A 288,358-nucleotide genomic window follows, 5' to 3' on the forward strand; every position below is an offset into this window, starting at 1 on the left:
AAATTCTGACTCTAGGCATTTGATGTCAGTTACCACATTCTATTTATTTATATTTTAAAAAAGGAATTGAGCGGGAACAGTGAGACAGTGAGCATCATGCTGAACAGATTAGTTATGCTGTGATCTGAGGTTTTGTCCTGGTCTGCAGGATGAAGGAGTCACTGGCCAGTATCAACCAGGTTTTTCAGTCTGTAAAGCTGGAAGGCAGTCGCTTATAATATTGATGTTCGTTAGAAACACAGCAAATACCCTATGTTCATCCCATGGTTAAGGATTGCTGAATCATTATGGGAAATGAGAGAAATGCCCACAGAAGCAAGATAGAGAAATATTTTATCAATTTTTAAAACAAAATAGATTCTAGAAATCAAAAGGTAGAAGTTTGATATTAACAACATATACTTCGAATTTATTTTCCAGAAACCAAACAAGAAATTGATGAGTGTTGATGTATGTAATTGATGATCACTGGGAGCCAGATGTAGTCACTGCCTTGTGGTCAACTATATTAATTGTCAAAATTGAGTTTCTATGGTTCAATTAAAAAAAAAGATTTCTCTGAATTTAGATATTCTTCCTTGCTTAAAGGGACTGAAGTATACAGTTAAATACGAACTATTCTTTGTGTGTGTGTGTGTCTTAGTAGCTCAGTCATGTTCAACTCTGCAACCTGATGGACTGTAGCTCACTAGGCTCCTCTGTGCATGGGATTCTCCAGGCAAGAATACTGGAGTGAGCAGCCATTCCCTTTTCCATGGTATCTTCCTGACCCAGGGATCAAACCCGGGTCTTCTACACTGCAGGCAGATTCTTTACCATTTGAGCCACCAGGGAAACCCCAACTGTTCTTTATGTACATACCAAAAAATGATATATAAGGATTTTATTATGTAACCCATTTATCTCCATTGTATCCAGTACAGTAGAATGAAATTTGTAGACACACACACACACATATAGATATACAAATCATCTATACATTTATAATATGCATGTATGCATGCATAGGAATATAAGGCAAAGTATCTATATTAAATTATGATAAAGACTTATTACCTCACTGTTGATGGTATTCTTGTAATCTATCTGTAATTTACTAAAACACACATGCTGGTCTGACTAGAATTTTCTCAGTGACTACATCTGGCTCTCAGTGATCACTAATTACTTACATCAACACTCACCAATTTCTTGTTTGGTTTCTAGAAAATAAATTCAAAGTATATGTTGTTAATATCAAACTTCTACCTTTTGATTTCTGGAATCTATTTTGGTTTTGTTTTAAAAATTGATAAAATATTTCTCTATCTTGATTTTTTTGTGCATTTCTCTCATTTTCCACAATGATTCAGCAATCCTTAACCATAGGATGAACATATTTCTCACCTCTTTTTCTGTTAGCTTGTGCTGTTAGTTCTCAGTCCTGGTAGCCTCCTCTTGCACTAGCTCTGTTCCAGCTCTTGGATCCCTGAGGACTGAAGTTGCTGGAGCCACTGCATAGTTCATGCACCCCACTGCCCAACCCTAGCTGGAGCCCCTGTGCTCCTGGATCACTCCTTCACCCAGTCCTTGTAAACATTCTGACACATGTAATCCTTCCTGCCTCAAACCCCTTACCCCAGCCCCTTCCTGGGTCAGCCTTGGTAGATTACATCATCTGTTACTTGACGGTGGTGATGGAGGTCCATTGCCCCCACTGCTTGGGTCCCCTCCCCTCCACTGCTCTGTAATCATTGTGATAAGAAAGAAGAGACAAAGAGAGAAACTTGCAGGCCCCATTTTTCTGAACCTCAACAGGGCAAGTATCTTCAGCATGTGGGCTCTTGTCTAACATCACCATCCAAGATGCTACCTCCACCTGAGTGCCCGTGGGCCTAGAACCAGGAACTGCTGACATTTATAACCAAGGCACACACCTTTACATTCTGGCCTGGAAAGGAAGTGTGTTTCTCTCTAGTCATTTAATTATTGAAAACTTACACATATTTTTACATGTAAAATCGGAAGTATTCAGGTAGAGAAGTTCCCTGGTCTTTAGTTCTTTTTGTTGTTGTTCAGTCACTAAGTTGTGTCCCACTTCTTGCGAGTCCATGAACTGCAGCAGGCCAGGCTTCCCTATCCTTCACTATCTCCCTGAATTTACTGAAACTCATATCCATTGTGTTAGTGATGCCATCCAACTATCTCATCCTGTGCCCCGCCTCTTCTCCTCCTGACCTCAGTCTGTCCCAGCATCAGGGTCTTTTCCACTGAGTTGGCTCTTCTCATCAGGTGACCAAAGTATTGGAGCTTCAACATCAGGATCAGTCCTTCCAGTGGATGTTCAGTGTTGATTTCCTTTAGGACTGACTGGTTTGATCTCCTTGCGAGCTTTCTCCATTCATGCTCAGTAGTTGTGGCTCTGGGGCCTAGTTGCTCCACCGTATGTGGGATCTTCCCAGACCGTGTGTCTGGGAACTGGTGTCCCCTGTGTTAGCAGGCAGATTCTAAACCACTGGAAGTGGTTCTTAACCACCAGGAAAGTCACTAATTTTTTTTTTTTTTTAATCTTCCTTTAAGTAATTATCTGTGTTCTCAAAAGTAATTTGTTAGCTATAGACACAAGATGCTTAATTGAAACCATATATGGAAAATGGAAGATACACTCAAATGAATTAATTAAAATGGCAGGACAAAGTCCAGGCCTAGGTTCAATTTCTTTGGTGTAAAGTAAGGGGACTACTTATATTATATTATTTGCAGCCAAAGATGGAGAAGCTCTATACAGTCAACAAAAACAAGACCAGGAGCTGACTGTGGCTCAGAACATGAACTCCTTATTGCCAAATTCAGACTGAAATTGAAGAAAGTAGGGAAAACCACTAGACCATTCAGGTATGACCTAAATCAAATCCCTTATTATTATACAGTGGAAGTGAGAAATAGATTGAAGGGCCTAGATCTGATAGATAGAGTGCCTGATGAATTATGCACGGAGGTTTGTGACATTGTACAGGAGACAGGGATCAAGACCATCCCCATGGAAAAGAAATGTAAAAAAGCAAAATGGCTGTCTGAGGAGGCCTTACAAATAGCTGTGAAAAGAAGAGAAGCAAAAAGCAAAGGAGAAAAAGAAAGATATAAGCATCTGAATGCAGAGTTTCAAAGAATAGCAAGGAGAGATAAGAAAGCCTTCCTCAGCGATCAAAGTAAAGAAATAGAAGCAAACAACAGAATGGGAAAGACTAGAGATCTCTTCAAGAAAATTAGAGATACCAAGGGAACATTGCATGCAAAGATGGGCTCGATAAAGGACAGAAATGGTATGGACTTAACAGAAGCAGAAGATATTAAGAAGAGGTGGCAAGAATACACAGAAGAACTGTACAAAATAGATCTTCATAACCAAGATAATCACGATGGTGTGATCACTCACCTAGAGCCAGACATCTTGGAATGAGAAGTCCAGTGGGCCTTAGAAAGCATCACTATGAACAAAGCTAGTGGAGGTGATGGAATTCCAGTTGAACTATTTCAAATCCTGAAAGATGATGCTTTGAAAGTGCTGCACTCAATATGCCAGCAAGTTTGGAAAACTCAGCATTGGCCACAGGACTGGAAAAGGTCAGTTTTCATTCCAAAACCAAAGAAAGGCAATGCCAAAGATGCTCAGACTACCACACAATTGCACTCATCTCACATGCTAGTAAAGTAATGCTCAAAATTCTCCAAGCCGGGCTTCAGCAATACGTGAACTGTGAACTCCCTGAAGTTCAAGCTGGTTTTAGAAAAGGCAGAGGAACCAGAGATCAAATTGCCAACATCTGCTGGATCATGGAAAAAGCAAGAGAGTTCCAGAAAAACATCTATTTCTGCTTTATTGACTATGCCAAAGCCTTTGACTGTGGGATCACAATCAACTGTGGAAAATTCTTCAAGAGATGGGAATACCAGACCACCTGACCTGCCTCTTGAGAAACCCATATACAGGTCAAGAGGCAACAGTTAGAACTGGATATGGAACAACAGACTGGTTCCAAATAGGAAAAGGACTACTTCAAGGCTGTATATTGTCACCCTGCTTATTTAACTTCTATGCAGAGTATATCATGAGAAACGCTGGACTGGAAGAAGCACAAGCTGGAATCAAGATTGCCAGAAGAAATCTCAATCACCTCAGATATGTAGATGACACCACCCTTATGGCAGAAAGTGAAGAGGGACTAAAAAGCCTCTTGATGAAAGTGAATGTGGAGAGTGAAAGAGTTGGCTTAAAACTCAACATTCAGAAAATGAACATCATGGCATCTGGTCCCATCACTTCATGGGAAATAGATGGGGAAACAGTGGAAACAGTGTCAGACTTTATTTTTTTGGGCTCCAGAATCACTGCAGATGGTGACTGCAGCCATGAAATTAAAAGATGCTTACTCCTTGGAAGAAAAGTTATGAGCAACCTAGATAGTATATTCAAAAGCAGAGACATTACTTTGCCAACAAAGGTCCGTCTAGTCAAGGCTATGGTTTTTCCAGAGGTCATGTATGGACGCCAGTGTTGGACTATGAAGAAAGCTGAGCACCGAAGAATTGATGCTTTTGAACTGTGGTGTTGGAGAAGACTCTTGAGAGTCCCTTGGATTGCAAGGAGATCCAACCAGTCCATTCTGAAGGAGATCAACCCTGGGATTTCTTTGGAAGGAATGATGTTAAAGCTGAAACTCCAGTACTTTGGCCACCTCATGCAAGGAGTTGACTCATTGGAAAAGACTCTGATGCTGGGAGGGATTGTGGGCAGGAAGAGGAGGGGACAACAGAGGATGAGATGGCTGGATGGCATCACTGACTCGATGGACGTGAGTCTGAGTGAACTCCGGGAGTTGGTGATGGACAGGGAGGCCTGGCGTGCTGTGATTCACGTGGTCGCAAGAGTCGGACATGGCTGAGCAACTGAACTGAAGGGGATTACTACAGGTGCACATGAAAGATCTTAGCAAGAGAAAATATATGGTTTTGTTCATAGAAAAAGTCAGAGGAGTAGGTGAGTATTTTCAGCTGTATTAGTTAAGCACTCAGTTTTGTATAGTGAGGGTTCATGTTAAGGAATGACACAGAAGGAATATGAGAAAGAATCTGAAAAATAAAGGAGGGATAAGAGGGAGGACAAGGAGAAAGAAAATATTCAGAATAAGATGAATTAGAAAAGGAGAAGAAAAAGAATGTAGTTATAATTTCACATTCCAAGGAACACACTAGAAAAGGAATCTAGGTGAGGAGGATGGTTTCCTCTTTTTTTTTTTTTTTCCATTTGTTTAGTCTCATGGCCTGATTTCATTCTGGTTTTCATTGTATACATGGGCCAGGGCAAGTTTTCCAGACCGGTCAAGCTTCTCCCTGACCTGGTGGAATGTCATTCTTGGATGTCATGGAAAGGAGTGTCTGGGCTCCTATATCCCTGGATGAATGGGTCACAGTATTCATCAACCCACAGATAGGCATTTGACTCTGCTGGAGATAGAATACTAGTGAAGTCCTTTTCCTTCATGGGGCTTCTTAGCCGGATGAAGAGATAAAACATGTGGGCAAAATTACATAAAATCTTCAAGCTATATGTAGTGAGTGCCCCAGAGGTGACAGTGAAAGCAAGAGCCCAGCTATGCAGGTGAGCAGGAGCCAGGTGGTATCTTGTGCAGGTGATGAAGATGAAAGCACATAGAGGTCAGGGTCAAGATACACAGGTATAAATCATGGTCCTGCCATTTACCTGTTCTGTGACCTCAGTCATGTTGTTTCGTCCCATTAAAGCTCAGTTTTCAGGTGTGAAATGGTACCTATATAGCTGGCCATGCTTTTCCAAAGTTCGCTTTATGTTAACTTGCTTTTACAAAAGACCTGCATTAGTACCTGGTTTTGTGAACCAAAATAAATCAAAGAGGATTTTTCACTTTTATGAATAAAAGCAAAAAGAGACAACAGTGTTGATTGCTTTTTTTCTTTTTGCTTGTTTGTTTTTGTAAGCAGCACGTGTCCTGAGCAGGAGAGCAACACTGCCACGCTCCTTCCCCAGGAATGGAACCTGACCGAGCATCTCAGCATCAAGCCTCTATAGCTCTGAACTGGATCTGTGAGCATCTGTGCTTTATCTTGATTGATTTTGTACTATGCTCTGCTTAGTACAAGCACAGACTCTTTGTGACCCCATTGATAGTAGCCCATGAGGTTCCTCTGTCCGTAGGATTTTCCAGGCAAGAATACTGGAGTGGTTGCCAATTGCTCCTTCCAGGGCCCGACTTAGGGATCGAACCCACATCTTCTTCATTGGCAGATGGATTCTTTACTACTGAGCCACCTGGGAAGCCCGTTATTTTGTGCATCCACTAGCAAAATATATCCTAATGTAATTACTTCTTCACTGAATGCCATTTCATAGTAACGGTCTACGTTTAGATAGTGGGGGTAATCTGTAATGTGTACTTTATAAAACCTTTCAAATGCATTATCTTGATTAATTTTCTTGGCAGGTGTCTAAAGTGTGAAGACCTCTTGGAAGGTCTCTGAAGTGTACAAAGTTAACTCTCCTTTTCACTGTATTGAAACTTTGCTGGAGAATATTCTCAGAAGAGACTCTTGAGGGAGACAGGGCTTTCTTGCCTTGTATCCAGAAAAAGCAGTTGATACTGATGGAGGCAAACATTTCCGTCAGACTAGGAGAGGCAAGAAAAGGTCACCAGAAGTCTAGATTCTTCTGGAATCTCCTGGCACCTTGTCCCACTTTAGCTCTTTTCTGAGCCTCCCAGATGTACAGATGTGCAGAGGTACAGACTAAAGGGATGAGCCAAGATGAAGTCAGGGCTCAGCAGGTCAGCTGGCTCAGACCATGGGAAGCGTTCTTACTCCAAAGTAAAGGTCTCTGTCAGGAATTTTCTTTCACTTACTCACCCTGGTGTCCTGACCTTGGAATAGGGGCTGTAACTTGAAGAGTCCAAGGCCTGGGTTCAATTTCTTTGGTGTGAAGACTCATAAAGTAAGGGGACTATTACAGGTACACGTGGAAGATCTCAACAAGAGGAAATATATGGTTTTGGTCCTAGAAAGAAGAGGGCATATACCCTTCACCAACTTAAATGTTTTCTTCTATACCTTTCCTTCCATATCTGAGCTTCTTCCTCCCTTGCTGCCCTTCATGTGTCCTCGGCTGGTTCTGAGGATGGCTCAGCGGGTAAAAGAATGAGCAATGCAGGTGACACCAGAGATGCAGGTTTGATTCCTCAATCAGGAAGATGCCTGGAGAAGGAAATGGCAACCCACTCCAGTGTTCTTGCCTGTGAAATCCCATGGACAGAGGGGCCTGGCTGGCTACAGTGCATGGGATCGCAAAGAGGCAGACACGACTGAGCAACTAAGCACGTTGTGTCCTTAGGAAATCTTTCTCAGGCAATTCAAGGACCCTACCTGTCACCTTTCTACTTTCAGGCCAAACAGACTATGTTGTCTTGGAGACCCAGTGGCAGGATAAATGAAGGAACTTCCGATTTTGACAAAATGTGCAAATGGGATTGTGGAATTAAGGTGGGATTTATGGAAAGATCTATGTTTATTCTTGTAATCATCAATGCCATTTCACTGATTGTGTTAATGATGACAAAATGTCAGTGTGGTGCTAGCTGAAGTTTAGTGAGTGTGTGCTAGGTGCCAGGCACTGTGCTAAGTTCTGTCTATGGATTATTGTGGTTTAATCCTCATAGTGCAAGCTAGGTTAAATTATTATCAGCTTTTCACAAATGAGGTCACTGATGTTCAAAAAGATGAAGTAAGGAGCTGAAGATCAAACAGCACGAAGCAGCAGAACTAGAATCAAAACTTGGACAGTTAAGCATCAAAGTTTAAGATCCTAATTATTGTATCTGGGGCCCTCTGAGGGACCGATGGCCTCCAGCCACCTTTTGCATTCACCACTTCCAAAGAGCATCCCATTCATTTATATACTTCATCCTCCTTCCAACTTAGGGGAATGTGAACTTGAACCTGGAAAGCTCTGGCCCAGAGTTTGGGCTTTTAGATGTGAAGGACAAAGAAAAAACAGGAGGCTGATTATCCTGTCAGTCTTGAAGAGAGCCTGATTCTGTTCTCTAAAGATGAATGTCAGAAATGGGAGAAGTGGAGATGTGAAAACAGCAAAAGAAAGAAGGGCTTGAATTCTTAATGCTATATTTATGGGTCATTGTACATCTTGCTTCACCTTGCTAATACTGAAGCTCTCCCAAGCTTCAGCTTCTTCTCCCCATTTTACTCTCTGTACCCCAAAGTGGATAGCCTCAATATTTTCCTCTCCCTGGTATTCCTACCCCTATAAAAGCCATTAAGTACAGGGCAATTCCCAGTCACTATGTTGTGTGATTCTTCTGGTTATGGATTTTGCATCAGAGTTGGTCTGGGAATGAAACACACTATCAGAGTAAAGAGGAGGGCTTAAATAAAGGTACTGTTTACAAGGCTGTGGGGGGTTTAAGGGAAGTTGACCTGCAATAGTGAAGCAACCCAGGGCTATCGATGGTGGGGTGCTGCTAACACACCAAAGGCTGAAGGGGTTCAGGGAGAACAATGATTTCCAGACATGACAGCCACAGTTGTAGTACAGAAGACCCTGGCAGGAACTGTGGCCTTCAATAAACAGGCAGTCACAGCCAACCCGTGGCTCAGCAGCAAGGTACCCAGGAAGTAAATACCCCAACCTCTCTCCTGCCTTCCTGTGATCTCCTATTAGTGCCTCCCATTGGTAGAAATCAACTGGAACCAGAAGACAAGGGAGCCCAGTGAGATAGTTCCATAAAACTCAGTCTCCCAGGGATACGCAGGGGAGAATAGAGTGGGCCTGATATAGAGAGTAGAGCAAAAAATTAAAGAGCCAGCATGGATGTTTGTGTTTTCTTTCTGCTGTAAAGACGCATGCTTGCTTTCACGTATAATGCATCTCACATCCATGCCCAACAAGGACAATAGCCTCTTTCTGTGGGTTCAGTAAAGGATGGTGTCCTGACAGCTTGGACAGATCTGTTGCATTTGAGCTTCCTTACAGGCCAGTTACTGCAAAAGTATCTTCCTCTGAGAACCGAATCTCATGGGCTTTCAGCACTGTGTTCTCTGGGACTTCCTAGTCCTGTCACCTCTGTACCCTGTCTGTTGACATCAGCTGCTCCTCAGGAATGCAGGGAAACAGACCTCCTTACCCTGTTCTCCTGCACCATGTCTCCTGGGGAGTCTGGTCTAAGGAAATGTTGTCCTTTCTCTGATGCTAGTGTTTCAAGAATGGGACTCTGGAGAGAGGCTGAGCTCTGCTCTTCTCCCAGTCCTCCTTTTCTCAAGAGCCAAATAGAATCATACCGTCTTTTGGCAACCTGTTCCATCCTTCTCTAGTTAGGGAATAACCCCCTTCACTATCCAGAGTGTGGTTCATTAGCTCACAGCACCAGCCTCACCTGGGAGCTTGTTAGAAATGCGAAGTCTCAGGACCCAGCTCACATCTCCGAGTCAAATCTGCCTTTCATAAGATCCCCTGGTGATTTGTGAGTAATTAGTTTGAGAAGGATTAATAGAGCCTATACCCAATATCAAGAAGCATGCAATACCATTTTGACTTACTTCCTTCAGAATTTATAGTAGCTTCAAAAGCTTTTCCAAGTAATGAAAGAAGTTTTGAAGTTATTGTGTACTTTGAGATTTTTATATTACCATTGCAAGTATTGAACGGTTTATATTTTTCAAAAAGCTTTCAGAGTAATTAACTTGATGTCTCATAACTCTATGAAATATATAAGGTAGATGTTATTAAACCCATTTTCTATGAGGATTGGCTGCTGCTGCTGCTGCTAAGTCGCTTCAGTCTTGTCCGACTCTGTGCGGCATAGATGGCAGCCCACCAGGCTCCCCCGTTCCTAGGATTCTCCAGGCAAGAACACTGGAGTGGGTTGCCATTTATGAGGATCAGAGGCATGATTAAGTAATCTGGGTCACTTGCAAGTGGAATGGGTCTGGGATTAGATGCTAGACCTTGGAAGTCATTTTGTAGCATACTGAAAAGAGCATATGACTCCCTTCCCTACCCTTTCTCACTGCAATTATTCTCAGTATGGGGTCTTCATTCTGTCCATATCAAACTTATCTGGGAAAGACTTGTTAAATAAGTAGATTCCTAAGCTCCATCAAGATATAATGTTTCCTCTTATGCTCTCTCTAAGACATCTTGACAATCATTTCTTTTTATGTTAGAATGGTCAGCTTTAAGAGAATGGGAGGAAGAAATTTAATTTTAGGTTGATCGGGTTCCTATCAGTGAGATTTAAGCCTATGGAAGACTGCAGAAGAATAGGAATATCTTATCTCAGCCTGCCCAAAAGTTGAGAAGAGGGAATTGGGAGAGAACAACAGAGAGTTGGTTAGTACAGCAAAGATTGGACAGCCCCTTGGGTGTGGCACTTAAAAGGAAAGGTGCCAGCTGTGTAAAGAGAAATGATGCTAGATTTCTGCAAGTTGAGGTATGAGCAACAGTTTGGAAATGGAGTGTTAGGGAAAGTGGTCCTCTGGGAAACTGAATGACAGAGAAAAACATAAAGAGAAAAGGGAAAAGAAAGGAAAAGTGGGAAGAGGGAGAGATGGAGAGTAAGGGGAAGAGAAGCATATGGGGAGGCATGAAAAATGTGAGAAAGAAAGCAAAGAAAATGAAAATGGACAAAATGACATCTGCAAGTCCTTTCTTTCAGAGTTTATGTTTCATGGTCCAGGGTCTTGGGATCTTATGGTATTTGCCACTATAAACTTGAGCTGATAAAGACAGAAAAAAAAAAAAAAAGAGTCTGTAAACTCTAACTCCTGGACATTGTCCTTGAAATCTCAGTGATGATTGGATTTTAGATACAGAGTTCAATGACCTGGCTTCTTCTAGGTGTTGTATGAAGTCACAGAATATAGCAAAACTTGCTCATATCAATCACTGTTATCTTAACAATAACTTATTCTAAGAAACTATTATAAATGAAAGAAAATGATGAAAGACCCCCACATTGGAAAGAATAAAATATCTTTATTTTCAGATAATACAGACACTGAGATGACACAAATAAATAAATAGATGGAGAATGGTAAGAGCCAGGTTTCTCACTATTGAAGTGAGAGTTTATAGATGAACATGGACAATTCAAACAAGCTGTATGATACTGAGTGAGAGTTGGTGCCACCAGTGTGAACTCATATGTAGCTTCATACATATTTGTAATTATAGATATGTGTGTGAACACATGTTAGTATACAAAGAAGCATTTCCTAGCTCTGTCCACTGAGAAGACAAACCTGGAAGCAATGACATTCAAGTAACAATGTGAACACCCAACATTCAGATACTCATATCTAATAAGTAGAATGGGGAATCTTTGGAGAAATGGCTGTTTCCAGAGCAGAGGACAGGCAGTATACAGGAAGAGTCTGCAGTCTCTGGCTCAGATGGTAAAGAATCTGCCTGTAAGGCAGGAGACCTGGATTCAACCCCTGGGTCAGGAAGATCCCCTGGAGAAGGGAATGGCTACCCACTTCAGTATTCTTGCCTGAAGAATTCCATGGACAGAGGGGGCCTGGCAGACTTGGGATTACAAAGAGTCATACATGACTGAGCAACTAACACTACTTAGAATGGCCTTAAATACAGTCTCAATTAAAAAAACTTACAAGTCCTCCCAAAGCAGTGAGGGTACATCAAAGGGACATGAAAGCCAACTGAAAAACTCACAACATCCAAAGCTGGAGCAATCTGAGCAGAAAATAAGTAAAGTAGTATTGGATTATAGACCAAAGCATAAGATAAACATCCATGAATCCATACTGTAAGTAAATGATTGGATAAATAAACAAGTGGGGAGAATAGACGTATCTCCCTTGTGTAAGAATTCCAAATAATTTCCACAGATACTCTCCCCCGGATCAAGAAAGTAGAGCATAGCTTCCTGCCCTTCAAGTGTGAGCTTCACATGGGGGCATCCTCTAGAGAGTACAGCATACAAATGTCAGGAGTCTCTCTGAACTTCCTTAGGCTCCTATGATCCAAACACTATTATTATCGGAGGCTCAGAGAACTTAAGTCACTTACTCAAGAAAACACAGCTACTAAATCCAACTAGGTTTTGAATCCAGGGATGTTAAACTGGTTAAATTGCTTTCTCTGTTACACCAAGCAGTCTCGAGTTATAGCAGCACTGCAGAAGAAAAGCCACTCAAGTGCTGCAACGTGCTGAGAAACCCAGAGAGGAGAGTGAAAGGGGATGGTGCTCAATGACGGGTGTTTTCCTTTTGGAAGGGGGCTGTGATACATACAGATTCAACCAAACGGGAAGGAGGGCCTGTGAGCCACTGGGTTTCCACCGATGTAACCAAGAGTCAACACGTGGGCAGAAAATAGGTTTCCTTTGCAGTTCATTATCTTCAGAAAGAGCTTTCCAGCCTCAGCCTCTCTGCCACCCCGGCTCTCTTAACTTCTTTCCTCTTCTCGGCTTATTTGGGTTGGTTTCTTGGACCACTTCTCTTTCTCTCAACTGGAGACAGAGGATCCAACATAGGAGGCAGACAGACTTGGGCTTCAACCTGCTTCCACTTGCTGTGTGAGTTTTGGCACATTGTTTTATTGCTTAATTTCTGGGGTTTATATTATATCATGTTGTGTTATATTGTGTTATATTACAATCTTCTTGGTGTTATTATGAAGGTTAATGAGATAATGCATGTCAGATTTCTAGCAGGGTTCCTGGCATATTGCAAACACCAAGAGATTATATATATACGGTCTATGCAACCTTCTTGAACTCAGAGACTTCTGTCCCTCCTGTCTCCTGCAGTGCGATAATTCTGTTCTTTTTGAAATGCTACTTGTGGCCCAGTTTTCCCAGGAATTTTTGCCAGAGGAATCTACTCTGTTAAACAAGCAGCCTTTTTAATTTTTTTTTAACCAAAATTTCCTTTCGGCATACTCTTCTAATTGTATGATGCCAGCAGATTACCTATATGTTCATCTTTTCCCCCTACATACAAGTGGGGAGAGGAATGCTGAAATGATAGTGAGAACGCTGTGGCTTCAGCTCCTTTAGCTGTGTTATTATTGTTCTTGTTTAGTTACTAGGTCACATCCAACTGTTCGCAACCCCATGGATTGCAGCAAACCAGGCCTCCCTGTCCCCCACTATCTCCTGGAATTTGCCTTATTAAAGATACTAAGGTACAAAAAGGTGAAATTAATTTGGCCCTAATGACATAACATTAGGATGGCATCACAAACTCAATAGACATAAACTTGGGCAAATTCCAGGAGATAGTGAGGGACAGGGAGGCCTGATTTGTTGCAATCCATGGGGTCACAAAGAGTTGAAAAGGCAATGGCGCCCCACTCCAGTACTCTTGCCTGGAAAATCCCATGGATGAAAGAGCCTGGTAGGCAGCAGTCCATGGGGTCGCTAAGAGTTGGACACGACTGAGCGATTTCACTTTCACTTTTCACTTTCATGCATTGGAGAAGGAAATGGCAACCCACTCCAGTATTCTTGCCTGGAGAATCCCAGGGACAGGGGAGCCTGGTGGGCTGCCATCTATGGGGTCGCACAGAGTTGGACACGACTGAAACGACTTAGCAGCAGCATCCTTAATAAGACCTCTATTATAAATAATAATAAGATTTATTTATAATAATTATTATGATAAATAATAATGAGATCTTTCCCACCCACTTCACAGGGCTATCAGGAAAACCCAATAAGATAAACTGTATGAAATATTTAGAAAACCTTAGAATGCCCTATGACTATGAGGTATTGTTCAAACACAGAGCTTCTTATGAACTTTAATTTTTAGCTCTGTGATCAGTTAACTTTTGATGTGGAGCAAACAACCACAATTCTCAGTGGCATGAAACAATAAACATTTATTTCTCACACATCTGTGGAGTTCAGCTGATGCAGGCTGGGCTTGCTCCTCCTTCTGGGAGCTGGCTCGAGTTTGGCTTACCAGACTGAGCCTAGCTGAGTCAGTCTGGTTCCACATGTTTCTCATCCTCTTCCCAGGATTAGTGGGCTAACCCAAGTGTGTCTTTTGTCTTTCTCAGGGTGATGGCGGAAGAGTGAGACAGCAAAAGAAAACATGCATGGCTTCTTAGAGCCTAGGCTTGGGATTGGCGTGTCATCACTGCTGTCGAGCAAGCAGTTCACATGGCCGACCTCAGGGGTAGGGGTTTTGTAGCACCCACTGTGGGAGAACTTTTCAAAGTTTCATGAGAAAGGGCATAGGGAACGGTGAGTGGCCTAGGGAAAGGGTAACAATAGGAGACATTAATGCAAATCAGCCACACTGTGTTTCTTGACCGGGGCTGAAACAGAATTTTCTGGAAAGCCAGTGGAGTCTCAGCATTTTGGCAAGAATGATCCTGGGCTCAGGTGGAGAGACAGAGCTTATCACCTCTGACATGGCCAACTGGTTCTAGGACGCAAGCTTAAGAAGAGATAGTGGACAACATGAAGTGAACATTGTGAAGTCTGGTCTATGCTTCTAGTCCTATTCATTGCCTTTTTGTATGAAATCAGAGCCATTCTTTTCCTTCACAAGATTATTGCTTTTACAACAGTGGACAAATATTATGGCATTCTTTCCCACCTCCTTTCCAGGATTCCTTTAGATTCTTGTGATTTCCTGAGAAGTTCATACAATACATGCAAGATATGACTATAGAACTCTCTTATCTGAGACCATCTCCACTCTCAAGTCATATTCACCTCATGCAAGTTTTTCTTAGAGTCACTCTCATTCCTGAGGATACCAGATTTCCATAAACAGAGGACTGAAGCCACCATGGGTTCCCAGCAATGAGATTCTGCCTGGTGGGTTTATTTGTAAATGACTCCAGAAAGCTGAGTGAAAAATCTCAGAGCCAAAAAATTCTGGGTTAGACAGTTTCAAACCAGAATAGCCTCTTAAAAGGAAAATGAAGATGGGGGTGGGGGTGGAGATGAGTGAACCCTTAATGGGCCAGTTCCAGGGTTCCAGATGTTTCTTCAAAAGAAATATCCTAAATTATCTTATCCTGTTACACAGTGAGTGAGGAAAAAAAAATGGCCTACAGCATCTTTGTTTGAGGCCACATGAATTTATTGAAAGTGGTTGTCAGGGAGAACTGAGGGATGGGGGAGTTCTCTGTCTCACACACACTGCCACCCCCACCCCACATCTGCACACATGCAAGACTCAGCATTGGTTTAGTCAAATGCCTTTTTTTTGGTCCCAAGCAAGTAAATTCAGGGTCCAAAGTTTTGCCCTTTATGTTATGTGCTTGCTTTTTTCTTTTAAAAATTAAAACTACTTTTTCAAAGAAAGGAAAACAGAAAAATTGAATAGGGCAGCTACTGACTTGGGTTGGTCTTAAATTTTGCCAGGAAGAGTATGTTCAGAATATGTGAGTCTGGGAACTTAGAAACTTCTTGAAAGTTCCCCAGGCAGAAGGAAATACTCTTCTGCTAGGGTTGCACTCAAACTCCTGTTAGGGTTGAAAAGGCACTCAAATCTTTGACCAGGCTTAGCTCTCCTGGGAGTTTCAAGGGAATAGAAATCATTTTGCCAACTCTACCTTCAACATTGGGACCAAACATTATGTCTAAAAGGGTCCAATGGTTCAATGCCTTTTTTCCCACCCAGAATCATTTATTCATTTGATAAATAGTTAGTGAACACATGGTTCTACTTACTATACACTATGATGCTGAGAAACTGTATCAGAGATGAACAAATCAAACGTGGTCTCTGTCCATCTGAAATATAGTAGAGGATACAAGTAGCTGCTGCTGCTGCTAAGTCCCTTCAGTCGTGTTCGACTCTGTGTGACCCCATAGACGGCAGCCCACCAGGGTCCCCCATCCCTGGAATTCTCCAGGCAAGAATACTGGAGTGGGTTGCCATTTCCTGCTCCAATCATTCAGTAGAGGGTCTAATTAATTAGTAACTTTAACTTGACACAAATGTCATGAAAGTAAGAAGCCAACTTCAGAGACAGGAAATGGCAAGTACCTCTTCATACAGGATGGTCAAGAAAGTCTCCTCTAAGAAGGTGACATTTCAGTACATGTGTAGAGACTTAAATGTTCAGAAGGAACACTTGTCCCTTGGACACCAAAGATGAGGATGCAGTGATATTCTAGACAGAAAGAATCGCAATGAGAACCCTTCAAATAATGATAAACATGATTCACTACCAACCACAACCTATTTTCCAGACAACACCGAGAGAGATCTGAGAAGTACTGTAAAAGAAGAAAGCGGAGAGTGTACAGATGATACTCTGATGGCTTAGATGGTGACTGGGAAGAAGGAAAGAATGAAATAAATTTTGGGAATTTGTTTTGGTGATAGAATTAGTAGTGCTTGATGTGGGGTTGGATAAGTCCCTGAATGGGAGTGATAAGGTATGGATGGAGTGCTGTTGGAAAGTGAGAGGGAAAAGTTGAAGAAAACTACAAGGTTTCTGACTTGAGCCCTTAGGTGGATGGTGTCTTTTCTTGCCACTGGAAGAACCTACTCTTGGAAACAGGAATTAAGCAGTCAGGGGCTTTTTGTAAATGTCTGGATTTTGAATAGTTCTGGACCTTTACCCCAAACCTGAGGGTCTGTGAAATTTTCTCTTCTTCCTCTGAAACAGAGGAGGTTTGGGCTTGCAGCAGAGGCTGCTAACAGATGATTTATTTATCCAAGGTTTTGGTTAGCTCTCTCAGCTATACTGGAAGTGTGTTTGAGAATTTAGTACAATCTTCACACACATGCCTCAGGAAGTAGCCATGATTACTTCTGGTTTTAATGAGAGGGTCAATTGAATTGGCTTGGTCTTGTGAGCATATTTGTTTTCCATTTTCCTTGGTGAAAATATAAAAGAGTTAGAATAAACACACCAGGGAAGTTCAAAATTCAGAGAGAACCTTGAGCCTATCTTAAAGGTACAAAAGTCGACTTGAAAAAATAGAAAGACAGCTTTCATTTTTGCTTAGCCTGACTCAATGTCATAAAGATGTCATTTCTCCCTTAGTTAATGCATTTGTTGTTGTTATTAGTCGCTAAATTGTGTCCAACTCTTTTGCAACCCCATGGACTGTAGCCCACCAGACTCCTCTGTTCATGGAATTTCCTAGGCATGTATAAATTGAATGAAATTCTAATAAAAATATCACATTTTAAAAATTTCAGAGAGAAATTGATATTAAAGTTTATATAGAAAAAAATAAACATAAAGCAATAACTAGGAAAGCATTAGGAAATAAAAATGAGCTATGACAAAGGATTAGCCCTGCCCCAATTTTAAATATATTCTAAAGTTTCTGTAATTAAACTAGTGTGGAACTGCTACTTAAGTAGACAGACCAACCGGTGAAACAAAATATAATCCAGGAACAGACCACATACACACTAAATTTTAGTATACGATAAAAGTTCTGATCATTGATAGACCTTTGAAATTCAGGTCCATTGAGTCAGTGATGCTATCTAACCATCTCATCCTCTGCTGCCCCCTTCTCCTATTGCCTTCAGTCTTTCCCAACATCAGGGTCTTTTCCAGTGAGTCAGCTCTTCACATCAGGTGACCAGAGTATTGGAGCTTCAGCTTCAGCATCAGTCCTTCCAATGAATATTCAGGACATATTTCCTTTAAGATTGACTGGTTTGATCTCCTTACTATCTAAGGGACTGTCAAGAATCTTCTCCAGCGCCACAGTTTGAAAGCATCAATTCTTCAGTGCTTCTCAGACTTCTTTAAGATCCAACTCTCACATCTATACATGACTACTGGAAAAACCATATCTTTGACTATATGAATTGATGTCTCTGGCTTTTAATACACTATCTAGGTTGAACTGAGACAAACCGTATACTTTCCAAGAGTTTATAGGGTGCCCATTATGTGCAGCCATTACCCATGTGTGTAGGCCTTGTGCTGTGCTGAGTCACTCCGTCATGTCCGACTCTGTGACCCCATGGACTGTAGCCCTCCAGGCTCCTTTGTCCATGGGGATGCTCCAGTCTCCTGCATTGCAGGTAGATTATTTACCAGCTGAGCTGCCAGGGAAGCCATGTAGGCCTTAGGGATCCAAAATGTTAGGAATAGTATAAGAAATAGAGTGACCAAACAAGGAACTAGAGGGCAATGGTTTAACCCTTTTATTTACAGATGAGGAAACTGAGGGCCACAGTGAGACTGTCCTGGCCCCATGTTATACTGCCAGTTCACAGCATGCGAATGTGCTTAGTCACTTGGTCATGTCCAACTCTTTGCGATCTCATGGACTGTAGCCTGCTAGGCTCCTTTGTCCATGAGATTCTCCAGGCAAGAATACTGGAGTGGGTAGCTATTCCCTTCTACAGGGGATCTTTCCAACCTGGGGATCAAATCCAGGTCTCCTGCACTGCAGGTGGATTCTTTACTGTCTCAGCCACCAGGGAAGCCCCAGTTCATGACATAGCAAAGACAAACACTTGGCTGGGTAGTGAGATTTGCCTCATAGAAGTATCACTTACTTTTTCACTACCCAGGATGAAGGAAGAAGTGCAGAACAAAGAGACAGTGTATAGGAAGGACTCAGGAGTTGTTGCTACCGTAGATAGGCCCAGCAAAGCCTTAAAGATGTGGATTCTACCATTCAGGCTACTATTTTGGTATGAGTCAGAGTAACCCAGCTAGAAGAAAACAGGCCATTGTTGTTAACCTTTCAACATCAAATGCAATTACTGAGCTTTTTAAAGAACTCGAAACCATGCTAGATGTCATCTATGTTAGTCTTTGCATCTACAGAGCCTGAATATATTTGTGTGATGCTTAAAGTTCTATTCATACCATTCTTAAACTTTTCTTTGATGACTCTTGTTGGAGTTGTTTAGTACTAGGGCATCTTCTATAATTTTTCCACTAGCCTATCATGCTTTTCTCTTTTGCACTATCCTTATCATTCTTGACGAGTTTCTTGCAACAGGCTGTGTGTGTGTGTGTGTGTGTGTGTGTGTGTGTGTGTATGTATTATGTAAATGAACATGAGTTAATGTTCATACAAGAGTGGATACGAAAACAGTTTTTGTTCAAACAGTACCCATCCTTGGCTCAATCTTGTAAAATTTGGCCCTAGGGTCTGTACCCTCTATAACTCACCTATCCACCTCCCCCCAACCAGAAGAACCCAACTCCAAGAGCATTTTCTGCAGAAACTCTCCAAGTATCTTGTTTTCTTTCCCATTCTGGGATCTCAAGGTATAGTGACAAGCACATGGGTTTAGAATCACACCTATCTGGTTTCCATTCCCAGTTGTACCCTTTATTACCATTTGGGGTTGTTACTAGTCTTAGGTGAAATAACCCATAGGGAACTCCTAATTGCAGTGATTGACACAGTGAGATGAGCAAGAAATTGAGTCCCTTATTTATCCCATTTTCTGTAGCTTAACTTGTCAGAGGTAAAAGGTCAGGGGATACAAATTTAGATTATTTACCCCCTAATTGTGGGTATGCCAAAGCTTTTGACTATGAGGATCGTAATAAACTGTGGAAAATTCTGAAAGAGATGGGAATACCAGACCACCTGACCTGCCTCTTGAAAAATCTGTAATGCAGGTCAGGAAGCAACGGAACTGGACATGGAACAACATAGTGGTTGCAAATAGGAAAAGGAGTACATCAAGGCTGTTTTTGTCACCCTGCTTATTTAAATTATATACAGAGTACATCATGAGAAACGCTGGGCTGGAAGAAGCACAAGCTGGAATAAAGATTGCCGGGAGAAATCTCAATAACCTCAGATATGCAGATGACACCACCCTTATGGCAGAAAGTGAAGAGGAACTAAAAAGCCTCTTGATGAAAGTGAAAGAGAGTGAAAAATTTGACTTAAAGCTCAACATTCAGAAAACGAAGATCATGGCATCTGGTCCCATCATTTCATGGGAAATAGATGGGGAAACAGTGTAAGACTTTATTTTGGGGGGCTCCAAAATCACTGCAGATGGTGACTGCAGCCATGAAATTAAAAGACGCTTACTCCTTGGAAGGAAAGTTATGACCAACCTAGATGGAATATTAAAAAGCAGAGACATTACTTTGCCAACAAAGGTCCATCTAGACAAGGCTATGGTTTTTCCACTGGTCATGTATGGATATGAGAGTTGGACTATAAAGAAAGCTGAGCACCAAAGAATTGATGCTTTTGAACTGTGGTGTTGGAGAAGACTCTTGAGAGTCCCTTGGACTGCAAGGAGATCCAACCAGTCCATCCTAAAGGAGAACAGTCCTGGGTGTTCATTGGAAGGACTGATGCTGAAGCTGAAACTCCAATACTTTGGCCACCTCATGTGAAGAGTTGACTCATTGGAAAAGACTCTGATGTTGGGAGGGATTGGGGGCAGGAGGAGAAGGGGACGACAGAGGATGAGATGGCTGGATGGCATCACTGACTCGATGGACATGAGTTTGGGTGAACTCTGGGAGTTGGTGATGAAAAAGGAGGCCTGGTGTGCTGTGATTCATGGGGTTGCAAAGAGTTGGACACGACTGAACGACTGAACTGAACTGAACTGAACTGAATTGTGGGTAACACACACACATACACACTGTGCAAGAATATCTTCAGTTCCTCCTCCAGATCTATTCTACACTTTATGGAAGCTGATCTTATGACCTCTATCAAGGAGATCCCTTGTCCTCTGGCTCCTGTTGGTTTTGGCTAATGAGGTTGTAACTGAAGGATGGAGAGGACTTGTAGTATTGTTCCTGTGATATCCTCTCCTTGTGGTCACCTGGGATCACCTGTGGGATCACTTTGGTAGAAGGCCTCTCCTCAAGTAAGGCAACCTTTCCAGACAGTTCTCTCAGTGCTAAGATAACACTGAGGGCTATAGAATACTCAGAGTTCTTCAAGGAAAACTTTCTGGAAGAATTCTGGGAGATGTGCTCAGAAGCAGGTGAGAGTTTGATTGACCTGGCTGTTGTGAACACCATAGGAACACATTCCTGAACATTTCATTTGCCTCCCATTCAGAATAACTGCTTAGTCAATGACAAGTGTGCTATTAATATGAGATGGGGGGGTGGGGGTGGGGCACAAATCCCTTTGAGAATCTTATTTTAAGTTTTAAGACATCTCCCTAAGAAAAGCCTACATACTCAATCCTGCATGCAATAGGACTTCACAGATGCCCAAAGGTCATTCATGACCTCCAGGGATGAAAGATTTGTGTCCTACAGAGGCGGGGGGGGGGGGGGGGGGGGGGTTAAGGGAGGGGGCGGAAATGCAAGCCTCTGGGATACTCCAGAGAATGGCTTGCATTCGTTATTAACTCATGGCATCTGTGACATTATCTTTACATGGGAGGGCTTCTACCTCTGAGCAAAGGGATCTATGTTTCCTCTTTTCCACTTGGATCTCCCACTTTTGAATTTAGATTCAATGTACCAGAAGGCCGCCCTTTCTAAGGTCATGAGTCCACCTCTCAAACTATCTTACACTGGAGCTTTGGGGATTGACTATCAGAGTATAATGGAAGAGGTTAGCACTAGAAGTTGGAGACATTCCCAGACTTGTTGCTACTATAAAAGTTTCTTTCCTTATTATCTAAGAGGTCTGGATTTGCATTTCCAAAAACAGCTGTGTGCTTTGGAAAATAGCCACTCCCACTTTGTTCCTCTTTGGTATCTCTCCTCTTAAGTGACTTTCCAGGGTATCATAAAGTGAGCAAGCAGTTTAGAGAAACAAAACAAAGAACTGCAGTACTACCTTTAAGATAGTTCAAGGTACAAAAGGTGAAGTTTAGATAACAATCAGCTCTTAACACAATAGGGACTTAGAATCAATAGACAGAGACCATATCTGCTTCTGTGATGTGTCATGTACCTAACAGCTAACCTTTGTATGGCACATGGTGGGTACTTAATGACATTTGTTGAGTAAATGAATGAATTAATTAATCAGAGACTTTCAGCATCGCATCAAATTTTGGAGGTGGTGACCTAATCCAGTCTTTTCTCTGTTGCTTAAATGGTCTCCATTCCCCCAATCCAACACATATTTATCAAATGTTTCTTATGTTTAAAGAGCCTGGAGATTACCAAAATAAAATATATTTATATCATAGCCTTGTCAAGTACAAATTGAAGGAGTTCAGGGTGGAGTAAGGCACTCTGTGTTCCAGGCAATCTGGTGGGTCGGGTCTTCAGATAGATGTTTTAGGGACAGATTTTATAATCTCAATCTTTGCATCTCCTCATATCTAAGTGAAGTTGCTCAGTCATGTGTGACTCTTTGAGATCACATACACTATAGCCTACCAGGCTCCTCTGTCCGTGGAATTTTTCAGGCAAGAGTACTAGAGTGGGCAGCCATTTCCTTCTTCAGGGGATCTCCCCAACCCAGGGATTGAACCCAGGTCTCCTGCATTGCAGGCAGATACTTTACCCTCTGAGCCACCAGGGAAGCCCACACACCTAGAAAAGCAATAAATCCCTTCATAGTGACATCAGATCATTGTTACTAGCAGAAAACTTTTTTGTAAATGAATGCTTAATGGTATTGAACTCCCCCCTTCAACAATATGCTATATATTGACCTTCCCCTATTACCTCTTTACATCAAGGCTGTATATTGTCACCCTGCTTATTTAACTTATATGCAGAGTACATCATGTGAAATGCCAGAGTGGATGAAGCACAAGCTGGAATCAAGATTTCCGGGAGAAATCTCAATAACCTCAGATATGCAGATGACATTACACTTATGGCAGAAAGTGAAGAAGAACTAAAGAGCTCCTTTTTTAAAAATTTAATTTAATTTAATTTTAATTTATTTATTTTAATTGGAGGCTAATTACTTTACAATATTGTATTGGTTTTGCCATACATCAACATAAATCCACCACGGGTGTACATGTTTCCCCATCCTGAACCCCCTCCCACCTCCCACCCTGTACCATCCCTCTGGGTCATCCCAGTGCACTAGCCCCAAGCATCCTGTATCCTGCATCGAACCTGGACTGGCAATTCATTTCTTATATGATATTATACATGTTTCAATGCCATTCTCCCCAATCATCCCACCCTCTCCCTCTTCCACAGAGTCCATAAGACTATTCTATACATCTTTGTCTCTTTTGTTGTCTTGCATACAGGGTTATCATTACCATCTTTCTAAATTCCATATATATGTGTTAGTATACTGTATTGGTGTTTTTCTTTCTGGCTTACTTCACTATGTATAATCGGCTCCAGTTTCATCCACCTCATTAGAACTGATTCAAATGTATTCTTTTTAATGGCTGAGTAATACTCCATTGTGTATATGTACCACAGCTTTCTTATCCATTCATCTGCTGATGGACATCTAGGTTGCTTCCATGTGCTGGCTATTATAAACAGTGCTGCGATGAACATTGGCGTACATGTGTCTCTTTCAATTCTGGTTTCCTTGGTATGTATGCCCAACAGTGGGATTGCTGGGTCATAAGGCAGTTCTATTTCCAGTTTTCCAAGGAATCTCCACACTGTTCTCCATAGTGGCTGTACTAGGTTGCATTCCCACCAATAGTGTAAGAGGGTTCCCTTTTCTCCACACCCTCTCCTGCATTTATTGCTTGTAGACTTTTGGATTGCAGCCATTCTGACTGGCATGAAATCATACCACATTGTGGTCTTGATTTGCATTTCTCTGATAATGAGTGATGTTGAGTGATGTTGAGCATCTTTTCATCTGTTTGTTAGCCATCTGTATGTCTTCTTTGGAGAAATGTCTGTTTAGTTCTTTGGACTGTTTTTTGATTGGGTAGTTTATTTTTCTGGAATTGAGCTGCAGGAGTTGCTTGTGTATTTTTGAGATCAGTTGTTTGTCAGTTGCTTCATTTGCTATTATTTTCTCCCATTCAGAAGGCTGTCTTTTCACCTTGCTTATACTTTCCTTTGTTGTGCAGAAGCTTTTAATTTTAATTAGGCCCCATTTGTTTATTTTTGCTTTTATTTGCAATATCCTGGGAGTTGGGTCATAGAGGATCCTGCTGTGATTTATGCCAGAGAGTGTTTTGCCTATGTTCTCCTCTAGGAGTTTTATAGTTTCTGGTCTTATGTTTAGAACTTTAATCCATTTTGAGTTTATTTTTGTGTATGGTGTTAGAAAGTATTCTAGTTTCATTCTTTTACAAGTGGTTGACTAGTTTTCCCAGCACCACTTGTTAAAGAGTTGTCTTTTCTCTATTGTATATTCTTGCCTCCTTTGTCAAAGATAAGGTGTGCATAGTTGCATGGATTTGTCTCTGGGCTTTCTATTTATTTCCATTGATCTATATTTCTGTCTTTGTGCCAGTACCATACTGTCTTGATGACTGTGGCTTTATAGTAGAGCCTGAAGTCAGGCAGATTGATTCTGCCAGTTCCATTCTTCTTTCTCAAGATTGCTTTGGCTATTTGAGGTTTTTTATATTTCCATAAAAATTGTGAAATTATTTGTTCTAGCTCCGTGAAAAATACTGTTGGTAGCTTGATAGGGATTGCATTGAATCTATAGATTGCTTTGGGTAGTATACTCATTTTCACTATATTGATTCTTCCAATCCATGAACATGGTATATTTCTCCATCTATTAGTGTCTTCTTTGATTTCTTTTACCAGTGTTTTATAGTTTTCTATATATAGATCTTTAGTTTCTTTAGGTAGATGTATTCCTAAGTATAGGAGAAGGCAATGGCACCCCACTCCAGTACTCTTGCCTGGAAAATCTCATGGACGGAGGAGCCTGGTAGGCTGCAGTCCATGGGGTCGCTGAGAGTTGGACACTACTCAGTGACCTCACTTTCACTTTTCACTTTCATGCATTGGAGAAGGAAATGGCAACCCACTCCAGTGTTCTTGCCTGGAGAATCCCAGGGACGAGGGAGCCTGGTGGGCTGCCCGTCTATGGGGTCGCACAGAGTCAGACACGACTGAAGCGACTTAGCAGCAGCAGCAGCAGCAGCAATCCTAAGTATTTTATTCTTTTCTTTGCAATGGTGAATGGGATTGTTTCCTTAATTTCTCTTTCTATTTTCTTATTATTAGTGTATAGGAATGCAAGGGATTTCTGTGTGTTGATTTTATATCCTGCAACTTTACTATATTCATTAATTAGCTCTAGTAATTTTCTGGTGGAATCTTTAGGGTTTTCTATGTAGAGGATCATGTCATCTGCAGACAGTGAGAGTTTTACTTCTTCTTTTCCAATTTGGATTCCTTTTCTTTCTTTTTCTGCTCTGATTGCTGTGGCCAAAACTTCCAGAACTATGTTGAATAGTAGTGGTGAAAGTGGGCACCCTTGTCTTGTTCCTGACTTTAGGGGAAATGCTTTCAATTTTTCACCATTGAGGATAATGTTTGCTGTGGGTTTGTCATATATAGCTTTTATTATGTTGAGGTATGTTCCTTCTATTCCTGCTTTCTGGAGAGTTTTTATCATAAATGGATGTTGAATTTTGTCAAAGGCTTTCTCTGCATCTATTGAGATAATCATATGGCTTTTATTTTTCAATTTGTTAATGTTGTGTATTACATTGATTGATTTGCAGATATTGAAGAATCCTTGCATCCCTGGAATAAGGCCCTCTTGGTCATGGTGTATGATCTTTTTAATGTGTTGTTGCATTCTGATTGCTAGAATTTTGTTAAGGATTTTTGCATCTATGTTCATCAGTGATATTGGCCTGTAGTTTTCTTTCTTTCTTTCTTTCTTTTTTTTTTGTGGCATATTTGTCAGGTTTTGGTATTAGGGTGATGGTGGCCTCATAGAATGAGTTTAGAAGTTTACCTTCCTCTGCAATTTTCTGGAAGAGTTTGAGTAGGATAGGTGTTAGCTCTTCTCTAAATTTTTGGTAGAATTCAGCTGTGAAGCTGTCTGGACCTGGGCTTTTGTTTGCTGGAAGATTTCTGATTACAGTTTCAATTTCTATGTTTGTGATGGGTCTGTTAAGATTTTCTATTTCTTCCTTGTTCAGTTTTGGAAAGTTGTACTTTTCTAAGAATTTGTCCATTTCTTCCACGTTGTCCATTTTATTGGCATATAATTGCTGATAGTAGTCTCTTATGATCCTTTGTATTTCTGTGTTGTCTGTTGTGATCTCTCCATTTTCATTTCTAATTTTATTGATTTGATTCTTCTCCCTTTGTTTCTTGATGAGTCTGGCTAATGGTTTGTCAATTTTATTTATCCTTTCAAAGAACCAGCTTTTGGCTTTTTGATTTTTGCTATGGTCTCTTTTGTTTCTTTTGCATTTATTTCTGCCCTAATTTTTAAGATTTCTTTCCTTCTACTAACCCTGGGGTTCTTCATTTCTTCCTTTTCTAGTTGCTTTAGGTGTAGAGTTAGGTTATTTATTTGACTTTTTTCTGGTTTTTTGAGGTATGCCTGTATTGCTATGAACTTTCCCCTTAGCATTGCATTTACAGTGTACCACAGGTTTTGGGTTGTTATGTTTTCATTTTCATTCCTTTCTATGCATATTTTGATTTTTTTTTTGATTTCTTCTGTGATTTGTGGGTTATTCAGCAGCGTGTTCTTCAGCCTCCATATGTTGGAATTTTTAATATTTTTTCTCCTGTAATTGAGATCTAATCTTACTGCATTGTGGTCAGAAAAGATGCTTGGAATGATTTCAATTTTTTTGAATTTACCAAGGCTAGATTTTTGGCCCAGGATGTGATCTATCCTGGAGAAGCTTCCATGTGCGCTTGAGAAAAAGGTGAAATTCATTGTTTTGGGGTGAAATGTCCTATAGATATCAATTAGGTCTAACTGGTCTATTGTATCATTTAAAGTTTGTGTTTCCTTGTTAATTTTTTGTTTAGTTGATCTATCCATAGGTGTGAGTGGGGTATTAAAGTCTCTCACTATTATTGTGTTATTGTTAATTTCCCCTTTCATATTTGTTAGCATTTTTCTTACATATTGTGGTGCTCCTATATTGGGTGCATATATATTTATAATTGTTATATCTTCTTCTTGGATTGATCCTTTGATCATTATGTAGTGTCCTTCTTTGTCTCTTTTCACAGCCTTTGTTTTAAAGTCTGTTTTATCTGATATGAGTATTGCTACTCCTGCTTTCTTTTGGTCTCTATTTTCATGGAATATCTTTTTCCAGTCCTTCACTTTCAGTCTGTATGTGTCCCTTGTTTTGAGGTGGATCTCTTGTAGACAACATATATAGGGGTCTTGTTTTTGTATCCGTTCATCCAGGCTTTGTCTTTTGGTTGGGGCATTCAACCCACTTATGTTTAAGGTAATTATTGATAAATGTGATCCCGTTGCCATTTACTTTATTGTTTTGAGTTCGAGTTTATACACCCCTTTTATGTTTCCTGTCTAGAGAATATCCTTTAGCATTTGTTGGAGAGATGGTTTGGTGGTGCTGAATTCTCTCAGCTTTTGCTTGTCTGTAAAGCTTTTGATTTCTCCTTCATATTTGAATGAGATCCTTCCTGGGTACAGTAATCTGGGCTGTAGGTTATTTTCTTTTATCACTTTAAGTGTGTCTTGCCATTCCCTCCTGGCCTGAAGAGTTTCTATTGAAAGATCAGCTGTTATCCTTATGGGAATCCCCTTGTGTGGTATTTGTGTGTGTGTTTTTTTTTCCCTTGCTGGTTTTAATATTTGTGTTTTTTTGGTGTTTGATCTTTGTTAATTTGATTAATATGTGTCATGGGGTGTTTCGCCTTGGGTTTACCCTGTTTGGGACTCTCTGGGTTTCTTGGACTTGGTGATTATTTCCTTCCCCATTTTAGGGAAGTTTTCAACTATTATCTCCTCAAATATTTTCTTATGGTCTTTCTTTTTGTCTTCTTCTTCTGGGACTCCTATGATTCGAATGTTGGTGCTGGAGGTCTCTGAGATTGTCCTCACTTCTTTTAATTCATTTTTCTTTTTTCCTCTCTGATTCATTTATTTCTACCATTCTATCTTCTAATCCTATCTTCTGCCTCCATTATTCTACTATTTGTTGCCTCCAGAGTGTTTTTGATCTCATTTATTGGATTATTCATTATATATTGACTCTTTTTTATTTCTTCTAGGTCCTTGTTAAATCTTTCTTGCATCTTCTCAATCCTTGTCTCCAGGCTATTTATCTCTGTTTCCATTTTGATTTCAAGATTTTGGATCATTTTCACTATTATTATTTGGAATTCTTTCTCGGGTAGATTCTCTATCTCTTCCTCTTTTGTTTGGTTTGGTGGGCATATATCCTGTTCCTTTACCTGCTGGTATTCCTCCGTGTCTTCAAATTGTTTGTATTGCTGAGTTTGGGGTGTCCTTTCTGTATTCTGGCAGTTAGTGGAGTTCTGTTTATTGTGGTGTTTCCTCGCTGTGGATGGGGTTGTATCAGTGGCTTGTCAGGGTTTCTTGGTTAGGGAAGCTTGTGTTGGTGTTCTGGTGGGTGGAGCTGGATTTCTTCTCTCTGGAGTGCAATGAAGTGTCCAGTAATGAGTTATGAGATGTCAATGGTTTTGGAGTAACTTTGGGCAACCTGTATATTGAAGCTCAGGGCTATGTTCCTGCGTTGCTGGAGAATTTGCATGGTATGTCTTGCTCTGGAACTTGTTGGCCCTTAGGTGGTGCTTGGTTTCAGTGTAGGTATGGAGGCGTTTGATGAGCTCCTATCGTTTAGTGTTCCCTGGAGTCAGGAGTTACCTGGTTTTCTCAGGGTTTGGGCATAAGCCTCCTGCTCCTGGTTTTCAGTCTTATTTTTACAGTAGTCTCAACACTTCTCTTCCATACAGCACCATTGATAAAACATCTAGGTTAATGATGAAAAGTTTCTCCACAGTGAGGGACACCCAGAGAGTTTCACAGAGTTACATGGAGAAGAGAAGAGGGAGGAGGGAGTTAGAGGTGACCTGAATGAGATGAGGTGGAATCAAAAGAGGAGAGAGCAAGCTAGCCAGTAATCACCTCCTTATGTGCGCTCCACAGTCTGGATCCCTCAGAGATATTCAAGGAGTTATACAGAGAAGAGAAGAGGGAGGAAGGAGTCAGAGGTGCTCAGGAGCATAAAAGAAGGGAATCAAAAGGAGAGAGACAGATCCAGCCAGTAATCAGTTCCCTAAGTGTTCTCAACCATCTGGAACACACTGAGATTCACAGAGTTGGGTAGAGAAGAAAAGGAGGAGGGAGGAGACAGAGGAGACCTGGTGGAGAAAAAGGAGAGTCCAAAGGGGGAGAGAGCAGTCAAGCCAGTAATCTCACTCCCAAGTAAAAATGGGTACTGAAGATTGGGTTCTTAAAGGTACAAAATTGATAACAAATACCAAAAAGCAAAGATAAAAAATCTAGAGTAGAGATTGGATTTTCAAAAATACAGTATTAAAGAAAAGAAGAAGAAAAAATCGAAGTCACAAAAATTATATATATATATATATATATGAAATTTGCTTTAAAAAATAAGGTCCTTTTTCTTGCAAAGTAATAACAGGTTATAAAAATGAAATTTAAAGGAGTAATCAGTTCAGTTCAGTTCAGTTGCTCAGTCGTGTCCAATTCTTTGTGACCCCATGTATCGCAGCACACCAGGCCTCCCTGTCCATCACCAGCTCCTAGAGTTCACTCAGACTCGCGTCCATCGAGTTCGTGATACCATCCAGCCATCTCATCCTCTGTCATCCCCTTCTCCTCCTGCCCCCAATCCCTCCCAGCATCAGAGTCTTTCCCAATGAGTCAACTCTTCTCATGAGGTGGCCAAAGTACTGGAGTTTCAGCTTTAGCATCATTCCTTCCAAAGAAATCCCAGGGTTGATCTCCTTCAGAATGGACTGGTTGGATCTCCTTGCAGTCCAAGGAACTCTCAAGAGTCTTCTCCAACACCACAGTTCAAAAGCATCAATTCTTCGGCACTCAGCCTTCTTCACAGTCCAACTCTCACGTCCATACATGACTACTGGAAAAACCATAGCCTTGACTAGATGGACCTTAGTCGGCAGAGTAATGTCTCTGCTTTTGAATGTGCTAGAGGACTTAAATTTTTTAATTAGAAAAAAAGAGAATGATTGTAAAAATAGTAAAAAATATATCTAGGACTTTCTCTGGTGTTGTTGTGGGTAGTGTGGGGTCAGTTCATTTTCGGATAGTTCCTTGGTCCAACTTATATTTCTCAAGATCTGTGGGCCCCTTCCTATGTAGTTGGTACTAACGACAGGGTTTTAATCTGTTGCACCTGTCACTTCCAAGGCGGTTCCCTCTGTTTTAGCTTCTTCTGTTTGCTGTTTTCTCTTCAGTGTCTGATTTCCACTGTGACCAAGGAGGGCAGTGATGGACACTTTTTTAGGCTCACTTGTTCAGTCGTGTTGTGGGGAGGGAGGGACACCGCAAACAAATAACACTGGCGTGTGCTCGCAGTGTCTCAGCCACACTGGGCCTGCCCCCACTCATGACGCATGTGCCCTCCCTGCCCACACTGCTCAAGCTGTAGGTTGCTCCACTGGGAAACATCCAAGGCCGGCCCTGGGCTGCATGCACCTCCCAGGTCTAAGCTGCTCAGGTTCAGGCACTCGGGTAGTCCTCAGAAGTGCAGACTCAGTTGGGCCAGTGTTTTGTGCCCTTCCCAGGTCCGAGAAGCTCAGGTGATGAGGTGTTTGGCGAGCACGGTCACTGCAACTTATCTCCTACCCTGTCCCTGCCGCCTGGTTTTCTGGGTATACAACTGGCGCACCTTCTCAGGTGGATGTTGACTGTCCAGAACCCCAAGAAGTCTTAGTTAGCAAAGAAGCCCGCTTGCAGTTTTGTAGATAATGTCTCTCTGGGGCTGCGATTGCCCCCTTCCAGCTCTGTCTGCCTGTCACCAGAGAGGGATGGTCTGCAGCTGGCTAGTTCTGTTCAGTCCTTTGTTTTGTGCACGGGCCTGGTGGTGTCTTAGGTTAGGGCTTTTCACGTGGTAGCTATCCCACAGTCTGGTTTGCTAGCCCAAGTTAGTTTTCTCAGGTTGCCCTCAGGGCATTCAGGCCCGGTCTTTATTCTAAGCAATGCAGCCTGCGCCTCCCTACCCAGCCCCCGCTTGCTAGTGGTGGGTGCAGGCATCTGCCCTGCTTCTCCACTGGGGGAGTTACCGTTGGGCTCATAATCTGTGGGTTTTAATTATTTATTTATTTTTCCTCCCTGTTATGTTGCCCTCTGTGCTTCCAAGGCTCGCCACAGACTTGGCAGTGGGAGTGTTTCCTGGTGTTTGGAAACTTCTCTCTTTTTAAGACTCCCTTCCCAGGACGGAGCTCCATCCCTACCTCTTTTGTCTCTTTTTTTGGTCTTTTATATTTTTTCCTACCTCCTTTCGAAGACAATGGGCTGCTTTTCTGGGTGCCTGATGTCCTCTGCTGGCATTCAGAAGTTGTTTTGTGGAATTTACTCAGCATTTAAATGTTCTTTTGATGAATTTGTGGGGGAGAAAGTGGTCTCCCCGTCCTATTCCTCTGCCATTTTAGGACCGCTCCCCACCCCGATGCCCCAAGAAGTTCTTGATGAAAGCAAAAGAGGAGAGTGAACAAGTTGGCTTAAAACTCAACATTTAGAAAACAGATCATGGCATCTGGTCCCATCATTTCATGGCAAATAGATGGAGAAATAATGGAAATAGTGAGAGACCTTATTTTGGACTCCAAAATCACTGCAGATGGTGATTGCAGCCATGAAATTAAAAGACACTTGCTCCTTGGAAGAAAAGCTATGACCAACCTAGGCAGCATATTAAAAAGCAGAGACATTACTTTGCCAAGAAAAGTCCATATAGTCAAAGCTACGGTTTTTCCAGTAGTCGTGTATAGATGTGAGAGTTGGACCATAAGGAAAGCTGAGAACCAAAGAATTGATGTTTTGAACTGTGGTGATGGAGAAGACTCTTGAGAGTCCCTCGAACAACAAGGAGATCCAACCAGTCCATCCTAAAGGAAATCAATCTTGAATATTCACTGGAAGGACTGATGCTGAAGCTGAAACTCCAATACTTTGGCCACCTGATGTGAAGAACTGACTCATTTGAAAAGACCCTGATGCTGGGAAAGATTGAAGGCAGGAGACAGAAGGGGACAACAGAGGATGAGATGGTTTGATGACATTACCAACTCAATAGACCTGAGTTTGAGTAAGCTCTGGGAGTTGATGATGGACAGTGAAGCTTGGCATGCTGCAGTCCATGGGGTTGCAAAGAGTTGGATACGACTGAGCAATTGAACTGAATTGAACTGAACTACCTTTTTGGAGCAGTCTCTCAGAGCTATCTTGGTCTGCTGCCTCCTGGACTACAGTCCTCATTTTTGCCCCAAATAAACTCAACTTGCAACTCTCAAATTGTGCATCTTTTTACTTGACAGCCGCAAAAATTTACTATCTACTGAGGTTAAGATATACAAATAAGTGTAATGTGAGTGAGAGAGTAAAAAGAGAAATGTCTGCACTTAAGTATTAGTCCACCATTGTTCTGAAAGTTTCAGTTATAGAGAACTTTTACTCCTAATAAAAGTCAATATGCATTGAGGGCTTATAATCCACTAAATATATTTTATCATTATAATATTAATGTTCAAATGTATATTATTATGATGACCATTTTACAGTGAGGAAACTGGGGCTCAGAGAGGCTAAATTACTCAAGGTTTACAGAGCTTGCAAGTGGCAGAATGAAGACTCCAACATTTTTACCCAACATAAACAGATTATTACTAGAAAGATCTTGATGTTCCCCTGAAATGTTCCTCTCCTTATTTGACTTTTGGAACTAACTCCACACTCCCAGGCCACAGAGACCAAGTCTTTCATTACTTGAAAAACCAATTAATGAGTTAAATTGCATCAAGTTAGTTTAATAGCCAGCAATTCCCTATTGTAATTATAGTTCAGGCTGCTACCATTTTTACCACAATTATTGGTCCACAATGCATTTCCTCTTTAATTCCCTGCCTTTTTTCTCCCTGATTCTACCCAACCTCCCCAGCCCCCTCACCCCCACAGAGACACTATGCTGAGTACCGATGCTGCAGCAACCTGGAATTTTTGTTTTCTGACTCACTTATCTCAAAGCCACAGCAAACCTAATACCTTTGGGTTTGTGGTCCTTTTCTCTCTTATTCCAGCCACTGTTTATCTGGCTGTCTCTTTGTTCACTTTTTCACTTAACAGATGTTTGCTATAGGTTGCAAGCCCACTGGTTTAGCAGACATTGTTCTGGTAATAGGTGTACAAAGAGGGAGAAAAGACGTAATTCTTGCCTCCGAAGAGATTCCAGTCTAGGTTGGAAGCCAGACATACACATATTATAATACAGTAAAAGCATAATATTGTTAAATAAATATGCCAAGTATCATGTGTGACAAAAGGGTATCCTTTAAGTCAGTCCCCGAAATGGTAGGGAATTCTTCACAGGGGAGATAGCATTTAGGCATAGATCTGATGAAGGAAAAGGAGTATTTTGGATGTTGGAGGTAGGGCAATCCAGGGAGAGAAGGCAACATGTGTGAAGACATTAGGTGTGAGGTAGCCTGTGAAAGGGCACAGTGAGTCCAGGCACTTGGAGGAACTGGGTTTGGGAGAAAAGCAGAGAAACCTGGGAGCACAGTCTGGAAAGGGCAGCAGGGCCACCTTGCAAAAGGCTGTTTCTGCCAAGCAGAATAGCTAGCTCTGATTCTGTAGATCTGGAGTCTGTCCTTTCTCACTCTGTCCTTTTTTTTTTTTTAATTTTTATTTCTATTTTTTTAATTTTAAAATTTATTTATTTGACTGCTCCCAGTCTTAATTGCAGCATGCAGGATCTTTAATTGTGGCATGCAAACTCTTAGTTGTGGCATGTGAGATCTAGTTCTCCAACTAAGAATTGAACCTGGGCCCCCTGTCTTGGGAGTGTGGAGTCTCAGCCACTGGACCACCAGGGAAGGCCCTCTCACTGTGTCTTACAAGGAGAGTGAGAGAAAGTTGGTTTTTTTCTTCTCTTCAGAAGGGCACTAAATTCATCACGGGGGTTCCACCTTCATAAACTAATTACTTCCCAAAGGTCTATCTCCAAATACCACTATATTGAGAATTAGGATTTCAATAGAATTTTGGAGGGACACAAACATTCAGTCTATAGCAAAGAGGAAGATGCAATAAAATTTGGTTACCAATTGAATATGGGGGATTAAGAAGGAAATTTAGGAAAAGATGAAGATTCCCATTTGGGGCAGTTATAAATCTACTGGCTACGGCAGGAAGAGAGGAAGACAATCTGGAGGGACAGAAGGGATCTACAATTAGTTTGTCATTTGTCATGGTAAGTTTAACCTCATGTCATCCAGCGGTGATTTTCAGGAGAGGCTTGTGCACACACGAGAAGAGTGGTCTGAATGGGAGGTTTCGATGTTACGGTCATCACACATGGAGGCAGCTGCAGTCATTGGGTTTGGTTGGTGATTCAGTGCAAAATACATAGAGAGGAGAGAAGGGGGCTGAGGGTAGAACCCCGGGAAACCATGCAAATATAGGGAAAGTGATGAGCACATATAGGGCACTGAAAAGCGTAGCCAGTGGCGGAAGAAAAATCAGGAGGAAAAACCTCACAAGAACTACAGAGGAGGAGAGTTTCAGGGATCATGAGTCCTAAGAGTTTCACAGGTTGCAGGGAGGTTCAGAGAGCAAGGATTCAAAGCACTCTCTGAATTTGGCAAGAACATTGCTAGTGCCTGTATCAGTGCACTAGGGCTGCGGTACCGAGTACCACAGACTGGGTGGGAAACAACAGAAATTCCATGTCTTATAGTTCTGGAGGTGTGAAGTCCAAGATCAAGGTACTGGCAGGGTTGGTTTCTCCTGAAGCCTGTCTCTTTGGCTGCCAGATGGCCATTTTCCGACCACCCACTTGCATGGCCTTTCCTCTGTGCACAGGTACAGTGAATGCCTCATCCTCTTATAAGGGCCCAGTCCTCCGAACTACGCTGGTGGTCCAGTGGTTGACTCTGCTCCCACTGCAGGAGCCCTGAGTTCTATTCCCAGCTGGGGAGTTAAGATCCGGCATGTCATGCAGTGGGACCAAAAAGATGAAAACAAAAGAAACAGCAACAAAAAGGACAGCAGTCCTACTGGATTAGGATGTGCTGCTTTAAAGGATGTGCTTAATCGCTCAGTTGTGTCCGACTCTTTGCAACCCCACAGAGTGTAGCCCTCCAGGCTCCATTGTCCATAAGGATTCTACTGGACTAGAGTCTGACCTTTATGATCTCGTTTTAACTTAAGCACGCCTTCAGAGGCCTTATTTTCAAATACAATCCCATTCTGAGGTACTGAGATACTCCAGTACATTCCAGTACAACAAATAACAGAATTTTGTTTGGGGCATGCAGTTCAGTTTATAACAGTGCTCTTGGCTGGAACAGTGCAGCAGTGGGATCTGAAGGTGGGGACTGAAGACAGAAGAGTGGGTAAGAGCAAGGACCAGAGACTGCTCTCTGGAAGGTTGACTAGAAGGCAGAGGAAAGTGAAAGAAACTGTTAGTCATTCAGTTGTGTCCAACTGTTTGCTACTCCATGGACCGTAGCCCGCCAGGCTCCTCTGTCCATGGAGTTCTCCAGGCAAGAATACTGGAGTGGGTTACCATTTGTTTCTGCAGGGTATCTTCCCAATCCAGGGATTGAATCCATGTTTCCTGCATTGGCAGGCAGATTCTTTACCACTGCACCACCTGGAAAGTCCTGTGCACTCACTCTAACAAGACTCAAATAGCTTTGTTCAAATCACATTCTGGCTTCCAGATTGTAGCCCTGTTAAGAGCAGGCATAACACTCTTGTAGGAAGAAGTCTGATCTCGGGGAGAAAGATGTGTTCCCCCTTCCCCCAATGATGTCCGCTCTTAACGGGAAAGCCTCTGCCTCCTCACTCCCTTGACGCAAGAGGCACATTTGGTCAGGCGTGGCATCATCTTCCTAATCTCCTAGATGATGCAGGAATTGGGTCCTGCACTGTCAGACGGAGAGGATCAAGGGCTCCTCGCCGAGCGTGGGGAGGGGAGAAGAGGAGAATGGTTGGAGCGCAGTCTGCCCACCGCCCTCAGCAGCACTAGGCAGCAAGGCGGGATGGGGCTCTGACCCAGTTTCCACTTGGCTGGTTGACTGGAAACAGCTACTCACTGGGCCACTGGGTTCTTTCCGAAGAACAGGGAAAAATGGTGGTTTGGGGTAGGTGGGGGCTGGTGGGGCAAGAAAGGCAGAAGCAAACACAGGCTCTGTCGCCTGGTAGTTCCACCACCAAAGAAGGCTTTCGTCCAGAGGCCTGGGCTACTACCTCAAATGTGGGAAGAAGAAACAGGGAATTAGAGAAAGACGCAACCACTAAATAAGCTGAGGCACTGCTTAAAAACCCCTTAGATAAACAGATCATCTTCCGGTACAACAAGGTGGAAGCCTTGTCCCAGCTCGTAAGGGACATGGAGGGCAGGCTCTTGTGCCCGGAGTGTCTGGCTTGCCTTCTCCTCCTGTGAATATTCTTATGTTAGCTCTCTTTTCAGGGTGCTCTTCAAGAGGTCTGATCTCTTCCTTCCCCTCTCTAAAAGCCTCTCTCAGCAGCTACAGGGTTTCCAGGTCCAGCAGAGTCTGGGCATAAATCACTAGGGCCCATGGAGCTGAGACAGCATCCCTTAGCTGACTCAGCTCAGACCCAGAGCTGTGGGAAAGGCTGAGTCTGTACAGCCCCCAAGCCATGTTTTCCCACTCAGAATTCTACAGGGTGTCCATAAAGTCTGGAAACATAGATAATGTTATTTTATTTTATTTTTACAGATTGGAAATGTCCTTGGCAGCAAAATGTGCATTTGACTACATTTCCAGAGTTTATGGATGGATGAGGGTGGTCGGTAAGAGTCATGTTGGGGAACTGGTTATTCTTGTCTAATATTTATCTTTTTATTCACTCAACCATGTGAACAGCGAGTTTGAAGTCCTATTCTGTGCTCCCTACCACAGAAGACACAGATATGCACAAGATAAACTGCCCTGGAGTGGTTTACAGTGTTCTCTGTAGAAATGATACTTACATAAATACTTTGAGGCAGAATATCTGTATTTCTTTTCATACTTGTCATAAAATGTAGGGAAAGTCCTTCTCAGGACTCTTTTTAACTGATCAGTGGCAGAAACTCAACTTCAACTTAAGCAAAAAGGGAATTATTATTTTTTTAAGGGGAAATATTTATTTAAAACTTTTTTATTGAAAGGAAACAGGAAACTATTTATTGCTTCATGCAGCTGGTAAGTACAAAGGCAGGTCTGACCTCAGGTACAGATGTATCCAAAGGCTTGTAGTGACATCAGGACTCTGCCTGAGAGTGAAACCAACCTGCAGAGCAGAACCTGGAGCTGAGCATCACAGAGGTTCTCTCCAGGTGCCAAGAAAGACAGCTGCTGGGAGCACTTAACTCCACAGACCTCCTTGCGTCTAACACCCATCTGTTCATCCTTCTGGAAGATCCTGTTTATTCCGGGATGACTCTCATGATCAAATCTGGACCAGTCACTCTGGCTTGGAGGTGGAATACTTACATTGGCCATGTTGGGTCAAGTGGCTACCTGATGAATGGAACATTAGGAAGCGCAAGCCCCAGATAAATGGGTGCTGGCCCAGATAATCACAAATACCCTACTGTTAGGGATGGTTTTTAGCCAATAAATAGGTCATAAGGGAAGGATGGGGTGAAGAATAAGACAGTTTCTACAAAAGAAAAGCAGGCCACAGGAAGACAGAATTTGAGCAATGGCGAGTCGTGGCAGTTTGCTGTGTCTTGGGGTCCAGGGCAAGGACAGAGTCAGAGAACTAGATGAGCATGGCAGATGGGGCAGGATTTAAGAAAACCTCAGATACCCCTGGAAGAGTTTGGGCTTTTTTTTTTTTTAATTGAATGAAAGATTCTTTAAATTGTATAGTGTTTTACAGTTTTGAAAAGTTTCACACACATGATTTCATATAATGTCATAATAACCTTTCTCCCCCTACTCTTACGTTGCCCCTCTCTATTTCCCTCTCCCCAATGGTAACCAATAGTTTGTTCCCTATATCTGTGAGTCTGATTTTTTTTCATTTGTTTTATTCACTAGGTTGTTGTATATTTTGAAAAAGATTCCACATGTAAGTGATATCATACTGCATTTCTCTTTCTCTGTCTGAATTATTTCACTTTCTAGCATAATACCCTTCAAATCAATTCATGTTGCTGCAAATGGCAAATTTTTATTCTTTTTTTTTTATAACTGAGTAGTATTCCATTGTGTGCATGTGCGTGTGTGTGTGTGTGACATCATTATCCATTCATCTGTTGATGGACACTTTAGGTCTTTGGGGGGAGGTCATGTGGAACAATTAAAACTATTAAACAGTGGATTGAAGTCAGGAAAATAAATCTTATTTCAGAATGCTAGGTGGGTTGAGATGGAAGAAATGCAGAGTCAACCATAGAGGAGGATATTCCAATAATCCAGATGAAGGTCAGTGGGAGAGGGTCTCAACTGAGTGGTCACCATGAAACGGAATAAAAGAACTCAGTGCAGTCAAACTGAGTTTGTCCAGTTGAATGCAGAGAATGGGCAGGGGGAGGGAGTCAGAGTGATGTCTGAATGTCTACCCTAACTGGCTAGTTGTGATCAGCATGGCAATTGGTGCAGAACTAGTGTCATCTCTCATGGGTGTATCCAGCCAAAGTGGTTTCCACTAAAACTTATACAGAACACTGGTTATTTCTAAGGACTGCATTTCTAATGCTTTTTTTTGCCTTAGTCAAGTTCACTTTGGACCCAGAACCATTGTCCCTGAGGGGGAGTGGTATTAATCCAACTCTCAAATCAGTATCTTTTCTTTCAAATGATTTTCTGAATTGACCTGTCTGCCTGGAAGAGATTCAAACTTACAAAGTTGTTTCTAGCACTTCTCTAATGTTGGAAACATGAGCTGAGTCTGGTTGTTGATAATACAGCTTCATTTTACACCTGAGAAAAGGATTTAGATGAGAGGGTCGGTAGCTGAGTTTAAGGCACAATCAAAGATGGCTGCTAAAATATCTACCTGGCCACAACAAAAATGAAACAGGAGTTGAATGTGAGCAGTCAACTTTCAGCTGACTTGAACATTGTGATATTCCATTTGTGTCCTCATGGGCCCCGGGCCCCGTTCAGGAAACCCAGCAAGGACTCCTTGCTCTTTACTCAAGCAGATACTCAGGGATCTGTTTTTGTGTTTCTAACTTGGCTTGTAGCCTTCTACAGCTCAGTAGCCACAGTTTCTGTTGAACCAGGAGAAACTGCATGCGTGTAGGCTAGGGAGGTGCTCTCATGTGTCTCCAGGGGAGTGTGTCTGGGTTAACTTAAGCTGGGAATGTGCTGACAGATAGGGAGAAAGTCAGGAGAAGGCATGATGTGTGATTAAGGGGCCGAAAGGACTGGCTTGGGAGGTGAAAGTGCTGACATTAGCTTGCTTTGCACCACCAGTGCCTAGAGATGCGGTCTGACAAAAGGTGCCAGGCACATGGTAGGGTGTGGGCTCTTGGGGAGAGGATAGGTTATTGTGGCCTGGAGGGGCTGAATCAGAGGAACAGAGGAAAAGAAAAACTAGCGAGGAGACAGGATTGTCCACCAAGGGATGGACGTTAGCAGGGAAGTGAGAGAATTAGACAGAAATGAATTCTCGGCTCTAAACAGCATCCCACATAGAAGAAAGAATACTGAGTTAGGATGAGTGGTTAGGAAGGGTGTGTACACCCCTGCTCTCTAATCTAAAGGATTTGCCAAACTGATCTTGGCTGTTACTTTTCCTATACCTAAGGGTGGCAACAAGCCCAAAGAGAGACTGGCTGGATGTGGATAAAAATATGAAAATTTGCTTCTTATTGCTTTCTTCAAGAGTATAAGCCCTCAATGTAAGTAGAGACTGGACTACTCTCTCTGTTTCAATGTTTTTGTCTAAGAACATCTTTCTGGAACATGTATGGCACATGTCACCTTGCCTGTGGGAACTTTCTTGATCACTCTAGGTCAAGCCATTTCTCTCTCTGCCAAACTCTTCTTTCTAGTACTTCTCTTACTCTACATTGGCTTAAGTGTATCTGTGTATTTGTGCCAATTTCCATTGCATAGTAAATATGATGGAATCAATAGGACTGAATATATGCCTCCTGTTCCAGGGTTTAGTTACTGTTCTAGCTGTTATAATGATTTTTGTTGTTGTTGCTCAGCCTCTAAGTCATGTCTAACTATCTGTGACCCCATGAACTGCAGCACGCCAGGCTTCCCTGTCCTTCATTATCTCCTAGAATTTGCTCAAACTCATGTCCATTGAATCAGTGATACCATCTGACCATCTCATCCTCTGTTTCCCCCTTCTCCACCTGTCTTCAATCTTTCCCAGCATCAGGGGGTATTTTTCAATGAGTCAGTCTTCATGTCAGGTGGCCAAAGTATTGGAGCTTCAGCTTCAGCATCAGTCCTTCCAATGAATATTCAAGGTTGATTTCTTTTAGGATTGACTGGTTTGATCTCCTTGCAGTCCAAGGGACTCTCAAGAGACTTCTCCAGCACCACAGTTTGAAAGCATCAGTTCCTCGGTGCTCAGCCTTCTTTGGGCTTCCCTGGTAGCTCAGCTGATAAAAAACCTGCCTGTAATACAAGAGACTTGGGTTTGATCCCTGGGTTGGGAATATCCCCTGGAGAAGGAAATAGCTACTCACTCCAGTATCCTGGTCTGGAGAATTCCATGGATTGTATAGTCTATGGGGTCAGAAAGAGTTGGACATGACTGAGCGACTTTCACTTTCAGCCTTTGTTATGGTCCAACTCTCATATCCATACATGACTACTGGAAAAAGCATAGCTTTGACTATATGAACCTTAGTCAACAAAGTAATATCTCTGCTTTTTAATATTCTGCCTAGGTTTGTCATAGCTATTCTTTCAAGGAGCAAGTGTCTTTTAATTTCTGCATGTATTATTAAGTGCTAAATGCATTTATTGTTCACAAAACGATGAAAAGATTATTATTTTCTAATTTTTGTATAACATGTATCTATATATGTGTATAGACATAAACATATGTATAAACACATATATGCACATATATATGTTTAATAGATTATACATATTGATGGATACATATGTATATACATGTTGTTTTTGCTCTTACTATCAAATTGAAAGAAAAAACTGTTGTATTGGGGTTGGGAGAATGTTGAATACGTCTTCCTCATTTCTTCTAAGTGATGGGACTCCACTTTTGACTTTTCTTCATCTACTCACTCCTCCCCTGGAGGAGAAGTGATATAAACTGGTGAATTTGGAAAGGAAAGTATAGCCTGGTCCCTTCTTCATCCTCTTTCCCTTGAAGTGAGCCCAGTGCAGGAAACACACCCTCTGTCTGGCTCCTCTAGATCTCGTTTTCCAGGGACAGAATCTGCCCTGCAGGTGACCATGCCCCAGCCCAGCACTGTCTGTAACGGGCAGGTAATTCCCTGTGATTCTGGGATACAGAATGAGAAAACCCACTTGTCCCCTGATTAAGCCCCATTCACCAGCTTTAATCATAACAAAGGTAATATTTTGCTCTCCATCTGCTTTCTTTTTCCTTCCTATTCTTCAGTTGGCTCAGAATTTTGGAGAGGAAAAAGGGTACCATTTACAGAGTGCTCTGAGGTTCTAGCACCGTGCCTCATAAGACTCAATGATTCTTCCTCACTCCCTGCACTCAAAGACTCCTTTGAGTCTTCAAAACATATCTCTTGCCTTCTGAGTTTGGTTTTCCTCTTCTGTGTGGATATGAAACTGGATACCACCATCCCACCACTCGTCCTCCATCCTGACAAGTTAATAGGAGAGAAGAGACAAAGTGAGTTGGAGTGAAGATTCTGAAACAATCTACACTTGGTTTTGTCACCATCTTGATAACTAACTAAAGAGGGGTATTGGATCCTGCACACTGGGGGTGGGGGTGAGTGGGAAACCTAAATATTAAAGATACTCTTTACAAGTTTCTGAAAGGGCCTCTATCACTCTTAAGGATGAGCAAGATGAAGCCATGCTGAAAGGACCTTAAAGAAGCCAGGGAAGAGGGTTAATATCATTTTGCTGAGAAAGGTACTAGGTTCTTTCTGTAGTTGCTATTGTTCTATTGTACAGATTTGAAACTTAAGTGAGAGAGGACAAGAAACTTGTCCAGGTCCACATAGGGAGTAGGAAGGAAAGTCTGGGTTTGAACTTATCCCTGCCTGACTCCAAAGCCCTGGTTCTTTCTCCCAGAATGAGTGAGAATGAGGAGGGCAGTTAGAAGTCAAGGGGCATCCATAGGGTAAGCAGGAGACAGTGGCAATGGGGTCTCAGGAGTGGGAGAGAGGCTATGGTGTCTGGGCTTAGAGACAGAGATGAATGGAGATGACTTCACCTGACCCCATTTCCTTGACCCTTTTAGAACTCTCTCCCCATCTGCCTTAAATGTGCCAAAATGTTGCTCCTGGTAATTGAGAGAGCACAGTCAACTAGGTATGTGTGCCACACCCTGGTTGTTCCAAGAACCTGGATTTGGGTTCCATTTTCCTTCTTCAAGAGATGCCTTCTAGCTCTTCCACTTCCCTCCATGTTTCCCTGCACCCCCCTGCAAGCTCATGACACCTCCTAGAGGAGCTGGGATGGAGTGTGGATGGAGGCCCATGCACACACATGCCTGTGTCTTGTGTGTTGTTGAGTTGAGAAACAGCAGTGGGGGAGGCTTGGCAGGCAAGGTGGCCCAGGGCATGTCAGTGATGAGCTGGGGAGGAGAGGGGTCTTTCGTACATTCGCACGGGAGACTGGATGCTGGCAAGTGATGACCGCTTGGCTGAGCCTGAGCTGTCTGGATGAAGTCTGGTGGAGACAGCAGAAGACTGCTTGTCAGAACCGACTGGCTGAACTCATAACCTCCCTGCTCTGTCCACCCATGCTGAGGCCTCTGCCTCCAAGAAAGGCACCCCCTGCTCTGGTCTGCCAGCTTCCTTTCCTGGCCAAGGAGGAAGAGGAGGCCTGATTACCAAGGGCAGCTGTGAGCTCATGGGAAGAACAATAGGCTCAGGGAAGTTGGGATCGAGTCCTGCTGGAGATTCCATTCAAGCTTGCTTTCTTTGAGGGCAGAAGTACATGCAAGCCAAAAATGGACAGATAGTGAGGGAGCCTGTGGCCCTCAGGGTCAGGTTTCCCACCTCTTCAGTGAGGATTACAGCACCCACCACACCAGGCTATGAGGACGAATCAGAGATAATTTCGGCAAAAACAAACACCCTGCTTGGCACATCCTGAGCCCTAAATGAAGGCTGAACAGCACAGGGTGGAAAGCTGCAGCCACACTCACTGGACTGGACTGGAATCAACTGGTCCTGTCTTTATTTTAAAGTTTGATATTTTGTTCACCGTGGATTTTTCTCATTAGTACAGATTTTAAAGTATTTCATTACACTACTATGCATCTTGATTATTGAATTAGTGAATCCCTTAAATTTTGTGCCTGAGGCTCCTGACTGGCTTGCTTTCTTATAATCAAGTCTCTTAATTCTCTGTGCCTCAGCCTCCTCTTCTGGAAAATGGAAATAATAATATCACCTACCAGATAGCCCTGTGCTGAGGGTGAAATATGTCAAAACATGTGCTTCCTCTTTATCTTCAGCAGCTCCTTGAAATGAATAAGCAGTCAGTGAATGTTGGGCTTCCCAGGTATGGTGCTAGTGATAAAGAATTCGCCAGCCATGCAGGTGATTCAAAGAGATGCAGGTTTGATCCCTGGGTGGGGAAGATCCCCTGGAGAAGGAAATGGCAACCTGCTCCAGTATTCTTGCTGGGCTAATCCCATGGACAGTGGAGCCTAGCAGGCTATATAGTCCACGGGGTCACAAGAGTTGGACAGGACTGAGCACAGCACAGCAGTGGATGTTACCCATCATTCTGGGTGTTGTTGATGCTGTCGTTAGAATGTTAATCATTCCATCAGCCTGCAGAAAGACCCTACAGATGAGAAGGTCTCTGTTGAGGGGGAAGAGGATGAGCTGCATGGATATGGGTCAGATGAAGGAGCCCTGGATTCCCAGCCGGGGTGCCTGGGGGCTTCTCCAGAGATGGGGGCAAGCATACAGGGGAGAGGCAGCCCCACTAGAGCTCCTGCAGAAAATGCTGGCCATGCAACTGCTCTCTGGAGACACCATGAGTTGCCTCTGCAGCTTTTCCTTTCGGGACTTGTTTAACATTTCAAGCAAGAATAAAATAAATAACTGCAGTGTTTATGGAAACCTAAGACAGAAATGAAGACGACTAAGGAGAAAGAGAAGTGGAAGCAGGCCAGGAGGGGGTTTGGAGGATCCCCCTTTCCTTGGAGTTAGCAGTTTGGTGCTTCAATTTGTCAGTCCTTCTTAACACACCCATGCATTGCTCCCCTAGCAACCCCTCCACTGATACGCATAGATTCACATGCAGACTCGTGGGAGGGGCATGCATGCCCACGCATGCGCGCATGCACACACACACACTTTGCTGGTCAATGGACAAAGTGGGTCCTTCCAGATCCCCAGGGACTTGGAGCAGCTTCCCTGTTCCCAACTCCATAGTCCCTCCATCCCTTGAGCGACCGGGGAGAGGAGAGAAGATATTTCTCATTAAACCCAGGACCATAAATTTGTCATGGTTCCATCTTTTTTCTGGTTTGAGTCGTCTGTCTGCAATTAACTAACTACAGGGGTAGACAGTCTAACGACCTCAAGGGCAGGAGATGATGTCGCTCCTCCATCCTCACATCCCCGGAGAGGGGTCTGCTCTGTACACAGCACAAGAAATACTGGACACAATCCTTCTCCTCAACTCACTCACGGAGATGAACCACAGCCTTAGAGATGCACAAAAATGCTTACAATACAAGGCTGACTCGGACACTGGGCTGCTCAGAGACCATTTCAAGGAGAGCATGGTGTTTACTGTCAAGTCTGAAAAGTGAGTAACGGGTTGATATGGTGCTTTCCTGGTGGCTTAGATGGTAAAGAATGTGTGCAATGTAGGAGACCTGGGTTTGATCCCTGGTTTGGGAAGATCCCCTGCCTGAAGAATTCCATGGACAGAGGAGCCTGTTGGGCTACAGTTCATGGGGTTACAAAGAGTTAGACACGACTGAGTGACTAACCTTTTCGGTAGGGATAGATATATTTGAGGAAGCGCCAAGCAAATAGCTGGTTGCAGAAATGATGGAATGCGCTTGTCCTGTAGTTCCTTCAGCATCTTAGGAGGTAAGACCAGAGTGTTATTTAGCTGGGGATTTCCTTCAACTCCTCTTCTTTATCCTGCTCTGTGGCCCTAAGGCTGCCTCTGGGCTGTACTAATGTGCTTCTCCCTTGCCTACTGGTTCCAGATTAGGGCTAAGGGAGGAGGAGGGTCCTGGGTATATCTTCCCTAGGTTCCCCCCTTGCCAGGTTGCTGGGACAGCAATGCTTTCTGACAGCAAGGGCATTCATAAGCTGATCCTATTCCTGTGCACCCAGGAATGGCAATGCTTCTATGTTGAATATTGTCAGAGACAGCAAGAGGCGTCATCATCCCTTGTTGATTTCCTTTAAATCTGTTCTACCTTGTGGATAATCCCTTCCTTCAACTCTGTATTGTGTTCCAGCCTACAGACTCTTTCTTCCTAATGTGATGGCGGCTGATACAGAGACTTTAGGGCCACTTGGTTGACACTAGTAAATGCTGAGACTAGAGGCAGTACACAGGAGCCACTTCTCATGGTCTTTGCTAAGCTCTGAGTATGTAACTGGGCAGGACCCTATGGGGGCTTCCAGGGACAGGCCTTTTCCCAGTATAAGATAAGTGTCCTTGATTCACATTTCCTGAGTTGGAGTGCAGGTGTGAAAATCTACCAAATGGAAGATGTTAACCACCTGATGACCATGAGCACATAGCCCCAGGACTCCTGGAGCCTAAGGGCTGATAAAGTTCACCCCTGTGACACCACCCTGCTTCCTCATCATCAGCCAACCAGTCCATTGTTCAGGATCTGATCCTGTAGCCTCTGACTGCCCCCCACACCCAACCAAATCTGGCTTTTAAAAATACTTTGCTGAAACCCTTGGGGGAGCTCAAGGCTAAAGAGCATGAACCACCTCATCTCCTTGGATGGCTCTGCAATAAACTTTCTCTGCTCGGGTTTCAGTTCGGCCTCACTGTACTTTGGGCTCATGAACTTGCATTAACAGGCACAGCCATGGGTACTGAGCACATGACCAAGCCTATGGAGAACTCAAAACTCCTAAAGCTGATTTTCAAATGAGACCTTTGGAGCCATCCTCCCAGGGGAATTATCTAGGCCAGAGAGACTGCCATGGGGAGTGTGCAAGCAGGCAAAGGCGGGAGATGACAAAGCAGATGATGGTGCTTCTCCGGCGGTGAGCAGGCCAGCCCCGTGGTGATGAGGTGGCATGCAGATGCCCAGCCCTGGTGGAATTCTGTTCTCTAATGTGGCTGCTTTGACTCAGCACTGCTGGGAGCCCGCAGAGCATTCCTCTTTAGCTTTTATGAGCTCATTATAAGCTCCCGAGAAAAACACCAACAAAGAGTGCTAAGTTCCTCTAGAATGGCTTTTAAATTATTATTTTTTTCTTTTTTGAAAAAAAAAATCATGCTTCAAATAAAGCCTTAATTTATTGAATTCAAACATAGAGAGGCAGCCACCCCCCATCCTACCCCTCGCCCTGCCATTTCACCATTTCAACTTGATTTGAGACAGTTTTGGGAATGAGCAAAAAGTCACAGTGGGAGAAAATTCCAGCCCATGGCTATACCTTTTCTTTCATGGCCTGAGTCCTGGCTTCTCAAACCAGCCTCACCATATAGATTCACAGGTGGGGCTGACATACCAGAGGCTTCAGGGTTCAATGGAAGGAGCCAAAGACACAGCATCTCAAGGTACAGATTCAAATCCCAGCTTTCATGTTCACTAGCTGTGAGCTTTGGGGTTCCTTCCTCAATATGTCTGAGTTTGTGTTCTCTCTTTTATAAAATGGGACGAGGGGTAGATCTAACTCACTCTTTCCTTGCGGTGGATAAATAAACGGTAGCTGAATGAGAATAGAAATGATACATATACACAATGGAATATTACTCAAATGTAAAAAGGAAAGCATTTGAGTCAGTTCTAATGAGGTGGATGAAACTAGAGCCCATTATACAGAGTGAAGTAAGCCAGAAAGAGAAAGACAAATATTGTATATTAACACATATACAAGGAATCTAGAAAGATGATATGGACTACCCTGTGCAGGGCAACAGAGGAGACACAGACTTAAAGAACAGACTTTTGGACTCAGTGGGAGGAGCGGGTGGGATGATTTGAGAGAATAGCATTGAAACACACACGTTAACATATGTAAAATAGACAGCCATTGGGAGTTTGAATTATGATGCAGGGCACCCAAAGCCAGTGCTCTGTAACAACGTGGAGGGTTGGTGGCGGGGGTGGGGGTGGGGGTTGGTGCAGGGAAGGAGGTGGGAGTGGGGATACAGGATACAGGGGATGAATGTATGCCTATGGCTGATTCATATGGATGTATGGCAAAAACCATCACAATATTGTAAAGTGATTATCCTCCAATTAAAATACATAAATAAAGTTTTTAAAAAGTAATGATTTTTTAAAAAAGAAAGTAGAAATGGAGGCCAGAGAAATAAAAGATTTCCATGTTGAATCAAATCTTTCTTCATTATAGTAGGAGATCTCCCTGAGGGATTATGGGAATGCTGTTTATTTTTAATCTATAGTAATATATACCATATTTAATATGGATCACATGGCAATTGCATTAGAAAAACCTAGTAATTTTATGCAAAAACAAGTTCACAGCACACAGCCTCTCTCTCCTTTGCCAGACCACCTGCCATGCCTAGAATGAAGATAGGCAGTATTCTTACCAGTCATTGGCATTTTGACCTAGCCATCTCCTTCCTGGAATCCCACTTCTGCCCAGTTGTCTGAGTCTTTGCAGTAAAATCAATTAAACAAACACAAGTGTACTGAGTCTGTGCCAGAATCTTCATGTGGTACTCTCATCATTTTTCAATAGCTCTTTTCTTTTCTACCCCTCAATACCTCTTAAAGTAGATGCCATTGCCCTCCTTTTAGAGATCAAAAAAATTAATATATGTCAGATAATAAATGACGAGCCTCCAATCCTCAAGTGAGAGTTCCAGGTTTTTCTCACTATATCACCAGTTTCCATAACTGATGATAAGACATAGATAGTTTCTCCAGTCTAATCCATTGAACTCATAGCTCACTCTTCCCCCTACAAGTGAAAAAAATTCAGTGTAGTAGACTTCAAGGTCTTTACATAAAAACAAAACAAAAAACAGCCCCATTCTTGTAGCTGCATTTGTGCATGCTCAGTCATGTAGGACTCTTTGTGACCCCATGGACTGTAGCCTGCCAGGCTCTTCCACCCATGGGATTTTACAGGCAAGATTCCTGGAGTGGGTTGCTATTTCATCCTCCAGGGGATCTTCCTGACTCGGGGATCGAACTGGCATCTCCTGAATCTCCCACATGGCAGGCAGATTCTTTACCACTGAGCCACTTGGGAAGCCCCATTCTTCTAGCTAGAAACTGGATGAAATTTAGGTTATGTAGTAATAGGTAACTCACCTTTATTCAGTGTTTACTATGTATCAGACATTTGTTTCAAGCACATTTTATTTGGATTATCTCATTTAATCCTCAGTCTAGCTCTATGAAATAGTATCATTACCCCCATTTTAAAGATGAAAAAAACTGAGGCTCAGAATGGTTAAGGAATTTACCCATTTCCTACTGCTAGTAGGGTGCTAGCATTTGAGTCCTGGCCTTTGCCCTGACACTGTATTGTCAACCACGCCACTATCTGCTATAAGGTGGAGATGATTTCATGTGGGCTTACTCAACTGTGCTTTTGTTAAGAGCCCTATGAAATCCACGGTCTGTATCTGACAATCATCCATCAGTTCACCCAAATCACAGCAATAATAGTTAGAGCTCCCACTTACTATATGTCTGTTCAGCAGCACACACCAGGACCAGAAAGCATTTCATTTCTCTTCATGACAAGTTTATAAGAAGTCTTAGCCCCCATTTCCCAGATTCTGTTCAAAGTCAAATGGTAAGGAAATGGTGAAGCAGAAATTCCAACTCAGTAAAGCAATTATCCTTCAATTAAAAAATAAACTAATTTAAAAAATTAAAAAAGAAATTCCAACCCAAATTTGCTTTTTCTGAAAATCTACATGGTGGAGTTGCATCTTAAAGAATATTTTTTTTTTCTGTGTTCTTTAGTTTCCAAGTGATTGGTTATTAAAAACAAATAATTTTGCTTGTAAAATAAATTCAATTAACTAATAAATAAGGGTACTGCCCCTTTCATACATTTATGAGACACCCTAATATTAAATCAATCAGTAGCTTTCTTTCTGTGACCTCTCCCTTCCAAATATTCTTTGTTTTTTGAATGTCTGCCTTAGTTACATAAAGACTTGGCCCTGTCCTGTGTGTCTCACAGAATGGAGCCTCTTCTCTGATCAGATCCTGGGAGGCCCTTGGTGAGTATCTGTGGATGATGCTGATACGAGGATATAACTACAGAAGGAAGTCCTTGCAGTCCCAAAGGGAAGACCCACAGACCAGAGTTCTCTGCATAAGTCAGTCATCCTTTTCCAAAGTTATGCATTTTTTTTCCCTTAAAGCAATGATCCTAGGCACAGTCCTCAAAGCAAATAGTTCTGTTATAGCAGAGGTATATACAGCCAATTTTCCTATCTGTTTGTCAAGCACATTAAAAAACTTTGGCTGCCAATGAAGGGCCTTCCGTGGAGCTCAGAACTCCAAGTCTCTGTTCCAGGCTTCTGGAATGAGGCTCCTATGTGATGTCAATACCCCAAGGCTCCCCAGCTAACTCCCAAATGTGGACAGTTGGAAGAACTGAGCTCCAGTGGGCACTGGTTCGCAGTTGGAAAACTCATTTTCTTCCCAAGGCTTCTTTGGAAGCTTGGTTCAGTAAGGATGTCAGATCCCTCTTAAGCTTGAGATAGAACTGAAAAGAGATGAGTGGACAATGATGGAGGTGGAGAAAGTGACAGTCTCTAGGAAGGGGTAGAAAGGAAGCCAAAACTTTATGTAAATCTGCTTCCATGGCTATGGGATTCCACTTAGTCTGTTTATTTATTCAACTTTTTGTCCCCATCATGACTGGGTGGAAATAAAAACTATTTAGACACTAAAATAAAAATTGAACACAGTTCAGATTTCAAATCTCAAATTTTTAATGAAACACCGGGCAGCCTCTTCGGTATTCTCTGCCTCATTTTTTCCCCTATCCCTTTTATCCTCCCTTCCTCTTTCTCTCCCTATTTTCTCCTCACTCTTCTTGGTTCTTTTCCCTATCTTTCCTCTTCAATAAGTAAATAATTTAGAACCGTTATACTTAAGTTGCCATTGCCAATCTATTAGCTACTAGAGATGCTCCCAAGATGGTGGGAAGGTTAGGTAGGAAAGATCTAGATGATACTGGTTTCCTTCAAAGGAACATATTCATGGTAGACAGGCGTGCTCTGGACACATTGCCTGTCTGTACAACTAGCCTTGATTGTTGCATGGTCTTTGGAGTTATGATGTCATGTTTCCTGGCATCATCTCTCCTCTTTCTCGTCTCCTGGATAGGAAACCAGTGCTTACTCCAAGTTGGGCTGAATTTTGTTCTTTGTAACATAAGTATCTCCCTCTGTCTGAGCTGAAAGAAGGCTAGGTTCTTGCCTGAGAGTTGTGGCAATTGGAATTTAATGTGAGAACATGCACCTTCAGGAACATTGGGAAGACTCCATAATTCCTGAAAGCATTATTCTTGGAAGATTTCTGTGTGCCTTCTCTACTCTAACATGTCCTCTCCCAGTCCCTTGACTTTTGAGTTGATATCAAACTTGGCCGGCGAGTTTGCTGGCAACTTTGTCAGATACTAATTGAGCCTTTCTCTGAACTTCTGACAGTGAGCATATACGTGGGTGACCAACCCAACCCAACCTGACCCAGATTAACCCAATCAGATGTTTGCGGTTCTGAAAGAATCTTGAGGAATGTGTCAGGAATCTTAAATGAATCCTCTTTATTCTTCTCTCTCCCCGTTCCTGCAAGCATTTATTACTAAGTTAAGTTTCAGGAACAGTTTCTATCGGGCCCAGTGCCCTATACTCAGTAACAGTCTGGGCTGGTCTTGGGTTGTTACTATCCTATCTTGAAGTATAGAACCCCGGTGAGTCTTTCCTTATCTTCAACTTGCTTTTATTTTAGCCCCGGTATTCAGAAGGACTCACTTGCAGAGACCTTCCCTGGTGGCTCAGATGATAAAGAATCTGCCTGCAGTGCAAGAGACCCAGGTTCAATCTCTGGGTGGGGAAGATCCCCTGGGGAAGGGAATGCTACCCACTCCAGTATTCTTGCCTGGAAAATCCCATGGACAGAGGATCCTGGGGGCCTACAGCCCATCAGGTGGCAAAGAGTCAGACATGACTAAATGACTAACATTTTCACCTTCTTCATTTCTTTTAGCTCTAAAATTCAGCAATTCTGAAATAGATGCATCTTTCATAGATGACTGAGTGAACATACTGGTCTCTTTGAATCTCTACCTTGAGAATCTCAGTTGCAGCTCTTGAAATCCTTATTCAGCTTAGTATTTAACCGAGTCTCCTGTGAAGCCATGTCATCCTTAGGGTTTTAATTGTGTGGCCTGCATCTCAGTAGAAAAGTGTGAGAAGTAACTTCTTCCACTTACTTTATCCCCTGCAGCATGTGCCTGTTCTAATCAAATTGTTGGCAGTATCATCAACTCCTTTCTAAGCAACTTGGGTTCACAACAGAATGATTCTTCTTCAGTGCCAATCTAAACAAGTGTCATCAACCCTCATCCTAGGAAGTATTAAAAACAGAAGAGTCCCTTTGTGATTCTGAGTGGCTTTGTGACTTTCCTGGGGCAAGTGTTGGTCTCAGGCTTGTGTCTCCTCGTCATCCAAACTGTGGGTGGCCCATGTTCCACCACAACCACGGTTGTGAGCTCAGAAGATTCACTCAACTTTCATCATAAAGCAATAATCAAGCCCAGTTGTATGATTCACAAAGGGTCCCCACAGTTGTCATTACATCTGATCCTCAAAGCAATCCTGTGAGCTCAGAGAGGCCATGGATTTTGACAACCAGGAGTTGATGCCTCAGGGTGTGAAGCCTCAGTGTGTGAAGCAACTCCTGCACCACATGACCTCTTGTTGATACCAGAGTGAATGAAACAGAAGTAGGCAAGTATGTCTTTTGCACAAAGTCATCTGTTAAAGGCAGGGACAGGACTCTTGAGTCATTGGCTGGTTTGGGTCATCATGTGCTGTGCCTCATTTTTACTTTGCAGATAACTGAATGTTGAGAGCAATGTTTTACAGGGTGAGGGAAGAGCGGGGCTCTGAAGCTGGAGAGAGTTGCTGATGCTCTCACTGCCTTTGTCCAACTCTTTGTGACCCCATGGAGTGCCACACACCAGGCTTCCCTGTCCTTCACTGTCTCCCTGGAGTTTGCTCAAACTTATGCCCATTAAGTCGGTGATGCCGTCCAACCATCTCCACCTTGAGCAAAAGTGTATTTTATGGATACTCCATTTATAATTAAAAATAATAGCTAATCTTTATTAAGTGTTGACTATGTGCTTGGAGCTACACTAATGCTTTATATTATACCATGTAGCAAGCCTCAGTGGAGAAGGAAATGGCAACCCACTCCAGTGTTCTTGCCTGGAGAATCCTAGTGATGGGGGAGCCTGGTGGGCTGCCGTCTATGGGGTCACACAGAGTCGGACACGACTGAAGCGACTTAGCAGCAGCAGCAGCAAGCCTCAGAAGCCACGGGGTATTTGCACAATCTGCCCCCTGTGCGTATATACCTTGTAACTGGAAAACCCTCTGCATATATACCTTGTCACTCTGTCCCCTTCATTCCACACCTCTATGAATGTCACACATCCAAAAAGTTCTTTCCTGGCCACTCTATAAATGGCTCATACCCTTCTAGGATCACTCTTTCTCCCTCTTCCACGGCCTCATTTTTCTTTACAGCGCTCAACATCATTGTAGTCTGTATTTTTTCATCTGTGTAATATTTCTCCTCCCACCAGAATATGAACTCCTTGAGAGCAAAGACATCCTCCCCACGCAACACTACCCCCAACCACTGTATTTCCAGCACCTCAAACAGTGCCTGGCACATCCCATTTTACAGATGAGGAACCTGAGGTTCTGAAGGAGTGAATCATTTGCCTCAGGTGACAACACAAGCAGGAGGTGTAAGAGAGCCATGAATTAGGGAGGCAGACTCAGGAGCCCTGGACTCAGATCCAGCTTCACCATTGAGTCTCAACCTCTTTAAGTAAACTAGAAAGTGCTTGGGCTGCATGGTCCATCCACTGTCTTGTCAGGGCCTTCCAGACCAGAGTTAAAGGACCCAGCTCTCTCAGCCATCCTCCCGATGACCTTGCTGCCCCTACCCTGCCCCCGGGGAAAGGCAACTCTGTTTCAGCTTAAATTCCCTTCTCTGTCTAGCGCATCCACATCATCTCCCTTCCCACGGCACTGTTTATGCACACGGACCTGTGTTGATGCATATCACAGACCCCTTAGTCATTGTTTAGCCATTACACTTTGCTGGGGTAATTTTCCATTCCTCTGTTTATATTCCATCTGTGCTTCTCTCCTCCGCCTCCATTTTTAAGGGCAGAGAAAGACATGTTCAGTAATACAAGCAATAATAGTTATAATTAAGATGGAAGCACTTTGCCAAAAGGAGGATTTAGCTGTGATTTGTTGAATTCCATCCTGAGTGGATTATTTAAGAGTGAATTTAGGGCTCTTTTATGAGCCTTTCTGAACAAAGCAGTCTTCTGACGCTTCTATCTCCGAGGGCTTTGTGCCAGCCTTGGGAGGTGGGGAGTGAGCACAGGAGGGCACATGTTTAGCAAGGCCTGGCTGCTGAAAAAGCTTAAAAGGAGCCTTCAGGGCACATCCAAAAAGATTTTGCAGTGTTTCTTTTCTGACCCCGTATCTTCTCCTGGGCTTGGTCATTGCTCTCGGTAGAGAATGGGACTAAGTACCCCATGCCTGCATATGAGAACACATGTCTAGCTCAGCTTCAGTCTGAGTGCTCCCTGATGTGGATCTGGAGTAATTTCCCATGCTCTGCTTGAACTCATTGCTTTTCCCACATCCTAGGATGGGACAGACAAACTAGACAGGGTGACAGCCCTAGCAGTTAAGGGAAAGGTGTCCTAGATGAGAGCCTGGTAGAGCTGGGCTTTGCAGGTGGCTCTTTGGTTAAGACTTTGCCTGCAATGCAAGAGACACAAGAGACACAGGTTGATCCCTGGGTCGGGAAGATCCTCTGGAAGAGGAAATGGCCACCTGCTTCACTATTCTTGCCTGGAAAATCCCATGGACAGAGGAGCCTGGTGGGCTACAGTCTTCGTGACTCAACAACAACACAGAGCTGAATTTGAATATGAGCTTGAGCTTTACTCCCAAGGCATCTTTTCCTGCAACCCCAGTCTCCAGCCCTCTGGAGTCCACATCAAGCTTGTTCAGTGGTTGTGTGGGGATGTTAGCAGTGGAGACATGATAGAGGGAGAAACTGGAGGGGTATTTGTGGATGCAAAACCTGTTCAATTTCAGCCGCATAGCTCCTGGTCCTCCTTGGTGCCTCAAGGGGCTGACCTTTTTCAGATTTCATTTCCAGGCTCCCAGAATCATATGACTTCCAGCTGAGTTCAGCCAGTAGGAGGCCCGGGGTGCAGTGGGAGGGGGGCAGGAAGCGTGCCGTGTTGTTTCTTCCTCACCTTCTGCATCTTGGGGTTTCACCAGTAGCAGCTGCCTGTCTTCCTGAACTCCAGATTCTACTAGACAAGTATTCTGTGGTTCCAGCTTCTGTCTGGTGGCCCCAGCCCTTAGGTTCTGATGGTCCTATCTCCTCCTTTGTCTGTGCAGCCCACAAGAGGCAGCTGCATCTTGCTGTTATTACCTTCTGATCTGCCTCATTATCCCTTGTCTGACTGTTAGCTCTTCTTCCATCTCCTGGCTAACTAATTCCTGGTACCAAAATCCCTCTGTTTTAGATACTCAGGTGTGACTTTCATTACTTTTGGTTGGACACTGACTGATACAGTGAGGTCTGAATTTAGGAATGAAGCCAGGTGAGCACTTTCTTTGTGTCAATTTCTGTTTCCCCTTATCCACAGAAGATATGCATGATAAATATGAACTCATCACTATAAGGTTACACAGTTGTGAAAAGGTCTATGCTTTTATTTTTTCTCACAGCAGAGTTTGATGAGGCAAAATACCAAAGGTTGAAATAAAGACCCTTTAATAATAAAGAAGCGTAGGGGAAAAAAAGGAAAAGAAAAGATGGCTTGGTCTCCTATTTTCTCCTCCTTCTTTTGAAATCAGTCTTTTTCACTCTGTTTTGAATATGGTTCAAACTTTCTCTTCTGTGTCCAGCTCTTGATTTGGAAAGAGAAAGAGGGAGAGGGAGAGGGAGAGGGAGAGGGAGAGAGAAGTCAGCCCAGCAGGCAGCAAACCTAATGTGCAATCATTATGTGTGAACACTGTGTGCTTGGGTGAGCTGGAATTATTCATCTGAGAAGACATGAACCTGACTTCACTTATTTGGGCTTTGGGATCTGACCTCATTGGAAGCTGAAATTCAAGGGGAAAAAAGAAGGGCCACAGGGGCGGGGTGGGGCGGGGGGCAAAGGAGAGGGGAGCAGGAGATGAAGCACATTCTCCCTTGGTGATGGGAAGTTCTTCCTTTGTCAGGAAAGCTGTTCATTTTTGAGGGCCAGACACTTTCTTCACACTCAGGTGTGAAGCTGGCTTCGGAAGTGAGTTTAGCTTGCCTGTGTGCTTTTACAAATGTGTTGGCTGCTCAGCAAATTCAGTATGGAAACCTTTTAGGTAAGCAGAAGAGAAAATTATATTTTAGGAAGTTCATTTAACAGAAGGTCAGAGTATAGAATCAAGAATGAAAAAAGGAGATTCTATGTTCTGGGCTTTCAAAGGGTGTGTGTGTGTGTGTGCGAGCATGCGTGAATATGTGTGACACACACTAATTCAGACCAGCTGGGGTGATCTCACAGGGACCCCATGAGCCAGAGCTGTCGTTTCTCCGTAGAGAGTACATCTCCCCTGGAAGTGTGTGCTCAGGTGCAGTTGAAGGGTCTGAGGTCATGGCTGTGGCCCTGGCCAAGATCCTCCCAGGCTTCAGCCTCTGCTTCCTCTAGAGACTGTTGGTTAAGAGCCATCCTTCAGAGGTCAGAGCCAGACCATGAATGCAATATGCATGAGGACAGCATGAATTAACCTTGGAGGCCAGTGGGCCTTGTTAATCCAGACATTGTCTTTCTTCTTGGAGAAGCTGGATGTCTCTTTCCTCTCTTTCTTCTTGCCTGGCCTTTGAGACCTTGAGCAGTAAATTTCTCTGGGGTGAATTACAAGGAACTTCTTCAAAGAGGCAGGGATGAGACAAACCTTTCCTTGGACCATGGCTCCACCTCATTCTGCTTTTCCAGAGCTCTGGTGGGCCCTGGATTCATCCAGAGTCCAGGGCATTGTGCTTTCTAAAAAGGCCAAGAAGACCCACTTATGTTGGAACTAAGGACAGGAAGATAAAGTAAAGGAAGAGAGATTTCTTAAGGGGATACATCACAGGCTCGTACACTAGGAGAGGACTAGAAAGGTCGCTTGGGTCACTACATTTATTCAAGCAGTAAAAACTTCTTGAGATTACCGAGGGGCTCTGTACCCTGAAAGAGTTTCTTTTGGCTTCTTCTGTCTACTATTATATCCCAGGTTAAGCTTGGGAGATGGGAGGGGAGGTCTGGAATTACCCCAGGATTTCAACAATACAATGAGCAAATGTGGAAAAGTAGTTGTTTATTTGCAAATGGCTCACAAACGCTATGCGTGTGTGTGTGTGTGTGTGTGTGCATGTTTTTTTAAAATTGTGTTCTCTCTATTTAGAGAATGGTGGGAAAGTAAGGGGAAATTTACCGAACACCTGCTATGGACCAACTCATTTAGTCTAAGGACTTTTCACAGAGGCAGAGAATCAGAGCTATCATCTTCTGGGGCTACAGTGACCACTGAATACTTGAAGAACTCTGCGGCTCAAAAAGAATCAGAGAAGGCTTATAGCCTTGTTTGTGAATTAAATGCCTGTTTGTGAAAAGGCAGCTTAAATTAGTGAAGTGGGCTGAGTGGGGACTGTGGCAAAATGAACAGCACATGTCCAGTCTAGAGGGGAAGAAAGGGCCTGCTTTCTCAGGAGGCCTATGCATCCAGTAAGGCCAGATCTTGAGATATTTCAGAGCCAGAAAGTTGGGATTCATGTAAAATATTCTGATTTCATATGTTGGTGACCAATTAAAAGCATTAATACAGTTGACAAGAATCAAACACGCCTGCAGATAGGGTCCTTCTTGCCATTTTTTTCTCTACACTAATGATATTCAGGCTGCCCCATAACAGTCTACTCTGTAATAGAAATTGTTTTCTGCCTTTAAAAAATACTGTTTTTATGGAATTCAAGAGGGATTTTCTGGATGTTGGGGGAAGAAAAATTAGTGACATGATGTGATGCTGAGGTTTCTTTTATTTCTTGTGGCTTATGGTTGTCATCCCAATTCCTTGAGAAACTTAACTTCTGAATCTTGCATAGTATGTGTCACTGCTGGGCAGAAAGAGGGCACAGATGAAGCATATGTTAATGAAATAAATGTGGCTTTCCTCTAAGCTTAGCTAAATGGAGAAACTGGTGCACTTAGGGTGGGTGAAAATGATCTAAATTGTTGGTAGTCAAATATTTCTGTCTTGTTTGTAACTCTGAAGCTTGCATTAGATATCTACTGCTGGGTAACAAATTACTTCCAAACCTAGGTGCTTAAAAGAACAAACATTGTCAGTTGCTTTGTCTGAAATGCATATATGTGGAGTATAAAAAAAAAATGGTACTGATGAATATATTTGCAGGGCAGGAATAGAGAAACAGACATAGAGAATGGACTTGTGAACACAGCAGAAGGAGAGGATGGGACAAGTTGAGACAGTAGCATTAAGATAGCTAGTGGGAAGCTGCTGTATAACACAGGAATTCATCTCGTTGTTCTTTGATGACTTCGAAGGATGGAATTGGGGGCTGAGAGAGAGGCTCAAGAGGAAGAGGATATAGGTGTACTTATAGCTGCAAATACAACATTGTAAAGCAATTATCCTCCAATTAAAAAAAAGAGAGGCAATTAGGTTTCTTTCAAAATTAAAGAATAAACATTTGTTAGCTTACACTTTCTGCAGTTCAGGAATCTAGGTACCTCTTAGCTGAGTACCTCGTCCCTAAGATCTCTCATAAGTCTGCAAACAAAAGATTGGCTGGGGCTGCGGTCTCATCTGAAGGACAGACTCTGAACTCACTCACATGATTGTTGGCAGGACTCGGCTCCCCATGGACCTTTGGACTGAGGGTTGTTTATTTCCTATTGATCAGAAATCTCCTTCAGTTCTCTGCCTTGTGGGCCTCTCCATAGAACAGTTTCTATAAGGGGAACTGGTTTCCATTAGAATAAAGAAGCAAGAGAGAAAGTAAGGAAGTGCAAAATAGAAATCAAAGTTTTTTTAAACCTAATCTCAGAAGTCCCATCTCATCACTTTTCCCCATATTCTGTTTCTCAAAGGAGAATCACTAGATGCATCTCACACTTGAGAGGAGGAAATTCTACAAGTCACAGGGCTGTCATAGTAACAGATCCATGAGGATTCTTGCCTGATCCTTTCTTCCTGCTTATTTCTTATCCTTCCTTTCTGACCTAGAATAGCTGTGAGGTCCTGGGAGTTTTCATTCAACTTCTTCCCTTTCCTCCACAATTCCAGGATTTGTAGACATTTTTTTCCTTTTCGTTCAACTCAATTCCATATGAAAAAAAGACCAGAGAGACAAATCAGTTTTAGAACTGAAATTCAAGTAGGTTTTGGGGGAGACATGAGATGGATCATGCTCATGAGGAGGAAGAGTGGATTCTGAGTCAATCAAGCTGGAAAGTTTTTCTGCCTGGTGTTCAGATCAGATGATCTTGGTCCTATAGTGACTGAGGGTCTGAGAAGTGGAAGACAATGTTGTTACAGTGTTTTCTCTGTTACATCTTTGGCATCAGTTAGTGGAATGGGTGAATATAAGTAAAGCTGGGATCAGAACCCTAGGACGAATCTTTCTTGAGAAAATCAACGGATCTGAACAGAGTAGGGCCAGGAATCTGTGTCATGTGATATGAATTTATGAATCTGATGTTATTCCAAAAGGGAAGAGAGTAGGAGCACCACTAGCTGAAGTGAACACCAATACCAATATTCAGGCATTCTTTTCAGGTAGGACTAGTACTTTGATTACTGGAGGTCCAAGGGACAGGCCATCAGTAAGAACAGGCAGAAAGCTGGCTGTGGACGGCCTGGCAGGGACTGAATTAGAGGTCAGGGGCAGGGCATCCCAGTTGCTAATGAGACTGGGCTTCAAGGAAGGTTCCCTGGGGAGACTGGGAAACAAGCCTGGATCTCAGTCACTGAAGATGAATGCACAAGACAGAGAGGCAGCTTTGGAGAAAACTAGGGCTTTTGACAGAGGTCTGGTCAAGAAATGGATAAGAACCTGATTACTGGGGAACAAGGTAGTAACCCCAGTCAGGCTGGACCAGTAGCTAGACAACAGAGTGGACAAAAGGTTGGCCCTTGCCAGAAACCAAGATTGGTCTTGGAGTCTGGCATGGGGCTGAGGCTACTGGTTGAGATCAGGCAGTCTCGCTTGCCAGGGGCAGAGTCATGCAGGAACCCAGAGCCAGGAGGGACATTAAAACCCGGCGACCTTGTGACCAATTGCACCGAATACCCTCTGATACCTCATGGGAAAATCAGACAAATGCTGTTCTGAGAGGCAATTAGGTTTCATGATTTCCTTCCCTAGTCGAACACCAGCCTGAAATTGGAGGCTCTGATGCTTCCAAGCACCCATCTGCCTCTGTTCCTTTGCCCTCTTGTGAGGCAGGGTGAGCGAGAGGACACAACGGGACAGAGTGAGAGGAGTGGGCTGGGGATGGAGGGGGAGTGTTATAGACACGGTCTCCTCTGCCTCCTCACAAGCCACCACCGCCCCCACCCCCCAGCTCTGGAATATTATTCTTCCCCTCTTTCTGCCAAGCCACACTCTCCACAGGGCACGAACATTTAACTCTACTTTTGGCTTTTCCAGAAATCTTCCCAAATCTTCTGTTTTCCTCATCCTTCCTCATCTCTTCCACACCACCCACGGCCCCCCGTCAACATCTGGCTTTTACTCACCATGTTTCTAATTATGCAAGTAAATTTGTTTCCTTTCGCATTTTCCCAACCTGCCTGTATTTTCCTACCCTGTCTCCCTCTACCATGGGATGGAATACTACTCCCCCTGGATAGAGTCATGGTTTTCCCTTCTAAAGCAAATCCCTAGTGCCTAAGCTGAGCTCAGCCCACAGTAAATTCTCCAGTAACACAGTTTAATGGACTCCCTGGTTGAAGGGGGTTGGGGGGGCGGAAACCACCAAAGTGCCTTTCTGCATCTCTTCAATATGCTTGCTTTGCATTCAGTTTCTGGGCACATGAACTTCTGCAAATTTGCAGCATTTATTGTCCCATCCCACTCCTATAACACTTATGCTTTATCACAGCAACCAAATTAGGAGTGGCTTAAAGGTAGTGGTCAGAACACAATGTTTCCTACTGCTCATAGAAACATGCACAGTATGGGCACCTCGTAATTGCTGAAGAAGTCCTTACTGCACGAAGTGGAATTTTCCTAAAATGAATACTTTGTGCCTTAGGACTGCAGTTTCATGATAAAACAATCAGGAGATTTGGCTGAATTTTCCACTATTTAACTCGCTATGTTGAGGTCATGTAGAAACAACCTTTAAGAACACAATGACCTTTAAAAAAATCCATCTCTGAAGTCAGGCTTGGTCACTAGTCTATGGACAGATCACTGCTTACGTTGTACACTTTCCTCTGTTCTTCCCAGGGTGAGGGAAGATTTTCAGGGTTCATCTGACCTTGGTTATCTACAAAGTTGAATTATAAAACTGGCCCTTTTGAACTATATCTCTTGCAAATTAATTAATTTTTTTCCCCCTTGGGGCTTCCCTAGTGACTCAGACAGTAAAGAATCTGCCTGCAGCACAGGCGTCCCAGGTTCAGTCCCCGGGTCAGGAAGATCCCCCGGAGAAGGGAATGGCAACTCACTCCAGTATTCTTCCCTGGAGAATTCCCTGGACTGAGCAGCCTGGTGGGCAACAGTCCATGGGGTCCTAAAGAATTGGACATGACTGAGCAACTAACATTTTCACTTTCCTAGGATGAAAAGGATGCCAAAACAATCAGTGATACTTTTTTACGAGGGTCAGGGATACTTAAAGAACACCTTGCGTCAGTCCTCAGAATCTTTTCTGAGATCCTCTAAGGTAGGGGTCACCAACCTACAGGCCATGGACTGGTACCTCCTGTCAGATCAGCAGTGGCCTTAGACATGAAGTACACAATAAATGTAATGCTCTTGAATCATCCTGAAACCACCCAATTTTGCCCTTGGAAAAATTGTTTTCTGCAAAACTGGTCCCTGGTGCCAAAAAAAGTTGGGGACCACTGCTAAGGTACTGCTGGTCTGACAATGGATGGGGGAGGGCAGTGACCGTGGGGAGGTCTTGCTACATCAGAACGCACTTGGCTCTAGCACGATGCTCACGTGCCAGCTCTGTGGAGTGAGCAGATTAAGTGTTGGAGAGAAGTGGAGGCTCTGAGAGTCATCAGAAATGCCATCCTTGGCTTCTGTCCCACCTGAGCGCCTCACCCTTTCATGTGAGCAAGACATCAAATCCTGCTGTTTGCGTTGGCTCTGCCCTGCTCCATGATTTCAGTTCCTTGTCTCTGTCCCCCGATGTGTGGGCTCATTTCCGTCCTTGGAGCACTATTGTTTTTCTGACTTGAGCAGTTCATCCAGAAAAACCTCAGTAATAGGGCCTTTGTATCACTATTTACTTTTCTAATTATATATGTCTTTCCCTTTCCCAATGGTTGAAGATAGCCAACTGCAATGGAAGTAACTTCATGGGGAAGAGTAAGAGCAACAACAACAAACCGCTTCGCTCTTCTGGGTGGAAACATGCAATTGTACCCAGAGGGGTAAGGAAAAAGCAGCTCATATTTGGAGAAAGAAGTTGGAATGAGGGAGTGAGAGCAGACGGGCTACTCTGGTATCTGACTCAAGGGATATGAGCAAGTAGGCAGTGTGTTAGTAAGAAAAGTAAAGCTGTGAGGCCAGGTCCTGGAAAGGCCTTGGCACAGAGTCCAAAAGGTCTGGACTGGCTGGGGTCCTCTTCTGGGACTTTTGATTTACTCTCCCATTCTTACTCTTAGAACATGGTGCTTTATTCCAGCAACTGAATCCCAGTACTTTGGGGATTCTTGAGGTGCTAGTAGCTGCTCTTGGAACTTGCCTTGCCCCGCTATCCTAGGGTCAGGCTGGGACTTTAGGAAACTGGTTTCGAGGATGAACCTAGGTTTCAGCCCCTCTTATTGTGAGCTTGAATTGAGGGTCGATGTAGATCCCTCAATTTAAGGATGAGATGGTTAAGAGGTTGCAAAGAGTGGACACGACTTAGAGACTGAACAAGGTATCCCCAGTTACAGCAGCGATAGGCAGGATGATGCAGTGGGTGGAAGCTTTACCCATAACAGTGATGGAAACCCCAAAGTGTGCTGTGCAGGCAACCCTATTCAGAGCTCCAGGACCTGCCATGGAAAAGCTCTGTTACATTCCATAGTAGACACCTGTTTTTTTTGCCTCCCAGCAATCATCTCCCTACTTTTACTGGTTTATCACCCTTATTTTCCTTTGAGAAACTATACCTCTTCTATTCTCAGGTTATGTGAAATCCAGGTAAGGTCATATGATTCCTATCTAGGCATGATGCTGGCTGTACTAATTGGCTCAGGGATGGTGTACATAGATTTGTCTATTGCAGATTTGGCCTTGGAGTTGTGATGTTGGGGATAAAAAGATTTCTGATGATATTTTTTGAGTGCTTGAGTCAAGCCATTCCTGAACTTTTCAAAAGCATGACTCGGTGACTGTCCTTGTTCATTTAATTCAGTCTGAGTTGAATTTCTGTCTCTTGTAACTGAATGAGTGGCGTGTTCATGTTAAATACCAGCCCATAATATAGTCTCTTCCCTTTTCCAAGCTGCTTCTCCTTCTCTCACGGAGCAGAAAGTAAGTGTTCCATACCTGTTAGACTCATAAAAGAGCCAATGAACAAGAAGTAGAAGACATGAGAACTAATGGTTGGACTGTAGTTTTCTTGGTTCCACTGACTTTATTTTGGCTGTGGTCTAGGAAGCAGAATCCAGGTCCTTTTAAGCCCTAATTTAATTGTGGCTCCTAAGGGAGAATTTCAGATCTTAACCAAACTCCAGAGGGCCTAAGGGAGGGTGGGTGGTTCCCGTAAGCCCTCTGTGGGAATTCCTTTTGAGTACTGGTTTCAGACTGTACAGCCAAATAGGCAATTGGGTTAACGAGGGCCAATATTTTTTTTCTGAAGGCTACTGAAAGCCCCAGAGAGAAGCAATTCACATCCAAACATTTTTTACTATCATCTTTCAGAGGCTAAGTTGTCACCACAACCGATGATCCCCAGGCTGAAAGCAGTGGGTAACCTTGGCTGTGACGTTTGTGTATGCTGCACGTTTCAAGATTATAGTACTGTTCAAATTAACCTGTTGGTATGCACCTTTCCTCAATAACATTACCTTGAACTCTGAATGAGAACAGTGCAGGAAGACCCCCAACTTGAGGACTGGCTATATTTCAAAAATCATCTCTAAGTCTGAACCTTTCCTCAAGAAATTTCAAGATAGTCTAAGGTCCAACATTATTAATGGTTATTTGTCTCCTAACAGTGCATTGCTTCTTGATGAAGATTTCTCTGATCATTTTAATCATTTAACTTTTTTCCTTTTATATGTGGCACAAATGTTGTGAGGCTTTTAAAAACTTATTTCTTAAGTTTAAAAATCTTCTACTCAAGTAATTGTACTACCTGAGAGTGTTCAACTTATTTCTATCATTTGCGTGTGTGCTAAGTTGCTTCAGTGGTGTCCAGCTCTTTTTGATCCTATGGACCGTGGCCTGTCAGACTCCGATGTCCGTGGGATTCTCCTGGCAAGAATACTGGAACGGATTGCCCTGCTCTCCTCTAGCAGATCTTCCTGACTCAGGGATCAAACCCACTTACATCTCCTGCATTGGCAGGCAGGTTCTTTACCACTGGCGCCCCCTGGGAAGCCCCGTTCCTATCACTATATGCTAACAAATGAAAGCAGAGGCTACACGGTGCACATTGTTCTGTTTCTTAACATTGTTTACAGTGTGTTTCACATAGGTGCTTAATGGGTGTTTATTCAATAAATACCTGAATGTTCCACCGCTTATATCTTTTACCCTCTTGTGGAAAACACGGTTCCTGGGTTCCAGTTTGTGGTTTGGAAATGAATTGCCTCTCTTCAATCTAACTGGTCCACCCCCAACATTCATCCAATGAATAATTACTAGGTATTTTTCTAAGCATTATATGCTATTCTAGGACCTGGCGAGCCCAAGGAGAGTAAGAGTGATGCAGTCCTTGCTTTCAAAAAGGTAATAATTTCAAATCACGGAACCGTGGACTGCAGGTTTAGGTCTCTCCTGCTCCAACTGAGCTGATCCTCAGGGTAAAACAGCTTGCCCAGGTCCTCACAGTGACTGAAAGAGGATGCTGTCAGGAGTTTTTCTCTCATATTATCATTGTCGTCTTGTGGCCAAGCTTCTCCCTCCCCTGAAATGTTCTCCTACATTCCTCAGAGCCTCCCTTAAGCCTTTGCCAAGACTTACTTTTAAAAGCTACCTGTTTTCTTTATTTACCTATTTTCTCATTTATTTGTGAATGTTTACTCCTAACCTCTCTAAATAGAAAGTCATTGTTAATCTTGCCCCCTAGGAAGCTGACACAGTGAGTTCCCTCCAAGGGGTGGGAATCAGGACAGGTCAGTTAGAATCCCAGAAGCTCTATATCCTGGGTGGACATAGGATGCTTCCTTAAAGGAGTGGCTATGAAGATTGCCTCGCCTCAGCCAAGCATGAGGCTGACCTTACAAGCAGCCGCAGATCTCCTCTGGCCCTGGAATCCTGACCACCATCACCCCTGTTTACCACAACGTTGTCCTCACCTCACCAGGCACAGAGAATAGACAATTGTTTCCTGAAACTACTCAGCAACGCTACCTGACTGAGCAGTGTCCTCAATTTCATGTCTACTCAGAACCTGTCGATGTGACCTTATTTGGAAATAAGGCTTTTGCAGATAAAATCAAGTTAAGCTGAGGTCATACTGGATTAGGTTGGGCCTTAATCCAATGACTGGTGTCCTTATAAGCAGAGGGAATCTGGACCCAGAGGCACCCAGAGGGAAGAAGGCCATGTGGAGACAGAGGCAGGGACTGGAGTCGTGTGGCGAGAGCCAAGGGACACCACAGACTGCCAGTGAATACCAGAAGCTAGAAGGAGGCAAGGAAAGATCCTCCCCAGAGCCTTCAGAGGGCATGGCCCAGCTACAGGCTTAATTTGTAACTGCTAGCTTCCAGGACTGCGATAGAATAAATTTCTGCTGGGTTAAGCCTCTTAGTTTGTGGTAACGTGTTATGGCCATCCTAGGAAACCAATACAGCAGCCAATCATTAATGTCCACAAACGTCTAGCCCAGGAGGAGCGGACAATGGGGCTCCAAGGGCAGTTGACTTCTTTCTAGGGGACTTTTCTGCCTCTCAATTTCTATTTTAAACTGGTGGTAGAGAATGAGTTTTCGAATTTTAAGAGCATTTTATTTTATTTTAAATTTGTTTCTTCATTTTTTACTGGAGGGTAATTGCTTTACAATGTTGGGCTAGTTTCTGCTATGCAATGAAGTGAAACAGCTATGTATATGCCTATATCCTCTCCCTCTCCAGCCTCTATCCTATCTCCTCATCCCATTCCCTAGGTCACCACAGAGCTTTAAGTTCCCACTAGCTGTCTGTTTTATACATGGTAGTGTATAGATGTCAGTGAGGAACATTTTAAAATTGTCTGTCTTCTGAAAGGTCTTGGCCTTTTGGTACACTGAGACTCTTAGGCTGAAATGGTTAAACAAATAAATAAAAATTTTATTATACATATATTACAAAAAAATATGTTGGCCAAAAAGTTCATTTGGGTTTTTCCATAAGAGGAATCCAAACAAATTTTTGGCCAGCCCTATATCTGGAGAAGCATCTATATCTGGAGAAGGCAATGGCACCCCACTCCAGTACTCTTGCCTGGAAAATCCCAAGGATGGAGGAGCCTGGTGGGCTGCAGTCCATGGGGTCGCTAAGAGTCGGACACAACTGAGCGACTTCACTTTCACTTTTCACTTTCATGCATTGGAGAAGGAAATGGCAACCCACTCCAGTGTTCTTGCCTGGAGAATCCCAGGGACGGGGGAGCCTGGTGGGCTGCCGTCTATGGGGTCGCACAGGGTCGGACACGACTGACGCGACTTAGCAGCAGCAGCAGCAGCAGCAGCATATCTATATCTATCTATCAATTGATCTATCGATCTATCTATATAAATACGTAATATTCTATTGGTCCTATTTCTTTGGAGAATCCTGATTAATAAATAATATATATTATATACGTGCATGTGTGCTGAGTCACTTCAGTGGTGTCTGAATCTTTGCAACCCTGTGGACTGTAACCCACCAGACTCCCCTGTCCATAGTATTCTCCAGGCAAGAATATTGATGTGGTTGCCATGCCCTCCTCCAGGGGATCTTCCTGACCCAGGGATCAAACCCATGTCTCTTGCCTCTCCTGCCTTGCAGATGGGTTCTTTACCACTGAGTCACCAAGGACACCCATTTATTTGTATATAATATGGGAGAGATTCATCATATATGTAAGAGATTCATTATAAGAAATTGGCTCATGTGATTATGGAGGCTAAGTAGACCCGAGACCTGCTTAGGAAAGCTGAAGACCCAGGAGAGCTGAGGGTTTAATTTCAGTCCAAATCTGAAGGCCTGAGAACCAGGAAAGCTGATGGTATAAATTCTAGTTTGAAAGCTGACAGGTTCAAGACCCAGAAGAGCCAGTTTCCATACTAGTCTGAAGACTGGAAGAGACCAATGGCCCAGATCAAGAAGGCAGGGAGAGTTCTCTCTCACTCAGTCTTCATTTAATTAGATGGGATACACTCACATTCTGGAAGCCTGTCTGCTTTGCTCTGTCTCCACTTCAAATGTTACTGTCACTTGGAGGCATCATCACACACTAACTCAGAATGATGTCTGGCCAAGTGTCTGAGCACCCACCAGGGATCCGGTCGAAATGACATATAAAACGAATCATCACAGCAACGTGCACATAAAACATCAGATCCATGTTGACTTTGGGCGACCATCTTCAAAAAGATGTGATTTTCTTAATCAAGATCAAGGGCCAAAGCATAGCTTTCCTCAGTGCCTTAGCCTGGGATCCCTGGGAACTGAATGTGAGACAAATACTTGAGTACAGGGAGTTTCTTTGAGAGTGTTATCCTGGAGAATTGGAGAACAGGATGGCAGAAGGGAAACACAGGAGGAGGAAAATCAATTCAAGCCTGTGTTAAGGAGTTGGCCACCACTATAGCCACTGGTCCTTGCTGCTGCTGAGACATTTGGAAGAATCTTGTACAGTGTGTCTCAGGAGGACCTGTCTAAGGGACAAAATAGAGAATTATTTCCACTCCTATTCCTCTTTGGTCAAAGGCAGCCCTGCCTGCACTATCTTTCCTACAGTTCCAGTGTCATATACTCCAGGGAAACACAGGTTTGCCCTTGCCTCACTCCCACAGTGCCAGAACTGGGCACAAGTGGCAGGGAGCACAGGGCTGAGGCAACTGTGTCTGCACGACGTCTTTATGTTGCTGATCAGTGGAGCAATGACTGTACAAAGAGGTGGGGGCAAGCAGAGGATTGGTGCCCCATAAGTGCCTAATATACTTGGGGACACTGTGGTAAATATGTGTTGTCTTGTGTGGCTTCCTTTCTATTTTTGGTAAGAATGCCATCTTATAAGATCAAGTCTACGTCTTGCTATAGCAGCTGAAATTGTCAATACCCTAGAGACTAAGTAGGCTGGGAAAACAAAAAAGAGCATCTGGGTCCATGCACACATGTCAGAAGGAGAACCTACCCCAGGTGTAGATGTAACAAATAAAAGATGCCAAGATCCCTTCTGGTGTCACAAATACAATCAGGTCTTGGGTAGACTGGGGAAGAAAATCACTTCTCTCTTCTGGGTGTCCTGCTCAGTTGCTTCATTTCCTGTTGCTTCCAGATAGAGTTTCTCTGGTAACTCATCTCACAGGAGAAGCACCCTGTCCCATGTACAGGACTGCCTGGCTGAGGTCTAGAACCCAGCATGGCCTTCTGTCTGTGGCCCTTTAGGACTAGTGAAGCCAGATTCAACCTCTATATCCTGATCCCAAATTAAATCTTGGAGACTGAATTTTGGGTGAAGTCAAAAAGAATAGCTGTATAGCTTTGCCAGGCAAAGGGGATCACAGCAGATTTATGCTCCCAGAACTGTGTGTCCCCACTTGGAGAGGGTAGTGAGGTTTATAGTAATGATTCAATGGGGGTGTGATCAGGTCATGGACAGTCTTCTGATTGGTTGGTGGTGAAGTAAGTAGCAGTCTGCATCATCAACCTTCACGTTCCAACTGGTCTGAGGTCTACCTGCGTGTGGGCAGCATACCATCAATAATCATTAACTTCTCCCACCTGGAGGGGATTTTGTTATCTGCAAAATGGCTCAAAGATATTTTTGTGTGTGTCTGTTGAAGGGAAACCAGAACTTACCCCAAGGCTGAGTTATTATTTATCTTGATTATTTCTCTCTTGTCTTGCATCCCCTCCCTTCCCTAAATAACAACTGCTTGAATCTGGAACTCAGGGAAGGTTGTGGAGGCCAAATAAAGCTATTTCCTGTAATCAAAGGAATAAAGGACACACACAGGATTTGTGTCCAGGAGCCCCACCGGACCCTGCTTGGTATCACTAGTTTCAGATACAAAGCTTCTGATTGGTTCACCTATTACTTTGAGTCAGGCTATAAGTCTCTCTCTAGCACATGGATGGATTGCCCTTAGGTCAAATGTCCATTTTGGCCCAGTTGGTTATATTTGGGAATGGGGTCAGAAGGCATGAGACATAGGCACTTAGAGAATAGAAACTAAGAATAGAGATTCCCTCAGTAGAGAGGCCACAGAGACAAAATGGAATATTCATATAAAGTATTTGTAGCTGGATATTGTGGTCTGGACTAGGAGTCAAGAGAAATTGAGTTCAAGATCTGCTTTAGTCACATGCCTCTGTGAACCTAGGGCAATCAGGTAAATTTCCCAATATTCAAATGCTTCACATAAAAGAAAAAAAATAAGGGACACAGGTCTGCAAATCTCTAAAACCCCTTCCAACTGTAACATCTTCAGGACTTACGCAGAATCAAACTCATCTCCTCACAGTTGAGGCAGAGTTGTATTGTCACAATTTTGGCCTCTTTTAGGGAAGAGGGATGGTCAGAAGCCCTGGCATGTCCAGACAAATCATCTTTCCTCAGGAGAGCTCCCTAGTGAAAATCCACCAGAAGATGCTCATCCTCTTCTCCATAACTCAGAAGACCACACTCTTTCCTTCTTTCTTCTTCCTTAGAGGCATAAACAAGATGCAGATGGCTCTGTTATTAGCAATGCAGGAAGACTTCATGATATTCCAGCTTCAATTCAGGTGTCCTCAGCTTTTAAACTCACTCTGAAGAAAGTGGACATATCTGCTCTTTTTGACAGTTCCTCCCATTTTGGCTATCAGTGAAGGTAAGTTCACAGAAGCGAGACCTCTTGAAAGAGGTGGGAACCATGGCCTTGATGGGAAAACCTATCATTGAAGAAATTATTATCACTGTGTTCAGACGACAGGTTTAAATACTCCTCAATTATTCCACCTTGGAATGGGACCTTCTCCCATGCTACTATTGGCAATTAAAGTCTTAATGGGGTTCAGGACTCAGCAAACCATTCTTCATGAGAAATTCTCTCCTTTAGGTAACAGCAGCATAGAAGTCATCTTGCTTCACTGTTTGACTTCAGTAATAAACTCAATAAACATAAAAACAGGAGTCGACCCTTCTCCCAGGAAAGATCTTCCATTGGTCATTTGAGTCTAGCATCTAAGTTGTGTAACCATATCATGCAGAAGGCCATAACCTTCTTTTCCTCTTGATTCAGGTCACATCTTCTTTTCCTGATCTCCTATGAAGTGGAGGGACCAATTATTATCCTCTTTACAAAAATGCTTAACGCTAGAATCACAGTGTGTTCTGGTTTCCAAGCCAAGGTGACTCACGTATGCAGCTACAGGGGTCAACTTGTTCCATAATCATCCTTGACATTTCTGAAAATGTTCTTTAAGCTTCTGTTTTAAAATTTTTATTGCAGTATAATTGTTTTGCAATGTTGCGTTAGTTTCTGTTGGACAGCAAAATGAATCACCTATACATATACACATATCCCCTCTTTTTTGGATATCCTTCCCATTTAGGTCACCACAGAGCCTTGGGTAGAGTTTCCTGAGCTATACAGTAGGTTCTCACCAGTTATCTATTTACACATAGTGTCAGTAGTGTATATATGTCAATCCCAATCTCCCATTCCTCCCACCCTTTTTCCCCCTTGATATCCACATGTTTGATCTCTACATCTGTGTCTCTATTTCTGCTTTGTAAGTAAGATCATCTATGCCATATTTCTAGGTTCCACAGATGTGCATCAATATACAGTATTTGCTTCTCTCTTTCTGACTTCACTCTATATGACAGTCTCTAGGTCCATCCACGTCTCTGCAAATGACCCAATTTTGTTCCTTTTCTTGGCTTAGGTACTTTATAATAATAAATTGAGTGAGTGAAAATTGTTCTTCTAGAAAACCCAGCCTTCAGGGAGGGAGCTTAATTTACCGTATTTGCTATGAGTTCCAGGTGTTGCACACTCCCTTACAATATTTCCAGAAGGTCCAGCTGCCCCACAAAGGTCTACATGGACAATGGACATTTCCTTCAAGGGTCCGTTGTTTGCTGAGTTCCTGTCTTCAAGGACTTTCTGGGAAAAGGGGGTCACAAGTCACAGGGGTGTCTGTGAATGGTACCACCCACCGAAAGCCTCACGTTGTCCCTGACTTTCTCACAGTAAGTTCTAAAATAAGAGGAAAAGCTGCCAGGAAGCACGTCTGTTGTGCTATCTGACTAAGCAGAGGGGCAGGAATTGGTGGTGGGGTGATAGAGGGCACTGTCAGCATTGTCTCTATTTCTACTCCACCCTGTGGTTCTGGCTGAATGGACAATATCATCCCTGGCAAAGCAAAGTATAAAGCTTGGGAGGGTCTTGAAGATCAAGTTTATCTTCAAGTTCATTTTACTGCTATGACGTTGAAGCCTCCCCAGATTTGCTTTCATGGCAGATTCTGGCCTGCAGCTCTGGTCCAACTTAGGAGTGAAGTTTTATTACATTACTCTACCCTCTGACACCTGCTCTCAAAGGATAAGGGAGGTTGGACACACAAAGCAGCTCCAGAAAGACTCAGTGCTGTTGACTCTTGGTTGACAATGATCAGCCTGAAGCTTTTCCCCTCAACATATCCTGTTACATATTTGTAGGTTCGCAAAGCTAAGATGAAGTTTGGGAGCCATTTCCTCAGCTCTTTCTGACCATCCTCTTTGAGCCTTTGTCTGTTCCAGTGTGGAGGGAGGTAAATCCTGGTTGGTAGGGGCATTGGCGTTGTATATGCAGGACTCTAAGACAGTTTTGCCTATTCCACAATTCCGCTAAACATGGAACATAGTTTTCACCCTAACTTGTCCTCACCCTTCCCTACCACCCTCCCCACCTTTAGCTAGTGCCTAGGAATTGAGTTGTTTATACCTCATCTCTTTTGTTTTCCTCTGTAACATGGACCTTGTCCCCAGGGAAGCCTTAGGTAGCCTTTCCTTTTCCAAACCATACCAAAAAGAGTAGAGACGAGCCAGTACAAGAGGGAAACTTTAGTGAGATTAGGGTAGGATTGGAGGTAGTGTCAAGTGGAATTTCATACTCTACTGATGAAGAAATTGAGACTCTAAGATGTCATCCAAATTCTAGTGTATTTTTCAGAGTTTAATAGTTCCCTTTGTACACAGAATGAATTATTTCAGAGGTAAAGTATTTCAGAGATAAAGGCTTCTCAGGTGACCAAATTAGGTAAAGCAAGTAGGTGGCCATTTTCATATCTTGAAAAATTCTAAGTATTTCTCCCATTTTCTCTGACATCATTCTTTAGTTAATTTTTTGTATCATAAACATGATATAGTGAAAACCAGGTGAATGATGCCAAGAAAATGGAAAGTTACTATTCTTAATGCTCTTTGGTTTGAAAATATAATTCGGGGTTGTTGTTTTTTTTTTTTTTTTTGTGGAGATATAATGAGGGCCAGCTTATGAGTTGTCATGTGAACCCATTGCTCCCAGTTGAGATATCAATAGAACCATTAATTTCTTTGACATGTAAACATCACTCTGAAAAGAAAGTATTATTCCATGGGACTGGCGTTACTTTGGTCAAGATTTTCCCAGTTGGCATTTGGGCATCTTCTTAGCTCTGGGTCACTCACCAGTGTTTAACACCTAATTTGGTCACCTGTTTAAGTTGAATATGCCTAATTTGAAACAGAAAGCCAACTTATTATTTCACCCAAAGAAATGGAAGTACCAAGCAAATCAATATGTATGTCTGGGCATAATCAGGACATATTTAATAATAGTTTATGAGGTGGCCAGCTCTTTTCTAGCTGTTGCAGGAAATGTAAAGACATTTAAGGCATGGTTTCTTACGAAAACAGCTGGACACTCAGTAAAGGAGATGAAGAAGATAAAAGTACAAAAGTTGAATGGTAATCATGGCAAAAGAGTCATCTGAAGGATGACATGAGAAAATAGAAAAATAAAAGAGACATTGCAGTGAACTGTAGGGGGGTAGATGTTTCATGGAGAAAGTGAGGTTTGGGTTGTCCTTGAAAATAAATAGACCATTGATAATTGTAGTTGCAGGGCACAAGAAGAGTGAAAGTTAGAGGGGAAAGTAATTGCTCTGCCATGTAAGACTGATTTGGATGAAAACAATGGCCTGATCCCTAGTGCTGCTATGTTACCTCAGTCGTGTCCGACTCTGTGTGACCCCATGGACTGCAGCCCACCAGGCTCCCTTGTCCCTGGGATTCTCCAGGCAAGAATGCTGGAGTGGGTTGCCATTTCCTTCTCCAATGCATGAAAGTGAAAAGTGAAAGTGAAGTCACTCAATCGTGTCCGACTCCTAGTGACCCCATGGACTGCAGCCCACCAGGCTCCTCCATCCATGGGATTTTCCAGGCAAGAGTACTGGAGTGGGGTGCCATTGCCTTATTAAGGAAGCTGAAAATTTCGCCTCCGAACCCTGCAGAGCTAGAGCCTTATCTGAAGAACTGAGAGGGAAACACTTCAACCTACAGGCTCAATCACCAGCTACTTTGAGGTTAAAAGAAAACACCCTTTCCTAGGCAAACCAATGCTATCATGAAAACAGGACCATCACTCTGGCTTCCTATCCTTCTTACCTCTTTTCTGGCTTTCCAACAATTTGGGAACTGACTCAGATTGGGAAGTTTGGAGACCCATCCCTGCAGGCTGGCCTGGCACAGATAGATAAGGGAGGATGCTACCCAGAATGCAAGGGAGAGTGGGCTGGTCCATCAGGGGCACCAGGTGCTTCTCAACAAGCTGTGAATGAATGAAAGAGGCTCTAAAATGTTCCAAGTAAAGATGGAAGGGGGGAAGGGCGTTGGGCAATGAGTGATATTAATCCTTCATCGTTTCCTCCAAGGGAAGGGTCAGTGGCCCAAATAAACATGGTGCCCCACAGAGATGGTCCCACAGCCAAATGGCTCTCAGCGGCTTGACTCAAAGTCACCTGGACAGGCCTGACGGAAATGCAGGACAGCCCAGCCCTTCCCTAATGGGTTTTCCAGAGTCAATCTATCATTCTGCCCAGAGAAGGGGAGGATGAAAAACAGATCAGGTGCCATAGGACCGTGACCTTGCTTCCTTGGACATGGAAGCAGGTGAAGGAGAGGATGACACAGCTGGGGGCCCCGGGGGACGCTGGCAGCGATGCATTCTGAGTTCAAGCGAGAAGGCTGAGATGCTGGCTTGGAGGAAAACTGGCACTGACTGCCTCCAGCCAGGGCTCTTTCTGGGCACTGGGCAAGGCCCGCGGCTTTGGGAGCTGCCCCAGGCTGGCAGTGGTGCCAGCGCTCCATTCACTCTGTGAAATGTATTAATTAGTAAGTGGTTTTGGCCCAGAGAAGGTTGCCGTGGCTTCGGATGAGTATAGCAGAAAAGAGGCAAGTCCATCTACAGGCGCCTCTGAAAAATCTCAAGCTCCTGTGGGCTGAGAATAGCTTCCATTAGGGAGAAAGTGAGACCCTAACAAAGTTGGATGGGGAAAATTTAGATAGCCATGCAAAGTCGTATATGTCCACCAGCCCAAGACAGTGAAACACCAATCCCAGCCTAACAGATTTTGTGCTGCAGATAGGTAAGATTATCGGGAACAAAACAAAACAAAACTCCCTGCAAAAGGGGTGTTTCTGAGCTCCGTCTGCTCTCTGCTTTCACTCTCTTTTCTAAAATGGCTGCAGAAAACACTTTGGTCTGGTTTTGCTATGGCTGTCAGAGCCAGGTGGCGCTAGTGGTAAAGAGCCATCCTGCCCATGCAGGAGATGCAAGAGATGTGAGTTCGATCCCTGGGTTGGAAAGAGATCCCTGGAGGGAGGGCATGGCAACCCATTCCAGTGTTCTTGCCTGGAGAATCCCACAGACAGAGAAGCTTGGTGGGCTACAGTCCATGAGGTTGCAAAGAGTTGAACATGACTGAAGTGACTTAGGATGCAAGCATGCACAGTCAGAGCTAGAAGACATCATCAAGACCTTCAGTCTTACTTTCTCAGACGGTGAGCTGGATGGACTTTTCCTAGATTCCATGGCCAGCCAATGGCAGAGCTGGGAGGGGTGAGAAACACATCTGTCTCATTCGTGGATCCCTTCTCCCACCTCACATTGGTGCATCAGTCATGCTCAAGTCTACCTGCACAACCCTGTGAACACAGGGGTCTCCAGAGTAAGGTGGGCAGGGTCTCCAGAACTACTGGTCTGAATGTGATTCTGAACCTCATGCTTGGGTAGACTGCCCACCCCTCCAGTCCTCTCTCTGGCTCCTCCTGGATCTTGTCACTGACATTTTTCAGAACATCTGCCTTAAACTTGTCTTCCCCTCTGAAGAAGCAACTTCCCCAACATTCATGCCTATCTAATCAGTCCCTTCAAGGGACAACAATCCTGCTGAAAATTCTGGCAGAATACGAGTAGAAAGTAAATGTTGAGAGAAAGGCAGAGAATTAAGTTATAAAGGAGGAAGAAACAGAGAGAAACAAAGCAAAGAATGCAAGGCAATTCACATTTGTTGTCTGTTTCACATGCCCCAGGCCCAGATACATAGTTATTTAATTTACTCCTCAAAATAGTCCTATTGTCACGTGCATGACTATGGTTGCAGTTGCATACTTGACAGAAAAGTTCACAGCCCAAAAAATGGCAGACAAGGAGTTACACCTCGAGGGATGGCTTTCTGGGTCTAGGGCTTTCCACAGTAACAAAGAGGAGAGGAAAACAAGGAAGACAGATGCTTTGGGGCCAGGACTAAGGCAGGAAAGGGTAGTGGGAGAGAAGGGCGGGGCTTTGGGGCACCTGGGCTCTGCGGGCTGACCTCTGTGTCCTTCTTTCATGTGTGGCATGGATGTTGTCACTATGCCAGCCTCTACTATGCTTCTGCCTCTGTTCTAGGCCTGAGGGTTACTGTAGAGATTGAGAGTGATGCTGATGGTGGGAGGAGTCCATCAATATGGTGGCCTGGGTTAAGGAAATAAGAACCTCAAGTCAGGGTCAATTCTGTGAAGGAAATGAAAGAGGGTAGGATGTCACAGAGAGAGCCTGGGAAAGGGAGTGGAGGGGGTAGCCACCTTAGAGAAGGTTACTGGGAGGGACCCCTTGGGAAAGTGACATTTGACCCGAGACTTGAGTCATCAGAGTTACTGGACGTGTGACACTGCATCAGAGAATTTCCTTGGAAATGGAGCAGCAGTGCGGCTTGACTTGATTTGGGGGCCATGCCACCCACCCTGGCTGATGAACTTGGGCATAGCATGGGGAGTGAGATGGGTCTTCCGTGGATGGGGGCAGAAGGGCGCAAAGGGAGCCTGATCTGAATTAAAAATCACTAATTAGTTCTAACCCTGGGGATGGTTAACATATTTCTCCCACCTTCTGCCCCGTGGAGGAGTGGAAAATGGGCCACCTGTTTCCAGGGGAAGCCCAGAGAGTGTGAGCTGGTACCTGGGGCTAATTTAAAACCTTGGAAAGGGAAGATTACTGAGGAATCTCTTGCCCTCTTTTATTGGAAGGAATGATTTACTCAAGGCCAGTGAACCCTAAGGACTCTTGGGAACCCTAGGGACTCTTGCCTTCCCCCCTCCCCCAATTCCCTGTAACTCTAGAGGAAGACAGACCACAGAACTGGTCCCCTGGGCCCAAGGCTGAGGCCCACCTGCCCATGCTTCCTTCCCACAATAACTGCTGGGAGAGGACTTTCCCATTTACAAAAGGAAGTCCAGTTCTCTTTTCGGATGTCAGTGTCACAAACGTGTGTTAAAGGTCTCTTGCATCAATCCTCTTAAATAGCAATTAGCCAATTGTCTGAGCAAACCAGAGGCATCCGGAGCAGAGGCTTCCCTCAAACCTTGGGACCTGGGAGAGGCTGGGCAAAGAAGAACAAGGAGGGGATGAAAGGGGAGGGGCCGCGGCTTCAGGGAACTGAGCAGAACTCCCTGAACCATGAAAGCAGATGCCTCAGCAGAAGGAGGGGGCCATTCCATGACCGCCTCAGTGAGACGGTAAATACCAGACTTTGCCCATCACCTGCCGTGGGGCTGCCCTTCCCCGTGGGGTCCTTGCCCTCTCTCTCCTGCTCATTCTATGTCTCTTTCCTCCTCATTCCTGCTCACTCTCCTTCCCCTCTCTTTTTGTCTTCATTCCCTCTGGCCCCTGTTCCGTCTGATTCTCCCTGAAATTAACCTCTGGGAAGGACCTGATTTGGTGGGATCTGGCCACCTGGATCTGAATGTCAACTCTACCACTTTCTTAGCTCTTGGTCTTGAAATAGTTTTTTTGAGTTTTACTTTTTCTCATCTGAAAATGAGGAAGGTCATCCCCAGCTCAGGGTACTGAGTTTGTTGGGAACAATCAGCTAACATTTATACACCATGAACCACAGTGCAGCTGTCCATAATCGTTTGAGGACTGCTCCATTCCTAATGAGCACAGGGAGGTGTCACATAGGCTTTGAAATCCAGCAAGCATCAGTTCAGCTTCACCGAATTCCCGTGAAGGAGCTCGGGATCTAGTCTCTGTTCTATAGATGAGGAAACCGAGGCTCAAAGGGGTTAAGCACCCTGGACAGGTAATTCATATAAAGTCTATGTTTAAATAAATAAATTCCACCTGATACACCAGCCAAGGTGTTCAAGGATTTGTATCTATTCTGTTTCCCCGATTTCATCCCCCAAACATCGTTTACCAAATATTTAACATTATATCGTTTCAGTTATAACCCCAAGTTATAGTCACTTTAAATCACCCACCCTCTTCCAACTCTTGCATAAGTCTTAAAGAAACCAAAACTCACTTGTAGGAAAACTCACTCATAGCCCTTGATTTCCTCTTCTCTAGACTGAACCAACTGACTCCTCCATCTTTCTCAGAGACACTTCTTAGACAATCCTTTCATCCTCTTTATGGTTTCTGCTCCAATTTTATTTAGTTTTTTTTTTTAATTTGGCTCATTCTTGCAATGTTTATATTGTTGCACAACCAATGAAAGCATGAGTCACAATTTATGGAGCTGATTTCATGTAACTGAGTTCGATGTGTTTATTACTGTTAAATAACTTCTCCCAGAAATCGCAAACACTCCATTCTCCAGGACACGTACACCCTCCACCCTGGTCTTTTCCTGGGTAGCCCCAAACCACAATTTGCAACTGAGTATTTATTTTGTGTTTAATGTTTATCTCTTCTCCCAGGCTCTAAGGGCAGGGATCACATTTGTTTTGCTCCCCCAGCTTTAGCTGTATCCCCAGCATCTTATACTCAATAACTCAATCGTCTGAACTCTGGCTGCACATTAAATCAGCAGAGGAGTTAACAAATAAACAAACAAGAAACTTACTGATGCTTGTCCAGACCTTCTGAACCAATTGGTCTAGGAGGGCATCTGGGCATCTATAATCTTAAAAGTCCTGTAAGGGCTTCCTGCTCAAGTCGAGCTCCTGCTTCCAGGCACAGTGACTTGCTGTGCTGTTCATTTTGTCTACCTGTCTCCTCCACTGGCACCAGTTTTGTGCCTGCATTGCTGGCTCTGCCCAATCCCTCACGCATCCAGGGTTGGCCTGACACGTTCCTGAACCCACCCTAACACATTCTTTCTTGCTTTAACCACTGTTTATGGCTGACTACCTCCAGGACACAGCTCCTGATGAACACTGTCCAGACGCTCAGCCTGCTGTGTAATGCTGAACCCGGCCCTCCTCCTTAAAATTCTTTTATATTATTTTCCACACGCATGTGGTTCTGTTGGCAGTTTTGTAAGTGCAATTGATCTCGAGTTCCTTGACCTTTGCTGTGGTCCAGATGCTAAGGTGGCAGGAACCGACTCCATTCCCACAGTTTGAACTGTGTAACTTGAAAGTGGGACAAGAGGAGACTCTGGTCAAACATCAGTGTGAGACTAGAGACAGGAGGGCAGGCGGGCAGAGGGGGCATTAGAATTTTTGGTCTATCAAGAATGTGTCAGAGAAGACTGAGGATGGACAAGAGAAGGGTCTTCATGGCCCTTTCCGGCTTTGCTGATTTAAATAACCAGACTATGGAAGATCAGACTCTCAGCCTGCCACCTGAGAAGATACACCTGGTTTAAAAGGCTGGATGCTGTGAAGGGAATGGCAACCCACTCCACTATTCTTACCTGGGAAATCCTATGGACAGAGGAGCCTGGTGGGTTACAGTCCATGGGATTGCAAAGAGTCAGACATGACTGAGTGACTGAGCACACACACACACACACACACACACACACACACACACGCGCGCGCGCTATGAGGGAAAGCTTAACTCAGAATAAAGAAACACCCTCCAGTTGTCAGAGTTGCCCTATAGATCAGTGAGGGTTTCCCAGAATGAGCCATTTGCAAACCAGTCTCTTGGACTGTACCGTATTTCTGCACCACCTATCCTATTATTTACTTAATACTTTATGTCTATCTCTATGTATGCTATAAAGCAAATTTAAATGAAATTTAAATGCTATAAAGCAAATTTAAATGAAAAATAAATGAAATATTTATTCTTATCTTTAAAAGATACTTATGAAATCATAGGTTATATGTATAAGTGATTAATGCATACGTATATATATGGTAATATACACAAACATGTGTTTTCTAAATGCATGGAAAACATAGATGCTGGTGAGCCTTTGATGGGAAATATGGTGGTTGTCTTGACTTCCATCACAAACCTGGGCCGGTGTGATCAGGTCAGATGAATCGCTGATTTCTCACTTGCGGAGGTTCCTCAGCCTCTCTGAGCCTCGATTTTCTCAAACATTGCACAGGCCTCGTGGCTCTGGAGAGGATGAAAGGGATGAGTGTGCATGTAGTATGGACCTGTCATGACCCATGCCACTCAGCCCTTGCTATTCCTCACTTTCTATCTCAAATTAGAAGAGTGAGGGGGTCTCTGCAGGGGGACAATACATTTCTGGAGCAGGTCTGGTGGGCGAACAGGGGGTTGAGAGCAGATTTTACAGACCAGCCTTCATCTTCTGCTCTGTTACACTTCATTTGGCTTCAGCTGTACTTTAAAGATAGCAGGGTGTGAACAAGCGCCAGTGGTCTCGGGCTGCACCCTCCTCCTCACTGCCTTCCCTTTTCCTACCTTCTACAGGACGCTGTATCCTTCCTGGACACCCAGCCCTCGCAGTTTGTGAGGGTGCTTGTGGGATATTTCTGTGTGTGTGGTATGTGTGTGCACAGTATGTGTGGTCTGTGCGTTTGGTGTGTGTATGGTGTGGTATGCAGGGTGTATGTGTGTGTGCACAGTAGCTGTGCCATATGTGTGTGTGTACAGTATGTGTGGGCTTCCCAGGTAGCACTAGTGATAAAGAACCCGCCTGTCAATGCAGGAGATGTAAGAGATGTGGGTTCGATCCCTGGATTGGAAAGATCCCCTGGAGGAGGCATAACAATCCACTGCAGTATTCTTGCCTGGAGAATTCCATGAACAGAGGAGCCTGGTGGGCTACAGTCCATAGGGTTACACAGCGTGGACACGACTGAATCGATTTAGCTTGCACATGTGGTATGCATTGTCTGTGTACGGGGGTGTATGTGTCATAGGTGGTATTTGTGTATATGCGTGTATCCGGTAGGTGTGGGTGGTATGTGCATATAGTATATGTGATGTGGCCACTTCTGAAGCCTCTGGTCTCCCTTAATCTGGAAATTATTCACAGCCCCTCCTTTCCCCACCCCACTCCCACCCTTACCCACCCCAGGAGTGCTCCTCTTTCTGCTTTCAGCCCCAAACCAAGATTCGCTTTTGCTGGCCCTTTATGTCCCTGGAGCAGTGCCTCTCCTGGAGCCCAGCCCTCCCTCCTTTCCTGAAGGCCCTCAGCCCCTGGACAGGGTGTCAGAATTTCACTTTGATCTGTTGTTCCCTGGAACCAGAATCACTTAATCTCATCAAGAGGAAAGTCAGAAAGTGCGCTGTTTACCTAATAACAATGAACTCCTGACACTTAGCTCTGAGCAGCTGCATGTACACACACAATTGATTAACCCAAATACAAGGCCACTTCACTGGGGGTCCCCCAGTTAGGAAATATGCTTTAGGGCATCAGCTGGACTGGATGTGGGGAGCTATTTGCCAGAGTTTCACTTGGGGTTTATAGTTTCTTGACCACCATGACCAGGCTTGCTGGCTCACCTCAGGTTTCAATCCAAACTGTCTCCAAACTAGACCCATCTGTCACTTTTCCTCCTTGGGCTCTAGGATTTTGCTATTTCTGCTTTTTTTTGTGTTACTAGTTTTCTCTTGCCTGGAAAATCCCATGGGCGGAGGAGCCTGGTAGGCTGCAGTCCATGGGGTCACGAAGAGCCGGACATGACTGAACGACTTCTCTTTCACTTTTCACTTTCATGCATTGGAGAAGGAAATGGCAACCCACTCCAGTGTTCTTGCCTGGAGAATCCTAGGGACGAGGGAGCCTGGTGGGCTGCCGTCTATGGGGTCGCACAGAGTTGGACACGACTGAAGCAACTTAGCAGCAGCAGCAGTTTTTTCCAAAAAAAACATTCATAAATGATGTATACTTTTCCCTGTGAAATGTCAATAGAACTGTGAGGACAAGGTGAAGATTTCTCCCATTGGATTCCTGGTTGTAATTCAGGTTTTTCGTAGAGACCAATCATTTAGGAGTGGTTTAAGAGTGTATGTTTAGAACCTGCATCTTATCTAGAATGATCGATTGACACAACTTCAGATGTCTAGGGGAAGCCGAAGTAAAAAACTGTTCCACACACAAATAGCAAGCACCTTGGGGCTGCAAATAGTTTGAAGACATTCATTATAGCCTTTCCAGTCTGGGTTCTCTGGCTTGTGACCATGGAAGGACTCTCAGGGACGGTGCTGGGAGAAATTCAGCTGAAAGGACAGGGGCCCAGGAGAGCTTTCTTGAATCTGTCAGGAATCAGGGACTCATTTGCTCATTAATTCCTTGGAAAGCATGTTGGTTGTTTTAGTTGCTAAGTCTTGTCTGACTCTTGCAACCCATGGTCTGTAGCCCACCAGTCTGCTCTGACCATGGGATTACCCAGGCAGGAATACTGGAGTGGGTGGCCATTTCCTTCTCCAGGGGATCATCCTGACCCAGGGATTGAACCCTGCTCCTCTGCATGGGCAGGCAGATTCTTCACCACTGAGCCACCCGGGAAGTCCTTGGGGAAGAATTAAGAGTCAGGTGCTACAATGGCAATCATATTGCAATATATAAATTATTACATCAATGTGCGTTATGCCTTAAACTTACACACTGTTATATGTCAGATATTTTTCAATTAAAAAATGTAAAATAAAAAGTCAGGTGCCTTGTGGGACATGAATACATAGTCACGGATCTCACTAGAGAAGATGTGGAAAGCAGAAGATTTCACCTAAAATATCTGGATTTCTGCCTTCTTTTTAAAGAGTCCTGAAATTCAAGCTCTCCTGGCCCACATTCCCACTCACACACCTAGGGAGCCTCTCCCTTCAGGCAGGCATGGACCTGTGGTTTGTCTCAGCTCCCACCCTCCCTCCTCTCCCTGGTCTGCCTGGCTCCTCTCCTGGGAGTTGGAAGTCCTACCAGATGAAGCTGATGGAATATCCGACCCCCCCCCCCGCTCCCCCCCACCCAGAGTGAGAGAGTGATGGAAAGTTGTATCAGGGGCCGAGTGGGTGGTGTTGATGTCCCAGGAATTAAAGTCAGACGTCAAGAAACCGCTTCCTGCAGCCAGAATTGTGAAAGCCTGTGACGGGAGGTGAAAGGAAAACTACTGTGGCCTCTATTCCTAAAGAAATGTCAGAAAGCAGAGGCCAGCTGTCTGACACGGTCACAGGGAAGACTTGCCTGGAGGCAGAAATAATTCCTTCCAATTCCTTTTACCCATCAGGTTCTCATTCTAAGAGGAAGGTTGAGTTACACAGATGAGAACTGGCTCTGATTTCTCCTAGGAGCACGTTGATAAATCATCTTTGGTCTCTGCACATTCTTCCCTTTTGTGCTCAGCTGAAAAAAGAAATGAGAATTTTTTCTTCCATAAGGTGCAGTTAGTATCATGCTAGGAGAGGTAAGAAAGGACTAGGGGATGGAGACAGGGCAGAGGAAGAAGCCATGAGCAGAAGGCTCTCAGGAAATCACACCAAGTGGCAGGAAAGGCAAGCAACTTTGCAGAGAAGGTTCTCTTGGACAAAGCAAGTTGTGTGTCAGTTCTGGTGAATGCTGCATATTCACAGAAAAAAAAAAAACTTAATTAATCTAGGGAAGCAATCTGTACTGACCTGGCCACCAACTCTTTCAAAATAAGACTGTACTAAGTTTCATGGGAGAGCTGCCCACGTCCATGTGGAGGAGAGATGGTGAGGGAGCAGGGTAGGCATCGCATGGATAAGGATGCTTGAGTGGGGTGGCCTCCACGACTGGTGGAGAAAACTAAGAGATGTTTGAGGCAGCCTCCCATGCCTCCATGCATGCTCCACTGCTACTGCTACTGCTAAGTCACTTCAGTCGTGTCCGACTCTGTGCGACCCCATAGACGGCAGCCCACCAGGCTCCCCCGTACTGGGATTCTCCAGGCAAGAACACTGGAGTGGGTTGCCATTTCCTTCTCCAATGCATGAAAGGGAAAAGTGAAAGTGAAGTCGCTCAGTCGTGTCCGACTCTTAGCGACCCCATGGACTGCAGCCTACCAGGCTCCTCCATCCATGGGATTTTCCAGGCAAGAGTACTGGAGTGGGGTGCCATTGTGTTCAAATCTTTGTGACCTTGTGGACGTTTGCTTACCAGGCTCCTCTGTGCATGGGATTTCCCAGGCAATAATACTGGAGTGAGTTGCCATTTCCTTCTCCAGGGTATCTATCTGACCCAGGGATTGAACTCACGTCTCCTGCATCTCCTGCATTGGCAGGCAGGTTCTTTACCATCTGAGCTACTGGGGAAGCCCAAGGGGCAGCCACCCAAGATGTGGAAAGACTTTGTGGAATAGTACCCAACTTTGAAAATAAAAGAAAAGGAAGAAAATGAAAAAAAATAAGGAAGTGGAACACAAGACTGTCTGGTGAAAGCAGAGTCTGGTGCTGAGGCGGAGTATTTATTTGTCCCAGGGCATCTGTCTCCACACTCTCACCTGAGATATTTATAACCATCTCAAGGAGTTGCAACCAGATACTTTGGTCTATGTATGCTTTTCTTGTTTTGTTTTTCCTTCTTAGCTTAAAGGAATGCACTCAGAGTGGTACAGATAAACTGATAAGCAGGGTAAGTGCTTGCCAAAGGTCACCAAGTAGAAATAGAAGGGAGGTGGGAGCCCAGACAAAGGCGGTTGGCATGTCAGCATTCGCTATATGATTTTCAGGTCAGATCCTCTGCAAATGAGATTTTCAGGTCAGGCACCTGTGGGGCTGGTGCCTCCTGGGCTGGAAGGGGCAGATGAACCAGGCTAACTAGTAAGAGGGGCACCTCAACATGGGATAGACAGTACAGCCCAGGCAAGTGAGGCCCTGGCTACTTCCTGGGAGGCAGGGAAGGTAGCATTCATTTTTAAATCCATTTATTCTCTGGTACTGAAAGAGGGAGCCCAGAGATTTGAGCAGATATTTCTAATTCATGTGGCTGCTTGGGGCCAGGACAAATGCAGCCTTTTCATTTGTGGAGAAGGTGTTCTCTAACACAAGTGATCTTCCATATCGAGAAATGCACTGAAAATAATCCTTCTGAAGTTTGAGTCCTGGATGGGTCAAGAGCTGAGATGGTGCTAAGGACTGGGTGTTGCACCTCCCTTTTTCCCCAGGGACAAAATCTAGAACTTTAAAACTCTTCTAAACTTGAGATAGGACCACCTAGAGGCTGAGGGTTCAAGACTAGGTGCTTTTGTCTTCTAACTTTCTGCAGGCTGACATATGAGTGGAGTGGAGGTCTGAGGCCCCACTCAGCTCACAGAGCCAGTGGTTCTAGACTTCTCACCCTCTCCAGCTCAGCAAACCCTATATTCCTGGGAATGCAAGGGTCATGCTTGTAGGACTGGAAAAGACACCTGCCTTTTCTGGCATGATCTTTAATAAACAGATTCAGGAAATTGTGCCCCAGAATCCTGGCTCTATGAGCTCTGTGACCTCAGGCAGGGGACTATCCGCTTTTCAGTTTCATCAGAAACACAAGGCAGTTGGGCTGAATGGTTTCTAGGCAACCATTAGAATGGTTTCTGATCATCGCATTTTATGATGCTGTGTCTGTGACCCTTGTCTTCCTTGGGAGGCACTTCAATCATTTTTTCATTACTGCTGTCTTTGTCCATATTAATAACCACTTTTTATTATTACTCCTCAGTCTTCCTGACTGATTGGAGCACACAATTGTGGTAAGAACAGCAACCAGGCATGGTTTAAGCAGTCATGGTTGAAACAGAAATTCTGTAGGGGCTGGAGCGCATGCAGGAGTGTGTGTTTAGTCATGCCTGACTCTTTGTGACCCTACGGTCTGTGACCCACCAGGCTCCTCTGTCTATGGGGCTCTCCAGGCAAGAATACTGGGGTGTATTGTCATTCCCTTCTCTAGGGGATCTTCCTGACCCAGGGATTGAACTCACGTCTCCTGCATTTCCTGCATTGGCAGGTATGTTCTTTACCATTTGAGCCACGTGGGAGCCATGTGGGGCTGGAGTGATGGTCACTAAATGTTCCCAACCCTCCCAGGGCTCAGCCAGCTGACTTTTTCTCCCAGGTAAGGCAGGAGTCTGGGGTGAACCTAGGCTGCCCGAGGGAGACATGACTTTGTCATTTGGGGCAAAAGGGTCCTATGTCTTATTTTTTGCTCAGGCAGGAGGGCAGCTCATTTAAATTTTATGCTTAAGTTTAGTGCTGGTTTGGGAGGACTTGAAGAGGCAGCAGAGAGTAGTGAATAAGAATAGACACTCTAGAGACAGAATACAAGCTTGTATATTCCAAATCCTGTACCGGATTAGCTGTGCATCCTCAGAGAAGTTATTTCTCTGTGTCTCTGTTTTATCATCTACAAAATGGGTATAACCCTAGGCCTTATTTCACAGGGCTGTTGAAAGATTGAATGATCTAATTTCTGGTAGAGCAAAGCCTGGCTAACAATGAGGACTTAAGACATGTTAACGCTATTGTCTTAAGATCATTGTGATGATCCCGTCAACCTTCTTGCTATACAAATAGTAGGTCTGACTCAGAGAGGGAGAAAATGACCTGACCGTGAGCACATGGCCAATGGTGGCAGAGCTGAATGCTTAGTCTCCCGATTCAGCAGTGGTCTTGAGGGTCGTGCTCCCTCCCTGGACCTCCCACACCATACTCTAAATCATCTTGCCAAATGTCCCCTGCTCCCAGCACTGACCACAGCCGGCCAGTCTGGCTGCCTCAGTGTTGCCTGCACACACCCATCATTCCTGCATCTTCATTTCTACCCTGGGCATTCCTTCATGCTCTTCTCCATCACTTTCAGGAAGCACATCCAAGCCTCTCCCGGAAGTGTGGACATTTTCCAAACCCCTCCAATGCACAGTCCTGATTCCTTATCACCTGGACCCCACCTTCAGGTATGGATCACCTTTGCATGGTCAATGCCACCTAGTCCCTGCTGCCAAGAGCTTTGTGGGCTGTCTCTTTTGGGGCTTGATACCTACTGACCTTCACCTTCTCTTGTTGGCAGTCTCCCTCCTGGACTCCCCAAACTCGATCAGTTCAGTTCAGTTCAGTTCAGTTGCTCAGTCGTGTCTGACTCTTTGCAACTCCATGAACTGCAGCACGCCAGGCCTCCCTGTCCATCACTAACTCCCGGAGTTTACCCAAACTCATGTCCGTTGAGTCGGTGATACCATCTAATCATCTCATCCTCTGTCGTCCTCTTCTCCTCCTGCCTTCAATCTTTCCCAACATCAGGGTCTTTTCAAATGAGTCAGCTCTTCGCATCAGGTGGCCAAAGTATTGGCGTTTCAGCTTCAACAAAACCCGATAGTCTGCCCTAAATCTCTCCTTCCTCTGCTGCAAATGAGCTGGTGGTGGCAGAGCCCATTGCTCTGTACTCCTTCTCACTCTGAACACCTCTGCTCACTTGCTGAAAATCCAGCCAAGCAGCCCCTCCTTCATGAGTGCAAAGAGAAACTCAACGTAATTAGGAACAAACTAGGGATCTCTGTGATTCCAAGACAGCCTAGTGCTCATGAGCCCTTAGAAGAGGAAACATTTATGATAAGAGCTGGAATTAAAGTATTTTCTCTAGCACATAACTATGTGTTGACTCTTTTCAAAGAAGCAGGTTAAGGAGCAAAGAACTGAGTTTCCATTTTAACTACTGTTTTGCAATGGTGCAAAACACTTTCCAAACTTTTTTTTAGAGTAATACAATGGCTCCTCTCACAATGGTATGCAGCATTTAGTTTTCATTTATATGACTGTCACTCGTGAATTTTAATGATGGAAGAAATCACAATGGTAAGGAAAGGTAGGTCAGGTGAATATATTTATTTCAGTATCTAAAAAATTTAAGTTTTTGAAAGCAGTGACTTGTTGGGTTGGCCTAGAACCTGGACTGGGGGGGGGGGGTCCTCTGATGACCAAGTACACATCTATTTCCCTGAGCCCCAGGCTGCACAGTGACCTTGGCGAGTCCCTCAATCACTTGAGGACCTCACTCCCTCTTCAGTAAATGAGGTGGATGACACCTGCCTTTCTGATTTCCCAAGGTAACTATAAAGATACAGTGAAATGGCTGCAAATCATAAAACACTAGACCAAACGTAAATCACAGTTGCGATGTTAAATTATGTCTCAAATGTCATGACTTCATCTTCAGGACCTTTCCGCAGGGGAAATCTGAGACAGCGGCTCTATTGCCTGTTTCTCTTCAGTCCTGGAACCTGCCCACCTGCATCGCCTCCTTCAGTTCTGCTGACATGATTTCATGACCTCCCACTGCTGGGTGACATTATAGATTTCTCCCTGTATTCTCCACTATGTGCTTGAGAGTATTTTCATCTCTCAGGGGCTCTGAGCCTCACTGTTTGCTCCTCATTCCTGCCTCCTTCCTGCTTCTGAGAGGCTTTGTCTGTGACCCTGGTCTCTGCTACGCTCCCCAGCCTTTTCATTCATGGGCTTGCTGGGCCCATCTCCTCTGACGCGCCTCTTCTCCTCAGTGGGTTCCTGTTATCTCAGCTGCTTGCGATGCTTGTGTGACTTCCCTGACCCAGGACAGGATCCACCTGCCTCCTTTCCTCTCCCACGCTGATGAGAACCCCCCTTTTATCTTGCTGGCAATGCATCCCAGCCAAAGCCCAGCAGGCCAAAGCTACAGACTGCTCAGTGAAGAGGGGGTCCTGTCTCTTCCTCCCTGCACCTCTGTTCAGGGAAACCACTAGGAAGAAAAAGTTCTTCCTCCCTTTTCTTTCCAATTTAACCCACTAGTGTGCTGGGAGAGAGAGCAGGCCTTCACCTGTAGAAGGAATGAAATGAAACCCCAGGCTGTACCTTCCTTTGTGGAAGACTGAGAGAGTCAATGTTAGAAAGGAATTTGGGGAGCATCTTGTCCAGGCACCTCATTCCATGGGTGAGAAAGCAGAGACAGGAAGAGAAATGGCCTGCATGAGGGCAAGATGCCAGGCCTGTATCCAAGATGACTAACATATGGTTCCTGTCCTGAGCTGGACATGTTTACTGTGTTGACTGGGCAGACATTGCTACTTGCTGATTAATCAGTCGTCTTTCATAGTTTTCTTTTAAAAAAAAAATTTTGTGGTTAAAGTCACATAATATAAAACAGTATTTTAACCATGTTTAACCATACAGTTTAGTGGCACTAAGTACATTAGGTGAGGACAAGTAGTGTTTGATTCCACTTATATGAGGTTCATAGAATAGTCAAATTTACAGTCAGAAGGCTTCCCTGGTGGTTCAGTGGTAAAGAATCTGCCCACCAATGAAGGAGACCTAGGTTCAATCTCTGGGTTGGGAAAATCCCCTGGAGAAGGAAATGGCAGCCTATTCCAATATTCTTGCCTGGGAAATCCCATGGACAGAAGAGCCTGGCAGGCTACAGTTGATGGGGTCGCAGAAGAGTAGGATACTATTTAGCAACTAAACAACAATAAAGTCAGAAAGTACATTGGTAGATGCAAGGAGCTGGGGGTGGGAAGATAGAGGGAATGGGTACTAGTGTTTCATGGAGACTGAATCTCAGTTTAGCAAGGTGAAATATTCTCATAGTTTTCTTTTAAATAAGTCCTCCTCCTCTGCAGAAGCAATCTACTATCTCCCTGGAGGCCGAGCCTCCAACCAATGCATGTGTAGACCTCAAAGCGTCATCAAACAGATGTCCAGACCACATTCTTCTCACCCCAGGCTGCTCCCTCCCCCTCTACCATGCTTCTCCTTGGGGAGTGTGAGGATCTCCAATGGGGATAGTGTAGCTGAAGAGGAGACCTGTTCTTTGCTCTTAGCAATGACTGAAGAACCTCTCACCACTCAGCACCACAGGCAATTCTCAGATCTTTCATCAGCTCAGAGCCTCTGGGAGTGCAAAGAAATCTCTTTTTCCAAACACTGATTTGCCCTCTCTGGTCTGTAGTGTTAGTGTGCATTGCTTGGAAGAGCCCATACTTTACTGGAGAAGCCCCTCTCTGTTCTGCTTTTCATTTCATGAGACTTCTTTTCTTCTACAGGAGGGATGAGAAGAAGCTGGTTAGAGATGTCCTTGGAGAGGCTGAGAAATTGCTAGGAAAATATCTATGGATCAATCAGTACTTATTTTTTCAGGATCCTGGATCAGTTATCTATTACTATAGAACAGACTACTCCAGAACTCAGTGACTTAAAAACAACGACTTTATCACACATTGTTCTATGGTTCAGGAATTTGGGCAAGGCTCATTGGGATGGCTTATTTACATTCCACATGGTGTCCCCTGGGACTGCCCACCTAAGACTGAAGGATCCAAGGTAGGTTCAGTTCAGTTGCTCAGTAATGTCTGACTCTTTGCGACCCCATGGACTGCAGTGTGCCTGGCTTCCTGGAGCTTGATCAAACCCATGTCCACCAAGTCCGTGGTGCTGTCCAACCGCCATATCCTCTGTTGTCCCCTTCTCCTCCTGCCTTTAAGCTTTCTGCCTTAGAGTTTTTTCCAATGAGTCAGTTCTTTGCATCAGGGGGCCAAAATATTGGAGCTTCAGCATCAGTCCTTCCAGTGAATATTCAGGACTTATTTCCATGGGGTCTTGATGCTGGCAGTTGGTTGGAGTGCCTCAGTTTTCCCTGTAGCCTCTTTCTCCAGCAGGAGAGTCAGGGATTCTTTACCTATTGGGCTTCCCCAGTGACTCAGATGGTAAAATATCTGCCTGCAATGATGGAATCCTGGGTTTGATCTCTGGGGTTGGGAAGATTCCCTGGAGAAGGGAATGACAACCCACTCCAGTATTCTTGCCTGCAGAATTCCATGGACAGAGGAACTTGGCAGGCTACAGTCCATGGGGTTGCCAAGTTGGATACATCTGAGCAACTAACACACATAACACATGCTTTACCTGTTGGCTGAGTTTAGTGGGGAAAGTCTCACTATGCAAGAGCTTACCACGCTTCTGCTTCTGTCGCATTTGATGACATCACTTGCTCAAGGCAAGTGATATGGCCAAGCTCAGAGTCAGTGTGATAAGGATTACACAAGGAGGCATGATTCCTTGGGGACCATATGCCACTCCTAACATATACAGTGGAAGTGAGAAATAGATTTAAGGGTCTAGATCTGATCGACAGAGTGCCTGATGAACTATGGAATGAGGTTCGTGACAGTGCACAGGAGACAGGGATCAAGCCCATCCCCATGGAAAAGAAATGCAAACAAGCAATATGGCTGTCTGGGGAGGCCTTACAAATGGCTGTGAAAAGAAGAGAAGCTAAAAGCAAAGGAGAAAAGGAAAGATATAAGCATCTGAATGCAGAGTTCCAAAGAATAGCAAGAAGAGATAAGAAAGCCTTCTTCAGCGATCAATGCAGAGAAATAGAGGAAAACAACAGAATGGGAAAGACTAGAGATCTCTTCAAAAACATTAGAGATACCAAGGGAATATTTCATGCAAAGATGGGCTCGATAAAGGACAAAAATGGTATGGACCTAACAGAAGCAGAAGATATTAAGAAGAGGTGGCAAGAATACATGGAAGAACTGTACAAAAAAGATCTTCATGACCCAGATAATCATGATGATGTGATCACTAATCTAGAGCCAGACATCTTGGAATGTGAAGTCAAGTGGGCCTTAGAAAGCATCACTATGAGCAAAACTAGTAGAGGTGATGGAATTTCAGTTGAGCTATTTCAAATCCTGAAAGATGATGCTATGAAAGTGCTGCACTCAATATGCCAGCAAATTTGGAAAACTCAGCAGTGGCCAGAGGACTGGAAAAGGTCAGCTTTCATTCCAATCCCAAAGAAAGGCCATGCAAAAGAATGCTCAAACTACTGCACAATTGCACTCATCTCACACGCTAGTAAAGTAATGCTCAAAATTCTCCAAGCCAGGCTTCAGCAGTACATGAACCGTGAACTTCCTGAAGTTCAAGCTGGTTTTAGAAAAGGCAGAGGAACCAGAGATCAAATTGCCAACATCCGCTGGATCATGGAAAAAGCAAGAGAGTTCCAGAAAAACATCTATTTCTGCTTTATTGAATATGCCAAAACCTTTGACTGTGTGGATCACAAGAAACTGTGGAAAATTCTGAAAGAGATGGGAATACCAGACCACCTGACCTGCCTCTTGAGAAATCTGTATGCAGGTCAAGAAGCAACAGTTAGAACTGGACATGGAACAACAGACTGGTTCCAAATAGGAAAAGGAGTACTTCAAGGCTGTATATTGTCACCCTGCTTATTTAACTTCTATGCAGAGTACATCATGAGAAAAGCTGGGCTGGAAGAAACACAAGCTGGAATCAAGGTTGCTGGGAGAAATATCAATCACCTCAGCTATGCAGATGACACCACCCTTATGGCAGAAAGTGAAGAGGAGCTAAAAAGCCTCTTGATGAAAGTGAAAGAGGAGAGTGTAAAAGTTGGCTTAAAGCTCAACATGCAGAAAACGAAGATCATGGCATCTGGTCCCATCACTTCATGGCAAATAAATGGGGAAACAGTAGAAACAGTGTCGGACTTTATTTTGGGGGGCTCCAAAATCACTGCAGATGGTGACTGCAGCCATGAAATTAAAAGACGCTTACTCCTTGGAAGAAAAGTTATGACCAACCTAGATAGTATATTAAAAAGCAGAGACATTACTTTGCCAACTAAGGTCCATCTAGTCAAGGCTATGGTTTTTCCTGTGGTCATGTATGGATGTGATAGTTGGACTGTGAAGAAGGCTGAGCGCCGAAGAATTGATGCGTTTGAACTGTGGTGTTGGAGAAGACTCTTGAGAGTCCCTTGGACTTCAAGGAGATCCAACCAATCCATTCTGAAGGAGATCAGCCCTGGGATTTCTTTGGAAGGAATGATGCTAAAGCTGAAGCTTCAGTACTTTGGCCACCTCATGCGAAGAGTTGACTCATTGGAAAAGACTCTGATGCTGGGAGGAATTGGGGGCAGGAGGAGAAGGGGACGACCGAGGATGAGATGGCTGGATGGCATCACTGACTCGATGGATGTGAGTCTGAGTGAGATGGTGGTGGACAGGGAGGCCTGGTGTGCTGCGATTCATGGGGTTGCAAACAGTCAGACACGACTGAGCGACTGAAGTGAACTGAACTGAACTAATAAATGTTCTCCTTCTCAAAATGAAATAACCTCTAGATTTTCCATTAGTGTGCTTCATGTGTCCAGAAGCTCAGAGTGAGGTACAGAGATGTGGGTACCTGGCTTTGCCCCTGCTTCAAGGGGCATGGATCTCAGGGAAACAATATGGAAGCCATTTAGTCACATGGAGTGGGTAATCGGCCTTGGGTTAAGGTGATTCTGAGTGGGACACTAGAGTCAGTCCTTCTGGGACATGTGATTAAATCATACTTAGTAACTTTGGGGAGACTAAATACCCTCTCTGAGCTGAAGTTTCCTCCAATGGAAAATGGGAGCATTATCAATCAATCAACCAAGATTGTTTTGAAGATCAAATGGTAACGCATGTCAGGTGTTTATCACTCTAACTGTCACATTGTAATGGCTCACAAATTGAACTATTTTGATTGACACTAATACAAACTTACCCCGTCTCTCCACTATTCCCCTTGAAGGATGAAATCCAAAAATATGTATATCCTAGTACAGAAGACCAAGGGAAAAAGGAAGAAAAAAGTGAGAAGGAGGATGAGAGAAAGAGATGGTAAGGAGAGACTGAAATAGAAGGAGAGAAGACAAGAAGGTGATGAAAAGGAGGAACAGCGAAGGGGAGAGGGAAAGAAACAAAAAAAAGAGATGGCAAGGCTGAACACGCACATGCTTTAGGACCAGAGAGTATTTTCCGAGAAGGAGTCACATCTCTGGGGTTACCCAAAGCTCTCTGGGCTCCTGGCAAGCCTAAAGAATTTGCCATTGGGAGAGGCTGTGTGTCAGAGAGCAAATGAATGTTGCCACCCAAGGTGTCTGTACCAACTTGGACAGGATCACATGGAAAAAAGAGAAGGGAGTGGGAGTGAGGGAAGGGGATTATTTCTCAGAGCAAGGCTGAGTGGTTGGCTGGGAATTCAACCATGAGACCTGGCCCATTAACAAGTCTGCAAATAATACATACAGCTTCTCCCTACATTTTTAGCTCCCAAAGGAAAAACAGAGCAGCCTAGCTCTCCACACACTTTTTCAGACCAAGTCTCTTTCAGTTTAGCCCTCCTCTTTTGCATCTCCTTGGCCTCTTTCTTCCACCAGGGACCTCAGGGCTGGGTACTGGTATGGATGGAAATGAAACTAACTTCTTGCCAAGGAGGAACAGGAGCAGAGCAACATGAAGGGCTCATCCCTGGTCCAAGATCCATTCTCAGTAATAAAGTACCTCCAGGGCTGAGATTGCAGACTTCATATATGTGTAGATGGAAGAATTAGTGATGACCCAAAACTGGGATGTGGATGGTATGAAAACCACTTTTCTAATTTATGGAACTCAAGGCTTAGGATGATAAAAAGAACATACCCCCAGCACACCGGGTCACAAGAAATCTCTCTGGACATTAACATCTTCAGACCTCCCCTCCTGACTAATGTCACTGACTACAATGCAGGTTCAATAATCTGAGAAGGGCCTTTCTCCAAAATTGTTTGTGATGATATGTTTCTTTCTTTCAAGTATCACTTGCTGTTGTTGTTGTTTAGTTGCTAAAATTGTGTCTGACTCTTTTTGTGATCCCATGGACTGTAGCCTGCCAGGCTCCTCTGTCCATGGGATTTCCCAGGCAAGAATACTGGAGTGGGTTGCCATTTCCTTCTCCAAGGGATTGTCCTGACCTAGGGATTGAACCTGTGTCTCCTGCATTGGCAGGCAGATCCTTTACCATTGAGCCACCAGGGAAGCCCCATAAATATCATTTAATAACCAATTAAAAAGATTTAGAATTAAGGGCAGAAAATTTAGGTTAAAAATTCATATTATTAATATTCCTGTATTTAGAAATCTGCTCATTTTTGGTACTTTATGTTCTTGTCATATTTAAGGAAATTTGGCCTATTGGAAATACAGACCAACCTTATAATTCCATTTACAATAAGTCATTGAATGATTAGTTTAGGTATGAGTTTTTGTTTAAATCTTAGTTTATATTGTATTCAAATAATTTAGGGATTTCCATGTGGCGCTAGTGGTAAAGAACCCACCTGCCAATGCAGGAGATATAGAGACTCCAGTTTGATCTTTGGGTTGGGAAGATCCCCTGGAAAAGGGCACAGCAAACCACTCCAGTATTCTTACCTGAAGAATCCCATGGACAGAGGAGCCTGGCGACCTATGGTCCATGGGGTTTGCAGAGTCAGACATGACTGAAGCGACTTAGCATGGTTAGCACAAATAATTAAGAAAACTTAATAATCACTATTTTAAAAAGTTAATTCATTAGATTTATATGAACCATTTAAGTAACAGAAAATCAAAGTTAGGTGAAATAAATTTATCAATGTGATACAGAATGTTTTCTTTAATAAGTTTATAACTAGGACCAAACATAAATCAAACCTCCTTAAAAGTGATACTTAAACTCACTAGCTGCTTAATAAGAACTATATAATTTATAAATTGAAAAGTAATAGATAAAAGAAGAGCAAGATTTTTGAATGTGGACCCTTAACTAATAGAATTTTTTAAAAATGATATCTAGATAACATTTTCTGCTCATAAAAGCTACCTGGAAAACATTAAAAGATAGTATATTATTTTGATCATGGTGATTATTAGTGTACTGGCTTTCTATTACAGTATAAAAATTATCTCAAAATGAGCAGCTTAAATGAATGCCCATTAATTATTATCTCACAGTTTTCACAGATCAGTAATCCAGGTACAGATTCACTCGGTCTTTGTTCAGGGTTTTATAAGACTGCAGTCAAGATTTCAGGCAGGGCTAGGGTCTCATCTGAGGATCGAAGTCCTCTTTCACGTTCACGTGAGTATTAGCAGAATTCATTTCCTCACAGCTTTAGCACTCACAGTGGCTTGTTTCTGCCAGGTCAGCAAGAGGAAGCACCTCTAACTTCTAAGTCCTGTTTGAAAGAGTTTGTCTGATTAAGCCAGGCCCACCCAGCGTAATCTCCCTCATAATTAACTCAAAGCTAGCTGATGGGGTGAGGGTAGAAAAAGAAATAGGAGAGGGGTATTAAAAGATGCAAACTTCCAGTTGTAATATATGTGAGTCATGGGTATGAAATGTATTAATGTGGGGAATATAGTCAATAAGTATGTGGGATCTTTGGTGATATAGGGTAACTAAACTTAGCATGGTGATTGTTTTGAAAAGTGTAAAAATATCTATTGACTCACTATGCTGTGTAACTGGAACTAATATAGTGTTGTAGGCCGATTATACCTCAAAAACAAACATACAAAGAAACTCATAGAAAAAGAGATCGTATTTGTGGTTACCAGAGGCAGGGGGTAAGGGAGGAAGAATTAGATAAAGGTAGTCAAAAGTTACAATTTTCCAGTTATAAGATGAAGAATTACTAGAGATGTGATAGACAGCATGATGAATATAATTAACACTGTATATTAAGGAAAATTGTTATGTCTGGGAGAATTAAGAGGAAATGGCAACCCACTTTAGTATTTTTTTTTTGGAGAATCCCATGGACAGAGAAGCCTGATGGGCTATATTCCATAGGGTTGCACAAAGTCAGACATGACTGAAGCGACTAAGCTCACACACACCTTCAAATCTCAGGTAGAACTCCCAGCTGAGGCCTGGACACAGAGGGCTGGAAGGAACCAGCATCCATGAAATAGAGCTGATGGTAAAGAGTGTGCTTTCACCATCAGCTTTCTTTATGTGAACAAGGTACTTTTGGCCCGAGGCACATATTCACCACCTGCTGGAGGGGGTGGGGTTTGCATGACCATTTTGCTGCAAAGGTTTGCTGTCTCCTTGGACCAGACCCACAGAACTCTGATGTGGGCAACACCTCCTTCTAATAAACGTGTCATTGCCCCTCTGTGTCTGCCTCTCACTCAGGGTTCTGGTCTCAAATTCTGCAGCACATTAGAATCATCCAGGCAGTTATTAAAATCTCAACAACTAGGCTGCCTCCAGACTGGCTGAATCAGAATCTCTGGAGTAAGACCCAGGCTCCACTCAGTGTTTTATAAAGTGTCCAGGTGATTCCAGTGCTTCCCTAAGATACTGAGGAAGGACATCCAACTTTGGAGTTTCCCCAAATCCTCCTTTCTTGCCCCAGTTCTCCCACAACTAATTCCCTCATTGCCAGAGACTCTAAGACATTCACTCCCTGATCAGTCTTCCCATCTCATATAGAGCCCACGTCTAGGTTTATGCGCCTTCCACTCCTTCTGAATTTCAGAGCCAGAAGGATCCCAGAGTCCATTTGACTTGAAGTCTTCATTGAATGAATGGACAACTTGAGGTTCAGGAGAAGAAATTCAGGGAGTTTGGTAAGTGCAGAGGAGCCTGGGCCACTTCCTGCTCTAACTGCTTTTCAGAGCTTGGAAATCCTCTCAATGGCCACTGAGCCCCTTTGGGAAAAGCAACAGTTTGACTTTCTGGAAAGTCAAGCTGTGGTCAGTTTATGGGAAGCCTTATGATGGGAAATCCACATCAAGAATTTACTAAGAGTGAAGATGGTAGGCAATAGGCAGCCACTGAAGATTCTAGAGCATCAGAGTACCATGCCTTCCGCTGAACTTAAGGATGATTGTTCTCACAGTGATGGTTAGGATGGAATGAAGAGAGACTGTTGGCAGTGAAACAAGACAGAAAGCCAGGGCAAAGCAAAGTCAAGCTGTTCTGAAGGAGGTGAAAAGCTGAGAGGACAGATATGAAGAGTATAGGGGAGATAGATCACCAATAAGTGTGCCTCTGACCTTTTCTCCATTTTGTCAACCAAGTCATGACCCGGAGCTGACATCTGAAAAGCCAGAGTTGGCCTGAACCCAAATGTCTTCAGCATAAGACTAGAGCATGTGACAAAGACCCAGTGAAGAAAAAGAAGATGATGAGCTTGGACACAAACCTGTGAGCCTTGGACTCTTGCACTGGTGTCTCACAGAGGGCAGGGACCAGGGTTTTGTTCTAGTGATGGCTGGTGTGTAGTGGAGTTGGTTGGTGTTGGCTCGTGGACTGAACATAGAGCAGGGACCATTGGGCTCTGTGGTCTCTGGACTTTACAGGGATTCCTGGCTTAATCCTGAAGCCATGCGCGTGGATGTGAATTTATCTAGAGCACAGCGGATGGAGCTGACCAAACTTTCACGTTGCTTCCGGGGTTGTTCCTCCCTTGGCTTGGCTTGGAAGCCTGACTTCTTCCAATCTGACGGGAAGGGAAGAAAAAGAAGGGGAAGAGAGGAACAAATATTTGCTTAACTCTTCAAATTTATGATTTTCAGCTATAGATGTGGCCGAGACCACAGTGCCTTTTAAGCTAGCTTATTGCTGGTTTTATCAGGAGATAAAACATTTATCAGGAGATTAAATCAAACACACATTGTTAGAAGTAATCTCATGGGTCAAAAATCTGACCTTGGCATGAGATTTTTAGGACACTGTCCTTGAACTCCAGGGGTTCTTGTATGGTGGAGCAAACAGAGAGACACACATTGTAGTTGTTCATAGTTTCTGGGTTTGAAATCTCAGTATCTTTCTAGCTGAGTATCCTGGGACAAATTATTTAACATCTCTGTGCCTGATTTTCCTTACCCTTGAAATGGAAATAAAAATTATACCCAAATCATCTTTGTGAAAAGCAAAATGTATGGAAACAGGTAAAGCACACAGAAGCATCCAGGGCACATAATAAGTGCTCAATAAATAGCTGTTACTGTTATCTTGGGGCTTCCCTTGTGGCTCAGCTGGTGAAGAATCCCCCTGCAATGTGGGAGACCTGGGTTCGATCCCTGGGCTGGGAAGATCCCCTGGAGAGGGGAAAGGCTACCCACTCCAGTGTTCTGGCCTAGAGAATTCCATACAATCCAGGGATTTCTGAGGTAGCATGTCACAGCAAAACATCACTGGCCCGGGAGTCGGATGCCTCGATTCTACTCTTTTTTTCCGTCAGTGACTAGTTTTCTGAACTTTCAAGTCATGTCTAACTTCTGTTAAACTCAGTTACTTCATCTATACAATGGAGATAATTGTAGTATGCATTGCCATGGGATTGTGAAGATCAAATGTGAAAAGGGATGGAGAAGCAGCATGCCAACTAGGGAACTCCACAGAGATGGGGGGGACCATCCCTATTGATTTGCCATCTGAGCTTTAGCTTGCTCTCTTGTCCCCTGCCTCTGTGACTGTGCTCCCCACTGTACACAGAGTTGGTGGACCGGAAGGGTACCACCTGGGGCACTGTTCTCCCATGGTGGGAGCCTGGACAGGAAGTTTGTCCGTTAAATCTCCCATCTCCTCTCTTTATTCACCCCACCTCCTAGTACCCATCTTGGATCTTCTATTGAGGCCTTTTACTTTGTTTGAAAAATATCTAACATTTAACCAAAATAAGAGTCAGGAACCAATTTAAAGCCATGTATTCCACACATCAGAACTTTAAGTCTCAAATAGCTACAACTACCTGATGGAATTTGGTCCCAGAACACTGCTGGTATGGTGATCCACTCACCTGGAATGATCAGAAGGCTTGGGTTTGAGTCCTGTCCACATCCCTGCCCTGCCCTGCAATGTCATTCAGGAACTCACTGCATTGAGTTGGGTTCCCTGGAAAATGAAGGGGTTAAATTGGATTCCCACTAGTCTCCATTATAAGCCATTTATGTGCCCATGACTTTAAAATGCCAATAAAATCTGTTATTACAAATAGATATTTCACTGTAGTTCAAAAGAAGAGTATTCTAACAGAGTTGTCCAAAGATGGAATGAAAAACTATGAGCTCCTTGTAACTAGAAGTTTTCAAGCAGAGACTGAATGACTTTCTGTAAGTAAAATCCTGCAGAAGGAATGGCTGGCTGGATTTGAAGATCTCTACCCACTTGGAGATCAAGGGATTCTGTGAATTTTAGGAAATAGGAGGGGTCACAAGAAAATCTAATGAGAAATATTAAGAAACGGGGTATTGTGATCCTCCTCAAAGCTTGCCCTGCTAGGAACCACATACCGAATCTCTTTGAAAGATCAGGCTTGAGTGAGGAGACCCCCAGCCAGGTGAAATACTTGGCTTGGAATGAACCTTCTCAAGGAAGAGGAGTGGAGCCTGGGCTGTCCTGGGAGGCAGGTATTTCTTATGTCAGAGCAGAGGCCCAAGTGCCAGGAGGAAGTATTTTCCCCCACTTAACCTGGGATGGAGACTTCAGGAAAGGCAGCATGGGCTGCAGAGGGTGAAAAAAATGAATAAATCTTTATTTTCCTGGTTTGTGGACCTCCAAGAAGAACACTTTTTACTTATTAGCCTGTCTAGACATAGGACCTCACCAACTGGGCTGGCTCTTTCTCTTACAATTTTCCTTCCTCTGTCACTCTTGCTGAGGATGGGGAAGAAAGTTGAAAGCTGATACCAGCAATTATGCAAGGACAGCATGGAGGATGTTCCATGGGTCTTGGATTTGAGACTGAGATGGATCCAACATGATGTTTTTGAAGATTTCTGACCCTGGGCAGAGGGAACCGTCAAGCAGAGTGAAAGTTGGAAATTTAGGAAGATGTGTGGTTCTACTTGGACTCTCGGACAGATGCTCCGTTTCAGCACTGACATGACTTATCTGCGGGTGCTGTAAATAGGACTGTTTGAATGTGCTGTGAGGCAACGCTGTGGGCGGCCCAGGGCGGGTGTCACCTGTGAAGATTGACTGGTAGAAAGAGCTGTCTTAGTCAGCTTGGGCTGCTACACCAAAACACCACAGACTGGGTGGCTTAAACCACGGATCTTTATTTCTCACAGTTTTGGAAGCTGGGGAGTTCAAGATCAAGGCAGTGCCAGATTCAGTGTCTGGTGAGGGCCTGCCTCCTGGCTGGTAGACAGCCACCTTCTTGCTCTGCCCTCACATGGCTTTTTCTTGCTGCATGGCCCTGGAGTGAGGAAAATCTCTCCTTCTTCTTTAAGGGTGCTAATTATATCATGAAGTTCCTGTTTTCAAGACTTAATCCAAATCTAAGTACCTCCCAAAGGCTACACCTCCAAATACCATCACATTGAGAGTTAGGGCTTCAACATATAAATTTAAGGAGGACAAGAAAGAGATCAAGCCTGTCAATCTTAAATGAAATCAACACTGAATATTTATTGGAAGGACTGATGCTGAAGCTGAAACTCCAATATTTTGGCCACCTGATGTGAGGAGCTGACTCGTTGGAAAAGACTCTGATGCTGGGAAAGATGGAGGGCTAGAGGAGAAGGGGATGACAGAGGATGAGATGGTTGGATGGAATCACCCACTCAATGGACATGAGTTTGAGCAAACTCCAGGAGACAGTGAAGGACAGGGAAGCCTGGTGTGCTGTAGTCCATGGGGTCGTAAAGAGTCAGACATGACTGAGCGACTGAAAAACAACAACACACCGTTCAGTTTGTGTTCGCATCATGGGCTTGGCCATCAGATTCCCAGAGTCCTTCTGCAGTAGATCCCCCATTATGTGAACTCACACAGCGCTGGTGCCGTGACTGAGTCTTTTCTTACCCACTTATCCCCAGGGATCTATGCAGCCCAGAATCACATGGGCTTGGAGAACAGGCTGAAAAGCAGGAGTTAGGAAACTCTGGCCATGTTATGGTTATACAGAGTCATAGTCATGGAGAGAGGACAGTAACATGTGTGGGTCAACTGGCTCTCCATCTCACAGGGGTTAGTGATTTGGAGGGGAAGCAGATTTGAGCTCCTTAACAGAGCCATGCTATATGAATGGTTACCAGCCTGTCTCTAGTATCACTGCTTTCAATCAGAAAACGGACTGAAATTGCCAAACGGTGGCAATGAGGGTGCAATTGGACTTTCTGGACAGATCAGGTGCCAACACTCAAACTGGTGTAGGAGAAATAAGTATTCATTAAGCATCCATTAATAAAATGGATGTACTAATAAAATAGTACTCTGAGGCTAAAAAAAGATCATTGATCCTAGTATTAACCTTAATTTTCGTACGGAAGAAAAAGTTATCTTACATGTAGTAGCTGTTGTTTAGTCACTAACTTGTGTGGGATTCTTTGATACCCTGTGGACTGTGGCCCACCAAGTGTCTCTGTCAAGATTTCTCAGGCAAGAATACAGGAGGGGCCCATTTCCTTCTCCAGGGGATCTTCCTGACCCAGGGATCGAACACGCATCTCCTGCATTGGCAGGCAGATTCCTGCGGAGCCAGCGGGGAATCCCTTTTACACTTAGTAGTCTCTCAGTAAATGTTGAATTGAAGAATGTAATTGAATGGTGATTCAGCTGAGGTCTAAATAGAGGAAGGGAGACCCTGAATCTCTCCCAGTCCTGGAATAGATGGCAAGTAAGGCTGCTGTGTGCCAACCTGGAGCCACAGCTTTCAAAAGCAATTCAAAGGTTACATAGTTGAGATACAAGAGAAAAAAATAATCAGCCTTTGAATTGGTAATTGTTTAGGTCCTTAAGGCAGTAAGTTTATTTAGCAGCATGGAGCTCTGTGTGGGGGTTAGAAGAACATTTTATTTATTCATTCATTCACTTATTCATTCATTCACTTATCACATGATTATGAAGCACATACCATATACTAGGTGCTGGGCTTAGCACCGTGGCTAGAGCAGCAAATAAGATAAACACAGTTTTGTCCTTGAGAAGCCTCTAGCCCTGGGAGAAAGCCGAACATTGAAAACAGATGTTTCAAGTGTGATGAATGAGTGATGGGGCAATGCAAGATGCTATGGACTGAATTTTTCATATAATGAAATTTGTATCAACTCAAAATATGATTCAAATGAAAATTGAATTTTATCACAAACATATTGTAGCCATGACTTTTCAAGTGAATTGTAATGAACATATTGGGACTTACTCATATAAACAAGTATTTCCTCCAACAAAGACTCACTCTGAGAGCATGTGTTCATATTTCAATGATATTTTTCTGGTTTGGTTCAGTTCAGTTGCTTAGTCGTATCTGACTCTTTGTGACCCCATAGACTGCAGCACACCAGGATTCCCTGTCTGTCAACAACTCCTGGAGTTTGCTCAGACTCAGGTCCATTGAGTCAGTGATGCCATCCAACCATCTTATCCTCTGTCATCCCCTTTTCCTCCTGCCTTCAATCTTTCCCAGCATCAGGGTCTTCTCCAATGAGTCAGTTCTTCACATCAGGTGGCCAGAGTATTGGAGTTTCAGCTTCAGCATCAGTCCTTCCAATGAATATTCAGGACTAATTTCCTTTAGGATTGACTGGCTGGATCTCCTTGCTGTCCACAGGACTCTCAAGATTCTTCTCCAGCACCACAGTTCAAAAGTAACTTTTCTGGTTACTAGTATGTATTTATCATTTCTAATTTGCGCTAAAGGGTGGATATATTCTCCTGATTCTCCTTTTACTGTTGATCCTTTGATCTTAACTCTGGCTTCTAGAGTTGCTGTGCATGACCATGGCGTTGTCTCTACCTAGCTGCATGAGCTTGGCAAGTTATGTGACCTTGGTTTTCTGTAGAGCAGAATGTTGTTTGTGATTCTATCTTGTTCTGACTCTTATCAACCTGGTGTCTTATTTTGGGACTCCCACCACCTGAACCTGCAGGCTGTTGTCAGGGAGGGGAGGGCCCAGTGGATAGTAGGTGCCACTCGTCTTCCCTATGCTGTGCAGCTGTGCTGACTAGCTAATGGAGGGAGTGGTTCTTTTCTACCTCAGTTTTGCTGCTAATTACAGGCACAGACTTTATCATATAGGAGACATGCTCAGAGTGACTGATACCTATCAGTGTTGGGATCTTCCTCAGACATGCAAAACAAGTGAGGCAACTGCTATTTGTGATGGTCTTAGTCCCAAAGCCATGCCATTCATCCCCAGGGCCCTTATAAAAATGCAGACTGAGATCCACTTTGCTGACATACTGAGGGTCTCTAGACCATTAGACCATTCAGGTGAGACCTATATCAAATCCTTAATGATTATACAGTGGAAATGAGAAATAGATTTAAGGGACTAGATCTGATAGACAGAGTGCCGATAAACTGTGGATGGAGGTTCATGACACTGTACAGGAGACGGGGATCAAGACCATCCCCATGGAAAAGAAATGCAAAAAAGCAAAATGGCTGTCTGAGGAGGCCTTACAAATAGCTGTGAAACAAAGAGAAGCAAAAAGCAAAGGAGAAAAAGGAAAGATATACCCATTTGAAAGCAGAGTTCCAAAGAATAGCAAGGAGAAATAAGAAAGCCTTCCTCAGTGATCAATGCAAAGAAATAGAGGAAAACAATAGAATGGGAAAGATTAGAGATTTCTTTAAAAAAATTAGAAATACGAAGGTAATATTTCATGCAAAGATGGGCACAATAAATGACAGAAATGGACCTAACAGAAGCAGAAGATATTAAGAAGAGCTGGCAAGAATACACAGAAAAACTATACAAAAAAAGATCTTCACCACCCAGATAATCACGATGGTGTGATCACTCACCTAGAGCCACATCCTAGAATGTGAAGTCAAGTGGGCCTTAGGAAGCATCACTATGAACAAAGCTAGTGGAGGTGATGGAATTCCAGTTGAGCTGTTTCAAATCCTGAAAGATGATGCTGTGAAAATGCTGCACTCACTATGCCAACAAATTTGGAAAACTCAGCAGTGGCCACAGGACTGGAAAAGGTCAGTGTTCATTCTAATCCCAAAGAAAGGCAATGCCAAAGAATGCTCAAACTACCATACAATTTTACTCACCTCACACACTAGTAACTCAGTGCTCAAAATTGTCCAAGCCAGGCTTCAGCAATACATGAACTATGAACTTCCAGATGTTCAAGCTGGTTAGAAAAGGCAGAGGAACCAGAGATCAAATTGCCGACATCCATTGGATCATTGAAAAAGCAAGAGAGTTCCAGAAAAACATCTGTTTCTGCTTTATTGACTATGCCAAAGCTTTTCACTGTGTGGATTACAATAAACTATGGAAAATTCTGAAAGAGATGGGAATACCAGATCACCTGACCTACCTCTTGGAAAATCTGTATGCAGGTCAGGAAGCAATAGCTAGAACTGGATGCAAAACAACAGACTGGTTTCAAATAGGAAAACGAGCACATCAAGGCTGTATATTGTCACCTGCTTATTTAACTTATATGCATAGTACATCATGATGTACTATGCTAGGCTGGATGAAGCACAAGCTGGAATCAAGATTGCTGGGAGAAATCTCAACAACCTCAGATATGCAGATGACACCACCCTTATGGCAGAAAGTGAAGAACTAAAGAGCCTCTTGATGAAAGTGAAAGAGGAGAGTGAAAAAGTTGGCTTAAAGCTCAACATTCAGAAAACAAAGATCATGGCATCTGGTCCCATCACTTCATGGAAAATAGATGGAGAAACAGTGGAAATAGTGTCAGACTTTATTTTGGGGGGCTCCAAAATTGCTGCAGATGGTGACTGCAGCCATGAAATGAAAAGACACTTGCTTTCCTTAGAAGAAAAGTTATGACCAACCTAGATTGAATATTAAAAAGCAGAGACATTACTATGCCAACAAAAGTCCTTCTTGTTAAGGCTATGGTTTTTCCAGCAGTCATATATGGATGTGAGAGTTGGACTATAAAGAAAACTGAGTGCCGAAGAACTGATGCTTTTCAACTGTAGTGTTGGAGTAGACTTTTGAGAATCCCTTGGACTGCAAGTAAATCCAACCAGTCTATCCTAAAGGAAATCAGTCCTGAATATTCATTGGAAGGACTGATGTTGAACCTGAAACTCCAATATTCTGGCCACCTGATGAGAAGAGCTGACTCATTGGAAAAGACTCTGATGCTGGGAAAGACTGAAGGTGGGAGAAGGGGACAACAGAGGATGAGATGGTTGGATGGCATCACAGACTCAATGGACATGAGTTTGAGTAAACTCCAGGAGTTAGTGATGAATAGGGAGTCCTGGCATGCTGAAGTCCATGGGGTCTCAAAGAATCAGACATGACTGAGCGACTGACTGAACTGAACTGAGGGTCCCTGGACCATAGCAGAAAATGAAGTGCTGAGAGCCTCAAGGATTATCTGGGTGTGATTTCTCCATGATTAGGCAGCACATGTGTGCATTCTGCTGACTAGGTTGGCCACAGGTGGCTTCAGAATATCCACATCAATGGCAAGAGGAGCCTTGGAGATCATCTGCTTTCATCTCATCATGAGTAAGTGAGGAAAGAGATTAATGGACACTTTTGAGATCACACAGCTATGTTGAACTCATGTTCTCCTGAATTGATGCTCTAGTTGGCTTCCTCTCATCTTTGATCATTGGGCTCTTTGTTCAGACATCTGAAATTATGATCCAGTGCTGTACGTTTGATTAGGAAGTTTCAACATGGAGGCCTATGGGCTGTGCCCATCATTCGTATCTGATCGTGTCCAACTTTTGTGACCCCTTGGACTGTAGCCTGCCAGGCTCCTCTGTCCATGGGATTTCTGAGTCAAGAATACTGGAGTGGGTTGCCATTTCCTTCTCCAGGGTCTCTTCCTGACCTAGGAATCAAACCCAGGTCTCCTCCATTGCAGGCAGATTCTTTACGAACTGAGCTATGAGGTAAATCCTTAGTTATCTACAGAGTTTGACAATTGAGATGCTATTTGAAAGTCCATGGTGCATTTACATAAATGAAAATTTTTATTTTTCATTTTCTCTTGAAAAATGCAGAAAACTCTGGAACAGCAACACAGCGATCATGATGTCAGGTTTTGTGCTTTCTCCAGATTGCCAATGTCCCCCCCACTTCCATGACTGTGTTTATTCTCACCTAAGAGTTGCCCTGAGAAGAGTTACCTGATGGCTCTGTGAGACTTGCCCAATACCTCTGTGTAAGGGTATGCTCTACAACCCTGGAGAAGGAAATGGTGACCCACTCCAGTACTCTTGCTTGGAAAATTCCATGGACTGAGTAGCCTGGTAGGCTGCAGTCCATGGGGTCGCAAAGAGTCAGACACAACTGAGCAAATTCACTTCACTTCAAGTGTGTGCTCTAGGGCCCTCACCAAGCTTCTACCATGCCCCAATCCACCTGTCCTGACTCTAAATGATGCCAGTGCCCCAACCCCTGCATCTAACCCTGCTCATTCGCTAGCATCCCCAGTGCCTCTCTGATGGATCCTCTCCTTCTGTCCTTTGTAGAAAAACTCACCTTCCTGTTTCAACCAAATTGCTTTTTCCCCCCTCAGAGTCACCAGTAAGCCTTTGGCATAGGATATTAAACTTGAATTTATAACCTTCCAGGAGACAGAAAATTCCCAGAATCTATATGCAAAATTTTGAGTGTGTGTGCATTTTTAAAATTGACTTTTACTGGAGTATAGTTGCTTTACAATGTTGTGTTTCTACTGTAAAGCAAAGTGAATCAGCTAACTGTGTACATATATCCTCTCTTTTTTGGATTTCCTTGCCATTTAGGTCACCACAAAGCATTGAGTAGAGTTCCTTATGCTGTACAGCATGTTCCCATTAGTTATCTATTTTACGCATAGTATCAATAGTGTATGTAAGTAAATTAAAAATTTATTATTATTATTTTTTGGCTGTGTTGCTTCTGACTGTGTTGCTTTCAAGGGGTAACTCTCTAGTTGTGGTGCACAGGCTTCTCACTGCTGTGGCTTCTCTTGTAGGGCACAGGCTCTATGGCTCCTGGGCTGCAGTAGTTTTGGCCTGTGGGCTCCAGAGCACAAGCTCAATTGGTTGTAGTACATGGGCTTAGTTGCTCTGGCGCATGTGGAATCTTCCGGGACCAGTCATCAAACCATTGTTGCCTGCACTGGCAGGTGGATTCTTAACTACTGGATCACAATGGAAGTCCCTGTAAGTCATTTTAAAAGAAGCTATCCATGGCTTTCTTTCATCTTTTTTTTATAAGGCCCTGGAGGAGGGTATGGCAACCTGCTCCAGTATTCTTGCCTGGACGGTCCCATGGGCAGAAGAGCCTGGTGGGCTACAGTCCCTGGGGTCGCAAAAAGTTGGAGATGACTAAAGCAGCTTAGTACAACAGTACTTGTTTTCTGCCCTCTGCTTACCCTTTATGAGTCTTTCTCCTCTTTGTAGGTTTCTTTCCCAGTGCGCAGACTCTGTGGTCTTAAGGCAATGTTTCCAAGAGGTGGTTAAATGGGGAGAAATGTGGTTCTTGCTACAAACACTGAGAAGGTTGCATATTTGCCTCAAATCTGGAATAAGACCCTTTGAATATTTTTTTCTTTTAATTTTATAAAAACACCTTTCATTTTGATTTAGGGTAAATCTTTTCAGAAGACTTATTAGTGCTTCATACCCATCTAAACCTCCTAAATTCTCCATTACAAACCCAAAAAGTGAGAGGAGAAGAAGAAGAAGAGACTTGCCGCCCTGTTGCAGAGTTGCAGAGAGGAAAACTCAAGGAAATAAGTACTTGTTTTGGTGAACTGTTGACTGCTAGTTAGGAAATGGTAAACCAAAAATCAAAACTATGGTCTCCCCTAGCTCTGACAAGCTGCATATTTTGAGGAATATTCAGCTACAACAATAATAAAAAACAGCAACAATTATTATTGCTTTTTGAGAAAGATGTTCTCCAGGTTGACTTGGTAGCTCAACCATGTCACCAAGGGCCAGGGCTCATTTGACTTAATGTTCCAGCTTGCCACGTGATGGTTGCAATATCAGCTTTGCATAGCTGAATGTTATGTTCTTAAATGTCATAAATAAAGGGGTACAGAACTGGGATTTTTCCTTCTTCCTTTATTGAACACTTAATATGAGATCTGCACTCAACAAAATTTCTGGTGTATAATGCAGTCCTGTGAGGTATAGGTACTGCATTGTATAGTAGATCTGAGGAGCATATTCAACATAACTGAAACTTTATACTCATTGAACAACAATTCCCCATTCCCCTCCCCCAGTCCCTGATAAACAATGTTCTACTCTCTGCTTCTGAGTTTGACTGTTTTGAACTCCTCATATAAGTGTGATCATGGAACATTTGTCCTTCTGTGATTGCCTATTTTATTTAGCATACTGTCATCCAGGTTCATATATATTTCTATAGATAGCAAGATTTCTTTAAGGCTAATATTTCATTGTATATTCCACATTTTCTTTACCCATTCATTCATTGATGGACATTTAGACTGTTTCTGTATCCTAACTATTGTGTACAATGCTTCCATGAATATGCAGTGCAGACATCTCCAGTGCTGACTTCAATTCTTTTGGCTATATACCCAGAAGAGAGATTGCTGGGTCATATGGTACTTCTAAGTTTAATTTCTTGAGGAACCTCCATACCATTTTCCATAGTGGTTGCACTATTGCATTCCCACAAATAGTGTACAAGGGTTCCAATTTTTCTACATTCTTGTCATCACTTGTTCTTTTTTTTTAATACAATAGCCATCCTAAGAGGTATGAAGCGATATTTCATTGTGGCTTTGATTTGCATTTCCCTGATGGTTAGTGATGTTGATCACCTGCTTATATATTTGTTGGCTGTTTGTATATCTTCTTTGGACGCCTATTCAAAGCCTACATCCACTTTTTAAAGTTAGTTATTTATAAGTTTTTCTATTGAGTTGTAATAGTTTCTTATATATTTTGGATGTTAAGCCCTCATCAGATATAGAGTTTACAGATATTTACTCCCATTCTGAAGATTGACTTCTCATTTTGCTGTTTCCTTTCCTGTGTAGAAGCTTTCTTTCTTTCTTTTTTTCCTTCTTCTGTTTATCTTTTATCAGGAAAGGAAAACTTTCCCAAAGCTCTTCAACAGTCTTGTCCACTGACTACAACTGGTTTCCATGGACACCTCTAACTGCAAGGGAAGTTGGGGGAAAGTATGGCTTGTATTTCTCTTGTAGGAGTTGAAAAAAGGAGGAGGAGAAGTACATAGCCAAAACATGGCCAAAGGACATTGTGCACCACAGCAGCTGGCCTCTCTCTGGGTTAGCCAAGAAGAGAACTAGGATCTGAGTTAGGCATTGGTGACTGCAGCTGCTTCTTCAGTAGGCTAGTCTCTCAATTTCCATCCCTTTTCTTGGACTCTGCTCCATCAGGAATCAATGACTTAAAATGTCTGCTTACATTCTACCTTACCCACTAGATGCCCTCCTTGAGGGGAAGGGCTATGATTTATTTAACACCCAGAATCTGACTCATGGGAGGTTTTATTTTGTTTTTTAAAGGAGGAAAGTACAAATTCATTGATTTTATATTCATTAATCAAATACATTAATTAATTAATTGAGATCCCATTTACTAAGACTCATTATTACAAAAGCAAAATGTTATATTTCTGAGTGCTAAAAGTGGAAAAAAGTAAGATAAAGAAGTAGTTAGCAATAGAGGAGTATGCTTAACAATATCAGAGGAATAATTATTTATGTAGTTATTTTAAGGAGAAATTCTTTCTGTCCTCTATATTTTTGCCTTCCTTGGCACCCAGGAAAGAAAGATTGTGCCAAGGCTTTTAGAACTGATTCACCTAAAAATACTGTATGTGATTTATGGTTTTCCAAAGCAATGTCTTATTTGACGTAAGCAATGAATGTGTGATGTAAGCAAGGGGAGTTTAGAGGCCTCGTATTTAATGTTATGGGACAAAATTAATGATACAAGGTCAAAAATCAGTAATTTAGGATTGTCTTAAGACCCATTCTTTCCCCCAATGTCACCAAAAGAATCCTGTAAATACTAATGCAATTTCTACCCCCTATGCTCTTACAAGAGGGAAGATCTTTTTGCTGGAAGAAGAGATAAATTGATCTAGATATTACAGTACTCAGAGGGTGGAAAGGGAGGATGAAAATGATGGAAAGCTTTATGAGTAGGGAATGAGAGAGGAAGCTTTTTATTTTTTTTCCCTGGAGACTAGAGCCAGAGTAACTGTTTAAAAAAAGTAGGTTAGAGAGGAAAGAGAATTTGAATGTGTTTCTGAGAACTACAAATTTTCATCTCCTTTAATGTCTTCAGAGAGTCATGAATAATAAATAAAACTTCACCTTTAGTATTTTTAATTTTGGGATGTTGTTCCTTAACTCTGACACTTCTCTGAGACTGAGTCTCATGGGTCTCTGAGAGGGTTATTAGGGTTACACACTTCCCTGGTGGCTCAGACGGTAAAGCATCTGTCTAGAATGTGGGAGACCTGGGTTCGATCCCTGGGTTGGCAAGATCCCCTGGAGAAGGAAATGGCAATCTGCTCCAGTACTGTTGCCTGCAAAAATCCCATGGACAGAGGAGCCTGGTAGGCTACAGTCCATGGGGTCACAAAGAGTCAGACAAGACTGAGCGACTTCACTTCATCAGTGATGAAACAAAAGCTCAGAGAGGTTAAAAGGCTTGCAAAAAATCAATTATATACATAATAGAACTTAACTAATGTCTGAATTCCTATTTCATGCTTTATTCTTCCATTTCATTGTATAAAACAAAAGTGTATACATTTGATTTTTGTTGTTCTTCTTTGTGTTTTATTTCTTTGAAGGAGTATACTTTTGTTCCCCACTTAATTCATGGAGATTTGTCAAGTTTTCAGCTTGCGTCCATCAAGCAAATATTTTGTACGATCAGGGGTTTTTCTTTCTTTATTTCCTTATTTTCTTCATTGTTGGCACCTCATCTGAGGCTGTGAGTCCCTCTGAGCTGTGCATCTCGGAGTGATAACTGAATTTCTCAGGGTACAAGTTACTGGGAGGTCGAATTTGTGCTACTAGGTAGCACCACCTTGGTGGCCGATTTGGCTGGTGTCTGTCTCTGGGCACCCCCTCCCTCTCCCAGGCTGAGTCACAGCCAAAGGCGTCACATCAAAGTCTGAGAGAATGAGGCTCCAGTGATGATTCACTAATCAAAGGTTTAGAATTAAGATACATACTAGTTATCGCCCGCCTGCACCATCTACCCTGAGGTTCTGGGAGAGGTTAGCATGTTTGCTCACACCTTGTTAATTCTGACTGATTGAAGGGAGAGGTGTAGAAACATCTCCAGTGTGTGTTTGTGCTTTAAGTAAATCAAAGGTGTTTGTCCCTGTCTGTTGATTAGTGTAAGCAACTGGGTTTTGAAATAGCCAGGTGGTAGAGAGATTGTGGTAGAGAGATTTGGATGACTGGGTTCCTATTTGAGGAAAGGCATAGACCTGGGGCTGGCAATTCTTATTTTGGCAGGGGAGGTCATTACAGTCATTAATTCAGATCTTGAGGAACTGACTATGGGTAAGGATATAGGAAAGGTATATCGGCTGCTTGTTCTCTCTACAGTATATTGTTTTGTGGTTGTTTGTTATTTAAATTTGAACAGCTGGTGGAAAAGTTGCAAAAGAAACAGGAATTTCCAAAGAACCTGAGCACTTAAGAGGTAGGGAAAAAGAAGAAAAGGAAGGAGAAAAGTGCTGCCCTAAGAGGAGACGTCATTTCAGAACACTTAGGGAAGACCTGGAGGAGGCTCTCGCAATGGTCCAGCTGTGATCTGATGAGGACTGAAGTCAGGCAGTGGTGGGGAGGAGGAGGATGAGATGGGATGAATAGAGAGAGGAAGGAAAAAAGGAAACAAGAGGACTGGAGCCTTTTCCATGGGCATGGAAAATGCAGATTGGGGCTGCTGGCATCACTTATTATAATTTATTGTAGCTGTGTGGGTGTTCACCCAGGGGAGTGCACCAGCTCCATTCTCCCAGTTCCACATAATCTGGACTCCAATCTAATGGATGTCTGACAACAACAACAACAACAACAACATGGCAACATCATGGCAGCCCCCACAGGAAGTAGGATCCCTGGAGCCTCAGAGAGTCTGTCTCCTTCATGTGGGGAATGGGACTGAAAATAACCAAGAATAAAAAAACAACTTTTACATTTACAGACTCTCCAAGTAAATAGAACCATAGTCCATTCCTGGTGGTAAAGCATTATTATGTTTTGCTTTCTTTCAAACTGAAAGATGAGGCTATAAAATGGAAAGGAGTGATGAGAGAACTTTGAATATTCAGAAACGTACAAATAGCTCTTCATGGATTAGATGAAGGTCTATGGGGGAGAGATGTGGCTCAGGGGCAGAGAGAGGCCAGGCAGTGGAGGACCTATGAATCATGACAAGGATGTGTATTTTACCTAGTAAGTTACAGGGATCCATGATGACTTTGAGTAGAAGTTACATGATCAGATTTGCATTTAAGAAAATCACTCTAACTGCACTGTGGCAAGTGCAATAAGAGACGGCAGTTGAGCGTGGGCAAGAAGGATTCATCTCTATTCCATGTCATTGAACTCTGAACTGTCCTAAAGTTCCAAGACTGGGCTTGAGTCTTTGTTGGACCTAAAATACAACCTCATTCTGACTCAGCTGGATCTCTTAGAGGTGGGATTATAAGCCCTTCTAAGCTCCATGTTCATATATCTAAGGCTTGTAGGTGGAATAGTCTTAGAAATTCAGCCAGAAATGATTAAGAAAACAAGGGTTTTAGAAAAACATCTCTGGGATTTCATGGAAGAGCTCTGGCTTCTGGAAGAAACTGCAAAAGGGTAAAGCAACCTGTCACTGAGAAAATCCCAACATTCCCAGTTCCATCCTCTTGAATAGTTATCCTCATCTCACCCCGAAGCCAAAGCAACCTGGAGAAGGAAGATCTCCCTCACATTTGTACAGCTTCCCAGCTTTTACAATTTATTTTTGCAGGTGTGTTTCATTCCATCCTTGAAACTTCTTTGTGAGTCTGGCCAGCTAGATAAACTCTCAGTCTCAGTTTGCTTCTCTGTTCCCAAGTGGGAGTAATATGTGGCCCACTCATGCCAGATGGCTAATCATCTCGGTCAGAAACCACCCTCGACTCCTGGTCAGGCCTACCTCTCAGCATCATCTCTGCAGCAACAAGGCTTGTTAATTCATGCTCTGTGTTTGGTTTCAAATGAATCTGCATGTGACGAAAGAGAAACAGAGTGCCTGGTATATGGACTGAATTGTCCCTCCAAAAATCACGTTCAAGTCCCAAACCCTGGTACCTGTGAATGCGACATTATTTGGGAGTGGGAATTTGCAGGTAAAACCAAGTTAAGATGAAACCCTTACCATGAGCTCTAATCTAATATGACTTGTTTCCTTTCAAGAAGACATAGGCACAGGAAGGATGCCATGTGATGACAGGTGCAGCTGTAAGCCAAGGAACGCCGATGATCAATGGCCAGAAGGGAAGAGAAGATTTTACACAGCATCAGAGGGAGCATGGCCCTGCTGACACCTTAGTTTTAGACTTCTGGTCTCCAGAACTATGAGAGCATAAACTTCTCTTGTTTTAAGCCACCCAGTCTGTATTACTTTGTCATAGCAGCCCTAGGAAATGAAGGCAGTGCCCTTGATCCTAAGTACGTCACCACTGTGTCTTTCAACAATCAAACCATTGAACAAAGAAACTCCTTTGTTCACCAAAGACTTTGGTCAGAAGACCAGTGAATCTTGAGGAAGAGTTTGTACATCAAAACTTGTCCATCAAACCAACAAAAGGAGAAAAGATAATTTTATTTTGTGCATCACCTTTCAGGATGGCTGTTGAGTTTTTCCAGATTGATATGCCAAGAGGCTCTAATGAAAGGGATAGTTAAATGGCTTTAAACCATTTAGAATGTGCACACATTGCTCTGCATCTTAGGGAACGGAAGATGAGGAACACCATATCTAAATCCTTGACCTTCTGGAGACTTCACTCTAGGCAGGGAGAATGCTATGTTGTTGATTGATTAACTGAACTTGTTTCTGGCCATATTCAATTAAAAAAAATTTTATGTTAGGGTCAAAGTGGTCAGATATCACTTGCTTTACACATATGCTAATGGCAGAAAGATACTTTTTATCTAAGACGGACAGGAATCCTCTCTTCTGACATGGAAGGTAAAGAGGAGCTCTGGGAAGTCTGAAAAGCTGTAGATTTGACTCTCCAAGATCCCCCAGTAGTAGAGAGATTTTCAAAGATCCTACCTGGAGACCTGAAGATGTGGGGGTCTTGCTGAGCCTCTGTAAGGTCTGGTAAAGGCACCATAATTAAAGCTCTTTGGGGATTTCATTCAGTCAGCTTGAACCCTACACTTCAGACCATTAAGCAATGTCTTGTGCCTCCCTTAAATGGCTATTTAACTTAATTATGGGCTGGTTGACTTCAATATGATGAGTTTAGTGGGAAGAAAGGGCTTCTTTGGTGGCTCAGAGGTTAAAAAAAAAAAAAAGTCCTCTTGCAATATGAGAGACACGGGTAGACACAGGCTTGATCCCTGGGTCAGGAAGTTCCCCTGGAGGAGGAAATGGCAGCCCACTCCAGTATTCTTGCCTGGAAAATCCCATGGACCGAGGAGACTAGCAAGTTACAAAGAGTCAGATGTGACTGTGCACAACACATAGCACAATGAGAAGAAGGAGAATATAGAAAGGTTTTCTTCCCTCATTTCTCTCAGGGAAGTTGTGTGATCTAGTTTTCAAACTTGCTAGAGTGAAGGGAGGAAGGGGAAGAGATGGTTGTTGAACAGAAGAAGTATAGCAGAAAGAGAATAAAGATAAGAAAAATTGCATTCAAGTTCTACCCAGAGAAAGCGTGCATATATGAACAAAATGAATGGGACACAGACACGTGTTCTAAAGCAATTCTACCAGGGAGATGATTCTCAATGCTAGGATAGAACTTTCCTCTATGGTTAACCTCCTAGTGACCCGAATTACACAAGACCCTCAAGACAAGGGGGACTTTGCTCCCTCAGGAAAAGACGTGATCTCATTCTGTGTCAAGACCCTGGAGGTTCTTTGACGTCAGAGTTGCTCACCCCTCCTCCCAGTAGCCTTGGGCAGACGCCTGCCCCAGACCCCCCATCGGAAGTCCCATCCTTCAGAAAGACGTTTTTACTGCTCTTGTTTTTCTGCAATGTATCCCTCTTCCAGATCTGAGGAAATCCAAATGCTGTGAATGACAAAGTTCACTTGTGGAAAAATGAAGTTGGCTTTGTCCTCCCAGGTGCAGGAGTGGGAGTGGTTGAGAGAGTGTGGGTGGAACAAAGAGGTAGGGAACAGTAGAGTCTTCAGCCAGTCTCATGGTTGACCATGAGAAGGTCGCTGTTGACCTCGTGCCCACGTAGCAAAGAGCAAAGACCCTTGTCACAGATTCTCGTCATTGGCTAGTGTTGCTGCAGCCTTGCTGGACCCGTTTTCTCTGTGAGGCAGCTCAACCCAGTCTGTTTACTAAACTACAGAAATTCTGGGGGGAAGGAGATTCTATGGAGAGAGTGTCCTGGGAACTTAGAACTAAAGTGTTTGGAAATGTAAAGAATATAGGAAGTTGACATGGGTCAAAAGACTCCTGGTTTTCCCCCTCTAACAAAACCTACTCCTCCTGCAAAGCTTCTCTTTTCCTGTTGCTGACACCAAGAGGTACATCCCCAGGGACTGAGGCTCTTAAAATATTATCTTTCCTTAACACTGCCTGCTCACCAAATCCTTTGGATTCATCTCTGAAATGCATCTAGTACATGTGCTTTTACTTAGCAGCTAAAAGCCTCAGTTTCCACACTTGAAAATAAGAACAATAATAGTACCTACTTCACAGTGTTGTGACAAAATGTGATAATGTAAGTAAAACCCTTTGCACAATAGTTAGCACATAGTAAGCACTCAGTAAATGTGAGCTATACTATTACTTTTATTATTATCCCCATTGTCAGTCACCTCTCCCAATTCTCACTGCCTCAGGTCAGGATTCTTGCAATACATTGCTACTGAGGTCTCTGCCTGCAATCTCTCCTGCAAAATTAAACTTGAACACTCCCGACACATTATCATTCCTCAAACACAATTTTTGCCATAATATTCCTTTCCCCCAAAGTGTCCAATGATTGTTTGTTACTTCTGTTACAAAATTCTTCAGACTAGAATCCCAGAGTCTCCTTTCCTGATGCTATAATCCAATATAGAACATCAACTCTAGCCTGATTCACATGTCTCTAGCCTCACCTTAGAGCACAGGTTGCTTCTTCTCTCCCCCTACGCACCTTTTCTTAGCACTGAGTTGTGCCTTTCTCCAATCTGTGCACTTTCCCCAGCCTAACTGCAGTCCCAGAACCGCAACCCTCTTTGCTTCCTAAGAATGATCAGTTGGCGCTATTACAGTGGAGACAGAACAGGATACTGCCCTGGTCAGAGCAATGAGATTTTATAAAAGTGGCAGGTGGAGTCCTGAGAGGATGAGTGTGTAAGTGATCCCATTCTTTATTCTTAGAAGTTGACCAGTTCATCCTGATTCAATTTCACCTTTGTCTCTTTTCTCTGCATTAGTGAAATTTTAGACCTTGAAATTAAATCCACCAGATTTCAAATGGCAGGGAGGGGGTATGAAATAAAAAATTTTGTGGATTTTTAGTTCTTAGGAAGATTTCTTGGTTTAATCAGAGGAGAAAATAGCCAAACATAGGAGAACACCATAAATCCATGAGAATGTTTCCCACCTGTAGTGAGGAAATATCTCAGTATGCTCTACAATTTGGGGTCAGCTATGAGAAAGAGAAATGTTGAAGCACAGAAGAGTCATTCCAATCTTCTTTTGTTGTCATGTAAAGACTTTGGTTATACATTTGTAAAGAATCCAGGTAAAGAGCTTCCCTAGTGGCTCAGACGGTAAAGCGTCTGCTTTCAATGCAGGTAGACCTGGGTTCGATCCCTGGGTCTTCCTGGGTCAGGAAGATCCTCTGGAGAAGGAAATGGCAACCCACTCCAGTACCTTTGCCCAGAAAATCCCATCGACAGAGGAGCCCAGTAGGCTACAGTCCATGGGATCGCAAAGAGTCGGACACGACTGAGCGATTTCACTTCACTTCACGAGGAATCCAGGAGTAAAGAAAGGTTCTGTTTTTCACTCCATTATCAAGACATAATTATTGAAGAGTCACCTATGTTATAATTTATGCCACTAATAGCTTGAATTTCTCCCCTTTTCCATTTATCCTGGTTTTTTCACTTGAAAAACTGAAAAAAAAAAATCTGGAGTGGCACCTTAATAATAAAATCTAAAGTGAATAGATATTCACTGTGTGTAGCAAAGTGGGTGAGGGCGGACTTATATAAACACAGAATAGAATTATGGGTCTCTAGCAAAGCAATAGCGTGTATCATAAACTATTACTTGGGGATACTTAGCTTAAATCCAAGAAACCATTTCCCATCCCTATCACTATCTCTGTAGGTTCTGAAACATAAAGTAGCTTTGTACCTACCTAGGGCAAAGTGGATTCCAGCAATAGAGGCAGGAGATGGATGCAATGATCCTTCTAGGTCCCTTTCAGCATTGACAGTCATTGACTTTTTGATCCCAAAGGAATGATCTGTCTGCAGCAGAACATTTTTACTGCCTTGCTTCCTCTCTCTTCCCCCTTTCTCCACCTCCACCCAATTTTTTTTATCCTTAAGGGATAGAGGCTTCGATAGAGGATAATAATTCAAGATGATGCAATGCATTTGTTTTGGCTTCCACTTGGGTCTGCGTCTGTTATTAGAGGGTGTGCTAAGCCTGGCTTTCCCATTGGCTCAGTCTCAGTTTCAGGACCCACTCCACCAGAGCCATGACTCATCTCTGAGTTAAGAGGTTTTCTTGAAATCATGGGCTGTGCTTGGGTACCCAAGCCCTTGGGGTCATGGTAGCTCTCCAGGGCCCCCCTCCCCAGCACCTGAAGGGGTGTGAGTTCTCTGCTTCCACTTTTCTTAATGTCTACATATGACATCTTCAGACTGCTGTGTCTCTCTGTCTTCCTACTGCTGTGCCAGTTTGCGTACATTTCTGTCCATGGGGAAAAAACTCAATTACATGACAGTGTTTTGATTAAATACCATATATATTTACTCTACGCAAACACTGTGCTTTGGGGTAAAGGTGGAATTTATGACCTCTCTAGAGATGTAGAGACAAACACATAAAAATCTTTATAGCAAATTGCCTATTTTAGAGAAAAGAAAAAATAAAGAAAAGCAAAAATAATAACAACTATAATTCAATTCCTAGAGACACATATTACTAATATTGTGAGTCTATTATTTCTATCCACAGACACATTTCCAATTCAGTTCAGTTCAGTCACTTATCCAACTCTTTGTGACCCCATGGACTGCAGCACACCAGGCTTCCCTGTCCATCACCAACTCCTGGAGCCTGCTCAAACTCATGTCCATCGAGTCAGTGATGCCATCCAACCATCTCATCCTCTGTCGTCCCCTCTCCTCTTGCCTTCAATCTTTCCCAGCATCAGGTCTTTTCTAGTGAGTCAGTTCTTAGCATCAGGTGGCCAAAGTATTGGAGTTTCAGCTTCAGCATCAGTGCTTCCAATGAATATTCAGGACTGATTTCCTTTAGGATGTTCTGGTTGGATCTCCTTGCAGTCCAAGGGACTCTCAAGAGTCTTCTCCAACACCACAGTTCAAAAGCATCAATTCTTCAGTGCTCAGTTTTCTTTATAGTCCAACTCTCACATTCATACATGACCACTGGGAAAACCATAACTTTTACTAGACTGACCTTTGCTGGCAGAGTAATGACTCTGCTTTTTAATATGCCACCTAGGTTGGTTATGGCTTTTCTTCCAAGTAGCACATTTTAACATAGCATAAATATAGGATCAAACACTTTTTGATAACCTGCTTTTTATTACTGCTTTCCTGTTTAATAATACAGGATAAGTAAATATTAAGCATTTGTATTTCTAAACTTAGATATACAAGTGCCTTGTTCTAGAACTATACTGTCCAACAATGTAGTCAATAGCCATATGTGGCCTTCTAAATGTAAATTAATTAAATTTAAGTAAAATTTTAAAATGTTATTCTTCAGTCACACTAGCCATATTTCAAGCGTTCAATAGCCACATGTGGCTAGTGACTAAAGCACAGATATAGAACACTTTCATCACCATAGGAAATGTTATTGCACAGAGTTGTTCTGAAAGATACATTTCCACAAAACCCATCTTGAAGACAGAAGAGCATCTGTAAACCATATTTCCCCTTAATTTACAATGGCTGACAGAGAAGAAACTACTCAATCTAATCTTTAAATCAACATTTCATTATTTCATCTTCTTTTTCTTGATCACATCCATCCACCCATTGATAATAAACCAGGCTATATTGCTTACATTTTAAACATATGAAAAGAAGGTTGAAAAATCATACAAGAGATTACTGAGCTCTAGTTTGTAGAGTGCTGCTGTGGGGTCTATATGTTTAAAGAAAAAAGAGTCTACCCAGAGTTCTTTATTTTTTGAAAACAGGAGGTTAGAGTAAGAGGAAAAAAAATGAATATGCTGCCTCTTCCCTACAATTTCCTACTGTGTCAGCTGCCATAATTTGGAAAGCAACCATGGTTTGTTGACCCCATGTGTGCTAAGTCACTTCAGTCATGTCTGGCTCTTTTTTATCCTATGGACTGTAGCCAGACAGGCTTCTCTGTCCATGGGATTCTCCAGGCAAGAATACTGCAGTGAGTTTGCCATGCCCTCCTGCAGGAGATCTTCCCAACCCAGGGATAAAACCCACATCGCTTATGTCTTCTGTATTTGCAAGTGGATTCTTTACCCCTAACACCACCCCAGTCAAGATTAAATCTTTGCTGATATGGGTGGTGTGGCAGGATAAACATCTGGACCCGTAATCAGAAGGCCAAAATTTAATTCTTGCCTTTATGTTGACCCAATTTCCCCCTATCTCATTGCCACAAATACAGAATCTGTATATTTATAAAGTGCCCTCTTATGCTTACTCTTTCATTTGATACTCACCGCAACCCTGTCAGTTGAACCCATACTTTGAGAGTATGTCTGAGATGGCAGAGAAGCAGTCATTCAGGTGGTCAACTGATTGTTTAGTCTACCCAATGCCCATGTCAAAACAAAGGGTCAGGAAGATTTTTCAACACCCTCCTTCATATTCCTTAACTGAATCAACCAGTGGTTTGGTGGAATTGAATGAACCAACCTTTGGGTCTTCAACATAAATGCAAAAACCACCTGATGCCAGCTGTGCGTACACAAATAAGACATGGTCTGATGCTGTTGCCAGGTGGCAGAGACCACAGCCATATGTGTGGGGTGCAAAACTGGCTGAGACTTAGAACCAGAAGCTTCCTTGGATGGCCTTGGGTCATGCCCGCTCCAAATCCCTGGTGTCCTTATCTGCACAGAGAAGAAGGGTGGTCTACATTTATTGCTTTCACACTTTGCACCTTGGACCTTTCCTCAGAGGCTGCTGAAAGAGGAGGGTACTAAGACTGCCCCTTCTGTTTCCCCAGAACAGCTCCACTTTTATTTGCCTTTCATTCAGGCTTTTGTAAGAATTTCATTGAACAAGAGTTCCTTGTCTTGAAAACATTTTGAAAACAACTAGTTTAGATCATTTTGAGGCTTCTTTGAGCTATAGTAGGGCTTCCAAGGTGGCACAGTGGTAAAGAATCCACCTACCGATGCAAGAGATGCAAGAGACACGGGTTTGATCTCTGGGTCAGGAAGACCCCTTAGAAGAGAAAATGGCAATCCACTCCAGTATTCTTGCCTGGAAAATTCCACGGACAGAGGAGTCTGGCAGGCTACAGTCCATAGTGTGGTAAAGGGTTGAACATGATTGAGCACACACATACATCAGCTTTAGTAATTTATGATCCAATATATTAAAATGCTGTGACAGTTGATGTAGTGGAGAATTTTTAAGGTGTTTTAAGGATTTTTAACTCTTTTACAATGAGTTTATATGGTAGAATTATGTGTTACTGGGCAGAGGGCAGGGCGTTAAGTTCTAAGGACAAAGTTCAGGCAAAAACTGAATTTAGTTAGAATTAGCCTTGAATTTCTTTAAATCACTCTTTATGGTAATATCTTTATTAAGACACAGGTCACACACTATACAACTCACCATTTAAAGTGTACAATTCAGTGGCTTTTAGTATATTCACAGTGTCATGGAATAACCATAACAATCAATTTTAGAATATTTTCATTTCAAAAGGAAGCCCTATAATCATTAGCAGTCACCCTTCAATTTCCCTAACCACATCCCAGCCTTAGGCTACCCCTAGTCCATTTTCTATCTCTATAAATTGACTTATTCTGGACATTTTATATAAATAGAATTACACAATATGTGGTCTTTTGTGAATGGCTTCTTTTACTTAGCATGTCTTCAAGTTTCATCTCTGTTATGCCATGTATCAGAACTTTATTTCTTTTTATAGTTGAATAATATCCCATTGTGTGAATATACTACATTTTGTATATCTATCTATCAGTTGATAGACTCCTTAAATCATTCTTAAATCTCAAGAATCTGGGCCCATGGATGTTCAAAAGCCAAACATTAAGTAAATTTGTTTTCCTTTATGTTTAGAGAGCCATTTAAGCTAACCTATTTATTTTACTTTTTATTTTCCAACACTTAGAGTTGAATTGGACTGGGGGCAGGAGGAAAAGGGGACAACAGAGGATGAGATGGCTGGATGGCATCACTGACTCAATGGACGTGAGTCTGAGTAAACTCCGGGAGTTGATGATGGACAGGGAGGCCTGGCGTGCTGCGACTCATGGGGTCGCAAAGAATGAGACACGACTGAGTGACTGAACTGAACTGAATTGAATTAAGTATGTGAGTGTGTGTTAATAAGAATGAACCCCATTCTATCAATGCTAGTCAAATTCCTATGTGCATCAAAATTACCTGAAGAACGCATGAAAACACTGATTCTTAGCCCCACCCTCAGATATTCTGATTCAGTAGGTGAAGAAATAGGGCCTGAGGATCAACATTTCTGTCAAGTGATGTTGCTGTTGCCTGTCTAAGGGCCACACTTTGGTAATACTGCAATATGACACTTTTATAATCAGAAAAATAATATACAGGCTTACCTCACAGATGTCGCTGATTCAGTTGCAGACCACTGCAATAAAGCAAATACTGCAGTGAAGTGAGCCACATGAATTTTTTCGGTTTCCCAGATCATATAAAAGTTATATTTAAACTATACTGTAGTCTATTAAGTAGGCAGTAGCATTATGTCTAAAAGAGAGTTATGGGTATCTTTAATTAAAAATACTTTATGCTAAAACATGCTAACCACCTTCTGAGCCTTCAGTGAGTCACAATCTTTTTGTTGGTGGTGAGTCTTGCCTGAATGTCGATGGCTGCTAACTGATCAGAGTGGTGGTTGCTGAAGGCTGGGGTAGCTGTGGCAATTACTTAAAGTAAGACGACGATAAAATTTGCCACATCCATTGACTCTTCCTTTCATGAAAGTTCTCTCTGTTGCAGGAAATGCTGTTTGATAGCATTTTGCCCACAGTAGAACTTCTTTTAAAATTGAAGTCACTCTTCTCAAACCCTTCTGTTGCTTTTTCAACTAAGTTTATGTGACATTTGAAATCCTTTGTTGTCATTTGAATAAGCATCACAGTATCTTCAGTTCAGTTCAGTTCAGTTCAGTTCAGTAGCTCAGTCGTGGCTGACTCTTTGCAACCCTGTGAACCGTAGCTCACCAGGCCTCCCTGTCCATCACCAACTCCTGGAGTTTACCCAAACCCACTTCCATTAAGTCGGTGATGCCACCTAACCATCTCATCTTCTGTCATCCCCTTCTCCTCCTGCCTTCAATGTTTCCCAACATCAGGGTCTTTTCAAATGAGTCAGCTCTTCGCATCAGGTGGCCAAAATACTGGAGTTTCAGCTTCAAAATCAGTCCTTCCAATGAACACCTGGGACCAGTTTCCCCTAGGATAGACTGGTTGGATCTCCTTGCAGTCCAAGGGACTCTCAAGAGTCTTCTCCAATACCACAGTTCAAAAGCATCAATTCTTCTGTGCCCAGCTCTCTTTATAGTCCAACTCTCACATCCATACATGACCAGTGGAAAAGCATAGCCTTGACTAGACAGACCTTTGTTGGCAAAGTAATGTCTCTGCTTTTGAATATGCTATCTAGGTTGGTCATAACTTTCCTTCCAAGGAGTAAGCGTCTTTTAATTTCATGGCTGCAATCACCATCTGCAGTGATTTTGGAGCCCCCCAAAATAAAGTTGGCCACTGTTTCCACTGTTTCTCCATCTATTTGCCATGAAGTGATGGGACCAGATGCCATGATCTTTGTTTTCTCAATGTTGAGCTTTAAGCCAACTTTTTCACAGTATCTTACCAGGAATAAATTATCTCTCAAGAAACCACTTTCTTTGCTCATCCATAAGAAGCAGCTCCTCATCCATGAAAATTGTCTCATGAGATTGAAGCAATTCAATCACACCTTTCAAGATCCACTTCAAATTTTAGTTCTCTTGCTATTTCTACCATGTCTGCAGTTACTAATATTTTGAAACCCTCAGAACTGTTCATGAAGGGTTGCTATCAACATCCAAACTCTTGTTAATATAGATGTTTTAACCTCTTCCCACAAATTATGAATGTCCTTAGTGACATCTAGGATAGTGAATCCTATTTGAAATGAGGTGAAAGTCACTCAGTCGTGTCTGACTCTTCGCGAGCCTATGGACTATACAATTCGTGGAATTCTCCAGGCCAGAATACTGCAGTGGATAGCCATTCCCTTCTCCAAGGGATCTTCCCAACCCAGGGATCAAACCCAAGTCTCTTGCATTGCAGGTGGATTCTTTACCACCTGAGCCACCAGGGAAGCCCAGAACTACCAGGGAAGTGCTGTCTAGAAGATTTCAATTTACTCTGCCCAGACACATAAGGGGAACCACTATATAAAGCAGCTATAACCTTATAAAATATGTTTGTTAATAATAAGACTTGAAGGTCAAAATTACTCCTTGATATATGAGCTATAGAATGGATGTTATATGAGTAAGCATGAAAACAGCATGAATTTCATTGTCCATCTCCATCAAAGCTCTTGGGTGACTAGGTGCATTGTTTGTGAACAGTAATATTCTAAAAGAAACCTTTTTTTTTTTTTCTGAGCAGTAGATAACAGCACTAGACTTAGTATACTCAGTAAACCATGTTGTAAACAGATGTGCTATCATCCAGGCTTTGTTGTTCCACTTGCAGAGCACAGGCTGAGTAGATTTAGCCTTATTCTGAAGGGCCCAAGGATTTTCAGAATGGTAAAAGAGTACTTTTCAACTTCAACTTACCAGCTGCTTTAGCCCCTAACAAGAGAGTCAGCCTATCTTTTGAAACTTTTGAGCCAGGCGTTAACTTTCCCTCTCTAGTTATGAAAACTGTAGATGGCATCTATTTTCAATGGAAGGTTGTTTCCCCTACATTGAAAATTTGTTGTTCAGCATAGCCACCTACATTAACTAGCTTAATCTAGCTCTTCTGGATAAGTTGCTACAGCTTCTACATCAGCACTTGCTGCTTCACCTTGCACTTTAGTGTTATGAAGGTGATTTCTTAAACCACATGAACCAACATCTGCTAGCTTCAAACCTTCCACAGCCTCCTCACTACTTTCAACCTTCCTAGAATGGAAGAGAGTTAGGACCTTGCTCTAGATCAGGCTTTGGCTTAAGGGAATATTGAGGCTGCTCTGATCTTCTATCCAGATAACTAAAACTTTCTCCACATCATCAATAAGGCTGGTTCACTTTCTTACCATTGGCGTGTTCACTGGAGTATCACTTTTAATTTCCTTCAAGAATTTTTCTGCTGCATTCATAACTTGGCTTACTGGTACATGAGGTCTAGCTTTTGTCTTATCTCAACTTAGTCATTTCTGGCTTTTGATTTAAAGTGAGTGAGGTGAGACTCTTCCTTTTACTTGAACACGTAGAGGCTATTGCAAGGTTATTCACTGACCTAATTTCAATGTTGTGTCTCAGGGAATAGGGGTCTGATGAGAGGGTGAAAGATGAGGGGATCTGCCAGTTGGAGCAGTCAGGACACACACAACATTTACCAAGTTCACTGTCTTATACGGGTGCAGTTTGTCCAGTCCATTCAGAAGGAGATCAGCCCTGGGATTTCTTTGGAAGGAATGATGCTAAAGGTGAAACTCCAGTACTTTGGCCACCTCATGCGAAGAGTTGACTCATTGGAAAAGACTCTGATGCTGGGAGGGATTGGGGGCAGGAGGAAAAGGGGATGACAGAGGATGAGATGGCTGGATGGCATCACTGACTCGATGGACGTGAATCTGAGTGAACTCCGGGAGATGGTGATGGACAGGGAGATCTGGCTTGCTGCGATTCATGGGGTTGTAAGGAGTCGGACACGACTGAGTGACTGAACTGAAACTGAACTGAAAGCGATTATAATAGTAATACCAAAGGTCACTGATCACAGTTCACCATAACAAATAAATAAAAATTTGAAATATTGAGAGAATTACCAAACTGTGACACAGAGACCTGAAGTAACCAAATGCCATGGAAATATGTCACTGTAAGACTTGTTCAATACAGGGCTGTCACAAAACTTTAACTTATAAAAAATATAATTATCTGGGAAGCAAAAAAGTGAAGCACAGTGAAACAAATTGTGCCTGTGGGTGAGTGTTGTCCACACTGTACCAGATTACTCTCATATCCTAAAGGATGAACACACAGAACAAACTTCTGCGATCTATGATAACCACAGGAACCCTGTTTGGGGCATGCTACTAGATGCCATTTCTGTCCCTTATCGAGCCCATCTTTGCATGAAATGTTCCCCTGGTATCTCTAATTTTCTTGAGGTGATCTTTAGTCTTTCACATTCTGTTGTTTTCCTCTATTTCTTTGTATTGATCTCTGAGGAAGGCTTTCTTATTTCTCCTTGCTATTCTTTGGAGCTCTGCATTCAGATACTGATATCTTTCCTTTTCTCCTTTGCTTTTCACTTCTCTTTTTACAGTTATTTGTAAGCCTCCCCAGACAGCGATTTTGCTTTTTTGCATTTCTTTGCCATGCGGATGATCTTGATCTCTGTCTCCTGTACAATGTCATGAACCTCCATCCATAGTGCATCAGACACTCTATCTGTCAGATCTAGTCCCTTAAATCTATTTCTCACTTTCACTGTATAATCATAAGGAACTTGATTTAGGTCATACCTGAATGGTCTAGTGGTTTTCCCTACTTTCTTCAATTTAAGTCTGCATTTGGCAATAAGTAGTTCATGATCTGAGCCACAGTCAGCTCCTGGTCTTGTTTTTGCTGACAGTATAGAGCTTCTCCATCTTTGGCTGCAAAGAATATAATCAATCTAATTTCGGTGTTGACCACCTGGTGATGTCTATGTGTAGAGTCTTATCTTGGGTTGTTGGAAGAGAGTATTTGCTATGGACTGAACAGAAGCAGAAGATATTAAGAAAAGGTGGCAAGAATACATGGAAGAACTGTACAAAAGAGATCTTCACGACCAAGATAATCATGATGGTGTGATCACTCACCTAGAGCCAGACATCCTGGAATGTGAAGTCAAGTGGGCCTTAGAAAGCATCACTACCAACAAAGCTAGTGGAGGTGATGGAATTCCAGTTGAGCTATTTCAAATCCTGAAAGATGATGCTGTGAAAGTGCTGCACTCAGTATGCCAGCAAATTTGAAAAACTCAGCAGTGGCCACAGGACTGGAAAAGGTCAGTTTTCATTCCAATCCCAGAGAAAGGCAATGCCAAAAATGCTCAGACTACTGCACAGTTGCACTCATCTCACATGCTAGTAAAGTAATGCTCAAAATTCTCTAAGCCAGACTTCAGCTATACATGAACTGTGAACATCCAGATGTTCAAGCTGGTTTTAGAAAAGGCAGAGGAACCAGAGATCAAATTGCCAAAATCCACTGGAACATAGAAAACGCAAGAGAGTTCCAGAAAAACATCTATTTCTGTTTTATTGACTATGCCAAAGCCTTTGACTGTGTGGATCACAAGAAACTGTGGAAAATGCTGAAAGAGATGGGAATACCAGACCACCTGACTTGCCTCTTGAGAAATGTGTATGCAGGTCAGGAAGCAACAGTTAGAACTGGACACAGAACAACAGACTGGTTCCAAATAGGAAAAGGAGTATGTCAAGGCTGTATACTGTCACCCTGCTTATTTAAATTATATGCAGAGTACATCATGAGAAATGCTAGGCTGGAAGAAACACAAGCTGGAATCAAGATTGCCAGGAGAAATCTCAATAACCTCAGATATGCAGATGACACCACCCTTATGGCAGAAAGTGAAGAGGAACTAAAAATCCTCTTGATGAAAGTGAAAGAGGAGAGTGAAAAAGTTGGCTTAAAGCTCAACATTCAGAAAATGAAGATCATGGCATCTGGTCCCATCACTTCTTGGGAAATAGATGGGGAAACAGTGGAAACAGTGTCAGAATTTATTTTTTTGGGCTCCAAAATCACTGTAGATGGTGATTGCAGCCATGAAATTAAAAGACACTTACTCCTTGGAAGGAAAGTTATGACTAACCTAGATAGCATATTCAAAAGCAGAGACATTACTTTGCCAACAAAGTTCCATATAGTCAAGGCTATGGTTTTTCCAGTGGTGATGTAAGGATGTGAGAGTTGGACTGTGAAGAAAGCTGAGTGCCGAAGAATTGATGCTTTTGAACTGTGGTGTTGGAGAAGACTCTTGAGAGTCCCTTGGACTGCAAAAAGATCCAACCAGTCTATCCTAGGGGAAACTGGTCCCAGGTGTTCATTGGAAGGACTGATTTTGAAGCTGAAACTCCAGTATTTTGGCCACCTGATGTGAAGAGCTGACTCATTTGAAAAGACCCTGATGTTGAGAAACATTGAAGGCAGGAGGAGAAGGGGATGACAGGATGAGATGGCTGGATGACATCATCAACTCAATGGACATGAGTTTGAGTGAACTCCAGGAGTTGGTGATGGACGGGGAGGCCTGGCATGTTGCAATTCATGGGGTCGCAAAGAGTCAGACATGACTGAGCGACTGAACTGAACTGATCTAGATGTCAGGCACTGTGCTAAGGGATTTACCAGTAACTTTCCAGGATACCCTCACTGTCCATCTATAAGGAAGTACTATTAATATTCCCATTGAAGATGGAGAAACTAAAGTAACAAGCTTAAGGTAACTCAGAGTTATTCCTGGCAGAACGGGATTCTAAGCCTAGCAGTTGGACTCCTACATTAAAAAAGTAAAGTCAGTTCCAAAGAGTTAATACTTAACCATAGAACATGTGTTCATTTAGGGAGACTTCAACTGAGGACCTACCATATGCTCAGTGTTGATATTTCTGCTCCAAGGGAGCTAATATAGAAAATAATTTCAGTGAAACTATCTTTTTTGATCACATATTTTTGCATACTATCGATTTATGGGCATTTTTTCTGATCTTTGCAAGTCCATTACAAATGCCTTGAGGGCAAGGATGCAACAACTTGCCTTATCCCCTTTTTCCTGCCCACCATTATATACAGCTGGATGGCATCACTGACTCGATGGACGTGAGTCTGAGTGAACTCCAGGAATTGGTGATGGACAGGGAGGCCTGGTGTGCTGCGATTCATGGGGTTGCAAAGAGTTGGACACGATTGAGTGACTTAACTGACTGACTGATTATATACAGCAAAGTTTTTATTTCATTTATTCATTAAAAAAAATAAACTTTACTATTTAGTAGTTTTAGGCTTACAGCAAAATTAACTGGAACATATAGAGAGTTCCCACGTATTCCCTACCCCCGTCCCACCCCATCAACATCTCTCACCAGAGTGGAAGGTTTATTATAGTCAATGATGCCTATACTGACACATCATTATCAACCAAAACCATAGTTTATGTTACATGTTAGTGTTATGTATTCTATAAGTTTGGACAAATGCATAATGACATGCCTTCACCATTACAGTATCATGCAGAATGGCTTCATTGCTCTAAAAATCCTGTGTCTCTAACTCTTCATTCCTCTCCACTCTCTTCCCCACTGGCAACCACTGTCTCCATAGTTTTGCTTTTTCCATAGGGTCATACAGTTGAAATTATGTATGAATAGATACAAAAGAAAGTATGTATTCTTTTCACATTGATTTCTTTCACTTAGAATATGTATTTATGGTTCCTCCATGTCCTTTCATGGTTTGATAGCACATTTATTTTTACCACTGAATAATATTCCATAATCTGAATGTTCCTCAGTTTATGCATTTACCTACTGAAGGACAGCCTGGCTCTGCCCAGTTTGGGAAATCATAAATGTCTTCTATAATAATCCATGTGAAAATTTTTGTGTGGCTGTCTTTGGGTAAATACCAAGAAGCATGGTTGCTGGATTGTATAATAAGAATATATTTAGTTTTGTAAGAAACTGCCAAACTGTCTTCAAAAGTTGCTATACCGTTTTGTATTTTTACCAGCAATACATGAGAGTTCCTGTTACTTCACATCTTCACCAGCATTTGGCATTGTCTGGGTTCAGGATTTTAGCCATTCCAATGAATGTGCACTGGCATCTCTCTCTTTTTCAAAATGTGTTATTCCCTAATGACATACTCTGTTGAAAACCTTTTTATATGCTTATTTTCCATCTACATATCTTCTTTGGTTAGTTGTTAGTTCAGGTTTTGCCCCTTTTTAATCTGATTGCTCATTTTATTATTGTTGAGATTTTAAGAGTTCTTTGAATATTTTGGATTAAAGTCCTTTGTGCTCAAACTACCTCATAATTGCACTCATCTCACATGCTAGTAAAGTAATGCTCAAAATTCTCCAAGCCAGGCTTCAGCAATACATGAACTGTGAACTTCCTGATGTTCAAGCTGGTTTTAGAAAAGGCAGAGGAACCAGAGATCAAATTGCCAACATCCGCTGGATCATGGAAAAAGCAAGAGAGTTCCAGAAAAACATCTATTTCTGCTTTATTGACTATGCCAAAGCCTTTGACTGTGTGGATCACAAGAAACTGTGGAAAATTCTGAAAGAGATGGGAATACCAGACCACCTGACCTGCCTCTTGAGAAATGTGTATGCAGGTCAGGAAGCAACAGTTAGAACTGGACATGGAACAACAGACTGGTTCCAAATAGGAAAAGGAGTACGTCAAGGCTGTATACTGTCACCCTGCTTCTTTAACTTCTCTGCAGAGGACATCATGAGAAACACTGGACTGGAAGAAACACAAGCTGGAATCAAGATTGCTGGGAGAAATATCAATAACCTCAGATATGCGGATGACACCACCCTTATGGCAGAAAGTGAAGAGGAACTAAAAAGCCTCTTGAGGAAAGTGAAAGAGGAGAGTGAAAAAGTTGGCTTAAAGCTCAACATTCAGAAAACAAAGATCATGGCATCCAGTCCCATCACTTCATGGAAATAGATGGGGAAACAGTGGAAACAGTGTCAGACTTTATTTTTTTTGGCTCCCAAATCACTGCAGATGGTGACTGTAAAAGACACTTCCTCCCTGGAAGAAAAGTTATGACCAATCTAGATAGCATATTCAAAAGCAGAGACATTACTTTGCCAACTAAGGTCCGTCTAGTCAAGGCTATGGTTTTTCCAGTAGTCATGTATGGATGTGAGAGTTGGACTGCGAAGAAGGCTGAGCACCAAAGAATTGATGCGTTTGAACTGTGGTGTTGGAGAAGACTCTTGAGAGTCCCTTGGACTGCAAGGAGATCCAACCAGTCCATTCTGAAGGAGATCAGCCCTGGGATTTCTTTGGAAGGAATGATGCTAAAGCTGAAACTCCAGTACTTTGGCCACCTCATGCGAAGAGTTGACTCATTGGAAAAGACTCTGATGCTGGAAGGGATTGGGGGTAGGAGGAGAAGAGGACGATCGAGGATGAGATGGCTGGATGGCATCACTGACTCGATGGATGTGAATCTGAGTGAACTCCGGGAGTTGGTGATAGACAGGGAGGCCTGGCATGCTGCGATTCATGGGGTCGCAACGAGTCGGACACGACTGAGTGACTGAACCTAAGGACTGCAAACTCCAGGGTGTACAGGGGACAGGCAGACCATGGGAGAAAATGAAGCCAGCTGTATGTAATTCAGAAGGAAGTAGAATTCAGGCCACAGTGAGCTGAGGAGTGCATGCTGGAAGAGACATTTGCTTTTGTGAAGTGCAGACCATGCTCTACCTCATCTTCTGGTTTTTCGAAAGAAACCAGAAATCCAGAATTTGATGTGCACCCTTCCAATTGCTAATTGTTAAAACAAAGTAAATTTGATTTAAATATTTGTATAAAGCATTTTAAATGAGAGACACTGGAAAGGCAACACACACACACACACACACATCTAGTTTAGGGCTTGCTAAGAAACAGGTTGGAGGGATTTGGGGACTTACAATAGAAGTAGATTGTTTGTATTTTTTGAGATTAGTTGTTTGTCAGTTGCTTCATTTGCTATTATTTTCTCCTATTCCGAAGGCTGTCTTTTCACCTTGCTTATAGTTTCCTTTGTTGTGCAGAAGCTTTTAATTTTAATTAGATCCCATTTGTTTATTTTTGCTTTTATTTCCAGTATTCTGGGAGGTGGGTCATAGAGGATCCTGCTGTGATTTATGTCAGAGAGTGTTTTGCCTATGTTCTCCTCTAGGAGTTTTATAGTTTCTGGTCTTACATTTAGATCTTTAATCCATTTTGAGTTTATTTTTGTATATGGTGTTAGAAAGTGTTCTAGTTTCATTCTTTTACAAGTGGTTGACCAGTTTTCCCAGCACCACTTGTTAAAGAGATTGTCTTTAATCCATTGTATATTCTTACCTCCTTTGTCAAAGATAAGGTGTCCATAGGTGTGTGGATTTATCTCTGGGCTTTCTATTTTGGTCCATTGATCTACATTTCTGTCTTTGTGCTAGTACCATACTGTCTTGATGACTATGGCTTTGTAGTAGAGCCTGAAGTCAGGTAGGTTGATTCCTCCAGTTCCATTCTTCTTTCTCAAGATTGCTTTGGCTATTCAAGGTTTTTTTGTATTTCCATACAAATTGTAAAATTATTTGTTCTAGCTCTGTGAAAAATACCCTGGTAGCTTGATAGGGATTGCATTGAATCTGTAGATTGCTTTGGGTAGTATACTCATTTTCACCATATCGATTCTTCTGATCCATGAACATGGTATATTTCTCCTTCTATTAGTGTCCTCTTTGATTTACTTCACCAGTGTTTTATAGTTTTCTATATATAGGTCTTTAGTTTCTTTAGGTAGATATATTCCTAAGTATTTTATTCTTTTTGTTGTAATGGTGAATGGAATTGTTTCCTTAATTTTTTTTTCTACTTTCTCATTATTAGTGTATAGGAATGCAAGGGATTTCTGTGTGTTGATTTTATATCCTGCAACTTTACTATATTCATTGATTAGCTCTAGTAATTTTCTTGTGGAGTCTTCAGGGTTTTCTATGTAGAGGATCATGTCATCTGCAAACAGTGAGAGTTTTACTTCTTCTTTTCCAATTTGGATTCCTTTTATTTCTTTTGCCTGCTCTGATTGCTGTGGCTAAAACTTCCAGAACAATGTTGAATAGTAGTGGTGAAAGTGGGCACCCTTGTCTTCTTCCTGACTTTAGGGGAAATGTTTTCAATTTTTCACCATTGAGGATAATGTTTGCTGTGGGTTTGTCATATATAGCTTTTATTATGTTGAGGTATGTTCCTTCTATTCCTGCTTTCTGGCAGGTTTTTATCATAAATGGATGTTGAATTTTGTCAAAGGCCTTCTCTGCATCTATTGAGATAATCATATGGCTTTTATTTTTCAATTTGTTAATGTGGTGAATTACATTGATTGATTTGCAGATATTGAAGAATCCTTGCATCCCTGGGATAAAACCCACTTGGTCATGGTGTATGATCTTTTTAATGTGTTGTTGGATTCTGATTGCTAGAATTTTGTTGAGGATTTTTGCATCTATGTTCATCAGTGATATTGGCCTGTAGTAGAAAACTGGTGGCTTATAGGCTGAGCTGAACAGCTGTTGAGAGGATGGTTAACCCCTAGGGGTTAACCGGTTTTTCTAGCAAGTCCTGAACTAGTTTTGTTTGTTTGTTTTTTCCACCTTTCCAGAGTCTCTCACCTAATCCTTTATACAAATATATTTTTTGCATATAAATCTTCAAGTCCTTTCTTTTCCCTTACATACTTCTATCTCTGCCTACAGACAGTTTTTAAGAATAATGACTTTTTTTGTATTTGTTAATGAACATTTCAAGTTCGATTTCCCTCTTCATAACCCCTCTGCTTCTTGTATTTTTGTCTTTGTGCTCTCTTATTGAATGACCAAAATTATGTTCTTGGAAAAATATCTAGTAAATCAGCTCAGAGACTGGCCATAAATATCTGATGCTTATCACTGTATTAAGTCAATAGTTTAATTTTATAGACTGTTGATGACTAACTCTGCTATAGGAGAAATTTTGGCTCCTAATTTTTCTCAAGACCTTTAGTCAAAGTTCAGGGAAATGGGATTAGCTAAGGGAATGGTTTTCAGGAACTCATTTAAAACACATTCTTGACTCTTAACACCTGCTCTCACTTGCACTGCATAAAGAAATCCTGCACAGGGATATAAAAGTATAGTTTTATCCCCACCATCATGATTATTAAAGACTGATATTTACTAAATGCATCTATGTAGCAGGTATTATACTAAGGTGTTACATATTTTATTCTCATTTACTTATCAAAATGAACAATAGCATCTTTATCCAATTATCAGTCCCATTTATAACAACTATACCTCTGTTTTCAGTTTGATGCTCACAGAAGCATAGGAAAATTAAAGTTTAAAAGACTTTGAGAGTTTACATCATCCATTTCCTAACTTCCAGGTCAGATGAAACTACTCCTTTCAGAACTATAAGGAATGAAAAAAATCTATCTAACCTATTTAAAAATAATTAAAAAAATTTAAAAACCTATTTGAAAATAATTTGAAATATTTAGTGACTCCTCTGCCTCTTTCAGTTACTCATTTTGGTATATAATAATTATTACTATAAATTTTTCTCTTTGATATATAGCCCACAAATTGTGGTACTTCATTTGGAATTTTATCTAAAGGTTCATCTAGAATTTTGTTTTTTCCAACTGAGATTTTAAACTAGGTTATTTACTTGTGCTGAGACCCTCCTTTTATAGTACACAGAGCTCTCTCTGAAACCCCCATAGTCATTTGAATTGAGAAATAGTATGTGTCTGCATATGTGTGTGTTTAATTCAGAGATCAATAAACACAAAAGAAAAATAAAATCTCTGCCTAATGTCTCTTTAGGTCAGCAGTGTTATTCAGGGCTGGAGTCAGAATCTTGGCATTTAGTTGCCATTATCACATATTGTACATCAACCATGAACTAAGTAGTTGGGATAAACAATGCCAGGGGCTTTTTTCTGTGGACTGGATAGAAAACTTGCTATGTCAAGCCCTAAAACTTCCTGTCTCTGTACAGTTCTTGATTAAATTACCTGTTTTGTATCCTCCTCTTTGTGATGGGCATGATCAGAAGTCATAAAATATAAAATGCTGTTCATGTATTGATTAGTAATTTATTTATCATTGCATTCATCTAAGAAACTGTATTTAGATCATAAACTTTTATATTCTCCTCACTTTATAGATGCATAAAACAAAGCTAATGATAGTGGTATGCCCTTGTTTAAGTTTCCATGCCCAGAAAATGAGAGAAAAGAGTATGTGTGTGTTTGTGTGCATTTGTGTGTGAGCAGTAGGACCATCAGGTGTGTATGGGGTTGGGTTGATTTACAGCCTCTGATTTTTTTTTCTCTCCTACACTGTCTCCTTTGATGGCCATCTATCTCTACTTATCATGCAAATGGTTTTGGGTAGTGATATCAAAGACCCCTGAAACAGTCTGTTCAGTAACATGTACACTGTGGTAAAGAGAAGTGATTACTGAAAACTTTGAACTCTCTCTCTGGGTTCTCAAGAAAAGACCAAAGACTGTGGATTCCATAGGAAAGTGATATAAAAAGAGATTTAGAATACTGAAACAAAGAGAAAATGCTCAGAGAAAGAGAAAAGGACAGCCTGGGAAAGACACACTATCCCAGTAGCCTACAAACCCAAACCAAGAGCTGATATTTCCTGTTGGTCCAGGTCTACCACCAGATCTCAGGGAACTCAGCCAGGGGACCCAGGCTTGCAGAGAGAACCACACAGTGGAGCCAGGAGGACAGCGTGGACTCTTCCTGCAGCCAGCATGTAGATCCTAAGCCAGAGAGACACTGATTAGGTAGGCTCAAGCTTAAGAGAGAGCCTTATCTTCTGAGAAGTGGATGCAGGGGCAGACTTACCCTCTGTCTGAATGAAGTTGTGTGTCTGCATGCGGTTGCAGAGTTATTTTCATTCCACTTTTTCTTCTCTTGACTACCCAACCCTGGGCTTCTGACATTTTCCCCCCTCAAGCTTGCTTTTAGAAATTTGATTCTCTATTCACTAACCTGATTTACTTTCAGCCTGAAATTTAAAAGTAAAATGTCCTCCTTCCTTTGATTTTTTAAATTCAGATTCTTTATTACAAAGACCTAATAGACTGATATTGTCAAACTCTATCTGTTGGGTCAACACTACTATGCTCCCTGGACCCAAGTTGTTCTCTATTTTCAAGTCCCAAGAAACTAAAAGATGTCACTGAAGCCCTGATCCTCCTCTCCAGAAATCCCTGCACAACTTATTTGTTAAGAGAGTAGTGACTTTCTCTATTTTTGTTTAACAGACACTTCTGTAACACCTGTTATATGCTAGGAGCTGTTCTGAAATATTGTACAAATGTTAACTCTTTATTAATTCTCACAGCAACCTAATGAAGTTGGTTCTATGATTATTCCACTTCACAGATGAAGAATCTGAGTCATGGAGAGGTGAGCTGACTTGCCTCAGTTGTGCAGTGAAACTGGACTTCCAGCCCAGGTATTCTGACTCCAAGTCCTTCACTCTTAACCATCACTGTATGCTGAATTTCAGTCCTCCTGATATTCACCACCTGTACTTAAAAAAAAAAATCATTTGGTACTAACTTCTCTTACTTACGTGGGAGTAAGATTATACAATGGGATCCCCTTATTTGTTCAAGTTAAGCCTCCAGTGTTTACTTACCACTTCGTTCTACTTGTATTGAAAATACCTTCACTATGTTTTTAGCTCAAGCCTTTATGTTTAGTCACAGGACTGCTAGGGGCTCTGAGGACCCTGCACAACTGTTTTACAGGGCTTAAGGATGGATATCACCAAACCTGGAACCTTTTTCTGGGCCAAAACCACACAAGGAAAGAAGAGAAACAACTCAATAGGCAAGGGTGCTCAGTTAAGCCACATAGTTTAGATTCTTAGAATCTGGTATCATCTGCGCCACCCATGATGAGTCACTTCTACAGTCCCTGCCTTCTTATGGGCTGGAGCTTGGTCTTGACAGTGAGGAATTTCAGCAGGAATGGATGTCACCAGCTCCTTATACAGTCACAAAATCACCTCTGTTGGATTCAGAGCCATGGAGCACCCACACTGCCTTCCTTCTTGCCTGTGAAGCTCCCATGGCCTCCCCAACATCCAAAGTAAGAGAGGGGGTGGAGAAGGGAGGTCAGAGAAGGCAAAGGGAGAGAGAGAAGGAGAGGAGGATAGGAAATCCTTTTATTAAGTCTCCAAATAGACCGTCAACCTCTGGACTGTTCTTTCTGACTCCCTTCCAATATGTATTTCATATTTTGTACTGTAAAGCTCCCATCTAACCTCAGAATTAAGATGCTCCATGACTTCTGATTGCCTCAAGTTTAAGTCTAAACTCCCAAGCATGGGGGACAAAGTTCTTGATAATCCAATCCCTGCTTGTTCCTTCTATTTTGCCTCTCAACTCTTTCCGTATTCCTATACTCTCTTTCTCCTCGCTTCATCTCCCTTCTCCTCCTCTTTCTTCCTTTCTTCTCTCCTCCTGTCTCTGTTTGTCTTTCTACCCCAGCCTACCTCCCCTCTGCCCCTCTTCCCCTTACCCTCCATCCATGTCAGACTGATTGCTGCTGCTGCTGCTAAGTCGCTTCAGTCGTGTCCGATTCTTTGTGACCGCATAGATGGCAGCCCACCAGGCTCCCCTGTCCCTGGGATTCTCCAGGCAAGAACACTGGAGTGGGTTGCCATTTCCTTCTCCAGTGCATGACAGTGAAAAGTGAAAGTGAAGTCGCTCAGTCGTGTCCGACTGTTCACAACCCTATGGACTGCAGCCTACCAGGCTCCCCCATCCATGGGATTTTCCAGGCAAGAGTACTGGAGTGGGGTGCCATTGCCTTCTCCGGTCAGACTGATTATAGTTCTCTAAAACAACTACCATCCCTCTTGTTTCCTGATCCTCCCTGTGTCTGAAATTCCTTCTCCTATTCCATAATCTGTTGACTAACTCCTCCTTGATCCCTAGGACCCCACCAAGCTTTCCTCCAGGAAGCCCATTCCCTGACTCTGCCCCCTTTCTGCCTCATGTTAAGTCCTGCACATTGCACCTCATGGTATTTTATTTTCCAGTCATTGTTCTTCGCTCCCACTTTTCAAAGGAAGGGACAGCATCCTTGTCCTGCTATCTCTACAAAACACAATGTCTGGTACATGGAAAACACAAGCAAATATTAACTGAATAAATGACATCTATAGTCCATAGCTGCTAAAGCTGGTGCCCATCCCAGGCAAAGGGCTCAGTCTACTTTCCTCATGGATTAGAAGTCAGACTCAAAAGGAGGTCAAGTCATTTGAACAGAGCATGAAGCTATTCATATTACAGCTAGAATGAGAACACAGACTCTTGGGCTATGAGCTTCTTGATGATGACGAAGAGGAACACATCTTACTCATCTTGTGACTCCAGCACAGAGCATCAGGTCTGGAAAGTAGCAGCTGCCTAATGAATGAATGAATGAGTACAATGGCACGAAGTTCTTTCCACTGCCTAGGGCAACGTGGAACAGCAGCTCAGCAGTATTACATTTGGTTTAATCATACTTGACAACGAACCTGAACAATTAGAGCCCTAGGATTCAGATTGGCATGCAACTTACCTGCTGGCAAGATTTACCAGTCATGCTGACAATTGCCAAATTGCTTTTACTTTGTACGATACTGACATAAAATGCCTTTGCTTTCTGCATTGATGCATTGCAATGGTTGATTTGACATCATATTCAGAGGTGGCCCAGATATACTGTTACCACCATTCCAACAGTAAGAGGCTGCTGCTATTTTTAAACTTCCCCTGGAAAGTAGATGATATGATTCGCTTGCTTATCCATTCTGATGTCACTCAAAGCTCCGGGGAGGAAAGTTCCTCTTTACATCCTGCTAACATTGCTTCTACCTTGTATTTGGAATGTTTCTCCTTACAGGTCAGATGACAGCTGATAGGCAAGGTTTCTGCTCCAGTGTTCCTGGCTGAGTAGACAGCACAGATAAGAGAAAGTAAGCTACCCTGTGCTGCTAACACAGACTGCATGTATTGGGGACTGGTTAGCATCGTCACCTGAGCAGTGTTCAACAGGCTTACAGAGGAGTTGCATACAGGTTGGTTTGTTGGTTTCTGAGTGCAAAGAGTGACTCAAAATAGCCAGAATTTCAAATTTTAACTTTCCACTTAAGGAACTTGCTTCAGGTTCATATACTTATTACCTTCTCTGGATCTCTTCCCGCCCCCCGCCCAACCCCCCCCCCCCCCAGCCCAACCCCCCCCCCCCCCCCCCCGATCTGTAAAATAAGCCTGATAATAATATAACTATCTTTGGTGTTTGGTAAATATAATTCATGTAACACTTCATATAATGCCTAGCACATGGTGGATAGTAAATATTACAAGCATATACATGCACGTGCATACCTCCCAGGGCTGTGAGCAATCGTTCTCATGATTAAATCAACATTTGTGCTGTGTCTTTTTATTTGGGAACTCACATTTGAAAACACTGTTTTGTTTTGTTTTTCTTTTTTCTATTTGTACCTTCTTAATCCCTCTATTGATTATTTGCAGCCCTGGACATGCTCTGAGGAGGACTTCCTGATATTTTCCAGTCCATGCAGGACCTCCCAAAGCAAATTTTTTGTTCCTGGCCATAGCTTAGGGCTCAGAATGTAATCTGCCTGCAATGTGGGAGACCCAGGTTTGATCCCTGGGTCAGGAAGATCTCCTGGAGAAGGGAATGGCTATCCACTCCAGTATTCTTGCCTGGAGAATTTCAAGGACAGACAAGCTTGGTGGGCTACAGTCCATAGGATCACAAAGAGTCAGACATGACTGAACAAGTAACACTACCACCAAGTATTTTATTAGACTATCCCAAATGTGCATCTTGAATTTGGTGAAAATCAGTTCTTTAAACACAATAATAGAGTTAGTAGAAGGAAAGAGAGAGAATTTCATTTATGCACATGGAAGATAGCAAGAGGGCAATGGATAACCTACCTGCCTTTTTCTGCTTCTCATCAAAATCTTTTAATCTATACAGCATTTTAAGAAAAAAAAAACTTCTCTATCATAATCATCATCTTCAATTTCTAAGTCAAGACAATGATGAACTTGCTACTTGCCATTAAAACAAAACAAAACAAAACACTAACATAAGGAACTTTGCTGGTGGTCCAGTGGCCAAGACTCCATGCTCCCAATGCTGGGGGCCAGGGTTTGATCCCTGGCCAAGGAACTAGATCCCACATGTCAAAACTAAAGAGTTCATATGCTGCAACTAAAAACTCACATGACACAACTAAGACCTGACACGGCCAAATAAATAAATGTTTACAAAGCAATATAAAGTAGCATTGCACTGGTTCTACCTCACCAGCTAGACTGTGATGTCTTTACCAGTAGAATGCTTACAGCTTCTAACCTCTAATTAGGACTTCTTCAGCTTTGTGGCGGATGTAGAGGAGCTGGAGGAAGTAATGGGAAAATCATGGGTCTTTCCCTGTCTAGGAACATGGCAGAACAGGATTTACTCTGCAGTCTCTGGAATGCATAGTCAGAGGCCCACCTGACCCCTAGATACGATGACTTTAAGGGGGCATTTCAGCATTGGCATACTCACTCAAAGGTTCAGCAGCCTCCTAAGCTGTGTGGAGCACACAGTTCAGGGGTCTCTGGGTGGGTCCTCAGAGAAGGTCACCGACTTGCTCGTTTCTCATAATTCTCCCCATCAGAGAATTGTATTGACGCAAAGGAGAAGTTGTCTCTGTGGGTCCAACTGTTTGCTGCTACTGCCGGCTTTGGCTCCTCCTGCCTCTTTCCAGGGATGGGGTCCAGACTAGGGCGATAGCTTTGACAAGGTGGAGAGGGGAGGGGAGGGAGGCAACTCTTTAGAGCAGGACGATCTGGCAAAAATATTGAACCCATTAGGACGCACGTAGGGGGCTTGGCCCACAAGTCTGCCCTAGTTTCAGTGCTGCCAGAAATGCTTGGTGAAGTAATTAAAACATAAGTTTGTCTAACAACTCAGACTTTTCCAAAATTCCTTCACACTCAGAGCCCCACTTTGTGCACAAATCAGCCCAGGTCTGCAATGAGTCTCATGTTACAGCTGAAGACAGGGATATCAGAGAAGTTAACTGTCTTCTCCAAGACCACATAATACTTACGTTATCAAGGACTGGAGTCTCTCAATGATATGTTCATGTCTTTTACTGTTTTGATCCTAGTACCTAATACAGAACCAGGCTATCAGAAGTGTGTTGAATAAATGAGACTGGGCTGGAAGCCAATTTTCTCTCCAGGATTAGGGTCGCCAGATTAGGCAGGTAAAAACACAGGAGTCTCAGCTAAATTTAAATTCAAGATAAAGAAGAAGTATGTTTTCAGTATAACTGTGTCCCATAGTCATCTCATGAATATCTCTCTTGCTCTCACTCTCTCCTAATTTTTTCAGTCCCCTCTTTATTTTAATAGGATACATTGCAATGTCTTTTCATTTATAATCTTTGTTGTCAACAACTAAAATTCACTAAAATCTCCAAATGCTGACATTTGGCTTTCTACTTATTGAATACTTCGATAAAATACTTTCAATATATTTTGAATCAATACAGACAAAATTAAGACAGCTTGCTCACAAAAACCCTAAAGGGTCTTAAATTAACTTACTAAGTAATTCCTTAGCAGATTAAATATTTCTAAAATGTGACTTGTGAGGAGTAGCAAAGAGTAAATGTATGTTGTACCACGTTAAATTATTGTTTTGTATTAAATGTCAGCTTTGTCACAAAAATTTGTAGTTAGATTTTTCTGTGTGTTTATTAAAATACTTCTAACATTTCCCACTACAGTTGTTATGTTTAATAAGCTTATTATTTTAGAATAATTTGAGAAAAATTATTATCAGAAAGTTGCAAAGATAGTACACAAAGCTCTCTAATACTGCTCACTCAGTTTGTCTCATTTTTAATATCTTACATAACCCTGGCACATTTGTCATATATGAAACTAACATTACTATTAACTGAATTCTATACATTACTAAGATTATTCTAGGCTTTCTACCGAGCTGCTTCTTTTATTCTAGGATGATTCCATCTAGGATACCACATGACATTTTGTTATATCTCCTTAGTCTCCTTTGGTCTATGGCAATTTATTTGTCTTTCCTTCTGAGTTTTGGGACCGACTATTCGGTAGAATGTCCCTAAATTTGAGTTTGATGTATTTCTAATGATTAGCCTGGGGTATGGATTTTGGGAAGGAAGACCACAGGGGTGAAGTACCCTTCACATCACATCCTTCCGGGACACATGCTATCAATGTGACATCACTGGTGAGGTTAACCGTGATCGCTTGATTAACAGTCTTGCTAGGGGCCTCTACTCTGAAGGCATCTTTTCCCCTTTCCATAGTCCATGTAATCATATATTAAAATATGGTTCACATACTATACATGACCACAAAGGAAGCTGGGAGTCCACAATAGAATTCAAGGAAAACCTTATGGCTTATTTTAAGGCAACTATTGATGATGATGCTTTGTTGAAGATGAAAAATGCAAAACAAATGTTAAACAGTATAAGATACAAGGACAGTAAGCATCACAGGAACTGTCCTAGGCAAACTGGGGCAAATGAACAACTTACTCAAGTCTGTCTGCCATTGTGTAGGTCCCTTCCCTTGAAGGTCAAGGTTTTGGTAAAACTCACAGTAGTTGTCTCCTTCAAGATGATGAGAACCCTGTTCAAGTTCATATATTGGTAGAATTTCTCTCTCCACTATCCAGCAGCTGGTACCTTGTCCAGCTAATCTGCCATGCTGGGTTCCTAAGAGGGGCCACCCAGGGGAGTATCCAGCTACATGCTGCTCCATATGACTAATATTTTATCCCAAACCGTATGAGCTGGGCTGGATCACACAGAGATTTTGAAACTGTCTCTCTTTTCTTTGATTCTTCTCCCTTAGAAGCAGCATCTGCCACAGATCTTAAGCTGTCACTCTTTTGTCCCTTTCTCCAGGGGTTTTTGGGCAAAGGATGGGCCCAAAATGGGCCCACTGAGAAAATCTCTAGAGTCCACTTCTTCCAAGGAGAAAGCCAAAGAGGAGATGAGTTTTGCAGCCTTTTTACCCTCCATTCAATGAGAAAAGCTCCATTCCTGGAGAATGTGGTGGGCAAAGAATTGCAACACACTGGCCTCATGGGGTATGCATGTGTGAGGTGGCCATTTTGTTCTTTGCTTTGAATATATATCAGAGTCAAGCTCAAGCCAGGCAGAGGACAGTGTGTGTCTGTGTGTGTGTGTGTTGGGGATGCAGGGAGAGGGCAGCTTATACCTCTGATACTCATAAATTCACTTAAGTTATCAAACACTTGTCATGGGGTGTGCACTGGACTACTTCTTGGAGATAAATAAATACAACACAAAACCCCTGACCTTACGGAGTTCATGGTTTCAATCAGAATCTTTCTCTCTATAATAGAAAACTGAAAATTAGACTTGCTAAGTCCAATCACAGTAATGTCCATATTTTCAGGAAGTCCATGGCTTGGAATCTGAATGGGAGCCAAACAAACCCACCAGCTGCACACTTACTGTGCTCAGAGTTTTGGTCCAAATTCAAATGCAACCTGGAAATAGCTACCTAGGAGGAGTAGTAATGCTGAACAAGGGTGTCTTGGTTTACAGCTGGCGCTTGGTGGTTGGGAGAAATCATGGATTTTGGCTCTTGTGGTATTTGTTCTCTGAAGTGCATATGATGTTACGATAATCAATGGCATCTTTATGACAGACATAAATAGTAGTAAGAGATATATACTTTTGTTGGTATAATTTTCTCTCATTTTCATCTTTAGGCTGCTTCTGGCTTAAACCTTATGATGACTTGGTGCTGGGCCCAGATCATGTTTCACTGAGGGTTTGTTTTGGGAGTTAGGGATTGTTCCTTCACCCGACTAGGAAAATTAAACCCTTCTCACGGGAAGTATGGGTCTAGAAAAATCTATTTTGCAAATGTGACTAACCATCCTATGTAGAAAGTGTTGTTCTTAATGTAGGTAAGTGGACACTTGCCTGCCTCTGTATCCCTTTTGTTGGAGTCTACTGTTTCTCTTAGTCTGAGCAGGACTCTGTGGAGGGTGTGTGGGTCCCCTAAAACCAAGAGGCCAGCCTTCACAGCCAGAGAGGTGTCCTATGGGCAACTGTAGAATCACAGAACATCAGTGTTGAAAACAGAGGGGTGACCTGAGTTAGGGCTTCTTACTTTACCCATGCGGAGATCAGTTCAGTAGTAGAGCAGACTCCAGTGTCCAGACATTAAGACTGCTAACCCAAGTTTCCTTCTGCTCAGCCATAGACCACAGGTGATGTTCTACTCTGCTTTCATCTGGACCCAGATTAATGTTGGCCCAAAGGACTGACAAGGGAAATAAGGGCCATAAAACCTGAGTGAAAGAGAAATTGAGATTTTGAAAATGAATAAATAATTGACAGAGGGAGAATTTAATAAACCTCTTGGCTGTATAATATATCCCCTGATGACAAACAAATTTACTCTGGAGGCTAGCCGAGAGACTACCCCATCCATGAAATAACCCACCAATTCTCTGAAAACTATCCATGGAGAGTTTTGGGGATGGACCTCCTTCATTCTCCTTAACTTCCTGCTGGACCCAGGGTGGAGATATCAGCAAAATGAGGTTCCTGGTAAAAATTGTTGTTCAGTCTCGAAGTTATGTCTGACTCTTTGCAACCCCATGTAGCATGCCAGGCTCCTCTGGTAAAAATAGAGTGGGTTAAATATTTAAAAGACCATCCACAAAGGCTGTCCTCTCTGTGTTCTCTGACAAATTTGGGTTTTCAACACAGGAAATTTCATCACTGTCATTCTTCCCCTCATAAAAATAAGCTCCATGTTTAATTTCATATATAATCAATATTTAATTTTTCCACATATAATTAATATATGAATGGCAAAAACATATGATTCTGGAGTGGTGGGTGGACTTACAACCAACAAAGTTGCATGTTGCCAAATGTGTGGGTTTTAAAAATTCCTTCTTCCCTTTCTTCTACAACAGAAACTTTATACCTCTTCATTTAGCTGAAAGCTTAGGTTGGGGGCAGGAATCATTGTCTGAAGTTTGTTTCAGACCTAGGAACTCAGAAAGAAAGTCAGTGTTCATAAGTGTGTGTGGAACGTACTGACTAGAGACATAGAGGCCAATGTCTATAGTCTAGCCTCCTGAACATCCTTCCTAATTCTCCCTACACAGGTTCTCCTCATCCTAATTGGAAGTTTCTAAATGAGGCAAGGTGAAATTTCTTTTGTTGATCCCATATAGTAAAACATAGGCTTGGTTGAAAGAGAGCCCTAAGCTGGACCCCTGAGGAAAAGATCAGGCAGTGTTGGTAGTCCTGAGGGTCAGCTGGTTGGGGAGTGGCCACCTGTGGCCTGATCGGTACAGGCAGGTTATGAGGGGTGAGGAAAGGCTGGTGTTAATTAGTGTCTGTGATTTTTGACCCTCTCAGCCCATGATATGGTGTGGCCTTTCTGCAAAGACCCAAGTAAATTATGTTCCTGGTGACCCAAGATGGCCACAAATGGAAGATTTTCATTGGCTGCAAACCTGCTTCATTAGTCTCCACTGGGGATTCCAACCTGAGTCTATGGGGTCAAGTGTGAAAGTAATATTGTTTCTCCATTTCCCACAAGTTAAATTAACTTCAGTTCCTGTCCGGTGGTGTCAGGATTCAATCTTATTTTTCACCTCAACCTCCATTTGAGGGTGAGTTTTTAGACTCTGGTATAGGACCCGCTTCTTTTAGAGATGCCCATGGGCCTCAGTGGGTGGTCCACTCTCTCATGAAAGAGATGTCCATCATTGCGCTACTGTGCTACCCTCTTGCCCTCCTTTCTGATACTTTCATACTGTGCTTGGGGCTATGGAAGGAAGGCTGTGAATCTCAGGCTGAAGACATGTTGCTCCCTGCAATACTTAGTTGTTCCTCCAACATCCTCCCACCCCTTCAGACATCACCAGGAGCTGCCCCTAGATCTCATTCTTATCTCACCTCCTGCCCTAGAGAATCCCACTGCAGGCAAGTCAATCTTTTCTCCCTCTCCACATTTCTCTCCATGATCTCTTGCATGCTGTCATCAAACCCAAATATCTTTAGTGGGTCTAGCTTCTGAAAACAACAGCATGAAAATCATTCTCCAGAAGCAGCAAACAATAAAGCCTGCTGTGTACCTGAGCAGTAGGAGAATAAATAAGAAATCAATGGAGAAAAATAAAAACTACCCCAGCTACCACTTAAAATAATCAGAGATAGGGACATAGCATGATTGTCACCTTCCTCCCATCCTCCTTTTTTTCCCTGTTTTCTTGAGGTCTTGCTGGACATTGAGGGCAGGTCATCGTGGCTGCCCATCCCATGTCCTCTGGGTCCAACATCATAGGCAGCTTGATGGTTTGACTCCCAAGCTCTGGATCCTGTGCCAGGCACTTTCTTCAGATGCATTGAATCTGACCAGAGCTGCTCCAATCCAGCTCAGTGGCTGAAATCTTTGTTTCCCTTGGTGTTTGTTTATTATTTTTGTTTATTTGGTCAGGAACACCTTCCAATGGCCTAGTGTCTCTGGGTCAAGGCTATCTTTTTTACCTACTTCACTAACACTCCTTGCCTGGTTCCTTAAGGTATTTGTGTTGAAGTGTCTGACTCAGATCTACCTATGGAGGGAGGGACTATTGGGTGAGGCAATGAGCTGCCTGCTATTGACCACCATCTGCCTAGGACATAATGGAAGCTATTTCTAACTGGACATAAAATTATTATGCATTTGGTCTCATTTATTTATTTGTGCTTTTGTTTTTCTTATCCAAGAGATAGATCTGAAAAAAATATTCCTAAGACTGAGATTTTATTTATTTATTTATATTATTGAAATATGGTTTAGGTACAGTATTATGTTTGTTTCTGGCACATTATATAGTGATTTAATATTTACATGTATTATGAAATTATTACCATGGTAAACCTAGCAACTGTATGTCCCACACATAGTTATTACAACATTAACGACTATATTTTTTATGATATATATTATATCCCTGAGAGTTGTTTATTTTATAACTGGAGGTTTCTACCTCTTAATCCTTTTCATTTATCTTATCCCCTCCACTCCCTTTCCCTCTGGCAATCATCCCTTTGTTTTCTGTACCTATAAGTTGGTTTTCATTCTGTTTTGTTTTATTTTTTATATTTTACGTATAAATGAGATCATTTAGTAACTCTCTTTCTCTGACACCTCTCATTTACCATAATAGCTTCTAGATCCATCAATGTTGTCACAAATGGCAAGATTTCTTTTTTCTTTTTTGGCAGGGGGGCTGAATAATAGTCCATTGTATATGTACACCACATCATTATCCAGTCGTCTATTGATGACTTTAGGTTGCTCGTTTTTTGACATCAGTCTTAGAAAGTCTTTTTAAGATCTATATCTTGAGAAAGAGAAAAAAAAGCAAAAATAAATAAATGAGACCAAATCCAACTAAAAAACTTTTGCACAGAAAAGGAAACTATCAAAAAGTGAAGGCAGCCTACTGAGTGGGAGAAAATATTTGCAAATGATACATTTGCTAACAGTTTCCCTGGTGGCTTAGTTGGTAAAGAATCCACCTGCAATGTAGGAGACTGCTGCAATGCAGGAGATGTGGGTTCAATCCCTGGGTTGGGAAGATACCCTGGAGAAGGAAATGGCAAGCCACTCCAGTATCCTTGCCTGGGAAATCCCATGTATAAAGGAGCCTGGCGGGCTGCAACCCATGGGGTCACAAGAGTCAGACACAGCTTAGTGACTAAATCACACAACAACATATTTGGTAAACAGTTAATATCTAAAATATACATAGAACTCATGCAACTCAACATCCAAAAACAAACAAACAACCTGGTTAAAAATGAGTAGAGGCTTTATCTTAAATAGGTGTGTTGGTTATATGCATATATTTGTTAGAAACCACTAAACTATGCTCTCAAGGTCTGTGCATTTCACTATATGTAAATTATATCAGATAAAAATTATAAAGGAGCGACAGGGACATGGAAACAGGTTTTGAAGAAGTTAAAAAAATTGAGCAGAGGACCTGAATAGACATTTTGTCATAGAAGACATATAGATGGCCGACAGACACATGAAAAGATGCTCAGCATCACTAATCATCAGGGAAATACAAATTAAAACCATAATGAGATATAACTTCACACCTGTTGGAATGACTGTTATCAAAAAGACAACAAATAGTAAGTGTTGGTGAGGATATGGAGAAAAGGAAATACTCTAGCACTGTTGGTGGGAACATAAATTGGTGCAGCCACTATGGAAAACAATATGGAATTTTCTCAAAAAATTAAAAATAGAACTACCTACAATTTCACTTCTGGGTATTCATTAAAAAAAACCCCTAATTTAATAAAAGATACGTACACCCCAGGGTTCACTGTGGCATTATTTACAAAGCCATGATATGGAAGCAACCCAGTTTCTGAACTTTTAATAGTTATCCAGAGGCTGCTTAGGGTCAAATGCCAATTCTACCGCTTACTAACTCTGACCTTGAACAAGTTAACATACCCCTCTGAGGCAGCTTCACCCTTTATGTGGGGGTACTAATCATTCCCATCTTAGAGAATTGTTGGGGAGATTTGATGAGATATTACATGTGAAGCGTATAGACCAGTGCCTGGCATATAATAAGCTCTCAGTAAGGTTATTTGCTTTTCCTTTACTAATTTGCTGAACAGGGTTGGCCCATCAGAAGTACAGGTTTCATGGAGTAATTTCAAGGTTCATAAAACACAGACTGATGTGAAAGCCTTGCTGAGGATGGACATTTCTGTAGAGATTTCTTCCCAGGCTTAATGCCTGGCCCCCCTTGATCTCCCCACAGGCTTTCCCAGGGAAGGCAACTCCATCATCAATGCTTTTTCTGAGTAAAGTTTTCCATAGGGAGCATGGGAAAGAGGAAATGCATTAGTTTCCTAGGTCTGCTGTAACAAGCCGCCACAAACCAGGAGGTTTAAAAACAGCAGAAACGTATTCCCTCGCAGTTATGAAAATTGGAAATTCAAAATCAAAGTGTTAGCAGGGCCATGCTCTCTCTGAAGGCTCTAGAGGAAGATTCTTCCTTGACTCTTCCTAGCTCTGATGGTTGCTGGCAATCCTTGACTTTCCTTGGATCAAACTGTTATTACTTTTCTCTGACTCTCATCTTTTAGTGGACAGTAATAAAAATTGGAATCTTGGATTTGGATAATTTTGTGCAACATTCCAATACCAGCTGTGCGTTCGCCCATTAGGAAGTGGGCAAGAAGAAATTATAGGTCTACTGTTCTATAGGGTTGATGGTGGCATTGGAACAGAGTAGCTGCAAAGTTGGCCTATTGGAACTGCTGTTTTGTTCCTAAAGCCACTCCTGGTGGCTCAGATGGTAAAGTGTCTGCCTGCAAGCAGGAGATGAGGGTTCAATCCTTGGGTCAGGAGGATCCTCTGGAGAAGAGAATGACTACCCACTTCAGTATTCTTGCCTAGAATTCCATGGACAGAGAAGTCTAGTGGGCTACCATCCCTAAGGTCGCAAAGAGTTGGATACGACTGAGCCTTGTTACCAGACATGGTGGATTCTCTGAACTTAGTTTTTAGTCTGATTCTGTCCACTGCTCATTTCACGGTATTATCTGACTACTGAGATTTAACCCTTGGAGATTTAGCCCATGACGTCCTCTCTTTGTATCGCCACATTTTCTAAGTTTGGTATTTGTCTTCTTCTAATCTCTTGGGTTTGGAGAACGTAGCAATCTCTTTCATCCACCAAGGATGCAGATATTCATTGGGAGCAATATTGGCCAGGTGTTCAAAATCTTAAAGTGAGATGACTGGTATTGTCCAACTGCCAAAGTGAGAATGGCTTCCAGGCCACCCAAAGTGTCCCATCCATGGCTTTTGATGGACAGCTCACCACAAATGGAATGCAGAAAGGCTGCATTCCAAGGTCAAGGACAAATGGCTGTCAGCTACAGGGGATGTGAGCGGTGGGAGAAATACTGCACTGATTCTGTCAAAGTCACTGTTTCCTTTTATCCTAGGATGCAGTTTTCTATCCCTTAACCCTGAAGGACAGGGAGCAGGATATTGGGGTCCCAGTACACCAGACTCTTCTTCCTCGTTTCCTTTTCTTAACCTGATTTTTCTTTTCATAATGCTTATTTTTTTTATAGAGTAAGATTTATCTTGGTGTGCTGCAGTTCATGGGGTCACAAAGAGTTGGACATGACTTAGCAACTAAACAATAACAACAAAGATTTGTCTGGCTTTACTCACAGATATGGGTAGTGTCTATGTGTGAATGTTTCCCCTGAGCTCTGTTTTTTGCCATTAATACTCTGCCTGCTTGATATGCTTACAATATCTTACAGCTGACTTGTATTTGGCCTTAAACTCTGGGCATCTACTGAAGATGGTCCTCGTCTGACCCTTTCTGAATGTTTATGGGCTAATCGATCAGATTACATAAGTAGTTATTATCCCTCATCTCTACTGTTAACATTTCAGCTGTGATGAGAAAGCCCACGGCATTAAACTTTCAAATTCCTAAAAGGGTGGTTCCTCCTCTCCACCATTCACTCAGGAGAACTGAATGAGACCTACACGGCCTGGGAAGCATCTGTACTGCAAAGTCTGGGTCAGGACAGAAGTGGTTCCATTCTGATCAGCTCTATTGGTATGGTTTGTCCAAAGTGGGCACTACTGCTGTTATAACTACCAGCAGGCCCTCTAATGTCACCATGGCACATAAGGAAACCTCATGTCTGTGTGTCAGCATCTTCTCACTGGGCTGGCTGCAAGAGGATGAGCAAACTGCAGTGTGACCATATTTTCTTCTGTTTCCTCCCCTTTTTCCATCATACTGTTTCCTCTGCTAACTCACTATTTAGGCTTCATGACGTTCTTGTTTTTATTTCTTATTCAGCTCTGACCATCTCTATTGTATTTAGGTTGTAAATGAAGTACATGCTAGTTAGAGATGATAGCTCTGAATGTATTTTATTGTCAATCACAGTCTGGGGAACCATCAAGAAAATCTCTCCATCCTTCTCCCTTATATACTGGAAGTTATGGTACAGTGTACCCTAAAGATGGTGCATGAAATAATCCAAGATGCAGGCAGAGGACAGAAACCACTGGAGGCACAGAGCTATAGGCAAGAGAAAGGAGTGAACTGACAAAACCATAAGTCCTCTAAATTCTCTGCAATAACTTCTACAGCTCTTCAATTTCTTGAGTCTTTGAAGATGGCCAGCTAACTCTTCTAGTTTGATGACTTCTCAGTGTTCCTGATAGCTTGGATCCACATCAACTGGGCATGCATGCATGATAGGTCTCTTCAGTCATGCCTGACTCTTTGTGACCTTACGGATTGTAACTCACCAGGCTCCTCTGTCCATAGAATTCTCCAGGCAGGAATACTAGAGTGGGTTGCCATGCCCTCCTCGAGGGGATCTTCCTGAGCCAGGGGTCAAACTCGCTTTTTAACATCTCTTGCATTGGCAGGAGGGTTCCTTACCACTAATGCCACCTGGAAAGCCCATCTCAAATGGGACGGGAGTCCAAAACCACATGCTGATTGACTGAAAACCTATAAGATACTTCTACCAGTGGGGTCTTCTGGTTTTCCTTAAGTACCATTTGGGCATTCACTGAGATTAGGATGCCAACTTTTTCTGCCCAGCTTCATATGCTTCCCCACAACCAGCCTTTCTCTTCTGTTTCCTTGTTGGGGTAAATATACTGCCCTGACCTGTACAGCAACAGAAAACCTGTTCTCAGAGCCCAAATGTATATGCTTACACTCTTCCAGATACATATGTACAAAACCATCATATCACCAGTCACTGCTCTCAGCTGGATTTTGCTATCACTTTTGAACCAACAGAATTATAATTTCATAACTTTATCTCTACCTCTATGGTTGGATACCAACTAATACCTATATTGGTGTGAGTTCCTGTACGCATGTAGAAAGGAGAGTTCAAATGTCCTCACCTCAATTCTACAAATAATTTCCATTCTTCTTTTTTTATTATTTCTTTTTATTTTATTTATTTTATTTTTATTTTTTAGTTTTTTATTTTTTTAATTTTAAAATCTTTAATTCTTACATGCGTTCCCAAACATGAACCCCCCTCCCACCTACCTCCCCATAACATATCTCTGGGTCATCCCCATGCACCAGCCCCAAGCATGCTGTAGCCTGCGTCAGACATAGACTGGCGATTCAATTCTTACATGATAGTATACATGTTAGAATGCCATTCTCCTAAATCATCCCACCCTCTCCCTCTCCCTCAGAGTCCAAAAGTCCGTTATACACATCTGTGTCTTTTTTCCCATCTTGCATACAGGGTCGTCATTGCCATCTTTCTAAATTCCATATATATGTGTTAGTATACTGCATTGGTGTTTTTCTTTCTGGCTTACTTCACTCTGTATAATTCTTAACCCTCCAGCTATAGGTTGGTTGGCTTTCTCTAACTGCCTAAAGCATCATATCTATACAGTTCAAGGTCTCCTTGAGCAAATTATGAATTAAGAGAACTTGATGTAGTCTGTATATTAAAAAAATTAAATTAGAAACGTACAATTTGGGGGTTATAAACAGTATTTGTAGTCTAAAGTGGAAAAAATAATTTGAACATAGATCTACAACACACTTGCTCATTTGTTTTAGCAGGGGTACATTTTGTAAACCTTAATTTTTCAGACCCAAAGTGTGTACCTATCTCCCATTCCAAAACCAATGAGTTGTCACTATGCGGATGCCTTTAATTGATATTTAAAATTCTGTGTAGTGGTTTAACTTGGATGTATCTTTAAACAATGCCTTTCTCCAAATGATCATTTACTTAAGTATCCAATATCCAAAAAGCTGCTGTTTATTTTTGGGGAAACGTGGATCTTTTGGTCTTGGCAGTTTCTCACAGGAGGCTAAGGAGAGGAAACAAGGATATTTATGTTTATCTGATGCAGGAAACAAACAAACAAACATAAATAGGAGGCGGCAAGGGAGACCCTCAACCTGGCCTTGGTCTGGTCTCATTTAAGATAGAATAAGTCAGAGTTTGATAAATATACTGTGGTCCACTGCTACTGTGCACAGATCCAAGACTTGGAATGGAGAGGTGGCTGTGGGGAGGCATGGCGTTTCCTGTGAAGGAAATGGGCATTCCTGCAGAATTACTTATTATTTTGCTTTACTTGCACTATTGGTTCCTTAGGAAAACACTTCCTGTAGCCAATTTAGGGAAAATCAGGTTCCTCATGGAGAGTTAAGTGTTCAGGAACCAGAACCAGTACAGCCACAGTGAAGACAGGCCAAACCATAACCATTTGGCAAATTATTTCATGAGCAGAAGTCCTATTCCTGCCATCCCCTCAGCTTCTATTGCAGAAAAAGTATCAACTCTACAGAGCGACAAAAATGAGCTCTTCTGGCTATGATTTGCTTAATAGAGAAAGTTCTGAGCAGACTAAAGCTTTTTTGTTGTTGTTTTTTTTCCAGCAAGATTTCCGTGTGTGTAGCAGAACTCCAAACTGTGTAAAGCTTTAAGAAAGTAACTTTTATATGTCTCCTTCTTTTGCTTAACAAGTGCCTCCATCACCATTAGAGTGTTTTTTGGGGAAAGACAGAATCAATCACTGAGGACTTACTCTGCTCACCACCTCTGGAAATATCTGATCATCTCTGCACAAGAAATGGAACAAAAAAAATTAACATATCTAACTTCTGTGAAAGATATACATCCTCTACTCTCTGTAATCTCTATCTAGATATGTGTTATGTGCTGTGAGCAGTGATTTATGTATGTGTTTTATATCCCTTGATCCCAGAGAAAGCCACTCTATCTATACCTTCATTCAAGTGAAATGGTGCATGAGTGAGACAGAGAGAAAAAGCAGTGTAGATGGAGAGAGATAAACAGAGATCAGAGATATACCAGCTGCACCGATATTGAAATAAACACCAATAATCACCAAACATCCCGGCAGATAATTGAGCCAGCTGCTCCAGGGTAGGATGGAGATGAGTTTCATTCATCTTGCTCTCCTCCACAGCACCTAATACAATGTATGCTGTTTAAACAGCTGCTCAATAAATGTTGGATGTTGAATGAAGTCCCTTAGGAATGGAAACAGGCTGTTTGGTGGATGGGTGGAGGGATGCTGGGAGAAGAGTGTTGGTGAGCAGGCAAATACACTCAGGAAAGGAGCAATAGAATGACTGGTAGCTCCTCTCTTTCCTCTCTACTCATGCACAGTGCTTGGGTATCCAAATTACTTCAGCAGTTTCACCTTCCCCTTTCATTCAAACTATGAATGGGGTTGCATTCTGTGCTGTTCCCTTATCCATCTCCACAGTAGGGGCTCCTAGGATAAGACAGACAACCCAGGAGAGGACCCAACAAAGGTTGGGAGGGCAGAGGGAACAATAGGGGCTCAAATACTTTACGAATTGAGAGATGATTTCACCATGTATTTTCCTTTAATTGTTAGGGTCCTCCACTCAAGTACACCCCATGGTGGAGGGAGGATGGTATGTAGAGGGGCTTGGGAGCAAGGGAAGGGAGGGAGAGAGAGCAGAGGAGAAAGAGACAGAGAGAGGAGAGAGGCCTTATCATAAGAGACAAGCTTGAAAAAGCACTTAACACCAGAAATCCACCAAGAGCAAGAACAAGTTCCTAGAGCATGTCTTAGTTATAAGCTAATGTTATTTGAAGGCATCTCTTATAGGTCTCACTTAAAAGCCATCTCTTTTCTTCACTTTCTCATTCCCTAAAGTGCCTTCACTTCTACCATTAATCTTTCCCATGGCTGCCCTTAACCATGTTCACCATATAATTCAGACCAGTTTAACGAAGTCCCTTCTTATGCATCTGATTTTCCACCTCTACCATCTGAACAGGACTTTGTCTACCATGACATGGGAGACCAGGACTTTAATTCTTGTTGAAGTAATGAATAATCAGCCTAGAAATCTTCACATCTAAGATTATTTAATTTCACTCCATCCAACTTGACTTCTCCCAGCTTTTCTGCTCATCTCTACCTCCCTCCTCCCCAACACCCTGCTGCAGATCAGTCCTTTAGCAGCTCTTCCCATCTTTCAATTTCTGCACTAAAAGTGAAAGTAAAAGTTTCTCAGTCATGCGACCCCATAGACTATACAGTCCATGGAATTCTTCAGGCCAGAATACTGGAGTGGGTAGCCTTTCCCTTCTCCAGGGGATCTTCCCAACCCAAGGATCAAACCCAGGTCTCCCACATTGCAGGTGGATTCTTTACCAGCTGAGACACAAGGGAAGCCCAGGAATACTGGAGTGGGTAGCCGATCCCTTCTCCAGCTGATCTTCCCCACCCAGAAATCAAACTGGGGTCTCCTGCATTACAAGCATATTCTTTACCAACTGAGCTATAGGGAAGCCCCAAAGCCTCACACAATTTAGTCCCCATTCAATTCTCCTTTGCTTCTTAAAGTTTGCCAAGATGTTTCAAAGATTTTGAGCTCAGAGAGCATTATTAATTCTCTTCTCCTTGCTCTGTGCACTTGTAGTTTCTAATACTCATTGGCACTTAATCACCCATAGCCTTGCATGCTTTATACTTGTAATTAGCCCTGCCTTCTTAACTCAATCACTCCCTCCCTTGGGGCAAGGGGTAAAGCCTGCATTCACATCTGATATTCATAACACCCAGCATTGCTCAAGCTCTTGACAAATGAGCAATAAATCTACTAGAAATAGACTGCCCATTTTCTTGCTCAAAGGATGGCTTGACAGGCTCATTCATGGAAGTGAATGTCATTTGGACCCACTTGGTTAAAACACAGGTGTGAGACACACACAGCCGCATGAAAAAAAGAATCATAGCCTGTGGTCCCTGCCAACTCAAAAGGTAAGAATAATGGACCGGTAAGAAATAACAGATAGGATGTGGATATCAAACACCCTCCTAATAGGAGAAAAAGCACTAAAAATTAGCAGACATTTGGAAAGATATCTGGAAATATCTATTAAAACTTAGAATATAGATATCCTGTCACCCCCTATTTCATGTTTCAGTGTCTTTCTAGAAATAAACTCATAGGAGCACATAGGAGGCTCCAGCCATGGTGTTTACTGAAGCCCCATTTACAAGAAACAACCTAAAACCCATCACGAGGGTCAAGGTTAGAAAAGTAATGGAATGTTCATATAATAGAGTGCAATCTAGCTTTTTTTTTAAAAAAAATAAAGTAGAGCTTTGTGAAGAAATAGTAAAACCTCAGATTAGTTAAAGAAAAAAACTGGTGAGCAATACATAGACGATGGTATAACTTTTAAAAATATATATATATACAAAACCAGCCCTAACTACCACATGTTGTCTGTATATATTTTCATTAAATCAAGTATATAGAAATGCTTCTTGAAAGATTCACATAAAACGATAACAGTAGTTACATCTGGAGAGTGTTCTGGAAGGAGAGGGCTCCTGGAGAACTTTAGCTTTCTATCTGTAGAGTCTTCATTTTCATTCCTAAGAAGCACTGGATCTTCACATATTACCTCTGTTCATTAAAAATAGATTAAGGTAGGAGGATTTCTCTAGTGGTCCAGTGGTTAAGAATCTGCTGGCCAATGCAGGGGACACGGGTTTAATCCCTGGTCAGGGAAGATTCCGTATGCTGTGGGGCAATTGAACCAATGTGCTGCAACTACTACGCTCACATGCCTAGAGCCCGAGCTCTACAAAAAGAGAAGTCACCCAACATGAGAGCCCTCACATTGCAACAAGGGTAGCCCCTGCTTGCAACAGCTAGAGAAAAGCCAGAGCAGCAAAGAAGACCCAGCAAAGCCAAAACCCAATTAATTAATTAAAATACATTAAGCCATGAGAAGCAATCACCAGAGATAACACCTCAGACTAACAAGTGGGGGCAGATGAAGAGATTTATGCCTGTGGTTTCCTGAATCATACTCACACCTCTTGGTGGAGTTTATGGTCAAAGTGCAGACATAGGGTGTGTGGGTTTAATTGACTGTAGTGGATGTGATGTCATTTGTGACCCTCTCTTTGGGGAAAGAAGCTTAAGTCAGTGTTTGGTTTTGTTTTGTTTTACTGGATTGGGCTCAACACGTCACAGAGAAGCGGGGAATTTAGAAAGCAAGATGGTGTGTTGGTTAAATAGAGCATGCCCCTCCACTCCAGCCAGTTCAAGTTCAGATCAAGTGCAGAATCTAAGTTCATGACTCGAAGTCAGTGACTCTGGAGCTTGAGTGTGCACATGATCCCCTGGGAGTTTTGTGGCTTCTTGTTTAACTTGAAAAATCAAGGGCTTTACCCACAGGGCTGGTTCTCTCTCACAAGGGCTAGAGTGTGTGGCCTGGGAACCTGCATTTATAAAAGATCCCGGAAGACTCTGGTAGGGGCGTCACATCTGCCACACTCTCAGAGCATGTAGAACGTATGAAGATGGCCACCTCTCGGGCAGCACCCCCTTCCCATTCACGTCACGAGAAACCTTGTTCATTGTTCTTTCCTGCCATCTGCCCTTTCTTCCAGTCCCAGCTTCTCATGGTTAAATGTTCAAACCACCATAGCAATTAAACCCTGAATTCCCAGGTAGGCACCAAAGGTAGGGGAGGTGGAAAGGAGGAAAAGGAGTCAAGAAGGGGAGGTGAGATGAGAACCATGGGCCAAAGGGTGAAGATACCTCAGTTTAGTTGGATTATTGGCTTGAAATGAGAAATTTTTAATAAAAGGTGGCTGTGTGGACCTCATGCACTGACAGATTCTGAAGTGCTGAAATTATGCAGCCAGAATCAAAGCTGTTGAATCTTATAGAAATAAATTGAAAAGAAAATAAAAGTTACCCCTTCCAAGGCTCTGTGCAGAAATATGTTTTGGGCAAATTCAATGTCCTAGGTCTTAGCTTTGAGGAGAGGTTAGGCTGAACCTGAGGCAGACAACAAGGCAGCGATTCCAAGAGTAGCTGACATTTACTGAGCACTTAACACAAACACCACACAAGGCAGTGTTCTGAGCATTTGCTCTTTTAATTCTTTGCACAAAACCCTGGGGTGGGTATGATTTTTTAATCCCCGTTTTATGGGTGAATGAAGTAAGAAACAGAGATTTAGGTAGCTTTCCCAAAATCACACAGTTGAGACAGGATTCAAATCCAGGCAGTCTGACTCTAGAGCTCATAACTCAGTTATCAAGCTATTATAGAGACATCGGTTTGATCCCTGGGTTGGGAAGATGCCCTGGAGAAGGGAAAGGCTACCCATTCCAGTATTCTGGCCTAGAGAATTCCATGCAGTGTAGAGTCCGTGGGGTCTCAAAGAGTGGAACACAACTGAGTGACTTTTACTTTCACTTTCAAAGATATAAAATTCAGTGACGGAGTCATCATAAGAAGTAGAGAAAACAGAGAGGTGGAATAGATCAGAGATGGTAAGGAAAGGAGCTATGGACTAGGTGATGTTTCAGTTGAGTTTTGAAGAATGAAATAGGAGTTTTATGGGAGGAGGCAAGGAAGAGATTCACAGCACGGCCTGGAAATGGTAGGTTATAAATGCCCAGGGACTCTGTTGGAAGAACCACACGAGATCTGTACAAGGAGAATGAGCATACAGCCTAAGAAAGAGGTCAGAGGGTGAAGACTGAGATAGTTGGTGTGGGGAGCAAGGAGGGTGGTAGGAACAGAGGGTGGAGGTCTATACACTGAATAAGTGGTTGGGAATTGGGATTAGGTGGTAGGAAATGTTTTATTTTGGGGAGTGAATGATCATATTTGTTTACTGCTTAATACAGTGGAGGCAAAATGAGTTCAGGAAAAGACTAGGGACAGGAAGCTGGTATTTAGAGTCTATATCAAAGCAGGTCAGGACAAGCAGACCTCAGGGGAATTAGGGAAACCAAATAACAGGCTTTTCTCACTTTCAAGTTTTTTTTCTGAGTTAGCCAGTTTTATGCACCCAGTGTTTGCTTGACTTAGTCATTATAGACACAGCATATGGAGTGACCAGTAGAAATTTCGAAAGCATAAGTGCTCACTTGTCAGAGAGGACTCATTGGAAGGTTTATTGCTTTCATATTCAGTGACGCTCGGTGCCCTAAGAGAGTAGAGAGCAAACCCTTTATATCATGCAACAGTGGGTCATCAATAAGTAGCTGTGTCTTGCTTTGTATTCTGAGCTCTTGAATTCAGCTTACTTCAATGGAGACAGATCTAGGAACTGAACCATGGTCAGTAAAGGAAGGAAATGAACTTCCCCCTGTGCCAGGGGATGGGGTGCCGGAGGAGAAATGGTCCCTTTCCTATAGAATATCTGCTGTGTGTAGAAGGCATTGAGCTTCAGAGTTGTAAAGTAACCGCCTCTTCATTTGTCTAGTCAAGATTTTACAATTTGCAGAGAGTGTTCACATGCATGATCTCATCTGAGTTGGGAGGCAGCTGCCATTCGCACCTCTGTCATCAGGACCAAAATATCGTGTGACTTCACTAAGCAGCTGGTGGAAGGGTGTGAAGAGCTCAGCTGTGCAGGTGGTTGGAGGAGTTGGGAGTGGGGAGGGGGCACTGGAACTGTCTCTGTGTTCTGGGGGAAGAGGGAATGCACAACTATGACTAGTGAATGGGAGAAAGACAGTGAGCAAGGTCTGGGAAACTGTCAAATAGAAAATATACTGGGACTTCTTACACTGCTCATTTGATGTACGTCCTGAAGCCATATCCAACTGAGATGGAACAGGAGGGAAAGGAACTCTAGATCCTGAAGCTCTTAGGGGAAAAAAGTTGATTCTGCCTCCATTAAGGAGTTTTGATGCTTAACAAATTCACAGTAGTTAATTTTTTTTTTCTGATTTCCCATTTTCATTCTTTTGATCTTTTCTTCAACATAGAATCCTGCATTTTTTTTAAAAAAGCTGAATTATTCAGTTCAGTCCCTCAGTCACGTCTGACTCTTTGCGACCCCGTGAACTGCAGCATGCCAGGCCTCCCTGTCCATCACCAATTGCCAGAGTCTACCCAAACCCATGTCCATTGAGTCGGTGATGCAATCCAACCATCTCATCATCTGTCGTCCCCTTCTCCTCCTGCCCTCAATCTTTCCCAGCATCAGTGTTTTTTCAAATGAGTTAGTTCTTCGCACAGGTGGCCAAAGTATTGGAGTTTCAGCTTCAACATCAGTCCTTCCAATGAACACCTAGGACTGATCTCCTTTAGGATGGACTGAATGGATCTCCTTGCAGTCCAAGAGAATTTCAAGAGTCTTCTCCAACATCACAGTTCAAAAGCATCAATTCTTTGGCACTCAGCTTTCTTTGTAAGTTCTCCCAAATTCCTTTTCTAGGGAAATGTTCATATCTGATATCTATTGGTGATGTGCTACAACTAGGAGCTAGAGATGAAAGCAAAGAACTAAAAGAGAGACTAGAATATGAGCCCCTGGAAGGCAGGGAGGGTCCACAATCACCTTGGCGTTTCTTACCCAGAGTCCAGTCCCCAGCACAATTTTGCTTAATTCACACATGTTACATGGGAAATGAACAAATGGATAGAGCAAGGGGGGTGGGGAGAAAGAGGATCAGGGTAGAGAATACGCATATTATATATTTAAGTTCATAATACCTTTCTTTCAACAAGTTGACGCTCTCTAAATGAATTATCTCATTCATCACCCTTAATTCTCTGAATGTAGTCCACACAACAGAGGAGAATAAGAAGACAACAAACCCAGTATAACACAGTCCCACCTCTGAATACCCACATCAGGGCTAGGAACCACACCGACAAATGCACCATATGCACACAGTCAGAAGCTGAGTGCCAGGCTCCAGTCTGCTCAAATCCCTTCCTAGGGTGGGAGACATGTTCCTGTCTAGAGGAACCTTCCCACACCTCTCAGCGAAGAGGAATAAGGATCAGTTTATCTCCACTGACTCGAGGGTGAAATCCAAATGACTGGTTCTTCTCAGAGCAAATCAGGACAGGATTGAGAGAGGCAGGGGAATGCCCTTGAGAGGAAGTAATCCCTGCATGGGTAAAGGTGTCACTACAAGATCCTTGTGACTTCTTCCACCTCTAAATTCTGGCTTAGAATTCCCAGAGCATTGTTCTTGGAGAACTTCAGCAAAGCTTAACACACCCAGGGACTCCTATTTTGCAAAGGAACCTCAAACTCTGAAGTGTATTTCTTCAAATTTCTTAACTGGTGGATTCTCTTTATCTCTTTGGGGGTGATATTTGATTCTCTTGGAGAACAGAGTCATTCAGAAACAAAGTTGGTAAATAACATCCATGACTAAGGGGTGAGTCTCACTTTTGGGCAATGACTGTGTATAGATGTATGTGTTACACAGTGTGTGCAGGGATATGTGCACTCATTTCATACTCTAATGAAAGATTTGGGAAGATTCAAAAAATGAATTTCATCAGAGCATTATGGAAACATTTCCCAAGGAAGATTGAGGAGGGACATTTGGAAGAATGCATTACGAAAAGCAAAACTAGTCCCCTGACCCAAGCAGAAGCACAAGAGCACGTGAACGACTATAATATCAATTACTTTGCACACAGTGCCGCATGGCCATCCAGCAGCTTTCAGAGGCTGACAGCCATACTGCTCTTGAATGTGCCCTTGCCATTCTTCTTTTCCTGATACCATCATGTCTGCCCGTGTAAGACCACCATCACCGAGTCTTTCCCTTCTTTATGTTCCAAATATATATATTTTGTGGCAGCCCTAAAGAGTCTATTAGGATCTACGAGGAGAGCCACAACAAGTATAATTTCTTCAGCAGCCTTTCTCCCTGCCCTCTTCACATTTCACTTTCTTTTCTCTGAAAAGTGCCAGAAGAGGTTAGGTTATTATTTTATTAGATAATAATTCCTGACTTTCAGTTCTTGCTTTTCAACCATCTTGGAGATGGAACTGTGTTTGCTCAGGGAAAATGGGTCACAGATTGCTGAACTAGTTCCTCGCCGTGCAGTGGTTAAGAGCTGTTTGTTTTTCAAATACCTTAATTGTATGGTCTACCAGAGAAGAGCAGCACTGGAAATTATACCTCCAGACTAAATGCAACCAGATGGACAAAAACAACAAGGCGTTTGAAAAAGATAAATGCCCCACAATCCCCCTGTGGTTGGTTTTATCGCCAGTTAATTTTATAATGGCTTCTTTCGGAGCAGGGGGATATTCCCCAGGGCTAGGAGTGATCCTTCAGCAAAAACCAGGCAGTCTTCAGAGGGAAGGGTCCTCTTAGCTGCCTGTTTGGGTAGAATTGGAGTAAACATTTTGGTTTGGGGTCTAAAGTAATGGGTGGAGCTGATGGGAGGGTGGAATTCAAAGCCCAAGAGCAGCAACACATCCCTCTTTGTTTTATATTTATTATTGGTTTTAATTTTGCAGTGGTTTTTTGTGAGATATAAAGCAAGAGTTTTAGTCTGGAGCTCGGGACTAGCACTGAGAATGTGGGAAGCATGGTGTTAAATGATCTTGTTGGTTACCTGCAAGTTAAAGTTCCAGAAGCCAGAGTTGCAGTAGGGAAAATATCCTGTGTTGAGTGAGGGTCATGTGGGCTCATCAATGGACTCAAGGTGAAACTGATCCCTGAAGCTTTTTTACTCTTCCCAGGATCCTAGCATTCAAGTTAAAACCCAGTCCTTGTGGGCATTGAGAGAGTCAATTCCTAGGCAGGTTGATAAGAAGTCTGGGAGTCCCCAAGGAGAGAGGGGTCTGTAATTCTCAAGGAGGAGGAAAGGACAAACTTTTTTGTCTACATTCCTTAGTCTTAGTCAATTACACAACTCAGTTTAAACGGCTGTACTAGGGATTATACAACAACCATGTATCCTGCTTGAGGACAGTTTCTCCTTCCTGAAAACCTTCTGGCTAACCCTGTTATCTTAAAATGTAAATTATAGGAGTGAGTCTAGTAAGATCTTTACAACATCCAGACATTCTTTTTATTCATTGTAATAACTAATTAAAAGGCATATAACTCCATTGCTAACACTAGCAAGGGGGTATTCTTTCTGCCCCCTTCTGATGTCTATGTCAGAAGCTTTCTCTATCTCCTTTATACTTTAATAAAACTTTATTACACAAAACCTCTGAGCGATTAAGCCTCATCTCTGGCTCTGGATTGAATTCTTCTCCTCTGGAGGCCAAGAATCCCAACCTCTTTTGTGGTTCTGCAACAACTTTTCAGCATGCCTTAAAATCCAGACAAACAGGCTGCTGGACTGTTTTCAGGCCATAAGTGATCATGTACCATTTATTATAAAATATAATAAACATACTGGATTCATGTTTGAACAGTGATGGAGATGTGGGAGAAAGTCCAGAAAGAAAAGAAGATTAGGGGAGTTCAGGATTGGGGGACACATGTGTACCCATGGCTAATTCATGTTGATGTATGGCAAAAAGCATCACAATATAGTAAAGTAATTATTTTCCAATTAAAATAAATTCATTAATTAAAAATAAACATAGAAGTGCTGTTCCCAGGTCTCTTAAAAAAAAATCACCTTTGGTCATTTGAGTTTTCTGAAATAAAAAGGATCCTACTGACAAAAAAATAAAAAAGACCTCATTGACCCTCTTCTCTTGAGACAGTTGTGATTTTCTGGTATTGGTTGAAAGATCTCATTATTTTTGGTAAAATCTTATCCTTTTTACAGCTCTTCCACCATAGCCTCCAACAGGAGTCCTTGAAAGATGGTAATGGTGAACCTATTTGCAGGGCAGCAATGGAGACACAGAAATAAAGAACAGACTTATGGACACAAAGGAGGCAGGGGTTGGGGGAGGGCCGCGTGGGGGGGGAATGGTGAAGCAAATGGGTGGGATGAATGAAGAGAGTAGCATGGAAACATATACATTAACATATGTAAAATAGATCCAGTGGAAATTCTCTGTGCAACTCAGGAAGTCCAACTGGAGCTCTTTGACAAACTAGAGGGGGTGGGAGGGAGTGTGAGGTAAGAGGGGGGAGGTTCAAGAGGGTAGGGGCATATGTATACCTAAGGCTGATTCATGTTGATGTATGGCAGAAATCAATACAATATTGAAAACAATTATTATTCAATTAAAATAGATGACCCAAAGGGATGGTATAGGGAGGGAGGTGGGAGGGGGATTCAGGATGGGGAACACGTGTACGCCTGCGGCAGATTCATGTTGATGTATGGCAGAACCAATACAATATTATAAAGTAATTACCCTCCAATTAAAATAAATAAATTTAAATTAAAAAAAATTTAACATGGTTAGAAGCATACACAGTACCATATGTAAAACAGACAGCCAAAGGAAATTTGCTGTATAACTTAGGGAACTCAAACTGGGGCTCTGTTAACAACTTAGAGGCATGGAATGGGTAGGGAGATGGGAGGGAGGTTCAAAAGGGAGGGAACATATGTATACTTATAGCTGATTCATGTTGATATTTGGCAGAAACAAACACAATTCTGCAAAACAAACTATCCTTCAATTAAAAATAAATTTAAAATTTAAAAAAAGGGAGGGGATTTATGTACACCTAGACATTACTTTGCCAACAAAGGTCCATCTAGTCAAGGCTATGGTTTTTCCAGTGGTCATGTATGGATGTGAGAGTTGGACTGTGAAGAAGGCTGAGCGCCGAAGAATTGATGCTTTTGAACTGTGGTGTTGGAGAAGACTCTTGAGAGTCCCTTGGACTGCAAGGAGATCCAACCAGTCCATTCTGAAGGAGATCAGCCCTGGGATTTCTTTGGAAGGAATGATGCTGAAGCTGAAACTCCAGTACTTTGGCCACCTCATGTGAAGAGTTGACTCATTGGAAAAGACTGATGCTGGGAGGGATTGGGGGCAGGAGGAGAAGGGGACGACAGAGGATGCGATGGCTGGATGGCATCACAGACTCGATGGACGTGAGTCTGAATGAACTCCGGGAGATGGTGATGGACAGGGAGGCCTGGCGTGCTGAGATTCATGGGGTCGCAAAGAGTCGGACATGACTGAGTGGCTGAACTGAACTGAACTGATGGCTAATTCATGTTGACATATGGCAGAAATGAAACCAATATTGTAAAGCACTTATCCTTCAACTAAAACTAAATAAATTTTTTAAGTGAAAAAAAAATTTTTTTAAAGAGAGACATTAAAAAAAACAGGTATACCACATGGAGTTTTGAAACTGTCCTATAAATAACAAATATTTTGTTTTGTTCTAAACAAACAAACAAACAAAAAAAAGGAGGCAAAGAATTAAAGTGCTCTAAGTATCTGTATTATAAAACAGAAAATGGATGAGTTGAAAGAGTGAAGCCTGGAATCTCCTGAGTCTTGAGTAGAGTTAAAATCAAATGATCAAGTAAGTAACATTTTTTCCTCTTTCCTTCTAGAAGAGTTTCAGCTATAACCATTGAGCATTTATGCCTATAAAATTTAGTAGTCATAAGTCTCCAGTGATTAATCCATGTAAACTCATTTCTTCCATAAGATTTCTTCCTTTCCCTGAAATCTCCCTTGAAATCCTCACTCATGAGTTCTCCTCTACCAGAAAACATCATATTAAACACTTAAAATATCCCTACTTTAATATATGCTGATTAAATATTAAACCTGTTTATAAAGAACCCTCCAGCTTTCTTATTGGTCTTATGTTTGGTTGCAGTCCTTTAAAGTTTTTTAACTTTTAAAAACTTACATAAAATGAAATACACATCCGTTCACTATAAAATTTGATGAGGTTTTGGCAAATGTATACATCCATATAGCTACCATTCCAATAAATACTGAGAACATTTCAGTCACCTTCAGCATTTTCCTCCTGCTTCTCCAACAAACCCTGCACTCCATAAGAAAAACACCTTTCATAGCACCACGTAAGTTAATTTTACCTGTTTTTATAAGTCAGGAAAGTTTATTATTAATTATATAGTATTTGCTATTTCAGCCCCTTCTTATTCATCTTCATGGTTTTTAAATTTATTCTTGTTGCTATAATTTCTTTTAATTGCTGCATAGTATACCACTGTATGAATATCCCAGAATTTGTTTATTTGTTCTTCTTGTGGCCGTTTGGACTGACTCTAGTTTTTGGATGATATGAACAAAGCTGCCATGAACATCTTCATACAAGTCTTTTTGCAAATGCATGCTTTATTTTATCTTGGATGAATATGTAAGAGTGGAATTGCTGGGTAATAGGAAAGATGTACAGTTAACTCTTTCTTTAACCAAGATATAATTTATAAGCCATAAAATTCACCCTTTTAAATGAGTTATTCAGTAGTTTTTAGCATATTTACAAGGTTGTATAATGATCATCACTATCTAATTTATTTTCATCACCCCTTAAATAACCCCATACCTAGGGCTACAGTTCATGGGGTCACAAAGAGTCAGACACAGCTAAGGGACTAACACACACACACACACACACACACACACACACACATTATCAGTCAGTCCTCATTCCTTCTTCTCCCAGGCCCTAGTAGTCCCTTCTTTTTTCAGTCTTTAGACAACTACTAATTTACTCTCTTTCCCCATGCATTTGGCTTTTCTGGACATGTCATATAAATGGAATAACACAATATGCACCCTTTTTTGTCTGGCATCTTTCACTTGGTATAATGTTTTCAAGATTTATCCACGTTGTAACATGTATAAACACTTCATTCACTTCATGGCTGAATAAGATTCTAGTGCATGGATAAACCATCTTTTGTTTATTCATTCATCAGTTGACGAACATTTGGGCTGTTTCCACTTTGGGGCTATTTTGAGGTGGACTGAAATGAATATTTATGTGCAAGTTTTTGTGCGAAATCTATTTTTTCATATCTCTTGGATATATAACTAGGAGTGGAATTGCTGGGCCATATGGTAATTCTATGTTTAACTTTTTGAGGAAATGCCAAACTGTTTTTCAGAGCAGCTGTACCATTTTACATTCCTCCAGCATTGTATGAGGGCTACAATATTTTGGTAATAGCCAGCCTACTGGATGTGAAATAGAATTTCATTAGGGTTTTGATTTGTATTTCCCTAATGACTAAAGATGCTAAGCATCTTTTTACATGCTTATTGGCCTTTTATAAATCTTCTTTGGAGCCATATCCGAATATTTTTATTAAGTTATTTGCCTTTCTGTTGTTAAGTTGTTATGGGTGCTTCATATATTCTGAATATTAGACTTTCATCAGATATGTGATTTGGAAAAATTTCTCCCAATCCATGGACTGTATTTTTTAAATTTATTTACTTTTTAATTGAAGGATAATTGCTTTACAGAATTTTGTTGTTTTCTGTCAAACATCAACAAGAATCAGCCAGAGGTACACCCATGTCCTATCCCTCCCAAACCCCTCTCTCCTATCTCCCTGCCCATCCCACCCTTCTAGATTGTTACAGAGCCCCTGTTTGAGTTCTCTGAGTCATACAGCAAATTCCCATTGTCTATATGGATTGTATTTTCATTTTCTCGGTAATATCCTTTGAAGTGGGCTTCCCTGGTAGCTCAGCTGGTAAGGAATCCACTTGAAATACAGGAAACTCTGGTTCAATTCTTGAGTTGGGAAGATCCCCTGGAGAAGGGATAGGCCACTCACTCCAGTATTCTTGGGCTTCCCTGATGATTCAGATAGTAAAGAATCTGCCTGCAATGCAGAAGACCTGGGTTTGATCCCTGAGTTGGGAAGATCCTCTGGAGAAGGGAATGGCAATGCACTCCAGTATTCTTGTCTGAAGAATCCCCATGGACAGAGGAGCCTGACAGGCTACAGTCTATGGGGGTAGCAAAGAGTCAGACATGACTGAGTGATTAAGTACTTCTTTTGAAGCAGCATTTTGAAGTCCAGTTTATTTATAATTTTCTTTTGTTGCTTGTGTTTTTGGTGTCATATATAAGTAAATATTGCCTAATCAAAAGTAATTAAGATTTATTCATATTATCTTTTAAAAGTTTTTTTTTATTTTTAGCTCTTATATTTAAATTATTATCCATTTCAAAATAATTTTTGGATATGTTGTGAGGCAGAGATCCAGACTTACTTTTTTTGCATGTGAATATCCAATTGTCCCAATACTGTTTGTTAAAAAGACCATTTTTCATATCATTTCTCATAGCAAAATTCAGGTTTAAAGAAAACCGGGAAAAACAATAGGCCAGTGAGGCATGACTTAAATCAGATCTGGTATGAATTTGCAATAGAGGTAATGTAACAGTTAACAGTATGCCTGAAGAATTATGGACAGAGGTCTGTAATATAGTACAGGAGGTAGCAAACAAAACCATCCCAAAGAAAAAGAAAATGAAGAAGGCAAAGTGGTTATCTGCAGAGGCTTTACAAATAGTGGAAGAATGAGGAGAAGTGAACAGCAAGGGAGAGAGGGAAAGGTACATCCAACTAAACTCAGATTTCCAAACAATAGCTAGAAGAGACAAGAAGGTCTTTTTCAATGAACAATGCTTAATAATAGAAGAAAACAACAAAAGAGACTACAAATCTCTTCAGGAAAATTGAAAGGAGTACTTTGGCCACCTCATGCGAAGAGTTGACTCATTGGAAAAGACTCTGATGCTGGGAGGGATTGGGGGGCAGGAGGAGAAGGGGACGACCGAGGATGAGATGGCTGGGTGGCATCATGGACTGGATGGACGTGAGTCTGAGTGAACTCCAGGCAACGGTGATGAACAGGGAGGCCTGGCATGCTGTGATTCATGGGGTCACAAAGAGTCAGACAAGACTGAACGACTGAACTGAACTGAACTGAACTGATTCCACCCAAAGATGGGCAAATAAAGGATAAAATAGTAGAGACCTCATAGACGCTGAAGAGATCAAGAAGAGATGGAAAGAATACATGGAAGAACTGTATGAAAAAGAACGTGATGAACTGGATTAGTATGATGGTGTGGTTAGTTATCCAGAGCCAGACATTCTGGAGTTTGAAGTCAAGTGGGCCTTAAGAAGCAGTGCTGTTAATAAAGCTAGTGGATGTGATGAAATTCCAGCAAAGCTCTTCAAATCCATAAAGGATGATGCCATCAAGGTTTTGTGTTCATTATGTAAGCAAATATGGAAGACCCAGCAGTAGCCACAGGACTGGAAAAGGTCAATCCTCATCCCAATTCCCAAGAAGGGTAGTACCAAAGAATGTGCTAACCATTGGACAGTTGCATTCATCTCCCGCACTAGTAAGCTCATGTTTAAAATCTTGCATGCTAGGCTTCAGCATTATGCAAGCCAAGAACTTTCAGATGTCCATGCTGGGTTTAGAAAAGGAATCCAACACTCACTGGATTATAGAGAAAGCAAGGGAATTTGAGAAAAGCATCTATCTATATTTCACTGACTACACGAAAGCCTTTGATTGTGTGGATCATGACAAACTGTGGAAAGCTCTTAAAGAGATGGGAATACCAGACCATCTTACCTGTCTCCTGAGAAACCTGTATACAGGTCAAGAAGCAACAGTTAGAACCCTCTGTGGAAAAACTGCTTGGTTCAAGACTGAGAAAGGAGTACGACAGGGCTGTGTGCTGTCACTGTTTGCTTAACCTATACTCTGAGCACATCATGAGAAATGCGAGGCTGGATGAGTTACAAGCTGGAATCAAGATAGGCGGGAGAATCATCAATAACCTCAGATATGTGGATGATATCACTCTAATGGCATAAAGTGAAGAGGAACTAAAGAACCTCTTGATGAGGGTGAAGGAGGAAAGTGAAAGAGCCAGCTTAGGACTTAATATTAAAAAAGCTAAGACCATGGCATCTGGTCTCATTACTGCATGGCAAATAGGAGGGGAAAAGGTGGAAGTAGTGACAGATTTTCTCTTCTTGGGCCCCAAAATCACTGCAGTGACTGTAGCCATGAAATCAGAAGAAAATTGATTTTTGGCAGGAAAGTGATGACAAAACTGTGTTGAAAAGCAGAGACATTGCCAACAAAGGTCCATATAGTCAAGGCTATGGTCTTCCCAGTGATCACATATGGTTGTGAGAGCTGGACTGTAAAGAAAGGAGAACACAAAAGAATTAATGCCTTTGAACTGTGGTGCTGGAGAAGACTCCTGAAAGTCCCTTGGACAGCAAGGAGATCAAACCAGTCAATTTTAAGGGAGACAGACCGTGAATATTCACTGGAAGGACAGATGCTGAATTGAAGCTCCAGCATTTTGCTCATTTGATGTGAACAGATGACTCATTGGAAAAGTCCTGGGAAAAATTGAGGGCAGAAGGAGAGGAGGGCATCAGAGGATGAGATGGCTGGATGGCATCACCAATGCAATGAACATGAACTTGGGCAAATTCCAGGAGATGGTGAGGGACAGGGAGGTTGGGTGGGTGTGCTGCAATCCATGGGGTCACAAAGAGTCGGACACAACAGGGCAACTAAACAACAATATCCAGTTGTCCCAATACTATTTGTTAAAAAGACCATTCCCCCCCCTCCCCCATTGACTTGCTTTTTAGTATACTAGTTGAAACCCTGTTGGCCATAAACTGACAGCATTATTTCTGAATTCTTAAATTTATTTTATTATTTATGTGACACCCCTTATGCCCTTACCACACAACCTTGTATAGTAAAATTTTTAGTTGGTAAGTGTAAGCCTTCCAGTTTTGTTCTTTTTCAAGATTGTTTTGGTTATTCTGGGTCTCTTGTATTTCCATGTGAATTTTAGGATTTTCTTGTCAATTTCAACAAAAAATAACCTTTTGATGGGGATTGCATTGTATCTATAGATCAATTTGGGAAACATTGACCTCTTAGCAGTATTATCTTCCAGTCCAGGATCATAGATATCTTTTCACTATATAAGTTGTCTTTTATCTTTCAGTAATATCTTGTAGTTTTCAGTGTACAGTATTGCACTTATTTTGTTAAATATATTTTTAAGAATTTACTTCTTATAACACTATCATGAATAGAATCATTTTCCTAATTTTATTTTAATATTGTTTATTGCTAATGTTTAGCACTGCAATTAATTTTGTGTACTGATCTTATATCATGCAATCTTTTGGAATTAGTTAATAAACTCTAATAATTTGGGGGTGCATGTATGGATTTTTAAAGATTTTCTAAGCACAACATCAAACCAATCAATCCGAAAGGGGAAATCAACCCTAAATATTCACTGGAAGGACTTATGCTGAAGCTGAAGCTCCAGTACTCTGGCCATCTGATGCAAAGAGCTGACTCATCAGAAAAGACCATGATGCTGGGAAAGACTGAAGGCAGGAGGAGAAGGGGACAACAGAGGATGAGATGGTTGGAAGGCATCACTGACTCAATGGACATGAGTTTAAGCAAGCTCAGGGAGATGGTGAAGGATATGGAGCTTGGCATGCTGTAGTCCATGGGGTTGCAAAGAGTTGGACACGACTGAGTGACTGAACAACAACAAAATACCACATCATGTCATCTGCAAATAGAGTTTTACCTTTTTCCAGTTTAAATGTATATTTTTTATTCTTTCTTTCCTTTTTTTTTTTTTTTTGGATTAATTTTCCTGGCCAGAACTTCCAGTGCATTGTTAACAGAGGTAGTAAGAATGGACATTGTTGTCTTGTTCCTAATCTGAGAAGAAGATCTTCCAGATTTCACTATTAGTGTGATATTAATATAATCTTAATGCTCTCCTAGATGCTCTTACTCAATTGACTAAGTTCCCTTTTACCCTTAGTTTGTTAAGGGTTTGTATCATTAAGTTGTTGGATTTTGTCAAATGATTTTTTTTCATTTATTTACATGGTATGAAATTTTTGTGTTTTATTCTATTAATATCATGTTCAGTTCAGTTCAGTTCAGCCACTCAGTCATGTCTGACTCTTTCTGACCCCATGGACTATAGCATGCCAGGCATCCCTGTCCATCACCAACACCCAAAGTTTACTCAAACTCATGTCCATTGAGTCGGTGATGCCATCCAACCATCTCATCCTCTGTCGTCCCCTTCTCCTTCCTCCTTCAAACTCTCCTGGCATCAGGGTCTTTTCAAATGAGTCAGTTCTTCTCATCAGGTGGCCAAAGTATTGGAGTTTCAGCTTCAGCATCAGTCCTTCCAATGAGATTTATTGACTTCTATATTTTGAACAAAGCTTGAGTTGAAGGAATAAATCCTCTTTAATCATAGAGTATAATATATTGCATTCTTTGTTGAAAGTTTTTTCTTTATATACTTTGAATATGTCAACCCATTGACTTTTGGCCTCCATTGTTTCTAATGAAAAACTTGCTGTTAATTATACTGAAGATAACTTGTGCATGAGGAATCACTTCTCCTCCTCTTTTCAGTATTTTCTCTTTGGTTGTGGCTTCCTACAGTTTAATTATATGCCTTGGTGTGGATCACTTTCTGTTTATCCTTCATGGATTTCATTAAGTTTCTTGGTTGTGTGCATTATTATTACATCTGCCTCTCTCTATATATAATCTCTTTTTACAGTTCATATTATTACTGGTGTCTCATGGGTCTCTGAGTCTATGTCCTTTTTCTTCATTCTTTTTTGTTCTCTTCTTTAGGTCAGATCATCTCCCTTGCTGCTTTTAATATTTCTTCTTTGTGTTTGATCTTTGTTAATTTGATTAATATGTGTCTTGGGGTGTCTCACCTTGGGTTTATCCTGTTTGAGACTCTCTGGGTTTCTTGGACTTAGGTAATTATTTCCTTCCCCATTTTAGAGAAGTTTTCAACTATTATCTCCTCAAGTATTTTCTCATGGTCTTTCTTTTTGTCTTCTTCTTCTGGGACTCCTATGATTCGAATGTTGGGGCATTTAATATTGTCCTGGAGGTCTCTGAGACTGTCCTCATTTCTTTTAATTTGTTTTTCTTTTTTCCTCTCTGATTCATTTATTTCTACCATTCTATCTTCTACTTCACTAATCCTATCTTCTGCCTCCATTATTCTACTATTTGTTGCCTCCAGAGTGTTTTTGATCTCATTTATTGCATTATTCATTATATATCAACTCTTTTTTATTTCTTCTAGGTCCTTGTTAAACCTTTCTTGCATCAACTCAGTTCTTGTCTCCAGGCTATTTATCTGTGATTCCATTTTGATTTCAAGGTTTTGGATCATTTGCACTATCATTATTTGGAATTCTTTATCAGGTAGATTCCCTATCTCTTCCTCTTTTGTTTGGTTTGGTGGACATTTATCCTGTTCCTTTACCTGCTGGGTATTCCTCTGTCTCTTCATCTTGTTTATATTGCTATGCTTGGGGTGGCCTTTCTGTCTTCTGGCAGTTTGTGGAGTTCTCTTTATTGTGGAGTTTCCTTGCTGTGGGTGGGGTTGTACAGGTGGCTTGTCAAGGTTTCTTGGTTAGGGAAGCTTGTGTCTGTGTTCTGGTGGGTGGAGCTGGATTTCTTCTCTCTGGAGTGCAGTGAAGCATCCAGTAATGAGTTATGAGATGGCAGTGGGTTTGGAGTAACTTTGGGCAGCCTGTATATTGAAGCTCAGGGCTGTGTTCCTGTGTTGCTGGAGAATTTGTGTGGTATGTCTTTCTCTGGAACTTGTTGGCCCTTAGGTGGTGCTTGGTTTCAGTGTAGGTATGGAGGCGTTTGATGAGCTCCTGTTGATTAATGTTCCCTGGAGTCAGGAGTTATCTGGTGTTCTCAGGGTTTGGACTTAAGCCTCCTGCTCCTGGTTTTCAGTCTTATTTTTACAGTAGTCTCAACACTTCTCTTCTATACAGCACCATTGATAAAACATCTAGGTTAAAGATGAAAAGTTTCTCCACAGTGAGGGACACCCAGAGAGTTTCACAGAGTTACATGGAGAAGAGAAGAGGGAGGAGGGAGTTAAAGGTGACCCAAATGAGATGAGGTGGAATCAAAAGAGGAGAGAGCAAGCTAGCCAGTAATCACTTCCTTATGTGCGCTCCACAGTCTGGATCCCTCAGAGATGTTCAAGGAGTTATACAGAGAAGAGAGGAGGGAGGAAGGAGACAGAGGTGGCCAGGAGGATAAAAGGTGGGAATCAAAAGGAGAGAGACAGATCCAGCCAGTAATCAGTTCCCTAAGTGTTCTCCACCGTCTGGAACACACAGAGATTCACAGAGTTGGGTAGAGAAGAGAAGGGGGAGGGAGGAGACAGAGGTGACCTGGTGGAGAAAAAGGAGAGTCCAAAGTGGGAGAGAGCAGTCAAGCCAGTAATCTTGCTCCCAAGTAAAAATGGGTACTGAAGATTGGGTTCTTAAAGGTACAAAATTGATAACAAATACCAAAAAGCAAAGATTAAAAATCTAGGGTAGAGGTTGGATTTTCAAAAATACAATATTAAAGAAAAGAAGAAGAAGAAAAAAAGCCAAAGTCACAAAAATTATAAATATATATATATATATATGAAGTTTGCTTTAAAAAATAGGTGTTTTTTTTTGCAAAGTAATAGTAGGTTATAAAAATGAAAATTAAAGGAGTAATAGAGGACTTAAAAATTTTTTGTTGAATTTTTTAAAAAAAGAGTGATCGTAAAAATAGTAAAAAAATATATATATATATCTAGGACTTTCTCTGGTGGTGTTGTGGGTAGTGTGGGGTCAGTTCATTTTTGGATAGTTCCTTGGTCCAACTTATATTTCTCAAGATCTATGGGCCCCTTCCTATGTAGTTGGTACTAACGACAGGGTTTTAATCTGTTGCACCTGTCGCTTCCAAGGCAGTTCCCTCTGTTTTAGCTTCTTCTGTTTACTGGTCTCTTCAGTGTCTGATTTCCACCCTGACACAAGGGGGGCGGTGGTGGACACTTTTTTTAGGATCAATGTTCAGTCGTGCTGTGGGGAGGGAGGGACGCTGCAAACAAATAACACTGGCATGTGCTCGCAGTGTCTCAGCCACACTGGTCCTGCCCCCACTCACGGCGCATGTGCCCTCCCTGCCCACGCTGCTCAGGCTCTAGGTTGCTCTGCTGGGAAACATCCAAGGCCGGCCCTGGGCTGCATGTACTTCCCAGGTCTAAGCAGCTCAGGTTCAGGCACTCAGGTAGTCCTCAGAGGCGCAGACTCAGTTGGGCCAGGGTTTTGCGCCCTTCCCAGGTCCGAGAAGCTCAGGTGATGAGGTGTTTGGCTAGTGCGGTTGCTGCGACTTGTCGCCTACCCTGTCCCTACTGCTCGGTTTTCTGGGTGTACAACTGGCGCACATTCTCAGGTAGATGTTGACTTTCCAGAACCCCAAGAAGTCTTAGTTAGCAAAGAAGCCCGCTTGCAGTTTTGTAGATAATGTCTCTCTGGGGCTGCGATTGCCCCCTTCCAGCTCTGTCTGCCTGTCACCAGAGAGGGATGGTCTGCAGCTGGCTAGTTCTGTTCAGTCCTTTGTTCTGTGCACGGGCCTGGTGGTGGTTTAGGTTAGGGCTTTTCACGTGGTAGCTATCCCACAGTCTGGTTTGCTAGCCCAAGTTAGTTTTCTCAGGTTGCCCTCAGGGCATTCAGGCCCGGTCTTTATTCTAAGCAATGCAGCCCATGCCTCCCTGCCCAGCCCCTGCTTGCTAGTGGTGGGTGCAAGCATCTGCCCTGATTCTCCGCTGGGGGAGTTACTGTTGGGCTCATAATCTGTGGGTTTTAATTATTTATTTATTTTTCCTCCCTGTTATGTTGCCCTCTGTGTTTCCAAGGCTCACCACAGACTCGGCAGTGAGAGTGTTTCCTGGTATTTGGAAACTTTCTCTGTTTTTAAGACTCCCTTCCCGGGATGGAGCTCCATCCCTACCTCTTTCGTCTCTTTGTCTTTTATATTTTTTCCTATCTCCTTTTGAATATAATGGACTGCTTTTCTGGGTGCCTGATGTCTTCTGCTGGCATTCAGAAGTTGTTTTGTCGAATTTACTCAGCGTTTAAATGTTCTTTTGATGAATTTGTGGGGGTGAAAGTGGTCTCCCCGTCCTATTCCTCCACCATCTTAGGGCCGCCCCCTAGGTCAGATCATCTCAATTGATCTATATTTAAGTTTCTTATTCCATGCTCTGCCTGATCAAATATACTGATGAGGCTCTCTAGTAAATTATTTTATTTCAGTTTTTTTAATCTTTAAGCTCAGAATTTCTACTTGGCTCTATTTTTTAAAAAATCATTTACCTCTCTTTATTCAGTTCAGTTCAGTCACTCAGTCATGTCCAACTCTTTGTGACTCCATGAACTGCAGCACACCAGGCCTCCCTGTCCATCACCAACTCCCAGAGTCCACCCAAACCCATGTCCATTGAGTCAGTGATGCCATCCAACCATCTCATCCTCTGTCATCCCCTTCTCCTCCTGCCCTCAATCTTTCCCAGCATTAGGGACTTTTCAAATGAGTCAGCTCTTTGCATCAGATGGCCAAAGTATTGGAGTTTCAGCTTCAGCATCAGTCCTTCCAATGAACAATATTCTCTATCAGTATAAATTTGTTCAATTTTCTAAAAGTATAGTTTTCTTTAGGTTTTGTTTTGGATATATTTCATACAGTTGAAATAAAGTCTTTGTCTAATAATTCCAATATCTGTACTTCTTCAAAGACAGTTTTGATTAATTTACTTTCTAGTGTATGGACCATAATTTCTTGTTTCTTTGCATGTCTCATAATGTTTTGTTGTTGAAAACTGATATTTTAAATAATATAATATGAAAACTCTGAAAATCAGATTCCTCCCTCTGTTGACGGTTTATTGTTTTTGCTCTTTGTCATTTTTTTGGTGTATTACTGTTTGTGAACTAATTCTATAAAACCTATATTATTCTCAGGTATAAGCACAAAAACCTCTGTTCAGTTATGTTAGTGGTCAGCTAGTGATTAGACAGATTTATTTAATTGCCTAGAACGAAGGAGCCTTCCAGTGTTTGCCAAGATGCTCTGCATGCTTATTGGGCTATGCCTTCCATACACAACCTGGAAGATCACAGCTCTACCCCAGCTTTCACTTCCTCCAAGCTCAGAGCCTCAAGCTCAGCCAGAGGTGAGAGCTTATGGCCTTCTTATGTCTATCCTGAGCATGCACACAGTTCTCTGCACATGCACAGTTATACATATGCTTTCAACTTTCTAGATTTCTGAGAATGTGTCAGAGATTTTCAGAGTCTCATAAGCACATCTCATTCCCCAGATTTTTCTTTTAAATGTTTGGATTAGCCTATGGTTTACCCCAACTCTTATCCACTACAGTGGATATTTAGTGGAACTGCCAAATAATTGTTTCTAATTGTTTTCAACAAAACACCCTTGGGGAAAGGCTTTTTATACTATAAAAGCTCCAAGTCAAGTCAAAGACACTCAGCCTAGCAAGTGGAATCTTCCAGGGAATCACCCAGGCACATTCAGGACACTTCTTTGGAAATTTGGTTTGAAGGAATTCTAACTCTGTTCTGCCCTCTCTGGTTGCTGCCAGGCTAACAGTTTTTACCATGAGTGTGAGGTGTTGATCTTCATGGCTACTGTGATGCTAGGGTGACAAGGATAGTTACAGGGAAAGGAGTAGGGCTTCCCTGATGGCTCAGATAATTACAAATCCGCCTGTGATGCAGGAGACCCAGGTTCAATCCCTGGTCGGGAAGATCCCCTGGAGAAGGGAATGGCTACCCACTCCAGTATTCTTGCCTGGAACATTCCATGCACAGAGGTGGGCTTCAGTCCATGGGGATGCAGAGCCAGACACGACTGAGCAACTAACGTTTTCACAGGGCAAGTGAAAACAGGACAAATTTCATTGTTCTTAACCAAGATTGAGCTATTTTTTGTGTGAATGATCCTGATAGTCTTTGAAAGTTTTCTCTTTGCTTTTATGAAGGAGAGAATTGTCAAAGGTCATTATTCTGCTACTTTTTCTGCATCATTCTCTTTGTGTGTAATTTTATGAGAAACATTCAACAATTTTTTCAAGGGGAGGTACCTTTTTACACTTCTGCTAGCAATGTATGAGTGTTCTGGATTTCCACATCCTTGCCAAGATTTACTGTTGTCAGTATGTTTTAATTTAGTCTTTAATTATTTTCCTATTTTTTTATTGGGTGATTTGTATTTCAATTCTGTTGTAAAATTTCTTTATATATTCTGAATGAGTCCTTTATTGGATATATACATTGCAGATGTTTTATCCTGCTTTCTTTGATTAATGATGACTCAAAGTGCAGAGGTCTTTTGTTTATTTGTCTTTTGTTGGTGGTGTGTTATGAAGTCCAGATGATCATTTTTTTCCTTTATACTTAGACTTTTCTGCATTCATTCTAAAAATGTATTGTCAACCTAGAAGTTGCAAAGATATTCTACTATGTTCCTTACCAAAATTTTACTATTTCATTTTTATGTTCAAGTCTATGATGCAATTCAAATACTTCTGCACTCTTGTGAGGTAGGTGTAGTAATTCATTATTTTCCACATATTTGTTTATATGTTTCACCACCATGTTTTTTATAATACTACTCTTTTTTCATTAAATTTCCTTGGTACTTTGTGTGAATATAAATTGACATACATGTATTGATCTCCTTCTGTGCTCTCTAATCACTTTGACTGATTGAATTGACCATCCTTCCATCATATACCCCACTGTGTTAATTACCAAAGCTACACAGTAAGTCCTGAAATAATGTTATGTTAGTTACCTTTTTTTTTTCAGTTTTTCCTTTTTTTTGGCTATTCTAGCTGTTTGTATCATATATACATATATATATGTATATTAGAAATGAAATTAATGTCTATACAAAGGCTATTGAAATTCTTTACTTGGAAATCAATTTGGAAAGAATTGATATCAAATGCTAAGTCTTTAAATCTATGTTTAGAGAATATCTCTCCATGTGTTTTAGGTCTTATTTCATTTTCCTCAGCCTTATTGCACAGTGTCCAGAATAGTGATCTTTCATGACTGTTGTCAAATTAACACCCAAATATTTTATGCTTTTATGTGCTTCTGGAAAAGGATTTTTGAACTTACATTTTTCTATTTTGTTCTGCCGTAATTGATTTTTTTGTATTGGCCTTGTAGCCTGTGAACTTGTTAAGCTTGCTTATTAGTTCTGGTACTTGTTTTATAGATTCCTTAGGGTACTTTTTTTAAATGTAGGCAATTCCATCACCTGCAAATAAAGTGGTTTTACTCCTTTCTTTTCCATCTGTATATTTTTAAATGCTTTGTCTTGTCTTATTGTACTTACTCAGACCTTCGGTATAATAATGACTGAAAGCAGCTATTGCAGACATTTTTGCTTTGTTTCCAATCTTAAGGAGAAAACATACAATATATCATAATTGATATGGTATTAGTAGTGGAAATTTTTTGTTTTCTTTTGTTTGTCTGTTTGTTTTTACCTTATTTGGAAATATTGGATGAAGAGATGGTCTTTATCAGGTTGAAGAAATTCTCTTTTGCTAGTTTTTCAAGAGTTGTTTTTCAATCATAAATAAGTAATTTGTTGTTGTTCAGTCACTCAGTCATGTCCAGCTATTTGTGATCCTGTAGACTGCAGCACACCAGACTTCCTGTCCTTCACCATCTCCTGGAAATTGCTCAAACCCAAGTCCATTGAGTCAGTAATGACATCCAACCATCTTGTCCTCTGTCGTCCTCTTCTCCTCCTGCCTTCAATCTTTCCCAGGATCAGAGTCTTTTCTAATGAGTCAGCTGTTTGATGTTTTCAAATAATTTTTCATCTATTGAAATGACCATATAATTTTTTTCTTTGTTTTGCTAGTGTGGTAAATCTGAATGTTAAACCAACCTTGCCTTCCTAGGATAAAGATCACTTATTATTTTTGTGTATTTCTTATTTGGTTTACTAAATTTAATTTACCTGTTTCAAGGATTTTTGTATCTATGTTTGAGGTTGGGGGTTAATAGACTTTCCTATCAAAGTCTTTGACACTTTTGGCAGTTTTGATATCAGAGTTACACTATCCTCATAAAACAAATTAAAGCATGCTTCCCTTTACCTGCTTTCTAAGATAGTTTGTGTGATATTGATACTATTTCTTTCTTAAATTTTTGATGGAATTCACCAGTAAAAGAATCTGGGTATGGGGATTGTTTTTGGTGGAAGTTATCTTATTGTGAATTCATCTTTTTTTAGTAGACAAAAAACTATTCAAAAATTTTATTTCTCTTTTTGTCATTTTTAGCAAGATACATTTGTAAAGATGCTTGTCCTTTTAAGTTGTAAAATTATTGGCAGGCCTCTGTTCACTATATTCTTATTGTATTTTTAACATTTGTTAACATTTGTAGGATGTCATCTCTTTCACTGCTGATTTTAGTAATCTGTGGCTTTTTCCCCCTTCATCAGTTTGGTCAAAGGTTTACCAATTTCACTATATCTTAAAGGATAAACTTTTAGCTTTGATTATTTTATCTTTTGTTTATATGTTATTTATTTCATTTCTTTTTGCTTTCACTGAATGGAGGGACCCTGTTGTCTTAGTTGGTTCATTGTTTAGACAACCCTAAATGAATTTCCAGGATAAACTTTGCTCCACCCAGTACAATTACACCTCAGTTCTTCATACAGAATCTTTTTTGTTTGTCACTTTGGTTTAGGACATGGAGAAGCAATGTGATGTAGTGGAAAGTCCTCTGACCTTGGATCCAAAGGTTGTGAAACTGTTATCTAACATTTCTTTTCCTCACCTTTTTCATACATAGGATAGGATAATAGTAATAACATAAAATTTAAGTGAAATACCTGGAGTGCAGTGGTCATTCTTTGATGATTGACTTCAGGGTCATAGATGTCCCTCATTGTCTATGCAGCCTATTTGACAATCACTTTTATTTAACATGTAACCCAATTGTATATACTCCAAGTACATCTAATCTATGATGGGAATAATTCCTAAGATGAAAAACTCCCCCAAAGTGTTTATAAGTACTCTTTATTATTTATCTTTTCTCTAGATGCCAGGATACTTAAGGAAACTATGAAAGTGAAAGTGTTAGTCACTCAGTCATGTCCAACTCTTTGTGACCCCATGAACTGTAGCCCACCAGGCTCCTCTGACCATGGGATTCTCAAGCAAGAATACTGGGGTGGGTTGCCATGCCATCTTCCAGGGAATCTTCCCAACCCAGGGATTGAATCTGTGTCTCTTACATCTTCTACATTGCATATGGATTCTTTACCATCTGAGCCATCAAGGAAACTATACTGAGAGTTTAATAAACATCAACTTGAAGTTCTAAATTACTCTGTCTTCTTATTTAATAATTGTCATGGAAATCTCTTTCTTTGGGAAAACTCTGCTTTCTGTAAGCTAGCTACATCTGTCAGCTTTTCACCTCTAAACTTAGTAGATCAAAACAATAACTATCTATTTAACTAAATTTTGGTCCAGCAGTTTAGCTTAAGCTCAATTAGGTTTTGTACTGCTGTCTTAGATGTGTTTACTCTGAATTTTCAGTCAACTGTTGGCCAGCTAAGTTAGCCTGCTTCTGGGGTTTGGCTGATTGTTGACTGTGGTAATGATGGAGACTGTGACACTTGTCTCTAATCTTCCAGCAGGATAACCCAGGTTTGTTCATACAGCAGCTTCAGATTCTAAGATAGCAAGCTCCTATATACAAATTCTTTTTTTTTTTTTAATCAAGCTTTGTATTACATTTGCTAGTATCTGATTGGTGCAGTGTCTCATTGGTGAAAACAGGTCACCTGGCCAATCCTAATTTAAGGGCTGAAAAATGGACTCCACCACTTGACGGGAGACAACTGCAAAGAATTTTGGCCATTTTTGATCATCTACTGCATTGGTCTGGATGCAGTAGAAGGACTATGAGGCCATGAAGGTGTTTCTCACCAGCAGCTCCAGGGTGTGAAAAAAAGTCATGCCACGTGCCAGGATGGTTGGGACACACCCTACATCACCGTCCAGTTAAGGCTTTAATCTGTGAAGAGTTTTCCCGGCAAATCAACAAATACATTCCACTTAGAGACTGCTAGAAAAGCATTTGATTCTCCAGATAGCAGAAATATAAACTTTGCTTTGTTATCTTTCCCCTCCCTTTCTTCCTCTTTTTTCCAACCACCCTACTCTCCAGAGCATTTGATGTCTTTTATAAAAGCCTTCCAACTGACTGTCCTGGATGTGGTCCCTGTAAATGGTTAGGAAAAGTGCCAAATATCTGCTGCTTTATCTGAAATGGGGCATGAGGCTTATAAACCCCCAAAATAAGATCAAAGAGATCTGCCAGGCCAGGTTAAATTCTCTAATCCAATTTTAGATCCTTTTAGGGTGAGCCCACAGCCTGATTGCAAGTGTACATAGGGAACTCTCACCATACCTCTGGTCATCAGTACCTTCAAATACACACAAATTGAAGCATATAAAGATTTATTTCAGCAAATATGCTGCATAGGATGAGATGAGAGTGGATAAGCAGAAAGGAAACAAAAGGATCTGCTTTCTCTAGTACCACATTGTCCAATTTCCTTCTGTCACAGACACTGAGGCAAGCTGTCTTGCTAGCATTGGGGCTTACTCCCCACTGTTTCTTTTCAACCTCATCTCATCATTATCAGAAGTTCTATCATTACCTATCATTTAGCAAACCTCAGAAAAACTCAGTTGCTTGAAACAATAAGTATTTACTATGTATCATGAGTTTACGGGTTAGCTGGACAGTTCTGTTGATCTGAGCCAGCCTCAACTAAGTTCCCTTAGACTCACTCATAGAGTTGTTATCAGCTTCAGATCACACTTAGGATGATCCTGCCTGAGAAAACTCAGCCTTCCCCCATCTATCTCTCACATTCCTCCAGCAATTTAGCCCAGGGATAGCTTCGTGTTCATGGCTAAGGAACAAGAGTGACAAGAAAGCAAATACCAGTTTAGAAGTGTTTGCAAGACTCTGTTGGTGTCTTGCTTGCTAACTCCCACTGGCCAAAGCAAGTCACATGGCTAAGCCCAGAAAAAGAGGTTAGTTAGAACATCTTGCCCACAATGGTTATAATGAAAAACTAGAGACTTATGCAATCAATTTATCACCCTAGTTCTATAAAATTGTGGGGATTTTAAAAGCATCCATTGAATTATTTCTTGCATTACTGAATGATCCACAGTTCTATCTTTGCCCTTGATGGTGCTCATCTGGTTCCGTCATTCCTGGGGTGGTTTCTTTTCACACCTCGGTATCAGTTTGTTTTTCTGAGACTGAACTCAGCCTCAGTTGGTTGGGCATGGTGAGGGTGGGGGTCGGGGGAGTGGGGTGCGGAAGAGGGAGGTGGTGGAGGTAGCAAGTCTTTTCGTATTCCCTTGTTGGTGGACAAGTGTATGAGTCTTGAACTGGTGTTAGATCTGGCTCTTCTTACCTTTGACCAAATACCAGATTGCACCCCAGAGGATTCATTTGTAGAAGAGAAGCTCTTAACTTATGAGAACTAGTCTTTCTGACTCGCAGACTTTCATTACTCAGTCTAGGGCTTCCCATCTTGGCCTCCAGTTTCCCGATGTGGATAATGAAAGAACCGAGTTTCAGAGGGATCTAGAGGTATGTATGTGTATACTGGGGGTGGGGGAGGACATTACCTTGAATATAGTATACTGCACCAAATGTTGGAGAAGGCAATGGCACCCCACTCCAGTACTCTTGCCTGGAAAATCCCATGGATGGAGGAGCCTGGTAGGCTACAGTCCATGGGGTCACTAAGGGTCGGACACGACAGAGCGACTTCACTTTCACTTTTCACTTTCATGCATTGGAGAAGGAAATGGCAACCCACTCCAGTGTTCTTGCCTGGAGAATCCCAGAGACGGGGGAGCCTGGTGGGCTGCCATCTATGGGGTGGCACAGAGTTGGACATGACTGAAGCGACTTAGCAGCAGCACCAAATGTAGAAGAGTGGGGCACCTATGAGAATCTACCCTCTGAACTGTTTCTCCAGTTTATTGATCAAAAGATGTGACCATGAATCACTGAAGTATACATACAACAAGAAGGAATTCGATTAGGTGGTAAAAGTGATCTTGTGGTTAGAAAAAAGCACTAAGTGCAGAAATTCACACTGGAATGTTGAAGGTTTCTCTTTGGATGATTTTGAACCCTGAGTCCCAGCCACCTGTCTATGTTAGAATTGGCACAAGGGTGGTTTAGACAAAGGGGACAGTTCGATTCAGATCTTATTAACTGCATACATTGTGATTAAGTTCTTCTGCCTCCAGCAGCTGCTTTGTTCACCAGCCACTGCTTCTGACCTTTCTGGGACTCTGAGTTGACTCTAGAGTGACTCTTCCTCCCCCTTCAGAGCCCAGAGAGGCCCCCAGGGTCCCTGACCCAGCCCTCACATAAACGGCGTAGTAGCTGAGATTCTCACATCCTTAACCTGCCACTGAAGTGAGGTCACAAGATATTTCAGTCCTGTGGCTGAGGTGTAAACCATAACCAAAAGGGAAGGAAGTGCTTTCAGAGCCTGGGTACCAAGGTGTGATAAGACTTCAAGGTTTCACAGGCTTTTTTTTAAATCCTAGTTTACTTATTGTATCTCTCTCTTTCTCTTGTGTGAAAATGGCTTGTCCAATTACTTTCAGGAAACCATGTCCCTTGGAAAGTATTAAAGTGTTTAACTTATCTTTAGCTCAGAAATAAATGCATTTCAAAAATGTGCTTAGAGTCTAAGCATATCTTATTCATCCTCTTGCACCTTGGGAATTGGGAAATTTTGTGTGTGTGTAGGGGGGATTCCTCAATGTCCTAAGATGGATATTCCACAATAACTACACCAAAATACCACAACCATCATCAATAAACAAATAATTACTGAGCTTATTTTGAACTCCACTCTGTAGTGGATGCCATGAAAGATACATGTAAAGTCAATACATGGATGCGACTACCCTCGGGAAGTGCCAACCCTACTGAAGACATTATCATATTCATATCATAGGACTCTGGAGGTGGAAGGTATCTTATGCTTTCAAAGCACGTACTCTACATATGAGGAAGCAGAGTTCCAGAAAGTTCATCTAGAAATTCACTTTCGGAGTCAGACCTACAAGTAAGTCTCCTCACTCTCAAGTAAATGGTGTGTCTAGAGGTTATGCTGTTTTATGAAAAGAAACAACATGAACTTCTGTAACAGAGGGAATCACCATTGGAAGTCTTTTCCTAACCTCAAAAACGCTTGACTCTATCCCAGGTCTTGACAGTGAGGAGAATTAACACAAGTATAAGGTACAGGTATATCCTCGATGCTGTTTTTCTGTCCGCTAGCACACCTCAGGAGAATGAGCCCTTCCACCCATCCTATCTCCCATCCTCTCCAGATGATTCACTAATTAAAGGGTTACCATGGAAGCATCATATGGATGTGATTGAACTTGGCCTCTAGGCTGGAGCAGTTGCCTTAGAGGTGGTCACATGAACACAGCCCATTGGAACTGGAACTGAGCAGTCAGTTTCTCTTCAATACACAGAAAGCTCAGACATTGTTGGCTGACAATCATAAGTGTGTGTATTTCTTTTTATTTATTTTGCTTTGTGTCTAGAAGGAAAGAAAATATTATCCACCAAATGAGAGAAGAAGGAAACAGATGTGCAGAAAAAAAACAAGCTAAAGACAGGAAGGCAAGCCTATGCATTAAAGTTTTTGCTTTCAATTGTTTCTAATGTCTAACCATATTCCCATTTGGAGATTTTTTTGTGGTCTCTATTATATATTGCATGTTGTCTGAAAGGACAATTAGATATTGTACTAGGTTAGAACCCAAGCTCATTGGCCACAGGCAAAATAATAGTAATGATAGATCTTAAAGAGATTTAATAGCCTTTGTGTTTTATTTCCATTATTTATTTCCTTGAATTATGTATTTGGTAAAATTTTATTACAGAGCCTCATCAGCCAGCATCATGTCTGTGTGAAATATCTCAAGTACTGTTTTCAAATGTAGATTTTGGTGTTTATAAGAGAGAGAATTTCTTTCTCTAGTGGTAATATACATGTTAATCATTTACTCAAGAATGTATATTTCAGTATAATATTACTCTCTTACTTTTTAGCAATTCACTCAACAGACATGTATTTCATTACTACCCAATTTTAGACATCTCCTTCCTTCCACCTTGAATAAATGTAATTTTCTCAATATCTAGGAATTTACTTGGCATCTACATAGAAATTCTTATAAAATCCATATATGACTTATAATTCATTACTTCTGCAGGAAATCCCATTGCAAATGACTTGATAATGCTTGTCAGATAGTTAAGAGTTCTATCACCTCTTTAGCTGAGTCATTCTGAACAAATAAGAATGAAATACTTGTAGTAATTTCTTTTAATCTGATGTATATACTATAAGAAGTTCTAGGAATGAATTATGCTCATGTATTCAGAAAATAATATCACTAAGCTGGAAAAGAAATTTATTTCTTTTTAGCAACAAGTCATAATTTTGAGTCTGAAAATCTTAAAAATAAGCATTTGTTTAAAAATTTACCAAATATTCATACTGATGAAATCTAGATCAAATGTTTTTTTTAACAATATGATACACTTTTTCCCAAACAGTTGATAAAATCACAGACATACAATAAGTGTTTAATGTAGTTGAAACAAACAAAAAACAAGCAATTCACTCAACAGACATGTATTTCATTACTACTCTTTTTTTTATATCCCAGGAATTGATTTTATTTTGTATCTTGATAATAAGTTGTTAGATTTAACTTCAAACTTGCTTTCATATATCAAGTACAGTAAGAGAAACAAATGTGGTTACAGGTCTCTTCATTCTATTTGAAGGAGTTGTGACACCAAAACCAGGAGATGGAACATTTCCATAGTGAAGTATTTTCCATTATATATTTTATCTAAATGGGAATTTATGTGGTGTGGATTCAGGATAGGGGATATTATTAAGACAACTGATGATGGATGGAAGGAAGGAACTGACGAGCTGTGCGTAAGACTCCTGTGTTTCCGAATGCTCTGCCCTAGGGAGGATAATGGTTATCTGTTCTCCTTGTGCACTGGGAGTGAGCAAGGGAATACTGGTTAATAATGTGGCTGAGGAGATCTGGGATACACAATGAATTTCATAAGTGACAAGTTCCTTGGACACTGGAACCATTGACCAAGTGCTCTGTGAGTGTGGTGAAATGCTTTTCTCCAGGGGCCATCAAATGCATCTGTCCAACAGAATATAAATGCAGTGCTACCCAGAGAGAGAAGAATGGACAGTTGATGGCTGGATTCTTGCTTTCCAGTCTGGCCATATTTATTTTAAATCCCATTCCAGTCCTGAGAAGGAAATGTAGCTATTCCATCATGATTTTGAAGATATCCTCTTTTCATTTTGTTATTTTAACAAAAGAGAGAAGAGTGAAGGGAACTTTCATGAAAGAAAGTTGTGATTTCTTTACAGAAAAGGGCATGTGGTTCATACTTCAGTTATTTACATGAACACCATGTATTTAAAGACACAAAAATTCACCTTGGAAATGAACAACGATCACAGTTCTTTCCCCTCACAAAATGTATGTGATGTGGGCAGTTTTGAATTTTCTCTTAATGAATTTTAATAATAACTAAAGAAAACAGACTTTAATCAGAATTATAGACTGGACTGGCTTGAAAACTCCTTGAAAATTATCTGGTGGATAAGGAAGCTGAGTCACAGAAGGTGGAATAAACTGAGGGCACAAGAATGATTCAAAGTTGGTGGGAAGGCATTAAAAAAATCCTGATTGTTTTACCCAGAGTGAGGAAGAGTAGCAAGAAATCTAGTCTCATAGGAGGAGAATTAAACTGTTGCTTTAAAGAACCAATTGGGAGAAATGGTCCAATGGATAGCAGTGATTTCCAGTGGATAACAGTGATTTGCAAAAACTCTGACATAGCTTCCCAGAGATTCAAGATAGAGAATAAGTCATAAAAGCAATTGAACTATGTGTCACTTACAATTAGAGGTGTCCTTAAATTTTTTTTTTTAATTTAGCATGGCAAGAGTTTATTTTTTTATTTGGGGTAAAGTTGCTTTACAATGTTGTTTTAGTTTGTGTTGTATAATGAAGTGAATCAACTATATGTATACGCATATACACTTTCTTATCTATATCTACCTTCCATTCCACCTTCCCCTCACATCTCAGCCCCTAGGTGTCACAGAGCACTGAGGTGAGCTCCTTGTGCTATACAGCAGGTTCCCACTAGCTATTTATTTTACACATGGTTGTGTATTTATGCCAATCCTAATCTCCTAATTCATCCTCTTCTGCCCCCATGCCCATATGTGTGTTCTCTACATCTGCATCTCTATTCCGGCCCTGCAAATAGATTTGTCAGTATACCATGATCATGTTTCTCTTTCTGACTTATTTCACTCCTTATGACAGACTCTAGGTCCATCCTTTAGTTAAGACATGCCCAAGCATCTGTTCCTTTGGGAATGATCATGTTTCCATTATATGCACATTTAAATGCGAACTATGTTGGGTTTATTGAGAGATGACACACTGGCCTCCAATGTAGAAACTTCCCAGAGGGTTTTCTATGCTAGTTTTACTTTATACATTTTTTTCCCATATAATGGCAAACATTTCACAACTAAATTTCTTAGCTCTTATACCAAATGTGACCTCACTCCAACAGCTAATTTTTCCAACTGAATTGATTACCAAATGGCTACCACTAATCCATTCAATGTAAAATGAAAACAAGAGATTTTTTTCCACTTAATGAATCTCTAGTTTGTCCAGTCTGTTCGTAGGGCTACCATGATGATACCAGTCTACGCTGATTAGTACTGGTACTCTGGTTTATACTAGACAGTAAACAGCTCTCTGCTTGATGCAGATCACTGATCTAGGGATTTCCCTGGTGGTCCAGTGGCAAGGACTCTGCGCTCCCAGTGCAGGGAGCCCGGGTTCAGTCCCTGGCTGGGGAGCTGGATCCCACATGCCACAACTAAAGATCCTGCATGCCACAACTAAGACTATTGTGCAACCAAAAAAAAAAAAAAAGCTCACTGACCCCGTTGCTGGGCTTCAGCTGTAGCTTAGGCTGCCTGTGTTTACATGCATACACCCTAATGCTTTTTCCATTATACGATGGCTCTCAAGAGGCAGGTTCAATCATTAACTCCCTGCATGGTTCTGGTAAACAATTAACTGGAATAAGGGCTTCTCTTTGCCTACTCATCATCTGAAAAAGTTCTCAAGTATTTTATGAAAACTCCTAGCTGATGATTAGACACCTTTTATCAGAGGCCTCTGTGGGGCCCATTCAAATTCTGGTTGAATCTGGGTGATTTCAAATTTGAGTGCAAAGTAAAACCAGACATTGTATACGACACTGGACAGGGAATAAACTTTGGAATCAGATCATCCTGTTGTCACTTACTGGCTGTGCTATTGTGGGTAAATATTTTACTCCCTCTAAGCCTGTTTCCTCAACTGTAACCTGGAAGAATAACCTTTCTTCAAGGATTTGTTGATGTTTTCACCGAGACTTGTTTAAAAAGTTCTTAACATAAAGTCTGGCACACTGTCAGTAGTCAATGAATAGTTTTTGTTATCCTGATACTTAACTGATTTCAAAGAGATGAGGCATATTACTCCACGTGCTCCCCTGTTGTCAAGTCTCATTACAACAACTTTTAAAAACATGGTTCAGATCATATCAGGTCTTGACTCAGATTTCTCCAATGACTCTCCATTTCACTCAGACCAAAAGCCAAAATCCCCCCCCAAGACCTCTTATCCACTCTTCCTCCTCTGACCACAGCTCCTACTACCCTCTTTTTCGGGTCCCTGTATTCTGGCTACCTTGACCTCATTGCTTCAGGTCCTTCTCCTTTTCTAAGGGACATGTTTCCCCAGATAGCCTCAAGGTCAGTATCCTCAATATTTTTAAGAATCAATTGTAAAATCTCAGTATTATCAAGGTCATTCATCAGCTTATATAAAATAATAAGAGCTATCTGTTCCAGCACACTTTACACCTCTTACCTGCTTTACCTGTCTTGAAATCTCTTGCTACCATCTAACAGATTCCATCTAACTGCTTTGTTTCTAGTCTCTCCTGAACTTAAAAGTAACTCAATAGGGGCAGGCAATTTATTTATTCCCAATGCTTTCTCCATACCTGATATGTTTGTGGCACTCCATATATATATATATATATATTTAAAGGTAATAAGTGATTTTTCTAGCAGGAGTATGGTTCATCTATGCTTCAAGGCCTTGATAGACTTAGGTACAACTTACTCTGGAAACTTCCCTAGTGGTCCAGTGGTTAAGAATCTACCTTGCAGTGCAGAGGGTGTAGGTTGGATTCCTGGTCGGGGAACTCAGATCCCACAAGTCACAGGGCAACTAAGCCCAAAATACTGCAACTACTGAGCTCCAGTGCTCTGGAGCCAACTCACCACAACCAGAGAGCCTGCATGCTACAATGAGAGATCCTGTATGATACAATGAAGATACCAAGTGCTGCAGTTAAGACCCGCTGGACAGAGCCAAACAAATATTTTTAAAATGCAAATTACTCTGAGTTGACATCTCCCCCACCCCCACTCTGACTCCTGCCCAGCAAGTGGGGTAACTCAGAGTACAAGAAGCCCATTAAGAAGAAAGGTGGAACCACAAACACTTGGTCAGGCAGTTGCGATGGTGAGAAGAAAGCTGTCATATAGCTATCATGTATGGATGTGAGAGCTGGACAATAAAGAAGGCAGAGCATTGAAGAATTGATGCTTTTGAACTGTGGTGCTGGAGAAGACCCTTAAGAATCCCTTGGAAAGCAAGGATATCAAACCAGTCATTCTTAAAGGAAATCAAACTTGAATACTCTTTGGAAATGATGCTGAAGCTCAAGCTCAAGCTCCAACACTTTGGCCACCGGATGTGAACAGCTGACTCATTGGAAAAGACCCTGATGCTAGGAAAGTAGAAGGCAGAAGGAGAAGAGGATATAGAGGATGAGGTGGTTGGATGGCATTGTCAATTCAGTGGACATGAACTTGGGCAAACTCTGGGAGATGGTCAGGGACAGGGAAGCCTGGCATGCTGCTGTCCAAAGAGTAGTGAAGAGTTGGACAAGACTTGGTGACTGAACAGCAAGACTCATTCCATCTCCCTGCCACCTGTGACTTTATTATCATTTGCCTAGTTTATTACTATCTGAGCCACCAGGGAAGCCAGCAGACTTTTCATTGGTTTCCATTCTGCCATGTGTCTTTGCTCCAATCCATCCTTCTTCTGCCCTCAGACCTGAAATTGTTTTCATTACCTCTCTTGTCTGCTTGCTTATAGCTTCAGGCCTTGACCTCACACTATGTTCACGAACATTCTCTACCTTGTCCCTCCTTTCTATCAACCCCACTATGTTCCAACTTCAGCCCTGCTCCAGCGCCATTCTGCCTTTTGTACATATTCTTTGTATTTCTACCTCTGTGACTTTGTTTCTTCTGTCCTTTCAGAAAGTTCCCTCTCTCCTTCCACCAATCCAAATCTACTCCAAATCTCAAATCTTAGTTTAATCACACATCATCTGAGAAGAACTCTCCCAGTGATTACTGTACCAATTGCTGCAATTACTTCACACCAATATTTTCTTTCTTCTAATAATTTCTCTCCCTTGAGTTACCTACACATTTTAGCCTGTAGCTAGACTTTGATTGTATCACATATTAACAGTAATAATTGCAACTATAATTATAATTTATTCAATTTCTGTTATGCCCTAAATATGATAAGTACTCATATTAATCTTGCAAAGCAGAAATTATTATTCCCATTTTGTCAACTAAGAAACTAAAGCTCATGGAGGTTAAATGCATGCATGCTTGCTAAATTGCTTTAGTCCTGTCTCTTTGTGACACTATGGACTCTAGACCACCAGTTTCCTCTGACCATGGGATTCTCTAGGCAAGCATACTGGAGTGGGTTTTTATGGCCTCCTCCAGGGGATCCTCCCAATCCAGGGCTTGAACCCACTTCTCTTACATCTCTTTATTAGCAGGTGGGTTCTTTACCACTAGCACCACCAGAGAAGCCCCATAGAGGTTGCGTGTGCTGTGCAGAGTCACTCAGTCATGTCTGACTCTTTGCAACCCCATGAACTGTAACTCATCATACTCCTCTATCCATGGGCATTTTACAGGCAAGAATACTAGAGTGGGTTGCTATGCCCTCCTCCAGGGGATCTTCCCAACCCAGGGATCGAACCCAGGTCTCTGGCATTGCAGGCAGATTCTTTACCATCTGAGCCACCAGGGAAGCCCATAGAAGTTATATGTATTATCCCAAGTCATACTATTAGTAAATAATGGAGCCAAGATTCAATTCCAATGTACCTAAGTATCCTTTGTTGTTGTTGTTGTTGTTGTTTTCTCATATACTTATAAACTCCTAGGAGATTTAGCAAAATATGTGCATTCAGTAGGTACTCAATAAATACTGGCTGGTTGATCAAGCATCCAGGAGAATGCACATTGATTTAAAGGTGCCCTGACAATGCTTCACCTTAGAGGTGATGAGGTGAGGAGTGCTACACTCCTCCTCCCTTTCTTCTGCACCAGAAGAGCTAGAGGCTGCAGAACAGTGAGGTCAAGGCTGTTTCAGGGCCCCAAAGAGGGGGATGTGTTCCCCAGGCTCAATTCCATTCCTTCCAAAGAGCTAGGCTCTGCATCTTGCCTTCCCTGGCCATCCTCAGGATCAAGTTAGCTGCGTCATTGCCACCTCAGATTGAGAGCTTCCCAGGCAGCCTGGGCTTGCTGAAGGCACCAGTGACATACTTCTGGACTCCAGACCAGTAGGCCCAGGACATACACCTGACTGAAAGGAGAGCAGGGCAAAGCCTGCCAGGGTGTGCTTGAGCTGCCTTTCCCCAGCAGGCTGTAGCCCCGTGTCCTGAGGTTGCAGAAGGAGCTGACACCTGTCAGCTGTCTTCCCTCCATCTACAGTGTGCCAGGCACCATGTGAGACGCTTCACAGGCACGATCTCTCTTCAGAATCCTCACCACACTGATGAACCTTTTTGCAGAGAAAGGATGGAGACACAGGCTCAGAGAACAGACTTGTGAACACAGTGGGGGAAGGAGAGGGTGGGACAAATTGAGAAAGTAGCATCGACATGCATGTACTACCATGAGTAAAACGGACAGCTAGTAGGAAGCCGATATATAACTCAGGGAGCCCAGCCTGGTGCTTGCAATGATCTAGAGGGGTAGGATGGGGTGGGTGGTCAGAGGGTGACTCAAGGGGGCTGGGATATATATATATATATATATATATATATATATATATAACAATTGCACTCATCTCACATGCTAGTAAAGTAATGCTCAAAATTCTCCAAGCCAGGCTTCATCTATATGTAAACTGTGAAATTCCAGATGTTCAAGCTGGTTTTAGAAAAGGCAGAGGAACCAGAGATCAAATTGCCAACATCCACTGGATCATCGAAAAAGCAAGAGTTTCGGAAAAAAACATCTTTTTCTGCTTTATTGACTATGCCAAAGCCTTTGACTGTATGGATCACAAGAAACTGTGGAAAATTCTGAAAGAGATGGGAATACCAGACCACCTGACCTGTCTCTTGAGAAACCTATTTGCAGGTCAGGAAGCACCAGTTAGAGCTGGACATGGAAAAACTGACTGGTTCCAAATAGGAAAAGGAGTACGTCAAGGCTGTATATTGTCACCCTGCTTATTTAACTTACATGCAGAGTACATCATGAGAAATGCTGGACTGGAAGAAGCACAAGCTGGAATCAAGATTGCAGGGAGAAATCTCAATAACCTCAGATATGCAGATGACACCACCCATATGGCCAAAAGTGAAGACGATCTAAAAAGCTTCTTGATGAAAGTGAAAGAGGAGAGTGAAAAAGTTGGCTTAAAGCTCAACATTCAGGAAACTAAGATCATGGGATCTGGTCCTATCACTTCATGGGAAATAGATGGGGATGCAGTGGAAACAGTATCAGAGTTTATTGTTTTGGGCTCCAAAATCACTGCAGATGGTGACTGCAGCCATGAAATTAAAAGACACTTACTCCTTGGGAGGAAAGTTATGACCAAACTAGATAGCATATTCAAAAGCAGAGATATTACTTTGCCAACAAAGGTCCGTCTAGTCAAGGCTATGGTTTTTCCAGTGGTCATGTATGGATGTGAGAGTTGGACTGTGAAGAAAGCTGAGCGCTGAAGAATTGATGCTTTTGAATTGTGGTGTTGGAGAAGACTCTTGAGAGTCCCTTGGACTGCAAGGAGATCCAACCAGTCCATTCTAAAGGAGATCAGTCCTGGGTGTTTATTGGAAGGACTGATGCTGAAGCTGATACTCCAATACTTTGGTCACCTCATGCGAAGAGTTGACTCATTGGAAAAGACTCTGATGCTGGGAGGGATTGGGGGCAGGAGGAGAAGGGGACGACAGAGGATGAGATGGCTGGATGGCATCGCCAACTCGATGCATATGAGTTTGAGTGAACTCTGGGAGTTGGTGGTGGACAGGGAGGCCTGGTGTGCTGCGATTCATGGGGTCGCAAAGAGTTGGACACGACTGAGTGATTGAATTGAACTGAACTGAACTGAATAGTTACTGTTGATTCACGTTATTGTACAGCAGAAACCAACACAATATTGTAAAGCAATAATCCTCCAATTAAAATTTTTTTAAATGCTCACCACTACCCCACCTAAGCCCACTGACTTATCTGTGAAATGGGCATATTAGATTGCATCTCACCCAAAGTCACCCAGGCAGGAGGAAGACACTGATATGGGCCCATTTGTCTTCAACACACTATGGGCTTTTCAGTAATGCCGCAGCATCCATATGTACTGGGGGCCAAGAGACCTCAGCCTCTATTCTAGCTCATCACTCATCTTGGGAGACTTCAGTGTCTTTCTCTCTGTCAAAGGCATAAGCAAACCCTCCCCCTCCACTGCCAGTTCCTTCCCACTTCACAGATTACTTTTGAATCTGTGTATGCCATAATATGCAAATACATCAAATACCTGCTTGGAGTAGGAGATGGAAGAGATTATCGTTAATTTTCTGTTTCTGTATCTGCGTATTTACATTTTACTGCCTCAACTACCCAAAGATATTCGAGGTAGAGACTACAAGTACACACTATTAATGGCCTCCTTCCACTGCTTATAAGTTCCTAATAGCTGAGAAATCCTGGAAGTACTCAATAAAGAAGTACATGCTCAGAATCACGTGTGTGGTAGCGATTTTTCAGACCAATTTCCTCTCCTTGGAAATCAAAGCTCAGAGGGTACAGAGCAGCCAGGCTGGGAGCAGAATCCTTGCTTGCTATTTTTAAGTAAAGGACTCTGTGCAAAACCATATTTGTCTGCAGACTTTTCCAGACAACAGAAAGATACGTAAAGATGCAATTAATTTCAGGTGTGGGCTATTTCCTAGTTGAGTTAGTAGATTTCTCATTTTATAAATTTCTTATAATCTTTAATAAGAATTTGTAATACTTTATAAACCAGTACCAGCTAAGATATCCAGGGAATATTGGTAAGGAATCCAAATAAAACCAGATATCCTGACCTTTTAAAATTTTAGCTTATCCTGGCCTTAAAGAGAACTCTAAATTAAAGTTATTTAGGGTCTGATATGATGATGCTCATACTTAAATCCTAGAGTATTTTTTTTAAATTATGAGGCATTTTTGCATTACTGCAGTTGCTCTTTAAGGAAACTCTGTAAGCAAGGCAGGGTGTGGATCATCTCCATTCTACAGATAAGTGCCACAGGATTCAGTGATATAGCTCTCTGCCCATGGCCAACCTCTCCCCTGATTTCCAGCCCAGGTTGTTAGGCAGGTGGAGTAGCCTGGATAGGGTTGGGAGGGCAGGTCAAGGAACATGTGTGGGATGCACTGGAGAAAAATAAAGAGTCCTGCCATGTGCATGCTACTGGCTGAGCAGGACTCCTTCTTTGCTCCTCTTCGTCCCAGCCTGCTTGCTTGCTTTGAGCCCAGCCTGTAAGGGCTCTGCCAGCTCCTAAGCTGGCTTGTTTTGCTGGTAGGGATTAGGTGCCAGAGTTTTCTGCTGGTGACTGCTCTTTCCCGGCTCTCTCTTGTGGTATCATATTTTCTCAGCTTGTTCTTAAACTCATCTTCCTGACCCTTCCAGTCTCAGGTCATTGAAAGTGAGGTCACTAAGGACTCCAACACCACCTGGCCCGCCCTTCTCTCTGGAGAGAGAAACTTCTCTTCATTTTGTCCCCACTCCCTCCTCTGGCAAAGACTCAGCTCAGTCCCTCCCGCACCTCTCTTGCTTCTCCCCACCCCCGCCACCCCATTTTTAGCTAATGGACCTCACTAGAATAGCCAAGATGATCTGTTCACATATCTTAATGTCCCACTTCTATAACCAGATGAGCTATGTAGGTTGACTTAGTCCGTACCCCACACTCCCTTGTTTTAAAGCTGAAATATCAGAGCTTCAGGGATGTTAATGCTTTGTTGCCCAAATCTAATAGCCAGCCAATGGTTGAGCTAATAGAGAAACTCTCATTTCCCACATTAGTTCCGTTACTGGGACTCACCAGCCCCTCGCTATCCTCTCTTCCTGCCTTGGTTCAAGCCTTCATCGTCTCTGAATAGCACCTCAGCGAAATCCTCCCAGCGCTTCCTGCTTTTGTGTTTACCCTCTTTTGGTGGATCCCACTGGGAAGTGACCACACCAGATTTGAGATCAAGATGGATAATTTCTTATCTCAAACTTCTTAGTCATGTCCTGCGGATCCCAGGATAAAGTTTCCACCCCTCTGCTTGACTGATGAGCCCCCTCCCTCAACGGCCTTGGGGCTTCTCCAGCTCTGTCTCATTCTAAGTCCCAGCACACATTTCTGTATTGGCCATGCCACCTTCTTTGCGAAAATGCCTGGTGTCTCCCGGGTATGACCTTCCAGTGCCTTTGCCTGTTTCCTGCCTGGAATTCCCTTCCCTGTATCTTCTTTGTAGAAAATTCCTGTTTAAAAATTCCTCTGGTACCACAGTTTCTCTGAAACCTCCACCTACAGAGTGAATTACGTAAACTTCTCTAGCTTTTAGGTCTGTATGTTTTGTTGCGCGTGTAGTGTTTTCTCACACTGCATTTTGTGAAGATTGGCTTGTTTCCTCACTATGTTGTAAGCATATTGGAGGCAGAATTTGAATTTCTTTGTTTCCTCTTCATACCCCTCTAGGTCAAGGTTGGCTAATATTTGGAGCTCCATATATATCGCTATCTGGCCAGCTGGCTAAGCAGGACATGGAGGCTGCGCATTAGAAAATTCAGGAGACTCTCCATTGAAGGAAGTCAAGTCACTCAAGGCCAAAGTTTTCACCACTATCCTTTTAGGAACATCCTATTAATGACTGATCTTGGTAGTTAACACACAATTACAAGTGACTTATAGACACATTATTCCAGTGGGGTTCAGGAATTACTGTTTGCTACAGTATAAATGTATTAATTTTGTGTAATTTGAATAACTGATATTCATTGGTCTCTGTCTAAACAATATATAGGTGTTATTTCATTGAATTATTGCAACTACCTTGCAAGGTGAAAATTACTACCCTTATTTTATAGATGAAGAAAGTGAGGCTCAGAAAATATAAACAACTTTCAAAAGAAGTATCTGAAACCCAAAGGACAAGATAATTGTATCCAAAATTCTGGTGCTCTGAATGAACAGAACAGGTTTAGAATCTCCCTTTCCATCTGCTGCCTAAAAAGCACTAGTTTCTAGTTTTTATACAGTATTCTCCTATGTGCAGCATGCTCATAGCACTTTATTAGCTATATAGTATTCCCAAATGGAGATAAAATTTGTTGATTATAAAAGTGACATACATTCACTGTGAAACATCCCAACAATATGGAAACATGTAAAGAAAATTACCATATAATGATTTCAAAAGCATGCAATAACTACTGTTAATACTGTGAGGTTGTCCATTCAGATTTTTTCCTGTGCACCTGCACTCATATATACGTACATTTTCCTTAAGTTGAGTAATGCTATACCTTTCTGATAACTTTCTCTTTTTTTTTTTTTTGCATTGTGTGGTAGCTGTTAAGATGTATAGATTCAAATCATCATTTTTAATAGATGAGAGTTGTCCAATAAATGGATATAACATAATAAAGCATATACATTGTTTCTCTTTCCAGTGTTCTTCTATGATAAACAATGCTATGATAAATTGTGAAAAATTCATCTTTTCCCTTTTGACCAGGCTCAGAAGTAATCATGAGAGATCACTTTTTAATTTAAATTTCTTTGATCATCAGTGCAGTTGAACATCCATTACACACATTCACTGACCTTTTTATTTTACCTTTTTATTTTGTGAATTCTTTTTTTATTCCCTTGTCTATTTCCTTATGTGAAAGTTTCCCATTTCTGCTTGATTTCTAAGAAAAATTTAGAGAAGACAGTCCCCTCTGTTCTGTCACATAAATTATAAAACATAGGTAGAAGCAACCTCAGAAATTCTTAAGTTTAACCCTCCCATTTTACAGATTAAACTCTCTGGAGAAAGGAAGTGACTCATCAAGTTCTCATGGTTATACCTCTGATTTTTCCAGTGACTCAGTAAAATTATTGACTCAGATCACTTGTGTTTCCAGGATATCAATCTTCCTTTCTCATAAAGCAAAATAAATTTCTAAATTGACTGAGATTTGTTATCAGCGAGTCCTTTCTATGAAAAAATAGTTTAAAAAATTACTTTTTTAAACTTTCTCTGCTATTTTCTCTTTTCTACCCAAGAGTTCTTTTCACTAGAGGATAGACGAAAGAAGAAAGGAGGAGAAATCAGTGTTACAAACATTGCCATAGATGTTTTCCTCTTTGGAGAAAATGAACTAGACATGGCAACCCTCAGAGGTCTTTGTAAGCCTGATGAAAATTTCTTGGATTTCATAATTTTTTACTTAAAGAAAAATTTGATATTCTTTGTCCAGTTATGTAGATGGCATTTTGGCTGATGTTTTCTGGGGTGGATAATTGTGACTCTAAGAAGCTGCTAATTGTGCAGTGCCTCTGGCTGGGAGGCTATTTAAAGGCTGCTATCTTGATGTGATGCATATTTGCATCTGTTTTTCATGCCTTTCCAAAGTGGAATTCCATTTGCTTCCCCTTTTGGTATGGAGAGGAGAATGGCCAAACCCCAAATGATAAATTCTGATGAACATAATACACACTTGTTTATCAACTTTTATGGATAGACTTCTTATGCCTAGTTTATTCTGGGAGAAAAAATATTATTAGTACAAGGAGGGAAAAAAGCTGGGTTGAGGAAGCAATAATAGAAGTCAATTAGAAGAGAATAAAAAGGAATAGAGTAAGTGGTAAGGAAGCCATCAAGGTGTATCACTTACTAATATATGGTTCCAGATTTCCTCTCTCAAGGAAGATCGGGACATGTGGAAAACCTGCTTGTCTATTTGTGCCCTGCAGAGCAGGGAGGAGGGTCTCAGGGGAAGATTCAGCAGAGAAGTAAAGCAGGTGTTTCCTGCTACCTGGGCCTCAGAGGAGAGCTCAGAGCCCCAGGAGTGAGTTCCCACAGCAGCACAAATCATAGGAAGCCACACTTTTCAATCAGCCTTAACTCAGAGGTCAGACACATCTGCCATCACCTCCCAGACTTCCTCTCTCTGTCTCTCTCAGTCTCTGACAGAGTGTCTCTAGCTTCAAATAAGGAAAAAGCTAATGTGGATATATTGTATAGACAGTTTTTTTCTATCCTCCTTTCTCAGGTTGTCTGCTTTTGGAGGTTTAGTATCTATATTGATCTTTGTTGTGCCATTTCTTCTCCTAAAATAAGTGAAAACAAAAGGTAAACTTGAACTTGCACACCATGACACTAAAAGGTACTGGGTCATTTAGCTCTACAAAACATGTTCTTTACTTCCATAAAAATAAGTTTGAAAACCAACATTCATGGGAAGGAAATTTTAATATTTGCATTAATATGTCAGCTACACTTTTTATATATCTCTTTTGTCTCTGCTACTCTCTCTCTATCTGGCTCTCTCTTTTCTTTTCTCTCTAACAGTGAAGTATCCAGGAGAAGAAAAATACAATTGAAATGTGGTATGTTTGTGTGTGTGAGTCTGCCTTACATCTAAATGTTGCAAAGCAACTAAAAGAATTTAAAATATATATATTTGCATATTTTAGATAAAGGGAGGGTTAAAGGGGAAAAAAGAAGGGAAGGAAAGCAGAAGTATGAAGGGAATAAGGAAGGGAGATGATGAGAGAAGGAGAGAAGGAAAGGAGAGAGGAGAAGGAAGACAGATGAGTTGAGACACTCAACTGCAAAGCAAAGACGCCATATATCTCCAGGTATTTTGTCTACAGCAGACCAAACATCAGGCTTTGGGAAGCATTTGGAAGACACAATGCTCCTTTCACTGCACAGACAACTGTTGACAGTGCTATCGCCTCTTGCTCTGTGTGTATGTGTCTATCCCTTTCAAGCCTTTTTGTGGTCAGATTATAAAGGCCTGTTCAGTGGGTGGGGTGACGTCACACTGACCACAAAAGCTTATATTTCCTGCTACTAAATACACAGCCCCTGCTGACGAAGTGGTCATTACAGAGCAAGCTTGTTCTGCCAAGGTCACCATGAGTGGGGATAAAGGCAGGGGGAGGGGGCCCAGTAGAGAGGGCAGAGCCATTATTCCCCTGTGCATCTGTCTGCCTGCTGATCCTCATCTTGTTAGAACTGAAAGATGAAAATAGAAGTCCCTTTGTGTTTCCTCCAGATCTTTGTCCTTAAGGATGCTGAGGTATCCTGGGACGCAACATGGTAGAGAGAAAGGAACGGACAAATTCCAGGCCAGATTGCAATCTCCTCATTTATATGCTGAGTAATTTTACCTCTTCCTTCAGGTCTCATCGTTACAATCCCCATTTTACCAAAGAGGAATGAGACTCATGTAGGAATCGAATGAGATCATGCCTTTTAAAGCAATCACAATTGGTTTTATTTTCAGGGTGTCATTCAAATCTTAATATCATTTCTTTGATCCTCCTACTCACCTTCCTTGTGATGAATAAGAACTGCAGTTCTCTCCTCTTGAGAGGAGAGAGTAAAGGATAAGGGTTTTATTTTTGAAAATTTCTTTGAATTTTATTTTTGCCGAGGTCACAGTGAGGATAATTTTATTTTATTTTTTTTAGTGAAAGAAACTAAATAAATTTACATGGTAAGATAAGACTTAGCAAATTAATCAAAGAAAGCCATACCAATTGCTAGAGGGGCAGAAGGATAAGAGAGGACGCAGGTGAGATCCCACGGAAGAAATAGCATTTGGGTTGGGAATAGTGCATAAGAACTTGACAGGCAGAGATGGAGAAAGGGTGGTCATTATCACGGATCATGACCATGAACTCCTAGGTACCACCTGACATTAAAACAGAATGATCTGAGGGCTTATGCCATAAGTCTTTGGCAAAATCCACACCTCAGGTGAAATGAAGTTGTGTGCATGCAACTTTAGAGTATTTCATACAGTCATGGCGATTTCAACTTTGAGAGAAGTGGAAAACCACTGCTCAATCAAGACCATACAGAATTTTGCTACTCTCAGTTCTGAGCTCTTGACAAAGTAGGATTCAAATTCCCTACATTTTTCTTTCTTTTTCACCCTTCTGGTGAAGGACTATTACACACAGGGCCTCAGACCCAAACAGGACTTTGGAATGAGTCCACATGACATTCAGCAAAAGGAAATCTTTGTTATTATCCATATAATTTAGGTGGCCTGGACAACCAGTCTGGATATTCTAGCATCTGACAAGTTTCTGTAGGCCAGGGTTGTCTAGGTTGGTTCTCCATACAAACCAAAAAATCGGAAAATTGCCATGTTCCTTTGGGCCATGCGTGTCACCAGCCCTTACTGGGACACATTTTCTGCCAGGGCCACTGTTTAACTTTAAGGGCCTCCAGTAGGCCTAAGGCCAGGCAGTTCACCTGATCCAAGGCTATGGCTGGGTTGGCACATCTGAGTTACTCCCCACAAGTTGCCACCCCCTGGCTCAGGCATAAAGCCTTAGCTCCATTAATCATCCTTTTCCTGGAGCACACTAGATGAACTCCTGGCTTGGAACAGAACTATCATTTTCATTTCCTAATTTTAAAAAGTGTTTGTTTGGTAACAGGGAAGACAGGCCAGAAAGGCAGCCTCAAAGTCCCACCATAGGGGAAAAAAATGCAGAGAGAAGGTCCCGGGACAGTTTCTTCTGAACTCACCTCCCCTGTAATGCTGGGGACTATGCCAGAAAATGAGGTCTCTGCTGGGAATGGAGCCTTGCAAAAGGGATGGCCACCATCAATTTTTGGGTAGAGCTCTGAAAACAAACCTGAAGGAGTCAAGATAGAATTTCAAGTGCCATGTTAAGCTACCAAGAGTCAAGAAACAGAATATGCAGCAACTGGTGGCCAGAACTTCAGCAAAATAAAAAATCATGAGAAAAAGTATGACTTAAAAGATAGAAGCCAAGCACACAAGTTCAGCAAAGCCAAGTCAAGTAGCCAAGATGTCCTTCACAGACTCAATATACCTGATGCTAAAAAGACCTAAAAACTGAGGCAATGGCATAGATAGATCAGTTCCAGGGAAAGCAAGGTTCCTAGGAATAACAGTTGGGAAGAAACTAGAAAGCAAAAAGTAGGAGTTCTCACTGGTCCATGATGGAGTAAAGGAGCCACAGAGACTGGGTCAACTGTTAGAAGGACCCCAGAAGTAAGAGGATCAAAATCAGAAGGTTCTGGCATAATAAAAAGTGAAAGTCATGCATCCAGAACTCCGCATGTAGGTAAACTAAAAAGTGATGAGAAAGAGGAGAGGGTCCTCCTTAGTGATTTCAAGCAGATCTGCTAAAAACCACTTCTGTGGCTAGAAACTTCTTTCACAAGGATTAATTGCTATTGTAGGTGTTCACTGCTTCCAAAGAACTAAACTCTGCCTCAGAAAAATGACCCTCTCCCATCTGCCCTGCTGTATTGTAGCAAGAAGCTTGGATTTAACCAATCAAGTAATTCATTTCTGTAAAACAATCTGAGTTAAAGTAACTCATTAAAATAATGTATCAATCTCTGTATCTGTCTTCTATCTATCTATCATCTAAGGATGTCTTATGCATAATTATGATACCAAAGGAGTCATTTTCCACACAATATTCAACATTATTGTTGAGAAGTGAAAAATTCAAACCCTTCAGCCCTTTGATTTCTGTGATTCCAAGCAACATACTTGACTGACAACTTTCCATGTGTTGATTCACTTTTGGCTGAGTTAACTTAATTGATTGTTTTGTAGACACTTCTTCATAGATCCAGACAGTCTGTGGCTTAATGTACCCAGAGTAACCAGCCTCTTAACTGGGTGGGTTGTTTTGCCTTTTTCAAATGGAGTGATGGCATGGTATAAACTCTTTTTGTATTTGTGAGAGGCTTTTCAGTGTACCTCAAGCCTGAGACTAGTCTTCCTGAAATATGGTGAAGTACAGAGTGTTTCTTGATGAAAGTGAAAGAGGAGAGTGAAAAAGTTGGCTTAAAGCTCAACATTCAGAAAACAAACATCATGGCATCTGGTCCTATCACTTCATGGCAAATAGATGGGGAAACAGTGGAAACAGTGTCAGAGTTTATTTTGGGGGGCTCCAAAATCACTGCAGATGGTGATTGCAGCCATGAAATTAAAAGACACTTACTCCTTGAAAGGAAAGTTATGACCTACCTAGATAGCATATTCAAAAGCAGAGACATTACTTTGCCAACAAAGGTCCATCTAGTTAAGGCTATGGTTTTTCCGGTAGTCATGTATGGATGTGACAGTTGGACTGTGAAGAAAGCTGATAGCCAAAGAATTGATGCTTTTGAACTGTAGTGTTGAGGAAGACTCTTGAGAGTCCCTTGGACTGCAAGGAGATCCAACCAGTCCATTCTAAAGGATATCAGCCCTGGGTGTTCTTTGGAAGGACTGATGCTAAAGCTGAAATTCCAGTACTTTGGCCACCTCATGCGAAGAGTTGACTCATCGGAAAAGACCCTGATGCTGGGAGGGATTGGGGGCAGGAGGAGAAGGGGACGACAGAGGATGAGATGGCTGGATGGCATCACTGACTCAATGGACATGAGTTTGAGCGAACTCCAGGAGTTGGTGATGGACAGGGAGGCCTGGCGTGCTGCGATTTATGAGGTCGCAAAGAGTTGGACACGACTGAGCAACTGAACTGAACTGAACTGAACAGAGTGTTTCTGAAGCAGAAACAATATCTTGGGTGATCCTCTGTGTAAATCTCACAGTCTGGAGAAAATCTTGGGCCAAACATGAACCTTGTCAGATGTCAGGCTTTTCAAAATTAGGTGTGGAAGTCTCACATCTGTCTAACTCCTGCTGTGCCCCTGATGATCACCCTATTACCCATGTTGCCTTCAGAACTCACAGCCTAAATAACCACCTTACCTTTTCTTGGAACATTGGGGGTAGACTTCTTTTTTATTTTTTAAAAATTGCATGTGAATTCTATTATGTTTAGTGTGACCCAAGCTTAATATCTGAATACTTGTTTCATAGGCAATTTCTCTGTACATCATTCATGATTACCTACCGTGTCTCACATACAGGCTTAGGGCATGCAACTGAGGCACCCATCTATAATTGCCTGAGTCAGTGTAATGTCAACGCTGACCCTTGCTTTATACTTTGGATGAGAAGTAGAGTTAGGTCCATGTAGTAGTCTAGTGCCCTCTTGTGGCTTTCAAACTAAGAATTTAAACTCTTTTGTAAAAGTAAGAGCTATTTGTGGAATTACAGACTTAGAGAAGGCCGTTGTTAACTCATGCTTTTGTCTTCTGTGTGCATGTGAGAGTCACTCAGTCGTGTCTGACTCTTTGCGACCCCATGGACTGTAGCCTGCTAGGCTCCTCTCCCTGAGGAATTCTCCAGGCCAGAATACCAGAGTGGGCAGCCATTCCCTTCTCCAAGAGATCTTCCCAACCTAGGGACCTAACCCAGGCCTCCTGCATTGCAGGCAGATTTTTAACATCTGAGCCACCAGGGAATACTCCTCAGTAATATTGCCCTCTTCCTGCAAAGCACAATAAATGTTGGTAAATCCATTTTACTCTGAGCTAAGAACACTTTGGGGTGTGTGTTGGACTTTAAAATGAATCTTTGAACTTAGTACACTGTGGAAACATCATAAATGACTAGTAAATGTTGATTGAAATCCCTTCACCAATCTGGTAGTATCTGTCATTTTTTTCCATTTACTGTTACGCTTATTCATTTATTTCAGATAATTTGGTATGCTTAATCTGAAAGAAATTATTATAAGAAAAACTATGAGAGACATAAAAAGCAACCTGATAAATATAAAGATTTGTCATATGAAGAGTTCAAATATTATACACATCTCCAGAGGAACACAAGAGAAGATTATAGATATTGGTTTACTATAAGAACTTTTCAGTTCAGTTCAGTTCAGTCACTCAGTCGTGTCCGACTCTTTGCAACCCCATGAATAGCAGCACGCCAGGCCTCCCTGTCCATCACCATCTCCCGGAGTTCACTCAGACTCACATCCATTGAGGCAGTGATGCCATCCAGCCATCTGATCCTCTGTCGTCCCCTTCTCCTCCTGCCCCCAATTCCTCCCAGCATCAGGGTCTTTTCCAATGAGTCAAATCTTCGCATGAGGTGGCCAAAGTATGACATTTCAGCATCAGCATCAGTCCTTCCAATGAACACCCAGGACTGGTCTCCTTTAGGATGGACTGGTTGGATCTCCTTGTAGTCCAAGGGACTTGCAAGAGTCTTCTCCAGCACCACAGTTCAAAAGCATCAATACTTCGGCTTAAGTAGTTGCAAATCTATAACTCTGGATTATATCTGTGGTTAAGTTTCCATTCCTTGAAACAATTTGGGAAAGGTGGGTTAATTTGATACGAAAACTTTACAAGGGAATTTCTCCATTGAACTAGATGATCCTCAATAAAAAATGTTAGAGTTTTAGAATGCAAAGAGCTCACAAATATATCCAAGAAAGATTAAACAGCTTCTTTTGACTATTCAAATTATTCTCATAGTTAAGAAGTCCTTTAATGTTCAATATGGAACCTTCTCAGTACATAAGAAGTTCATACCTAACATCAATCTTTCTAGGAAATCGAACTGTATGTGAACGTGTGTGTGCAAATGTGTGCAAGTGTATGTTTATCCAAACCCATTCTAATAACTTACCTGGTTCTGATTTTCTAGACTGTAGTACGATCTTTGATGTTTTTTTCTAAATCTGACATCCTATCACTTAAATGATTTTTGTTTTTAGCAAACCTTTTACATTCATGCTTAATTGTATATGATGGAAATTTACGTGTTAGAGAAAAATATTCACCTTTTGTTTGACTCAAGTTATACGACATATAATGAGTATATTAACATACTAATTAATATACTTAATAAAGGAATAACTATTTATTAAAGTAGAAGATTACTCATGAAAGATAAAAGGTTGATTTTGTTATGCCAAATAGTAGGGTTGCACAGAGTCGGATATGACTAAAGTGACTTAGCGGCAGCAGCAGGGACAATGAAAGTCGTCACCCCTTTCTAGTCCATGTTGACTTAAATGGAAGGAAGAGGACATGACTTATATGTGTTTCCAGCATTATCTCTCACTCTTTTAAAGAGGTAGAATTATTTTAAAGATACTGATTGAGTTGGATTTTTGTTACTGCTGTTGTTTGCATTATTCTTCATATATAGTCAATGAAATCGTCTCTATTTCTTTTTTGTCTGTACCCTAAATGTCAGAGAAAGTAAACAGTTAATTCATCATGTCTTGCAAAGGATAAACATGAGGTTAAAACGAAAAACCATTGAGTCTAATCTTTTAGACCTAGTGTAAAGATAGGTTAGATAGCTGTCTACCCCTTACTCTCTCTCCCCCAAAGATCTTATCATACTCGCTGAATTGGGATTGTAGGGGATTGAGGGTTTTCAAAGGTAAAAGTTGCTTGACCCAAACTGTAAAAATCTAGAGGTTCAAGGACATTTCAGGTCAGGGATTCAAGCTGGTATGAGATTGCCCTCTTTTCTACCTCACAGCAATTCACTTACCTGACATCTTGACAAAGGATCTGATGACCCATGTCACAGACCTTGCCGACAGCCCTGGGCTACAATGGAGGAATTCTCATCCCTTCCCAGCTCCATGGGAGAGACATACTGGATTGTCACCAGCCTGTGAAATAAACTACTCACCTGGTTCATGGAACCATTTCAAGACCAGAAAAGCTAGCCTTACTCAGCTGTGCCATATGGGAGAAAAGAAAGAGTGTTTTTCCTCCATATGGATTTGTCACACATTAATAAGAGGCATTTGCTCTCTGTATCAGCCAAATGCCTTGATTCCTAAAACACATGAGAAGACGTGCTTGGCTTAACTTGCCAGGCAATTGGATATGTACTTTATAAAGTGAATCAAAACTAAAGCTGCGTTGGGCCATTATGTCCCTACCTCATTGGAGAGACATCCCTGCAAATGGACAGCTAATCCCTTTAATGAGCAAAATACCCCAAGGCTTTTCTAGGGGAAGAGGCCAGTGTTTAACTACCTCTTGCTGCACAGCTACAGAACACAAAATTTTAGAGTGGAGAGGGATCTCAGAAATCATCAACATGCCCAACACACAGCTGACTTTCCAGTTGAAAACTGAGCCCAGAGAAGCAAAGTTACTTATGCAAGACCTCTCAGCTGTGTTGTAGCATCTAGGGTTCATATCTAGATTTTTCACTTTTAATTCTTTTCTCATGGGTCACAATTCTTTTCATCCTTTTTCCTTCTGGTAATTCTCTTACAGTGCATTTATTTGATGCTGTTTTTTCCCCAGATTTCTGACCCACTGCTCATAAATTCAATGAATGAAGAATTATGAGTTCCTTATTAATTTCCCCTCAATGATAACATTTCTGTTGATAATTCTGTTCTTTTCTTAGCTGCCACCATTTTTATTCATCACTATGACATGAAATGTGAGACAACAGGACAAAGCTCAGCATTGGTATTAGAGACCTGCATCCTGGTGAGAATGTTCACCAGATGATACAGGAAGGTCACACCCTTTGACCAACAACAGAAAGAACAAATCTCTAAATTGAGTGCTCCACTGCTGGTTCTTTTGTATGTATGGAAAATTATTATATCCCTCTAAAAGTCATGCTAAGAACAAAATGTGTCATGAAGAGATCGACATGCAGCTTTCATAGCTATTGATTTTTCAAGGAAACAAGAGGGATCTCAAAATTTTCCAAAGGTCCCTGTCATGTGTGGCTCCTAAATACTAGCCAGAGAAAACTTTCTTGGAATCTAAGTTTTGGAATCCAAATCTCTCTTTGGACTTGCTCTTGAAGCTGTGTCTATACAGAGGAAACTGCCTATGGATTTACCATAAAAACCTTTGATTTGAATCTATTCTGTTGTGTGTAAAACCCTGATCTTTATTCACTATTCATAAAATAAGGATATTTTTATAAAATTTATTCTTAAAATAAGCATATTCATAAAATAAGGATATTATTCATAAAATAAGGATATTATTATCTACTTCTTAGGGTTGTTGTGATTAAGGAAGACATGATATGTAAAACAATTAGCACAGACTGTTCAAAATATGTTATCTGTGTTATCTAGCTTCCTTTTCTTTCTTCTAGAGTAATATAAGCTTAGTGGCTGCTTCATCAGGGCATATGTGTATGCATGCTAAGTCACTTCAGTCATGTCTGACTCTGTGCAACCCTATGGACTGCAACCTGCCAGGCTCCTCTGTCCATGGGATTCTCCAGGCAACAGTTTTCTTTAACAAGACACCCCAAATAAAGTATCTCACAAGAAAAGCCTCGTGGGATGGTGTCCTGAGCTCCAGTGAATTGTCCCAGAAAGTTCACTCTCTCTGGGATTATTTCTACTCACCAAATATTCCAACAGTAATTCCTTGTAAGAAGGTTGGTGTAATGGAGAGGCAGGCCATGAAGGCAGGGAAAGAACAATGGCACTTTGTTAATATTAATAAATCCTCCCACAGTAATCTAGGCAACTTATTGATATGTGGTGTGCATACGCGTGTTGCACATACATGAGTGTAGGTAGTTGTGTACATGTGTTAATTTCTCATCTGCCTGTCTTAGAGTTAGTCTCAGAACATTTTTTTCTCTTTCTTAGTAACATAGTTGGCTCCCCTAAGTCTGGGTTAGTGATCATGTTCAGCCTCTAAAGAGAATTAGAAGGGTTAATTAAATACAAATGTAAAGTTTTAGGTACCTAGACAATTAAGAATCTAAAATTAAGAAACAAAGATATACAAAAATATAAAACTCAGACTCAACCCCTGGAGCTGAATCAGATGCCATCATCTCTCCACTTTATTCAGAAATGCTTTGACCTAATCTCATCAGTGGCATCTCTAGTTTTCTTACTTTTTTTTTTTTGTCCTTTTCAGGGACTCACAAAGTGCTGAGGACATGGTTGATGCAGTGTGAATTCACCTAATGATATGGTTGATAGATGAAGGTAAATGGTGAAAGAACACCAACCAGCTGGTGTCCATCCATGATACCCTATTAACAGATTGTAGCTGTGCTGGTAATTGAGCCTGCACTCAAGTGGTGCTTTCATTTATGAAATACTGACATCTCCTTACTGGAGTTTTGTCTTAGAAGCAGAAGAATGATAAAATTCCAATTCCTCGCTTTTCAGGTTATCTCTATCTCTAAAAATTAAGTTTAGAGAAAGCAAATGAATAACTTGTCCAAAACCATACACCTAAGGCAGAGCCATCCATCAATGGATATCCACAGTTATCTATCCCTGTGGCTTACAAAGAAGATGAGTTGGCAATGTATGGAAATAGAGCCAGAAATTGAATCAAAACCATGTATAGTTCAGAGATGGAGAGGAATGAGGAGCTATTTTGTTTAGAATAGGATTTTCTGCATGTTCTATTACCAAGAAATGCAGGGAAAAGACTCGGAGAAACAGTCTAAACCAGTGTCTAAAATAGTGCTTCTCAAATGTCAAGGTACATAGGAACCACTTGTAGGTTTTGATTCAGTATGGCTGGGATAGGGCTTGAACTTTTGCATTTCCAACAAGCTCCCAAATCATGCTGAAGTTACCAGTCCATGCTCTACACTTTGAGTAGCAGGGGTCTAAGGCACAGTTAAAAGGATATAATCAAAGGAGAGTAAACTATTCCTGGAGTGTTGGTGGCATCACAGACTCACTTGGCTTGTTGTGCAGCTGTGTTGGCCCATCCAGAAGGTGGCCCAGTCTCTCTCAGGTGTTGCTCTCTTTGCCTAAGCTCCCAGGCCCATCTGGAGAGAGGGAGCCAGCAAAAGATGAAGAAAGGGCATATTTCTACTCCAGGGAACCCAGCCCTGAATAGACATTTTTAAAGATGATGGTTTGCTAAATATCCTTGAAAATACATTTACCTTGATTATCTGTTCAGTACCACCATAAGATGTGACTCATTGGCCTCATGGATATCAAACATCAGCAAAGGGCTAGGAACAGAGAGCACAGTGAGCTCTTTTGGTCCACAATAGCTGAAAGACAGGATTGTGAACACAGCTGAGATTTTGCAGCACTTCCAAAATGAGTCAACAAGTGGGAGATGATGAGATCTGAGGAATCTCAGGTGACATATAGAAAGATACAAAGAAAAAAAAGATGGATAAAACATATTAAAATGTTAATTATAACAGTCTCTAAGTAGGGGCATTATGCGTAGGTCCTTTTTTTGACATGAACTTTTACTTGGTTGTCATCATTCCTTCTATACAACGACTGTACTTTTTTATTTCCACTTAGAAACATAACTTGGGTATTTCCACAAGTAGATTTCTAAAATGCAACGTAGTATTCTACTAAAGGGATATATTCTATTAATAGATGTATGGCAAGAGGGAATTTGCTGGCCAATAATTTGCTTCCAAATTTTTGTTCTTAAAATTAATGTTGTAATGAACATCTCTGTGTAAGACATTCTGGAAGTCCCAGAGGTAGATTTGATGGGGTTTGAATAAATGAGTCTAATGCTTACTTCCGTACTGCTTTCTTTTACTGATAGTGATGTAAACTGATGTTAGAAGACTTCCTGCCTCATCACACCCACTCCATCAAATCTAAAATTCTAAGAGGTTGTCTTATTTGAGGTCTTGACTCATCATGAACTTGAGGTTGAGGAATATGAAGATACTCAACTAGATGATGGCAGAACTGTAATTAGAGCCTGTTTGAGCCTTGGCCCATGGTCAACAACTATCTATGGTTAATGGTCTGTCAGGTTCTGGAGCCCTGAGAGTAATATGGTACCCATTTTTGTTTTCTTGTCACTATTACTGGTACCTCTTATTAGTTTTTAGATAGAAGAATACAATGAAAAGTATAAGATTGGGAAAATACAAACTCTAATGCCAGCTCCACCTCATTTGCTCTGCAAGAATTTGAATGTGTCACTTAATCTCATAGAGCCCATGACATTTATGTGTAAAAATGATGCCATCTCTCCTGTGGGATGCTTAAGAAGAATAAATGAAGTTGAAGATTTGACTCTATATGGCACAGTTCCTGATTGCATAAAATGTAGATGTCATAGCACCTTTATTAGAGAATGTTTTTGAAGATTAAGTGGCACATTTAAAGAGCTGAACACCATCCCTTTTTTCCTGCTATAGCATTCCCATTCCTTTCCTCAGACTACAGGTTTCTTTTCATTGCTTTACAAACATCTTCATTATAAGTATCCAAGCATAAAAAACTCAGTGGAACAGTAAAATCATTAAATCAATGCATTCATAGAACTACAGGATAAAGACTTTTTTTTTCAAGTGGCTATCAACATGTCTTTTTAGAATATTTATTAGTGTTAGTTGATGAGGACACTTTCTTCAACTTGATGCTTCTTCCCTCATCCCAAATAGATTTTGACATACCAATGGTACAGAATTTCATCATATTTTCTTACTGTTTGAGCATTCCTAACCAAGGTGATTCTGGAACTCATCTGTTAAAAAGTTCATTAAAAAGTGTGCAATTAGAAAAGGAATAAAATTATTTTCTTTAGTGGTGATGTTCTTACCTGTAAAATATAAAAAATACTTGACTTACAAGATTATTGTCAGCTTTAAAAATGTGTTCTGCCTAAAGTACTCTGCATAGGGCCCAGTAATATTAACTACTGCTCAAAAATAGTCATTGCTAATACTCAATGCCTTTATGTCTTCCTTTTTTTCCAAATGTCTAAAACTTTGAAGGTTATAATTAAAAGTTGCATTTTTAACAGGTTTGAAGTGTAATTGATATACAAAAAATTGTGCACATTTTATGTAACAGAATGATAGGCTCAAACATTCAGCATATACTTGTAAAACCATTACCACAATCAAGATAATGAACATCACCTCCAAAAATTTCCTCTGCCCTCTCCTTTTTGTAGTAAGAACACTTAGCTTGAGATCTATTCTTTTAACAAATTTTTCAGTTTGCAAACAGCAAACTATAGTCACTATTATATGGCTGATCTCTAGAAAGTACTCACCTTGCTTAAGTGAAACTTTATATTCTTTGAACAATAATTTTCCATTTCTCCCCACCCTCCACTAGCCCCTGGAATCCACACTTTTCTCTACTTCTATGAGTTTGACTATTTTAGGAATTTCATATAAGTAGGATTATGCAGTACTTGTTCTTCTCTGATGAGCTTATTTCACTTAGCATGTGTGTGTGTGTGTGTGTGTGTGTGTGTGTGTGTATGTGTTTAGTCGCTCAGTCGTGTCAGACTCTTCGTGACCCTATAGACTGTAGCTCACCACACTCCTCTAGTCCATGTAATTCTCCAAGCAATAATATTGGAATGGGTTGCCATTCCCTTCTCCAAGGAGTCTTCCCAACCCAGGGATTGACCCTGGGTCTCCTGCATGGCCAGCAGATTCTTTACCATCTGAGCCACCAGGGAAGCTCACTTAGTATACTGTCTCCCAAGTTCATTCCTGTTGTTTCATATGGCAGGATTTCCTTCTTTTTTCTTACATTTTCCTCCTTGATTTATTGAGAAATAACTGGCATATATCACTATATAGTTTTAAGGGTATACAGAATGATAGTTTGATTTACATATGCTGGCATTGTTCAGTCATGTCTGACTCCTTGCGACCACATGGATCGTAGCATGCTAGGCTTCCCTGTCCTTCACCATCTCCCAGAGTTTGCTCAAACTCATGTCCATTGAGTTGGTGATGCCATCCAACCATCTCATTCTCTGCCACCATCTCCTCCTGCCCTCAATCTTTGCCAGCATCAGGATCTTTTCCAATGAGTCAGTTCTTCGCATTAGGTGGCCTAAGCATTAGAGCTTCAGCTTCAGCACCTGTTCTTCCCATGAATATTCAGGGCTGATTTCCCTTAGGATTGACTGGTTTGATCTCTTTGCAGTCCAAGGGACTCTCAAGAGTCTTCTCCAACACCACAGTTCAAAAGCATCAATTCTTCGATGCTCAGGTTTCATAATGGTTCAACTCTCACATTCATACATGACTACTGGAAAAAACCATAGCTTTGACTATATGGACCTTTGTTGGAAAAGCAATGTCTTTGCTTTTTAATATGCTGTCTAGGTTGGTCATAGTTTTCTTCCAAGGAGCAAGTGTCTTTTAATCTCATGGCTGTCATATATTGTGAAACAATTATCACCAATGGATTTAGTTAACATTCATCATCCCGTACAGATTTTCCAAGACTAATTTTAAGAATAGTCCTAAGAATAATTTTTCATTGTATGTATTTATATGTAATTTTATATAGCCATGTAAAATTTTCTTTGTGCATTTATCTGCTGAGGGACAGTTAGGTTGTTCCATATCTTGGTAATTATGAATAATGTTGCAATGAACATGAAAGCATACCTCTTCAAGATCCTGATTTCAACTGTTTTCGATATATACTCAGAAGTGGAATTGCAAGATCCCATATGATAGCACTGGTGTTAACTTTTTGAGGAACCTCTGTAATAAACATTTCTTTAAAAAAAGACATACAGCTGGCCAACAGGTATATATAAAAGTGCTCAACATCACCCATCATCAGGAAAGTGCAAATCAATGAGATTATCCCATCACACCTCTTAGGACAGTTATTATCAAAACAAAACAAAACACAACTGCTGAAGAATACATGGAGAAATTGCAACCCTTTACACTGATGTTGGGAATGCGTGGTCTGTAAGTGTGTGTGTGTGTGTGTATCTGTGTATGTGTGGGTGACTGCAAAGCTTATAGTTTCATGCAGTTATTTTAGAGGAAAAATACCAAGGTTCAGGCTAACTTGAACTGCCACAAAAATAAAACCCAAGATACAAGTGTCTCCCTGTTTCTTTAAACTGATGAGTTATGCTTATTCTCAATTTATTTCTGTTTTCCTTGGGGAAGTGCTATCATCTCTGGTGTCAAATTCATCTCTGCTGTGACAACATTGTGTCCAACAAAACTTTGGAGGGTTTCTGGTTTCTCTGCTTTTTTTTCATTATCTTGTATATTTTCACTTGCTTCAAGCATACTTTTTAAACCATCTGTTTTTAATTACTGACTTATGTTGCAGTTGAGATATAGCTAATTTTTTTTAAAGGTAGATGAATTGTGACAGCAAAATGACTGAGTGTTCCATACATTTGGGTAATCAAGGAAATTACCAGGTCATGAAAAGCAAATATACGTGGGCATATATCTATACCCAACACATTAAAACAAACACAAGGTTGGCAAGAGTTGAAACAATTTGTGAAAGCCAGTGGTGTTGTTTTGCAATCAAAAGTAAAGAAAAACAAGCTCTGGTTTGTAAGGTGAAAAATTCAAAATGTGCTTGTCATGCACACAAACACACACAATTAGCCAAGTAGGTGTGTGAGTTAGTTTGTGGAGCATAACAAATCCCCCCCCCCCAAAGCTTAGTGGTTTAACACAACAACCATTTATTTAGCTCGTAAATTTGTGCACTGGTAATTTGAGTTGGGTTTAGCTGGACAGGACTACTGATTTTGGTTGGGGTCTCTTATGAGATTGAAGCCAAATGAAGACTCAACTAGACATTGAGGATTCTCTCCCTTTCTATGTATTCTTAGGTCCTCTCCTCTTTATCTGGCATGTCTACATGGTTCCACATGGGTAGTTAGACTTCTAACATGATGGTTCATGGTTCACCAAAGTGTGAAAATGGAAATTTCCAGGGTTTCTTAATGGCTGGACTCAGATGTCCTGCATGGTCACTTCTGACGCATTCCACTGGTTAATGTGAGTTCTAGGCCAGCCTAAGTTCAATGTAGACGGAAGGGATGCTAATAAAAGCATGAATGCCAAGAGGAATAGCTCATGTCGTCAGGGTCATTTTCAGAGGCCAGCAGTTACATTCCCCATATTGAGCTAAAATTTATTTCTTTTTCCCTTGACTCTGCTCTACATTCTATATAACACAGAACGAGTCCATTTTATATGACAAGCATTAAGAAGATTTAAGCAGCTATTATGCTTCCTATTACTCCCAGATTTCCAGGGGAAAAAATGTTCCCAGTTCTCTCAAACATGCCTTACATGATACAGCTTTGAGTATTCCAACCACTGTGGTCACCCTTCCATAGATCCACCCCAATTTAACAATGTAAAGCCTAAGGTTGGCACCAGCACTGAGCAGAACATCATAGATGAGAGGGCAATATAATGCCTTCTACAAAGAGGCCCATGCCCTAGAGCCCAGTACTTTGAATGTATTGCCTTGTATGTACAGGGACAATGCAAATGTGATGAAGGTTACAGATCTTGAGATGAGGCAAGTATCCTGGATCATCCAGGTTGTCCCAATATAATAACAATTGATAACAAGAGAATCTTTCCTGGTAGCAAAGAGAGAAATGTAATGCTAGAAGAAGGATCAGAGAGATGTGCCCTTCAAAGGACTCAACCTGCCATTGCTGGCTTTGAGGATGGAGAAGGGGCCATGAGCCAAGGAATATAGTGGTCTCTGGCAGCTGTGGATGGTCTTCAGTTTACAGCTAGCAAGAAAATAGGGACCTTGATCCTTTGAACCCAAGAAACAGAATTCTACTAAAAACCTGAACAAACAGGAAATAGATTCTTCCACAGAGTCCTAGAAAACAATACTAACACCTAGATTTTAGTCTGGTGAGAGCTGACAGGACTTCTGACTGTAAGAAAACAATTTTATGTTCTTTTAAGTCGCTAAGTTTGTGGCAATGTTTTATAATTGCAATAGAAGACTGATACAGTCTGTTATGGTTTGTTTTGAAGAGAAAGGTAAAGGCATCATATATTTTTTAAGGAAAATATGACCTAGGTGTCCTTCAGCTATTTTGGCAATGATTAGTGTTGATTTATGTGGTGCTTATATTCAACAAAAACACAGGATCTTTCCTCATAAGCAGCTGTGATTGTGAATATTCTCTCCTTTTAATAATTAAATGTAAAGGATATATTTAGATCAGTTCATTTCCATCATGCTAGATTTAAACTATCTTTCCAGCCTGTAAAGACAGTTTGGAGTCTAGTTTCTGTCATCCAAATATTTCATCCATGCCCTCCTCATTCTGTGCCATTTCAACATCTGATCAGTCCTATAGGTGAACATACCTTGCAGGTTGCTTCCATCACCAGGGTTGACACTTTTCTTTCCAAGAATAGTGTTTATGTCTGGACTCCCAAAGTTTTTCAAGGTGCAGCTTAAACCCCATGTCTTTCATGGAGACTTGCCTGATAACACAACCAGAAGTGGCTTGTCCCCCTCTGCTCCTATGAGTTGCTCATTCTTGCCATTGAAACGGTACAAATTGGCTTCTACAGTAACCATCTATCTATGGTTCTTTCCCCTTAAATTGTAGACGTTTTGAAGACAAGGATTGTGTTTTTAAATTTTATATCCCCTAAAGCCACTGGCATTGTGCCTAGTACATAACAGGTGCTTTATGGAAAACAATAATCCATTTAGCAGTGCCTAACTGAGCCAAGAGGCAGTACTCTAAAACATTCCTTTTTATTCTAAATGAGTTGAGAAAAAGAAATATATATATATATATATATATATATATATATATATATACACACACATACCAAGTACATCATTGCAAATAAGCAATTTGAGACACAAAGAAGCAGAGGTTCTTTTGTGGGAGAAATTATGGCTCAGAGCAATATGCATATACTTCATGGCTTGTGAGAAGACAGAGCCATATACTTGACATTATGGGAGCACTAGATCTCGTGCTTTCAAAGAACAGAAACTGGGTCTTTAACTCAAGAATCTAGCACAATGCTCAGGACAGAGAATGCATTTAATCCATTTTTCAAGTCTTTCAAATTGATTACTGTTTCTTTCCATGGCACCAACTCACTTTACATACCTCCCATTCATTCAGGGTCATTTCGATACCATCACTATATCAGCATCAACTTTTAGGTGTAGATGGACAATGAATCAGTTAGGATAATATTGGCAGCCAACTATAGAAACTTAACTCAAATTGACCTATGTTACAGGGATGTTTGTATCTTAAACAAGAATAAACCAAGGAGGAGACCAATTTCAGTACTGGCCATTCAGCCATTCTGAGAGAACCTCTTTACTTTCCTATAGGGGTCTATTTATTCTCCTGATCTGTCATCCTTAAGCTAGTTCCTTTCAGGATCAGGAGCAAGTTGTATCATTTCAGCCATGCCAGAGGCTGTATCATATAAATGAATAGATCTTTCCTATGAACCTCCCAGAAGACTTCCTTTCATATATCAGTGTCTAACTGAACGTGAGGGCACATGCCCATTCAAAACCAATTGCTGGAAAGTCAATGGGATCACCATGCTTGTGATGTAAAACATATGGCTTTGAGGAGAAGAGGAGAATTCCTCTTCTGATCTACAGCAGGGTTCTATTAGAAAGGAGGAATGAGGTGACTTGGTGGAGAGGAACCAACAAAACCTACAGACACTAAAGCCAGTAACTAAACTCAAATGCTACAGTCTCCTTTTCTTTCTTTTGATTTTTCTTGGTGTTCCTTTCTAAAGTCAGCCATGCTTCCCTGGAACTACATCAGGAAAATAAAAATTACTTAATTCTTTCACCTTATTATTTACTTTTATTCTAAAATGGAAAAACACACTTGTACATACACACACAAACACACCCACAAAGTTGTTGTTTACCAATGCAACTCTTATCATAGTTTTTTTAAAAATAAAGAATCTTTGTAAGTTGCCAACCTCTTGAGTTTCCATCCTGTGTCAGAATTTATTCCTCTGCCTTCCAAGTAGAGAATGATGGTTTATGCCTCAGATGAAACTTTTGAAATTGGGATCATTTAATGGAAACAGACATTTACCCTTCCAGACAAAGTCAAAATGTTTATCCCACAACTGAAATTTAACTTCGTTGTGATTTTCAAGGAATCTGTAAGATGGAATGTGAATTGAAGGAAATGTTCTGGAAGCATTTTTTTTCTGGCAAAGAAAGAATTGCAGATTCCTTTACTACTTCTTAAATTTCTGAAACATGAGTCTCTTAATTTAAAGATTAAATCAATAATGAGCCAGCCTTTGCTGTCTTTAGGTCATGACACCAATTTGCATGTGCAAACACATTTTATAATTTTCAAATAATTTTTAGATTATTTATACCAAGGACTCAAAGTAGCCATATAGGTTAGATGAGGTTGCTCTTACTATCCTTGTAAATGGAGAAATGGAGTTTCAGAGATGGTAATTTACTTATCATTAATCACACAACATGTTAGTGACAAAGCACAGTCTAATAGTGAGATATTATGGTTTTTAAGAGCTTCCCTTGGTGAAGAATATGCCTGCAGTGCAGGAGACTCAGGTTTGACCCCTGGGTTGGGAAGATCCCCTGGAGACGAGAATGGCAACCCTCTCCAGTATTCTTGTCTGGAGAATTCCATGGACAGAGGAGCCTTCATAGGGTCACAAAGAGTTAGACACGACTGAGTGACTAACATTTTCACTTCACTCTCATAGTTTCTGAACTGCATCTTTCTGAATTATAAATGGTCATAGAACAGTGTGGTCTCTCTTTATTATTTTCCAGTTAATTGAATAAGATGTTATGGAATAAATTAAGAAGAGATCAGATATCAGAAAGAACTTTCAACTAATGGGGATTAGGAAATCTCAAAGTACACTATTGAAGTTGTAGTCACCACCTTGCTTATTGGTAGGAAAGAGCATTGAAAATAGTCATCTGACAGAGAAAGGATGATTTTGCTCCTGTTTAAGAGGAAAAGATAACCTTTCCAGAATCAGCTGATTCACTGGAGGCTTTGAATAAAAAGAATGTATATGATGGAGGATAAAGTGCATGATGGATATTTTCTGACACCTCCTGGGTGATCACATGCATTGGATCTTTGTTGTGTACACTTTGGCGGGTGTGTGGGGGGGTATTTTTATTTATTTATTTTTTTGCTCTCTTCTTTTTCTCTAAACTTCTCCTGGCTCTGCATTCAGTTCTGGAGCCTTTTTCAAACCATAGGGGCTAAACATGCTGACCTTGGTTCTCCTTTGTCTGTCTCACCAGCTTGCACACCTCATCTCCAGGAGTCTTGTTTATTCACCTTAGGTCATACTTTCCACGTGAAGTCACCGATTTGCAGTTTGTGTCTTTCTTCAGTAATTAGCTTCCCGCTTGGTGAGAGCACAGCTGCACCTTCAGTCCCATTGATCCAAAGGCAACAGGCTGCTCCCCACTGTGCTGGCAGGCAGACACTTCCTACTGCACCTACAAGCAAATACACAGATCTACTTTATTTCCCAGAAACTAGCCTAGATACAGCCTCCTGTTTTTCAAGACCTGGAACAGGCTGGCAGCACCAGGTCGGATGTTATTCTTGGTTTGGGCTTTTCCCCCCTCCCCTTTTTCCTCCCACACTTGCTTAGAAAACATACCACATCATGAATAGGGTCTGCTCTTTGCAGACATTCCTTTTTTTTTTAAGTCATTACCATTATTAATATTTTAAAATCTGGTAGCGATTGACTCTGATGACTTTCCCTCATCCAGAGAAGGTTATGGAGAGCCAGGCAGATCTCCTCCCCTCCGTCAGGGAGGTGTCAGAGGAAAAGGGACTCAGAATAGGCAGGACACTTTGAATTCCACCTGCTGTGCTCTCATCCAGAGGTGATCCAGGGCCATGTGAGTGAAGGGGTGCTGACCGGAGTTTGTGCATGACAGCTCATTGAAAAAGAGACTAAAGACTGTGGTCAGTAAGACAGATTAGGAAGCTCATGCAATTAGGCTTAAATCAAAAATGATGAGAAAAGAAGGTATAGAATTCTGGAAGTTTGTACGCATGTGGCGTGGGGCATCAGAGTAATATATGTAAAGCACTTTATGGAAGACTAGAATTGCAAGCTAAAACATCATCATTTCATCTGTCTAGCTATATATTCTAGAATGGTGTTATACTGATTACAATTCCCATATTTCTCACCAAAATATATCATTTGGCCTTCCTATTCAATCTAATGGTTCCTTGGCTTCATCCAAACGGTAAAAACACATTCTGCTGCCTTAACTCCTCTTAAGCAAGCTGGGGTCATTGGACAGATAGAGATTCAAGGTATTTTCTGAGCTTTGCTAATCATTTTGGACTGGCACTGACACTAATCTACTAATTCCCTAACTTGGGGATTTCTCCTTTTAGCACTTGCTGATTCATGTGTATGTGTGTTAATCTCTCAGCCATGTTTGACTCTTTGCAACCCCGTGGACTGTAGCCAACCAGGCTCCTCTGTTCATGGAATTCTCCAGGCAAGAATTCTTGAGTGGGTAGAACCATTCCCTTCTCCAGAGGATCTTCCCAACCCAGGGACTGAACACAGGTCTCCTGCATTGCAGGTGAATTCTTTACCTTCTGACCCACCAGGGAAGCCCAACAGATCATGCCTGAATCCTATGGTATAAAATTCCATATTGGATTCTCTGGGAACCTGCCATTTTCCATGCCTTTCCTTCTTGAGACACACATTTGTTACCTTGGTGCACTCTGGAATGTTCTGAGCTTTGTCTTAAGCAACCTAATGACTTCCTTACAAAGAAATGTGGGGAAATATAGAAGTTAGTTGGGCCCTGCCAATAGATCCAAGGTGGAATGGTTTCTATATCACTTCTTTCTGATCTCAGAAGTATTCCTCCCAGTACAAATAAGTGAAAGTATGTAAGATTGCCTTTGGCTTAAGAAAGGGAGAAGAGAAGGGCAGAAAGATGTGTAACCACTAAGTACCAAGTGTGTCTATAATAGATGCCACTGCTTCAGAGGAACCCTCTAATGAACGATTAAAAATGAATCAGATTAATTTCTGAGTCATAACTAGAGTGGCCATAAAATTAATCAACCAAATGAGATACTTTTTAGAGGAAAGTGGACACTAGCTATAATTATTCTAGACAACTGACATAAACTGGAGCTACCTCTGGTCAACCATGTAAGTGGATGAACGAGCTTTCATTGAGAACCCATTTTGTGTTAGAGGCTGTGTCTCTGACAGCCTCTCATCTCTGCCACCATGTTTAACAGTCACCAAAGCCTTGTGAGGCCAAGAGAGGAACTCCCATAATGTCCTGGTAGAAGGAATTGACACATTTGGGACAAACTTTAGCCAAGAAAGCTCAAAGCTTGGATTTCAGATTTTAAGAATTAACAGTAATCTAAATGGGGGCAGAGGCAAAATTCTTTATGATCCTAGAATAGATTTCCAAGTATGAAGAGGACGATTGTCTTTACTGAGAGGGGAGATGATAAGGTAACATGACCTTCAGAGACTGGATCTTTCTTATATGTTTCACTTCATTTAGTTTCCATTAATCAGTGGGGTTAACGATGGTGTGATTACTCACCTACAGTCAGACATCCTGGAATGTGAAGTCAAGTGGGCCTTAGAAAGCATCACTATGAACAAAGCTAGTGGAGGTGATGGAATTCCTACTGAGCTATTTCAAATCCTGAAGGATGATGCTGTGAAAGTGCTACACTCAATATGCCAGCACATTTGTAAAACTCAGCAGTGGCCACAGGACTGGAAAAGGTCAGTTTTCATTATTTTCCCAAAGAAAGGCAATGCCAAACAATGCTCAAACTACCGCACAATTGCACTCATCTCACATGCTAGTAAAGTAATGCTCAAAATTCTCCAAGCCAGACTTCAGCAATACATAAACCATGAACTTCCAGATGTTCAAGCTGGTTTTAGAAAAGGCAGAGGAATCAGAGATCAAATTGCCAACATCTGCTGGGTCATGGAAAAAGCAAGAGAGTTCCAGAAAAACATCTATTTCTGCTTTATTGACGATACCAAAGCCTTTGACTGTGTGGATCATAAGAAACTGTGGAAAATTCTTCAAGAGATGGGAATATCAGACCACCTAACTTGCCTTTTGAGAAACCTATTTGCAGGCCAGGAAGCAACAGAACTAGATATGGAACAACCGACTGATTCCAAATAGGAAAAGGAGTATGTCAAGGTTGTATATTGTCACCCTGCTTATTTAACTTCTATGCAGAGTACATCATGAGAAATGCTGGGCTGGAAGAAGCACAAGCTGGAATCAAGATTGCCAGGAGAAATCTCAATAACCTCAGATATGCAGATGATACCACCCTTATGGCAGAAAGTGAAGAGGAACTAAAAAGCCTCTTGATGAAAGTGAAAGAGGAGAGTGAAAATGTTGGCTTGAAGCTCAACATTCAGAAAACTAAGATCATGGCATCCGGTCCCATCACTTCATGGGAAATAGATGGGGAAACTGGAAACAGTGTCAGACTTTATTTTTTTCGGCTCCAAAATCACCACAGATGGTGACTGCAGCCATAAAATTAAAACATGCTTACTCCTTGGGAGGAAAGTTATGACCAACCTAGATAGCATATTCAAAAGTAGAGATATTACTTTGCCAACAAAGGTCCATCTAGTCAAGGCTATGGTTTTTCCTGTAGTCATGTGTGGATGTGAGAGTTGGACTGTGAAGAAAGCTGAGCGCCAAAGAATTGATACTTTTGAACTGTGGTGCTGGAGAAGACTCTTGAGAGTCCCTTGGACTGCAAGGAGATCCAACCAGTCCATTCTAAAGGAGATCAGTCCTGGGTGTTCATTGGAAGGACTGATGATGAAGCTGAAACTCCAGTACTTTGGCCACCTCATGCTGAGTTGACTCATTGGAAAAGACTCCGATGCTGGGAGGGATTAGGGGCAGGTGGAGAAGGGGATGACAGAGGATGAGATGGCCGGATGGCATCACTGACTTGATGCACATGAGTTTGGGTGAACTCTAGGAGTTGGTGATGGACAGGGAGGCCTGGTGTGCTGTGATTCATGGGGTCGCAAAGAGTCGGATATGACTGAGCGACTGAACTGAACTGAACTGAACTGAATAAGTGGGGTTGGGTGAAAAGAAGAAGAAAAATTTGCTCATGGACAGCAATTAATTTGGATCCCAAGTCCTACCTGTTATATGGAAGTATATATCCAGATTCTTTCCTGATGGGAAAGTCTACCACAAATAAAAGCTCAGTTATGACTTCTGTCTCATGACTTTTCCCTAATCTGCTTCATCCTAATCTGTTCTCAGGATGTTAAAAAAAATAATAATAATCATGGAGCATTCAGAGGCCAAGAATATCAAATCCTGCTTCCCCCAATTTCTGCTTTTCTGCTAGAATTGGCATAGAAATTGCAGGACTCAATATCCCTCACTGCAACCAGGGCCAGGGATGAGCTGGACAAGCTGGAACAGGATTTTGGAAGCAAGAGGGAGGCTGATCTTCAAAAACAGAATGTACTCAAAGCAATTCTTGGAAAGTCAAAGGAGGTTAGAACTGTGCTCGGCATTATTTTCCTTCTGGTGGAGTTAATGACCTTTCTCCCTGGCAATTCATGGGATGGATGTGAACATCTGTCCCATGGTGGGAAAAAGATGAATAAGGATCTGAATTAAACAGCAGGCCCAGAAGCAAATGCTCCCTGGTCTTGTACTGTTTCTTTATCAGTGTATGTCACATTTGTTCATTATTAATTAATTCATCTAAGGGTCAATTTTTAGTACCTCCCATGTGTTCCTGTTCTTTCAAAAATTACAGTCTAAAGAGCAAGCATAGAGGATAGAGACAATTAAATGAATAAATACACAAAGTGAAAAGAAGGTTTTGATAGCACAGAATGTTATGGGAGTACCTAGCATGGACTCCCAATCTAACCCAAATGGTCAAGCGAAGTCTTTTAGGGAAACTGACATATGAACTTATGTTTATAGCATTCATAGGGATTGAGCAAGAGAAATTGACTCAGGGAAGGAGAATTCTCAAGGTCTAGGAGCCAGAGACCATGGCTCACTGAGAGACTGTGAGGGATTCAATAAAACTGCTTCCTATAGGATAAGAGGGCAGGATAGGAAGAGACAGAAAATGGTTAAGCTTGCATTTCTTCTTTCGCTTTCTTATCATTTTAGACCATTACTCCTGATGAGAACATTAGTGCTTGCTAACTCTTCCCCTTAGAAATAGGAGAACACCTGATGAGAACATTAGTGCTTGCTAACTCTTCCCCTTAGAAATAGGAGAACACATGTCCAGAAGAGGAAACTCATTTGTTCAAAGGCATAATTTTTCAAACTGAAAGAATACACTAAGCTGACTTCAGTTCCATGCTTTAAGTCCAGTGTGTTCTTGTTATGGTCTGGTTGTTTTCCTTTTTGGGGGAAATGGTTGAAACCCATTTGACTTAACATTCTTAGACTAGAGACCTATTGAAAATGGGGGGCAGGCAGGCTTGAGTTTATTGGAAATCAGGTTGAATGATCTAACTTCTTATATCTATACTCTTTTATTATTTTCACAGGATTTTGACTTAGTGAGTTTATATTCCAAGTAAATGCATCTTTCACTTCTTTCACAGTTGGTTAGAACCTCATCATATGCTAACACCTCTGGTCAAGATACTCCATCCATAAAACAGAGGAGCTGGGGTTGGGGAAGGGAGGGGAGAAAGAGACAGAGGGAGAGATTGAGAAGAGGGGAGGAAGCCCCATATATTATTATTGGAAGAAAATAGGAATTTGTAAACAGTCAAAAAAGATTTAATTATCAATTCCATGTACCTTGAAACATCGTGAGAAATTAATGAGAAGGGAGGAGGGCCAACTGATCCAAAATGCAGGGGAAAGTGCAGGTTAGTTTTAGGTAAAGGACAGCAGTCCAGCTGGGTGGAAACAAAAGGAACATTTAAAAAAATACCAAAAAATCAGTCTAGAAGTGTAGTTCAAGTGTAGCTGTGCTGAATTCTGAATGCTGATCTCTTTTATGGACAATGGGGGAAGATAGTTTTTAAATCAAGGAAGCATAGATTTAAAGCAGGGCTGTGTTGGCAATGAGGCTGCAGTGAAGTCTGTGTTGTGCTGCCCAGACCCTTTCAGGACCAAAGAATGAATTCCCCCACCTGCTAAGAGAGCTGGCCCCTGAGCATACTCAGCTGACCTCTAGGAATTGCTTCACCTGAGGTCACATCTCTCCCAGGACCTCAATGTGGGTACATCTTCAAGGTCTCCCCAGGTTCTGAGCTCCACATGGGATCAGCTGAAGTCTTTGTTGTGATGATTCCACAGCTCAACTTTTTGTGCCTCATCGTATCGTATACCTTTTCCTCCCCCAGTTGTTGACCTTGAGCTTACTCCACAATAACCTACCTCCTCACCACCTAGGTCTGTTTCCCAGGGAATCAGATCTGCAATAGAGGGATAAGCAGGGTAGGGAGACTGTATGCCAGGATTCCAATTAATAAGCATTAAAAGTTAAAGGCTTTACCCTGGAGGTGCTATTGAGCATTTAAAAAGGGGGAAGGGATAAGAAGTAATAGGGAATTTTCATCTCATTCCTTTCATCTCTAAACCCTCTAGGACTGAACATCTACCACTTTTCCCTAACTTCTTGCCAACAACCTCATAAATTACATCTTTTCTAGATGCTTGGAGGTATAGCTTTCAAAACTGGCAATGTATCAGAATAATCCATGGGGCTTTCAAAAAATATAGTTTTGTGATCCCACCCCAGAGATTCTAATTCAGTAGTTCTCTGGGGAGGGCCTCAGAAAAATAAAATATATACCACTATTTTAGTTTTTAGAACATATACTTTCAAGAACATTTTCTTAGTTAATACACAAACACAGGTGGTGTTATTATTATTATCCCCACTTAACAAATAAGGGAACAGGGCTAAGAGAAGTTTAGCAACTTGCCGTAGGGTACCTAGCTACATGAAGAGACAGAATCAAGATTAAAGACAAGACCTGGAAGCCTCTTGATGTTCTTTCCATTACTCCACACTTCCCCTTTTAGCTCTGAGAGGCCAGAATACCCAAAACCTGCCCTTGCATGTGTCTGTTCCACTCTCCTGTCTTTGCTGAAGCTCTTCCTCTAATCCACCTCCTTTTCCTCAACAATGCAAGCCCTGAGAAATCTTCAAGACCAGCCCAAGGGGTTTATAAAACCATTCAAAATGGTGTCATACAAAGTACTTTGCAATTGGTAATATCCAAGGGGAATTCTCAGTGTGATGCTCACCAGGTGTCCTCAAGGAACTGTAAACCCAGGAAATGCTTAAGACTCACTCGTGACCTCTATCACATCCCTCAGCCCCTGATTAGGCTCAGTCACTTAGTCATTTACCCAACCAGACTGGTAGCTTTGAGAGGAAAGATACAGATTTCCAACTCAATTCAACAAAGTGAACAAACTCCCCTGGCCCCTTTTATGTACCAGATATGGAATTAGTAAAGCATGGAAGAATAAGATACTTTGCCCACAAAATGTTTATAATCTCTCTATGACTTCTACAGCTAGATTTCACTTCATAAACATGTATGATGGACACAGAGGAAGGCATAGGGTGCAATTAGGAGAGTTTCCCAAGAGAGCTATTTGAGCACAAATTTGATGGTAAATTGTTAAAGTGATCAGTAAACCTTAAACTCATGTTTTAAAAAAAGGAAGACATTTTAAGGCTGTCTATGTGTTCAGACTTAGGTGCAAGGATTCACTTATTGATTCAATAAATATTTACTGGGCACCAATAATCACACAAAATCATACAAAAAAGATCTTCAGGACCCAGAAATCATGATGGTGTGATCACTCACCTAGAGCCAGACATCCTGGAATGTAAAGTCAAGTGGGCCTTAGAAAGCATCACTATGAACAAAGCTAGTGGAGGTGATAGAATTCCAACTGATCTATTTCAAATCCTGAAAGATGATGCTGTGAAAGTGCTGCACTCAATATGCCAGCACGTTTGGAAAACTCAGCAGTGGCCACAGGACTGGAAAAGGTCAGTTTTCATTCCAATCCCAAAGAAAGGCAATGCCAAACAATGCTCAAAGCACCACACAATTGCACTCATCTCATACGCTAGTATAGTAATGCTCAAAATTCTCCAAGCCAGGCTTCAACAATATGTGAACTGTGAACTTCCAGATGTTCAAGCTGGTTTTAGAAAAGGCAGAGGAACCAGAGATCAAATTGCCAACATCCGCTGGATCATGGAAAAAGCAAGAGAGTTCCAGAAAAACATCTATTTCTGTTTTATTGACTATGCCAAAACCTTTGACTGTGTGGATCATAAGAAACTGTGGAAAATTCCGAGAGAGATGGGAATATCAGACCACCTGACCTGCCTCTTGAGAAATCTGTATGCAGGTCAGGAAGCAGCAGTTAGAACTGGACATGGAACAACAGATGGTTTCAAATAGGAAAAGGAGTATGTCAAGGTTGTATATTGTCACCCTGCTTATTTAATTTCTATGCAGAGTACATCCTGAGAAATGCTGGGCTGGAAGAAACACAAGCTGGAATCAAGATTGCCGGGAGAAATCTCAGTAACCTCAGATATGCAGATGACACCACTCTTATGGCAGAAAGTGAAGAGGAACTAAAAAGCCTCTTGAGGAAAGTGAAAGAGGAGAGTGAAAAAGTTGGCTTAAAGCTCAGCATTCAGAAAACTAAGATCATGGCATCTGATCCCACCACTTCATGGGAAATAGATGGGGAAACAGTGGAAACAATGTCAGACTTTATTTTTGGGGGCTCCAAAATCACTGCAGATGGTGATTGCAGCCATGAAATTAAAAGACGCTTACTCCTTGGAAGAAAAATTATGACCAACCTAGATAGCATATTCAAAAGCAGGGATATTACTTTGCTGACTAAGGTCTGTCTAGTCAAGGCTATGGTTTTTCCTGTGGTCATGTACGGATGTGAGAGTTGGACTGTGAAGAAGGCTGAGCACCGAAGAATTGATGCTTTTGAACTGTGGTGTTGGAGAAGACTCTTGAGAGTCCCTTGGACTGCAAGGAGATCCAACCAGTCCATTCTGAAGGAGATAGGCCCTGGGATTTCTTTAGAAGGACTGATGCTGAAGCTGAAACTCCAGTACTTTGGCCACCTCATGCGAAGAGTTGACTCATTGGAAAAGACTCTGATGCTGGGAGGGATTGGGGGCAGGAGGAGAAGGGGATGACAGAGGATGAGATGGCTGGATGGCATCACTGACTCGATGGACATGAGTCTGGGTGAACTCTGGGAGTTGGTGATGGACAGGGAGGCCTGGCGTGCTGCGATTCATGGGGTCGCGAAGAGTCAGACTTTACTGAGCAACTGAACTGAACTGAATAATCATAGAAAATTTTATTCACACCTCCCTTTTTCTCTCTCTCCCCACATTCAATAACTTCTAACTTCTTCTACTCTTTATGTGTGTCTCTAATCCAGTACTTCTTTTCATCTCAACAACCATCACCTCTAATGAAGTCTTTACCAACAGGTTACAAACTGACTTCTTCATCTATTATCCATTCCTTCAAACTCACATTTTCTACTTTGCAATTGGAATTTCATCTTTGGTAAATCTGAACTAGCTCCCCACTCTGCTTCCTAAGACTCTAATGATAAAAGGTAAAATTTTAACCTGGGCCTACAAGGCTCCATGCATTTTGGCCTCTTTCATTTTCTCCAGCCTCATCTGGGCCTTTATTTCATGTCGACTGTATGCTCCAGCCACATCAGCTTTCTTTCATGTTCCCTTCTACCACATGCTCTTTGTACATTCTGTTCCCTTCACTGAGCATGCTCTTCTCCATTACTTCCTCCCTCTTTTTCTTAACTCAGAATTTCCCTTTTGGATTCAGTAGAATCACTATTTCCTTAGCTTTCCATCACTCCTCTTATCATATCTACAACTCCTTTACTTGCATTTATGATGGGTCCCTCTCCTGCTACTTTGCCGCATTTATCAAAATTATAATTTTGCATTTACATTAAACTCCATATCCCTCAATATATTAAGTTCTACAGGGGCAGGGACTCTGTCTTTGCATACTTGGGACTGACTGAGAAGATAACTGAATCATTTTCTGTAGGGCCTAGTTTTTGCACAGAACCTTGGCCAAGAAAGGCTGCTTCTCCCTGAGAAACCCTAAGTGTCCTACCGATTATTTTGTGATCTAACTTTCTAGGGCCCGCCTGTTCTCTATGCCAGCTTTTTATTACTCTTAAGTAGAGGATGTTGCTGGGAGTTGACCAAAAAACTGGCAGCAGACCTAATATTCTAAACCTCTCTGAGCACTGGAACAGCTCATTATCGTTTCTATGCCTCAGCTTCATCTTCTACACAATAACAAACAGCAACAGACTTACAGACTTAGAGGATAAACTTATGGTTTCCAAGGAAGGAAGAATGGAGGGAGAGATAGTAAGGAAGCTTGAAATCAACACATGCACATTGCTGTATTTAAAATGGATAACCAGCAAGATCCTACTGTAGAGCACATGGAACTCTGCTCAGTGCTATGTGGTAGCCTGAATGGGATGGGAGTTTGGGGGAGAATGGAGAACCCCTTTGCTGACTACCTGAAACTATCACATCATTGATAATCAGCTACACTCCAATATAAAATCAAGTTTTTAAAAAAAGAACTCGCACTAAAACTTCTAAGTTCTCGTCCAGCATTCTGCAATTCACCTGAACAAAGGCAACCGGATAAATAAATAACAGCAAAAGAACCCATTGTGAAATTGACCTGGGAAGAAAAGGAGCATGTAATATTATAGATCCTAGGGAACAGCACGAACTAGTGTGTACTTGTGTGCACGGGTAGGGGGTATGCACATATGTTTGTGCATGTGTGCGTGTGTTTTAGAAGCAACAAGCATCTGCCTTAGTTTGAATGCTGTTTTGGCTGCAGCCAAGGGGAAAAGCCAGGTGGCCTGTAATTCTGATTTAAGTCCTAAATGTAAATACATAGTAAACAGTCTATTAGTGGGAAATTTGGGGACAGTCCCTAAGCAAAGTTTGTTTTACTTTTTACTGTCAGACTTGCTCAAAAAGCTCAGTTGAAATTACACCTTAAAAAGTGCCTACTTAAATTCCTTTAACAAGCAATCTGCTCTCAGTAGACACAAGTTCGGGCCTGTCCTCTCACCTCAAACAGACCATCCATCTGAATAGTTTGCAACAGCCCCAGGCTACAGGTGGTTTAAAGCACCACTATCAGATTGCTTCTCAATCTTCTCCTCTAGACTAAATAGTTCTGATTTTTGTCAGCAACTTTTCATACTTTAGGTCTCCCTTATTAATTGTGTTTGCACTGAACTGGGTTTTTATCCTGCTCCATTGCCCTCCTGGTGTTGCTCCTTTTAGGAGCTCAGAGGCCAGACATGGGACTTGCTGGCTCCAGGCCCCCTTCTTTCCTTTTAAAAATGTTTTGATGATCATATGTTAAGAGCTAATGACAATCATCTGCCCAGAATGCTCAAGCATAAACTTGCATCGAGTCAGGGGGATTGATGAAATCAACTACCAAATCCAGAACATCTATCCTATAATTAAGGTCCACAAATGTATGGACAAACAGGTCAGCAAGACCTACTTATGGTCTCCACAAATTAAAGGGCTCCGAAGGAAAAATTCCTTTCTTCCAGAGACAGATTTTTCAAGCAGCACATTAAATAAATATTTATTGAGCATCTATGTAATGATAGGCATTGTGCTAAGCTACCTTGATACAGAAGTGAGCATAGGAGGTGGGTCCTGCCCTCATCTTGCTTATAGGTTATGGGAGGGCAGTAGAAAGGGAATATGTTATAGAAAACCATACAGACAGTTATAATGAAATAAGTGCTAAGGGAGGAAAAATATTGAGGGTTTGGCCAGTGATTAGGAGGCTTCCCAGGTAGCTCAGAGGTAAAGAATCTGCCTGCCAGTGAAGGAGATGCAGGAGACTCAGGTTCAATCCCTGAGTCAGGAAGATCCCCTAGAGAAGGAAATGGCAACCCACTCCAGTATTCTTGTCGGGAAAATCCCATGAACAGAGGAGCCTGTGGGCTACTGTCCACAGGGTCCCAAATAGTCAGACATGACTGAGGCACACACACACACACACACACACACACACACACCAGTGGTCAGGACTCTGCACTTTCATTGTCAGAGCACCATGTTCAATCCCTAGTTGGGGAACTAAGGTCCTGGAAACCTCCAGTGCAGCTAAAAAAAATAAAATAAAATAAAAAGGAAGCAGAAGAATTAGAAGAAAAAGTGAAAGAACCATGGTCAGGGGCCTGAAATAGTTTCACTTGGCCGCCTCACAGGGTGGAGGGGCAGTTATGAGAGTACAGCCCACACAGCAATGGGGACTGGAAGCGTGCAGGACATTGTCAGCCAGGTAAGAAGATGAAAGCACACCCTACCACGGCCATTCTTAACCATGGGTGATCTGGCTCTGCCAGGGCACAGTTAGCAACCTTTCTCTATATTACTGATTGTCACAACTCCAGAAGTTCTACTGGCATCTATTGTGGACAGGCAAAGTATACACCAAAAGAGTGCGCAACACATAGGACCACTCCTGCAACAAAGATTTATCCTCCCCTCAGTGTCAACCATGAGGCTTCCCTGCTGGCTCAGTAGTAAAGAATCTGCCTGCCAATGCAAGAGAAGTGGGTTCCATCCCTGGGCTGGGAATATCTCCTGGAGAAGGAAATGGCAACCCCCTCCTGTATTCTTACTTGGGAAGTCCCCATGGATAGAGGAGCCTGGCAAGCTACAGTCCATGGTGTCACAAGAGTTGGACATGACTTAGCAACTGAGCACACACACGCAATGTCAATCACCAATGTTGAGAAGCCCTCCTCTAGGGCAGAGGACTCACAAAAGGAGAGATAAGATTAGATTTTGTTTTATAACTTTTACTCTAAACAAAGAGAGGTGGGTGAGCAAGGTGCTTTGGAAACAGCACATGCGAGGGGAAAAAAAATATATTGCAGTCTTGCCGGTAAGAGATGAGATAGGAGAAAAATGCCCTTCAGCCAGTGAACCTGCCACAGAAACACATGTGATGTCAGAATAAAAGGGCCACTGCAGGAGTTTTGATGTATTATCCTTTCTTGACTAATGAGGGGTGGAAAGCTGTAAAGAAAAGAAAGTAAAATAATTATTTTTATCTACACATGTGTACATCTCATTTTGGTGTCCTCAAGCCAAAGGCATAAAAAATAAAAGCTTTTGGATTAAAGTGTTAGCTGACTTTCACATAAAATGGTAGCATCCCGATATTTTCAACACACCCACATACGCATACACGCACAGGGCATGATCCCAGGTATTTGCAGAGCATGTTTTTCATTCTTTGTGACAGGTGGGGTCCTATTAAGGCAGCACAGTGACAGCTGCTTAACATGATAATGTGTTCCATATTGTCAGACCAATTTGGAAAAATTCATAGTATCTATTATTAAGACTAGTGTAACATATATGGAAAATCTGTTTGACCAAGATAAAGCACAGTAATTTTCACCCACCTCCTCCCTGATGACTGCCTAGTCCCACAACAGACCATCTAATAGCTGGTATTTACTGAGCTCGTGCCATTCACCAGGCCCTTGTGCTAAGCACCTACGTATGTTTTCTCACATGATTGTCACAATGCTATAGTGTAGGTATTTTTCTTTCATTTCACACTTAAGGGCCCTGAGGTTTAGGGAGATTCTTAATAATTTGTTCCACAGTTGCAAAGTTAGGAGAATGCAGAGCCTAGATTGCAACCCAGGAATGAAAACTTTTCCCAAGACTCTCAAATTTGACCCAAAGCCTGGCTTTTCTGGTCAACAGGAATGAGTGATTTCAAGAGGCCATCTGGAGCAAGACTTCCCTTGAGCATCCTATCCCTTGGAGGTAAGGCTGACCACTCACTGAACTCTGGCCATCTTCTTGTTGTTCGAGGAATACTCAGGCCAGCTGGATACAGCTGTTTGAGCTGTAGCCATTTCAAGTCTACACACCCTACTCCCCAGCCTCTGACCATTCTCTCTACTGCATTCTAGTAAAGTGAGTAACTTGATGTCTCCTCCGGAAATTAGCACGACAAAGAGACAACAGCTGATCTCCCAATATCAAACTGGTAAAGCCCACCATACTTTCATGGGTTTTTCTGAAAATACCCAAGTTCCAGATTTGACTACAGCAGGCAGGAAAGAGTTGGGATGACAGTGAGAGGTGCAGACTCAGAACAGACCACAGAATCTCAGCTTGTTTTTCTCCGTCCTATAACCACGGGATGTTTTCTAGTTGCTTCACAGATAAGAAATTCATATCATTCTTGGCACTTTCACATGTTTTTCTATTTTCCATTCGGAAGTATGTAATTTTCCTGCTGTTGGCCACCCTTCTGACAGCACAGCCAAAAGTCCAGAGGCTTTCAAAGAAATGCATGTCCCCTGAAACTAAGCCTCTTCACAAGGTATTTCCCAAGGACCCCAAAGGACTTACCTTTCAGAACAAACAAACAAACAAACATACCATTGCAGTATATGATAGCCTTCTTTCTGAACCAAAAGTTCATTTTCCCCAATTCTATGCTTAGACAGCCCAAGATGAAACTGCACGGCATAAAGTCTTCTGTCCCGCAGGAGCCAGCTCAATGGCTGTAGCTCAGTTGCCTCAATTGCTGGGGAGCAGGCATAACTAACCCTCCATTTAGGCAACTTTCTTCCAAAGTCCTAGACCTGGGCTTCATGGCTAGGCATACACATGTTCCCTACTATAATCCTAGGGAGATCTAAGGAGTCAATTATTTTCCAGCTCTAGACCACTACAGAGGTCACAGTCCATCACTAGAAATACCCTGTGTGAGGACATAAACACCGACAAGGCCCATATCATCTCTAGTTCCCTGTCCTGGATTCAGGAAGCTACGTTTGTTTGGCCCACTGGTCCATCCTTGCCTTCCTGGAAAGAATGGATGCTGGCTTTGATCCTCAGGAGAACCATGCATGAGTTTCCTGTAACAATTGTTCATAAAACTGGTAGCTTAGAACCACAGAAATGTATCCTGTTACAATTCTAGAAGTTTGAAATGAGTTTCACTGAGCTGAAATCAATATATTTCTGCAGGGTGGCACTCCCTCCAGAGGCTCTGAAGAAGAGTAATTCCTTACGGTTCCAGCTGCCAGTAGCCACTAGCTTGTGGCTCCTTCACTCCAGCATCAGGGTCACCATCTCCATATCCTTCTTTGCTTCTATCTCATTGTCTTCTCCATCACATGGCTGTCACCTCTCTCTCCGGCTCTCTTTATATGACTCTTGGGATGGCATTTAGGACCTACTGGGCAATCCAAAATAATCCCCTCATCTCAAGATCCTTAATTCAATCACATCAGTGAAGACCCCTTTTCCAAATAAGATAACATTTACAGATTCTAGGTATTAGGATATCTTTAGGCACCTTTATCCAGCCTACTGCAAACACCTCCCAGCCCATTCTGCAGAGAGCTGGAGGATCACAGCCCATGACAACTTTCCTGGAATGTCACAAATTAGAGCTGAGAAAGTTTATGTACAGAGTGTATATTAATGGCCCAATAAGGGTTTCCCAGGTGGTGCAGCGGTAAAAGAACTCCACCTGCCAGCGTAGGAGACACTAGAAATGTGGGTTTAATCCCTGGGTCAGGAGGATCCCCTGGAGCAGGAAATGGCAATCCATTCCAGTATTCTTGCCTGGAAAATTCCATGAACAGAGAAGCCTGACAGGCTACAGTTCATGGGGTCACAAGGAGTGGGACACAGCTGAGCAACTAAATACACAGTGGCCCTGTAAAGGATGTGTATTCATTCAACACTAAATATGTTCAGCATTCGAGCATCTGAACTGTACTCATGTTGCTACCACCTACTGTCAAGCTTCTCAACCTCAGCACTGTTGACATTTGGGCTATTTCTCTGGGGCAGGGGCTCTATTCTATACCCTTCAGCTGTTTAGCAACATCCATCAAATAAAAATATAGGAAACCCAGTTAAAACTGAATTTCAGATAAACAAAGGATATTAAAAAAAAATTTAAAGGTGAGTCTTTATCTGAAATTTAAATGGAACTAAGGTGTCCTGCATTGTATCTGTCAACTCTACCCTGGGTGCCAGTAGCACACACCCACCCTCACCCCCAAGGACAACAAACCAAAATGTCTGCACACATTGCCAAATGTCCCTTGGAAGGAGAAAATCACCCTCGGCTGAGAACACTAATCTACCTCGTAAAAATAAATAAATAAAAATCCCTGTAAAATAGGAAAGACTGAGAAAAATATGTGAAACTGTTTTAAATGGGTACACACTGGCAGTTGCTGCTACTTAGTGTGAAGCTCTCAGATTCGAGGGCCCAAACCATGAGGGATACTAGCAGAGCTCTGGGAGGAGGAATGTTCATCACTGGTGGTGGGGGACTGGGTTTGGGGAAGCCCGTCTCTTGGGAATAATCCTGCCCTGTCTTGCACCTTTCAAGCCTTGGCGCCTCAGGCTGAGCAGCAGGACCAGGCATGATCTCCCATCCCCCATTCACCCTCTAATTTATTTTAATTATTCTCCTCCCTGCACCCCCACCACAACCCCCTTAGTCCTCAGGCTTTGCTTAGGAGTAAGTGACTCTCTCATTCAGGCAGCTAAGTTTGAAGGCGCCAGGAGACAACTGCCTGGCAGAGTGGGGCTGTGAGGTCCCTCTGCTAAAATGATTTTGAGCATGTCCCTGCTGGTAGGAAAAGCTAAACAAAAGAGGGGCTGAACGAGAGTGTGTCTGCCTCTCTCTCTCTGTGTCTTTCTCTCTCATTTTTTCCCCTGCACTCTCAGTCTTCGGTGAAGACTTGGACTTGGCATGTGGAATATCCATGCCTCACCCAGGCTTTCGATGCTGATAATCAGTAACTGTCCCTCAGGGTCTCCTAACCCACCAGCTGCCTCTGCACTATATCAAATTTGGCTCTGAAAGGTTTCTCCCGATATAAGCCTGGTGCACACAGATAGCAATGGGGTGCACATATTGTATGTCTTTATAAACAAAGCCACGTGTATTTATAGACCCATATCAATGACAGATCTATAAGGAGAAATGAGAGTTTTACAGACATACACACACACACACACACACACACACACACACACAAGGAGGTGAGGCTTTGAAATCTCTGACCCAAAATAAAATTAAATACCAAATAATACTCAGCAACAAATCCCTTAATAAGGGAGAGCTATTATCTATCCCAGGACTGGGGAAGTCTAAATGGGAGATCTGTTTGACAGGGAGTTGGGAGGGGGGTGTGGCTCAGACCCTCACAGTAGGGAAGCAGGATTTCAGTTCTGTTCCAGAGTCATCTGCTGAAGGGAGAGTATTTCATTATTCACTGCTGAGCTCTTGGTCGCTTGGAGTCATTAACACCATCTTCAAAGGGTTTGTGTTAACCAGCTACACATGGCCCCATAGAGCAGTTCAAAAACAAAGTCGACATTTAGGAAAAGTTTTAATAATGAGTGAATGTATTCAATGAAACATAATGAATTTGCTCCTGGAAGTTGGAGACTGACAGGAATGTCTGGAGAGAAAAATACAAAGAACACAGAGAATACAAAGAACACACAGTAAGAATCATGCCAGAAGGAAGAATGGGTTTCAGGATAATGACCCCAGTGACTGGCATTGTGAGGGGCATACTTTGACTCAGACTGTTTATCCAGCCTTGGAGACGAGGCCAACTTAGTTCCTAGAATGGGTTGGTTTATGTACACAATCAAGCCAACCATAGGGAGGGCAACAGAGACACAAACTGGACAGATACCAAGTAGAGGTGCTGTAAATGGAACACATGCATTCTAACTTCAGCATCTTCCTGGATCATCTCCTTCATGCCTGTCATTTACATGAAAAGGACATTCCATGGGTTTGAAGACTGAAAGTCTTTTATATGTCTATATCCTGGGTGGTGCTTCCCAGGTGGTGCTAGTGGTAAAGAACTTGCCTGCCAGTGCAGTAGACGTAAGAGACATGGGTTCAATCCCTGGGTTGGGAAGACCCTCTGGAGGAGGACATGGCCACCCACCCCAGTATTTTTGCCTGGAGAATCCTGTAGACAGAAGAGCCTGACAAGCTACAGTTCACAAGGTCACAAAGAGGCGAACAGGACTGTAGCAACTCAGCATGCTTGCACGCATCTTGGGAATAACCCATCGAGTCTTTTCTTTCTACGCATCTATATATAGTACAATGTTATCAAATATAGTCCCCATGCTTTACATAGATCCTCAGACTTCATTATAGCTGAACATTGGTACCCCTTTCTTTTTTACTGAGACAAAATTTACACACAGTGGAACATGCAGATCTTTATTATATATAGTGCATGAGTTTGGACAACTGTGTACACCAAAGAAACTACCACCCCAGTCAACGTACGGAGCATTTCCAACACCCTAGAAAAGTCCCCTAGGGCTAGTGGCGTATAGGAGCTACCTCCCACTCAGACAGTTCCACACATCTCATCCCCATTTCCTATGGTTAGCTAAAAGTGGGCCATGATGGGATATACGACAGCATATACTACAAACCAGAGATTCCCTCACATCCCCCTGAGAGCCAGTTTACCAGCAAAGTGCTGTTCATGCCCCTTCTTTGTCAATCTCCCATTCCCAGAGAGGCAAATCAACATAGGTTTACCTTTGCTTGCTCTTGAAATTCATGTAAATGGAATTACATTTTGTATCTTGCTTCTTTCCATCAATGTCTGTGAGATTCATCAGTGTTGTGATTTATTAGAAATTTGTTCCCTTTCTGTTGCTAAGTACCATTGCAATGTACAAATAAACTGTATTTTTTTCCTAATTTCTTGTTGAAAGACATCCATTTGCTTCCAATTTGGAGCTATTGATTTTTATTTATTTTTCCACTTTTATGGAGGAGTAACTGACAAATTCATGGGGTCGCAGAGTCGGACACGACTGAGCGACTGAACTGAACTGAACTGAACTGACAAATAAAGCTGTGTATATTTAGTGTATAACGTGATTATTTGATGCACATATACATTGTGAAGTGATTACCAAATTCAAGTCAATTAACAACCATCACCTTACATAGTTAACTCTTTTTTGTGTGTCTACTAAGAACACATATGATCTACTTTCCACAAATTTCAAGTGCATAATTCCATATTTTTAACTACAGTTACCATGCTATATATTAGATCCTCAGGACTTGTCATATAATTGAAAGTTTGTATCCAATTTTTAAAAAGCTCCTGTAGACATTCTTGTGCAAGTATTTTCATGATCATATGTTTTCATTTATCTTGGGCAAATACCCAGAAGTGGAATTTATGGGTCATAGAATAAGCTTATTTTTAACTTTGTAAGAAAGTGCCAGAAAGTTTTCCAAAGGGGTAGTAGTGCATAAGCAATGTATGAAGGTTCCAGTGGCTCCACATACTTGCCAGCATTTGATGTCACAACTGCTTTTTAAAAATTAAACCATTCCAATGTGTATGAAGTAATATCTTGTGGGATTTTAACTTGCATTTCCCTGAAGACTAATTATATCACAGTCTTCCCTGGTGGCTCAGATGGTAAAGAATTTTTTGTGGGCTTATTGCTAGTATTTATTGTCTTTGGTATTGTGACTGGTAGAATTTTGTACAGTTTTTGATAGAATTCATCAGCAAAATGATCTGGGCCTGGGGCTATCTTTGGGGAAGGTGTTTGATAATTAATTTATTTAGTAGATATTCAGATTTTCCAACTGATTTTATTAGTTATGTTAAGTTGTGTTTTTCAGGGTCTTTATTCATTTTTTTCAAGGTTTTTGAATTTATTGGCTTAAGGCTTTCACTGTGGTTCAGTCATTCAGTTGTGTTTGACTCTTTGAGACCCCATGGGCTGCAGCATGCCAGGCCTCCCTGTACTTAACTATCTCCCAGAGTTTGTTCAAACTCAAAGGCTTTACTTTTCACAATATTCTCTATTATCTTTTTAATGTGTATAGAAGTTTCAGTGATAGCTCCCTTTTCATTCTTACATTATTAACTTGCTCATTCCCTCTCTCTCTTCCTGATAAGTCTTGCTGGAGTTTAAAACAATTGCATTCATCTTTTCAAGGAAGTTTTATTTCTTCCACCTTATTTAGGTTTAGTGTTTGCAGCTTTTTAAGGTAGAAAGTTACAACATTGATTTTAACCTTTATCCTTTTCTAATGTGACTATTTAATAGTGTAAGTTTCCTGACAAGTACTGCTTTTCTTACATCTCATACATTTTTGTATATTGTATCTTTAATATTATTCACTTAAAATATTTTAAATGCCCTTATTATTTCCTTTTTGTTCATGGATTATTTAGATCATGTTGTTTAATTTCCATATTTGAGGATGATTTTTAATTTAACAATACAGTGCCCAGAGAATATATACTGGAAGGTTTAAATCTTTTGAAATTCAAGACATTTTATTGCCCAGTAATTGGTCCATCTTGGTGAATGTTCCATCTGCACTTAAAAATAGTATGCATTTTACTGTGATATACGATAGAATGTTTTATAAACTTCAACTAAGGTTATATTGGATGATAGTGTGGTTCAGACCTTCTATGTTTGTTTGGTTGTTCAGTCACTAAGTCGTGTCCCACTCTTCACGACCCCATGGACTGCAGTGCACCAGGCTTCCTTGTCCTTCACCATACCCCAGAGTTTTCTCAAACTCACACCCATAGAGTTGGTGATGCCATCCAACCATCTAGTTCTCTGTTGCTCTCTTCTTCTCCTGCCATCAGTCTTTCCCAGCATCAGGCTCTTTTCCAAGAAGTCTGCTCTTCGCATCAGGTGGCCAAAGTACTGGAGCTTCAACTTTAGCAGCTTCTCTCTTTATACACTAACAAATCCTTGGGAATCTCTATTCTTGAATCCAAAGTGTTTTCAAGAGTATTTGCAGAATAAAGGTATAAAGAGAAAATTACTCTCTTTTCAACATTTTTCTTGCACTGTGTTTATCTTGATCAAAAGATAAATTTTATTCTCTGGTTAATTTTTTGAAACAAAATCTAAGTAAATAAACTCTGAATTTCTACTATTACTACAATGAAGGGACCCAATTTGTTTCCTGCACTAATGTATCTTTCACAACCAGATGGAGATCTGGCAGATATGAGTGCTCAGTATGTGCTGTGTCTTGTTTTAGAATAAATGAGTGAATAGACATAGTAGCTCCAGTCTCTGTTGTCATGTCAGTTGTGATAGGCATGGTCTATAGCACAGGCTCAAGGAAAAGTTGGGTAAGTAAAAATTTTTCCTTGGGATGATCTAAATGGTTTTTCTTGCTTTGGGTCAAACTTCACCAGCCCCCATCTCCATCCTCCATCTTTTTGCAATCCATCCTCACATCCCCACTGAATTTCAAAGTGTCTATAGATGAACAAAGTGATACAGGCAAAAAAGATTCATGGGTTTCTTCTCCTTCTATCCATGATAGAATTAAGTTGCACTAGACTTAATGTCTGCTATGAGTTTAAGTGTATCTCCAAAAATGATGTTGTGATCCTAACACCAGTACCTGTGTATGTGGTCTTATTTGGAACTTAAGTTCTTGCAGATGATCAAGTTAAGCTGAGGTCATTGGTTTGACCCAAATCCAGTATGACTATCTGAAAAAAAAAGAAAGAAATTTGAACATAGAAACACTCATAGAAGGAAATACTTATGGAAACACAGGAAGAATTCTACCTACAAGCCAACAAATGCCTGAGGCTACCAAGAGCTGGAGAGAGGTGTGAAATGAAATCTCCCTCAGAGCTTCCAGAAAAAACCAACCTTGCTAGCACCTTACTTTTGTACTTCTAGTCTCCAGAACTGAAACAATATGCTTCTGTTGTTTTAGTCAACAATTTGTGGTACTCTCTTATAGTGGCCCTAGTAAACTAAGACACCTTCTAATTGAAAACAGCTATGAAACTGGACAGCATATGTGAGGGGACTGCTTTTAGATATTTGGACAACAGTTACTGCAGGACTGTTATCCTTGAGAGAAGGGAAACACATGAGATAAATAAAAATTGGAAGAATTCATTGCCAGCAGATCTGCAATACAAGAAATATTAAAGGAGATTCTTCCAGCTTAAGAGAAGTGACATTAGATGACAGCTGAATCCACAGGAAGGGTGGAGAGTCCCAGAAATATCAATCATGAGGGTAAATATAAAGACTACCTATTTTCTTCTCTTGAATTCTCTGAAAGATAACAGATGGGCTGAATAAAAGTAATATTAAATTGTAGGACTTGTTACACAAATAGTTACAAAATACATGTCAAAAGTAGCAGAAAAAATGGAGATAAGATACATGGAATTTTAGCATGGTAAGATTTACCTTTTATGTGAAATGGTGCAATCTCAACTCTAGGTAATCGTATAAGTTAACTTTTTAAAATCATAATTCTTGGATATCAAAATTCTTGGAGGAAACACTTAAAAATACAAAGGCATACAGCCTAAAAAGCCAAAAGAGGACAAAAAGGGAATACTCAGAAATATTAAATTAACTCAAAAGAAGGAAGGAAAGGAAGAATAGAGGTAAAGAAAAAGAGATGGAAGAAATAGTAAGCAAACAGCAAGATGGTAGAATTAAATCCAAATACATAAATAACTATATTAAGTTGTAAATGTAAACACTTCAATTAAAAGGCAAGATTGCCAAGCTAAATAAAAAAATCAAGATATACCTTAAATGTAAAGACACAGGTAGGCCTAAAAGAAAATCATGGGGAAAAGATTTATGATTCTGAGAATAAGCACAAAGAGATGGAACAGTATATTAATCCTAGAAAAAGTATACTTTAACACAGGGGGGATTGAGAAAGATAAAGAGAGGCATTTCAGTATGATAAAAGTCAGTTCTCCAGAAAGATATAACAGTCTTAAACACATATGAACCTAATGCATGCATGCTAATAATAGAATTTTAAAAAACAAGAAGCACAGAATGAAAGAATTAAAGGGAGAATTAGATAAATCAATGCTTCTGGCCTGAGATTATAATACTCCTCTCTTGAATTAATAAATCAACTGAACATGAATTCAGTGTGGATATAGAAGATCAGATTTTATTTTCTTGGGCTCCAAAATCACTGAAAACAGTGACTGCAGCCATGAAATTAAAACATGCTTGCTGCTTGGAAGAAAAGCTATGGTAAACTTAGACAGCTTATTAAAAAACAGAGCAGAGACATCACTTTGGTTGCAAAGGTCCATATAGTCAAAGGTATGGTTTTTCCAGTAGTTATGTATGGACGTAAGAGTTGAACCATAAAGAAGGCTGAGCGCCAAAGAATGGATGCATTCAAATTGTGGTGCTAGAGAAGACTCTTGAGAGTTCCTTGGACAGCAAGGAGGTCAAACCAGTCAATTCTAAAGGATATTAACCCTGAGTATTCATTGAAAGGATGAGTGCTGAAGCTGAAGCTCTAATACTTTGGCCACCTGATGCGAAGAGCCAACACATCGGAAAAGACCCAGATGCTGGGAAATATAGAAGGCAGGAGGAGAAAGGGACAACAGAGGATGAGACAGTTGGATGGCATCATGAACTCAATGGACATGAGTTTGAGCAAACTCCAGGAGATAGTGAAGGACAGGAAAGCCTGGCATGCTGCAGTCCATGGAGGTGCAAAGAGTCGGACATGACTCAGTGACTGAACACCAAACAACAATTATCATTTCTTCAGCTATTTGAAATTAGATTCTCTATTTGTAGTCCTAGCTGAGTCAAAAAGCAAAGAGCAAGAAGTCCTAAGAATTTTATTTATTGTCTCAGTTCCCTCCATCTCTCTCAACACAAAAGAAAATTTCTGCTGTAGGAATATACTCATCCTCCACTAAATAAATCCAATGCTGTATATTTTGGGAAAGAAAAGCAGGCATGTACATCTTCAAAACATCCCAAGGCAGCTGAAAGGTTAGCAGCTATCTAAAGCCCATGATAAATGACTAAATTCCTCAGCAGCATATTTTTATGTTTGCAGATTCAGAGACAAGAGACTTTAATCACTGCTGCTAAATCCCCCTTTTAAAATTGAATTGCAAGTAACATTTAAGGCTGTGTATATTGGCTGCAGATTCCTTCCCATACTCTTCCTGGGAGTTTCCCACCAATAACACAAAAGTGCCTCCCAATAATAAGGTAGCTTTTTCCTCTTTTTAAAAAAGCTGCTTATTAAGGCAGAAATTCTAATATTAGACTGCTATTCCACTGAATGAAGGAATTGGATATCTTTTGCACAAACTTGGGGGTCTGGATGTATTTCTGCACTTTTCCTCAGTGCTTTACAGAAACTTAAAATAGCATTTTTCCCCTTTTCCTTCAACTTGATGCAACCACAACCAAATGTGAGGGACTGGTTTGGGGCTTTGGAACTGGCATATGTTGTTTTCAGTTTTATTTTCCATGCCCAAATGAAGTTAGTTCCTTCCTCTTTCACTTTGGATGTAAGGGGGGAAATGAATATTATTTTTATGAATATGACTCGGGGTTGTCTTGCCCAAGCCTGTCTGTGGGCTTCAGAGAAAATGGGATGCTGGAGGTGAAAAAATATGGAAAAGGAGGGTCCCAGGAAAGCTTTTCAGAGATCAGAGATATGCCTGTAGCCTCCTGAGAGATCCAAAAGAAAGAAAGAAACATTTTCATCTGTAACATTATACAGCTTTGTGTGCATGCATGCTAAGTCACTTCTGTCATGTCTGACTCTTTGTGACCCCGTAGACTGTAGACCACCAGGCTCCTCTGTCCATCAGATTCTCTAGGCAAGAATAGTGGAGTGGATTGCCTTGCCCTTCTCCAGGAGATCTTCCCAACCCAGGGACGAACCCCTATCTCTTATGTCTCCTGCATTAGCAGATGAGTTTCGGTGTTTACCAAAGGGCAGGAGCAGGGGGGCAGTGGATGGGTGGGCTAGGGTGGTGACTTACGGGAGAAGTTTTGAAAAGTCTGTGGCAGTCTGGGCATGCCAACAAATATTTATACATTTCAAATCTAGTGTGGAATCTCACAAGCTTTCCCAGAATTGAAAAGTGGGCTTTGTTTAATCTCCCTATGCATTAGAGAAGACTGGAAAGAGCTCTAATGGGGTGAAGGTAGAAGGGGATGTTGAGAGAACATTTTATTCACCCCTTTCATTCTGTAGAGAAGGAAAGTGAGACCAGAGCTGGGACATAGGTGGTCTAGGATCGCACTGTAAGCCGATAGTGTGGGGGAATAGTTACAACAGGGGAGTGGTTAGAACAGAGCTTGAATCCTGTGAGTGACACAGCCCTGCCATTTCCCAGATGTGTACCATGGGCTAGATTCCTAGCTTGTTGAGCCCCCACTCTGGAGGTCACCATAGTAGCTTTCTCATGGGCTTCCTATGATTAGATGAGTTAATACCATTAAGTAGCCAAGTGGCTGGCAAATGACAGGAAAAGAGCTTTTATGAAGCCCAAACTCAGGAGAAAGTCATGGATCACATGCCACTGACCTTGTCCTTTTCTTCCTCCCTTTAACCCCCATCTTCCCAAATGTCCCATTTATGAGTTGCTGAGATAGTGGAGGATCCTCCAAGGAGAAAGAGTGGACCTGAGCCTCTGGCCTGGGAAATTTAGACCCAAAGGAAAAAGTAAGAGTCAGTTGGCTTATTCAGCATTTCTTTAGCACTCTAGAGTGTTCCCCCATCCTCAAGGGCTTTCTCTTCTGTTGCTCATTTCTTTTTCTTTCATCTTAGTTCCTTTCTTTGCAAGAATGTAACTTGCCAGATGCGGGTTTAAGTAATATGTGACTAGAGAATGCCCATGCCCAGGGGGATAGATTTTAAGATCCATCTGTCTGTTAATGGACTTGGTGAAAGGGCTAGGTAAGATATCATTCATTTTTGGTAGAGCAGACAAAGATCAGATTGTGAAGAGGTGATGAGAGATCCCCATATAAGTAGAGCTGAAGACTCCTATGTATCAAATAACTTGTGACTGGCAGTCTCCAAAATCCACAGGTATTTGCCTCTCTCTCTCCATTACAGGCTCTAATAGGTTAGATAACAAAAGCAAGAGTCACGTCTCAGAAGGCTATCACTGCAAGAAAGTGCAGCTGTTACCTGACTCTCCTATTAAGCCATACCCCTGGTTTAGCTGGAGGCATGAGCTAGGGGATGTGAAGGAATTATCAGAAAGCAAGCCCTGATGGAAACAGAATACTGTGAAGAGCTCATATGGGGCATCAATCGTGTGCCATTGGCTGATTCATTAACTCTCCACTCTCCCCCTCGGGCAGTAATTCTTATGCTCATTTTACAAATGGGCAAATGGCCATGGTGTGTGCAGTATGCCCTGACAGCTCAACCTGCTGGTCGCTGATGCTCCCCAACCCCCTCTGCTTTAAGGGGAAATCCAGGCTCAGAAGAGTCACTTGTGCAAGATCACACAGCTCACAGACTGCGTGCAGGGTCCTGCTCCCCACATCCACTTCTATCTGCAAGTTTCAATCAGAATGTAAGAGAAGCCATCTTTGGATTTCTGGGCCGAGAAGAGGAAGCAAAGTAGGCAGATGAAGTGCCCAGGATAGTCCAGGAGAGGGCCAGAGGGCTTGAGAAGGGAGGCAGGGCTGGAACCAAAGGCAAACACAACCCTTTCATCACGATGCCTGGGCCAGTCCTGACTCAGCTGCCTCTGGGTGCGGTGGAGGAAATTGAGGCTTTGGTCAGCTGGGAAGCTCTTTAAGATCCTGAGTTGAAGAAAGAGCTCAGCCCTCAGCCTCAAACCACCACATTGGTCTGTTCCACACTAAACCAGGAGCTGGCGTGAATGATCGAAGGCCCTGCGTTTCCTTCCACTCGGGGGCCCTCAGCCTGCTAGGAAATGCTCCTCTGTTATCTGTGGCTTTTAGTCCTTTCCCCCTTTGGAAGTAGAGGGGAATAATAATAATAATGACGATCTTCTGTGGGTTTGGGAGTACCCACGGTCTGGTGGGGCCAGAGTAAGCAGAATAAAATGAAGCTGCAGTGACGCTAACGGGCCTACCTCCTCTCAGTGAAATCAGTGGCCAGGAGAGCAGAGGCCAGAGGTGAGCCCAGGAGTAGAAGTCAGTGGGCAGAGAGAAGTGACTTCACACGTCGTCTCAATTTCTCTTTGGGCAGAACATTGTAGCAGGATATATGGAACTTTTCATTTCTTCTTATTCCTTCTGTTCCTTTCACTGACTTTCTTAATAATGAAAGTAAAACATTAGGTACTTGGGGAAACAAGTCCAATTATATGAAAGTGAAAGTGAAGTTGCTCAGTTGTGTCCAACTCTTTGCGACCCCATGGACTGTGTCCATGGGATTTTCCAGGCAAGATGATGACGTTTCCATCCCATCCTCCCATGGAAGGCAATGCTGAAAGAGTGATAGGTATCCTTTCACATCTTTCTGTGACCTCAGACTTTAAGACTTATTACTGAAGGAGGTGGGAGGGGACATAAGTAAACCCATGGTTGATTCATGTTGATGTTTGGTAGAAGCCAACACAATACCGTAATGCTTTCAGGGCGAATCCAGGCTCCAAAGAGTCACTTGTGCAAGTTCAATTAAATATAAATAAATTTAAAAAAGAGTTACCACTGTTTTTCACTCCTTTTAGAGAAAAGAACATGCACGAAAAGAAATAATTGTAGTGTATGTAAGCGTGGTTCAGATCTTGAACTCTTTATTGCAAAATTCATGTTCACATTGAAGAAAATAGGGAAAATTAATAGGCCATTCAAGTATGACCTAAATAAAATCCTTTATGATTATAGAGTGGAGGTGATGAATAGATTCAAGGGACTAGATCTGGTAGACAGAGTGCCTGAAGAACTATGGACGGAGGTTCATAACATTGTACAGGAGGTAGTGACCAAAATCATCCCAAAGAAAAAGAAATACAAGAAGGCAGAATGGTTGTCTGAGGAGGTTTTACAAATAGCTGAGGAAAGAAAGGAACCAAAGACAAAGGAGAAAGGGAAAGATAAACCTAACTGAATGCAAAGTTCCAAAGAGTAGCAAGGAGAGATAAGAAGGCCTTCTTAAATGAACAATGAGAAAAAATAGAGGGAAAAAATAGAATGGCAAAGACTAGAGATCTCTTCAAGAAAACTGGAGATGTCAAAGGAATATTTCAAAAAGGACAGAAATAGTAAGGACCTAACAGAAGCAGATGATATGAAGACGAGGAGGCAAGAATACACAGAAAAACTATACAAGAAAGGTCTTAATGATCCAGATAACCATGATGGTGTGATCACTCACTTAGAGCCAGACATTCTGGAATGTGAAGTCAAGTGGACCTTAGGAAGCATTGTTGCAAATAAAGCTAGTGGAGGTGATGAAATTCCAGTTGAGCTATTTAAAATCCTAAAGGATGATATGGTTAAAGTGCTGCACTTAATATGCCAGCAAATTTGGAAAACTCAGCAGTGGCCACAGAACTGGAAAAGGTCAGTTTTCATTCCAATCCCAAAGAAGGGCAATGCCAAAGAATGTTCGAACTACCACACAATTGTGCTCACTTCATGTGCTAGCAAGGTTATGCTCAAAATCCTTCAATCTAGGCTTCAGCAGCTCATGAACCAAGGACTTGCAACTGTACAAGACGGATGTAGAAAAGGCAAAGGAACCAGAGTTAAAACTGCCAATATTGGATCGTAGGGAAAGCAAGGGGATTCCTTTAAAATATCTACTTCTGCTTCATTGACTACCCTAAAGCCTTTAACTGTGCATATCACAGCAATCTGTGAAAAATTCTTAAAGAGATGGGAGTATCAGACCTTCTTACCTGTATCCTGAGAAATCTGTATGCAAGTCAAGAAGCAACAATTAGAACTGGACATGGGAAAAAGGGCTGGTTCAAAATTGGGAAAGGAGTAAGACAAGGCTATATATTGTCACCCTGTTTATTTATCTTATATGCAGAGTACATCATATGAAATGGATGAAGCACAAGCTAGAATCAAAACTTCTGGGAGAAATATCAACATCAAATATGCAGATGATACCATTCTAATTACAGAAAGCAAAGAGGAACTAAAGAGCCTCTTGATGAGGGTAAAAGAGGAAAGTGGAAAAAGCTGGCTTAAAACTCAGCATTCAAAAAACTAAGACCATGGCCTCTGGTCCCATTACTTCATGGCAAATAGCAGGGGAAAAAGTGGAAGCAGTGAAAGATTATATTTTCTTGGGGTCCCAAATCACTGTGGATGATGGGACTGCAGCCATGACCTTTAAAGACTGTTGCTCCTTGAAAGTAAAGCTATTACAAAGTTAGCATATTAAAAAGCAGAGACATTGCTTTGCTGACAGAAGTCCTTATAGTCAAAGTTATGGTTTTTCGAGTAGTCGTGCACAGATGTGAAATTTGGACCATAAAAAAGACTGAGTGCTGAAGAATTAATGCTTACAAATTGTGGTGCTGAACAAGGCTCTTGAGAGTCCCTTAGACAACAAGGAGATCAAACCAGTCAATCCTAAAGGAAATCAACCCTAAATATTCATTGAAGGGACTGTAATGCTCCCATATTTTGGCCACCTGATGTGAAGAGCTCACTCATTGGAAAAGACCCTGATGCTGAGAAAGACTGAAGACAAAAAGAGAAGCAGGTAGCAGGATGCGATGGTTAGATGGCATCACTGATTCACTGGGCATGAATTTGAGCAAACTTCAGGATACAGTGGAGGATAGAGGAGCCTAGACTATTGCAGTCCATAGGGTCACAAAGTATTGGACAAGACTTGGCAACTGAACAACAAGAATTTTATAAGAGGCTGAGATGAAATTGCCACGGTGGAGTGGAGTGGGGAAAATTCTGGAGGTTTGGGGGTGCTCACCAAGACTGGCGGTATAGAAGTTTAGAGGAAATGGGAGACTTGGGTTGGGATTTTCCAAAACACCGTATTATTTAAACTTCCTTCATTCTCATTCAACCTCAGAATTGGGCAAGTCTTTAGAGACCAGTGGTCTATTTCCTTATAGATGCAGCCACGTTAATGGTTATCCATTGTTCCTTTGGTTGCTTCCAGATCCAAAGAACTTGTTAAGATCATGATTCTGAACAGTCCACGTGACCACCAACCCCAATCAACAAGGAACTTTGACTGTTTAAAATGCTTTTCATGTTTGATGTTTATGTGTTATACAATTCTTCTCTTTCCCTTTGGCAGAGTTTAAGTACTCTGTGGGCAGGGATTGTGTTTTATTTATTTTGGTTGTCCAACTGACAGATGAATTACTAAATTAATTCAAGAAAATTAAAATAAACATCTTCTGGCACTTTCTATGTGAAGACACAGAGCCAGGCATGGAAAAGGATGAAAACCTGAACTTTCTCATGGGGCCTCATAGTTTACTCTGTGCGGTGCCAGTCCTCTATTTCTCCAGGGACCTGTCCTCCAGTTGCAGGAGATGCCCCATTTTCTCCTAAGGCTGTAACTATTAGATCTGCATGGCAACTCAGAATATCACTGCATAAACTCAGATATGTACAATTAATTGTAAAAAAAGAAAGTTTTAACTGGATTTCTCTATCAAAGCCACCTTCTGCCTGAATAATACAAACCATGACAATTTTAGTCTTTGTGGGTCTCCATCTTTGACCTCCACTTTGGTGTGACAAGGTGAGGGCAAGGAGGCATTTGATCCATACTAACAAATAAAGCAAAATAAAACAAAACAGCACCAGAATCTATGTCCACTGCAGAATTATCTGAAGTAATGCAAAGCCAGATCAGATTAGGGCAAGGTCCTCAGAGATTTAGAAAACAGGGTTGCAAGATAATACTTTTGTGTGAAAACATTTCAGATATATGAGTGCTTCATATAATATATATAATTTTATATTTCTCTATATATACATATATAATATATTTCCATCTTGAAAATTTTTCTTGACATACTCTAAGAAATTGAGAAGAAAATGAACAAGGAAAAATTAAAAATTAAACAAAGGGTATATTAGGACCCATGGTCAGTATTGAATATGTTAAACATAGATTTGTCTCTAAATAATTATCAATATGGCTATACAATAAAACAAAAGTTTCTCTTCATGAAGAAAACATACTTTATACAAATGTTAAATTTATTCTAAATAATTAGCAGTAGAAACCCCAAATTATATTAAAAATATTGGGGAGCAAAGGAGGTCAATGAATAAAGATATCCCAAACTATAAATATTACAGAAGGAGAAGTGATTTTTGGCTTCTATAATCACAGAAAAATAATTCAAATAGGGTCTTTGGAAAACATGAAGATGACTACTAGTTGATTAAAAACAAATGTTTGCCTTTCAAACTATTAACAAAGTGAAAAGCAAAAAAATCTAGTCCATATATCAAAAATGAATAAGGAATTAACAGGAACAACAAACACAAAACTTAACATAATGGGATATATGTACAGAATAACATAATATTTATACTTATTATTATATATAAAATATTGTCAACATTTATTGCATGGCCATGATGGATTAGGGATTTTGCTCTATTTTTTATTGGCTCTTTATAGCAAACTTAGTAATATTATCTTTTCAATATTACAGATGAATCAGAAGGAACCCACAGAGAATAAATCACTTTTCTGAGGTCACACAGATGTACATGGCAGCTTCAAGGTCTAAACCCTGGCTTATCTGGCCCACAGGCTTACTCTCAGTCACTGCTCTTCCCACCTCCAAAAACATGATAAAAGGAGGGAGACCAGATGTATCCATTATGAATTCCCCGATTTACAAACAAAGACTTGAAATATGACATGCTTCTTTTAAGAGAAATGGCCTTAGAAAGACACACACACAAACACTTACAATGTGTTATTCAGGCAGATATAAAAAGAACAAAAACTAAAAACCCAAAGCACCAGTGTCGATATAAATTTCAAATAAAGTGTAGAATTAAAGGCAAAGAACAACATGATTTGAAAAAGATTGCATGAATTATCATATGATCCATATATATAGAAACCAAAATAAAAAATTTTAATAGCTAGAAACACAATATAAAACATGTAAGGAGAAATGAACATGCAGTTATTGTGAGAGATTCTAACACACATATTGACTTTTGCAGATGAAAAATACTGAAAATATAAACAAAATTACTAATATTATGTTAATACATATGTATATGAATATGTGTGTCCATATATATATCTGATAAATATGTATATATATAAATATACATATGATATAGGTAGATTTTCTTAATCTGAAAAATAGGCTGCATATCTCCTTTTCATTTGTCCACACTAGCCTCTCAAATACTGACAATATACTACACCAGAAAAAAAAAATGGTCTTAATAAATTATAGAAGTTCATGTCACCCAGACAACATTTTTCTTATTAATGCATAGTTGATCCATCAACAAATATTGATTTCTAACAAAAAAATGTATAAAACAAATAATTATTGTTAATGAATAAGAAACTCTCTCCTATATGAGTATTGGATATAAGCGGAGATTAAAATTGCAATTAGCATTCATTAGAAAATACTGTTAGTCAGATGACCATTACATCTATTACTGCAGGCAGGAATCCCTCAGAAGAAATGGAATAACCATCATGGTCAACAAAAGAGTCCGAAGTGCAGTACTTGGATGCAATCTCAAAAACGACAGGATGATCTCTGTTCGTCTCCAAGGCAAACCACCCAATATCACAGTAATCCAAGTCTATGCCCCAACCAGCAACGCTGAAGAAACTGAAGTTGAACGGTTTTATGAAGACCTACAAGATCTTTTAGAACTAACACCCAAAAAAGATGTCCTTTTCATTATAGGGGACTGGAATGCAAAAGTAGGAAGTTAAGAAACACCTAGAGTAACAGGCAAATTTGGCCTTGGAATGCAGAATGAAGCAGGGCAAAGACTAATATAGTTTTGCCAGGAAAATGCACTGGTCATAGCAAACACCCTCCTCCAACAACACAAGAGAAGACTCTACACATGGACATCACCAGATGGTCAACACCGAAATCAGATTGATTATATTCTCTGCAGCAAAAGATGGAGAAGCTCTATACAGTCAACAAAAACAAGACCAGGAGCTGACTGTGGCTCAGATCATGAACTCCTTATTGCCAAATTCAGACTTAAATAGAAGAAAGTAGAGAAAACCACTAGACCATTCAGGTATGACCTCAATCATATCCCTTATGATTATACAGTGGAAGTGAGAAATAGATTTAAGGGTCTAGATCTGATAGATAGAATGCCTGATGAACTATGGATGGAGGTTCGTGACATTGCATAGGAGACAGAGATCAAGAACACCCCCATGGAAAAAAAGTTCAAAAAAGTGAAATGGCTGTCTGGGGAGGCCTTACAAATAGCTGTGAAAAGAAGAGAAGCAAAAAGCCAAGGAGAAAAGGAAAGATATAAGCATCTGAATGCAGAGTTCCAAAGAATAGCAAGAAGAGATAAGAAAGCCTTCTTCAGTGATCAATGCAAAGAAATAGAGGAAAAGAAAAGAATGGGAAAGACTAGAGATCTCTTCAAGAAAATTAGAGATACCAAGGGAACATTTCATGCAAAGATGGGCTTGATAAAGGACAGAAATGGTATGGAGCTAACAGAAGCAGAAGATATTAAGAAGAGGTGGCAAGAATACACGGAAGAACTGTACAAAAAAGATCTTCATGACCCAGATAATCATGATGATGTGATCACTCATCTAGAGCCAGACATCCTGGAATGTGAAGTCAAGTGGGCCTTAGAAAGCATCACTATGAACAAAGCTAGTGGAGGTGATGGAATTCCAGTTGAGCTGTTTCAAATCCTGAAAGATGATGCTGTGAAAGCACTGCCCTCAATATGCCAGCAAATTTGGAAAACTCAGCAGTGGAAACAGGACTGGAAAAGGTCAGTTTTCATTCCAATTCCAAAGAAAGGCAATGCCAAACAACGCTCAAACTACCACACAATTGCACTCATCTCACATGCTAGTAAAGTAATGCTCAAAATTCTCCAAGCCAGGCTTCAGCAATACGTGAACCGTGAACTCCCTGATGTTCAAGCTGGTTTTAGAAAAGGCAGGGGAACCATAGATCAAATTGCCAACATCCACTGGATCATGGAAAAAGCAAGAGAGTTCCAGAAAAACATCTATTTCTGTTTTATTGACTATGCCAAAGCCTTTGACTGTGTGGATCACAAGAAACTGGAAAATTCTGAAAGAGATGGAAATCCCAGACCACCTGACCTGCCTCTTGAGAAATCTGTATGCAGGTCAGGAAGCAAAAGTTAGAACTGGACATGGAACAACAGGCTGGTTCCAAATAAGAAAAGGAGTACGTCAAGGCTGTATATTGTCACCCTGCTTATTTAATTTCTATGCAGAGTACATCATGAGAAATGCTGGACTGGAAGAAATACAAGCTGGTATCAAGATTGCCGGGAGAAATCTCAATAACCTCAGATATGCAGATGACACCACCTTTATGGCAGAAAGTGAAGAGGAAATAAAAAGCCTCTTGATGAAAGTGAAAGAGGAGAGTGAAAAAGATGGCTTAAAGCTCAACATTCAGAAAACGAAGATCATGGCATCTGGTCCCATCACTTCATGGGAAATAGATGGGAAAACAGTGGAAACAGTGTCAGACTTTATTTTTTTGGGCTCCAAAATCACTGCAGATGGTGATTGCAGCCATGAAATTAAAAGACGTTTACTCCTTGGAAGAAAAGTTATGAGCAACCTAGATAGTATATTAAAAAGCAGAGACATTACTTTGCCGACTAAGGTCTGTCTAGTCAATGCTATGGTTTTTCCTGTGGTCATGTATGGATGTGAGAGTTGGACTGTGAAGAAGGCTGAGCACTGCAGAATTGATGCTTTTGAACTGTGGTGTTGGAGAAGACTCTTGAGAGTCCCTTGGACTGCAAGGAGATCCAACCAGTCCATTCTGAAGGAGAGCAACCCTGGGATTTCTTTGGAAGGAATGATGCTAAAGCTGAAGCTCCAGTACTTTGGCCACCTCACGCGAAGAGTTGACTCATTGGAAAAGACTCTGATGCTGGGAGGGATTGGGGACAGGAGGAGAAGGGGATGACCCAGGATGAGATGGCTGGATGGTATCACAGACTCGACAGATGTGAGTCTGAGCGAACTCTGGGAGATGGTGATGGACAGGGAGGCCTGGTGTGCTGCGATTCATGGAGTTGCAAAGGACACAACTGAGCGACTGAACTGAACTGAACTGAAACTACAACAAAGTATTACATTACTAAATATACAGGTTGTGGTCAAAGTCTTACTGAGAGAGTAAGTTAATAATCTTAAACTTTTCTCTTTTTAGCAAAAGAGAATAAAACAAATGAACCAGGTATTATTCTTAGTTTGGAAAAATAAAGTAAAAATAAGAGGAATGACATAATATAGCAAGTACAGAAATCAATGAACTGTGGAATGAAAACCAAATCCAATACAATTAATAACTAAACCCAAGAATTACTTATTTAAACAAAACCAGTGCAGCATGTACAATTTGGAAAATCTATTAAAATGTGGATTCCAAACTATCCTATTTATTATTCTCATAGTCACAATTTATTAAAACTCTCGCCATCTCTCCTTTAAATTTATTCAAGGAACTCTGGCCTTTCTCCTTCAATTCATTTCAACAGATTATTTCAAAATGACCCCAGAGTTTGACTACCAGAGGTGCCCTGAGGGAAGTGACTTCCCAAACAAATGAGCTTCACTAACTTTTCCTTGGTAAAGCGTCTGTCTACAGTGTGGGAACCTGGGTCGGGAAGATCTGCTGGAGAAGGAAATGGCAATCCACTCCAGTACTATTGCCTGGAAAATCCCATGGAGAGAGGAGCCTGGTAGGCTACAGTCCATGGGGTCGCAGAGTCAGACACGACTGAGCGACTTCACTTTTCACTTTCCTTTCTAATGTGAGGATGATCCAGACAAGTGATGTTCCCTGATTTAGCTCTGTCTTCTAAATGTGAGGATGATCCAGACAAGTTATGTTCACCAACAAACCTTTTCTTTGAAAGCCAGTGTCTTCCTCAGTCATTTGGGCAAATGTCGGCCAGTCACAAGTGAAGCGACATTCACTAGGCCCAGGAGGACACATAAGCCTCCCACTCCCTCTACACAAAATGGGCACTTAATTTGTGAAAGATTGAGACTTTAAGAGAAAGCTGTTCGTCTTTGCCTACATCCTCCCATTTCAACAGATTTGACTTCTTTTATTCTTAGGCCATCACTGAAGCACAGAAGCATGGGTGTGAAGAAGGAAACTTGAGCATGAGAGCAGAATAAAGACAAGAAAGCTCTGTTCAGTGGACCCAAACAACTAACAGTGCATACTGTATGTTTCGCTTTCCTTGTTGCCCTGGCATAGCACTAAAGATTTTAATCCATTGCTTCTTTAAGCCTTAAGTACTATGAAAATAATATTATTATTCCCATTTTACTTCTGAAGAAACTGAGGCTTAGAGAGGATAAAAGAACCTTTCCAATATCATCTAATCAGTGACAGAAAGAGGGCTTAAACATAGGCAGTCAGCATCCAGAGCCCCCACACTCTTATCTCTGTCCACTATCTTCTTATGTACAATGTCAAGGGTATAGAAATAACTGTGTTTCTCTCCCTCCCCATTCCTGGTGGCTGAAAGAGAAGTAACTTTTGCCCCAACAAAACCGTTCTTGAGAACTCCTACCTTCCTTCCAACCTCGATTGGCTTCAACTCCTGGGAGGAGGTATTTATTTGATTAAAGAAAAAGAAGATCATCATTCATCAATTCTTATTTCTGATTGTGATTAGCAAGTTAAAGTTCAGAAACATATAGGAATTTACCATCTACCCACATCCTATACCCACTAGAATACTCTCCATCCCATGGGCAATGTGCATGGGATGACTGAATATACGTAAGATCTGCAAACTAAACTCAGACTTGGTTCAGCGTGAGGGCAAGTATAAGGCAATCTGTTTGGCTTCACATTCAAAGAGCTCGCCAGTTCAGTTTCATAAGCAATTGAGCCAGTGATCTCTAGTTAATTCTCACAAGGCACTACAGTGATCTCTGTCCCCTGATCTTGACCATAAGAAACTAAATCTTGAGGCTCTTTCTTACTTGACACTTTAAAACGCTGAGAGGATGCATCACAATTTGTTGTTGTTGCTCTTTCACTAACTCATGTTTCACTCTGTGACCCCGTGGATTGCAGCACATCAGACTTCCTTGTCTTTCACCATCTCTCAGAGTTTGCTCAAACTCATGTCCATTGAGTCAGTGAGCCATCCACCCATCTCATCCTCTATCATCCCCTTCTCTACTCTGTCCTCAATCTTTCCCAACCTAAGGGTCTTTTCCAATGAGTCAGCTCTTCGCATCAGGTGACCAAAGTATTGGAGCTGCAGCTTCAGCATCAGTCCTTCCAATGGATATTCAGGGTTGAATTCCTTTAGGATTGACTGGTTTGATCTCCTTGCTGTCCAAGGGACTCTCAAGAGTCTTCTCTAGCACCAGGATTCAAAAGCATCAATTCTTTTGGTACTCAGCCTTCTTTATGGTCCAACTCTCACATCTGTGCATTACTACTGGAAAAACCATAGCTTTGACTATATGGGCCTTTGGTGACAAAGTGATGTCTCTGCATATCACAATAAATGTTGTCAAAGCCAGATAAATAAAACACTGCTCTATCAATGCATGAGATAGCTACATTTTAGAGAGCTTCTCTCTGAAGGTTTGAGAATGACCACAGAAGTAGACAGCTCTAGAGCAAAAGGGAAATGCACCCACAGATATTCCCTCTACTTATTTCTGCATGTGTAGAGCATGGCTCCATGCCAGCTTGCCTTTACAGTGCCACATAACTTTCCCTTCCCTTTGCAGCAGATGAGCCGCCCTAGGCAAAACATCTTTCTAGTTAGGCTGAGTTCTTGGAACGATGGGCAAATATTCATATTATGTTTGAGACAAAATCCCTTACAAAGGAATGACTTTAAAATTTGCATTAACTTTAAACAGTTGAAGCATCATAAAATCAAAATTACAGCCCATTTTCCTCAAAGACATGGATGAACTGATATAATTGGGTTTTGACATTTACTTAATAAAAAACAGATTACTGAAACTAGAAAAGTTTACTGTGTAATTATTTCACATTGCTACTTCTGGCTGTTTTCATGGAAAGATGAGCATTTTCCTTAACATGTGACCGTGACATGTGACACAAGAAGGTGGTTTTGGATAGAACCTACTAGGAACATGAAGAGGTTGTATACCATGTATATCTTGTATCCTCTATGCTATGTAAACTGAGGCCGAATGGCCTGGTCATCTGCTCCTAGTACCAGGTTGCAAATGGGACTTGACAACTTTATGTTCTGTTTCAAATTTATCGCCCCATTTAAAAATATTTACAAATATTTACAAATTTTAAACTTCAGATTCAAGATTGTAGCACAGACTGTTGTCTTGAATAAGTATGTTGGAATTCATTTACTGAATGTGATTCTTATTTGTAAAGATTCTTCTTCTCATTCCCTCCCGTCCTTCCTCCCTCCTCTCTCTCCTTTTTTTCTTTCTTTTTTTAAACAAGGGAGTTTGCCTTTTATCGTAAATCACTAAAGAAGGCAACAATGACCTTGAATTACTGTTCATATCCCAACTATTTTGCGACATAGAACGCAACTCAATCTAAGAACTGTCTTCACATAGTGAGAAAATTCACACCAGGTCCTGTTTTAGGTCCTGTTTCCAGGCTAAGAGTACCTTTTCAGCCCCTTGGGGACTTCACAGTGGAAGAAAAGCTCCTTAGTGGAACACTCAGCCTCCCATTACCCTGAAGGGCTTGTTTTTGCATATTTCTGACAGCCTGACTTTTGACCTAAAGGTCATGACTCTGGCTGATGGAATGGCATTCAAGTTAAATTAAGTCAACAGTTCCCTGACTTACTGTTATGTTTTCACTTGGTTCTTCTGCAAACAGAAAGATTGCTTCTCCAGTAACTCTCATCAGGTTAAGTCTTTCTTTGGATCAATTGGCCTCTTCTCTGATTTCTAAATTCGTGGGAATGAGCTATGTTGATGCAGGAAGTGGGGAAGGAGTGGGATGATAAGGGAGTATTAGGAAATACTTATGAAAAGCATGATACAATGAAAGAACCCTGGACAGAGAACCACTACTGTCTAGGGAGGCTTCAGACCCTGAAGATGGATGTACTTGAAGCCAAGATGGGTCAGTTCCAGGCACTTCTGGACTGATACAGGCTGGAGAGGATGCTAACATCCCATCTTTGGTAAGGATCTTAGAAATCACTTAGCCTGAGCCTGAGGGTTCCTGAGTTTGTTTTTTTTTTTTTTAAATCAGTTTCACCTTTTCTTTGAATCTAACTCAGATCCCCAACTTATAAAACAGATAACAATCAAAGCTACTCTGGATGAGATCCAAATAGGGCTGAGGACCTCCCTTCTTTGCCTACTTTTCTCTGCCACGTGGCCTCTGAGATATCTCCTCAGAGCTCTAGTGTCATCAACCATAAACAGCTTAAACAGTGCTGAGAGAATAATCCATGACAAGGTCTCTGCAGAACTTCACAGCAGCTTCAGAGCAACTGGAACTGCCCCTGGACAACCCCCCACACCACCAAGAGTCCCCTGGAGCCCTTCAAACAAGCCTACCTGTTTGTCCATGGGACACAACTTCAAGACCACAGCTGCTACATTTTCCTGAGGTCTAAGACTCTCATTATTTGTTTTCCTTAGATTGTTTGCTCCTTGAGGTCAGAGTTCTGTCTGTTTTATCTTCACAGGCTCAGTGACTAGTACAATAGCCTGGCATGGACTAAGTCTTTAATAGATGCTGCTGCTGCTGCTGTTGCTGCTGCTAAGTCGCTTCAGTCATGTTCGACTCTGTGTGATCCCATAGACGGCAGCCCACCAGGCTCCGCCATCCATGGGATTTTCCAGGCAAGAGCACTGGAGTGGGTTGCCATTGCCTCCTCCTAATAGATGCTAGTCCTGGAGAAAGAGATGATAGTTAGGAGGTGACAGCCGAATGACCAAAACTAAAGTAACAATAAACACTCCAACTACTGAACTAGGCACTGCATTCAACTCTGTACATACGGATCTTGATTTTCCTGGATACCCAGTGATAGATGATACTAAGTCGCTCCAGTCATGTCCAACTCTTTGTGACCCTATGGACTGTAGCCCATCAGGCTCCTCTGTCCATGAGATTCTCCAGGTAAGAATATTGGAGTGGGTTGCCATTTCCTCCTCCAGGGGATCTTCCAGAACCAGGGATCAAACCTGGATACCCAATAGGCATTACTAACACTGTTGGGGTGATGGGGAGCTGTCTGAGGAGTTAACCAACAAAGCGGGGCCACACAGTTAGTCAGTAGAGAAACTGGGATTTGAATCCAAGCTTATCTCAGCTTTAACCACTATAATAATCTAGTGGCTGAGCCTAGTGTTGGCAGATGTTCCATAGAGGCCAGAACTGGGGAGGGAGGAAAGGAAGGGTCCTGTGTGAAAACTGTGCTCTGGTTGGGAAGGAATCTGAGTTGCTCTTTGGTAATTTTTCCCAATAGAGTGAGATGTTCTTCCACCACCACCATCACTCTGAGCTCCTTCTCTCCACCCTTCTATCAACTCTCTTCCTGACCCAGACTAACTTCAGCAGTCAATGGGTGGGTCATGTCTGGATTCCTAAAGAGTTTGTGCTACTAGAACATTCCCACCCAGAGATGTCTGCTCACCAATGATGTAAGACAGCAGCAAGAGAGGCAGGAGGTAGGCTGGAGGTCATGAGATCACGGATATGATGTATAATAGAGCCTCATAGCAGGCACATTGCAGGTGATCAAGTGATTAGATGTTCTCCCCTGCTTTTAAAATCTCTTCTTGCCAGTTTTCCACAGTCTCCCTATTTCCCTCCTCTAGTAACTCTTATTTTATCCTGGAATGATTTCTATTTCTAATCATCCATAAGAAAGGTTGCTCCACAGAAGACATAATCCTTTAAGCCCCTACTCTCATGATCAAGGCAATATCCTCCTGATACTCACCTCCCACTTCACCTTGTACTTGTACCTTTCATCATCACCATCTGATTCTTCCTCCTTCTCTGTCAAGCACAAAATTAGAATGTGAAGCTCTGATCCCCCTTGTTTCATTATTAGTGGAAGCTGATATTTGGCTTTTTGCTTCAGAAGCTACGTTGTAAATGAAGACAGCAGCAGAAATTGAGTTTTGAGTTGCTGGCTGGCGCCAAAGATATGGTTAGATCTTTGAGGCCAGTTTCCAAGTGACTTTGGATTGAAGTCAGGATACATGTTTGGGATAAATGGAGAAAACACCCATCTAGCAAACGGGAGGATCTCAGAGACTGGTGTCTTAGAGGGTGGTTTACTAACTAAACAATAATTCCTTCCACATGTTCAGTATTTCACAGCTCACCAAGTGCTTCTTTGTATATTATCTTATTTGATTTTTACGTTGGTTCTCTTGGGATTAATGGGAAAATACCATTGTCCTCATGTTATACAGATGCAGAGCTCCTTAGTAAGGAGCATGGAGGTTACACGATTCCTCCATTGCCATTCAGCACTTCGTGTAAGAAAGTTCAAAACCTTAAAGCTCAAGTTGTCTGAATTCCCAAGCTCAAGTTGGGAATATTGTATGAATTAGGTAGATAGATAAAACACCTCACAAATGTCTTGTGAATTTTCTGTGTTCAGAAAGCATTAGTCTCTTTCCTCATTTCCTTTCTGAATCCTGCTCTGCTGCTCTTTTTCCACCCACCATGTTGGAAAAATAGATAGAGTGATCTGGAGAGCAGAAAAAGGAGGAAAATGATAGCACTTGAACATGGTTCTAAAACAAGCTTATGAGGATGAGACTGATGCTGTTATGAAGCCCAGCGTCTCGCAAGACCTTGGTAGGTCCCACCATCAGGAAGGGTGGGAAAGAGTGCCTATCCCTGTGTCAGCTCCGTTCCCTCTCTCCCTCCCCACCCTAATTTTGTGGTTTGCTAATTATTTTGAGGCCAGGGAATGTCTAGGCTCTGCTTTCTGATTCAATTTCACCTCTCCCCTGCATTCAACATTTCTCAGAGGCCGTGTCACTCAGAGAAGAAGAGGCAGACCCGCTATCTTGTCCTTCCCAGGGTGGCACATAAGCTTCTGAACTATCCCCCCTACAAATCTCCCCCAGACTCTCACCCACCCAACCACCCTCACTCACAAAATTTACTGGAAACCTCTGTTCTTCTGAAGCAGGCTTTGGCTTTGTTCCCAGAACCAGGCAGAAGGAAAATGCTTTCTAAGAAAAACATGAACAAGGGAATTACATTCTCATCTGATATTTCTTCACCAAGATGATTTTGTTTGTTCTTCATCAAGATTGCTTTATCCATTTTTTTTTTCTGTAAAACCTGCTCTTGCTGGGGCAAAAAATCAACTGGAATTTATTCTTCCCTAGTAGTTAAAAACCAAAATCCAATCCATATGTATGAATTACCATCCATTCTGGTGAAATGTCATTAATCATACAGTTAGCATTGTGATATAATAAACTGAAATGATGGTTCTGGGGGCCTGTGGGGTGTCCCTTTGAGGATATTTAAAGATTTGAGAAAACTTGAAAGGACCTTAAAACATGGCTCTCCTTTCTCCTCCACTCATAGCTCAAATTGTGTTCTTTTGGAGTCTTGATTATACCATTCCACTAACTGCTGCCATCTTTGGGTAATGTTATCAAGGAGCGTGACTATTCCCCAATGTCTAGTTATCCAAAATATCTCTTCCATCTCCTTGCCCACTGCCCACAATCCAGTACATGCTGTGTTGTTTTGATGTTGACCTCACTCGACCTTCAAATCATTTTCAAAACTGGCTTTCCCACAGTGAAAAAATTTCAGGCCACAGACTACAACGATTGTGTTTATCTCACACAATATTGTTTTGAAGGTTTCTGGCCACTTCACTCAAGTTTGAAGCATCAAGCTGGCACTCAACAGATGTTGGTGAGCAATTTAACTACAGAATATACTGTTTACTACTTTAACATTAGAGTTGTAAATAAATGAAAAAAAATGGAATTATACCTCTAGTATCAATGTGGAGCTATATCGCTAAGCCTTGTTTTAGATACTATGAATACCAAGAGGCCAGGAAGAGTCCCAAACTTAGACTCTGAAAAAGTCCTTATGAGTATTCCTATTCCTATTCATAGATCTTTTATTTAGACTCTGCCCTTCAGATTATTATTATATAAATGGCAACTGTTCATACTAATAGTATTTGATTCAATTCTGTAGCCAGTTTTGCTTCAGCTCTTACCTTTGAAGAGATGGCAACAGCAATGGTGAAGAGAAAGTGTAGAGTAAACTTGTTGTTTAGTTGCCAAGTTGTGTCCAACTCTTTGCAACCCCTTGGACTGTAGCCCTCCAAGTTCCTCTGTCCATGAGATTTTCTAGGCAAGAATACCAGAGTAGGTTGCCATTTCCTTCTCTAGGGGATATTCCTGACCCAGGAATAGAACCTGTGTCTCCTGCATTGCAGGCAGATTCTTTACTGCTGAGCCACAAGGGGAGCCCAGGTTAAACTTGAATTATGTTCTTACTTCACTCTGTTACTGTAGAGTTTTTACTTTCGGATCTGAGTAAATTTCTGCCCTATGAGGGAAACTGGGATCCAAGGGACTTTGGGAAAATTACTGACTTGTTAAAAGATACAAATATTTACTAAAAGATGACAATTGCCCAGGTATTAGAGATGGACAAGTAAATGAAATCAATTCCTGATCCAATTATAGTCCAGTGGGGAAATAATCTTGGAGTTTGTGGCTTCTGCCTTGCGCCCAGTACATGCCTTGAACTTGATGAGTGATAGAGGGTCAAATGTTCATTTCAGCTGTGGATTTGGGGGGTAGCTCTTTCATCATATTTGCTACTTCCCAGTGAAATGGATCATCTTTCTACCTTCTTTTTCTAGAAGAGAAAGATGCATTCTGATAAAGAGCTTAGGTAATCCCACCTGACCTATGATTGACTTTATGGTACAGTGAAGAAACCATTGAATTAAAGTTGGACATTTGGTTCTGTAACTTTGAGTAAGTCATGTTACCCCTGGTACATAAATTTATCCTCCTGGTAATGAATGGTTTGGATTCAGTGAGTGCTGTATCTCTTCCACCCTAACATTCTTTGAGTTGAAGATCATTCTACTAGGGCCCCAGTTTTGTTCTCAAGATCATGTGTATCTAAATTAAGGTCTTGGATTGTCTCCTCTCTTGCCCTTCAATACCATTCCTAACCTCTGCACTCCAGACCCTCTGCCTTGGCCCTGCCATATGCGTATCTGCTGCTCACCTTTTCAGTTCCTTTTTCCTATTCAGCTCTTTTTTTTTTTTTTCAGTGAAGTATATGGGTTGATTTACAATTATATTAGTGTCAGATGTGAAACATAGTCAATATTTTTATAGATTGTACTCCATTTAAAGTTATCTCAAACAATGGCTATGTTTTCCTGCACTGTACAATATTTTCTTGTTATTTATCTATTTTACACATAGCAGTTTTCATTTCTTAATCCCTCATCTGTCTTGCCTCTCCCTTCCTCCCTTGCTCCAGTGGTAACCACTGGTTTGTTCTCTATATCTTTGAGTTGTTTTTGTTTTGTTATACAATTTTTTTTTGTTTCACATATAAATGACGATATGGAGCATTTGTCTTTCCCTGTCTATCTTCACTCAGCATAATACTCTCTAGGTCCATCCATGTCATTGTAAATGGCAGAATTTCATTCTTTTTTATGGCTGAGTAATATTCTATGGTCAGAATGGCTATCATCCAAAAGTCTACAAATAAATGTCAGTGAGAGTGTAGAGAAAAGGGGCCACTAGCACACTGCTGATGGCAATGTAAATTGGTGCAGCTGCTATGGAAAACAGTATGGCAATTTCTCAGAAAGCTAAAAATGTAACTACCATGCATGCTTGCTCAGTGGTCTGAGGTGTGTCCAACTCTTTGCGACCCCAAGCACGGTAGCCCACCAGGCTCCTCTGTCTATGGGGATTCTCTAGGCAAGAATACTGGAGTGGGTTGCCATACCCTCCTCCAGGGACTCTTCACAACCCAGGGGTCTTTACAGTCTTTGAACTCATGTCTCCTGTGTCTTCTGAATTGCAGGTGGATTCTTTACCCCCGAGCCACAGGGGAAGCCCATAACTACCATATGACCCAGCTATTCGACTCCTGAATTGCTATATTTATCTGAAAAAGATGTAACTGAAAAAAAGGAAGAAAATAGCTCTTTCTTTCTTTTTGAAATGGGAATCTCTCTCCCTAGATTTAAACAATCCTGACCTGCCTGGTGAATTATCACCTTTTCTCCTCAGTTTAAACCATATTGTGCTGCTGTGGACATATTTCTTTCAAAGTTTTATAAAATTCATTTTGTAAGCATCTTTGGGCTTCTATAAAAATCACTTGAGGATGCTAATTATCATCTTTTGCCCTCACTTCCAGACAAAATATCATCCTTTTGCATTTCAGTCATTTTCTATCACTACTCAAGGTTACATAACCTCATTACATGTACCTGGCATCATGCCCCCTATTGTTGGTTAAAATGATTTTGCAATTGGTGACTAGCACAGAACATAAGCATATATTGGGGAAAAATATTTTCAAAGATATTATAAGAATCCACAGCTGCTTCATCTGAGTAGCCAGCTAATCATTTAGCAGCTGTGTTTTGTTTGACACTGATAACTGGGAACTGGTCTAAATTTTACCTAGATATTTGCTAATTTAGGACATTTTTTTTTTGCTCCCTTGAGAATTTTTCTCAGGGATATTTAGATTTATTTGGTCTCAAGTTTTTATTTTTGCTTACTTTAGCCACAACAAAATAACTTAAAACTATTAAAAATCAACTTTTAAAATATTTCTTCAAGGGAAAAAAAAATGAATCTACAACTCTCTTGTCAACAACTTTTATTTTCCCAGAGTAACAGTGGTTTTGCTAACTTGATTTTGATGATGTTGTATTTGTTAAGAAGGCAATTAGCACATTATAACATAAGAGACTGTAATTAAATATTTTATTAATATTTGACTTTGCATTTTTCTCTTGCTATGATCTGGGATGTGTGAGAGGCAGAACTCTCTGAGGGTAAGGGATAGGCAAGGTGGCCCCAGAAGAACTGGAAGTGGCATCTCTGAGGTTAGAAAAGGATGCCCAGGGTTTGGAGAAAACTTGCCCTCCTGCTCTGTCAAATGCAGGAAGGGACTGCCTTGAGCAACTGAGAAACTGTAGGTAGACTATGAGGTTCCAAGGACTTAGCAGTGTGGTGGCATCTCCTTTTCACTTGACGACTTAGGTCAAGTGGATGAAATACACTTTCAACGTGAAAAACTAATAGTGATCACAAGTTCAAACATCTACAAAGATGAATTCCGGTGAAAATTCATCTGACCGGTAGTAAACCAAAGAGTAAATTAACATCCCAAGACAAATAGGAAAACAATTGTTTTTAGAGGGAATTAAAACCCTACCACAGACCCTATTGCCAGAAGGGTCTAGACTGAGGCATTTTTGGACTTGGGGTCTTTTTTCTCACTTTGTCTTGTTTCCAAGCCCTTCTGCCATCCCTTGCCCCATAAACAAAAGATGCCTCATACACATTCCCTCATGCTTATCTTCCCTCAGATCTCCCTCTTGCTTGTGAGTTATTTATCTTTCTTCTCACAATCTCCATTCCTTCCTCATACCCTTCCACTACCAAGGTACCTTCCACTCAGTCCAATGAGTGGAGAGTCAGTACTTACATTACTAATCAGTTAAAAGATCTGAAAGAGATGAGGTGAGCAAAATGGTTCTGGGAAGGAAGTGAGGAAAATTTCCTCTTATGAAAGTCTGAATTTTAAAGAGAGAGAAATAAAAAAGACAGTAGAGATCATTTCCTTCCAATGTGACAACACTCACAAAGACAAGGACCAAAACTAAATAATCTGTGTGGTGTGAAGCCCCTAAGTATGCCTGGGAAATTTCAAATGTATCTGTTTGAATGGAGAGAAATGGCAGAAGAGTAGACAGTCTGGAGGCAGATAAAAATCACAAGGGCCTAATTTACCATAGTAAGCAATTCAGTGTTTACCCAGTGTGTAAGTGAAGTAGACCTTTGAACAGAGAATGCTATGGTCAAGGTCCTGAACTTCTAAGTCCTATGCAGAACTCAGGGTGGATTCTTGTATCATATCTCCATTTTCTGCATCCAGTTACACCCACTTTTATCTAAGCACCATCCCCACCATGTTCAGCATCACCTCCACCACTCATACAATCCCTTGTCATGGGCATCACCCTCACCACTATCCCCGTTACCACCTCCCCATCGCTGCTTCCCTCACCACCTCCCATGGTAGAGCTATACCCCGAGTGATTACCAAGCAGCAACACTGTCATTCACTTTTTGAGCAGATACCAGGCAGACAATGTACTAAATATTTTTAAGTGTCTTGTTACTTTATCCTTACATCCTCATAAGATACATTCTCCTGGGATCCCCATTTTATAGAAGTGGAATGCAAAGATGAAGAAATGAATCATTTGATAATCATTATGGAGTAAGCAAGTGGCAGAGAGGGCCAGACTGGGGTAGTGACCTCATTTTCAGGATCTGAAAAATGGAAATGTGGGAACTTTTGCTCAAAAAGCCAGGGAAAGATGGCATAAAGACAGGAAAATATAAGGTATTTTCTATTCTCCCACAATCTCTCTTGATATTTTTTTGTCTATTTAATGTTATTCTAAGAAACAAATTATAAATTATTAGCATGGATTCTACCATTCATCTTTAAATTGTACAGTGACATTTATTTTATTAAGATATAGTTGATTTTCAATATTAGTCTCAAGTGTACAACATAGTGATTCAAAATTTTTTTTAATTTTTATTTTTACTTTATTTTACTTTACAATACTGTATTGGTTTTGCCATACATTGACATGAATCCACCACGGGTGTACATGAGTTCCCAAACATGAACCCCCCTCCCACCTCCCTCCCCATAACATCTCTCTGGTTCATCCCCATGCACCAGCCCCAAGCATCCTGTATCCTGCATCAAACATAGACTGGTGATTCGTTTCTTACATGATAGTATACATGTTTCAATGCCATTCTCCCAAATCATCCCACCCTCTCCCTCTCTCTCAGAGTCCAAAAGTCCACTCTACACATCTGTGTCTCTTTTGCTATCTCACATACAGGGTCATTATTACCATCTTTCTAAATTCCATATATATGTGTTAGTATACTGTATTGGTGTTTTTCTTTCTGGCTTACTTCACTCTGTATAATCGGCTCTAGTTTCATCCATCTCATTAGAACTGATTCAAATGTATTCTTTTTAATGGCTGAGTAATACTCCATTGTGTATATGTACCACAGCTTTCTTATCCATTCATCTGCTGATGGACATCTAGGTTGTTTCCATGTCCTGGCTATTATAAACAGTGCTGTGAGGAACATTGGGATACACGTGTCTCTTTCAATTCTGGTTTCCTCAGTGTGTATGCCCAGCAGTGGGATTGCTGGGTCATAAGGCAGTTCTATTTCCAGTTTTTTAAGGAATCTCCACACTGTTCTCCATAGTGGCTGCACTAGTTTGCATTCCAACCAACAGTGTAGGAGGGTTCCCTTTTCTCCACACCCTCTCCAGCATTTATTGCTTGCAGACTTTTGGGTCACAGCCATTCTGACTGGTGTGAAATGGTACCTCATTGTGGTCTTGATTTGCATTTCTCTAATAATGAGTGATGTTGAGGATATTTTCATCTGTTTGTTACCCATGCGTATGTCTTCTTTGGAGAAATGTCTATTTAGTTCTTTGGCCCATTTTTTGATTGGGTTGTTTATTTTTCTGGAATTGAGCTGCATAAGTTGCTTGTATATTTTTGAGATTAGTTGTTTGTCAGTTGCTTCATTTGCTATTATTTTCTCCCATTCAGAAGGCTGTCTTTTCACCTTGCTTATAGTTTCCTTTGTTGTGCAGAAGCTTTTAATTTTAATTAGATCCCATTTGTTTATTTTTGCTTTTATTTCCAGTATTCTGGGAGGTGAATCATAGAGGATCCTGCTGTGATTTATGTCAGAGAGTGTTTTGCCTATGTTCTCCTCTAGGAGTTTTATAGTTTCTGGTCTTACGTTTAGATCTTTAATCCATTTCGAGTTTATTTTTGTGTGTGGTGTTAGAAAGTGATCTAGTTTCATTCTTTTACAAGTGGTTGACCAGTTTTCCTAGCACCACTTGTTAAAGAGATTGTCTTTACTCCATTGTATATTCTTGCCTCCTTTGTCAAAGATAAGGTGTCCATATGTGTGTGGATTTATCTCTGGGCTTTCTATTTTGTTCCATTGATCTATATTTCTGTCTTTGTGCCAGTACCATACTGTCTTGATGACTGTGGCTTTGTAGCAGAGCCTGAAGTCAGGTAAGTTGATTCCTCCAGTTCCACTCTTATTTCTCAAGATTGCTATGGCTATTCGAGGTTTTTTGTATTTCCATACAAATCTTGAAATTATTTGTTCTAGTTCTGAAAAATACTGCTGGTAGCTTGATAGGGATTGCATTGAATCTGTAGATTGCTTTGGGTAGTATACTCATTTTCACTATATTGATTCTTCTGATCCATGAACATGGTATATTTCTCTATCTCCGATTATACTTGTAGAAATATTGGCTATATTCCCTTGTAATTCATTTATATCAGTGTGGACTTTTTATCCTATAACATATATTTTATCCTATAACAGGATTTTATCCTATAACATATATTTATATTTTACATATTGTCAGTTATATTTCTCCACTATGATTATTTATTCTGATGCTCAAATTGTCCTAGATTTGGCCAGTACAAGACCTTTCCATCTGGTTCCTGTCTCCATTTGACATATCTTCATTATTCTCTGAGCACTCTCTTACTTTCTGACACAAGAAATTCTCAGCTCATTCTGTATTTTTTCAGCTTCAGCCTCAGAATCAGACATTTCACCAAAGAGTCTGACTTCCTTTTAGTAGCATATGGAATTTAGATCCATGGCTATGGGGATGTCATTGCTTCCACATCATATCAACAAAAGTAGAAAACAGATGTGTGTAAGTTCATTTGTATACATATCTAATATCCATGACTAAATCTATATGATTTTTGTCTATATATGAAAATCTATGAATTTATACTGATAACCTCTATTCTAATTCTGTGACACAGGACTCATTCTATCCTTCTCCCTTTCCATAGTTACAGCTTCCTTATCCAATAGTGAGAACCACAGCAACCATTTTCTATAATATATGTACTTATTTATTCAAAACACAAAAATTATTTTCAAAATTACTAGCCCATGCCTCTGTGAATTAAAAAAAGTCTACTAACAAGAGTTTAATTTTGTTCAAAGGCTTTTGGTTTTTAACCTTTAGCCTTAAGTCATAGAAATACTATGTTCAGAAATAATTCAGCTTATGTTTTCTTTCCTACTTTAGTAGGATATCTGACTTGATTCACATGCTTTTATTTAAATTATATTTCAGATTTTTTTTCTACTTTTGCTGCTAACTTTTTCTTAAATATGCAAAATGTAAACATGATCCCAAAAGTCAGAACCGGACAACAAATATGTGCATGAAAGTGTCATTTTCCCCATTCTGTCTATTCTTTGAGCTCCTTTCACTCACTTTTTATTAGTACTATGATGAACAGAATTCTAAGGATGACTGCTGATGACCTTGGCCCTTGTGTAATTCCTGACCTTCTGAGTATGGCCAGAACTTTTGAATATAACAAGATATCACTCGTGATTATGTTACTAATACTTTTTAAGGCAAAATGAAGAGTAGGTTAATCACATGAATTCTTTAAAAGCAGAGTTTTCTGTGCCTGAAATCAAAAGGAGAAATAAAACATTAAAAAAAAAATACTTGGCACACCATTGCTGCCTTGAAGATGGAGCAGGCCATGTGACAAGGAGTGGAGGCAGATCCTAGAAGCTGTCCACCAGCAAAGATGCATGGCCTTCAGTCCTATAGTCACAAGAAACTGAATTCTGCCAACAGCCTGGATATGCTCAGAAGTGGATTTTTTTCCAGAGCTTTCAGAACTCAGGCTGACTGACACCCTGACTTTGGTTTTATAAGACTCTCAGCAGAGAATTCAGTTAAGCCCACCTAAGCTTCTGACCTATAGAACTGTTAGTTAACACAAGGGTTTTGTTTTAAACCACTAAATTGTGGTAACAGAAAACTAATAGAGTACTCAATTTTGTAGTCTCTGGTTTATCCTTATTGCATTATTACTATTTTTTTTAACAAATGAGTAGATTCATGTTTATTTTCCTCCTTGTATTTCTTTCTTAAGCAAAAGGTAGCACACTATTTAAATTCCTTTGCAGTTTACCTTTTTTCATTTAGTAATATATCCTGGATACTCAACATCAGTTCCTAGAATTCATTTTCCATTGTTTTTTACAGCAACATAATGCTCCAGTATGTGGTGATCACATGGTTTACTCAACAACTTTTCTATGTATGAGCATGTAGGTTGTTTCCAATTTTTCTTCCAGTTTTCAGTTATAAATAATGCAACAATATAATCTGTGAATCCTCAAGGAAATTCTTAGAAGTGATGTTTCCAAGCCAAAAGATAAACATGTACATAGTTTTATTTGCTATTGCCCAATTCCTCTCATCAGTGTAGTACCATGTGACATTTGCATCACCAACTTAGTTATGTTGATGCATGGGTTTTGGGTGGATTACTTTTTTTCCTGTGTATTTTTTAGGGTTTATTGGGAACCTCGGATTTATGCGGTAGCCATTGCCTAGGAGCCTGGTGGGCTTTAGTCCACAGGGGTCACGGAGAGTTGGACACAACTTAGCAACTGAACAGCAGCATTGCCTAGGATACTATCTAGTCAACATTTGAGATGTTTTTTAAATTGCAAGTTGGTTTCCAGGAAAACTGTTCTATGTTCTCCCAGTGGTATACGAGAATGCCTGTCTCAATACATCCTGTAAGTAGGAAAGAGTAAATTTCAGTCTTTCAAAAGAGTGAATTTAAGCATATACTGGATAAACATTTTGACCTAATAAGAGATGGAAGAATGTTAAATTCATATTTTTTCTGAAATTAATGGTAAAGTCAGATATTATTATCATCACAAAATAAAATGTGTGAATACAAAAATTCTGCAATTTTGTTTCACTATGTAATTGTAGTTATCAATTTTATTTTTAAAATATTTAAGTTAAATTTTAAAGGTTGAATTACAATGCAAGAGTGATGTTTTCTCCAAATAGTCAGCTCTTGCTTTCATTTTCTGAACATTTAATGTGAAGGTATATAGAATCATTTTCATTCAGATTGGTAGGGAAGTAAGGTAACTGGAAACAATTTTTCTCTAACATTTTCTTTCTTTGCATTTAATGTTTTTCTTATGTCAATATGAAATGTATTGAGGATATTGATCTTTTCTACTTAGTAAATTTTGAGATGACAAACATTCCAATCTTATAATACATTAAAAAATTAATAAATCATATGCTTTCTTGAATAATTCAGGAGCTAAATGGAATTAACAGCTAAAAATTATGTATAGTGTTTAAAGGTTATTTTTTTTAATTTTTGCTTCATGCTAATTTTATTTTGCAAGTGCAAAAAAAAATCTACATAGATTAAAAATATGATCTATTATACACCTATCTAAGGGAGTATCTGTTAGTCACTCAGTCGTGTCTGACTCTTTGCAACCCCATGGACCATAGCCCGCCCTGCTCCTCTGTCCATGGAATTCTCCAGGCAAGAATACTGGAATGGATTACCATTCCCTTCTCCAGGGGCTCTTCCCAACCCAGGGATTGAACCTGGGTCTCCGACATTTGAGGCAGATGCTTTATCATCTGAGCCACCAGGGAAGCCCAACAAGGGACTATCTATCATGCTGAATTTTATTATTATTGAAGCATTTATAAATGTATTGCCTCAAAAAATGCAATATTCTTTCTAAATTTATATAGCTACCATATTCTTTTAATATTAGAATTAAGTGGAAATATGTTTTCCTATTTATTTAGCTACTTGAAAACTCTTAGCACTTGTTTTTTGTTCATGAAATTAACAGCTTTTTAATTATTATATTTATTGCAACATTTTACTCTTTCCATAAAACATACATATGTCTACTTCAAATAAAGTAGAATTTCAACATATTAAGCAGACAAAGAAATTGTTATAAAAGATTATACTTAGAATGAAAGTGAAAGTGTTAGTGGTTCAGTCATGTCTGACTTTTTGCAGCACAATGGACTGTGGCCCATCACACCAGGCTCCTCTGTCCATGGGATTTTCCAAGCAAGAATACTGGAGTGGGTTGCCATTCCCTTCTCCAGGGGATCTTCCTGACCCAGATATAGAATCCAGGTCTTCTGCATTGCAGATAGATTCTTTACCTTCTGAGCCACCAGGAAAGACTATACTTAGAATGCTTACCTGATTTTGCATATGAATATGCATTGTGCATATTACTAAGTGTCGTGTTCATTGCTTCTAATTGGATCCTATAATATCACACAATTGTATTTTGCTTCTTTATTTTTTGAATTTTTATTTTATATTGGAGTTTAATTGATTAAGAATGTTGTGTTTGTTTCAGGTATACAGCAAAGTGATTCAGATATATACATATATGTTGTTGTTCAGTCACTCAGTTGTGTCCAACTTTTTGCAGCTCCATGGACTGCAGCATGCCAGGCTTTCCTGTCCTTCACCATCTCCCAGAGCTTGTTCAAACTCATGTCCATTGAGTCAGTGATGTCATCTAACCATTTCATCCTCTGTCATCCCCTTCTCCTCCTGCCTCAATCTTTCCCAGCATCAGGGCCTTTTCTAATGAGTTGGCTCTTAGGATCAGGTGGCCAAAGTATCAGAGCTTCAGCATCAGTCCTTCCAATGAATATTCAGGACTGATTTCCTTTAGGATTGACTGGTTTGATCTTGCAGCCCAAGGGACTCTCAAGAGTTTTCTCCAACCCAGTTCAAAAGCATTTGAAAGTGTTTTATCCCATTCTGTGGGTTGTCTTTTCATTTTGTTTATGATGTCCTTTGCTGTGCAAAAGCTTTTGAGTTTAATTAGGCCCCATTTGTTTATTTTTGTTTTTATTTCCATTATTTTAAGAGATGAATTAAAAATGATACTGCTGCAATTTTTATCAAAGAGTGTTCTGCTATATTTTTCTCTAAGAGTTTTTTTTCAACATAAGCAACACACCCTATTTCTTTTTTTATTTTATCTTTTATTCATTTTATTTTTGACTATGTTATGTGGCTTGCTAGATCTTAGTTCCTTGACCAGGGATTGAACCCATGTTGAACAGTGAAAGCACTTAACCGCTGGACCACTAGGGAATTTCTTTCTAAGAATTTTATAGTATTTGGTCTTACATTTAGGTCTTTAATTCATTTTTATTTATTCTTATGTATGCTGTTGAAGAATGTTCTAATTTTATCTTTTTACATGTAGCTGTTCAGATTTTCTAGCACCATTTATTGAAGAGACTGTCTTTTCTTCAGTGTATAGTCTTGCTTTGTCATAGATTGATTGTATAATTTTAATTACACTAAAGTTTAGTCATTTCATAATTAATGTTCACAAAAGAAGAAACTGAAACTGAATAGTGTAGTTGAGAATACCAAAGCTGGAACCAAATTTACACACTCCTAAAATATATTATTTCAATTTAACTCATTTCACTGGGTACTGGTGAGGTTAGACATTTGACATGTTTAATAATACTTTTTTTTCTCAATTATATGTTCATTCCTCTGTATTTTTTTATTTTGGATCATAACATTAGTTCCTAATATTTCTATAGATTTTTATTATATCATTGATTGGCAGAATGAGGTGGATGAAACTGGAGCCGATTATACAAAGTGAAGTCAGCCAGAAAGAAAAACACCAATACAGTATACTAACACATATATATGGAATTTAGAAAGATGGTAATGATAACCCTGTATTCGAGACAGCAAAAGAGACACAGATGTATAGAACAGACTTTTGGATTCTGTGGGAGAGGGAGAGGGTGGGATGATTTGGGAGAATGGCATTGAAACAAGTATACTATCATATAAGAAACGAATCGACAGTCTAGGTTCGATACAGGATACAGGATGCTTGGGGCTGGTGCACTGGGATGACCCAGAGAGATGATATGGGGAGGGTGGTAGGAGGGGGGGGTTCAGGATTGGGAACTCATGTACACCCATGGCAGATTCATGTCAATGTATGGCAAAACCAATACAATATTGTAAAGTAAAATAATAAATTAATAAATAAATTAAATAAATTAAAAAAAAATTTTAAGTTATGGAAACTGAGATTCAGAAGTTTAAAGTAGTTTGCATAAAAGTTACATTTGTATGGAGTATGTGAAGCATGTGATTGCAGTGTAATGGATTAGAATACCCCAAATCTCTCTTATGCCACCACCTTATTCTGTGACCTGGACTTAATCTCTTTCTAGAATAACACAAACCATTAGCAAAACCATTATTCTTTAAGTATTCATTCAACAGCTTTTTATTGAGATACATCATCAACTGAGCCTAGCTTACTGTCTTGTATATATTTGCAAAAGATGACCCAGCTATTGTCTAGTCTCTTAGAGAAATTAACTTATCAAGACAAACTAATGAATCCTTCCTTGATATATAAAGTGTCCTGAGAAGGGGTACTATGTGGGTTCAGATGCATCATCAACACGATCCATATTGTAAAGAACTCAGCTGAAGTGATCGTTTATATTATTAGGGAGATATATTTGTCTTTACTGAGTCATTCCTGAGAATATTCTGTGTTGTTCAAATAAAAACCGCTCTACAAGCTGAGTTATGGGAAGACTTTAGCCTTTATGGTGTTCTGGAACTCACGCCCATAAAGTAAGCACAGTTCCTAAGTGACTTGGCTCCTTGTCTCCAGGAGGACAGCAAATAAATCAATTCACCCCCTCCCCATGATAGAAAAAGATTTCGGATTAGAAACTGGGCAGAAAGAGTAGGACAAAAAGTTCAGGACAAGGGAAAAAGAGCCCAAGGTGAAGATGGAGATGGCCACTTGTTATGACTAGGAAATGACTTGGAAACAAGATGGCCTTGTTTGTAGTGGGAGTTAAGCTCATTTAATCTTACTTTATTCAGCTATATTTGAAAAGAAGTTAGCAGTACTCTTTTTCTTCCAAGATTCTCAAGAAGTTCAAATGTTTTTGTTGCCCTTTTTGATGTATTGGCCCTATCACAATTTCAGTTTTTGCAGCCTCTCACTCAGACACTTTTAATATGTTTACTTTTATCCAAGAACTTGTCCTTTTAATCATTTCTGCTGTTTTCCAGGAACAAGAGGATAAACAACATGACTTTGCAGGAGCTATCCCTAATTTAAAATTGGAATTTCTTCCTCATGTGACATATCTCTTTTGAGATCTTACTGACTCTAGTTCTCTGGCCCTGAAGTTACTGTTCGCTTGAGAGAATGGGGTTAGGGCATGAAGGCATGAGTTCAGAAGAGCCAATGTAACATGTGACTATCACTCAATCCTTGGCTCACATTCAGAATGCATACAGGGATATTTGGAGACTAGGGTAAGCACTTGTCCTTCTATTTGTGGTTTGAATTCTATAGGCAGAGCTAATTGAATCTGGTAAAAACAGATACAGAGGAAAAAGCAATTCTGTTAATGGATTAAACATTAGAAAGCTCTGGATCAAAGGATTCTTGCATCATTAAAACCTCAGGAAAAGAGTACAGTGGTTTTCTAAAGCAGGTGCTCAGGCTAATTTCTTAAGGATTTGCATTTTGGGGTGGATTGACAAGTTAGCTATTGGAGACTAAAGTTATCCTTGGATTATTCAAAGAAAAGAATAAATTCTTGGCTGGTAAATCTAAAACTTGAATTCAATGAATGAAGGTGCATAAGATTTCATGCTCTATGGTTTCCTGGAAGCCTGATGTAAGTCAATGTCCAACTGAACACTTGGTGATGAGCAGTGGAAAAGTGAAATTGCCCTGGATGTAGAGTGAGGACACGCGCATGCACACACACACACACACACACACATATGCACACATGCACACACACACCACTTGCCATAATTCGGACACTGTGTTAGAGATTGATATGCAACAAAAATAGCAGGATATATTCATTGTAAAATGTAAATTCTTTAAAGGCTGAGACCAAAATGTGTAATTTCTCCTGCCATGATTAGTAATGTGCTTATTCAGAATATTCAAGAATTGTAATATTTCTCTTCAGTCAAATTTCTGAAAATACATGTAGAAAAGAAATTCAGGTTGAGTAAACTTAAGGCCTTATTTGACAAAATAGGGAGAAAGATTAAGACAGGAAAATGAATCTACTTCCATAATTATTTTGTCATGGCAAGAGGAATTAGAAGCACCTTGTCATTGGATCCCATCTGGGTAATAGTCCACATTTCTTCTTATGCTAAAAAGTTAATCATTGTGTACCTGAAATTCAAATTTAACTGAGAATTCTTCATTTTATCAGGCAACTGTAAACCACATCCCTCTCCTAACCTTCTTTTCACCAAAAAAAAAAAAAAAAGGATTTAAGCCCTTTTCATTCATTAAGAGGAATATATTGACTGTGTGGGTAAGATGGATTGGTTCAGATCTGTGTGACTAAAGAAATACTATTTTATCAATGAGGATTAAGACTGTACACTTTTGGGGGGGTGTAGAAATGTGCATGTCTTTTAAAAGACTACTGTCATTTAACATTATTTTTTTAATTGTACATTTTGACAGTCAAACTATATAGACACATGTAAAGAAAACTGAGTAGACTGCTACTCGCTGAGCTCCAATCTCATCTACCCATAGTGACCAGTATCCACTGTTTGTGTATTTATGCACATCTTCACTATGACCAAGTGTTTATGTACTTCCATAAAATTCTCTCCTAGTAGGGTCACAACACTCTGAACTTGATATGCTTACTTTAAGGTTGTCTAGTTAAAGGAACTGGAGGGTTACAGCTCACACCGTGACAATGGCAGATTATCATACATATTCCATCGTTCCCAGCCTTGACTGCAAACACATCCTGTGTCCAGTGTCCCCTAGGACTTCTGTTACTTCTGCCATCAGAGTCCTGTAGCCCAGAGCTCTCTAATACAGCAGCTACAAGCCACATATAGCTGATGGTCACTTGAAATATAATGTTTTCAAATGGAGATGTGGAGTAGGCAGAAAATATGCACTAGATTCCAAATACTCAGTTATGAATATAAAATAACTCTTTAATGGTTTTTATATCTATTACCTATAGAAGTAATGATGCTTTGAATATATTGGGTTAGATAAAATGTATTATTAGAACTAATTCCATCAGGTGTTCTTTTTACATTTTTAAAATGAGATGACTAGAAGATTATACCTTACATAGGCAATTTGCATTATATTCCTACTGGCAGCACAGTTCTAACCTAAAGGCCTCCAAACTTGTATGAGTTCACCCCAGGGATGCACAAGGTGATTCTTCCAGGGTGTGAAAGAAGATATAACGTCTTACTCACTTTTATCTTATTCATATTATTATTTCCAGTATTGAGTCAGTCTCAGATAAAAGCAATACATCAGTATAGCAGCAAATATGTAAAATTTGCAATTAAAGAACATATGTTCATTTGGAAACAACATTTTTACTGATAGGGATGTGCCATTAAAAAATGAAAACATGTAGAGTCCAGGCTGTGTAGGGATGCACAGAGGGTCTGTCTTCCTGTCTGTCTTTGGTTGCTCCTTTTTGTGGTGCTTCCATGGATGTGAGACCCTTCTTCCACTCCTTTGTGCTACTGACTTTCATTCATTTTCTCTCCTGAATCATGTCCAAAGGCTTGCCAGGGAGGAGAAAGGAAGCTATAAGCTTTGGCTTCCTGTTTCTTGAATCTTACCATTTGGTGTCCTTGTTCCTTGGATAACCTGAACACGGTCTCTAGCAAGGTTGGGCTCCCCTGGCCTTTCCCACATGTCTTCTCTGAAAGTCTAGTTCCCACCCCAAGGCACAGAGTTCTCCTTCGGATGTTTCCCAGCACCTCCTTCCATCCTCTTGCTATGAAACCCTGCTTAGGCTGCTAAGGTGACTGAGGAGAACTGAGTTTGCATTACATTAGTCCTATCAGGTGATAAGGACAAAAGGGAAAGCAAAAGTGAGAGGGGAAGATGGACTGGTTCCAGGGGCTCAGGAATGTGAGATGAAAAGGTAAAATGATTCCAAGGGCTCGGGAATGATCACAAAATGATTCTTTCAAGTCAATTCCCATTCAATAGAAACCAACACTCTCCCAACCTAGATTCCTGGCATTAGAAATTAATTATAGGAGTTCATTAAGACTGTAGCACTTTGGGGGCTTCCCTGGTGGCTCAGTGGTCAAAATCTGCCTGCCAATGCAGGATACACAGGTTCAATCTCTGGTCCATGTTGGTCCCATGAGCCACAGAGCAACTAAGCCTGTGTACCACAACTACTGAGCTCTCAGGCTGCAGCTACTGAAGCCTAGTGCACCCTAGAGACTGTGTTCCTAAACAAAAGAAGCCACCGCGAACGAGAGAAGCCCGCACACCACAAGTAGAGAATAGCCAGCACAGCAATGAAGACCCAACATAGCCAATAAATGAACAAATAAAATAAATAAATAAATTTAAAAGAAGACTATGGCATTTTCTTCAAAAGTACATCTGTTCAGAAAGTTCTTTTGGAGGTAATGTGCTGATCCTCTGAAAAAAATAAAAAAGACAATGAGCTAGTGAGAAATATGGGATGGAAACATGAGTGGTCATACAACCATGCAGGGAAGGTAAAGACAGGGTTGAACTTTTTTAAGAAGTTTGGACCCCCACCCATCAATGGCTTTGGTCCTAGCACACACGTATACACACATGCACACACTCACATACACACACACACCCTTTGCCCTGCCCCTGGCTCATTCTCTCTGAAACTGAAGCCTGTCTTTGTTTCTGATAATTCATATATTATTATGTCTCTCCCTTTCACGTACTCTCATTTTTATGCTCAGGAAACATAATACTGATTGAGGGCCTGATCTATGGATTGCACCAAAGTATAAAAATAATCAAGCCTGGTGACCACATTCAGAAAACTTCTTATCAAGCAGAACTTGGATCCACATACCCACTGTGCGGCAAAGTCAGTTTACTGACACCAGCTTCTGGTGAAGGAAAGCACAGCGTTTATTTCAGGGTGCCAATGAGGAGTATGGGCAGCTCATGCTCAAAAGAACTGAACTCACCAGTAGCTTTCAGGGAAGGATTTTTAAAGGCAACATTCGGGCTGCAGGGTGCATGACTTTCTTCTGATAAGTTCGTGGTGAGGTAACAGGGTGGTTTTTCAGGAATCTTAATCATCAACCTCTGGTTCCAACCAGTCCTGGCTCTATGTGCTTATGCTCAGCACTAGTCACCATCCTCTGCCTGTGTGGGGGTCTTAGTTCCTGCAGAACAAATCAGAGATACATGTCAGACTGTTGTGCACATCCCTTGAGGAGGAACTAGGACTCTGATTTATTGCTGAACTATTGTTTCTTGACTGCTTTCCCTATTTCTGCATTCCTCCACTTCCTTAGTTAGTAACTGCTTGAGTTTGCTCTTTGAAACTCACAGAAGTCCTAACAGACTACAGTCTTCTACTCCAAACAAGAAATAGGGGATACTGAGGGACTTTGTTTGCTCTTTGAAACTCACAGAAGTCCTAACAGACTACAGTCTTCTACTCCAAACAAGAAATAGGGGATACTGAGGGACTTTGTACCGGGAGTGGGGTAGGGTGGAGGGTTAGGGTCTTGCTTGATTTCAAATTCTGCATTTGGTGTTCTAGTTCACAGTTTCTGACTTAAAAAATGACCCTTTTGTGTGGTTCAGCTTAATGTTACTCATGCCTGCACAAAGATATTTTGTGGTTCATAGCAACACAGAACATTTGTTAAAGACATAGATTCTGGCACCAGACATATTATTATTATTTACTAGTTTTGAAAACTTAAGTAAGCTTTAAATACTTAACTCATCTGAACCTCATTTTCCTCATAGGAAAATGGAAATAATAATAGGTTCTACTTCATGGAGTTGTCCTGAGGATTTAAAGAAATAATCCTTATAAAGCAGTTGATGTATTCGCCAGCACAGTAAGTGTTCAATCACTGTTAGCTGCTATGATTTTATTGCCGGGAGGTGTTATCACTCTCATCTCTGTGTTTTCTTACTTGCAAAACAATAAAATAGACCTGCTCCAACTAGAGAAAAAGCTCCTGCTGTTCCTTCCAGCTCCCACACTACCACCACATCAACAGGGAAAATGGAACATGTAAGCCATCCACAAAAGTTCTTCAAAGAAAGCCATTATGAATTTTAGTGTTTGATGGAGAAGTACAAAATGACAGCAGGAGAAAGAAAGACAGAAAATGTGATGGGTGCAGGAAGAGAGGCAGCAGGTGTCCTTGCTGGCTTTGTTTCACTTTGGGGCAGGGTTTTAGCATCCAGAGCTTTGCCTATTTATTCTGAGTGAGAGCCAAGAGGCGAATGCCCTTGTGAAGAGTCCGTGCTGAGTTTCATGTTTGTGCAGGAAAGGTTCAAAGGGCAGAACACAACCACAAGGACTGACGGACAGAGAGATAGACGTGCTTGGATTCATGACAGGGTAGCTGATGGTGCTGACGGTCTGGTAAAGACACACAGTTGATTTAGCACAAGCTGCTGGTCTCCCAAGCCAGAAGTTGAAGAAATAAATCATTGGTGTTATTAAGCGTCTTCTGGCGGGAGGGTTGCACTGCTGCCCTGGCTGTGCCTACAAAGCTAAGATTCTCTGATACTGATTTCACACTGAACCACCCCTACAGAGAAGCTGTGGGCTAAGAAGCCCTCCCTTGTCATCGTCAGAGGTCACCATGATCATCTGGTTAATCATTCCAGCAACCGGAGGGGCTCATTTACAAGGGAGAGAATGAGAAAAAAGATAGTGAGACAAATAGATGTTGTACTCAATTAGCCAATAGATCCAAAGGGTTTGATCCAGAAGTGCCAACACAGATAAGGGGTGGGATCAAATCTCTCCTTTAGCATTTAATATTTGCAGGACATGAGTTCATACCTCCAGCCATCAGTTCCCCCCCTGAGAAATGGTGTGAAAATCTACTGCATGCAGTTGGTTGTTGTGAGGTTAAGAGGAGATCATGCAGGTCGTGTGACTTTCCTCCTCTCTGTAGAAAGTCAGTCCAGGAAAGAGCCAGCAATTCTGGCCCTGACAGGCACATACAGCCCCACCCTGCCTATAAAAGCAGGTCCCACTCTTTCCCTCCCTCTCTACCTCACCCCTTTCTCTCTTCCTGGCTTTTCCCCAGAAGGCCCCAGGGCTCCCAGGAAAACTGCCAAACCACAGGATGCTGAGATTGGCTGTGAGGCACCCTCTTCTTTTGCCCCCTTCATCTTCTGTGTGGCAGTCATGTTTGGGGCTCCCTCCTGGGAGGGTAAGACCCCATGGTTGCCCAGCTTGCTATGCTAGCATTTGTAGGGGATTCATCTGAAACCAGCATCAAAAGTCTGTGTTTATTTGGGGCCTGCAGAGGAGCCAAGGGTTATGAACAGAGCTGCATTCCAGAGCTCTCCATGATTCCCATCAGGCTATGTCAATCAGATCCTTTACCTGGAAGGAAGCTAGGTTTTCTCTTCCCAACTCCCCCAAAAGAAGACCACACAATAGTTGTCTGAAATTACACTTTTCACCCCTTGACAATGCAACCCAACCCTGTGCCTTATCAAAGATGAGAATTATTAGAGAGATGATGAGAAATGCTGTGTCTATGATTGCAAGAGATGAAAAGACTATACTGTTTAATATTTCAGCTTTTTATTGAAATCTAATACATACAGGGGAAAATGTACAAATTATAAATGCGCAGTTAGAAGTGGACAGCAGGACAAAATTCACACTAGCACTGGGCTCCAACCTTGTTAGCTATACTGTGAAGCTTCCTATTGGACAAGAATTGAGAATATACATTAGTAATCTTTCAGTGTATTGTCACAACCAAAAGTGGACAAGAGCTGGCTCTCACTGGCTCAGAAGAGCCCATTCCACATCACTTCTCATTGCCACATTCAGTGCCTCACATTGGTCTTTGAAATCAGTGTTAATGGAAGTATTTATACCACAGAAATCAGTAAATGCTGCAAACCAGAAGGGATGTTATTTATCAACAAACCACTGCTTGCCACTCTCTTGAAATCTGTGAATAAAATTTAAGCAACTTCCTGACCAACTCCAGGTTACTTAACTCTTATTCTTTCTCTTAGAAAAAATCTGCTTCCCACCCTTCTGCCTTCATGGTACCCAGCCTTTGCTGTCTTCCTCTGGAAGCTCTCAGGAACTTGACAACTGCCGCATTCCAGGCTGTTCTCCTCTTTTCTGCATTCTGCTAAATGACTGCTGTTCTTCCTTTGAGGGTGTTTAAGAGGTTCCCCGGAGAGAGATACAGAAAGTCCATGGGTAAATACCAGCATGGCCTGGATAGTAAGTTCTGAGGCCTCCAGTAGCTTCCATGGCCCCTTGGAGGTGGACACTTCCTGATGTCCCTCTGCTGGATTCCCCAACCCTAAACCTATTTCAATTAATTTCATTTCCAACCTGACCCTTAGGGGAAACACAATGACTAAAACCACTCACCCTAGCCAGGAACCATAGTAACCATGTGCATGAGTTATTTTATGACAGGAGGTTTTATTAAGGAACACGGAACTAATAAACCACCTTTAACTGGAAGAATTTTGGAAAGGTCAAAAGGAGATGTCGTGTGTCCTACAACCTCCTAGAATCCTTCTCGCTGTCATCCATCTTGACTAAGCAATGTGTGAACCACCAGGAAGGACCCAGAGCCCCCAGAGTCAGAACGATTGGCCAGAGACAACCTAGAAACTAATCTCATCACCATAAAACCCAAGACTGTGAGCCACATGGCAGAGCAGTCCTCCTGGTTTCCCTTGCCCTCCTGCTTTGCACCTGGCCGCCCCTTGCCAATGAAGTGTTTTGCTTTGTCAGCGTGCGTCACCTCAGACAATTGATTCCTGAGTGTTAGACAAGAGCCCACTCTCGGGCCCTGGATAAAATTCCCCTTCCTGCAAAATGACCGTGGACCGCCCTCTGGACATTTGAAAACCTATGACCTCCAGGTAGCAAGATAAGAAGGACCAAAGGCTCAGCTCCTTCTTGTCGCTGTCTCTCAGTCCCTCCTTTGCTAAAGGACTGTGTGGGTCAAATGATGCCCTAGTCCCTTCTGATTTGGTCTCTGTATACCATGTTCCTTTCCACAGGCTGGCTGCACAGGAAAGTCCATTTTTTCTTTTAACCTGAATAAAAGCGGGTGGGACAAAATACTGAAGCAATCTTTTAAAGACCCTCTACATGACGTCTGTCTGAACAAATAATTAATCTCCAGAAGAATCAGCTCACTGATGGGTCCAGGCTGTGCCTCACAGTTTGGGGCCAGGAACAGAGCCTGCGGATTTACGAGGTGACGTCAGTTTGCAGCCCGGCTAGTGGGGCCTGAGCTGTGTTTTACACACTCCTCGATTGTTTTAAAGGGGCCTGCTCTTGAAGGATTCCGAATCGCTCCCCAGCTAAGCTTTATTAAAATGGCAAAGATGGAGGGGAGTGCTTTTCCAGATAAGTCAGCTTATTTAGGTTCTGCTCTCTCCCCTCTCCCCACTGTCTACTGGAAAGCACTCCCAGCGGGGAGGAGGAAATGAAGAACAGAAATGTGTACTTGCAGGTACACGCTTAATGCCTTAAACTCTTGCATTGTGTTAACAGCTCTTCATGGGTTGGGCTTTAAAGAAATAGATGGATTCTCAATCTGAGCAATTTAAATAATCCCTGAGAGAGAACTAAGGGGAAGATTTATGTTCTCAGTAACTAAAAGACACACCAGCATTAGCCTGGAGGCTGGGTCGCTGCACTCAGAGTATCGCAGTGCAATTCTTTAAGAGGATCCAAATAAAACTAGGTTTAAAGGATGAATGAGGGGAGGAGGATGGTAGGGGGTAAAGGGGGAGTAAAAAGGTGAAAAGCCAGAGTGAAAGGAGAGAGGAGGAGATGTCAACAAGAGGGGAAAAGGCAAAGGTTTTTGTTTAAGGCTAGCATGAGAGCGAAAGTGTACAAATAGAAAATAAATTTCTACTTTGTTTATTAAATGTCTAATGTCTATAAATACATACACATGTGATATACAAATATACATACACAATCTCTATGTATATATATTAGATGTCTGTTTGTCTATTTCCAAGACTAAAGAAATATAAAGACAGATTTACTTATATTTAGAATTGCAGGAGCAGGGTACTCAAACCTGGTGCTCTGGGAAAACCCAGAGGGATGGGGTGGGGAGAGGGTGGGAGGGGGAGTTCAGAATTGGGGGACACCTGACATCCATGGCTGATTCATGTTGATGGTCGATGTACGGTGAAAATCACCACAATATTGTAAAGTAATTAGCCTCCAATTAAAATAAATTAATTAATAAAAAAAAGATTCCAGAAACATGCATTAATTATGGAGATGAAGAACCTCAGAGATCTGAAATACCTAATTTATGAGAATAAAATTTAAAACTTATTGTTGCAATTTAGTAAGATATTTGAGAGATGGTGATGATGGAGGAATAATTTCAAACAAAATGAGAGGGCCTACTAGAGAATGAGAGAAAGGACCCAATTTAGGAGCACACGGGCCTGTGTATGTGTGTGTTGGGGAAATCTCTACTGGGGCAGCAGTCAATCAGAGAATGGTGAAAGACAAGTGATCTGGAGCCTTATACTTTGATCCTGACAACCATCCTATATTTATAATGGGACTTTAAAAGGCTGGTCAACCTAGTCAAAATTTAATGGGAAAAATAAGTGACTAAACCTAAGAAGCTCAGTTAGGCTAAACTGAATTAAATTCAATCATTTCTGATTCTAAAGCCCATCACTTTCTACTATTTCACATTCCTGTGGCAGTTGCTAGGTAGTCAAAACAGAGCATGGGTGGGGGGGGGGTGGAAAAGGGTTTCTAGGGCTAGAACCCCAAAAGTTTGTGAGGATAACTTGGGCTGGGTTTTGTCATCTCAGTGATTGCAGGATGGATGCCCCTGATGGCCTGGGGAAGCTGCTTCAACACCCCTCTGTGCTCTCATAGGGCCCTTCTGGAGCCTCTGTCAAGGTCAAAGAAGACAACCTTCCAAGACAGAGAAGGACCAGCCTCTGTGAAGCCCTTAAGAGCAGAGGTCACAAGTGCCTCATTTGATACCTGCTACTTTGCACAGTGTCTGGCCCAGGTTGGATTGCATGAAGCCATTTGCACAATTAAACATGTCTCCACCACATGGAATACTAAGCAAGGCCTGCATTCTAGAGGATCATACTCCAAATGAAATTGGATTTCTACCTTGAGAGAGAACTAAAGACAGCATTAATGAATGTAATATATATATTTTTTTTATCATAACAATATCAAATATCAGCACTGTTCAGAGACATGGAAAAAGTAGCTTCATATAGATAAGCAATACTTTGCCATGGTGAGATATGGAGAATGCATGGTGGCAGGCTATATATAGATCTTTTAGAATAAACTGAAGTTAAGGAGTCAGGATCAGCTAGACTTTGAGAAGAAAACATATCTAATAGAAAGAACCCTGATAGATAAAATCAGATTTCACTTATTCAGCCCTAAGACCACATCAATGCAGACTTAAGGCAATCTCTTTTGGACAGATTTCACAGAGTGTCTGGTTAGATCTTGGCTCAGGCTCTGGAGTTTTCTTTTAAACAACACTCCTTCTACCCAGGCATGGGGTTATAAGAGAGAACACAGTTGATGCCTTCAAGGAACTAGAGTCTAATGAGAAGACAGACACACAAGACTGCCCCCAAAAGTAACTCAATAAAATCAATGAACTATGTGTACAAAGGGAATATGGTAGAAGAAATAAGTAATTCTGCATACCAGCTTTAGCAAAGGCTTTACAGAAGAGATTGTGCTTAAATCAAGACTTGATGGAATTTCACTTATAAGTTAGGTAGGAAAAGTACTTTCTCCTCATAGAGAAAGCTATGTTTGTGAAGACACATATGGCCGAGAGAGCCTGATACCCTGGGGTAATTGCAAATGTCAAACCTGAAACTAAGAGGTAAATGACACCATGGAGGCAAAAGGTAAGGCAAAAGCTTGATCACAAATGGCCTTCTGAGTCATTCAAAGAGTACATTTGTATCCTGTAGGGTAGGGACTAAGGAGTCATTGGGAACTCTTCATCAGGATGATGACATGATGGGACTTGCATGTCATAACAACAACTAATTTTTTGAACAATGTCTACTCTGTGGCTGCAAACATGAAGTCGTTTTGGGAAGTTTTCTCCAGTCAGTGCTTTCTCCAGTCATGCTTTCTGGCCTTGTAATGATGGCTTAGACACAACTTTCTGGTGGCCAGGTATTGATCATCTTCAATAAGAAATGATCTATTTTAAAGCTATAATCTCCTATTCCATTTAAGGTTTCTTCTCTTCCTCTTATGTGGTTAGAGAGTACCAGAGTGTGTGTGCCCACATTCAGTCGTGCCCAGCTCTTTGCAACCCCATGGACCCTGCCAGGCTCCTCTGTCCATGGGATTTCCCAGGCAAGAATACGGCAGTGGGTTGTTATTTCCTTCTCCAGGGGACCTTCCTGGCCCAAGGATTGAACCCAAGTATCTTGCATCTTCTGCATTGGCAGGCAGGTTCTTTACCAGCTGAGCCATCAGGAAAGCCCAGAGAGGGGATGCCTATTCTTTTATTTCTTTCCTCATTCCCATCCTAGGAGTTGGTAAGAAAGAATAGTCAGGTCCACCTGTCCATCTCCCTCTTCAAGACTCTAGTCCATGCGAGATGTTGGAAATGAAAAAGAAAAGAAATAAGGGTATCTGGCTGATAGTGGATACCTTCCATTGCTTGCATAAATGTTTTCCTGGCCTTTCTGATGGAAGAGGACTCCTATCAGTTGCTTGACTTGGAGAAACTGGTCTTCGGCAATTTTTTTTCAAAAACACTTCTTCCCCCTGCCCCCACAGAGTGACCACCTATTGCTGCTGGGTACTCATGGGCACTGACCGCCCATCCTGAATGGACAGCCAGAAAGGCAGCCAAACAGCACATACCGAGGCCCATTCTATGGTATCCACTGGACCCAAAGAGACCTCACAGCCTCATGGCAGCATGAAAGGAGAGAGTTCAGAGTCTCTCCGTTTTTATACAGTTCTCTTTTTCTCTGCTGGGG

At 41.5% G+C, this 288,358-nt stretch overlaps 1 long non-coding RNA gene across 2 annotated transcripts; it reads left to right on the top strand.

Annotated features, from left to right (window-relative positions):
* The first annotated feature begins 39,540 nt into the window (after positions 1 to 39,540).
* On the top strand, positions 39,541 to 211,535 carry LOC138432879 (uncharacterized). Of its 2 annotated transcripts, none has more exons than XR_011254017.1 (4): positions 39,541 to 39,921; positions 136,797 to 136,869; positions 139,317 to 139,491; positions 209,932 to 211,535. It is a non-coding gene; the product is annotated as an uncharacterized lncRNA (long non-coding RNA). The 2 variants fall into 2 exon arrangements; XR_011254018.1 differs by lacking the exon at positions 209,932 to 211,535 and adding an exon at positions 139,952 to 142,178.
* Positions 211,536 to 288,358: the final 76,823 nt, after the last annotated feature.

This window comes from Ovis canadensis, chromosome 2 (assembly GCF_042477335.2).
Source record: "Ovis canadensis isolate MfBH-ARS-UI-01 breed Bighorn chromosome 2, ARS-UI_OviCan_v2, whole genome shotgun sequence".
Classification (NCBI taxonomy): Eukaryota; Metazoa; Chordata; class Mammalia; order Artiodactyla; family Bovidae; genus Ovis; species Ovis canadensis.